Source organism: Taudactylus pleione, unplaced genomic scaffold (genome assembly GCF_031769625.1).
Source record: "Taudactylus pleione unplaced genomic scaffold, aTauple2 ptg000201l, whole genome shotgun sequence".
Taxonomy (NCBI): Eukaryota; Metazoa; Chordata; class Amphibia; order Anura; family Myobatrachidae; genus Taudactylus; species Taudactylus pleione.
Genome location: NW_028284603.1, coordinates 31,451,890 through 31,740,247, shown reverse-complemented (window position 1 = coordinate 31,740,247; position 288,358 = coordinate 31,451,890). Strand labels below are relative to the sequence as shown.

At 45.5% G+C, this 288,358-nt stretch overlaps 3 protein-coding genes and 1 pseudogene across 4 annotated transcripts; 2 read left to right on the top strand and 2 right to left on the bottom strand.

Annotated features, from left to right (window-relative positions):
* Positions 1-76,127: 76,127 nt before the first annotated feature.
* PUS10 (pseudouridine synthase 10) lies at positions 76,128-190,330 on the bottom strand. 2 transcript variants are annotated; one of them, XM_088477557.1, is made up of 18 exons: positions 190,089-190,330; positions 187,560-187,696; positions 185,573-185,800; positions 165,765-165,851; positions 125,675-125,709; positions 117,419-117,533; positions 116,684-116,745; positions 111,284-111,329; positions 104,612-104,676; positions 103,558-103,643; positions 101,466-101,591; positions 99,471-99,527; positions 99,313-99,389; positions 94,246-94,298; positions 93,709-93,826; positions 90,659-90,801; positions 79,425-79,524; positions 76,128-76,468 (listed from the first exon to the last, which is right to left on the bottom strand). In XM_088477557.1, exons 1-18 carry the CDS (start codon positions 190,228-190,230, stop codon positions 76,430-76,432), a joined length of 1,716 nt encoding a protein of 571 aa, XP_088333683.1. In that variant the 5' UTR covers positions 190,231-190,330; the 3' UTR covers positions 76,128-76,429. The 2 variants fall into 2 exon arrangements, with proteins under 2 accessions (XP_088333683.1, XP_088333684.1); XM_088477558.1 differs by having other exon boundaries at positions 117,419-117,530.
* Positions 190,331-192,472: 2,142 nt separating this feature from the next.
* Positions 192,473-199,003, top strand: LOC148518290 (peroxisomal membrane protein PEX13 pseudogene; annotated as a pseudogene).
* A 2,271-nt stretch (positions 199,004-201,274) lies between these two features.
* Positions 201,275-217,495, top strand: PEX13 (peroxisomal biogenesis factor 13). The gene is made up of 4 exons (XM_088477556.1): positions 201,275-201,449; positions 210,259-210,968; positions 211,517-211,642; positions 216,851-217,495. The coding sequence occupies exons 1-4, from the start codon at positions 201,376-201,378 to the stop codon at positions 217,138-217,140; spliced, it is 1,200 nt and encodes a 399-aa protein (XP_088333682.1). The 5' UTR covers positions 201,275-201,375; the 3' UTR covers positions 217,141-217,495.
* Positions 217,496-231,665: 14,170 nt separating this feature from the next.
* Positions 231,666-279,714, bottom strand: LOC148518288 (uncharacterized). Its single transcript, XM_088477555.1, has 9 exons — positions 279,484-279,714; positions 278,181-278,312; positions 267,241-267,399; positions 267,016-267,131; positions 264,163-264,232; positions 261,841-261,843; positions 239,305-239,433; positions 233,555-233,683; positions 231,666-231,781 (listed from the first exon to the last, which is right to left on the bottom strand). The coding sequence occupies exons 1-9, from the start codon at positions 279,712-279,714 to the stop codon at positions 231,722-231,724; spliced, it is 1,029 nt and encodes a 342-aa protein (XP_088333681.1). The 3' UTR covers positions 231,666-231,721.
* Positions 279,715-288,358: the final 8,644 nt, after the last annotated feature.

The following is a 288,358-nucleotide window of genomic DNA, read 5'->3' as shown; positions in this document are numbered from 1 at the left end:
ATTCTCATTACTCTGCTCATATTCCCTATGTTCTCCTGTCACTATGTCATTCTCCTTGTGGGGGGAAGAGCAGTGTGTGTGCATTCTCATTACTCTGGTCATATTCCCTATGTTCTCCTGTCACTATGTCATTCTCCTTGTGGGGGATGAGCAGTGTGTGTGCATTCTCATTACTCTGCTCATATTCCTTATGTTCTCCTGTCACTATGTCATTCTCCATGTGGGGGGACGAGCAGTGTGTGTGCATTCTCATTAATCTGCCCATATTCCCTATGTTCTCCTGTCGCTATGTCATTAACCATGTGGGGGGAAGAGCAGTGTGTGTGTATTCTCATTAATCTTCCCATTTTCCCTATATTCTCCAGTCACTATGTAATTCTCCTTGTGGAGGGACGAGCAGTGTGTGTGCATTCTCATTAATCTGCCCATATTCCCTATGTTCTCCTGTCACTATGTCATTCTCCTTGTGGAGGGACGAGCAGTGTGTGTGAATTCTCATTAATCTGCCCATATTCCCAATGTTCTCCTGTCACTATGTCACCCACCTTGTGGGGGGACGAGCAGTGTGTGTGCATTCTCATTACTCTGCTCATATTCCCTATGTTCTCCTGTCACTATGTCAATCTCCTTGTGGGGGGACGAGCAGTGTGTGTGCATTCTCATTAATCTGCCAATATTCCCTATGTTCTCCTGTCAGTATGTCATTCTCCTTGTGGGGGGATGAACAGTGTGTGTGCATTCTCATTTATCTGCTCATATTAACTATGTTCTCCTGTCACTATGTCATTCTCCTTGTGGGGGGACGAGCAGTGTGTGTGCATTCTCATTACTCTGCTCATATTCCCTATGTTCTCCTGTCACTATGTCATTCTCCTTGTGGGGGATGAGCAGTGTGTGTGCATTGTCATTAATCTGCCCATATTCCCTATGTTCTCCTGTCACTATGTCATTCTCCTTGTGGGGGGACGAGCAGTGTGTGTGCATTCTCATTACTCTGCTCATATTCCCTATGTTCTCCTGTCACTATGTCATTCTCCATGTGGGGGGACGAGCAGTGTGGGTGCATTCTCATTAATCTTCCCATTTTCCCTATATTCTCCTGTCACTATGTAATTCTCCTTGAGGAGGGACGAGCAGTGTGTGTGCATTCTCATAAATCTGCCCATATTCCCTATGTTCTCCTGTCACTATGTCATTCTCCTTGTGGAGGGACGAGCAGTGTGTGTGCATTCTCATTACTCTGCTCATATTCCCTTTGTTCTCCTGTCACTATTTCATTCTCCTTGTGGGGGGACGAGCAGTGTGTGTGCATTCTCATTAATCTGCCAATATTCCCAATGTTCTCCTGTCAGTATGTCATTCTTCTTGTGGGGGGATGAGCAGTGTGTGTGCATTCTCATTAATCTGCTCATATTCCCTATGTTCTCCTGTCACTATGTCATTCTCCTTGTTGGGGGACGAGCAGTGTGTGTGCATTCTCATTACTCTGCTAATATTCCCTATGTCCTCCTGTCACTATGTCATTCTCCTTGTGGGGGGACGAGCAGTGTGTGTGCATTCTCATTACTCTGCTCATATTCCCTATGTTCTCCTGTCACTATGTCATTCTCCTTGTGGGTGGACGAGCAGTGTGTGTGCATTCTCATTAATCTGCCCATATTCCCTATGTTCACCAGTCACTATGTCATTCTCCATGTGGGGGGACGAGCAGTGTGTGTGCATTCTCATTAATCTTCCCATTTTCCCTATATTCTCCTGTCACTATGTAATTCTCCTTGTGGAGGGATGAGCAGTGTGTGTGCATTCGCATTAATCTGCCCATATTCCCTATGTTCTCCTGTCACTATGTCACCCACCTTGTGGGGGGACGAGCAGTGTGTGTGCATTCTCATTACTCTACTCATATTCCCTATGTTCTCCTGTCACTATGTCATTCTCCTTGTGGGGGGACGAGCAGTGTGGGTGCATTCTCATTAATCTTCCCATTTTCCCTATATTCTCCTGTCACTATGTAATTCTCCTTGTGGAGGGACGAGCAGTGTGTGTGCATTCTCATAAATCTGCCCATATTCCCTATGTTCTCCTGTCACTATGTCATTCTCCTTGTGGAAGGACGAGCAGTGTGTGTGCATTCTCATTACTCTGCTCATATTCCCTTTGTTCTCCTGTCACTATTTCATTCTCCTTGTGGGGGGACGAGCAGTGTGTGTGCATTCTCATTAATCTGCCAATATTCCCAATGTTCTCCTGTCAGTATGTCATTCTTCTTGTGGGGGGATGAGCAGTGTGTGTGCATTCTCATTAATCTGCTCATATTCCCTATGTTCTCCTGTCACTATGTCATTCTCCTTGTTGGGGGACGAGCAGTGTGTGTGCATTCTCATTACTCTGCTAATATTCCCTATGTCCTCCTGTCACTATGTCATTCTCCTTGTGGGGGGACGAGCAGTGTGTGTGCATTCTCATTAATCTGCCCATATTCCCTATATTCACCTGTCACTATGTCATTCTCCATGTGGGGGGACGAGCAGTGTGTGTGCATTCTCATTAATCTGCTCATATTCCCTATGTACTCCTGTCACTATGTCATTCTCCATGTGGGGGGACGAGCAGTTTGTGTGCATTCTCATTACTCTGCTCATATTCCCTATGTTCTCCTGTCACTATGTCATTCTCCTTGTGGGTGGACGAGCAGTGTGTGTGCATTCTCATTAATCTGCCCATATTCCCTATGTTCACCAGTCACTATGTCATTCTCCATGTGGGGGGACGAGCAGTGTGTGTGCATTCTCATTAATCTTCCCATTTTCCCTATATTCTCCTGTCACTATGTAATTCTCCTTGTGGAGGGATGAGCAGTGTGTGTGCATTCGCATTAATCTGCCCATATTCCCTATGTTCTCCTGTCACTATGTCACCCACCTTGTGGGGGGACGAGCAGTGTGTGTGCATTCTCATTAATCTTCCCATTTTCCCTATATTCTCCTGTCACTATGTAATTCTCCTTGTGGAGGGATGAGCAGTGTGTGTGCATTCGCATTAATCTGCCCATATTCCCTATGTTCTCCTGTCACTATGTCACCCACCTTGTGGGGGGACGAGCAGTGTGTGTGCATTCTCATTACTCTACTCATATTCCCTATGTTCTCCTGTCACTATGTCATTCTCCTTGTGGGGGGACGAGCAGTGTGGGTGCATTCTCATTAATCTTCCCATTTTCCCTATATTCTCCTGTCACTATGTAATTCTCCTTGTGGAGGGACGAGCAGTGTGTGTGCATTCTCATAAATCTGCCCATATTCCCTATGTTCTCCTGTCACTATGTCATTCTCCTTGTGGAGGGACGAGCAGTGTGTGTGCATTCTCATTACTCTGCTCATATTCCCTTTGTTCTCCTGTCACTATTTCATTCTCCTTGTGGGGGGATTAGCAGTGTGTGTGCATTCTCATTAATCTGCCAATATTCCCAATGTTCTCATGTCAGTATGTCATTCTTCTTGTGGGGGGATGAGCAGTGTGTGTGCATTCTCATTAATCTGCTCATATTCCCTATGTTCTCCTGTCACTATGTCATTCTCCTTGTTGGGGGACGAGCAGTGTGTGTGCATTCTCATTACTCTGCTAATATTCCCTATGTCCTCCTGTCACTATGTCATTCTCCTTGTGGGGGGACGAGCAGTGTGTGTGCATTCTCATTAATCTGCCCATATTCCCTATATTCACCTGTCACTATGTCATTCTCCATGTGGGGGGACGAGCAGTGTGTGTGCATTCTCATTAATCTGCTCACATTCCCTATGTACTCCTGTCACTATGTCATTCTCCATGTGGGGGGACGAGCAGTTTGTGTGCATTCTCATTACTCTGCTCATATTCCCTATGTTCTCCTGTCACTATGTCATTCTCCTTGTGGGTGGACGAGCAGTGTGTGTGCATTCTCATTAATCTGCCCATATTCCCTATGTTCACCAGTCACTATGTCATTCTCCATGTGGGGGGACGAGCAGTGTGTGTGCATTCTCATTAATCTTCCCATTTTCCCTATATTCTCCTGTCACTATGTAATTCTCCTTGTGGAGGGATGAGCAGTGTGTGTGCATTCGCATTAATCTGCCCATATTCCCTATGTTCTCCTGTCACTATGTCACCCACCTTGTGGGGGGACGAGTAGTGTGTGTGCATTCTCATTACTCTACTCATATTCCCTATGTTCTCCTGTCACTATGTCATTCTCCTTGTGGGGGGACGAGCAGTGTGTGTGCATTCTCATTACTCTGCTCATATTCCCTATGTTCTGTCACTATGTCATTCTCCTTGTGGGGGGACGAGCAGTGTGTGTGCATTCTCATTACTCTGCTCATATTCCCTATGTTCTGTCACTATGTCATTCTCCTTGTGGGGGGATGAGCAGTGTGTGTGCATTCTCATTACTCTGGTCATATTCCCTATGTTCTCCTGTCACTATGTCATTCTCCTTGTGGGGGATGAGCAGTGTGTGTGCATTCTCATTACTCTGCTCATATTCCTTATGTTCTCCTGTCACTATGTCATTCTCCATGAGGGGGGACGAGCAGTGTGTGTGCATTCTCATTAATCTGCCCATATTCCCTATGTTCTCCTGTCGCTATGTCATTAACCATGTGGGGGGAAGAGCAGTGTGTGTGCATTCTCATTACTCTGCTCATATTCCCTATGTTCTCCTGTCACTATGTCATTCTCCTTGTGGTTGGGACGAGCAGTGTGTATGAATTCTCATTAATCTGCCCATATTCCCTATGTTCTCCTGTCACTATGTAATTCTCCTTGTGGAGGGATGAGCAGTGTGTGTGCATTCGCATTAATCTGCCCATATTCCCTATGTTCTCCTGTCACTATGTCACCCACCTTGTGGGGGGACGAGCAGTGTGTGTGCATTCTCATTACTCTACTCATATTCCCTATGTTCTCCTGTCACTATGTCATTCTCCTTGTGGGGGGACGAGCAGTGTATGTGCCTTCTCATTAATCTGCCCATATTCCCTATGTTCTCCTGTCAGTATGTCATTCTCCTTGTGGGGGGATGAGCAGTGTGTGTGCATTCTCATTAATCTGCTCATATTCCCTATGTTCTCCTGTCACTATGTCATTCTCCTCGTGGGGGGACGAGCAGTGTGTGTGCATTCTCATTACTCTGCTCATATTCCCTATGTTCTCCTGTCACTATGTCATTCTCCATGTGGGGGGACGAGCAGTGTGTGTGCATTCTCATTAATCTTCCCATTTTCCTTAAGTTCTCATGTCACTATGTCATTCTCCTTGTGGAGGGACGAGCAGTGTGTGTGCATTCTCATTACTCTGCTCATATTCCCTATGTTCTGTCACTATGTCATTCTCCTTGTGGGGGGACGAGCAGTGTGTGTGCATTCTCATTACTCTGCTCATATTCCCTATGTTCTGTCACTATGTCATTCTCCTTGTGGGGGGATGAGCAGTGTGTGTGCATTCTCATTACTCTGCTCATATTCCCTATGTTCTCCTTTCACTATGTCATTCTCCTTGTGGGGGGAAGAGCAGTGTGTGTGCTTTCTCATTACTCTGGTCATATTCCCTATGTTCTCCTGTCACTATGTCATTCTTCTTGTGGGGGATGAGCAGTGTGTGTGCATTCTCATTACTCTGCTCATATTCCTTATGTTCTCCTGTCACTATGTCATTCTCCATGTGGGGGGACGAGCAGTGTGTGTGCATTCTCATTAATCTGCCCATATTCCCTATGTTCTCCTGTCGCTATGTCATTAACCATGTGGGGGGAAGAGCAGTGTGTGTGCATTCTCATTACTCTGCTCATATTCCCTATGTTCTCCTGTCACTATGTCATTCTCCTTGTGGGGGATGAGCAGTGTGTATGCATTGTCATTAATCTGCCCATATTCCCTATGTTCTCCTGTCACTATGTCATTCTCCTTGTGGGGGGATGAGCAGTGTGTGTGCATTCTCATTACTCAGCTCATATTCCCTATGTTCTCCTGTCACTATGTCATTCTCCTTGTGGGGGGACGAGCAGTGTGTGTGCATTCCCATTACTCTGCTCATATTCCCTATGTTCTCCTGTCACTATGTCATTCTCCTTGTGGGTGGACGAGCAGTGTGTGTGCATTCTCATTAATCTGCCCATATTCCCTATGTTCACCAGTCACTATGTCATTCTCCATGTGGGGGGACGAGCAGTGTGTGTGCATTCTCATTAATCTTCCCATTTTCCCTATATTCTCCTGTCACTATGTAATTCTCCTTGTGGAGGGATGAGCAGTGTGTGTGCATTCGCATTACTCTGCTCATATTCCCTATGTTCTGTCACTATGTCACCCACCTTGTGGGGGGACGAGCAGTGTGTGTGCATTCTCATTACTCTACTCATATTCCCTATGTTCTCCTGTCACTATGTCATTCTCCTTGTGGGGGGACGAGCAGTGTGTGTGCATTCTCATTACTCTGCTCATATTCCCTATGTTCTGTCACTATGTCATTCTCCTTGTGGGGGGACGAGCAGTGTGTGTGCATTCTCATTACTCTGCTCATATTCCCTATGTTCTGTCACTATGTCATTCTCCTTGTGGGGGGATGAGCAGTGTGTGTGCATTCTCATTACTCTGGTCATATTCCCTATGTTCTCCTGTCACTATGTCATTCTCCTTGTGGGGGATGAGCAGTGTGTGTGCATTCTCATTACTCTGCTCATATTCCTTATGTTCTCCTGTCACTATGTCATTCTCCATGAGGGGGGACGAGCAGTGTGTGTGCATTCTCATTAATCTGCCCATATTCCCTATGTTCTCCTGTCGCTATGTCATTACCCATGTGGGGGGAAGAGCAGTGTGTGTGCATTCTCATTACTCTGCTCATATTCCCTATGTTCTCCTGTCACTATGTCATTCTCCTTGTGGTTGGGACGAGCAGTGTGTATGAATTCTCATTAATCTGCCCATATTCCCTATGTTCTCCTGTCACTATGTCACCCACCTTGTGGGGGGACGAGCAGTGTGTGTGCATTCTCATTACTCTGCTCATATTCCCTATGTTCTCCTGTCACTATGTCATTCTCCTTGTGAGGGGACGAGCAGTGTGTGTGCATTCTCATTAATCTTCCCATTTTCCCTATATTCTCCTGTCACTATGTAATTCTCCTTGTGGAGGGATGAGCAGTGTGTGTGCATTCGCATTAATCTGCCCATATTCCCTATGTTCTCCTGTCACTATGTCACCCACCTTGTGGGGGGACGAGCAGTGTGTGTGCATTCTCATTACTCTACTCATATTCCCTATGTTCTCCTGTCACTATGTCATTCTCCTTGTGGGGGGACGAGCAGTGTATGTGCCTTCTCATTAATCTGCCCATATTCCCTATGTTCTCCTGTCAGTATGTCATTCTCCTTGTGGGGGGATGAGCAGTGTGTGTGCATTCTCATTAATCTGCTCATATTCCCTATGTTCTCCTGTCACTATGTCATTCTCCTTGTGGGGGGACGAGCAGTGTGTGTGCATTCTCATTACTCTGCTCATATTCCCTATGTTCTCCTGTCACTATGTCATTCTCCATGTGGGGGGACGAGCAGTGTGTGTGCATTCTCATTAATCTTCCCATTTTCCTTAAGTTCTCCTGTCACTATGTCATTCTCCTTGTGGAGGGACGAGCAGTGTGTGTGCATTCTCATTACTCTGCTCATATTCCCTATGTTCTGTCACTATGTCATTCTCCTTGTGGGGGGACGAGCAGTGTGTGTGCATTCTCATTACTCTGCTCATATTCCCTATGTTCTGTCACTATGTCATTCTCCTTGTGGGGGGATGAGCAGTGTGTGTGCATTCTCATTACTCTGCTCATATTCCCTATGTTCTCCTGTCACTATGTCATTCTCCTTGTGGGGGGAAGAGCAGTGTGTGTGCTTTCTCATTACTCTGGTCATATTCCCTATGTTCTCCTGTCACTATGTCATTCTCCTTGTGGGGGATGAGCAGTGTGTGTGCATTCTCATTACTCTGCTCATATTCCTTATGTTCTCCTGTCACTATGTCATTCTCCATGTGGGGGGACGAGCAGTGTGTGTGCATTCTCATAAATCTGCCCATATTCCCTATGTTCTCCTGTCACTATGTCATTCTCCTTGTGGAGGGACGAGCAGTGTGTGTGCATTCTCATTACTCTGCTCATATTCCCTTTGTTCTCCTGTCACTATTTCATTCTCCTTGTGGGGGGCGAGCAGTGTGTGTGCATTCTCATTAATCTGCCAATATTCCCAATGTTCTCCTGTCAGTATGTCATTCTTCTTGTGGGGGGATGAGCAGTGTGTGTGCATTCTCATTAATCTGCTCATATTCCCTATGTTCTCCTGTCACTATGTCATTCTCCTTGTTGGGGGACGAGCAGTGTGTGTGCATTCTCATTACTCTGCTAATATTCCCTATGTCCTCCTGTCACTATGTCATTCTCCTTGTGGGGGGACGAGCAGTGTGTGTGCATTCTCATTAATCTGCCCATATTCCCTATATTCACCTGTCACTATGTCATTCTCCATGTGGGGGGACGAGCAGTGTGTGTGCATTCTCATTAATCTGCTCATATTCCCTATGTACTCCTGTCACTATGTCATTCTCCATGTGGGGGGACGAGCAGTGTGTGTGCATTCTCATTACTCTGCTCATATTCCCTATGTTCTCCTGTCACTATGTCATTCTCCTTGTGGGTGGACGAGCAGTGTGTGTGCATTCTCATTAATCTGCCCATATTCCCTATGTTCACCAGTCACTATGTCATTCTCCATGTGGGGGGACGAGCAGTGTGTGTGCATTCTCATTAATCTTCCCATTTTCCCTATATTCTCCTGTCACTATGTAATTCTCCTTGTGGAGGGATGAGCAGTGTGTGTGCATTCGCATTAATCTGCCCATATTCCCTATGTTCTCCTGTCACTATGTCACCCACCTTGTGGGGGGACGAGCAGTGTGTGTGCATTCTCATTACTCTACTCATATTCCCTATGTTCTCCTGTCACTATGTCATTCTCCTTGTGGGGGGACGAGCAGTGTGGGTGCATTCTCATTAATCTTCCCATTTTCCCTATATTCTCCTGTCACTATGTAATTCTCCTTGTGGAGGGACGAGCAGTGTGTGTGCATTCTCATAAATCTGCCCATATTCCCTATGTTCTCCTGTCACTATGTCATTCTCCTTGTGGAGGGACGAGCAGTGTGTGTGCATTCTCATTACTCTGCTCATATTCCCTTTGTTCTCCTGTCACTATTTCATTCTCCTTGTGGGGGGACGAGCAGTGTGTGTGCATTCTCATTAATCTGCCAATATTCCCAATGTTCTCCTGTCAGTATGTCATTCTTCTTGTGGGGGGATGAGCAGTGTGTGTGCATTCTCATTAATCTGCTCATATTCCCTATGTTCTCCTGTCACTATGTCATTCTCCTTGTTGGGGGACGAGCAGTGTGTGTGCATTCTCATTACTCTGCTAATATTCCCTATGTCCTCCTGTCACTATGTCATTCTCCTTGTGGGGGGACGAGCAGTGTGTGTGCATTCTCATTAATCTGCCCATATTCCCTATATTCACCTGTCACTATGTCATTCTCCATGTGGGGGGACGAGCAGTGTGTGTGCATTCTCATTAATCTGCTCATATTCCCTATGTACTCCTGTCACTATGTCATTCTCCATGTGGGGGGACGAGCAGTTTGTGTGCATTCTCATTACTCTGCTCATATTCCCTATGTTCTCCTGTCACTATGTCATTCTCCTTGTGGGTGGACGAGCAGTGTGTGTGCATTCTCATTAATCTGCCCATATTCCCTATGTTCACCAGTCACTATGTCATTCTCCATGTGGGGGGACGAGCAGTGTGTGTGCATTCTCATTAATCTTCCCATTTTCCCTATATTCTCCTGTCACTATGTAATTCTCCTTGTGGAGGGATGAGCAGTGTGTGTGCATTCGCATTAATCTGCCCATATTCCCTATGTTCTCCTGTCACTATGTCACCCACCTTGTGGGGGGACGAGCAGTGTGTGTGCATTCTCATTAATCTTCCCATTTTCCCTATATTCTCCTGTCACTATGTAATTCTCCTTGTGGAGGGATGAGCAGTGTGTGTGCATTCGCATTAATCTGCCCATATTCCCTATGTTCTCCTGTCACTATGTCACCCACCTTGTGGGGGGACGAGCAGTGTGTGTGCATTCTCATTACTCTACTCATATTCCCTATGTTCTCCTGTCACTATGTCATTCTCCTTGTGGGGGGACGAGCAGTGTGGGTGCATTCTCATTAATCTTCCCATTTTCCCTATATTCTCCTGTCACTATGTAATTCTCCTTGTGGAGGGACGAGCAGTGTGTGTGCATTCTCATAAATCTGCCCATATTCCCTATGTTCTCCTGTCACTATGTCATTCTCCTTGTGGAGGGACGAGCAGTGTGTGTGCATTCTCATTACTCTGCTCATATTCCCTTTGTTCTCCTGTCACTATTTCATTCTCCTTGTGGGGGGACGAGCAGTGTGTGTGCATTCTCATTAATCTGCCAATATTCCCAATGTTCTCCTGTCAGTATGTCATTCTTCTTGTGGGGGGATGAGCAGTGTGTGTGCATTCTCATTAATCTGCTCATATTCCCTATGTTCTCCTGTCACTATGTCATTCTCCTTGTTGGGGGACGAGCAGTGTGTGTGCATTCTCATTACTCTGCTAATATTCCCTATGTCCTCCTGTCACTATGTCATTCTCCTTGTGGGGGGACGAGCAGTGTGTGTGCATTCTCATTAATCTGCCCATATTCCCTATATTCACCTGTCACTATGTCATTCTCCATGTGGGGGGACGAGCAGTGTGTGTGCATTCTCATTAATCTGCTCACATTCCCTATGTACTCCTGTCACTATGTCATTCTCCATGTGGGGGGACGAGCAGTTTGTGTGCATTCTCATTACTCTGCTCATATTCCCTATGTTCTCCTGTCACTATGTCATTCTCCTTGTGGGTGGACGAGCAGTGTGTGTGCATTCTCATTAATCTGCCCATATTCCCTATGTTCACCAGTCACTATGTCATTCTCCATGTGGGGGGACGAGCAGTGTGTGTGCATTCTCATTAATCTTCCCATTTTCCCTATATTCTCCTGTCACTATGTAATTCTCCTTGTGGAGGGATGAGCAGTGTGTGTGCATTCGCATTAATCTGCCCATATTCCCTATGTTCTCCTGTCACTATGTCACCCACCTTGTGGGGGGACGAGTAGTGTGTGTGCATTCTCATTACTCTACTCATATTCCCTATGTTCTCCTGTCACTATGTCATTCTCCTTGTGGGGGGACGAGCAGTGTGTGTGCATTCTCATTACTCTGCTCATATTCCCTATGTTCTGTCACTATGTCATTCTCCTTGTGGGGGGACGAGCAGTGTGTGTGCATTCTCATTACTCTGCTCATATTCCCTATGTTCTGTCACTATGTCATTCTCCTTGTGGGGGGATGAGCAGTGTGTGTGCATTCTCATTACTCTGGTCATATTCCCTATGTTCTCCTGTCACTATGTCATTCTCCTTGTGGGGGATGAGCAGTGTGTGTGCATTCTCATTACTCTGCTCATATTCCTTATGTTCTCCTGTCACTATGTCATTCTCCATGAGGGGGGACGAGCAGTGTGTGTGCATTCTCATTAATCTGCCCATATTCCCTATGTTCTCCTGTCGCTATGTCATTAACCATGTGGGGGGAAGAGCAGTGTGTGTGCATTCTCATTACTCTGCTCATATTCCCTATGTTCTCCTGTCACTATGTCATTCTCCTTGTGGTTGGGACGAGCAGTGTGTATGAATTCTCATTAATCTGCCCATATTCCCTATGTTCTCCTGTCACTATGTAATTCTCCTTGTGGAGGGATGAGCAGTGTGTGTGCATTCGCATTAATCTGCCCATATTCCCTATGTTCTCCTGTCACTATGTCACCCACCTTGTGGGGGGACGAGCAGTGTGTGTGCATTCTCATTACTCTACTCATATTCCCTATGTTCTCCTGTCACTATGTCATTCTCCTTGTGGGGGGACGAGCAGTGTATGTGCCTTCTCATTAATCTGCCCATATTCCCTATGTTCTCCTGTCAGTATGTCATTCTCCTTGTGGGGGGATGAGCAGTGTGTGTGCATTCTCATTAATCTGCTCATATTCCCTATGTTCTCCTGTCACTATGTCATTCTCCTCGTGGGGGGACGAGCAGTGTGTGTGCATTCTCATTACTCTGCTCATATTCCCTATGTTCTCCTGTCACTATGTCATTCTCCATGTGGGGGGACGAGCAGTGTGTGTGCATTCTCATTAATCTTCCCATTTTCCTTAAGTTCTCATGTCACTATGTCATTCTCCTTGTGGAGGGACGAGCAGTGTGTGTGCATTCTCATTACTCTGCTCATATTCCCTATGTTCTGTCACTATGTCATTCTCCTTGTGGGGGGACGAGCAGTGTGTGTGCATTCTCATTACTCTGCTCATATTCCCTATGTTCTGTCACTATGTCATTCTCCTTGTGGGGGGATGAGCAGTGTGTGTGCATTCTCATTACTCTGCTCATATTCCCTATGTTCTCCTGTCACTATGTCATTCTCCTTGTGGGGGGAAGAGCAGTGTGTGTGCTTTCTCATTACTCTGGTCATATTCCCTATGTTCTCCTGTCACTATGTCATTCTCCTTGTGGGGGATGAGCAGTGTGTGTGCATTCTCATTACTCTGCTCATATTCCTTATGTTCTCCTGTCACTATGTCATTCTCCATGTGGGGGGACGAGCAGTGTGTGTGCATTCTCATTAATCTGCCCATATTCCCTATGTTCTCCTGTCGCTATGTCATTAACCATGTGGGGGGAAGAGCAGTGTGTGTGCATTCTCATTACTCTGCTCATATTCCCTATGTTCTCCTGTCACTATGTCATTCTCCTTGTGGGGGATGAGCAGTGTGTATGCATTGTCATTAATCTGCCCATATTCCCTATGTTCTCCTGTCACTATGTCATTCTCCTTGTGGGGGGATGAGCAGTGTGTGTGCATTCTCATTACTCAGCTCATATTCCCTATGTTCTCCTGTCACTATGTCATTCTCCTTGTGGGGGGACGAGCAGTGTGTGTGCATTCCCATTACTCTGCTCATATTCCCTATGTTCTCCTGTCACTATGTCATTCTCCTTGTGGGTGGACGAGCAGTGTGTGTGCATTCTCATTAATCTGCCCATATTCCCTATGTTCACCAGTCACTATGTCATTCTCCATGTGGGGGGACGAGCAGTGTGTGTGCATTCTCATTAATCTTCCCATTTTCCCTATATTCTCCTGTCACTATGTAATTCTCCTTGTGGAGGGATGAGCAGTGTGTGTGCATTCGCATTACTCTGCTCATATTCCCTATGTTCTGTCACTATGTCACCCACCTTGTGGGGGGACGAGCAGTGTGTGTGCATTCTCATTACTCTACTCATATTCCCTATGTTCTCCTGTCACTATGTCATTCTCCTTGTGGGGGGACGAGCAGTGTGTGTGCATTCTCATTACTCTGCTCATATTCCCTATGTTCTGTCACTATGTCATTCTCCTTGTGGGGGGACGAGCAGTGTGTGTGCATTCTCATTACTCTGCTCATATTCCCTATGTTCTGTCACTATGTCATTCTCCTTGTGGGGGGATGAGCAGTGTGTGTGCATTCTCATTACTCTGGTCATATTCCCTATGTTCTCCTGTCACTATGTCATTCTCCTTGTGGGGGATGAGCAGTGTGTGTGCATTCTCATTACTCTGCTCATATTCCTTATGTTCTCCTGTCACTATGTCATTCTCCATGAGGGGGGACGAGCAGTGTGTGTGCATTCTCATTAATCTGCCCATATTCCCTATGTTCTCCTGTCGCTATGTCATTACCCATGTGGGGGGAAGAGCAGTGTGTGTGCATTCTCATTACTCTGCTCATATTCCCTATGTTCTCCTGTCACTATGTCATTCTCCTTGTGGTTGGGACGAGCAGTGTGTATGAATTCTCATTAATCTGCCCATATTCCCTATGTTCTCCTGTCACTATGTCACCCACCTTGTGGGGGGACGAGCAGTGTGTGTGCATTCTCATTACTCTGCTCATATTCCCTATGTTCTCCTGTCACTATGTCATTCTCCTTGTGAGGGGACGAGCAGTGTGTGTGCATTCTCATTAATCTTCCCATTTTCCCTATATTCTCCTGTCACTATGTAATTCTCCTTGTGGAGGGATGAGCAGTGTGTGTGCATTCGCATTAATCTGCCCATATTCCCTATGTTCTCCTGTCACTATGTCACCCACCTTGTGGGGGGACGAGCAGTGTGTGTGCATTCTCATTACTCTACTCATATTCCCTATGTTCTCCTGTCACTATGTCATTCTCCTTGTGGGGGGACGAGCAGTGTATGTGCCTTCTCATTAATCTGCCCATATTCCCTATGTTCTCCTGTCAGTATGTCATTCTCCTTGTGGGGGGATGAGCAGTGTGTGTGCATTCTCATTAATCTGCTCATATTCCCTATGTTCTCCTGTCACTATGTCATTCTCCTTGTGGGGGGACGAGCAGTGTGTGTGCATTCTCATTACTCTGCTCATATTCCCTATGTTCTCCTGTCACTATGTCATTCTCCATGTGGGGGGACGAGCAGTGTGTGTGCATTCTCATTAATCTTCCCATTTTCCTTAAGTTCTCCTGTCACTATGTCATTCTCCTTGTGGAGGGATGAGCAGTGTGTGTGCATTCTCATTACTCTGCTCATATTCCCTATGTTCTGTCACTATGTCATTCTCCTTGTGGGGGGACGAGCAGTGTGTGTGCATTCTCATTACTCTGCTCATATTCCCTATGTTCTGTCACTATGTCATTCTCCTTGTGGGGGGATGAGCAGTGTGTGTGCATTCTCATTACTCTGCTCATATTCCCTATGTTCTCCTGTCACTATGTCATTCTCCTTGTGGGGGGAAGAGCAGTGTGTGTGCTTTCTCATTACTCTGGTCATATTCCCTATGTTCTCCTGTCACTATGTCATTCTCCTTGTGGGGGATGAGCAGTGTGTGTGCATTCTCATTACTCTGCTCATATTCCTTATGTTCTCCTGTCACTATGTCATTCTCCATGTGGGGGGACGAGCAGTGTGTGTGCATTCTCATAAATCTGCCCATATTCCCTATGTTCTCCTGTCACTATGTCATTCTCCTTGTGGAGGGACGAGCAGTGTGTGTGCATTCTCATTACTCTGCTCATATTCCCTTTGTTCTCCTGTCACTATTTCATTCTCCTTGTGGGGGGACGAGCAGTGTGTGTGCATTCTCATTAATCTGCCAATATTCCCAATGTTCTCCTGTCAGTATGTCATTCTTCTTGTGGGGGGATGAGCAGTGTGTGTGCATTCTCATTAATCTGCTCATATTCCCTATGTTCTCCTGTCACTATGTCATTCTCCTTGTTGGGGGACGAGCAGTGTGTGTGCATTCTCATTACTCTGCTAATATTCCCTATGTCCTCCTGTCACTATGTCATTCTCCTTGTGGGGGGACGAGCAGTGTGTGTGCATTCTCATTAATCTGCCCATATTCCCTATATTCACCTGTCACTATGTCATTCTCCATGTGGGGGGACGAGCAGTGTGTGTGCATTCTCATTAATCTGCTCACATTCCCTATGTACTCCTGTCACTATGTCATTCTCCATGTGGGGGGACGAGCAGTTTGTGTGCATTCTCATTACTCTGCTCATATTCCCTATGTTCTCCTGTCACTATGTCATTCTCCTTGTGGGTGGACGAGCAGTGTGTGTGCATTCTCATTAATCTGCCCATATTCCCTATGTTCACCAGTCACTATGTCATTCTCCATGTGGGGGGACGAGCAGTGTGTGTGCATTCTCATTAATCTTCCCATTTTCCCTATATTCTCCTGTCACTATGTAATTCTCCTTGTGGAGGGATGAGCAGTGTGTGTGCATTCGCATTAATCTGCCCATATTCCCTATGTTCTCCTGTCACTATGTCACCCACCTTGTGGGGGGACGAGTAGTGTGTGTGCATTCTCATTACTCTACTCATATTCCCTATGTTCTCCTGTCACTATGTCATTCTCCTTGTGGGGGGATGAGCAGTGTGTGTGCATTCTCATTACTCTGCTCATATTCCCTATGTTCTGTCACTATGTCATTCTCCTTGTGGGGGGACGAGCAGTGTGTGTGCATTCTCATTACTCTGCTCATATTCCCTATGTTCTGTCACTATGTCATTCTCCTTGTGGGGGGATGAGCAGTGTGTGTGCATTCTCATTACTCTGGTCATATTCCCTATGTTCTCCTGTCACTATGTCATTCTCCTTGTGGGGGATGAGCAGTGTGTGTGCATTCTCATTACTCTGCTCATATTCCTTATGTTCTCCTGTCACTATGTCATTCTCCATGAGGGGGGACGAGCAGTGTGTGTGCATTCTCATTAATCTGCCCATATTCCCTATGTTCTCCTGTCGCTATGTCATTAACCATGTGGGGGGAAGAGCAGTGTGTGTGCATTCTCATTACTCTGCTCATATTCCCTATGTTCTCCTGTCACTATGTCATTCTCCTTGTGGTTGGGACGAGCAGTGTGTATGAATTCTCATTAATCTGCCCATATTCCCTATGTTCTCCTGTCACTATGTAATTCTCCTTGTGGAGGGATGAGCAGTGTGTGTGCATTCGCATTAATCTGCCCATATTCCCTATGTTCTCCTGTCACTATGTCACCCACCTTGTGGGGGGACGAGCAGTGTGTGTGCATTCTCATTACTCTACTCATATTCCCTATGTTCTCCTGTCACTATGTCATTCTCCTTGTGGGGGGACGAGCAGTGTATGTGCCTTCTCATTAATCTGCCCATATTCCCTATGTTCTCCTGTCAGTATGTCATTCTCCTTGTGGGGGGATGAGCAGTGTGTGTGCATTCTCATTAATCTGCTCATATTCCCTATGTTCTCCTGTCACTATGTCATTCTCCTCGTGGGGGGACGAGCAGTGTGTGTGCATTCTCATTACTCTGCTCATATTCCCTATGTTCTCCTGTCACTATGTCATTCTCCATGTGGGGGGACGAGCAGTGTGTGTGCATTCTCATTAATCTTCCCATTTTCCTTAAGTTCTCATGTCACTATGTCATTCTCCTTGTGGAGGGACGAGCAGTGTGTGTGCATTCTCATTACTCTGCTCATATTCCCTATGTTCTGTCACTATGTCATTCTCCTTGTGGGGGGACGAGCAGTGTGTGTGCATTCTCATTACTCTGCTCATATTCCCTATGTTCTGTCACTATGTCATTCTCCTTGTGGGGGGATGAGCAGTGTGTGTGCATTCTCATTACTCTGCTCATATTCCCTATGTTCTCCTGTCACTATGTCATTCTCCTTGTGGGGGGAAGAGCAGTGTGTGTGCTTTCTCATTACTCTGGTCATATTCCCTATGTTCTCCTGTCACTATGTCATTCTCCTTGTGGGGGATGAGCAGTGTGTGTGCATTCTCATTACTCTGCTCATATTCCTTATGTTCTCCTGTCACTATGTCATTCTCCATGTGGGGGGACGAGCAGTGTGTGTGCATTCTCATTAATCTGCCCATATTCCCTATGTTCTCCTGTCGCTATGTCATTAACCATGTGGGGGGAAGAGCAGTGTGTGTGCATTCTCATTACTCTGCTCATATTCCCTATGTTCTCCTGTCACTATGTCATTCTCCTTGTGGGGGATGAGCAGTGTGTATGCATTGTCATTAATCTGCCCATATTCCCTATGTTCTCCTGTCACTATGTCATTCTCCTTGTGGGGGGATGAGCAGTGTGTGTGCATTCTCATTACTCAGCTCATATTCCCTATGTTCTCCTGTCACTATGTCATTCTCCTTGTGGGGGGACGAGCAGTGTGTGTGCATTCCCATTACTCTGCTCATATTCCCTATGTTCTCCTGTCACTATGTCATTCTCCTTGTGGGTGGACGAGCAGTGTGTGTGCATTCTCATTAATCTGCCCATATTCCCTATGTTCACCAGTCACTATGTCATTCTCCATGTGGGGGGACGAGCAGTGTGTGTGCATTCTCATTAATCTTCCCATTTTCCCTATATTCTCCTGTCACTATGTAATTCTCCTTGTGGAGGGATGAGCAGTGTGTGTGCATTCGCATTACTCTGCTCATATTCCCTATGTTCTGTCACTATGTCACCCACCTTGTGGGGGGACGAGCAGTGTGTGTGCATTCTCATTACTCTACTCATATTCCCTATGTTGTCCTGTCACTATGTCATTCTCCTTGTGGGGGGACGAGCAGTGTGTGTGCATTCTCATTACTCTGCTCATATTCCCTATGTTCTGTCACTATGTCATTCTCCTTGTGGGGGGACGAGCAGTGTGTGTGCATTCTCATTACTCTGCTCATATTCCCTATGTTCTGTCACTATGTCATTCTCCTTGTGGGGGGATGAGCAGTGTGTGTGCATTCTCATTACTCTGGTCATATTCCCTATGTTCTCCTGTCACTATGTCATTCTCCTTGTGGGGGATGAGCAGTGTGTGTGCATTCTCATTACTCTGCTCATATTCCTTATGTTCTCCTGTCACTATGTCATTCTCCATGAGGGGGGACGAGCAGTGTGTGTGCATTCTCATTAATCTGCCCATATTCCCTATGTTCTCCTGTCGCTATGTCATTACCCATGTGGGGGGAAGAGCAGTGTGTGTGCATTCTCATTACTCTGCTCATATTCCCTATGTTCTCCTGTCACTATGTCATTCTCCTTGTGGTTGGGACGAGCAGTGTGTATGAATTCTCATTAATCTGCCCATATTCCCTATGTTCTCCTGTCACTATGTCACCCACCTTGTGGGGGGACGAGCAGTGTGTGTGCATTCTCATTACTCTGCTCATATTCCCTATGTTCTCCTGTCACTATGTCATTCTCCTTGTGAGGGGACGAGCAGTGTGTGTGCATTCTCATTAATCTTCCCATTTTCCCTATATTCTCCTGTCACTATGTAATTCTCCTTGTGGAGGGATGAGCAGTGTGTGTGCATTCGCATTAATCTGCCCATATTCCCTATGTTCTCCTGTCACTATGTCACCCACCTTGTGGGGGGACGAGCAGTGTGTGTGCATTCTCATTACTCTACTCATATTCCCTATGTTCTCCTGTCACTATGTCATTCTCCTTGTGGGGGGACGAGCAGTGTATGTGCCTTCTCATTAATCTGCCCATATTCCCTATGTTCTCCTGTCAGTATGTCATTCTCCTTGTGGGGGGATGAGCAGTGTGTGTGCATTCTCATTAATCTGCTCATATTCCCTATGTTCTCCTGTCACTATGTCATTCTCCTTGTGGGGGGACGAGCAGTGTGTGTGCATTCTCATTACTCTGCTCATATTCCCTATGTTCTCCTGTCACTATGTCATTCTCCATGTGGGGGGACGAGCAGTGTGTGTGCATTCTCATTAATCTTCCCATTTTCCTTAAGTTCTACTGTCACTATGTCATTCTCCTTGTGGAGGGACGAGCAGTGTGTGTGCATTCTCATTACTCTGCTCATATTCCCTATGTTCTGTCACTATGTCATTCTCCTTGTGGGGGGACGAGCAGTGTGTGTGCATTCTCATTACTCTGCTCATATTCCCTATGTTCTGTCACTATGTCATTCTCCTTGTGGGGGGATGAGCAGTGTGTGTGCATTCTCATTACTCTGGTCATATTCCCTATGTTCTCCTGTCACTATGTCATTCTCCTTGTGGGGGATGAGCAGTGTGTGTGCATTCTCATTACTCTGCTCATATTCCTTATGTTCTCCTGTCACTATGTCATTCTCCATGAGGGGGGACGAGCAGTGTGTGTGCATTCTCATTAATCTGCCCATATTCCCTATGTTCTCCTGTCGCTATGTCATTACCCATGTGGGGGGAAGAGCAGTGTGTGTGCATTCTCATTACTCTGCTCATATTCCCTATGTTCTCCTGTCACTATGTCATTCTCCTTGTGGTTGGGACGAGCAGTGTGTATGAATTCTCATTAATCTGCCCATATTCCCTATGTTCTCCTGTCACTATGTCACCCACCTTGTGGGGGGACGAGCAGTGTGTGTGCATTCTCATTACTCTGCTCATATTCCCTATGTTCTCCTGTCACTATGTCATTCTCCTTGTGAGGGGACGAGCAGTGTGTGTGCATTCTCATTAATCTTCCCATTTTCCCTATATTCTCCTGTCACTATGTAATTCTCCTTGTGGAGGGATGAGCAGTGTGTGTGCATTCGCATTAATCTGCCCATATTCCCTATGTTCTCCTGTCACTATGTCACCCACCTTGTGGGGGGACGAGCAGTGTGTGTGCATTCTCATTACTCTACTCATATTCCCTATGTTCTCCTGTCACTATGTCATTCTCCTTGTGGGGGGACGAGCAGTGTATGTGCCTTCTCATTAATCTGCCCATATTCCCTATGTTCTCCTGTCAGTATGTCATTCTCCTTGTGGGGGGATGAGCAGTGTGTGTGCATTCTCATTAATCTGCTCATATTCCCTATGTTCTCCTGTCACTATGTCATTCTCCTTGTGGGGGGACGAGCAGTGTGTGTGCATTCTCATTACTCTGCTCATATTCCCTATGTTCTCCTGTCACTATGTCATTCTCCATGTGGGGGGACGAGCAGTGTGTGTGCATTCTCATTAATCTTCCCATTTTCCTTAAGTTCTACTGTCACTATGTCATTCTCCTTGTGGAGGGACGAGCAGTGTGTGTGCATTCTCATTACTCTGCTCATATTCCCTATGTTCTGTCACTATGTCATTCTCCTTGTGGGGGGACGAGCAGTGTGTGTGCATTCTCATTACTCTGCTCATATTCCCTATGTTCTGTCACTATGTCATTCTCCTTGTGGGGGGATGAGCAGTGTGTGTGCATTCTCATTACTCTGGTCATATTCCCTATGTTCTCCTGTCACTATGTCATTCTCCTTGTGGGGGATGAGCAGTGTGTGTGCATTCTCATTACTCTGCTCATATTCCTTATGTTCTCCTGTCACTATGTCATTCTCCATGAGGGGGGACGAGCAGTGTGTGTGCATTCTCATTAATCTGCCCATATTCCCTATGTTCTCCTGTCGCTATGTCATTACCCATGTGGGGGGAAGAGCAGTGTGTGTGCATTCTCATTACTCTGCTCATATTCCCTATGTTCTCCTGTCACTATGTCATTCTCCTTGTGGTTGGGACGAGCAGTGTGTATGAATTCTCATTAATCTGCCCATATTCCCTATGTTCTCCTGTGACTATGTCACCCACCTTGTGGGGGGACGAGCAGTGTGTGTGCATTCTCATTACTCTGCTCATATTCCCTATGTTCTCCTGTCACTATGTCATTCTCCTTGTGAGGGGACGAGCAGTGTGTGTGCATTCTCATTAATCTTCCCATTTTCCCTATATTCTCCTGTCACTATGTAATTCTCCTTGTGGAGGGATGAGCAGTGTGTGTGCATTCGCATTAATCTGCCCATATTCCCTATGTTCTCCTGTCACTATGTCACCCACCTTGTGGGGGGACGAGCAGTGTGTGTGCATTCTCATTACTCTACTCATATTCCCTATGTTCTCCTGTCACTATGTCATTCTCCTTGTGGGGGGACGAGCAGTGTATGTGCCTTCTCATTAATCTGCCCATATTCCCTATGTTCTCCTGTCAGTATGTCATTCTCCTTGTGGGGGGATGAGCAGTGTGTGTGCATTCTCATTAATCTGCTCATATTCCCTATGTTCTCCTGTCACTATGTCATTCTCCTTGTGGGGGGACGAGCAGTGTGTGTGCATTCTCATTACTCTGCTCATATTCCCTATGTTCTCCTGTCACTATGTCATTCTCCATGTGGGGGGACGAGCAGTGTGTGTGCATTCTCATTAATCTTCCCATTTTCCTTAAGTTCTCCTGTCACTATGTCATTCTCCTTGTGGAGGGACGAGCAGTGTGTGTGCATTCTCATTACTCTGCTCATATTCCCTATGTTCTGTCACTATGTCATTCTCCTTGTGGGGGGACGAGCAGTGTGTGTGCATTCTCATTACTCTGCTCATATTCCCTATGTTCTGTCACTATGTCATTCTCCTTGTGGGGGGATGAGCAGTGTGTGTGCATTCTCATTACTCTGCTCATATTCCCTATGTTCTCCTGTCACTATGTCATTCTCCTTGTGGGGGGAAGAGCAGTGTGTGTGCTTTCTCATTACTCTGGTCATATTCCCTATGTTCTCCTGTCACTATGTCATTCTCCTTGTGGGGGATGAGCAGTGTGTGTGCATTCTCATTACTCTGCTCATATTCCTTATGTTCTCCTGTCACTATGTCATTCTCCATGTGGGGGGACGAGCAGTGTGTGTGCATTCTCATTAATCTGCCCATATTCCCTATGTTATCCTGTCGCTATGTCATTAACCATGTGGGGGGAAGAGCAGTGTGTGTGCATTCTCATTACTCTGCTCATATTCCCTATGTTCTCCTGTCACTATGTCATTCTCCTTGTGGGGGATGAGCAGTGTGTATGCATTGTCATTAATCTGCCCATATTCCCTATGTTCTCCTGTCACTATGTCATTCTCCTTGTGGGGGGATGAGCAGTGTGTGTGCATTATCATTACTCAGCTCATATTCCCTATGTTCTCCTGTCACTATGTCATTCTCCTTGTGGGGGGACGAGCAGTGTGTGTGCATTCCCATTACTCTGCTCATATTCCCTATGTTCTCCTGTCACTATGTCATTCTCCTTGTGGGTGGACGAGCAGTGTGTGTGCATTCTCATTAATCTGCCCATATTCCCTATGTTCACCAGTCACTATGTCATTCTCCATGTGGGGGGACGAGCAGTGTGTGTGCATTCTCATTAATCTTCCCATTTTCCCTATATTCTCCTGTCACTATGTAATTCTCCTTGTGGAGGGATGAGCAGTGTGTGTGCATTCGCATTAATCTGCCCATATTCCCTATGTTCTCCTGTCACTATGTCACCCACCTTGTGGGGGGACGAGCAGTGTGTGTGCATTCTCATTACTCTACTCATATTCCCTATGTTCTCCTGTCACTATGTCATTCTCCTTGTGGGGGGACGAGCAGTGTGTGTGCATTCTCATTACTCTGCTCATATTCCCTATGTTCTGTCACTATGTCATTCTCCTTGTGGGGGGACGAGCAGTGTGTGTGCATTCTCATTACTCTGCTCATATTCCCTATGTTCTGTCACTATGTCATTCTCCTTGTGGGGGGATGAGCAGTGTGTGTGCATTCTCATTACTCTGGTCATATTCCCTATGTTCTCCTGTCACTATGTCATTCTCCTTGTGGGGGATGAGCAGTGTGTGTGCATTCTCATTACTCTGCTCATATTCCTTATGTTCTCCTGTCACTATGTCATTCTCCATGTGGGGGGACGAGCAGTGTGTGTGCATTCTCATTTATCTGCCCATATTCCCTATGTTCTTCTGTCGCTATGTCATTAACCATGTGGGGGGAAGAGCAGTGTGTGTGCATTCTCATTACTCTGCTCATATTCCCTATGTTCTCCTGTCACTATGTCATTCTCCTTGTGGTTGGGACGAGCAGTGTGTATGAATTCTCATTAATCTGCCCATATTCCCTATGTTCTCCTGTCACTATGTCACCCACCTTGTGGGGGGACGAGCAGTGTGTGTGCATTCTCATTACTCTGCTCATATTCCCTATGTTCTCCTGTCACTATGTCATTCTCCTTGTGGGGGGACGAGCAGTGTATGTGCCTTCTCATTAATCTGCCCATATTCCCTATGTTCTCCTGTCAGTATGTCATTCTCCTTGTGGGGGGATGAGCAGTGTGTGTGCATTCTCATTAATCTGCTCATATTCCCTATGTTCTCCTGTCACTATGTCATTCTCCTTGTGTGGGGACGAGCAGTGTGTGTGCATTCTCATTACTCTGCTCATATTCCCTATGTTCTCCTGTCACTATGTCATTCTCCATGTGGGGGGACGAGCAGTGTGTGTGCATTCTCATTAATCTTCCCATTTTCCTTAAGTTCTCCTGTCACTATGTCATTCTCCTTGTGGAGGGACGAGCAGTGTGTGTGCATTCTCATTACTCTGCTCATATTCCCTATGTTCTGTCACTATGTCATTCTCCTTGTGGGGGGACGAGCAGTGTGTGTGCATTCTCATTACTCTGCTCATATTCCCTATGTTCTGTCACTATGTCATTCTCCTTGTGGGGGGATGAGCAGTGTGTGTGCATTCTCATTACTCTGCTCATATTCCCTATGTTCTCCTGTCACTATGTCATTCTCCTTGTGGGGGGAAGAGCAGTGTGTGTGCTTTCTCATTACTCTGGTCATATTCCCTATGTTCTCCTGTCACTATGTCATTCTCCTTGTGGGGGATGAGCAGTGTGTGTGCATTCTCATTACTCTGCTCATATTCCTTATGTTCTCCTGTCACTATGTCATTCTCCATGTGGGGGGACGAGCAGTGTGTGTGCATTCTCATTAATCTGCCCATATTCCCTATGTTCTCCTGTCGCTATGTCATTAACCATGTGGGGGGAAGAGCAGTGTGTGTGCATTCTCATTACTCTGCTCATATTCCCTATGTTCTCCTGTCACTATGTCATTCTCCTTGTGGGGGATGAGCAGTGTGTATGCATTGTCATTAATCTGCCCATATTCCCTATGTTCTCCTGTCACTATGTCATTCTCCTTGTGGGGGGATGAGCAGTGTGTGTGCATTCTCATTACTCAGCTCATATTCCCTATGTTCTCCTGTCACTATGTCATTCTCCTTGTGGGGGGACGAGCAGTGTGTGTGCATTCTCATTACTCTGCTCATATTCCCTATGTTCTCCTGTCACTATGTCATTCTCCTTGTGGGTGGATGAGCAGTGTGTGTGCATTCTCATTAATCTTCCCATTTTCCCTATATTCTCCTGTCACTATGTAATTCTCCTTGTGGAGGGACGAGCAGTGTGTGTGCATTCTCATTAATCTGCCCATATTCCCTATGTTCTCCTGTCGCTATGTCATTATCCATGTGGGGGGACGAGCAGTGTGTGTGCATTCTCATTAATCTTCCCATTTTCCCTATATTCTCCTGTCACTATGTAATTCTCCTTGTGGAGGGACGAGCAGTGTGTGTGCATTCTCATTAATCTGCCCATATTCCCTATGTTCTCCTGTCACTATGTCACCCACCATATGGGGGGACAAGCAGTGTGTGTGCATTCTCATTACTCTGCTCATATTCCCTATGTTCTCCTGTCACTATGTCATTCTCCTTGTGGAGGGACGAGCAGTGTGTGTGCATTCTCATTACTCTGCTCATATTCCCTATGTTCTGTCACTATGTCATTCTCCTTGTGGGGGGACGAGCAGTGTGTGTGCATTCTCATTACTCTGCTCATATTCCCTATGTTCTCCTGTCACTATGTCATTCTCCTTGTGGGTGGATGAGCAGTGTGTGTGCATTCTCATTAATCTTCCCATTTTCCCTATATTCTCCTGTCACTATGTAATTCTCCTTGTGGAGAGACGAGCAGTGTGTGTGCATTCTCATTAATCTGCCCATATTCCCTATGTTCTCCTGTCGCTATGTCATTATCCATGTGGGGGGACGAGCAGTGTATGTGCATTCTCATTAATCTTCCCATTTTCCCTATGTTCTCCTGTCACTATGTCACCCACCTTGTGGGGGGACGAGCAGTGTGTGTGCATTCTCATTACTCTGCTCATATTCCCTATGTTCTCCTGTCACTATGTCATTCTCCTTGTGGGGGGACGAGCAGTGTATGTGCCTTCTCATTAATCTGCCCATATTCCCTATGTTCTCCTGTCAGTATGTCATTCTCCTTGTGGGGGGATGAGCAGTGTGTGTGCATTCTCATTAATCTGCTCATATTCCCTATGTTCTCCTGTCACTATGTCATTCTCCTTGTGTGGGGACGAGCAGTGTGTGTGCATTCTCATTACTCTGCTCATATTCCCTATGTTCTCCTGTCACTATGTCATTCTCCATGTGGGGGGACGAGCAGTGTGTGTGCATTCTCATTAATCTTCCCATTTTCCTTAAGTTCTCCTGTCACTATGTCATTCTCCTTGTGGAGGGACGAGCAGTGTGTGTGCATTCTCATTACTCTGCTCATATTCCCTATGTTCTGTCACTATGTCATTCTCCTTGTGGGGGGACGAGCAGTGTGTGTGCATTCTCATTACTCTGCTCATATTCCCTATGTTCTGTCACTATGTCATTCTCCTTGTGGGGGGATGAGCAGTGTGTGTGCATTCTCATTACTCTGCTCATATTCCCTATGTTCTCCTGTCACTATGTCATTCTCCTTGTGGGGGGAAGAGCAGTGTGTGTGCTTTCTCATTACTCTGGTCATATTCCCTATGTTCTCCTGTCACTATGTCATTCTCCTTGTGGGGGATGAGCAGTGTGTGTGCATTCTCATTACTCTGCTCATATTCCTTATGTTCTCCTGTCACTATGTCATTCTCCATGTGGGGGGACGAGCAGTGTGTGTGCATTCTCATTAATCTGCCCATATTCCCTATGTTCTCCTGTCGCTATGTCATTAACCATGTGGAGGGAAGAGCAGTGTGTGTGCATTCTCATTACTCTGCTCATATTCCCTATGTTCTCCTGTCACTATGTCATTCTCCTTGTGGGGGATGAGCAGTGTGTATGCATTGTCATTAATCTGCCCATATTCCCTATGTTCTCCTGTCACTATGTCATTCTCCTTGTGGGGGGATGAGCAGTGTGTGTGCATTCTCATTACTCAGCTCATATTCCCTATGTTCTCCTGTCACTATGTCATTCTCCTTGTGGGGGGACGAGCAGTGTGTGTGCATTCTCATTACTCTGCTCATATTCCCTATGTTCTCCTGTCACTATGTCATTCTCCTTGTGGGTGGATGAGCAGTGTGTGTGCATTCTCATTAATCTTCCCATTTTCCCTATATTCTCCTGTCACTATGTAATTCTCCTTGTGGAGGGACGAGCAGTGTGTGTGCATTCTCATTAATCTGCCCATATTCCCTATGTTCTCCTGTCGCTATGTCATTATCCATGTGGGGGGACGAGCAGTGTGTGTGCATTCTCATTAATCTTCCCATTTTCCCTATATTCTCCTGTCACTATGTAATTCTCCTTGTGGAGGGACGAGCAGTGTGTGTGCATTCTCATTAATCTGCCCATATTCCCTATGTTCTCCTGTCACTATGTCACCCACCATATGGGGGGACAAGCAGTGTGTGTGCATTCTCATTACTCTGCTCATATTCCCTATGTTCTCCTGTCACTATGTCATTCTCCTTGTGGAGGGACGAGCAGTGTGTGTGCATTCTCATTACTCTGCTCATATTCCCTATGTTCTGTCACTATGTCATTCTCCTTGTGGGGGGATGAGCAGTGTGTGTGCATTCTCATTACTCTGCTCATATTCCCTATGTTCTCCTGTCACTATGTCATTCTCCTTGTGGGGGGACGAGCAGTGTGTGTGCATTCTCATTACTCTGGTCATATTCCCTATGTTCTCCTGTCACTATGTCATTCTCCTTGTGGGGGATGAGCAGTGTGTGTGCATTCTCATTACTCTGCTCATATTCCTTATGTTCTCCTGTCACTATGTAATTCTCCATGTGGGGGGACGAGCAGTGTGTGTGCATTCTCATTAATCTGCCCATATTCCCTATGTTCTCCTGTCGCTATGTCATTATCCATGTGGGGGGAAGAGCAGTGTGTGTGCATTTTCATTAATCTGCCCATATTCCCTATGTTCTCCTGTCACTATGTCACCCACCATGTGGGGGGAGGAGCAGTGTGTGTGAATTCTCATTAATCTGCCCATATTCCCTATGTTCTCCTGTCACAATGTCACCCACCTTGTGGGGGGATGAGCAGTGTGTGTGCATTCTGATTACTCTGCTCATATTCCCTATGTTCTCCTGTCACTATGTCATTCTCCTTGTGGGGGGACGAGCAGTGTGTGTGCATTCTCATTAATCTGCCAATATTCCCTATGTTGTCCTGTCAGTATGTCATTCTCCTTGTGGGGGGATGAGCAGTATGTGTGCATTCTCATTACTCTGCTCATATTCCCTATGTTCTCCTGTCACTATGTCATTCTCCTTGTGGGGGATGAGCAGTGTGTGTGCATTGTCATTAATCTGCCCATATTCCCTATGTTCTCCTGTCAATATGTCATTCTCCTTGTGGGGGGACGAGCAGTGTGTGTGCATTCTCATTACTCTGCTCATATTTCCTATGTTCTGTCACTATGTGATTCTCCTTGTGGGGGGATGAGCAGTGTGTGTGCATTCTCATTACTCTGCTCATATTCCCTATGTTCTCCTTTCAGTATGTCATTCTCCTTGTGGGGGGATGAGCAGTGTGTGTGCATTCTCATTAATCTGCTCATATTCCCTATGTTCTCCTGTCACTATGTCATTCTCGTTGTGGGGGGACGAGCAGTGTGTGTGCATTCTCATTACTCTGCTCATATTCCCTATGTTCTGTCACTATGTCATTCTCCTTGTGTGGGGACGAGCAGTGTGTGTGCATTCTCATTACTCTGCTCATATTTCCTATGTTCTGTCACTATGTCATTCTCCTTGTGGAGGGACGAGCAGTGTGTGTGAATTCTCATTAATCTGCCCATATTCCCAATGTTCTCCTGTCACTATGTCACCCACCTTGTGGGGGGACGAGCAGTGTGTGTGCATTCTCATTCCTCTGCTCATATTCCCTATGTTCTCCTGTCACTATGTCATTCTCCTTGTGGGGGGACGAGCAGTGTGTGTGCATTCTCATTAATCTGCCAATATTCCCTATGTTCTCCTGTCAGTATGTCATTCTCCTTGTGGGGGGATGAGCAGTGTGTGTGCATTCTCATTTATCTGCTCATATTCCCTATGTTCTCCTGTCACTATGTCATTCTCCTTGTGGGGGACGAGCAGTGTGTGTGCATTCTCATTACTCTGCTCATATTCCCTATGTTCTCCTGTCACTATGTCATTCTCCTTGTGGGGGATGAGCAGTGTGTGTGCATTGTCATTAATCTGCCCATATTCACTATGTTCTCCTGTCACTATGTCATTCTCCTTGTGGGGGGACGAGCAGTGTGTGTGCATTCTCATTACTCTGCTCATATTCCCTATGTTCTCCTGTCACTATGTCATTCTCCTTGTGGGTGGACGAGCAGTCTGTGTGCATTCTCATTACTCTGCCCATATTCCCTATGTTCTCCTGTCACTATGTCATTCTCCATGTGGGGGGACGAGCAGTGTGGGTGCATTCTCATTAATCTTCCCATTTTCCCTATATTCTCCTGTCACTATGTAATTCTCCTTGTGGAGGGACGAGCAGTGTGTGTGCATTCTCATAAATCTGCCCATATTCCCTATATTCTCCTGTCACTATGTCATTCTCCTTGTGGAGGGACGAGCAGTGTGTGTGCATTCTCATTACTCTGCTCATATTCCCTTTGTTCTCCTGTCACTATTTCATTCTCCTTGTGGGGGGACAAGCAGTGTGTGTGCATTCTCATTAATCTGCCAATATTCCCTATGTTCTCCTGTCAGTATGTCATTCTTCTTGTGGGGGGATGAGCAGTGTATGTGCATTCTCATTAATCTGCTCATATTCCCTATGTTCTCCTGTCACTATGTCATTCTCCTTGTTGGGGGACGAGCAGTGTGTGTGCATTCTCATTACTCTGCTAATATTCCCTATGTCCTCCTGTCACTGTCATTCTCCTTGTGGGGGGACGAGCAGTGTGTGTGCATTCTCATTAATCTGCCCATATTCCGAATGTTCACCTGTCACTATGTCATTCTCCATGTGGGGGGACGAGCAGTGTGTGTGCATTCGCATTAATCTGCTCATATTCCCTATGTTCTCCTGTCACTATGTCATTCTCCATGTGGGGGGACGAGCAGTGTGTGTGCATTCTCATTACTCTGCTCATATTCCCTATGTTCTCCTGTCACTATGTCATTCTCCTTGTGGGTGGACGAGCAGTGTGTGTGCATTCTCATTAATCTGCCCATATTCCCTATGTTCACCTGTCACTATGTCATTCTCCATGTGGGGGGACGAGCAGTGTGTGTGCATTCTCATTAATCTTCCCATTTTCCCTATATTCTCCTGTCACTATGTAATTCTCCTTGTGGAGGGATGAGCAGTGTGTGTGCATTCGCATTAATCTGCCCATATTCCCTATGTTCTCCTGTCACTATGTCACCCACCTTGTGGGGGGACGAGCAGTGTGTGTGCATTCTCATTACTCTACTCATATTCCCTATGTTCTCCTGTCACTATGTCATTCTCCTTGTGGGGGGATGAGCAGTGTGTGTGCATTCTCATTAATCTGCCAATATTCCCTATGATCTCCTGTCAGTATGTCATTCTCCTTGTGGGGGGATGAGCAGTGTGTGTGCATTCTCATTAATCTGCTCATATTCCCTATGTTCTCCTGTCACTATGTCATTCTCCTTGTGGGGGGACGAGCAGTGTGTGTGCATTCTCATTACTCTGCTCATATTCCCTATGTTCTCCTGTCACTATGTCATTCTCCATGTGGGGGGACGAGCAGTGTTTGTGCGTTCTCATTAATCTTCCCATTTTCCATATGTTCTCCTGTCACTATGTCATTCTCCTTGTGGAGGGACGAGCAGTGTGTGTGCATTCTCATTACTCTGCTCATATTCCCTATGTTCTGTCACTATGTCATTCTCCTTGTAGGGGGACGAGCAATGTGTGTGCATTCTCATTACTCTGCTCATATTCCCTATGTTCTGTCACTATGTCATTCTCCTTGTGGGGGGATGAGCAGTGTGTGTGCATTCTCATTACTCTGCTCATATTCCCTATGTTCTCCTGTCACTATGTCATTCTCCTTGTGGGGGGAAGAGCAGTGTGTGTGCATTCTCAATACTCTGGTCATATTTCCTATGTTCTCCTGTCACTATGTCATTCTCCTTGTGGGGGATGAGCAGTGTGTGTGCACTCTCATTACTCTGCTCATATTCCTTATGTTCTCCTGTCACTATGTCATTCTCCATGTGGGGGGACGAGCAGTGTGTGTGCATTCTCATTAATCTGCCCATATTCCCTATGTACTCCTGTCGCTATGTCAGTAACCATGTGGAGTGAAGAGCAGTGTGTGTGCATTCTCATTAATCTTCCCATTTTCCCTATATTCTCCTGTCACTATGTAATTCTCCTTGTGGAGGGACGAGCAGTGTGTGTGCATTCTCATTAATCTGCCCTTATTCCCTATGTTCTCCTGTCACTATGTCATTCTCCTTGTGAAGGGACGAGCAGTGTGTGTGAATTCTCATTAATCTGCCCATATTCCCTATGTTCTCCTGTCACTATGTCACCCACCTTGTGGGGGGACGAGCAGTGTGTGTGCATTCTCATTACTCTGCTCATATTCCCTATGTTCTCCTGTCACTATGTCATTCTCCTTGTGGGGGGACGAGCAGTGTGTGTGCATTCTCAATAATCTGCCAATATTCCCTATGTTCTCCTGTCAGTATGTCATTCTCCTTGTGGGGGGATGAGCAGTGTGTGTGCATTCTCATTTATCTGCTCATATTTCCTATGTTCTCCTGTCACTATGTCATTCTCCTTGTGGGGGGACGAGCAATGTGTGTGCATTCTCATTAATCTGCCAATATTCCCTATGTTCTCCTGTCAGTATGTCATTCTCCTTGTGGAGGGACGAGCAGTGTGTGTGCATTCTCATTACTCTGCTCATATTCCCTATGTTCTGTCACTATGTCATTCTCCTTGTGGGGGGACGAGCAGTGTGTGTGCATTCTCATTACTCTGCTCATATTCCCTATGTTCTGTCACTATGTCATTCTCCTTGTGGGGGGATGAGCAGTGTGTGTGCATTCTCATTACTCTGCTCATATTCCCTATGTTCTCCTGTCACTATGTCATTCTCCTTGTGGGGGGAAGAGCAGTGTGTGTGCATTCTCATTACTCTGGTCATATTCCCTATGTTCTCCTGTCACTATGTCATTCTCCTTGTGGGGGATGAGCAGTGTGTGTGCATTCTCATTACTCTGCTCATATTCCTTATGTTCTCCTGTCACTATGTCATTCTCCATGTGGGGGGACGAGCAGTGTGTGTGCATTCTCATTAATCTGCCCATATTCCCTATGTTCTCCTGTCGCTATGTCATTAACCATGTGGGGGGAAGAGCAGTGTGTGTGTATTCTCATTAATCTTCCCATTTTCCCTATATTCTCCAGTCACTATGTAATTCTCCTTGTGGAGGGACGAGCAGTGTGTGTGCATTCTCATTAATCTGCCCATATTCCCTATGTTCTCCTGTCACTATGTCATTCTCCTTGTGGAGGGACGAGCAGTGTGTGTGAATTCTCATTAATCTGCCCATATTCCCAATGTTCTCCTGTCACTATGTCACCCACCTTGTGGGGGGACGAGCAGTGTGTGTGCATTCTCATTACTCTGCTCATATTCCCTATGTTCTCCTGTCACTATGTCATTCTCCTTGTGGGGGGACGAGCAGTGTGTGTGCATTCTCATTAATCTGCCAATATTCCCTATGTTCTCCTGTCAGTATGTCATTCTCCTTGTGGGGGGATGAGCAGTGTGTGTGCATTTCATTTATCTGCTCATATTTCCTATGTTCTCCTGTCACTATGTCATTCTCCTTGTGGGGGGACGAGCAATGTGTGTGCATTCTCATTAATCTGCCAATATTCCCTATGTTCTCCTGTCAGTATGTCATTCTCCTTGTGGAGGGACGAGCAGTGTGTGTGCATTCTCATTACTCTGCTCATATTCCCTATGTTCTGTCACTATGTCATTCTCCTTGTGGGGGGACGAGCAGTGTGTGTGCATTCTCATTACTCTGCTCATATTCCCTATGTTCTGTCACTATGTCATTCTCCTTGTGGGGGGATGAGCAGTGTGTGTGCATTCTCATTACTCTGCTCATATTCCCTATGTTCTCCTGTCACTATGTCATTCTCCTTGTGGGGGGAAGAGCAGTGTGTGTGCATTCTCATTACTCTGGTCATATTCCCTATGTTCTCCTGTCACTATGTCATTCTCCTTGTGGGGGATGAGCAGTGTGTGTGCATTCTCATTACTCTGCTCATATTCCTTATGTTCTCCTGTCACTATGTCATTCTCCATGTGGGGGGACGAGCAGTGTGTGTGCATTCTCATTAATCTGCCCATATTCCCTATGTTCTCCTGTCGCTATGTCATTAACCATGTGGGGGGAAGAGCAGTGTGTGTGTATTCTCATTAATCTTCCCATTTTCCCTATATTCTCCAGTCACTATGTAATTCTCCTTGTGGAGGGACGAGCAGTGTGTGTGCATTCTCATTAATCTGCCCATATTGCCTATGTTCTCCTGTCACTATGTCATTCTCCTTGTGGAGGGACGAGCAGTGTGTGTGAATTCTCATTAATCTGCCCATATTCCCAATGTTCTCCTGTCACTATGTCACCCACCTTGTGGGGGGACGAGCAGTGTGTGTGCATTCTCATTACTCTGCTCATATTCCCTATGTTCTCCTGTCACTATGTCATTCTCCTTGTGGGGGGACGAGCAGTGTGTGTGCATTCTCATTAATCTGCCAATATTCCCTATGTTCTCCTGTCAGTATGTCATTCTCCTTGTGGGGGGATGAGCAGTGTGTGTGCATTTCATTTATCTGCTCATATTCCCTATGTTCTCCTGTCACTATGTCATTCTCCTTGTGGGGGGACGAGCAGTGTGTGTGCATTCTCATTACTCTGCTCATATTCCCTATGTTCTCCTGTCTCTATGTCATTCTCCTTGTGGGGGATGAGCAGTGTGTGTGCATTGTCATTAATCTGCCCATATTCCCTATGTTCTCCTGTCACTATGTCATTCTCCTTGTGGGGGGACGAGCAGTGTGTGTGCATTCTCATTACTCTGCTCATATTCCCTATGTTCTCCTGTCACTATGTCATTCTCCTTGTGGAGGGACGAGCAGTGTGTGTGCATTCTCATTACTCTGCTCATATTCCCTTTGTTCTCCTGTCACTATTTCATTCTCCTTGTGGGGGGACGAGCAGTGTGTGTGCATTCTCATCTGCCAATATTCCCTATGATCTCCTGTCAGTATGTCATTCTCCTTGTGGGTGGACGAGCAGTGTGTGTGCATTCTCATTAATCTGCCCATATTCCCAATGTTCACCTGTCACTGTCATTCTCCATGTGGGGGGACGAGCAGTGTGTGTGCATTCTCATTAATCTTCCCATTTTCCCTATATTCTCCTGTCACTATGTAATTCTCCTTGTGGAGGGATGAGCAGTGTGTGTGCATTCGCATTAATCTGCCCATATTCCCTATGTTCTCCTGTCACTATGTCACCCACCTTGTGGGGGGACGAGCAGTGTGTGTGCATTCTCATTACTCTACTCATATTCCCTATGTTCTCCTGTCACTATGTCATTCTCCTTGTGGGGGGACGAGCAGTGTGTTGCATTCTCATTAATCTGCCAATATTCCCTATGATCTCCTGTCAGTATGTCATTCTCCTTGTGGGGGGATGAGCAGTGTGTGTGCATTCTCATTAATCTGCTCATATTCCCTATGTTCTCCTGTCACTATGTCATTCTCCTTGTGGGGGGACGAGCAGTGTGTGTGCATTCTCATAACTCTGCTCATATTCCCTATGTTCTCCTGTCACTATGTCATTCTCCATGTGGGGGGACGAGCAGTGTGTGTGCGTTCTCATTAATCTTCCCATTTTCCCTATGTTCTCCTGTCACTATGTCATTCTCCTTGTGGAGGGACGAGCAGTGTGTGTGCATTCTCATTACTCTGCTCATATTCCCTATGTTCTGTCACTATGTCATTCTCCTTATGGGGGATGAGCAGTGTGTGTGCATTCTCATTACTCTGCTCATATTCCCTATGTTCTGTCACTATGTCATTCTCCTTGTGGGGGGAAGAGCAGTGTGTGTGCATTCTCAATACTCTGGTCATATTTCCTATGTTTTCCTGTCACTATGTCATTCTCCTTGTGGGGGATGAGCAGTGTGTGTGCACTCTCATTACTCTGCTCATATTCCTTATGTTCTCCTGTCACTATGTCATTCTCCATGTGGGGGGACGAGCAGTGTGTGTGCATTCTCATTAATCTGCCCATATTCCCTATGTACTCCTGTCGCTATGTCAGTAACCATGTGGAGTGAAGAGCAGTGTGTGTGCATTCTCATTAATCTTCCCATTTTCCCTATATTCTCCTGTCACTATGTAATTCTCCTTGTGGAGGGACGAGCAGTGTGTGTGCATTCTCATTAATCTGCCCTTATTCCCTATGTTCTCCTGTCACTATGTCATTCTCCTTGTGGAGGGACGAGCAGTGTGTGTGAATTCTCATTAATCTGCCCATATTCCCTATGTTCTCCTTTCACTATGTCACCCACCTCTTGGGGGGACGAGCAGTGTGTGTGCATTCTCATTACTCTGCTCATATTCCCTATATTCTCCTGTCACTATGTCATTCTCCTTGTGGGGGGACGAGCAGTGTGTGTGCATTCTCATTAATCTGCCAATATTCCCTATGTTCTCCTGTCAGTATGTCATTCTCCTTGTGGGGGGATGAGCAGTGTGTGTGCATTCTCATTTATCTGCTCATATTTCCTATGTTCTCCTGTCACTATGTCATTCTCCATGTGGGGGGACGAGCAGTGTGTGTGCATTCCCATTACTCTGCTTATATTCCCTATGTTCTCCTGTCACTATGTCATTCTTCTTGTGGGTGGACGAGCAGTGTGTGTGCGTTCTCATTAATCTTCCCATATTCCCTATGTTCTCCTGTCACTATGTCATTCTCCATGTGGGGGGACGAGCAGTATGTGTGCATTCTCATTAATCTTCCCATTTTCCCTATATTCTCCTGTCACCATGTAATTCTACTTGTGGAGGGATGAGCAGTGTGTGTGCATTCGCATTAATCTGCCCATTTTCCCTATGTTATCCTGTCACTATGTCACCCACCTTGTGGGGGGACGAGCAGTGTGTGTGCATTCTCATTAATCTGCCAATATTCCCTATGTTCTCCTGTCAGTATGTCATTCTCCTTGTGGAGGGACGAGCAGTGTGTGTGCATTCTCATTACTCTGCTCATATTCCCTATGTTCTGTCACTATGTCATTCTCCTTGTGGGGGGATGAGCAGTGTGTGTGCATTCTCATTAATCTGCTCATATTCCCTATGTTCTCCTGTCACTATGTCATTCTCCTTGTGGGGGGACGAGCAGTGTGTGTGCATTCTCATTACTCTGCTCATATTCCCTATGTTCTCCTGTCACTATGTCATTCTCCATGTGGGGGGACGAGCAGTGTGTGTGCATTCTCATTAATCTTCCCATTTTCCCTATGTTCTCCTGTCACTATGTCATTCTCCTTGTGGAGGGACGAGCAGTGTGTGTGCATTCTCATTACTCTCCTCATATTCCCTATGTTCTGTCACTATGTCATTCTCCGTGTGGGGGGACGAGCAGTGTGTGTGCATTCTCATTACTCTGCTCATATTCCCTATGTTCTCCTGTCACTGTGTCATTCTCCTTGTGGGGGGAAGAGCAGTGTGTGTGCATTCTCATTACTCTGGTCATATTCCCTATGTTCTCCTGTCACTATGTCATTCTCCTTGTGGGGGATGAGCAGTGTGTGTGCATTCTCATTACTCTGCTCATATTCCTTATGTTCTCCTGTCACTATGTCATTCTCCATGTGGGGGGACGAGCAGTGTGTGTGCATTCTCATTAATCTGCCCATATTCCCTATGTTCTCCTGTCGCTATGTCATTAACCATGTGGGGGGAAGAGCAGTGTGTGTGTATTCTCATTAATCTTCCCATTTTCCCTATATTCTCCAGTCACTATGTAATTCTCCTTGTGGAGGGACGAGCAGTGTGTGTGCATTCTCATTAATCTGCCCATATTCCCTATGTTCTCCTGTCACTATGTCATTCTCCTTGTGGAGGGACGAGCAGTGTGTGTGAATTCTCATTAATCTGCCCATATTCCCAATGTTCTCCTGTCACTATGTCACCCACCTTGTGGGGGGACGAGCAGTGTGTGTGCATTCTCATTACTCTGCTCATATTCCCTATGTTCTCCTGTCACTATGTCAATCTCCTTGTGGGGGGACGAGCAGTGTGTGTGCATTCTCATTAATCTGCCAATATTCCCTATGTTCTCCTGTCAGTATGTCATTCTCCTTGTGGGGGGATGAGCAGTGTGTGTGCATTCTCATTTATCTGCTCATATTAACTATGTTCTCCTGTCACTATGTCATTCTCCTTGTGGGGGGACGAGCAGTGTGTGTGCATTCTCATTACTCTGCTCATATTCCCTATGTTCTCCTGTCACTATGTCATTCTCCTTGTGGGGGATGAGCAGTGTGTGTGCATTGTCATTAATCTGCCCATATTCCCTATGTTCTCCTGTCACTATGTCATTCTCCTTGTGGGGGGACGAGCAGTGTGTGTGCATTCTCATTACTCTGCTCATATTCCCTATGTTCTCCTGTCACTATGTCATTCTCCTTGTGGGTGGACGAGCAGTCTGTGTGCATTCTCATTACTCTGCCCATATTCCCTATGTTCTGTCACTATGTCATTCTCCGTGTGGGGGGACGAGCAGTGTGTGTGCATTCTCATTACTCTGCTCATATTCCCTATGTTCTCCTGTCACTATGTCATTCTCCTTGTGGGGGGACGAGCAGTGTGTGTGCATTCTCATTACTCTGCTAATATTCCCTATGTCCTCCTGTCACTATGTCATTCTCCTTGTGGGGGGACGAGCAGTGTGTGTGCATTCTCATTAATCTGCCCATATTCCCTATATTCACCTGTCACTATGTCATTCTCCATGTGGGGGGACGAGCAGTGTGTGTGCATTCTCATTAATCTGCTCATATTCCCTATGTACTCCTGTCACTATGTCATTCTCCATGTGGGGGGACGAGCAGTGTGTGTGCATTCTCATTACTCTGCTCATATTCCCTATGTCCTCCTGTCACTATGTCATTCTCCTTGTGGGGGGACGAGCAGTGTGTGTGCATTCTCATTAATCTGCCCATATTCCCTATATTCACCTGTCACTATGTCATTCTCCATGTGGGGGGACGAGCAGTGTGTGTGCATTCTCATTAATCTGCTCATATTCCCTATGTACTCCTGTCACTATGTCATTCTCCATGTGGGGGGACGAGCAGTGTGTGTGCATTCTCATTACTCTGCTCATATTCCCTATGTTCTCCAGTCACTATGTCATTCTCCATGTGGGGGGACGAGCAGTGTGTGTGCATTCTCATTAATCTTCCCATTTTCCCTATATTCTCCTGTCACTATGTAATTCTCCTTGTGGAGGGATGAGCAGTGTGTGTGCATTCGCATTAATCTGCCCATATTCCCTATGTTCTCCTGTCACTATGTCACCCACCTTGTGGGGGGACGAGCAGTGTGTGTGCATTCTCATTACTCTACTCATATTCCCTATGTTCTCCTGTCACTATGTCATTCTCCTTGTGGAGGGACGAGCAGTGTGTGTGCATTCTCATTACTCTGCTCATATTCCCTATGTTCTGTCACTATGTCATTCTCCTTATGGGGGATGAGCAGTGTGTGTGCATTCTCATTACTCTGCTCATATTCCCTATGTTCTGTCACTATGTCATTCTCCTTGTGGGGGGAAGAGCAGTGTGTGTGCATTCTCAATACTCTGGTCATATTTCCTATGTTTTCCTGTCACTATGTCATTCTCCTTGTGGGGGATGAGCAGTGTGTGTGCACTCTCATTACTCTGCTCATATTCCTTATGTTCTCCTGTCACTATGTCATTCTCCATGTGGGGGGACGAGCAGTGTGTGTGCATTCTCATTAATCTGCCCATATTCCCTATGTACTCCTGTCGCTATGTCAGTAACCATGTGGAGTGAAGAGCAGTGTGTGTGCATTCTCATTAATCTTCCCATTTTCCCTATATTCTCCTGTCACTATGTAATTCTCCTTGTGGAGGGACGAGCAGTGTGTGTGCATTCTCATTAATCTGCCCTTATTCCCTATGTTCTCCTGTCACTATGTCATTCTCCTTGTGGAGGGACGAGCAGTGTGTGTGAATTCTCATTAATCTGCCCATATTCCCTATGTTCTCCTTTCACTATGTCACCCACCTCTTGGGGGGACGAGCAGTGTGTGTGCATTCTCATTACTCTGCTCATATTCCCTATATTCTCCTGTCACTATGTCATTCTCCTTGTGGGGGGACGAGCAGTGTGTGTGCATTCTCATTAATCTGCCAATATTCCCTATGTTCTCCTGTCAGTATGTCATTCTCCTTGTGGGGGGATGAGCAGTGTGTGTGCATTCTCATTTATCTGCTCATATTTCCTATGTTCTCCTGTCACTATGTCATTCTCCATGTGGGGGGACGAGCAGTGTGTGTGCATTCCCATTACTCTGCTTATATTCCCTATGTTCTCCTGTCACTATGTCATTCTTCTTGTGGGTGGACGAGCAGTGTGTGTGCGTTCTCATTAATCTTCCCATATTCCCTATGTTCTCCTGTCACTATGTCATTCTCCATGTGGGGGGACGAGCAGTATGTGTGCATTCTCATTAATCTTCCCATTTTCCCTATATTCTCCGGTCACCATGTAATTCTACTTGTGGAGGGATGAGCAGTGTGTGTGCATTCGCATTAATCTGCCCATTTTCCCTATGTTATCCTGTCACTATGTCACCCACCTTGTGGGGGGACGAGCAGTGTGTGTGCATTCTCATTAATCTGCCAATATTCCCTATGTTCTCCTGTCAGTATGTCATTCTCCTTGTGGAGGGACGAGCAGTGTGTGTGCATTCTCATTACTCTGCTCATATTCCCTATGTTCTGTCACTATGTCATTCTCCTTGTGGGGGGATGAGCAGTGTGTGTGCATTCTCATTAATCTGCTCATATTCCCTATGTTCTCCTGTCACTATGTCATTCTCCTTGTGGGGGGACGAGCAGTGTGTGTGCATTCTCATTACTCTGCTCATATTCCCTATGTTCTCCTGTCACTATGTCATTCTCCATGTGGGGGGACGAGCAGTGTGTGTGCATTCTCATTAATCTTCCCATTTTCCCTATGTTCTCCTGTCACTATGTCATTCTCCTTGTGGAGGGACGAGCAGTGTGTGTGCATTCTCATTACTCTCCTCATATTCCCTATGTTCTGTCACTATGTCATTCTCCGTGTGGGGGGACGAGCAGTGTGTGTGCATTCTCATTACTCTGCTCATATTCCCTATGTTCTCCTGTCACTGTGTCATTCTCCTTGTGGGGGGAAGAGCAGTGTGTGTGCATTCTCATTACTCTGGTCATATTCCCTATGTTCTCCTGTCACTATGTCATTCTCCTTGTGGGGGATGAGCAGTGTGTGTGCATTCTCATTACTCTGCTCATATTCCTTATGTTCTCCTGTCACTATGTCATTCTCCATGTGGGGGGACGAGCAGTGTGTGTGCATTCTCATTAATCTGCCCATATTCTCTATGTTCTCCTGTCGCTATGTCATTAACCATGTGGGGGGAAGAGCAGTGTGTGTGTATTCTCATTAATCTTCCCATTTTCCCTATATTCTCCAGTCACTATGTAATTCTCCTTGTGGAGGGACGAGCAGTGTGTGTGCATTCTCATTAATCTGCCCATATTCCCTATGTTCTCCTGTCACTATGTCATTCTCCTTGTGGAGGGACGAGCAGTGTGTGTGAATTCTCATTAATCTGCCCATATTCCCAATGTTCTCCTGTCACTATGTCACCCACCTTGTGGGGGGACGAGCAGTGTGTGTGCATTCTCATTACTCTGCTCATATTCCCTATGTTCTCCTGTCACTATGTCAATCTCCTTGTGGGGGGACGAGCAGTGTGTGTGCATTCTCATTAATCTGCCAATATTCCCTATGTTCTCCTGTCAGTATGTCATTCTCCTTGTGGGGGGATGAGCAGTGTGTGTGCATTCTCATTTATCTGCTCATATTAACTATGTTCTCCTGTCACTATGTCATTCTCCTTGTGGGGGGACGAGCAGTGTGTGTGCATTCTCATTACTCTGCTCATATTCCCTATGTTCTCCTGTCACTATGTCATTCTCCTTGTGGGGGATGAGCAGTGTGTGTGCATTGTCATTAATCTGCCCATATTCCCTATGTTCTCCTGTCACTATGTCATTCTCCTTGTGGGGGGACGAGCAGTGTGTGTGCATTCTCATTACTCTGCTCATATTCCCTATGTTCTCCTGTCACTATGTCATTCTCCTTGTGGGTGGACGAGCAGTCTGTGTGCATTCTCATTACTCTGCCCATATTCCCTATGTTCTCCTGTCACTATGTCATTCTCCATGTGGGGGGACGAGCAGTGTGGGTGCATTCTCATTAATCTTCCCATTTTCCCTATATTCTCCTGTCACTATGTAATTCTCCTTGTGGAGGGACGAGCAGTGTGTGTGCATTCTCATAAATCTGCCCATATTCCCTATGTTCTCCTGTCACTATGTCATTCTCCTTGTGGAGGGACGAGCAGTGTGTGTGCATTCTCATTACTCTGCTCATATTCCCTTTGTTCTCCTGTCACTATTTCATTCTCCTTGTGGGGGGACGAGCAGTGTGTGTGCATTCTCATTAATCTGCCAATATTCCCAATGTTCTCCTGTCAGTATGTCATTCTTCTTGTGGGGGGATGAGCAGTGTGTGTGCATTCTCATTAATCTGCTCATATTCCCTATGTTCTCCTGTCACTATGTCATTCTCCTTGTTGGGGGACGAGCAGTGTGTGTGCATTCTCATTACTCTGCTAATATTCCCTATGTCCTCCTGTCACTATGTCATTCTCCTTGTGGGGGGACGAGCAGTGTGTGTGCATTCTCATTAATCTGCCCATATTCCCTATATTCACCTGTCACTATGTCATTCTCCATGTGGGGGGACGAGCAGTGTGTGTGCATTCTCATTAATCTGCTCATATTCCCTATGTACTCCTGTCACTATGTCATTCTCCATGTGGGGGGACGAGCAGTGTGTGTGCATTCTCATTACTCTGCTCATATTCCCTATGTTCTCCTGTCACTATGTCATTCTCCTTGTGGGTGGACGAGCAGTGTGTGTGCATTCTCATTAATCTGCCCATATTCCCTATGTTCACCAGTCACTATGTCATTCTCCATGTGGGGGGACGAGCAGTGTGTGTGCATTCTCATTAATCTTCCCATTTTCCCTATATTCTCCTGTCACTATGTAATTCTCCTTGTGGAGGGATGAGCAGTGTGTGTGCATTCGCATTAATCTGCCCATATTCCCTATGTTCTCCTGTCACTATGTCACCCACCTTGTGGGGGGACGAGCAGTGTGTGTGCATTCTCATTACTCTACTCATATTCCCTATGTTCTCCTGTCACTATGTCATTCTCCTTGTGGGGGGACGAGCAGTGTGTGTGCATTCTCATTACTCTGCTCATATTCCCTATGTTCTGTCACTATGTCATTCTCCTTGTGGGGGGACGAGCAGTGTGTGTGCATTCTCATTACTCTGCTCATATTCCCTATGTTCTGTCACTATGTCATTCTCCTTGTGGGGGGATGAGCAGTGTGTGTGCATTCTCATTACTCTGGTCATATTCCCTATGTTCTCCTGTCACTATGTCATTCTCCTTGTGGGGGATGAGCAGTGTGTGTGCATTCTCATTACTCTGCTCATATTCCTTATGTTCTCCTGTCACTATGTCATTCTCCATGAGGGGGGACGAGCAGTGTGTGTGCATTCTCATTAATCTGCCCATATTCCCTATGTGCTCCTGTCGCTATGTCATTAACCATGTGGGGGGAAGAGCAGTGTGTGTGCATTCTCATTACTCTGCTCATATTCCCTATGTTCTCCTGTCACTATGTCATTCTCCTTGTGGTTGGGACGAGCAGTGTGTATGAATTCTCATTAATCTGCCCATATTCCCTATGTTCTCCTGTCACTATGTCACCCACCTTGTGGGGGGACGAGCAGTGTGTGTGCATTCTCATTACTCTGCTCATATTCCGTATGTTCTCCTGTCACTATGTCATTCTCCTTGTGGGGGGACGAGCAGTGTGTGTGCATTCTCATTAATCTTCCCATTTTCCCTATATTCTCCTGTCACTATGTAATTCTCCTTGTGGAGGGATGAGCAGTGTGTGTGCATTCGCATTAATCTGCCCATATTCCCTATGTTCTCCTGTCACTATGTCACCCACCTTGTGGGGGGACGAGCAGTGTGTGTGCATTCTCATTACTCTACTCATATTCCCTATGTTCTCCTGTCACTATGTCATTCTCCTTGTGGGGGGACGAGCAGTGTATGTGCCTTCTCATTAATCTGCCCATATTCCCTATGTTCTCCTGTCAGTATGTCATTCTCCTTGTGGGGGGATGAGCAGTGTGTGTGCATTCTCATTAATCTGCTCATATTCCCTATGTTCTCCTGTCACTATGTCATTCTCCTTGTGGGGGGACGAGCAGTGTGTGTGCATTCTCATTACTCTGCTCATATTCCCTATGTTCTCCTGTCACTATGTCATTCTCCATGTGGGGGGACGAGCAGTGTGTGTGCATTCTCATTAATCTTCCCATTTTCCTTAAGTTCTCCTGTCACTATGTCATTCTCCTTGTGGAGGGACGAGCAGTGTGTGTGCATTCTCATTACTCTGCTCATATTCCCTATGTTCTGTCACTATGTCATTCTCCTTGTGGGGGGACGAGCAGTGTGTGTGCATTCTCATTACTCTGCTCATATTCCCTATGTTCTGTCACTATGTCATTCTCCTTGTGGGGGGATGAGCAGTGTGTGTGCATTCTCATTACTCTGCTCATATTCCCTATGTTCTCCTGTCACTATGTCATTCTCCTTGTGGGGGGAAGAGCAGTGTGTGTGCTTTCTCATTACCCTGGTCATATTCCCTATGTTCTCCTGTCACTATGTCATTCTCCTTGTGGGGGATGAGCAGTGTGTGTGCATTCTCATTACTCTGCTCATATTCCTTATGTTCTCCTGTCACTATGTCATTCTCCATGTGGGGGGACGAGCAGTGTGTGTGCATTCTCATTAATCTGCCCATATTCCCTATGTTCTCCTGTCGCTATGTCATTAACCATGTGGGGGGAAGAGCAGTGTGTGTGCATTCTCATTACTCTGCTCATATTCCCTATGTTCTCCTGTCACTATGTCATTCTCCTTGTGGGGGATGAGCAGTGTGTATGCATTGTCATTAATCTGCCCATATTCCCTATGTTCTCCTGTCACTATGTCATTCTCCTTGTGGGGGGATGAGCAGGGTGTGTGCATTCTCATTACTCAGCTCATATTCCCTATGTTCTCCTGTCACTATGTCATTCTCCTTGTGGGGGGACGAGCAGTGTGTGTGCATTCCCATTACTCTGCTCATATTCCCTATGTTCTCCTGTCACTATGTCATTCTCCTTGTGGGTGGACGAGCAGTGTGTGTGCATTCTCATTAATCTGCCCATATTCCCTATGTTCACCAGTCACTATGTCATTCTCCATATGGGGGGACGAGCAGTGTGTGTGCATTCTCATTAATCTTCCCATTTTCCCTATATTCTCCTGTCACTATGTAATTCTCCTTGTGGAGGGATGAGCAGTGTGTGTGCATTCGCATTACTCTGCTCATATTCCCTATGTTCTGTCACTATGTCACCCACCTTGTGGGGGGACGAGCAGTGTGTGTGCATTCTCATTACTCTACTCATATTCCCTATGTTCTCCTGTCACTATGTCATTCTCCTTGTGGGGGGACGAGCAGTGTGTGTTCATTCTCATTACTCTGCTCATATTCCCTATGTTCTGTCACTATGTCATTCTCCTTGTGGGGGGACGAGCAGTGTGTGTGCATTCTCATTACTCTGCTCATATTCCCTATGTTCTGTCACTATGTCATTCTCCTTGTGGGGGGATGAGCAGTGTGTGTGCATTCTCATTACTCTGGTCATATTCCCTATGTTCTCCTGTCACTATGTCATTCTCCTTGTGGGGGATGAGCAGTGTGTGTGCATTCTCATTACTCTGCTCATATTCCTTATGTTCTCCTGTCACTATGTCATTCTCCATGAGGGGGGACGAGCAGTGTGTGTGCATTCTCATTAATCTGCCCATATTCCCTATGTTCTCCTGTCGCTATGTCATTACCCATGTGGGGGGAAGAGCAGTGTGTGTGCATTCTCATTACTCTGCTCATATTCCCTATGTTCTCCTGTCACTATGTCATTCTCCTTGTGGTTGGGACGAGCAGTGTGTATGAATTCTCATTAATCTGCCCATATTCCCTATGTTCTCCTGTCACTATGTCACCCACCTTGTGGGGGGACGAGCAGTGTGTGTGCATTCTCATTACTCTGCTCATATTCCCTATGTTCTCCTGTCACTATGTCATTCTCCTTGTGAGGGGACGAGCAGTGTGTGTGCATTCTCATTAATCTTCCCATTTTCCCTATATTCTCCTGTCACTATGTAATTCTCCTTGTGGAGGGATGAGCAGTGTGTGTGCATTCGCATTAATCTGCCCATATTCCCTATGTTCTCCTGTCACTATGTCACCCACCTTGTGGGGGGACGAGCAGTGTGTGTGCATTCTCATTACTCTACTCATATTCCCTATGTTCTCCTGTCACTATGTCATTCTCCTTGTGGGGGGACGAGCAGTGTATGTGCCTTCTCATTAATCTGCCCATATTCCCTATGTTCTCCTGTCAGTATGTCATTCTCCTTGTGGGGGGATGAGCAGTGTGTGTGCATTCTCATTAATCTGCTCATATTCCCTATGTTCTCCTGTCACTATGTCATTCTCCTTGTGGGGGGACGAGCAGTGTGTGTGCATTCTCATTACTCTGCTCATATTCCCTATGTTCTCCTGTCACTATGTCATTCTCCATGTGGGGGGACGAGCAGTGTGTGTGCATTCTCATTAATCTTCCCATTTTCCTTAAGTTCTCCTGTCACTATGTCATTCTCCTTGTGGAGGGACGAGCAGTGTGTGTGCATTCTCATTACTCTGCTCATATTCCCTATGTTCTGTCACTATGTCATTCTCCTTGTGGGGGGACGTGCAGTGTGTGTGCATTCTCATTACTCTGCTCATATTCCCTATGTTCTGTCACTATGTCATTCTCCTTGTGGGGGGATGAGCAGTGTGTGTGCATTCTCATTACTCTGCTCATATTCCCTATGTTCTCCTGTCACTATGTCATTCTCCTTGTGGGGGGAAGAGCAGTGTGTGTGCTTTCTCATTACTCTGGTCATATTCCCTATGTTCTCCTGTCACTATGTCATTCTCCTTGTGGGGGATGAGCAGTGTGTGTGCATTCTCATTACTCTGCTCATATTCCTTATGTTCTCCTGTCACTATGTCATTCTCCATGTGGGGGGACGAGCAGTGTGTGTGCATTCTCATTAATCTGCCCATATTCCCTATGTTCTCCTGTCGCTATGTCATTAACCATGTGGGGGGAAGAGCAGTGTGTGTGCATTCTCATTACTCTGCTCATATTCCCTATGTTCTCCTGTCACTATGTCATTCTCCTTGTGGGGGATGAGCAGTGTGTATGCATTGTCATTAATCTGCCCATATTCCCTATGTTCTCCTGTCACTATGTCATTCTCCTTGTGGGGGGATGAGCAGTGTGTGTGCATTCTCATTACTCAGCTCATATTCCCTATGTTCTCCTGTCACTATGTCATTCTCCTTGTGGGGGGACGAGCAGTGTGTGTGCATTCCCATTACTCTGCTCATATTCCCTATGTTCTCCTGTCACTATGTCATTCTCCTTGTGGGTGGACGAGCAGTGTGTGTGCATTCTCATTAATCTGCCCATATTCCCTATGTTCACCAGTCACTATGTCATTCTCCATGTGGGGGGACGAGCAGTGTGTGTGCATTCTCATTAATCTTCCCATTTTCCCTATATTCTCCTGTCACTATGTAATTCTCCTTGTGGAGGGATGAGCAGTGTGTGTGCATTCGCATTAATCTGCCCATATTCCCTATGTTCTCCTGTCACTATGTCACCCACCTTGTGGGGGGACGAGCAGTGTGTGTGCATTCTCATTACTCTACTCATATTCCCTATGTTCTCCTGTCACTATGTCATTCTCCTTGTGGGGGGACGAGCAGTGTGTTTGCATTCTCATTACTCTGCTCATATTCCCTATGTTCTGTCACTATGTCATTCTCCTTGTGGGGGGACGAGCAGTGTGTGTGCATTCTCATTACTCTGCTCATATTCCCTATGTTCTGTCACTATGTCATTCTCCTTGTGGGGGGATGAGCAGTGTGTGTGCATTCTCATTACTCTGCTCATATTCCCTATGTTCTCCTGTCACTATGTCATTCTCCTTGTGGGGGGAAGAGCAGTGTGTGTGCTTCCTCATTACTCTGGTCATATTCCCTATGTTCTCCTGTCACTATGTCATTCTCCTTGTGGGGGATGAGCAGTGTGTGTGCATTCTCATTACTCTGCTCATATTCCTTATGTTCTCCTGTCACTATGTCATTCTCCATGTGGGGGGACGAGCAGTGTGTGTGCATTCTCATTAATCTGCCCATATTCCCTATGTTCTCCTGTCGCTATGTCATTAACCATGTGGGGGGAAGAGCAGTGTGTGTGCATTCTCATTACTCTGCTCATATTCCCTATGTTCTCCTGTCACTATGTCATTCTCCTTGTGGGGGATGAGCAGTGTGTATGCATTGTCATTAATCTGCCCATATTCCCTATGTTCTCCTGTCACTATGTCATTCTCCTTGTGGGGGGATGAGCAGTGTGTGTGCATTCTCATTACTCAGCTCATATTCCCTATGTTCTCCTGTCACTATGTCATTCTCCTTGTGGGGGGACGAGCAGTGTGTGTGCATTCTCATTACTCTGCTCATATTCCCTATGTTCTCCTGTCACTATGTCATTCTCCTTGTGGGTGGATGAGCAGTGTGTGTGCATTCTCATTAATCTTCCCATTTTCCCTATATTCTCCTGTCACTATGTAATTCTCCTTGTGGAGGGACGAGCAGTGTGTGTGCATTCTCATAAATCTGCCCATATTCCCTATGTTCTCCTGTCGCTATGTCATTATCCATGTGGGGGGACGAGCAGTGTGTGTGCATTCTCATTAATCTTCCCATTTTCCCTATATTCTCCTGTCACTATGTAATTCTCCTTGTGGAGGGACGAGCAGTGTGTGTGCATTCTCATTAATCTGCCCATATTCCCTATGTTCTCCTGTCACTATGTCACCCACCATATGGGGGGACAAGCAGTGTGTGTGCATTCTCATTACTCTGCTCATATTCCCTATGTTCTCCTGTCACTATGTCATTCTCCTTGTGGAGGGACGAGCAGTGTGTGTGCATTCTCATTACTCTGCTCATATTCCCTATGTTCTGTCACTATGTCATTCTCCTTGTGGGGGGACGAGCAGTGTGTGTGCATTCTCATTACTCTGCTCATATTCCCTATGTTCTCCTGTCACTATGTCATTCTCCTTGTGGGGGGACGAGCAGTATGTGTGCATTCTCATTACTCTGGTCATATTCCCTATGTTCTCCTGTCACTATGTCATTCTCCTTGTGGGGGATGAGCAGTGTGTGTGCATTCTCATTACTCTGCTCATATTCCTTATGTTCTCCTGTCACTATGTAATTCTCCATGTGGGGGGACGAGCAGTGTGTGTGCATTCTCATTAATCTGCCCATATTCCCTATGTTCTCCTGTCGCTATGTCATTATCCATGTGGGGGGAAGAGCAGTGTGTGTGCATTCTCATTAATCTGCCCATATTCCCTATGTTCTCCTGTCACTATGTCACCCACCATGTGGGGGGACGAGCAGTGTGTGTGAATTCTCATTAATCTGCCCATATTCCCTATGTTCTCCTGTCACTATGTCACCCACCTTGTGGGGGGATGAGCAGTGTGTGTGCATTCTGATTACTCTGCTCATATTCCCTATGTTCTCCTTTCACTATGTCATTCTCCTTGTGGGGGGACGAGCAGTGTGTGTGCATTCTCATTAATCTGCCAATATTCCCTATGTTGTCCTGTCAGTATGTCATTCTCCTTGTGGGGGGATGAGCAGTATGTGTGCATTCTCATTACTCTGCTCATATTCCCTATGTTCTCCTGTCACTAAGTCATTCTCCTTGTGGGGGATGAGCAGTGTGTGTGCATTGTCATTAATCTGCCCATATTCCCTATGTTCTCCTGTCAATATGTCATTCTCCTTGTGGGGGGACGAGCAGTGTGTGTGCATTCTCATTACTCTGCTCATATTTCCTATGTTCTGTCACTATGTGATTCTCCTTGTGGGGGGATGAGCAGTGTGTGTGCATTCTCATTACTCTGCTCATATTCCCTATGTTCTCCTTTCAGTATGTCATTCTCCTTGTGGGGGGATGAGCAGTGTGTGTGCATTCTCATTAATCTGCTCATATTCCCTATGTTCTCCTGTCACTATGTCATTATTGTTGTGGGGGGACGAGCAGTGTGTGTGCATTCTCATTACTCTGCTCATATTCCCTATGTTCTGTCACTATGTCATTCTCCTTGTGGGGGGACGAGCAGTGTGTGTGCATTCTCATTACTCTGCTCATATTTCCTATGTTCTGTCACTATGTCATTCTCCTTGTGGGGGGATGAGCAGTGTGTGTCCATTCTCTTTACTCTGCTCATATTCCCTATGTTCTCCTGTCACTATGTCATTCTCCTTGTGGGGGATGAGCAGTGTGTGTGCATTCTCATTACTCTGCTCATATTCCCAATGTTCTCCTGTCACTATGTCATTCTCCTTGTGGTTACTCTGCTCATATTCCCATATGTTCTCCTGTCACTATGTAATTCTCCTTGTGGGTGGACGAGCAGTGTGTGTGCATTCTCATTACTCTGCTCATATTCCCTATGTTCTCCTGTCACTATGTCATTCTCCATGTGGGGGGACGAGCAGTGTGTGTGCATTCTCATTAATCTTCCCATTTTCCCTATATTCTCCTGTCACTATGTCATTCTCCTTGTGGGTGGACGAGCAGTGTGTGTGCATTCTCATTACTCTGCTCATATTCCCTATGTTCTCCTGTCACTATGTCACCCACCTTGTGGGGGGATGAGCAGTGTGTGTGCATTCTGATTACTCTGCTCATATTCCCTATGTTCTCCTTTCACTATGTCATTCTCCTTGTGGGGGGACGAGCAGTGTGTGTGCATTCTCATTAATCTGCCAATATTCCCTATGTTGTCCTGTCAGTATGTCATTCTCCTTGTGGGGGGATGAGCAGTATGTGTGCATTCTCATTACTCTGCTCATATTCCCTATGTTCTCCTGTCACTATGTCATTCTCCTTGTGGGGGATGAGCAGTGTGTGTGCATTGTCATTAATCTGCCCATATTCCCTATGTTCTCCTGTCAATATGTCATTCTCCTTGTGGGGGGACGAGCAGTGTGTGTGCATTCTCATTACTCTGCTCATATTTCCTATGTTCTGTCACTATGTGATTCTCCTTGTGGGGGGATGAGCAGTGTGTGTGCATTCTCATTACTCTGCTCATATTCCCTATGTTCTCCTTTCAGTATGTCATTCTCCTTGTGGGGGGATGAGCAGTGTGTGTGCATTCTCATTAATCTGCTCATATTCCCTATGTTCTCCTGTCACTATGTCATTATTGTTGTGGGGGGACGAGCAGTGTGTGTGCATTCTCATTACTCTGCTCATATTCCCTATGTTCTGTCACTATGTCATTCTCCTTGTGGGGGGACGAGCAGTGTGTGTGCATTCTCATTACTCTGCTCATATTTCCTATGTTCTGTCACTATGTCATTCTCCTTGTGGGGGGATGAGCAGTGTGTGTCCATTCTCATTACTCTGCTCATATTCCCTATGTTCTCCTGTCACTATGTCATTCTCCTTGTGGGGGATGAGCAGTGTGTGTGCATTCTCATTACTCTGCTCATATTCCCAATGTTCTCCTGTCACTATGTCATTCTCCTTGTGGGGAATGAACAGTGTGTGTGCATTGTCATTACTCTGCTCATATTCCCATATGTTCTCCTGTCACTATGTCATTCTCCTTGTGGGTGGACGAGCAGTGTGTGTGCATTCTCATTACTCTGCTCATATTCCCTATGTTCTCCTGTCACTATGTCATTCTCCATGTGGGGGGACGAGCAGTGTGTGTGCATTCTCATTAATCTTCCCATTTTCCCTATATTCTCCTGTCACTATGTCATTCTCCTTGTGGGTGGACGAGCAGTGTGTGTGCATTCTCATTACTCTGCTCATATTCCCTATGTTCTCCTGTCACTATGTCATTCTCCTTGTGGGGGGACGAGCAGTGTGTGTGCATTCTCATTACTCTGCCCATATTCCCTATGTTCTCCTGTCAGTATGTCATTGTCCTTGTGGGGGGACGAGCAGTGTGTGTGCATTCTCATTACTCTGCTCATATTCCCTATGTTCTGTCACTATGTCATTCTCCTTGTGGGGGATGAGCAGTGTGTGTGCATTCTCATTACTCTGCTCATATTCCCTATGTTCTCCTGTCACTATGTCATTCTCCTTGTGGGGGGATGAGCAGTGTGTGTGCATTCTCATTACTCTGCTCATATTCCCTATGTTCTGTCACTATGTCTTTCTCATTGTGGGGGATGAGCAGTGTGTGTGCATTCTCATTACTCTGCTCATATTCCCTATGTTCTCCTGTCACTATGTCATTCTCCTTGTGGGGGATGAGCAGTGTGTGTGCATTCCCATTACTCTGCTCATATTCCCTATGTTCTCCTGTCACTATGTCATTCTCCTTGTGGGGGGACGAGCAGTGTGTGTGCATTCTCATTACTCTACCCATATTCCCTATATTCTCCTGTCACTATGTCATTCTCCTTGTGGGGGGACGAGAAGTGTGTTTGCATTCTCTTTACTCTGCTCATATTCCCTATGTTCTCCTGTCACTTTGTAATTCTCCTTGTGGGGGGTCATTTACCTTGTGGGGGAACATATGCAATCTCAGGGCCTGATTCAGAGCCCAACGCTCTGACTAGAGCGCTCGCTCTGAATCAGGGCTCTCCTCCATGGTTATGCGAGCTTCCACGATCATGGTCGCGATGGTCAAGACCATCACGACCATTGGGCTTGCGACGAAGACCCTGCGGTAGGGTCTCGCTGCCGCAAGCCCTGGAGTGATTTTGGCTCTATCAGAGCCAAAATCACTAGCACTGACATCACTAGTGATGTCAGTGGGGCCGGCTTTAGACGGTAGGCGTTCGGTAGCCTCCGTCTGACAGCCACGCTCCCAGCACGCCCACCAAAGGGGGCGTGCTGTCATTCAACATCGACAGCACGCCCCCTTTGGTGCGAGACCCGGAGCGATGGAAAGCCCGCCGCTATCCGGGTCTCGCGCATGCGCACAACAGAGCTCCCTCCGTCGTGCGCATGCGCAGTGGGGCAACATCGACCCGCTTGCGAGTGTCCTGCGCTCGCAAGCGGGTCTGAATGACCCCCTCTGTTTGGTGTGGTGGAAAATTTGAAACTTCTAATAAAAAACTGCATAATGTGTAACACAGATATTGAGGCTGGCAATTTGCAGAAAATCGCCTCGTTTGTCGTTCCAATAAAAAAGTAAATAAAATCAGACAGTGTGCAGCTACAGTAGCTTTACTGTGCGATGTGTTCTAGGGGTCTATTCATAATCCCTAAATTCCAATTAACTGTAATGCTGGAGATATCACTGATATCTCCTGGTTACAATTGTCTCATGAAAATTTCAATGTAGAAATTATGTAATCATCAATAAATGCTTTTTCGATACTTGGGGGTGTTACTGTACGCGATTCTGCAGCCCCCAAATGTCTTCACTAGCTGCCAGCCCTTTACACAGCAGCTTGTGCGGCAGTAGGAACTTCTCAGATCCCTCCTCACTGTATTCTGGTGCTGCGGCTGCCAACTCCACCTACGTCTCTTCTCCCGGCTCCACTGCACTCACCATGCCGTTGGTGGTTGTCAGCAATGCGGCCCGTCCCAACACTTTTCTCCTGCTGCTCTGGTCTTTAATCTTTGCAGCCTGTCTTCATGCTGCACATGCACAGTGTGGAGAGGGCTGGGAACGGGATTGTGATGCCGGCATCCTGACTACAGGATTAGGACACCAATACCTGTCAGTAAGTATCCTAACCCTAAACCTAACCTGGACTGTGTGGTACATGTAGGAAGGGGACATATTAAGCAATAATTGGGCTGTGTGTTACATGTAGGAGGGGGATATACTAAGCAATACTTGGGTTGTGTTACATGTAGGAAGGGGACATATTAAGCAATAATTGGGCTGTGTGTTACATGTAGGAGGGGGACATAATAAGCAATAATTGGGCTGTGTGTTACATGTAGGAAGGGGGACATAATAAGCAATAAGTGGGCTGTGTGTTACATATAGGAAGGGGGCATAATAAGCAGTAATTGGGCTGTGTGTTACATGTAGGAAGGGGACATATTAAGCAATAATTGGGCTGTGTGTTACATGTAGGAGGGGGACATATTAAGCAATAATTGGGCTGTGTGTTACATGTAGGAGGGGGATATACTAAGCAATACTTGGGTTGTGTTACATGTAGGAAGGGGACATATTAAGCAATAATTGGGCTGTGTGTTACATGTAGGAGGGGGACATAATAAGCAATAATTGGGCTGTGTGTTACATGTAGGAGGGGGACATATTAAGCAATAATTGGGCTGTGTGTTACATGTAGGAGGGGGACATATTAAGCAATAATTGGGCTGTGTGTTACATGTAGGAAGGGGGCATAATAAGCAATAATTGGCTGTGTGTTACATGTAGGAAGGGGGCATAATAAGCAACAATTGGGCTGTGTGTTACATGTAGGAAGGGGGCATAATAAGCAATAATTGGGCTGTGTGCTACATGTAGGATGGGGCATAATAAGGAATAGGTGGGCTGTGTGTTACATATAGGAAGGGGCATAGTAAGCAACAATTGGGCTGTGTGTTACATGTAAGAGGGGGCATAATAAGCAATAATTGGGCTGTGTGCTACATGTAGGAGGGGGACATATGCAATAATTGTGCAGTGTGTTACATGTAGGAAGGGGGCATAATAAGCAATAATTGGGATGTGGGTTACATGTAGGAGGGGGGCATAATAAGCAATAATTGGGCTGTGTGTTACATGTAGGAGGGGAGACATATTAAGCCATAATTGGGCTGTGTGTTACATGTAGGAGGGGGGCATATTAAGCCATAATTGGGCTGTGTGTTACATGTAGGAGGGGGACATATTAAGCCATAATTGGGCTGTGTGTTACATGTAGGAGGGGGAACATAATAAGCAATAATTGGGCTGTGTGTTAAATATAGGAGGGGGGACATAATAAGCAATAATTGGGCTGTGTGTTACATGTAGGAAGGGGGACATAATAAGCAATAATTGGGCTGTGTTACATGTAGGAGGGGGACATATTAAGCCATAATTGGGCTGTGTGTTACATGTAGGAGGGGGGACATAATAAGCAATAATTGGGCAGTGTGTTACATGTAGGAGGGGGGACATAATAAGCAGTAATTGGGATGTGTGTTACATGTAGGAAGGGGACATATTAAGCAACAATTGGGCTGTGTGTTACATGTAAGAGGGGGCATAATAAGCAATAATTGGGCTGTGTGCTACATGTAGGAGGGGGACATATGCAATAATTGTGCAGTGTGTTACATGTAGGAAGGGGGCATAATCAGCAATAATTGGGATGTGGGTTACATGTAGGAGGGGGGCATAATAAGCAATAATTGGGGTGTGTGTTACATGTAGGAGGGGAGACATATTAAGCCATATTTGGGCTGTGTGTTACAAGTAGGGGGGGGGGGCATATTAACCCATAATTGGGCTGTGTGTTACATGTAGGAGGGGGACATATTAAGCCATAATTGGGCTGTGTGTTACATGTAGGAGGGGGGACATAATAAGCAATAATTGGGCTGTGTGTTACATATAGGAAGGGGGACATAATAAGCAATAATTGGGCTGTGCGTTACATGTAGGAGGGGGGACATAATAAGCAATAATTGGGCTGTGTTACATGTAGGAGGGGGACATATTAAGCCATAATAGGGCTGTGTGTTACATGTAGAAGGGGGGACACAATAAGCAATAATTGGGCTGTGTGTTACATGTAGGAGGGGGGACATAATAAGCCATAATTGGGCTGTGTGTTACATGTAGGAGGGGGGACATAATAAGCAGTAATTGGGATGGGTGTTACATGTAGGAAGGGGCCATAATAAGCAGTAATTGGGCTGTGTGTTACATGTAGGAGGGGGGACATAATAAGCAGTAATTGGGCTGTGTGTTACATGTAGGAAGGGGGCATAATAAGCAGTAATTGGGCTGTGTGTTACATGTAGGAGGGGGGCATATTAAGCAATAATTGGGCTGTGTGTTACATGTAGGAGGGGGGACATAATAAGCAATAATTGTGCGGTGTGTTACATGTAGGAAGGGGGCATAATAAGCAGTAATTGGGCTGTGTGTTACATGTAGGAGGGAGCATATTAAGCACTAATTGGGCTGTGTGTTACATGAAGGAGGGGGACATATTAAGCAATAATTGGGCTATGTGTTACATGTAGGAAGGGGGCATAATAACCATAAACCTCCCATCGTCTGAGGATTGACCAGTGCGTGAATCATTGACAATAAAACATACTCAATTGAAATAAAGACACAGAGACTTGTATTTGGCAGAATTGTTAGCTATTTTATTTAATTAACAGATAATGAATTAATTACTAAAATTAATTAAATTAATTGAAATATGGTGGCAAAGAAAGAACGGCTATCAACAGCCCAAACCTAACACTATAAACACTCTAACCACAACACAATACGCTCAAGCCTTCTACCTTGACTACCCACCCGGAAAGGTGATGATGCTGCCCCCGGCGGGGTGGTCCAGCAGACTTTAACAGTCAACGAAGGTGAGCGAAACAAAAAGTAAACCAATATTCACAGTGCTAATAGGTAACCTGCCGTTCTTTCCTGCCTAAAATAGCCAACGAAGAAATCACCAAACCCAAATCAAAGAGAGCACATAACATAAAATTTAGGGAGGGAGGGTGGGAAGACAGGAACAAAAGAGGCTGACTCCGCCTCCAACAAACTCTAATATCCCTGCTAAAACCTACAATCCTAAGAACCCATAGGCCCTAATTATCACATGATTCCCCACACTGGTCTGCCCCCAGCCTAGGAAGTTTAACCCTCTCCACTCCTATACAGTCATTTCGTTTATCTAAACCTCCCATCGTCTGAGGATTGACCAGTGCGTGAATCATTGACAATAAAACATACTCAATTGAAATAAAGACACAGAGACTTGTATTTGGCAGAATTGTTAGCTATTTTATTTAATTAACAGATAATGAATTAATTACTAAAATTAATTAAATTAATTGAAATATGGTGGCAAAGAAAGAACGGCTATCAACAGCCCAAACCTAACACTATAAACACTCTAACCACAACACAATACGCTCAAGCCTTCTACCTTGACTACCCACCCGGAAAGGTGATGATGCTGCCCCCGGCGGGGTGGTCCAGCAGACTTTAACAGTCAACGAAGGTGAGCGAAACAAAAAGTAAACCAATATTCACAGTGCTAATAGGTAACCTGCCGTTCTTTCCCGCCAAAAGCAAGGTTCTGCTAACAGAAACCTTGCACCGCCACCATAGAACTAATGCACAGAAACCACAACCTCAAACAGATCCTCAAGAAAAAGAACCAAACCTTCCTTAGCTAAGTGTACCCCGTGAGACCGTAAAAGGTAAGTATACCTAAATTTAATCCTAGTATGTCTGACCACCGCCCCGCCATTTCTCAACACATATTTTGAAACAGCCAAGTTCACTTTTTTTCCGAGCTTTATCAATGGCTCTGCCGTTAACCACACCACGCCAACAATCTAGGGACCATGAAAGCCCAGACTATTTTGCAAGATGGCCAAGCCATCATAATCTGACCCAAATCATCCACCACCGCATCCACCACCGCATGCCTTAACTCCAGAGATGTCCCTTGCCCTGAACATTCCCGCCTAGATGTATCACCAAGACTCTTGGCAAGCCATACCGCTAAAGCTGCTGCAAGAGTGTAGGCTTAAGGCTCTCCCTCAACATACCTCTGATCCCTAGCCATCTAACTCCACTAGATCCCGGAAACAATGGCGCCTCCTGCGCGGTCATGAACTGAGTTGCCCAAAAACAAATGAATGGCCAACTATCCATACAGTACAATCATCACTAGCCATTCCTATAAATGAGGGAAAAACAATGAAAAGATTAAAGTTATTGTAAAAATCTTAGCATATTTAATAATGTATATCTAACGGGGAACATATTAGTGAGGATCTGCCAAAAAGAAAAATTTTGTTCTGAATCTTTAAAGATCAACAAGCTTCTGTGCCAATCTGAAGCGACATGAAGACACAAGAGGATAAGTTAAAACAATAAAATGGCAGGGGGGGGAGGGGTTAGGGATAACACAAATGAACTCGACCGGAGAGAAAACGTAAAACCTGCTGAGGGACATATAATTATCATAGTGAATCAAATAGCCGAATTAAGTCTGTCAGATCAGGTAAAAAAATCGTCAAAACTCTCCAGACTCCCACTGAAATCAATGGTGAGTAGCTAATCCCCGAGTAGGAAAGACAAGGGAAGAACAGACAAGACCAGGACCAATGACATTTAGTAAACACATAACAAACCATAATTAACATGCATGCCCGACATTAAACCTCAACGATTTGGCCGAATGTAACACTTATCACTGGCTGATTTCCACCTGCCCAAAGCCTGAATCTGATCCCGCAGTGGCGGCGGAAGCGGCAGCACCGATTCGAAATGACTGCGTGCCGAATTCCCCTGGTGAGAGGCCCACGCTGCAAAGACATCGCCGCAGCATCCAGCTAAACTGAAATTCTGTCAGTGGAAGCCCATCGCAATGCATCAGCCATGAGCCCTCCGCTGAAGGTCTAACCGATGCATAATGAGTGGCCAAGCCGACCGGACAAATTTGACCATCCGCCGAGGGGACCAATGTTATCCAGCAACCCCTGCCTAGCTGATCAGTCTTAGAACGACGCAATCTGCACAGCAAGGACCTCTCACTCACCTTCATATCCGAACGAAGCATAGTTGAATCCCTCCATTTGGAGGGAGCAACTAATTCTGACACCCGGAAAGCACCATGAAAAGCCATGGAGAAAGCTAACTCAAACAAAAGCGTTTCGAAACCGGAACCGCCACGTCCGCAACTGCTCCTAGGATGGACGGTGACAAGGAAATGTCTATGGGCTGTCTTTTATCGGGGGTAACTGGCTCAGCGTGCGCCCATCCTTTCAAGGCCTTTGTGATGACAAAACTCCTTGTAAGGTCAGGGATTCCCTTCAATTTGGAGAAAACGAAATACCTGCCAGATATCGTGAGACTACTGCTCTTGACCTGCCAGATATGTACAGCTGCCAAATAAAAGAAAGCATCAACTGATGCTGACCCTTACCACCGAGGCCTTGTCCACGGAAAAAACTTCCCACTCTCACACGCGAAACCCACAAAAACTTTGCTCTCTGACCATTTATCGCATGCACCACGCCCAGATTGTCACATCTGAACAAAATGCTGCGATTGCAGATGCGCTCGCACCAGACCTCCAAGGCCACCATTATTGGGAACAACTCTAAGAGCAACATATCCCTTGTCAAACCTGTACGAACCCACTCCTCCGGCCAAGTTGCGATGCACCAGGATCCCTTCAGGTAGCAACCGAACCTCGAAGATCCTGCTGCATCAGTAAACAGCTACAAATCCACATTGTCCACAAGAGGGGATACCAGACCCTGACCCCATTAAAATCCGCCAGAAAGGAAACCCAAACTTTCAGGTCTCTTTTTATTTTTGATGATAAACCGATCAAATGGTGCGGTCTGGAAACCCCCGCTGTGGCCCTCTCTAGCTTTCGGCAAAATGCTATACCCATTGGTATAACTCTACAGGCAAAGTTCATTCAACCCAAAAGCGATTGGGACAAATTTTACGCGCAACCAAACTCTCTGAAATGGATTTTCGCAAATTGTCAACTTTATCATCGCGGAAGACGACAGGAGCCGGACAAGGTATCAATCCTGATACCTAAAAAACAACAAACACGAGAGGGGACCCTCTGTCTTCTCATCTGCCATTGGTACAAGAAAAAAGAAAAAACAGCGCTCTCATGGAACCAAGTAGCTCGTTACAACGCTCTGAACCAGCGGGGCCCACGCAGAGGAAGTCATCGCTATCCCATGATCCCCACAAGAAAAATCCATGCACCAATGAAGGAAGGTGCTAAACTTTCAAAAAATGCGCAGGAAATCGAACACCCCATAGGCAAGCACTTACTATGAAGTATTCCCCCCCAATGCGAAAACCCTGAACCTAAACGATTCAGGTCGCAAAGGGAGCAAACGAAAAGGCTGATTCAACATCCATCTCAGCCATGAGGGCCCCACATCCATATGCCCTAACGATACTGAAAGCATCATCAAAAGACTGATACCTCACTGAACAGTGTTCAGGAGGTATAGCATCATTAACTGAGGACCCCGATGGATAACACAGATGCCGGATCAGCCGAAATTTTCCTGGAGTATTCTTGGGCAACACCCCCACCGGGGAAAGAATCAGGTTCCCCACTGGAGGATGTGCAAAGGGACCCGCCATCCGTCCTAACTGAACTTCTTTCTCGATCTTTGCCTGAAGGACTTCAGGAAAAACTCGAGCAGATTGTAAATTCCTAGGGGAACAGACTCAAACTTTGCCTATAACGGGTAAACTAAAACCCAACTCGAACCCGAAAAACGAAATTCAGCGTCCTGTCTATTAGGGTACCACCCTAGCCACCTGGACATAGCATCCAAACGGATAGGTGTTGGGGCCCTATTTAGCGCCTGCGCTACCTCCGGCTTTGGGAATAGCTCCTCCTCCCGACTTGGATCACTGTTGGGCCGACAACCGGAAGCAATTAGAGGCGGGGTGCAATCCATTACAATGCAAGCAAAGGTGTCGAAAACGACACCGTTGGCCCCGGGGACAGGTGGCATTATTAAAAGCAAAATATTTACCCTTAACAAGCGTCTGCCCGGAAAGCCGCCCGGGGCCCGTCTGCCGGCGCCCAGGGAAGGGATCAGAATTTGGGTGCCACGCACCAGACCCCCCCTTATTAGTATCCCCGCCTGCCCGAGACTCCTCCGCTCCACCTTTAGGTGGTTCTGTGACGTCAAGCCACACTTCCACATCCTTGCACCCGAAATCTAAGTTTTTTGATCCGTCCTGCTTGCGCTTAAACTCCCCATCAAAGGTCCTCCAGGCGTTGCCCCTGGATTTACGCTGCATCCCGTGAATCAGGTGGATATACCGTATTACGTTCAGGTGCTCCCCTGGGCGATCTTTCAGGTAGCATGCCGCGAATACGCAAAAACCCAGCCAGCCAGTTATCATAAGAGCGAAAATATTCCACCCCCACACCGCCTTTAAGCTTAGCTGCTTTAAAATCTTTTTGGCTTGCTCAGTTAAGATAAACATGTCCACGTAATCGCCCTTCCTAATTTTCTTCTTGCAATAAGCACGCAAACCCCGCAAAACCGCTGTATTGCCGCAATACACCACACCTGGCTGACACTGGCGCTACCTGGACTTACGCAAACTATTCCCCTTACGCCATCGTTTTGCCCTCTTATCGCGCCTTGCCGCCTCTCGTCGTGCATATCTAGCAGCCCTCATCCGCGCCTTCATCGCGCTGCTGGCTGAAGAAGCCAAGGAGGAAGAAGACGATGACAAGTCCGAAACAGAGGAGAAAGAGGAGGCAGAATCAGAAATATCATCATCAAAAACCTCTGAGGTCACACCTGACGACCCAGCCTTGTCACCCCCGGAAGCTGCCGATGATGACACCTCCTCGACGCTGTAATCCTGCTCCATAGTCCCGCCATCAACAGCATCTGAAAAAGACAGTAAAGCTGGCCCCAGGGCCGAAACCCCGGACTCAGCCAACACGGCAAGAGAAGAAACAGCAGTAGGCACCACAGACATCTCCGGACCAGCTGCCAACTAAGCCGCAGCAGCAGCCATAGCTCTACAAGCCTGCATGAACTGATTTACAGCAGGCCCTAGATTAGCAGGAATGGAACGCTGCCCTTGATCTACTCCCACACTAGCTGCATAGTTAGGACCCAATGCCGCCACCATGGGAGCAAATGCAGATGCCATAGATAACATCATGGCCGCAAACGCTGCAGGGTCAAAAGCCTGACTAGGAAGCCCACTACTGGACTGCATATCCAGTGAGCCGGAAACTGCAACCGCAGGAATGCTTCTCCCGCCCCTACACGCTGAGCGCTGACCAGCAGCAGTGGATTCTGGCTGTACAACAGGACCTGACAGGCTGCTGCCATCAGAGCTGTGCACAGCCTGCCAATCATCCTCCATATTGTCTCCTAGCCCCTCCCCTTCTACGCCTGCTCCTACTGCCCTGTAATGGCCACCAGCCTCCCTGCCTGACCTAGCCCTTACACTACTGACAGGGCCAGGTCTCTCACCTCCCTCACTACCTGAACTGCGGGGATGATCCCCGCTGCCCATCCGGGCACTAGCCCTACTCCCTACACCTCCTCTAAAGGAGCGTGCGCACCCCTGTAGGCTCTGCACCCGCGGGGGGCGAGCATCCGCTGACCTACCTCCCTGCGGCGGCTCTGCCCGCCCGCGGGCTCACTAACTGCTGCTCAGAGCCGCTGCGCCTAACCTCTGCGGGCGAGCAGTCACCGGCCTCATTGCGGCGGCTCTGCCCACTCGCAGGGTCTTATCAGGCTCTGAGCCACCGCACCTGACCCCCGCTCGCGGCTGCACAGTGCAGCCACGCCTAAGCTTTGCCGCCGCTGTGGCGCCGGGGACTCCCCACTGGCCACCTCAGTACCATCCTGCCGATCAAGAGCTCCCACTATGGCACCAGCATTAGCCTCCGGTACCGGGCAGGGGTCCGCGCTGCGTGCCTGGGGCGGGGCATGACACAAATGGGGGGGGTTGTAATTGTGGGGCAAAGAAATCAGGGTCACAAAAATAGGGAGCACAGGATATTCTTTTAACACAATAGAGATAGGAAGTGGAATTAAAGAAAGAAAGAAACACAGGCAAATGGGGGGAGGTTACAGAAGTAGGACTCTGATATAAACTGCCCAGCAACACAGAGCTCAGTAATAACACTTACTAACTCTGAAGACAGGAACAAAAGAGGCTGACTCCGCCTCCAACAAACTCTAATATCCCTGCTAAAACCTACAATCCTAAGAACCCATAGGCCCTAATTATCACATGATTCCCCACACTGGTCTGCCCCCAGCCTAGGAAGTTTAACCCTCTCCACTCCTATACAGTCATTTCGTTTATCATAATTGTGCAGTGTGTTACATGTAGGAGGGGGGACATAATAAGCAATAATTGGGCTGTGTGTTACATGTAGGAGGGGGGACATATTAAGCAATAATTGGGCTATGTGATATCTGTAGGAGGGGGGACATACTAAGCAATAATTGGGCTGTGTGATACATGTAGGAGGGGGGGACATAATAAGCAATAATTGGGCTGTGTGTTACATGTAGGAGGGGGACATAATAAGCAGTAATTGGGATGTGTTACATGTAGGAAGGGGGCATAATAAGCAGTAATTGGGCTGTGTGTTACATGTAGGAGGGGGGACATAATAAGCAATAATTGGGCTGCGTGTTACATGTAGGAGGGGGGACATATTAAGCAATAATTGGCTGTGTGTTACATGTAGGAAGGGGGACATAATAAGCAGTAATTGGGATTTGTGTTACATGTAGGAAGGGGCCATAATAAGCAGTAATTGAGCTGTGTGTTACATGTAGGAGGGGGGACATAATAAGCAGTAATTGGGATGTGTGTTACATGTAGGAGGGGGGACATATTAAGCAATAATTGGGCTGTGTGTTACATGTAGGAGGGGGGACATATTAAGCAATAATTGGGCTGTGTGTTACATGTAGGAGGGGGGACATAATAAGCAATAATTGTGCGCTGTGTTACATGTAGGAAGGGGGCATATTAAGCAATAATTGGGCTGTGTGTTACATGCAGGAGGGAGCATATTAAGCACTAATTGGGCTGTGTGTTACATGTAGGAGGGGGACATAGTAAGCAATAATTGGGCTGTGTGTTACATGTAGGAAGGGGGCATAATAATAACCAATAATTGTGCAGTGTGTTACATGTAGGAGGGGGGACATAATAAGCAATAATTGGGCTGTGTGATACATGTAGCAGAGGGGACATATTAAGCAATAATTGGGCTGTGTGATACATGTAGGAGGGGGGACATAATAAGTAATAATTGGGCTGTGTGATACATGTAGGAGGGGGGACATATTAAGCAATAATTGGGCTGTGTGATACATGTAGGAGGGGGGACATATTAAGCAATAATTTGGCTGTGTGATACATGTAGGAGGGGGGACATAATAAGCAATAATTGGGCTGTGTGTTACATGTAGGAGGGGGCACAAAAAAAGCAATAATTGGGCTGTGTTTTACATGTAGGAGGCGGACATATTAAGCAATAATTGGGCTGTGTGTTACATGTAGGAGGGGGGACATATTAAGCAATAATTGGCTGTGTGTTACATGTAGGAAGGGGGACATAATAAGCAGTAATTGGGATTTGTGTTACATGTAGGAAGGGGCCATAATAAGCAGTAATTGGGCTGTGTGTTACATGTAGGAGGGGGGACATAATAAGCAGTAATTGGGATGTGTGTTACATGTAGGAGGGGGCATCATAAGCAGTAATTGGGCTGTGTGTTACATGTAGGAGGGGGCCTAATAAGCAGTAATTGGGCTGTGTGTTACATATAGGAAGGGGCATAATAAGCAATAATTGGGCTGTGTGTTACATGTAGGAGGGGGGACATATTAAGCAATAATTGGGCTGTGTGTTACATGTAGGAGGGGGGACATATTAAGCAATAATTGGGCTGTGTGTTACATGTAGGAGGGGGGACATAATAAGCAATAATTGTGCGCTGTGTTACATGTAGGAAGGGGGCATAATAAGCAGTAATTGGGCTGTGTGTTACATGTAGGAGGGGGGACATATTAAGCAATAATTGGGCTGTGTGTTACATGCAGGAGGGAGCATATTAAGCACTAATTGGGCTGTGTTACATGTAGGAGGGGGACATATTAAGCAATAATTGGGCTGTGTGTTACATGTAGGAAGGGGGCATAATAATAACCAATAATTGTGCAGTGTGCTACATGTAGTAGGGGGGACATAATAAGCAATAATTGGGCTGTGTGATACAGGTAGGAGAGGGGACATATTAAGCAATAATTGGGCTGTGTGATACATGTAGGAGGGGGGACATAATAAGCAATAATTGGGCTGTGTGATACATGTAGGAGGGGGGACATATTAAGCAATAATTGGGCTGTGTGATACATGTAGGAGGGGGGACATATTAAGCAATAATTTGGCTGTGTGATACATGTAGGAGGGGGGACATAATAAGCAATAATTGGGCTGTGTGTTACATGTAGGAGGGGGCACAAAAAAAGCAATAATTGGGCTGTGTGTTACATGTAGGAGGGGGCATATTAAGCACTAATTGGGCTGTGTGTTACATGTAGGAGGCGGACATATTAAGCAATAATTGGGCTGTGTGTTACATGTAGGAGGCGGACATATTAAGCAATAATTGGGCTGTGTGTTACATGTAGGAGGGGGGACATAATAAGCAATAATTGGGCTGTGTGTTACATGTAGGAAGGGGGACATAATAAGCAATAATTGGGCTGTGTGTTACATGTAGGAAGGGGGGGCATAATAAGCAGTTTTGTTGATGTGTGTTACATGTAGGAGGGGGGACATAATAAGCAATAATTGGGCTGTGTGTTACATGTAGGAGGGGCATAATAAGCAATAAATGGGCTGTGTGTTACATGTAGGAGGGGGACATATGCAATATTTGGGCTGTGTGTTACATGTAGGAGGGCGAATATTAAGCACTAATTGGGCTGTGTGTTAAGCTGCATACACACACAACGATTTTTTAATGATTATCGTTAAACGATATCATCATGACCCGGATCGCGCTGTTTACACTGCAGGGTTTCACGGATCATTCCTGTGTTAAACAATGCAAGTTACCTGGGTTGGACTGCCGGGTCACTCGACCTGGGAATCTAACCCAGTCCCCTTTTACACCAAAGAGCTACCCGGGTTAACCCTGAAATAATGTGTTTTAGCTCTGGTGTAAAACGGGTATAAGCAATAATTGGGTTGTGTGTTACATGTAGGAGGGGGACATACTAAGCAGTAATTGGGCTGTGTATTACATATAGGAAGGTGTGCATATTAAGCAATAATTAGGCTGTATGCTGCATGTAGGTGGGGGGCATATAATACAATAATTGGACTGTGTGGTGCATGTAGGGGGGTATAGAAAACAGTAATTGGGCTGTGTGTTACATGTAGGGGGTATAGAAAACAATAATTGGGCTGTGTGTTACATGTAGGAGGGGGACATACTAAGCTATAATTGGGCTGTATGTTATACGTAGGAGGGGGACATTATTATTATTATTATCCTTTATTTATATGGCGCCACAAGTGTTCCGCAGCGCCTTACAAAGTACATAAACAGATAATTTGACAACTGACTTAGAGTAAAAAATAGGACAAGGACATGGATAATATACATTGATACATAAGTGACCATAACACCTAGATATGCAATAGAGCGTAAGCAACCAAGTGTTAAGTGCCCTGGTGGGGGGTAAGAAGTAGGTGAAAGTAAAGTAAGGAGAAGCACAAGAGGGCAGAGGCCCTGCTCGTAAGAGCTTACATTCTAAAAGGGAGGGGCAGACAAACAGGTGTGACACAGAAGGGGTAAACAGAGGAGGGAGCATGTTGCAGCAAGTTAGGATGGGAGCTGGAAGGCTTTGATGAAGTGTTGGGTCTTGAGAGCCCGTTTGAAGGATTGCAAAGAGGAGGAGAGTCTGATAGGGAGAGGGAGAGAGTTCCAAAGGTTGGGGGCAGCACGGGCAAAATCTTGGAGGCGGGAGTGGGAGGAAGTAATCAGTTGGCATGAGAGGCAGCGTGCATTGGTTGAGAGAAGCGGGCGACCAGGAGAGTGGAGGGAGATGAGGTCAGAGATGTAAATGGGAGATGAATGGGTGAGGGCTTTGTAAGCAAGTGTGAGAACCTTGAATTGGGTTCTAAAAGGAACCTTGGGGAACACCTACTGTAAGAGGCTGTGGTGGGGAAGAGGAGTCATGAGAAGAGACCGAGAAGGACCGGTCTGAGAGGTATGATGACAGCCAGGAGAGAGCAGTGTCATGTAAACCAAGGGAGTGAAGGATTTGCAGCAGGAGAGGGTGGTCAACAGTGTCGAAGGCAGCAGAGAGGTCAAGGAGAATAAGCAGAGAGTAATGGCCCTTGGATTTGGCAGCAAGGAAGTCATTGCTGACTTTTGTGAGGGCAGTCTCAGTGGAGTGGAGAGAATGGAAGCCAGACTGAAAAGGATCAAGCAGGGAGTGGGAGGAAAGAAAGGTGTTGAGGCGTTTGTAAACATCATGCTCAAGGAGCTTGGAGGCAAAAGGGAGGAGAGAGATAGGACGGTAGTTGGAGAGAGTGTTGGGATCAAGGGTAGGTTTTTTAAGAATGGGGGAGACTATTGCATGTTTGAATGCAGAAGGGACAGTGCCAGATGAGAGAGAGATATTGAGGAGATGGGCAAGATGGGAACAGACACAAGGAGAGAGGTAGCGGAGGAGACGTGAAGGGATAGGGTCAAGGGGGGAGGTAGAAAGGGTGGAGGACTGGATGAGAGCCATTACTTCCTCTCCAGATACAGGGGAGAAGGCTGTCAGTCAGTGAAATAGATGGAGATGGGTGATCAGGGAAAGAAGGAGGTGTAGAGCAGGGGGACTGGTGGGATGTGATGTCCTGACGTATGGAATCGATTTTGGATGTAAAGTAGGTAGCAAAGTCAATGGCAGTGAGTGAGGAGGGGAGGCAGGGAGGGGGTGGACAGAGGAGGGAGTTGAAGGTGGTGAAGAGACGCTGGGGATTTGAGGACTGGGAGGAAATGAGGTTCTTGAAATAGGACTGTTTAGATAGGGAAAGGGCAACACTGTAGGATGAGAGCATAAATTTGAAGTGGAGAAAATCTGCCTTAGAGCGTGATTTTCTCCACTGTCGCTCAGCGGCTCTTGAACACTTTTGCAGATATCTGGTGCATTTGGAATGCCAGGGTTGTAGTGTGGATCGGTGAGGGTGAGTAGTGATTGCCGGTGCAACAGAGTCCAGAGCAGAAGTAAGGGAGGCATTGTATAGGGAAGCAGCTTGTTCAGGGCAGGGCAGGAGAGAGAAAGGATAGGGGAGAGAAGCGAGTCAAGCAGGGAAGATAAAGAAACAGCATTGATAGCCTCAATGTTACGCTTAGTGATGGTGGCCTTCGGAGATAGAGGAGAGGAGGGAGAGAGAGATAGGTTAAAAGAGAGAAGGTGATGATCAGAGAGGGGGAATGGGGAGTTGGAATAATTAGAAATATTACAGCGGTGAGTGAAGACTAAATCAAGTGAGTGCCCACTCACATGTGAGGGTGAGGAGGTCCATTGTCAGAGACCAAATGAAGATGTGAGGGTATGGAGTTTGGAGGCAGAGGATTCTGTGGGGATATCAATTGGAATATTGAAGTCACCAAGGATAATGGAGGGGAGGTCAGAGGAGAGAAAGTGAGGGAGCCAAGAAGCAAAGTTGTCAAGGAACCTAGAGGGAGGGCCAGAGGGACGGTAAATGACAGCTACTTGCAGGTGTACTGGTTGGAAGAGGCGTATAGCATGAACCTCAAATGTAGAGAATGTAAGGGATGGTTCAGAGGGTAGGAGTTGGTAGGAATAACCTGGGGATAGAAGGACCCCCACACCACCACCATGGTGACCCCCAGGGCGAGGGGTGTGAGAGAAGGTGAGGCCCCCAGAAGAGAGAGCTGCAGGGGAAGTGGTGTCAGAGGGTGAAATCCAGGTTTCAGTAATGGCTAGGAGATGCAAGTTTTTGGAATTGAAAAGGTCATGGGTGGAAACCAGTTTATTACAGACTGATCTGGCATTCCAGAGGGCACAAGATAGAGGGACAGTGTTTATGGGAGAGATGTGAATGAGATTATCAGGGTTTCTGTGACGAGAAGGTGAGATTAATTTGGGTGATTGAGATGAATGTAGTGGAGAGATTATGCGGGCACCAGTGTTGGGAAGGGAACCTGGAGGTGGTGGGCAGGAAGGGAGTTTAATGAGATGTGGGTGGAGGTGGGGTGGCATGGTGGGGAGAGGAGGCTTGGAGGAAGGATTAGCGATGGGGTAGTAGGACCCAGGTGGGGTAGAAGAGAACAAATGTGGAGTAATGGGAGAGGAGAGGGAGGAAGGCAGACAGAGGAGGGGAGATAAAGGAAGGAGGAGGTGGAGGAGATAAGGGGGAAATGATAAAGGTGGAAGAAGGGGGCAAAGCAGTGGATCGGGTATACACTGAGTGGAGGAGGAATTGGATGAAAACATGGTCATGGTGTTGCTGGGTAGAGTTTGGGGAGGAAATCTAGATGTAGGCATAGAGTATATATGTAAGAGAAAGTGCAGGAGATTTGTAGAGAATCAAGTAAAAGTACAGTGGAAGAAGGTTTATTTGTGTATTGATAAATGGTTATAATTGAGGGAAGGAAAAATGGAGATTTAGCGGGGAAGAAATTGATTATTAAAGTAAACTGTGTTAGAAGACAGATGACAGGCTTGGCAAATAATTAAGGTAGAGATAAACTGAAATTGGCACAGATACAGTACATTATGCTGTAAAATATTTGTGAAATCAGAGAGCCAGCCCAAATATTAGCAAGTGAAGTGTTAAATTCTTAGAGTGAGCAAACAGAGTCCAGTGAGTAATGTCCAGGTTGAGAAGACAGCAGTTGCTTGTAGAGAAGAGATTGTGAATTTACATATCTTGTTTATACTTTGTCCAGGTGGTCAGATTTTTGGATGGGTTGAGGTTAGAGTGGTCTCCTTCTGTTTGACTTCGGTTTAACGCGAAAATATGGATACAGTGCACTTGTAAAATTATGCACTTATTAATATTATGCACCAGCAACCTCTCAATGAAAGTTAAATAGTGAATGCTGACATGTGTATGCAATGATTGCAATCAACCCCCAAAACCCACCCACTAAAATGGCAAGTAATAAAATTCCTAACAAACAAACAGTGAATACCACGAAGCTAAGAGGGACTTGGTCTAGTTAGCAATACACTGTGCAGATAATTTAGAAAGAGACATACTGCAGCAGTGGTGGAATTTAGATAGATATACATAGTAATCAGTAGATAACTGCAAACATCAGAATATACTTCCATTAATGTTTGGTTTTAGATATACCTAGTAATCAGTAGATAACTGCAAACATCAGAATATACTTCCAGCAATGTTTGGTTTTAGATATACCTGCAGATGAAGGAGAAAGGCGGGGTCAGTTCACAATCGATAACAGCATAAGATAAAATCTAATAAATGCCGGTCTAATGTCAAAATATGGATACAGTGCACTTGTAAAATTATGCACTTATTAATATTATGCACCAGCAGCCTGCGGCCTGCAGCCTCTCATATTAATCAATAACTGGGCTGTGTGCTACATGCAGGAGGGGTGGGCATATTAAGCAATAATTGGACTGTGTGGTGCATGTAGGGGGGTATAGAAAACAATAATTGGGCTGTGTGTTCCATGTAGGAGGGGGCATTTTAATAATTGGGCTGTGTGTTCCATGTAGGAGGGGGCATTTTAATAATTGGGCTGTGTGTTACATGTAGGAGGGGGCATTTTAATAATTGGGCTGTGTGTTACATGTAGGAGGGGGCATTTTAATAATTGGGCTGTGTGTTACATGTAGGAGGGTGGGCATATTGAGCAATAACTGGCCTGTGTGGTGCATGTAGGGGGTATATAAAGCAACAATTGGGCTGTTACATGTAGGAGTGGGGGCATATTAATCACTAATTGGGCTGTGTGTTACATGTAGGAGGGGGGGCATATTAAGCAATAATTGGTCTGTGTCGTACATGGAGGGGGGTTATATTAATCAATATTTGGACTGTGTGGTGCATTTAGGAGGGAGGGTATATAAAACAATAATTGGATGGTGTGTTACATGTAGGAGGGGGGCATATTAAGCAATAATTGGGATGTGTGTTACATGTACTGTAGAAGGGGTGGATATTATGTAATCATTAAGCTGTGAGTGGTACAATAATGAGTGTCTGCAGGCAACAGTGAAGCATGGTGAAGGATCCTTGCAAGTTTAGAGCTGTATTTCAGCAAATGGAGTTGGGGATTTGGTCAGGATTAATGGTGTCCTCAATGCTGAGAAATACAGGCAGGTACTTATCCATCATGCAATACCATCAGGGAGGCGTCTGCAGGGCCGGATTACTAATGGGGCGGGTGGAGCTACAGCTCCAGGCCCACCATTAAAATAGGCCCACAGGATTCAATGCAGTGCAGACAGGGAAAAAAAATCCATGAGAACACTGTCTACACTGCTTTGAATGCGACGACACTGCATTGCTGTGATGGAAGATCCGAAGTCTGGACCATTCACCCCGCATCGGCCGTCTGAAGCTCCGTCACACGTCAGAATATCCTTATTCCTTTCCCTGCAGTACGAGGCTCCACCCCCATGCCGCCCGAAGCCCCGCCCCCAGGTCGTACTAAAGCTCCCCTGGCCATCTGAAGTTGTGTGTCCCTTGGGTCACCATATGCTCCAGTCCCCCGGGTCATCTGAAGCCTAGCCCATTCCCCCAAGGGCCACTACCCCCCTTCCTGGGCAACTTAGTCAATAGCTGGGCACATAAATTCAACTATAAGGTCAGCCTAACAAGTGGAGTGCAGAGGCTGAGCTGAGGAAGGAAGGAAGGCAGGAAGGAAACTTTCACCAGCCGTGAGGAGAAATCAGGATGCATAATCAGCATTCCTTCACACAGGTAAGTGTAATGTCTGGCACCTACGTGTGTGTGTGTATATATATATATATATACATATAATGTGTGACTTTGTATACATACATATATAAGTGAGTGTATATATGTATTTTGTGTATATATATATATATATATATATATGTATTATATATACACACAAAACTCCCCTCTAGTGATCTATGACAACACTACATACTGTATATGAGGAAAGAAGAGGCGGCACATCAGTACAGATCTGTACTGATATTTAAGTACATTTAAACCTTTATTCACCATTCTATTTGGGAGTGCCGCCTCTCCTTTCCTCATATACAGTATGTGGTGTTGTCATAGATCACTAGAGGGGAGTTTTGTGCTATACTGTATATATATATATATATATATATATATATATATATGTGTATGTATGTATGTGTATAATCAGTTGTTGAAGCTGTATAATCAATTGTTGAAAATGGCATCCACACAAATAATCAGCAATCTTCAAGACAACACCATGGTGTCAGACGGGGGAACCACGGATGAACAGGGAGTGCAGTGCCTGAGAGCGGAGGTCCAAGCCCAGACCAGTGCAGTTCCCGGGACTACTTCTGTGTCTCTATACATTCTGGCTTATTAAGGACTGTTCGTTAACAGCTCCTTTACTCCAATCCGGTAATTGTCACCCTCCAGCCATTTGTGGATACGCGTACTATACATTTCCACTCACTAGTGTGGATTCAGTATATGCTATAGGTGCTTTGCATGCACTCTTTTATCTTTGTGTGAATATTGTTGTCTTGAAGATTGCTGATTATTTGTGTGGATGCCATATATATATATCACGTTATGTTGATGGAGGTGTGAGGATACCTCCTATTTTTGATTACCTCCCATCTGCAGCTTTGTTTGCGCACCGGTTCACCTATTACCTTTTAACTTAGACTGATAGATATATCCCCCGTTCCACTGTACAGGCGATATATCCATAGTGCATCGCCGGGTGTGTACAGCGGATATGTCTGTGAACGATATGGTTCACAGACATATCCCATCTGCTGTGCAGCTGTCAAGCCCGGGTCATCGGGCAGGCGATTGGCAAATATGTATACACTTACCAATCGTCAGATAGGTTACGGGTCTGCCAAACGTCAACCTAGTGTGTACCAGGCTTTAGGTTCACACCCTAAGTATAGAAACACCCTAAGTATAGAATTCTGAAACTTTAAAAGCATCTTGGGGGTCCTGTGTGATCCATAATCGCTGTTAGAGTGCTATTTTGATTGGTATTGGATGCGGTCATTAGACCGATAGTCGGGATGCCAGCGCTTACAATGCCAGCGCTGGAATCCCGACACTTGTCAGAGTCCTGGTCCCGGCATCTCGACTGTAAGTACTGGGGTAAGGGTTAGGCATTAGGAGAATGGTTAGACACTAAGTAGGGAGGGTTAGGTTTAGGCACTAAGGGGGAAGGTTAGTATTAGGCAGCGGGGTGGGAGGGTTAGGATACTGACCAACAAGTGTTGTTATCCTAACCCTGTCGGGATGCCGGCATCGGGTATTTTTGACTGGCGGGATCCCGAGCACTGGCATTCCGTACCCAACCCATTGGTAAATATATATATATATATATATATATGTCTCTGTGTGTGTGTATATAGGGAGCTGCTGCATCAATGAGGAGTGATGATGAATAATCATAGCCTTCAGTGGTGCCGCAGGCCGCGGATGGCAGCTGTATTTGCCCTTTCACAAAAAAAACCCCTTTTTTGTTATAGCTCAACTATAAAGTTGTTAAAAGTGGAGGCAATTATTCCCCCATGGATATAGCCACTCCCCCTGTGTAGACCACATCCACACACTAGGCATGCCCCCACATCACTAGTCACACTGCCACAGAGGTTATCACATTCGCCTGCAGCAGCACACAATAGGCCCTTCATAAATTTCAGCTCCAGGCCCATGTAGACCTTAATCTGGCACTGAGCGTCTGATTGGCGCCAAGTTTATTCTGCAGCAGGACAACGACTCCAAACATACAGCCAATGTCATTAAGAACTATCTTCAGCGTAAAGAAGAACAAGGACTCTTGGAAGTGATGACATGGCCCCCACAGAGCCCTGATCTCAACATCATTGAGTCTGTCTGGGATTACATGAAGAGACAGAAGGATTTGAGCAATCCTACATACACAGAAGATCTGTGGTTAGATCCCCAAAATGTTTGGAACAACTTCCCTGCTGAGTTCCTTCAAAGTGCAAGTGTACCTAGAAGAATTGATGCTGTTTTGAAGGCAAAGGTTGGTCACACCAAATATTGATTTGATTTAGATTTTTCTTCTGTGCATTCACTTTGCATTTTGTTAATTGATACAAATACATTTTTAACACTTCTATTTGTGAAAGCATTCTTACTTTGCAGCATTTTTCCACACCTGCCTAAAACTTTTGCACAGTATTGTGTATTAAATATTGTGCTTAGTATTGGTAAAGGTGTTCCTTGAACATACGGAGCCACATAAAGTGTTATTGAGGAGTAGACTTTGAACATGTTTAAAGTACACTTTTTAAAATACAACGGTGACTATATAAACATACTAAATTATATATATATATATATATATATATTTTATTTTTGTTATTGGAGCATTTTCCCCCTTTGTTAACAGATTGTGGAAAAGACCCGGATGTCATTGTTAATAAGCTTTAACATTTTTTTAATTTCTGGTATACATTAGTAGATGACCGTGTGACCACACACCACAGTGACTAAAGGAGCATACACTACTGTCTATATTTCTAACTTTTCTGGAGGATTTCCTGCTGTGATAAGAGATTATGGAGAAGCCCAGGATGTTGATGTGAGATAAGCATTGCCTTTTCCTATTTCTGGTATGCATTCTGATATACTATTACAAATTTGATAAACTCATGGACATAATACATATCTCTTGGCAGTATACCACTCTGAGTTTAATAGGGAAAGAATTATCAACCTTCTAAAGAGGTCAGAGGGAGAAGTTGTCTATAGCAACCAAATTCCAGCTAATGTATAAAATGAAGATACAATCTGATTTGTACCTAAAGGCAACTTCTCTACTTGTCCTCTTTAGAAGCTTTGATAAATCTCCCCAATTCCACACCTTGCTCTGCTGATCATTTGTTGACTATAGTAACCAATAGGAACAAGCCTGCACTGGTGGTGGCCAATCACAGACTTCATTTGGTTATTTTAGGTTTCAGAAACCTGTCCAAGATCATTGAGGAATTGACAGAGAGCCTGATTCAGCAAGGATCGAAGCTGCAATCGCACACAGTTCTGCTGTGAAAGTATGCTAATAATTGCAATCGTAAACCACTCACACGGACAACATGCAGACGCCCACTTCCCCTCTCTCACATCCGTAATACCTTGCAATCCATCCAAGACATCGGTTACATCGGATCCACTCGCACATTGAAGGCAGGTCTGACCCTACCACTAAATTGCTAACTTTCCTGCACGCAGTGAGAGCTCAAGCTGCGTATGACATCGCAGTGGCTAATTTATGCATGCCCCTGCAATGGCGTTCAAACGCACTGGCACGCCAGCGTTTCCCCGACCACCCTCCCGTCACCACCCCCCAAATGGTGCGTCCTGTCAATCACTCTGCGATGGGTCTGCGTACTCACTGCGAACTGAGTCCCAATCGCAGTGAGGCATTCGCGATGCGCAGTACGCAACATTCGACCATCTGCATATGCTTTAGCAGTTGTGACCCTTGCTAAATCAAGCCCAGTGTTAATAGATGAGCATTGGTTTCTTATCCACTCATGGTCAGGATCGCAGTGAAGCCAAGAATACTATGGCTAGATGAGCACAGCTTCTAACTTTGTTTGGTATGCATTATGAGATACAATTGCTAATAAGGCTGCATGAACATATTATACTATAGTTCTTCTCATTTGTTTTGAGGTATACAGATGTGTCTAATATATCTTGCCTCCGTGTTACAAGTCGCGTTAAACATAATGCGCGGGCGTCGTTCAACTCAGTAGCGACGTGCATCTTCTCGTGCGACTATTTACCTTCAATTGCTTGTGCAAATAGGACGCACAAGCAGCTCCTGCTGATTAAAAAGCTATATTCTGTGTGAGTGTATCTGCATGCAAAATACTACGGTACAGGGTAAACGGCGGTGACTCGGTAACGTAGCATTTCGCATGCAGGCACCCGCAGTTCCACACAGAATATAGGCATGCCGCATAATATCTGCATTGCTTTGTGAATAGACATTTGAAGGTAAAAAGTCACACGAAAAGACGCCCTGTGATATCAACACTTTCATTTCTAAACTGTTACTGGAAAGATCCTTTGCACTTCTAGTCTGTTATCTGTACACACCTACAGTGCCAATGAGATTTACAGATGTCAGCATTTACGTCCATTCTATGCATATGTATTACTGCGAAATGAACAGCTGGGTTTTTCACTCTCGGCATAGGAAGCCTGGCTCAGGGGTGGCAGAGGCTGATAAAATACCCCCTAATGCTTCTTGTAGTGCATAAAGCAAGCAAGTGAATAGAAAAGATGAAACGAGGTGCATTTACTGCTACTTGTGTAGGGTAATGTCACTATATTCCGCTCCGTAAGACACTTTGAACAAAGAACATTCTGTAGCTTTGTAAGCTGGGTGGGGTTTACGCTGCTCAAAAGTCATACAATGCCATAGCTGCAGCTGAAATACATATCTGTCCCTGACGTTGCCGATCATCATAAGACATTAAACAATTTAAAAAACCATCTTAGAATATAAATGGTGAAGTAAAAAATATTACATTGTATATAAAATCACAAAAAAACCATATTAAGTTTATTGCCTAAACAAATGTAACTTACAGCCATACCTGATATTTGGAGATACAAAGTCTTATCAAATAGTATAACACGTATGCCTATGCATTTTCATCTATGGTAGAGAATAAATAAAAAGAAAGTTCCTTGTTCACAACTATCTCCTCCAGATACACTGTTTTGTGTATTGCACACACATACATTTTGCAATACAATGGGATATAAAACGACATTAAAAATAAAAAAAACAGTAGATCAACATGATCCAAGTAATTCTGTGCTGTTCATGGTCCAATATATACTCAGGGCAAAATATCAGTCACTTAAAGCCGGGGGCCAGTCCACATCCACAGACTGAATATAGAAAGAAAAAAGAAAAATAGAAGTCAATAATCATTTTCAAAAACATGGCTGCATTATGTGTACAGCAGTAACACTTGTAGAATTGTATAACTTAATACAGGGTGTAACATTAAGGTACTATATATGACTTCCTAACTATTGTGCTGTATGTATACATATATATATATATATATATACACATACGAATACAGGATTGAGCAGCACTCGGCAGACTGTTAATTAGAAGCAGTAAAAGTCCTTTATTCTGACGACGTTTCGGGGTTAATCCCCCGTCTTCAGGGACAGACAATACAGTATTTTGGGTATTAATACCCCGGGAGGGCACCACAGCAAGATTACAAGTATCCTGGAGTGCTGGCATCTCTTTTCATACATATATATATATATATATAAAATATTTGTCACAAACAAGACCCGAAGTCCTTTCAGACTTGTTAATAACCAGCAAGACACTTAAGAGTTTAGGAGAACAGAAGGCTCCTCAGCATTGGAAATAAATGTATGGTATGAGGTGCAGTAAGTCCTCACGGAACTGTGTAGAACAGAAGGGTTGGCTGGAGCACTGTGCCCAAATATTATGGAATGATTCAGGGGCAGGGCCGCAACTAGGGGGGGGGGGGGGGTGCTAAGGGTGCATGTGCACCGGATCTGAGGGGGTGACGAGATGAAAGTCTCTCCAGACAAGGAAGCAGTGCAGTGTGCGCAGGACACAGACAGAGCGGCATGACGACCACTGCCGTGACCAGGATGATGAGCGCGCTGAGGGCTGTTGGTGGCTCTGCCTCAGCAGTGAGCGGGTGATGTGGGGCCTCGAACGCACCGGCAGCAGCAGCATATCTAGAGTCTCTGCAGCCCCCGCAGTGGCTTGGGGGCGGCGCCGAATGAGGGCTGCGCCGGCCTCACTGAAGTGGAGAGTGCAGCACTATTGACTGCGCTGCCGCCGGAGCGACTGTCAGGCGGACCGCGGGGTGATACAGGGCTGGATAGCGGCTGCTCCCCTCCTGGCTGTGTGATCTGTTCAGCGAGAGCTTAGCTGCCATCAGGTGAGGACTGCGAGTGGCCTGCAGGGACAGGCAGGTGGAGCTGGGCTCAGTGACAAGTCAGTGGGCTGCAGAGCTGGCACATGAAGGGAAAGAGAGGCAGCTGGTAGAGAAAGATACGGGGTGGTAGGGATAAGACAGGAGAAGGGGGAGCGAGATGGCAAGAGGGCAGAAAAGAGGAGGGGAGAAAAAACTTCTGGGCACAAGCTAATGACCACTGCCTTGGCAAGTGAAAGGTCCTCAAAACTAGTATAGTAATATTTGCTAAATAAGGTGCTTATAAGGTAGAAAACAATATGCTAAATATATAACATTAGGCTGGTCGGTGTTCCCTATAGTTTTGTCCTACACAATATGATTAGCGTTCACCTTTGTAAATTGCAATAAGTCATTCCATTCTCAATTTTTCATGCAACCACATGCATATCATACTGCTTAAAACTGTAGCTTCCTCAAACTTTACATTTTCATGGTGGTTTCTTATATCTCTGGTCGATATCATATCATGTGCGAGTGTGCATTAAAACTTGCTCCCGAAGACATTTTAAACATCATCACCTGAGAGGGAGGGGAGGGGGTGGGCAGGCTCCAAATTACTGTCTTGCCCCGTGTGACAAAAGTCCTAGTTTCGGCCCTGCAGGTTGTAAGGAGTCCTTATGATTTAGCAATGTCTGAGTGTGATGATCCCAGAGATGCAGAGGACACAGAGAAGACTTTTACATATGAGACTTTCAGGGTCTAAAGCTTGGTTTTCTTTTATAAACTGTATTGGATTGTCAAAGGACAGAATATGAAGGGGAGACTGGTAGCACAGATATATGTGACAGCTGGTAAATACAAAGTTCAGTATGAATGATACCAAACTTTGTTCCTAGACCTATAACTAACAGGAGTATGCTTTGGTATCCTTAGGGTCGTTTGAATCCTGCAGCTGCGCTCACTGTAACCCTGAACAATTTCATAGTGGAAAACAAGGAATGGGTTGGGGGAGGGGAAAGGTCAGTGGGATGTAAGCATAAAATGTAGATGGAGGGAATTATGGGACAGGAAAGCAAGTAGTCATTAATGTAGTGTTACTTCTGCCATCCAGCCAATGGTGTCATCAAGCTTCTGTGTTTAGTTGTTGATTTATTAGCAACTTGGAGTGGGTGCGAAAATATTATCTAAGAGGGTTTGTCAGGTATTTAGTGATTACATCAATGCGCTGTCATTGTGGCCCATAATTCACTGATTGTAGACCAATACCAGCACATATGGTGCAGAGTGCACTCCTGTGTGCAAGCTCTCCAACATAAATGGGTGGGTTGTCAGCGTGCAGTCACTCTAGAAAACCATGTACAGCAAGAGGAGAATCTACAGGCATTTCATTCATCCTGACACACCTGGAGCTTATAGCTGTGTTTTTCCTGTTATGGGACCATTAATCTGGGACTAAGCACTCCCCAATGTCCTGCTCCAACCTTAATTCTTGTATTCTATGCCATATAAAGCAAATATTCTGTATAGGTAGAAATCAGCCCCAGCCTTCTAAAGTCATTCTTGTCTGATATATAGTTGTTAATGGGGTTAATGGGGGTCTAGACTCTTTAAAAATATATATTAGTTGGTTACACCTTAAACAATGTCCATGTAATAATTTCAAGAGCAGACTAAATCGATAATTAAATGGCTATAGACTTCAAGTGACCTTTTCTCGTGCTGTATGAAGGAAGTATAATAACAGATGCATGTTCCCTGTGCTTGCTTAGTCTTCTGGATCCCTAATTTCAGGATGTCCTACTGGAGGAGAAATGCACCTGGCCATTTCCCTAACGAAATGGGGAGGACGGGCGTGATTTGCATAAGTACTGACAAGCCCCCACCACCCCATGCACTTTAGAAACCTATTAGCGGCAAAGAGCACTAACCTCCACATCCAGCTCTAGAATGTCCGCAGTGGTTTTCAATATTGATCCGATATTTGGTACTGTCCTCCCAAAGTCACCATGAGCAAATTCTTTTATATAACTTTACATTTGTTAAGGAAATACATTTAGACAAATGGAATCTACAACTGGATTCAATATTGCAGAGGCAATTAAATATATACAACGCAACAAGAACTTCTAAGCCTGTATCTATAAAGGTGGAAACAACATTCACTAGCTGCTTATTGGCTAGTCACAGCAACAAAATGAATGCAGTGCTATGAGACCTAACCTAGTGGTGTATTACTATTGTTTACATCCGTGCATTTAACCCTGAAGTGCGTATCATTACCCCAAATGTGTCACAAGCCTGAGAGCACTGGTTACTTGTCGTCATTTCTTTTCATGTAAAAAAGAAATACAAGAAAAACAGTTTTCTTGTTAGTAGAGATTTTCTCACCAATGGATTTTACATATACATGATTCTTACAGGACAGACGTAGAAATGAGCAGTTTGGTTTGGGTGAAGGAACTTCCGGCCAAGTTTGGATCTCAGGATGAGGCAAAACGTCATGTTTCACGGATGTCTGATATATTTTCAGTATGTAGTTATTATAGAGTTAAATAATACAATACATTTCAAAAAATGATAATAAACAAATAAAATAGACTATGTAGAGTCGCTGCATCAGCTTCAACAGGATTATGCCTAATCCTGAATAGACCTGAAATATGTAAAAATCAAAGAGCCGTTCAATGCAAACTACATGTATTATTTAAGTGAGCAGAATGGGCTGTATCAAAAAAACAATTAATAACCAAAAACTACACTATAACAGTAACACTAATAAGAACAAACATGAAATAACATATAGACAAAATTGCATGGTTGAGGTGTTCTGATGATTGTCTAATGGACAATTAGACTAATCACTCCATCCTAACAGATTTCATAGTGGGGAGTGTAGTCCATAAACGCACAAAACCAAATACAAGTTACAGTGGGAGTCAGATCTGTATCTGAGATCAGCAATCAATAAACACTTTGCCGCAGGTGGTTAAACGTCACACTGTAACGAAATAGGATACTGAAGGTTTCACAAAGTTGTCAATCAGCAGAAATAAATACTAATTTGTTTCCAGGATTCTGGAGAAGTGACCCTCCTTGCAGAGATAGTATAATCCAGCTCTTAGGAAGGGATCCGATAGCAGTGATTACCGCACATCATTCATGCTGTCCCAGGCTGGTTACAAAATGTAAATTTCTACGTCTTTTTGGTCTGCTGGATGCACTGGATATCCCCAATATGTCTAGGACCGGCGGCTACTGGAATCTTAACAGGTATCTGTTACTAAAGCTGGGTACACACCTTTACAATCAGCGGCTGATCGGGTAAAACTAACCCGATCAGCCGTGCAGTTGTGTCTCCAGTGTGACCCCCGGCAGACATAGCACACTGTGTTCAGGGCTCTATGGGATCGGGTGGTTGGCCGATAAATATTAAACGGCACATGAGATTCGACCACCCGAAGTCGGCTGTTGCAGGAGCGATATAAGCCATTTATCGACTAACACTCCTGCATCAAGACAGCGTACACACCTATACAATCCAACAGTCGTCTCTTAATATTGAAAGAAAGGCCTGACGATTGTATAGGTGTGTGTCCAGGTTAAGGGATTATCTATTGCTGAAAGTTTTTTTTGCACACTGCGAGTGAACAGTACCTTGGAGTCGCATGTATTTTTTTGTAACCACCCTGGGACTGCATGAGTGACGTGCGGTACTCACTTCTATCAGATCTCTTACTAAGGCTGGATATACTGGCCAGCTTAAACGAAAGATCAATCTTTTTAATTAGACAACACTATACAAAATATTGTCTATTAATATCTAAAAATGGCTACTGTCATCACTTTTGTTTGGAGGATTTGGTGGTAATTGGAACTCTTACTAGGTTAGGTAAAATGGAACTAGTCTTTTCCAGTAAGCACCAAGGTGGTATATCTATATCATGACGTTTGTCCTCCCACTCGACAGTCTAAAAACAGGATTTTGGTACTTACCGTTAAATCCATTTCTCCGATTCCACAGGGGACACTGGAGCTTCATGACAGTGGGGTATATACGGTGGGTTGAGTTGAGCCTGGCACTTTAAAAATCTACAAGTGTGAATGGCTCCTCCCCCTCTATGCCCCATCAACCCCAGTTTTAAAGAACTGAGCCCGAGAGGAGACGGAGAACAGACTGAAGAACAGAGAAGGAGAACAGGAAAAGAAACATCCAACATACTGACACACTGCAAGAACACAGCAGGCTGCAGTGATAAACAGTCACACAATAAAAACAGACAAAACTGCAACAGAACTGAAGCAGAACAAGCAACTGAGAACAGGCAAGAAGCACTGGGTGGGCGTCCAGTGTCCCCTGTGGAATCGGAGAAATGGATTTAACGGTAAGTACCAAAATCCTGTTTTCTCCTTCATCCACTAGGGGACACTGGAGCTTCATGACAGTGGGGACGTCCCAAAGCTACCCTCCTGGAGGGGAGAGTGCTGAACGCCCTGCAAGACACTACGACCAAAATTTGAAGCAGAAGCCGCAAAAGTGTAAAATCTGTAGAAACGTACAAAAGTATGAACCGAAGACCACGTCGCTGCCCTACAAAGCTGTGAAGCCGAGACACCTCTACGTGCCGCCCAAGAAGTACCCACAGAGCGCGTAGAATGTGCAGAAATGGATACCGGCGGTGGTCGAGCAGAAGCAACATATGCCTGACGAATAGTCAGACGAATCCACCTGGCCAAAGTTTGTTTAGACGCAGGCCAGCCACGCCGATTAGCATCATAAAGGACGAATAGAGCCTCTGATTTACGTAGCCCCTCAGTACGGGACACATAAATGCGAAGTGCCCGAACCACATCCAAGGAGTGAGAATCCCCAGAAGAGTCCGACAACGCTGGCACTACAATCGGCTGATTCAGATGAAAACCCGAGACCACCTTGGGCAAAAAGGAAGGCCGGGTACGAAGTTCCGCCCGATCTTCGTGAAAAATCAAGTAAGGGGAACGGCAGGACAAGGCTCCAAGTTCAGACACACGTCTGGCCGAAGCCAGGGCCAATAAAAGGATCATCTTCCAAGTCAAATACTTCAATTCCACCTCCTGCAAAGGCTCAAAGGTGGATGACTGAAGAAAAGATAAAACAAGATTCAGGTCCCAAGGAGCCGTGGGTGGCACAAAGGGGGGCTGAATTCTAAGTACCCCTTGAAAAAAGGTCTGAACCTCCGGAATCAGAGCTAGGCGACGCTGGAAAAAAATAGAAAGAGCAGAAATCTGCACTTTAAGCGATCCCAAGCGTAACCCCGCATCGAGGCCTTTTTGAAGAAAAAGAAGAAGACGTGGTAAATGAAAAGAGGAAGTGGAGGATCCACGACCTTCACACCAGGAGATATAAGCCCTCCAAATGCGATGATAATGCGCTGATGTTACCGGTTTTCTAGCCCCAAGCATGGTAGGAATGACCGACCTAGGAACTCCATGGCTTCTTAGGATGGCGGTCTCAATAGCCACGCCGTTAAACGAAGCCGCCGTAAATCCGGGTACACACATGGACCCTGTTGTAGAAGGTCCGATCGTAGCGGAAGAGGCCAAGGTTCGTCTGCCAGAAGGAATAAAAGATCGGAGTACCAAACCCGACGAGGCCAATCCGGAGCCACTAGGATGACGGTGGACGACTCTCGTTTGATCCGCTTGAGAATCCGAGGGAGGAGCGGAAACGGTGGGAACAGGTACACAAGGCTGTACGGCCAAGGGATCAGTAAAGCATCCGCTCCCACCGCTGCCGGATCCATGGTCCTGGAGCAGTAAAGGGGTAGTTGATGATTTATCCGAGATGCCATCAGGTCTATCTGTGGCTTCCCCATCTGCAAACCAGTTGATGAAAGACCTCGGGATGAAGGGACCACTCCCCGGGATGAAGATCCTGACGACTGAGGTAGTCCGCTTCCCAGTTGTCGACCCCCGGAATAAACACTGCGGAAATGACCTCTACGTGTCTTTCTGCCCACAGAAGGATGCGACTGGCTTCTCTCATTGCCATCCGACTGCGGGTTCCCCATTGGCGATTTATGTATGCCACTGCCGTGGCGTTGTCGGATTGTATCCGAACCGGAAGTCCTCGTAACAGAGGAGCAGCCTGTATCAAAGCTCTGTAGACTGCCCGCAGTTCGAGAACATTGATTGGTAAGAGGGACTCCTGCTGCGACCAAAGCCCCTGGAAGTGATTGTCCAGAACCACCGCTCCCCATCTGCGGAGGCTGGCGTCCGTGGTGACCAAGGTCCAATTCCAAAGCGCCGACCCGCTAACAGATGCTCCGTCCGAAGCCACCAGAGCAAGGATATGCGGGTCCAGGGAGACAGACGCACCAGCCGATGCATCTGTAGGTGGGACCCGGACCACTGAGACAGAAGATCCAGTTGAAATATTCTGGAGTGAAATCTGCCGAATTGGATGGCCTCGAAGGAAGCCACCATTTTCCCCAGGAGACGGATGCAAAGATGCACAGATACTTTCCTGGGTCTGAGCACTAGACGAACCAGCTCCTGTATGGCTATGGCCTTGTCCCTTGGCAAGAATATACGAAGCAGAACAGTGTCTAGAATCATTCCTAGGAACTGAAGTCTCTGGGACGGCATCAACTGAGACTTCTGGAAGTTCACAATCCATCCATGTTGAATGAGAATCTGATGTGTAAGGGACACTTGGTGTAAAAGGACTTCTGCCGTCGGAGCCTTGATGAGTAAATCGTCTAGGTACGGAACTATCGTCACCCCCCGAGAGCGCAAGTTAGACACCATGACGGCCATCACTTTGGTGAATACCCTGGGAGCTGACGAGAGACCGAATGGCAGGGCCTGAAACTGGAAATGAGCTTCCCTGATGGCAAATCTGAGGAAAGCCTGGTGAGGAACCCAAATTGGGACATGCAGATAGGCGTCCTTGATATCTATCGACACCAGAAACTCTTCTGCCTCTAGTCCCGCAATGACAGAATGGAGAGATTCCATCTTGAACCTTTGAAATGAAAGATACTGGTTCAAGGATTTCAGATTCAGAATGGGTCTGACTGACCCATCTGGTTTCGGAACCACAAAAAGGTTTGAGTAAAACCCTTGTTGTCTTTGTGCATTGGGAACCGCCACAAGGACCTCGGCCAGCAAAAGTTTCTCGATCGCTTGACACAAAATTAGTTGCTTCAAGGGATCGACGGGCAAACCTGTTGTAAAATAACGCCCAGGAGGAGTGAAAGCGAACTCGATCTTGTACCCTTGAGATACCAGATTTCGAACCCAAGTGTCTGGAGAAGTCCGTCTACAAACCTCCGAGAAACGCTGGAGGCGAGCCCCCACCTTCGGATTTCCGAGATGGGATGGGAGCCCGTCATGCCACAGGCTTGTCTGCTGGCTTGGGATCTGGACGGCGGCCAATATTTGCTTGACGTCCTCTAGCACGGCCTCCTCGCCCCGCTGAAGACGAACCTCGCGATCGTCCCTGAAATCTTGCCGATGCTCGAAAGGAACGAAAGGAAGGTCCCCTAAACGAGCGACGCGGAGGAGGTGCTGATGAAGGTAGAAAAGTACTCTTACCTCCAGTGGCCAGCGAGATCCATTTGTCCAGTTCTGGACCAAATAAAATATCGCCTGTGAAAGGAAGAGCTTCCACTGCTCTTTTTGACTCCGCATCCGCTTGCCAGGCACGAAGCCAAAGTGCCCGGCGAGCAGAGACCGCCGAAGCAGAAATCCTAGCGCCTACCTGGCCGATATCTCTGGAGGCGTGTCCTAAGTATACAGCAGACTCCTGAATATGTTCTGCCAAGGTAATCAGATCTGCCCGCGGAGTGCTGGATCTAAGACCCTCAGTCAATTGTTCCGCCCACTTTTCCACAGCCTTGTTGACCCAAGATCCTACCAAGGCCGGCCGGAGAAGTGCACCTGCGGCCGTATAAATGGATTTCAAAGTGGTTTCTAATCTCCGCTCTGAGGTTTCCTTCAATGTAGTAGCTCCTGGAACAGGTAACGTGGTCTTCTTTGACAACCGAGAAACCGAAGAATCCACAGGTGGCGGGGTCTCCCACCTCTTCCTATTTTCCGCAGGAAATGGGTAAAGAGAGAAAAAGCGCTTAGGAATCTGGAATTTACGGTCCGGATTCTGCCAGGTTGCCGTCATCTGTTCGTCCAACTGGAGAGAAACAGGGAACGTGACGGCCATCTTCTGTGACCTGGCAAATAAGGAGTCTTCTAACGATTCTGGAGCTTCCTGGCCAGAAATCTTAAGAACTTCCCTTACCGCTAGAATGAGTGCGTCAATACCTTGCAATGCCTCAGGTTCTTGTGAGTAAGTCTCTACGTCTGATTCGTCCAGCATCTCCCCTTCCTCCTGAGACGAGTGATCCGCTGCCGAATCCTCATCCGACTGGAGAACCGCCGGAAGAGCCCTCTTTTTAGATGAGCGACTTACCGTAGCTTCAGGAGCTTTAGACGCAGAACCCATCGCTTGAGCAAGGCTATTCACCGAGCGGACTAAATTCTGAGCCCACGCTGGTTCTGCTAGAAAAGAAGGGTGAGATGTGCCAGGTAGATCTCTGGCAGACTCCCGTTCCCTACGGGAAGCGGCTAATTCAGAAGAAAGGTCCGCCATGACCCCGGCCAAACTATTTATGAAGGAGGGAGTGACAGACTGCGTGTTAGCACTGTCTGCTTCACACGTCTCGCACAGGGAAGACCCTTCGGAGCGAGCATGGGTAAATTTCTTCCTGCACTTAGTGCAGGCAAACAGCTTTTGTGATGCAGTTTTTTCTGCCCTGGATGTCATCATGTACTCACAGACAAGCACCACATACAATTCAGGAATGCAGAAGAAGTATAGGGAGAAGCAGAATTACAATAATAATGCTACTCAAGTATGGGAGCAGACAGAGCAATAAGGGAGGAGCAGAATTTCAATAATAATGCTACTCAAATTGCAGGCAGAGCAGTATAGGAGGAGCAGAATTTCAAGAATAATGCAACTCAGTAACAGGGGCAGACAGGCATATAAGGGAGGAGCAGTCAATAGGACCAGAAAGCAGTTAAAACCACCCTCTGTATTTACAGACCCCCTGTAGAAGCTGTCCACTGCTCTCAGTTTTCTCCTCTCCCCCTCCGCTCAGTGCCTTCAGTCTCTCTGAGGCGCCACTCCCGTTCAGAGCGCGCCAAACTAGCCCAGGCAGTGAAGGAGGAAGAGGAGGGACCCATAAGCTCCTCCTCCTAATGGCCGCCGCTTTGTATGCGCGCGGCATACACTTATACAGTGGGGACGTTCTCACCTCTGTGTCCCCGCACTGACAGCGGGGGCCAGCGGCACGACCGCCGCCAGTGATAACGGTGCCGGTGCCTTTTACACAAGCACCGGCACGCAGAGGTAGGAATGCTGCTCCGAGCCTACCTAACAGCCAGCGCCGGTGTTCTATCACAACACCAGCGTGGCACTGACAGCCGCGCGCTGTTACCAGACCCAGACGTTATTTTCACCTCTCCTGCTAGTCAGGAGAGGTGTGCTACTCACCGGGCTGCTGCGGCCAGAGCGCTGGGCAGTGAGGGGAGAGCGGGGACCCGGACACAAGCCAGTGGTAGCTGTGGCGGGCCCCGCTGAGTCTGATGACTCCTAACTGCCTAAAGCAGCCTCCCCTCCATAGGGTGACCGGACACAGGCTGCAGTAGCCGTGTGGTCCCCTCTCTGGCGGCTCCCACGATGCAGGCAGACTGTCACAGCTAACAGTCTGCCTGTCCTCTTGCTGATGACTCTTTGATTCTTTTACATTTATATAAAAATTAATATAAGGGCTGGAGACAGCCCCTGTGCACCGGCTCTACTCGGGCACATTCTAAAAACTGGGGTTGATGGGGCATAGAGGGGGAGGAGCCAGTCACACTTGTAGATTTTTAAAGTGCCAGGCTCAACTCAACCCACCGTATATACCCCACTGTCATGAAGCTCCAGTGTCCCCTAGTGGATGAAGGAGAAATGAAGAAAATAGAAAGGCGAAAATCTGCACATCCGAGCTGCTTGTGTGAGGAGGAATTTCTACATTTAACCAAAGAATAAAACTGGTTGGTTGAGATTCCATCCGCTGTAGTGAGCTGGTGCAATGGCCACTGATAATTCAGGTAGTTTTATCAAATACTGGAATGTCAATTGTAGTTAACTATGTAATTCCATTCTCTCACCCTTTTAGTCTTCATTTTCCACCTTCTCTCACTTGTCACCATTATATATGGCTTATTCCAAGGAACTGACATTATTGCCAGCAAAACGGTCACTAAAATGAAAAAATTGGTCTGGTCATGGTGGGGCAACACAACACACTCCAGGATATCAAAGGGGTGGGGGGGGGGGGGTCAAAGACGACCTGATCAGTCCATGAGCACTGCGGGGGCTTACATAGGTGGTGGTGGGCACTTATTAAAAGTCCCTAATAGTTGCTGCCACTGAGATATGGGAGAGTGTGGGTCTTGATGACATCATCACAGGGCAGTGTTACATCATTAAGCTCCACTGCCTCTAGGCAAAACACTACAAGAATTGTCAAGAGCCATGAAATGGTGAATATTAAAAGTGTTCCTACCCCCATCCAGGCACCCTCTTTCAAATGATGTGGCCCCATAGTGGTTATTGTCTGGGGATCATCTGTGATAAAAGTCAGTATTAGCCTACACTGCTGTAATGAAATTAGAACCAGCAGATGGGCTGAGGGCACAACGTGCTAGAACTCTCCCATCCTGGTACCTGCACAGGGGGAAGTCCCCTCTTTCAGGCACTACGTCTCCTTAGTAGTTAATCATCAGCCAATCACACCCTATACTGCAGAAAGCATTAAAAGTCGTGGGGTTCTAATGCGAGATGGCCTCCATTCTGGCATAAACATACACAGGGGTTCCCTCCTTTGATGCAGTAGATTGTATACATTTTTAAATGAAATTACTTGTTGGGCTACCATATAATTACACGGAATCAGTATGATTTACCACTGGCCGCATGTGCCTAAACCTAGCCCCACCTTCCCCGCAGCCTAAAACACAGTCTCCCGGGGGGTGAACTTGGGGATGTCCCAAAGCAGTACCTTCAAGAGTCGGGACCCTCCTGGGCAGAGAGGAGAATCCGCCGCCCGAAGGAAGCATCCTGAGAGGCAAAGGTATCAAAAGCATAATACCGCAAAAAATTCTGGACAGAAGACCACGTGGCCGCCTTAGAAAGCTGAACAGCTGAGGCGGCACGGCGAGCTGCCCACGAAGGACCCACAGATAGAGTAGAATGAGCAGTAACAACAGAGGGCGGCACTGGAAGGCCCTCATTAGTGTAAACCTCAGAGATCGTCATGCAAAGCTATCTAGCCAAAGTTTGTTTACTGGCTGGCCAACCCTTCTTGTGGAAACCATAAAGGACAAACAAGGAGTCTGACTTCCAAAGGGAACTTGTACAGTCCACATAAATCCTGAGGGCACACACCACATCCAAAGAGGCCTCACCTGCTGAGAGGTCAGGGGAATTAAAGGCCGGCACAATAATTTCCTCATTAATGTGGAAACTAGAGACCACCTTAGGAAGGAAACCAGGGCGAGTCTGAAGCGCCGTCCTGTCCTGGTGAAAAAACAGAAATGGGGAACGACAAGAGAGAGCCCCTAAATCTGACACTCTTCTGGCGAGAGAGAGAGACAGAGAGAGAGAGAGATTTGTGCATCAGAGCTGATAAATTCTTATGCCGTGTTTGAATACTGACATTGAATATTTACTATTAATGTTACCTATTATGATTTAAGCAGATATTGTACCTTTATTTGTGACATATTCAGGAGGAATAAGTGTGTAATTTAATGTATGATACCTACATATTGTAAATCATTATGTACGATGGTGGTTCAATAAGTAAGGTAACAAGACCTCCAGTGTGTGTAATGTTCTCTATTTCATTATAATTTCCCACCAGGCCAGATCAGGTAGACCACTGCTTCCGCTCACGGCAATTAGACTGCGCCTCATATCAGTCATACTGTCCCAACATCAGTAGTAAGATGGCCCGGGCTGGCGGAAACATGGTCAAACATTGAGGTGCGTAGTGTGATCAGATTTCTGCATCTAAAGGGCACATCAGCAGCTGAAATTCATCAGCAACTTGTCGAGATGTACTGTGATAATGTCATGTCACAGAAACAGGTTTGTGTTTGGTGCACTGCCTATGATAATGGCAGGGTAGACATTCAAGATGAGCAGCGATCCGGCCGGCCAAGCACGTCCATCACAGATGACAATTTTTGCCACATTGAAGACTGATTCAGGAGGACAGACGTATTCCAATTAGTGATATTGCTGACGAACTGAACAACTCAGTGGGTACTGTGCACATCATCATTAATGGGCAACTGGGGTACAGGAAAAAGTGTCCACGCTGGGTACCGAAGCAACTCAAAGAAGTTCACAAAACCAATAGGAAGGGATTTTCTCTCGTACGAGTGATACGGTACCATGAGGAGGGAGAGCAGTTCCTGCAGTGTATTGTTTCAGGAGATGAAACATGGGTGTATCATGTAACACCGGAAATGAAGCAAGCATCCATACCATGGAAACACACATCGCCCCCCACCATTGGGAAGTAGCATACCATTCTCCCTACAGCCCTGACCTGTAGGCACCACTTTGGACCATTGAAGAAGCACCTGGGTGGAAGGCGATTCGCAACAGATGGTGAAGTTCAGCAAGTTGTCATGTCCTGGCTTCAGGTAGTTGATACTGATTTCTTCTATGCCCGGATAGATGCCTTGGTGTACCGTTAGAACAAATGTTTTGAAAAGAATGGGGACTATGTGGAAAAATAACCTGTACCAAGGCTATACTATTGATTATACGTATGAGTTGAATATATTTACCCAATGAGAGGTCTTGTGACCTTATTTATTGAACCACCTCTGTATATTACATTAAAAAAAAAAAAAAAAAAACAGCATAAAATATGGCCATGGAACTCCTCGGTGAGCCTGTTTAAATAATATGTTTATATATGGGTTAATCATTTCTCTATTTACTGTAAATCATGATTTAGTTTATTCCACTATTAATCAAATATTTGTCAACAAATAATAAAATATGTTATTTAACTTGCTATGATAATGCAATAATTGTGTGGCAGATAAGAAAGGATACGTCCCAGCTTGTGTCTTTAAATACAGATGAAAATGGTGTTGGTCTACAAGCTCTGTTTTCATGGTGTGAATGGCTCGAACTCTTGAAGCCAAAGGTCGGCGATGAAGGACACGGAGAGGAGTTTTCTGTATGATCTTCAGCTCCTGTTAGAAACAATCAATCAGTTATAGGAATATGCTGAACAAGAATGGTGCCATCACCACCAGTGGAAGCAATACAATAAACATTTGCTGGACCAGTCAACAAAACGGTTTGTGCTTTGGGATGAACTAAAAATGTATAAAAGGGTTTGAGTTCCCAAAGGCGGCCCTCAAGGCTCCCCAACAGTTCAGGTTTTAGAGATATCCATGGTTGAGCACAGGTGACTTAATTAGTATCTCAGTCAATTTGATTTAACCACCTGTGCTCAACCATGGATATCTCTAAAACCTGAACTGTTGGGATGCCTTGATGACCGCATTTGGGAACCTCTGGGTTAGCGTATCAGTGTTGATGGTAACAGTGACCTTCTATATATAAAGGGAAGGGAGGTGGAGGAAAGGAGTTGGAGAGCAAAAAGAACCGGTTATACACATTATTGGAAAAACAAATAATTTATCATGACAAACTTTTTTAATAGAGGGATTAGGTCAATAAAAACGCATGACCCCCTTAACAAAATTGACACATATAAGTAAAATCACGCTGCTCTACAATAAATAATCAGCATGAATAGTCCTAACTTTTTGAACTTTAAAAAGAGTGTGGCCTATCACAATGGTGCGTAATTGCTTCAACAAAACAGGGGACTTGCTGGAAAATTAAGAACATGTTTGGATGGATAATGGGCAATGTGTGATGCACCAGGTGGGGATGATTGTCTCAATTTTGAGCATAATACGCTTAATTAGGCAACATCTTTGTGTGAAGTCACACTTGAACAGTTTGCAAACTGTTCAGCCACATATGAGAGGACAATATGCTTATTACTATTATTATTATTGGGCAGAGCTCTAATAAACCCCCAGTTATATGATCACCTCCCTCCGCTCATGCCGAGAGGACGAGCTACAGCGGCTTGTGTAGTATATATAAATTTTATGTTCTGCACAGTGTGTATATGTTTAAAGATGTTTTTTTAAATGACGATTTCAACAATTAAATTGGACTGTAATTGAATATGTTGTTCAACGACTTGACAGCACCTTTGATTTTCATGACCAAGACTTGTTTAGGGTGATGTTTGTTTGCTTTCACTGTTTACATGTCAGCAGCATGGAGAGCAGGGTTTACTGACAAAATGACTATACCCAATGGGGCGGATGACGAGTTGAGCCTACACCCGTTTGTTAAGTGGGAATACAGACTGAGCAAGCACATTTGATTACATCCACACTTATGGCCAAAGAGGGGAACTGTAACGGGGCATTTTCCCATAGACAAAGTGCAGTGTGGTCATGATCCCGTAACGCGGCTATACAGTGTTGGACTTAAGTGAAATTACACCCGTTTGGAGAAGAAGCTTCTGCACCTATTATAAGGTAAGAGCATCTGCACACTGATGCTAATGACTACCAGCTAACCACGGGTACACACAAGGCAGGACAAGTCACCATATCAGCGAATAGACACATTGGCCCTCATTCAGAGCCGTACGCTCTGAGCAGAGCGCACGCTCTGAATGAGGGCCGCCCTCCATGAAAATGGAGCGTCCTCCTGGACGCTCGTATAGCTGTGGGTCACCACCCACAGCCTATACGAGCGTGCATTTTGATGGCCGCGATGGTCGTGACCATCGCGACCATCGAAACTGCGAGCCGGAGCCTGCGGTTGAGGTTTTCAACCGCAAGCTCCGGAGTGATTTTGGCTCTATCAGAGCCAAAATCACTCCCACTGACATCACTAGTGATGTCAGTGGGCCGGCTTCTGACGGGAGGCGTTCTCGTGGGAACGCCCCCGTCAGGGAGGCACGCCCCCGGCACGACCACCAAAGGGGGCGTGCTGTCAGTCAACATCGACAGCACGCCCCCTTTGATCAGACACAACGAGCGAAGGACTTTCCTTCGCTCGTCGCGTCTGGCGCATGCGCACGACGGAGCTCCCTCCGTCGTGCGCATGCTCAGTGCATAACATCGACCCACTTGCGAGCGGACAGCCGCTCGCGAGTGGGTCTGAATCAGGCCCATTGCTCCATACAGGCATTTGACATATAGCCACATACTGTATGCCCGAATTACTTCCACCTCTGCTAAGTGTTAAAGTGAAGTACAAATGAAAAGCTGAACTTGTCCTGGAAATAAGATACATTTACACTAAGGGGATGATTTTAATTTGCATGCTGCAGTGACCGATGTTATGTCTTTTGACGCAGTCGCGCCTGCTACTTTATGCTAATGCATCTAGTATGAGCCCATCCACTGGTGTACAAGCGTGTGTCTGACTGTGCAAGGACTGAGACGCCCACTTTGTTTTTAGTTTAGACACTGTAATACCCCTTGGTGCGTCTTTACTATCAAAACTTGCACCATCAGAGCATGGCCTCCAATGTGGGCAATTAGACGTCCGAGTTTACAACCAGTTCAGCGACACTCCCATAACACACCCATAAGATAGGACCATTTATGTGCATGTGAATAGCCACCTCCCAATGACAGCCCAGGAAATCCAGCACAATTCCAATACTTGTCTGATACCGTTCATCTCATTCGCAACTGCGCCTCTGTGCACACACACCATGGGACGCGTGCCCTGTACAAGTATTTAGGGATTATCGTGCATGCGCATATTGATCAGCTCTCTGAACATCAGCATTGCCTGTTCTATATGTGCAATAAGTCTCCAGAACATCAGCATTGCGTACCCTATATGTGCAATAAGTCTCCAGAACATCAGCATTGCGTGCCCTATATGTGCAATAAGTCTGTTTGGCCTTGCTAGTTCGAAAATGTCACCAATCCACTGGCACAGAAAAGGTTAAATATGAATTTTTGAATCATGGTTCTCCTTCAATAAATGGCCAACATCTAAATGCAAGCCTTCATGTTAACCTGGCCAGAAAACAATCAGCTAACCTTCATGTTATCTAGAACCTCTAGGCCTTCTTCTGAGATGGGTTTCTCTGTCCATATAAGAGCGCAGTAACACTTTGTCTTCTCCTCCTCTCCTTCCTTCATGTGTGCCACTGCCTCCCTTAAACAGATAAGAATTATTTTCTTTAACCACTTTGATATAGGAAAGAGATGAGAAATCTGAGCACTTAGACAAGTGGTTAAACACTTTGAAGCTGTGCACATAAGGCACTTGTCCCCCACCTTTCTGTGGGGTGCTCAGCTGCATGAGGAATGCAGTATACACACTTTGGAAAGGGGATCATTGATCCCTATAGAGAAGTACACAAAGGGAATGCTGGACAGATAATGATAACGACTTGCTGTATGGCCTTGTGGCCAGTCAGGAAGCACCACTGCTTCTTCCCCACAGAAATCGACAATTCCTGTTCCAATCCCCGTGTGTATGCTGCAAACCATATACACCTGGGTGCATCCCAGCAGGGGTGGAACATGAGCGCAGGACATGTGGATGTCTTCTCCATCAGATAAAACACTCACCTGGTGACAATCTGCAAGTCCCGGACTTTGATTTTGTCGGAGCTGTTTATCTTCTGCAATATTATTAAAACAAAATGTAATACGGTGCCATAAAGAGCTGTACAGTGCAATAAATGGACAAGTTGCTTATTACTATCCCAAACAATTCTGCACATATAAAATAAACAAAATATAAAAAAATTATTTTTTTACTTCATATTCAACACAAGTTAACTTTTCCTTTTTATGACACATCGTGCTTTTGTTTAATATAGCTCAATGGGAAAAATACACTTATTCTAGATAATATTCTCAGAAAAAAATTTAAATAAAAAGTTACTGCAAGAAAAACTGAAAACATAAAAAATAATTATTTCCACCCATGGTTACTTCCACACAATGAGGGATTATTTATAAAAATGGGAGAAGCAGTGACAGCTCCAGTCTCCAGGATAACATAACAAGTTGCAGTATATTATGCAATCTAGTAACATGGTCAAATGCATAACATATAACAAAAATTGCTGCACTGGAGACAGAGGATGGGTATGGGATGCCGGCGGTCAGAATGCCGATGCCGGCATCCCAACAGGGTTAGAATGCCGACACTTGCCGGTCAGTATCCTCCCCGGTGCCTGACCCTAACCTCCCCGCATCCTAAACCTAACCCTCCCCCCTTAGTGCTTAACCCTATCCCTCCCCCCACCCCACTACTTACCTTTGGGATTCCGGCGCCGTCATTCTAAGCGCCTGAATCCCCGCGGCCGAGATATTGTGCGCATCCCAGAGGCAGTGAATGGGAGACTTAATAAAGAAGTTTGCTAGGATCAACAAACTTATTAAAAATATATTGTTTGATAACTTTTAAAGACAATTGCTGAGAATCCCGACAAAAATAAAAAGCTAAAAAATAGTAATATAAAATACATCTTAAAAAATACTGTATCATTTGATGACTTTGATTACATTTATAATGCCGGTAGGTTGATTATTTTCATAAACAAGCATAAACAATGTGTCTTCTACAGATATAAACCACATGCTGCTTGGAAAAAAATGTTTTGTTGTTTAAAACTGATAAATATATACACACTAATGTGTTAACATAACATGGTAATGTGAGTCTGTGCATACCAGTGCTTGGTCACTAAGCTCCCCCCATAGTAATAAAGGCGGCATCCCTTATTTTGATGGTTTCTAACGTATTGAGAAAAAGTTATATATACATGCACTAATGACGGTTAATGTGTCAACTGTCATATGCTTTCACATAGTGCCAAGGTGCAAAAAAAAAAAGGATTAATGAAAAATTACATTGCAAATATTGTTAATGGAATTTTGTATTTTAAATATAGTTCAACAAATTGCCATACCAATGTATTTCTGATTATACCTTAAAGACTATTGTTATTGCCTTTAATGATATGAAGGTACACACTCGAGGCTTAGAATGAAAGAGGAAGAAAGCCAAAATAAAAACAAAAAGGAAGACAGGAAAATCCATCCCAATTATGCATGTGATACAATGTTATGTATGATTAAAACAATATAAACAAGAAAGCACCATAGTAAATAACAAAAGGCAGGCAAACAGCTTTCACTTTTCCTTTGTTGACAAAAATGAAATGATTATACTAAAATAGAAAAAATATTGAACTAATCTGAGAGTGCATTTAAAAAAAATATATATATATATGAAATTAATGCAATTAAAAAAAGTGAGACACTGGAAGAACTAGCAAATAAGGAAAAAATATATTTAGCCTTTCTGTTTCCTGTCACTTCCAGGTGGCCTCCATACCACCAACTACACAATTATACTCTATGGTTAGGTACATTAGGCCAGGCATGTAGCCAGAACTTTGTGGGCCCCATAGCACATTTTGAAAGAACCCCCTCCCTAATGCTTTTAGAGAGAAAACTTTCTCAGCAGAAATTCTTCATTTTATGCCCCATATTAGTGCCCTAGCTAAGTTTATTCCCCATAGTAGTAACCTAGTTAATGTTATGCTACATAGTAGTGCCAGATTTCATTGTATGCCCCATAATGGTGCCCTAGTTCATTGTATGCCCCATAGTAGTGCTATAGTTCACAATATGCCACATTGTAGTGCTGTCAGTACACATTACGCCACAAAGTGCCCCCAATTCACATTATTCTATAGTGTCTCTAGTGCATATTATGTCACATTGAAGTGTCCTCAATTTATAATGCCATAGTGTATTGCCTCCAGTTCATATAATGCCACATTGTAGTGGCCCCAGCTCATTTTATGTCACATTATAGTGCCCCCATTTTCTATTACACCAGACTATAGTACCCACAGATCATACAGTGCCCCCAATTTATATTATGCCAATTCACAGTGCCCCTAGTTCATATGACACATTACAGTGTCCCTTGTTCATATTATACCATACTACTGTATAGTGCTTCCAGTTTATATTGTGCCACATTACAATGCCCTAGTTCACAGTATGTAACATTAGAGTGCCCTCCAGTTCATATTATACCCCATTACAGTGCCCAGTTCAGATAATACCACCTTAGAGGCCCCCATTACCATTATAGCTTCCACTGCACACATCATTCACTGAAACTGGAAGGTCATCCCATGTAGGCCTGCACCAGGTCACACCCAATTGCTTAGCAGACAATTTTGGGAACTTGGTAGACAACTATATGACTTGTTACTGTGGCCCCCTAAGCCTCTGGGTCCCATAGCAATGGCACCCCCTGCACCCACTATCGCTACACCCATGCATAGGGCCTGATGCAGAGATGTACATAAACCCGATGATTCCGCACATCTCCTATGTTTTTAGATTTGCGCGTGGGCAGATCTGTTCCTGCGACATCAGTCGCAGTGCCCCAAAGCCGCAGCATGATTTATATGCTGCTGATGTTTCGGGGGCGACGACACTGAGTGTGCCAGAAAACCAGAGCATCGGCCCCGTTTTCGAAGTGTGCCGAAGCCAGTGGCTGCGTCCTTGGATACAGCTTAACTGGCCCTAGGAGAGTGATATATCCGGACATTCTGAGAAATCTACAGATGCAGCATCGGCGTCAGCGTGCGTCTTTTTACTTGTGATGCCTCCTGTGGCTTTTTGCACATTGTAGCACAGCCGCTGCATGCAAAGTCGCAGCGACTGTGCGATACTGTCCATCTCTGAATCAGGCACATTTGTAGACTGTCCTCTCACCATATGCTTACTTGATTGCTGACCTTTTGTTGTGTGAGTAGAGTGTTGGGGGTGGGTAGAATCAGTGTGGACACCTGGCTGTAGCCATACTTATTAGTTACTATTAGACTTCAACAGCAAGATTAGATTCTAAGGGCTCCATTTATCAAGAAAGCATAAACCCTTAGCGCTCTCTAAAGGGGTTAGGACTTCCTTTCTAGATTTAACAAACAGCGATAATCTAAGATTTGTCATAGCATCGCTCTGGCATCTTAGCGAAGCCTTTCAGGCACTGCCGGGTCTCCGTGTTATGCACATGTGCAGAGGGATCGTCGCACATGCGCATTTCACAAAGACCCCGTCGCTGCCAGCAGCTTAGCGGAGGACCTCTCAGATGAGGAGGACTTCGCTGGACCTCGCCAGAGGGGTAAGTATTGAAAATACCAGTGGATTTTTCATTTGTATCACACAGTGATAATAAATGAAAAACTCCGCTGGTGTTTACCTTCATTCATAAATGGGGGCCTTAGTGCTTTGTTCAAAGTGCTATTAGAATTATTAAATTGAAGCCGGAGTTATTCGGGAGGAGAAAATAGATCAATCAGCTATCTCTACTCCTAAAGATTTTCATTTAACACCCTGTTTCCAACAAGCCCCTGGATTGTGCCTGCTCCTCAATCCCCAATACTGCCCGCATCCCTCCTGATCCATTCCTGGCTGATCTCACCGTGCGAGCTGCTGACCCCCCTCCAACTGGGCTATACTCTACGACGCAGCAAGATGACCCCTCAAATGGACCTTGGGTTGATGTCCCCAAATCACAAGGCTTGGTGCAATTTTGCTCTATTCTTTGTCTTTTCCTTTTAAAGTTTAGATTAACCTTTCCATAGATGTTATATTGCGGTCACCCATTTCTACCTTTTATATATTTTTCCCACCTGAATGTTATACTTCTACAAGTTGCTCATCCTGCCAGATGTAACCTACGCAATGTGCCCAAGATGGCTGCCTCAGATGATGCTGCCATGGGCAGGATGAGCAACTTGTCGATCTATTCATGAAGTACATATCCCACCACACGTTTCAGTGACCCGTATTTGTTTTTTGTATGGTATCTCACACATTGTAACCTTCCTAGTGCGCCAAAGATGGCTGCCTCACCTGGTACGCCTGTGAGTGGGATGAGAAATAATTGGATCTGCTGGCAATGTAAAGTCCTTGCTCTTAGATTTAGTTTGCTCTAACTTCCCCATTTTGTGTTTTCTCTATAAAGCATTACCTATTCCATCCATGGTAAGCTATGTAGCACTCCCAAAATGGCTGCCTCGCCTGGTACCCTTGTGTTGGATATATAGCCCATAAAAGTTATTACCCAAAATGACTCCACCAATCCTGCATTATTTACATCATACCCATTATATTGACTGTTTTCGGTTTACTTTCTGCTTTCTGTAATTCTAAACCCTTGTGCTTTGTTTCTGATGTTGTAGTATTATAGTGTCAGTGGAAGACCAAAACAGTCTGTCAACCCAAGACTCAACGTAAAAACCCGGCCTATGAGGTACGGTGCTACAGTTGGTTGTCCTTGGTCATATGGTGAATTTAAATGGAAGTTTACTATTAAATGCATTTGCTTTAATTTTGTATCTACTGTCTACATTTTAAGAGCTGGAGTAATAATTATTATAATGAATATAAATTTAGGAAATGTAGAGTAGCTATGGTGTTTCCTTCAGGCAGCACTTCGAGCCTGCACAAACAGAATGCCATCTCTTGGATTAATGACAGTAAAAGTGGTCTATTTAGTGACTATAGCCACATGGCTCAGACACCAGTTCCTTACAAACTAGGATGGGCTGGAAAAAAGGTAAGTAATGAAATATAACATGAAAACAAGAGACTCACCTGCTGCAGATCCTTCATGTTTTGTGCTGTGAACTGAACTTTGTGAGGATTTACAAGTTCAATTGCAAACGGTCTGCCTAAGGGAACATGAGAGTACAGCTGATTAATCATTCTATGTAATGAAAACTCCTGTCACGATGTACAAGTAATTATCGCACCTTTCCCCAGGGTCCTGACATCCACATCTTCTCTTCCAGATGATGAGAAATTGAAACCTTAAAAATATAAAAACAAAAACTTTGGCCTCAATCACTGAGTTAGAAAAATACAAAACACCACAAAATCCCAACATGTGTGTTTTAAATGAAAACCAATAACACTGCCATCAGCTGGACAACTACAGTGGGTGCAGCGCCGTATCTGGACGGCAGTGAGCCCTGTGCAGCACTGCCGCCCCTCTCGCTCCCCCCTCCTCCCCTGAGCGCTTACCTTTCCCTCTAGGGAGTGGAGGGCGGGCGGGAACCTTCGCCAGCATTCTTGGTGCGCCGTGCACCACTGCAGGAGGCCTCTTCCTGCAGACCTTCTGAGCCGGGAAGTGTGTGGCCGGTGATCTTGGAGGATTCCGCCCCGTGTGGAGGCACCGGCCGCACCACCTTACCTACAGCCCTGAGTGGGTGCAGTGAGGGGGGCCAAGTAACCACTTTACTTAGAAGCCACTCCATCTCGAACCTACCAAAACTTGGGGCACCCATCCTGCCATAAAATTAGAAAAGTGGATGCCTACATTGAGCATTAAAAGAAGTCTTTTCAGAGGATAGCGTGTCTTAGGAGGATATTGTGGCATGGGAACTGGTGAAGCACTGCTCCATCCCTGGCTGCTAACAATACTATTTGCTTTTCTATGGTTCTTGCCATGATATTATTTTATCCATACCATCTAAAATATAGGCATGAAACGCATTGTATAGCCAGGAAGAGAAATGGATATCTGTGACATAGAAGCGGAGTGATGTCACCATTGGCCATTTGCCGCCAGGTGCACTACCCTGACTGAATGCTATCATCAGCAAACACAACAACTATCCGTGGGATCTGGTCAAAATACTGACAGTCGGGATACCGAACCTTAGAATACCGGCTCTGGAATTTTTTTTCGTTTGTAAAACACACATAAGCGCACGTTTTTACACACACAAAAAAAACAGAATATTGTGTATGATTGTACAGTTATTTCAGCAAAATAAAAGCTGCCAATTTTGCTTGTTTTAGTCCTTAAAAATACATTTTTACTGTGCTATCTTAATAAAGTAGTTATTTTTATAGTTGTTCTCTTTTCTTCAGACAGGGACATAATAGTATTGCGGTTTTAAATTCTAAAGGAAAAACACAGACTATAGACTCCCAGAATTAAATTTTTGCTTCAGAAGTGCTCATCTCCAATCTTCATACAGTTTCTATGACAGCTGGAACACTGCAGCGTTTTTTGATACTCACAGCTTATAATGGGGTACTAAAAATACATTAAGACCATATATGCTTGTGTGTATTTTCAATTGGAGAGTGTGTTTTAGGCAATTGTCCAAACCGCGACAGCCAGTAGTTTAAAAACTGCTTCAGAGATTAAGTGCGGATGGGTCATCATCTTCGTTTTTCTAATTTAAAATGTTTCAGTCTGCAACAAATAAACGTACTTTTAATGTGGAGTGAAAAGAGGTTGTGTGACACCGCTCTAAAGAATTCTACCAAGAGCTAGGGGTATATTTACTAAAGTGCAGGGTTCTAGATGTGGAGATGTTGCCCATAGCAACCAATCAGGTATATAATAGATATAATAGAATATGAATAAAAACAAGATCGCAGTGAATTAGCAAATAATACATTAATCTCTTCTCAAGTTTGGTCAAATTTCTACAATGTACTGAACAATTTTGAAGTATACTTCCCAATACTGTTTGACTCAGCAACTTATAGATTGGTAATGGGGTGAACAGCTGCATTACATGGAGCTACAAACATTCTGGTTCAAACTGGGAAACACTGTTTTTTGTCCTGTCAATCAACATGAGCTGGAGAGAAGAACCATTAGGGGTTGTTTGAGAATAACTCAAGTATTGAAGTTTGGCCAGTTTACTAAAATTAACTCAAACTGCCCAATGGCATTGTATATTGTGTATCCAGTACTGGTTAAAGCATCTGCCACATGGCACACTTACTGTCCGCTTTAAATAGTGGTATAAGTTGTTCTGTTATAAGCTCTTCTACTGAAGACTCCATCTTCCTCTCCCCATCAATAATCCATGGGGTCTGTGGTAAAGTTCTTGAATATTTGTTATATCTTCCTGCAATTAATCCATCCAAATCAACAAGTAAAAAAAATAAAAAACTACGTTATCCAATTTTGAAACATAAAATTACAACAAATTTAGAATAAAATGTAAATTTAGTATAGGCATTTGATAACATTTCCAATTACCAAAATTGTATGCAGGCTAGCAACAGAGGTGAGAGAATACTAATATAATGAATATACATCTTCGATTCACCTCTGACCTGCACTCCCACCTACAAGATTGTTCCTGTGCATTACCCACTTATAGGGATATATTTACTAAAGGTCGATTGAAAATTGATGGGCTTTCCGAACACAAAATCTGCAAATTTATCATCCGTGGGGTTTCACCTTTAATTGAAACCCTATGGATGATAAATATGCACATTTTTCATTCAGAAAGCCCATCGATGTTGATTGATTTAGATCAATTTTAAATTGATCTAAATCAACCTTTACTAATTTAGCCCATAGGTCCGTATTCAATTAGGTGCGAAAAGTCCCAGACTTTTCGCATGCTGGACTTTTCGTTGACATCGCTGCTTTTCCATGCGGAAAAGTATCGCGCTCGTCCCCGCTTATCCCCGTATTCAATTACAAATCAGCAAAAAGGGAACCCGGCAAATTCGAAATCCGGCGAAAAGTCCTGTCAGATTTGGGGAAATCAGCCTGACACCCCCCAAAAGATGCAGTGACATTGGGGATAAGTATAGATACCCCAGAATAGGCCTTCTGAAGGTATTTGGGGTACTTAAATGATTTCAATAGCTGCTAATTAGCGTCTTTGCAGAAGTGGTGAAGAATAGGATTTAGCAGTATTTTTTGCAGAAAATAAGTAGTCACCGCAAATTTGGGGTACATGAAAATGGGTGCTAGCATATTTTGAAGTTGCTAAAGTGAAGTTTTATAAAACTTAAAACATCCACATGCCGCAAGTACCTGCAATCGTAAAAACACCTGGGGCATAGTTGGGACCCCCCTGGAGTCTACTTTGCTAGTTTTTAAGTTTGTCCCTCAACTTTGTTTTTTTTTCGGCCCCAAAATCAAAGTACTTTTTTAGGGTGCTCTTAAGTAGTTTTTTTTTTTTACTTTTTTTTGACAGTTTACCTTTGGGGGGGCTGTCCCAATGGTGCAGGGTGGTTTCCGCAAGTATGCACACCAAAACCCCAATTCTGCACTTTTTTCTGCCTGGTTTCATTGGCGAATCTTTTTCTCCTATTCCAATGCGTTGACTTTCCGCACCGGCAAAGAGTCTTTGGAATTAAATACGGGGATAAGTTTTCGCCTGGCGAAATGACGTCATCTGCAAAACTTTTCCGCAGAAACTGACTTTTCGCACCTAATTGAATACCCCCCATAGTATTCAAAACCACATTCAGAACTCTCCCGTAGCCTTTACATTTTTAGATCAGGGGTGCTGAACATGTGGCCATTTAGCTGTTTTGAAACCACACAACCCAGCGTGCCCTGCCACAGTTTTAGCATTCCCTAGTAGCAAAACCGTGTCAGGGCATGCTGTGATGTGCAGTTGCCCAACAGCTGGAGGGCAGCATGTTTAGCACCCCTGTTTTAGATGATCTCTGAAAATCCAGCTCTTTATTAGAGCTTACTGTACTCCCACCGGTACATACTCACATCCAATCTCCACTCTGAATGGGACATTCACAGATGAGAGCCATCAACAACACAGCCGACTGTATGACACAAGTAAGTGGTCATTTCAGAGAGAAGTGTAGAACTAGGCCATTGGAGCATTAATGCGGGATTGGAAATCTGCCGCACTCAAGGTAAGATCTCTTTACTTCAGTATAACGGTAAACTCCATCAAAAATTATATTTTAACTTTTGTATGAGAGTCTAATATGTAGGGGTTGAGAAAATTTATTAAGTTTAGGGCCCAATAGCATATCCATACATTCGTACATATTTGCATAAACAGGCACAAAATAAAAGGAGCTAGTAGAAAAATATATTACCTGCCACAAAAACTGGAGCGTGACTGCACTGAATATCCACAACTTCACAAGTTGTCTTTGGAGAAGATGGTGGCCATGGAAAGTGGCTGAAAAACGTATATAAAGTAAAACAAGAGAATACTATATAATTGTAATGAGTATCCCACTTATCTCACAGCATGATGCCATCAAAACCGGCCAAGGTGACACAATCATCCTTCTAAAAGAAGGCACAAAACCGCATAATCTAATGTATATAAATAAGTAGAGTATTGCTCTTCTCCCCAACTTTTGTTTTTGATAATGTAAAGCCTAACCTCAAAGAAAAAAATAGCTCTTCTATGATTAAACAAATCATAATCTCAAATAGAGAATATCCTTTGATAGAAATTAAAGGGAAGCATTATTAGATAAATGGGGTGGGCTCACTGGAGATAGTTGACCTTGGGATATAAGCAATCCAAGAGTTTCAATGAAGTATGTGCATGTCATCACATGCAAATGATAGATAGATATTGGAAATGATAGATATTGGAGAAAGACAGGATAAGAACGCCTTTAAAATAATCACTGCGCTCCGGCCTTTAAGATTTTACATACAGCTGCAGCACTGGTGACTTTTGTTGAGTTTTAATGTAAATTTTTTTCTATTTTTTTTTGCATACTACAGATTTTCCATATCTACAATTGATATGTATGTGTGTGGGGGTAACAACCCCGAAACGGTGATAACTCCAGTACCGACGTAGAGAACAATGTCATTAAGAAATGTAATCTCTTTTCAAGAAATACTATACTGTATGTGACATAATATTCCCCAATATCTAGAACCATTACACTAATGGCTCGCAGCTACATAACCAACCAAGAGCAAAAATTCCACCAGCTACGTCAAGACCAATTTATTCGAAAATTGGAACAGCTTCCAAAAATAGGACAAAGGGAAAATTAACCAATTAATCAGCAGATTATTAACAGTTGGCAAATGTTAGGACTTCCTCTTAGCTCGCTGCTCCTCTGCACAGTTCAGTTAATAATACACATAGTACTGAGAAGTAGGGTTCAAGGAACTCACATGCAGAAATCGTTGTCTTTTATCTTGTCTAGGGCCTTCACAACCGCCATTCTAGTGAAAACAGACTGCAGGCACAAAAGTACAACAATGAGACTATTATCTATAGGTAAAACAAACTAGTAAAAAAGGATGTGGCTACAACTCATAAGCGACTCATTCACCAACAGAGACTGTGGTTTTATACATTTATACACTTTTTCTCTATTATGTATTTGAATGGAAAAATTGTCATCAATTAAAAGAAACGTTCAGAATAATACAGAAATAAACAATATTAGCTAATCAAAATGAATCATTGTGCCTCCGATACAGCCTTAGCTAGGTTTTTTTGAAGCTTAGGGAAATACCAAAGTATTTTTTTTATATGTGGCATATACAATAATGTATACAGTAAGTTGCTTACAAATCTTAATTTGCCAATTAGAAATATGCAGGGGAGGTGTAAAATGTTCATTCCTATTTGTACTTTTAGCTTCAATTACAAATTCAATTAGCAGTGAGGTCTCTTGCATTAATGGTTATAGGGCAGTAAAACTCTGCTTGTTCATGGGCAAGATGAACAAGGTTTTCCTATACGAGTATCCTATGTTCCCTCGGAACCTCACGCTTAAACTTCTATTTTAAAAAATTGAAATAAAAAAAAAGAAAAAAGTTGTACAATGGATTTTTCAAAATGAATTGTGAAAATGACTAATGTAATGTCAAAAATGTTGCACTTAAATAAAATGGGTACGAAGTGTAAAAGTTATGAACAGCAAAGAGGATGCAATCAAGCATGTATGCAATATGACATATGCGGGACTACAAGGCTCTTCCTATATATGCGAGAACATGAATATATGGTAATATACCAGCCGTTTCCAACACCGCTAGAGAAGTACTGTGTTTATTCTTATTCTGCATATTTATGGAAGGGCAAAGCTCATTGACATGTATACTTCTAAAATAATCACAGCTACTAAAAACCCTTTAGGCAGTTTAGAACCAGTCAGCACTCCCATGGGAAATGATACTTATGTGCTCACCCTATTATTCTTGGTGCAATTTGACATTAGGTTTGAAGCAGACCAACATGTTCTTTCGTATTGACCATTTGCATTTTGTCTGTACTGTACAACACTGTTGGGCCTGCATACTGACTAAACCAATGTCCATGGTCCGCTAGCTTTCTGCAATGGCTACATTGCTCTACGTCCAATCACTGTGACTCACATATACTTTGTCAGTTATACCAGCTATGCCCTATCTTTACATAGTCTTACAATTGTAATGAACTTGACATATTGCTGCTTCTTACAGCCAATGGGGTGATATATATTCTGACCACGATACTCTGGAAACTGTAAGAGCAGCATTAATCATGCCGGCTGTTTATTAAAATGACCAGTATAACAGATCACTTTTCCTTTAGGTTGTACAAAAATATCTCTCTATCTTACAATCCATCACCCACAACTTCTCCTTTTTAAGTGATACCATTCATTTTAGAACAGTGACTAACTTGGAGAGCGATAAAGTGGAGAGATATAAAGTACCAACCAATCAGCTCCTTTCATTTTAATGTTTGTTTTTTTTAAATGAAACTCATGAGCCGATTGGAGTGTGATAAAGTGTAGAGAGAGGAAAAACAAAGTTTGATGCATCTTTCCCCAAGTCAGTTTCCCAATCATATGAGAGAGAGATGGACACTTTTTTCTTTGTTTTTTAATTCTTTATTTAAAGAGCTCAAGAGCCCATGAGAGTATAGAGACTGAGCATATGAACTTACATATGAGTGCAGAAATCCTCAACTATGAGCCACATGTTCAAATGTGTTTGTGTGTGTGTGTATTATATATATTTTAATTTAATATAATATTATATATATATATATATATACACACACACACACAGTATATACACATACATGCACACACACACATAGTATATACACATACATGCGCGCACACACACACACACATTACATATAAATATATATATATACACACACACATATACAGTATATAAACAAACATGCGCGCGCACGCGCACAAACACACACACGTTGAGTCTCCCATATCCAAATATTCAGAAATACGGAATATTCTGAAATACAGATTTATTTTTTTTAGCATGACTGAGATGGTGAAACCTTTGCTTTTTGATGGTTCAATGTACACAAACTTTGGAAAAGGCACAAAATTATTAAAATATTGTATAAAATTACCTTCAGGCTGTGTGTATAAGGTGTACATGAAACATAAATTAATTTCATGCATGTACACACACTTTGTTTTAGCCACAAAATTATTGAAAATATTGTATAAAATTACCTGCAGGCTGTGTGTATAGGGTATATATAATACATAAATGCATTCTGTGTTTAGATTTGTGTCCTATCCTCAAGCTCTCTCATTATGGTATGCAAATGTAGGTGTAGGAATTACAACGGTTTCTATATGTGCCTCCCACTTTTTAAGGGGCCAAAAGTAATGGGACAAACGAAACAATCCTAAATCTAACTTTCACTTTTTAATACTTTGTTGCAAATCCTTTGCAGGCAATTACAGCCTGAAGTCTGGAACACATAGACATCACCAGACGCTGGATTTCATCCCTGGTGATGCTCTGCCAGGCCTCTACTGCAAATGTCTTCAGTTCCTGCTTGTTCTTGGGACATTTTCCCTTCAGTTTTGTCTTCATCAAGTGAAATGCATGCTCAATCGGATTCAGGTCAGGGGATTGACTTGGCCATTGCATAACATTCCACTTTAAAGCCTTAAAAAATTCTTTGGTTGCTTTTGCAGTATGCTTCGGGTCATTGTCCATCTGCACTGTGAAGCGCTGGTCAATGAGTTCTGAAGCATTTGACTGAATACGAGCATATAATATTGCCCGAAACACTTCAGAATTCATTCTGCTGCTTTTGTCAGCAGTCACATCATCAATAAATACAAGGGAACCAGTTCCATTGGCAGCCATACATGCCCACCAGGGTTCGCAAAATACGCGCTATAGCGTGTTTTTATGCGCTACAGGTACTTGGGGACCTGATTTTAAAAACTAAGTGGGCCCTGCAGAACCCGCTACGAGCAGCGCCGCAGCAGCCAATTGCTATCGGCGGTGTCTCTTCATCCAATAGCCGCCGGCGTCTCAACTAGTTCCCTCCCCTCCAGCCCTCACAGTCTCTAACCACGGACATCGGTCACCCCACCACCCCGTCCCTGCCCACTCCCCGGGAGCAGGGGCAACGTCCGTGGAATATCAAGCACCGCCCGCTGCACAGGAGCAGCAGCAAGGCAGCATCTGTAGCCCGGCAATCCCGCTCCCAGGCTGAACTCTGAGCAAGTCAGAGCCGGGAGCAGAGCACTCAGCGCAGCATGTCCGGGTCACACACTCCCGAGCCCACAGCAGCGGACTCAGAGCAGGTGAAAGCCGGGAGCGGAGCTAACCAAGGATATCGGCTGCCCCACCATCCCGGCTCCGCCCACTCCCCAGGAGCAGCGGCAACGTCGGTGGAACGCCAAGGCTCGCCCACTGCACAGCAGCAAGGCAGCGTTTGTAGCTCTGCAACCCCGCCCCCGCTGTCAGGCTGAACTGAGCGCAGAGCAGGTCAGAGCCGGGAACAGAGCACAGCATGGTGACCACAGGAAGTCCAGGTCACACGTTCCCGGGCCCACAGCAGCTGACTCAGAGCAGGTGAGAGCCGGGAGCGGAGCACTGCACGGCGACCAGAGGAAGTCCGGGTAACACACACCTGAGCCCACAACAGCGGCACCACTCCATTCCCCATGCTAACAAGATTGTTGAACAGACCTAAGGTAGGAAGCTCAGTACACCTGTGACCTGTCTGCACAGCACTCCTCTTTCTGCTTCAGTCTCACAGTACTCTTCTCTCTCTCTCACTAATTCCCCTTTACTTTCTGACTGCTTTCTCCCCTTGCTCCCTGCCTACCCCAGCAATGCCTGACCCTAGCCCCCTCCATGCCCCCAGTGCTTCCCTAGCTACCTTTGCCCACAACATGCCCCCAGTACTGCATGCCCCTAACCTTCTTATCCACCAGTGCAGCGCCAGCTGCTTTCTATCATTGCTCCCTCCCTACCCCTAGCACTGCCTGCCCCTAGTCCCCTCCATGCCCTCCAGCACTGCCATAACTGCTGTCTGCACCTTACCCTGCCCTTACTTCCCTCTACCCCCAGCTTTACCCCAACTTCTCCCAGCTCTACCCCAACTGATACCTGCCCCCAGCAACGTCCCAACTGCTGCCTGCCCTCACCCACCATAAAATGTGATGGGACCCAGAAACTGTGGAGTAGGACCCCAATTTTTTAAAGAGAGGGGTCCCTGGGACCCACAATTTTTTTTGCTTAGCGCAATCACTGCCCACGCCATTACACTACCACCACCATGCTTCACTGATGAGGTGGTATGTTTTGGATCATGAGCAGTTCCTTTCCTTCTCCATACTCTTCTCTTCCCATCACTCTGGTACAAGTTGATCTTTGTCTCATCTGTCCATAGGATATTGTTCCAGAACTGTAATGGCTTTTTTAGATGTTGTTTGGCAAACTCTAATCTGGTCTTCCTGTTTTTATGGCTCACCAATGGTTTACATCTTGTGGTGAACCCTCTATATTCACTCTTGTGAAGTCTTCTCTTGATTGTTGACTTGATTTGGCCAACTGTTGTGAAGGGGTTTTTCTTCACCAGGGAAATAATTCTTCTGTCATCCACCACAGTTGTTTTCCGTGGTCTTCCGGGTTTTTTGGTGTTGCTGAGCTCTCCAGTGCGTTCTTTCTTTTAAGAATGTTCCAAACAGTTGATTTGGCCACACCTAATGTTTTTGCTATCTCTCTGATGGGTTTGTTTTGATTTTTCAGCCTAATGATGGCTTGCTTCACTGATAGTGACAGCTCTTTTGATCTCATATTGAGAGTCGACAGCAACTGATTCCAAATGCAAATATCACACCTAGAATCAACTCCAGACCTTTTACCTTCTTAATTGATAATGAAATAACGAGGGAATAGCCCACACCTGTCCATGAAATAGCTTTTGAGTTGATAGTCCCATTACTTTTGGCCCTGTAAAAAGTGGGAGGTACATATAGAAACCGTTGTAATTCCTACACCGTTCACCTGATTTGGATGTAATTACCCTCAAATTAAATCTGTAAGTCTGCAGTTAAAGCACATCTTGTTTGTTTCATTTCAAAGCCATTGTGGTGGTGAATAGAGGCCAAAATATGAAAATTCTGTCAATGTCCCAATATTTATGCACCTGACTGTATATGTCATCTGTATATATGTCATATATATATATATATATATATATATATATAGATCGATAGAGAGAGAGATATTATAAATATATTGTTAAAATAGAAATCACAACATATAAACATAACCAGGGGAAAATTAGGTACAGGGGAGTGGGGTGGAAGTATAAGGGAGGGGAACAGGACTAGTTGAGAGGGCATCTTGAGGATGCATAGAAGGTATGAGTATAGAGATGAATAAGAGTACCGTTCCGCGGTAATAGAGCAAGGAAGGGTGATGCGAGAGGAGTGGCACTCCCCGCCACGCATGGGCCAAATGGAGGAAGTATAGTGGTCAAGGGTGAGAGGGGCCTTCATAGGAGAGCCATGGAGCCCACATGTGGGCGAACAGAGTCCCCCAATGTGCCAAAAGACAGAGACACTTTTGAGCATCAAGATGTTTGCTGCCAATCCTCACTTATCCGTACGGCTGGATTTAGAATTTAAAGGGTAGCCCCGTGCAACTACCTTTATCTCAGATCCATTACCAGCTGTGTTATACAAGGGTGGTTCAATTGGTAAAGTAACAAGACCTCTCACGTGTGTAATGTTCTCTATTTCATTCTAATTTCCCCCAGACCAGGACAGGAAGACCTCTGCCTCTCTTCACGCCCATTAGACTGCGTCTCATATCAGTTTTACTGTCCGAAAAATTAGTTATAAGATGGCGGGGCTGGTGGAAACATGTGAACCTATGAGGCGTGTTGTGTGATTAGAGTTTTGCATCTAAAAGGCACATCATCAGCTGAAATTCATTGTGTACTTGTTGAGGTGTACGGTGAGAACGTCATGTCACAGAGACAGGTTTGGTGCACTGCCTTTGATACCAATAACAATGTCGACCTATTGACATTTAGAACCAGTCGACCTTTTGGTGTCGACTGTTTGAATGTCAACCTTTTCACTGTCAAGCTCTCATACTACACCCCTGCAAAACATACTATATTATGAAGAACATACATGCTAACAGTTCCAGTTTCCAGAGGAAAATCATATGTGAAACGGGTGTGGCTTCCTTTGTCCTGATTTTCCAGAATGGAGTAGTAACTCAGCAACTGTGTAGTGAATGGGATAACATGCAGAATGACTCAACAACTGTTATCGGAGGCTAGAAATCACATTACATATGATTATATCTTCTCCCCCCCATCGTGATCCTCCTCCTTCCCGTTTGCTTTCTGTCTGTGTGACATGCCTGTCTGTTTTGAAAAGGTTTAATAAAAGCTTATGATGAACAAAAGAAATGAAATCACATTTTAAAGTTATTTCTGCACATAAACTTATTATGTATTATGAAAAAGGTATGACATCATAGTTACTACAGAGACAAGCGTTGCACCAGCACAGCACATATTAAAATCTGCATTACACTTACCTGTTTATTCTTAGTAGGTTTGAAACAGTCCTTGCACACACTGGCTCTAAGAACACATTAATAGTGAGATATTAGTAGGACAAAACTGTGGTTGAAATGATAGAAAAATCCAGAAGAGCTCATAAATCTGGAACAACTTTTTACATTCTTTATTATAAGTTTTATAAAAGTGTAAATACAAAAGTGGCACGCAATGGGTTTTTCCAAACGTATGTTTAAAGAGAGAACTTGTTTATACAAACCATGCTCACATTAGCAGGCTGAAAACGAACCACTGACCAAATGTCTAGTCATATGCTGTACTTAAATTCCTTAAATTAAATTACTACATTAAAGTAATCAAATGGAACTCAAAATGAACTAAGTTTTTAATAGAACTGCCAGTGATGTGGTAGTGAGCAATGGTGGGGACGACTGTTCATTACAATCCTTGCACGTGTTTTGTATTTTGTTTTTCAGTTTATTTATTAATTTGTTTTAGGAGAGAACAGCAATTAGATTGTTTATTAGCTTCTTTAGAGCTAGAGTTAGACGTTGTAGTGCTAAAAGAACACATCGGTCCGTTACATTGGGCCCTGTGTTTGGGAGAGCTGGCTCGATTCCGACGAGACAGTCATTAGCTTTAACGTGACAATTAGTTTAAAGGCAAAATCAACCAAATCGTAGGCTATTACATTTGGCCCATAGTGTTAAATTTAGCTATGGCAACTTAGACATTCAGCTAAATTTCATCTGACCAGCTGCCATTTTCAAAGACACTCTATACCAACCAAATTTCGGGGGAAAAAAATCTGGAAATATAATTTGGAGTTTCTTATCATTAGAAATATTGTAATAAACAAGAGTTTATCTTATTATTACTAGTTTAAATGACATGTTAACAGCTTCTGGAGATCTGATTTGAAAAACAAAAATGCATGCTTTGATGTTCTAATTCTGAGATTCTGTAGGAAAAGTAATTGCAGAAAGTTTGATAATAAAAAGTACTGATGAACCTGAACTGTTTCATAACAGCTGTAGCTTAAAATTGCACTCTGTAATTTATTTCACTTGATCTCAATAGTTATAAGATTTCATTCAACTACTCAATAGGAGACAGACAGATGTGATATATAGAGGCTAGCTAAACAAGAAATTAGGGTTGTAATATATGATAATATTGATATCCAACTACTTTGCTGACTATTGTTGTTTTAATCATTTCTATCCGTATAAAGTTTAAATTTTGCCTTTCCCTTATAATTTATGTTTAATTACACCTAACAAAGTTTCATCATAATATTCGTAAATTTTCATCCTATCGGATCTCTCCACTTGTGTCCGAATCATCTAGGTTTGATTTGCAGATTCATTATTATTAGGGAGAGGGAGTTAAGCCGAGTACACACTAGACGATGTGTTGTACGATCCGGCAGATCGGACGACATATCGTCCACATCGGGCAGTGTGTACCCACTATATCGCTGATGATGCCAGCACCCCGCCGGGACTTGCCGCACGACACATCGCGCTAGGTATACTTAGTTTAGTGAGTACCCAGTTTAAGTCTATAGCTGTCTCCTTTGTCTTTAATAAAGGTGTAGCATTATTCTAGCAATACTTTTCATCTGGCTATAATATGGTTGTGTCACTATTATCCAGGGAGCATCCTGATGTAGGGATTATACTAACCGCCAATTGTCTATACCAACACTTAAATCACTAATATACATATAACTAAATATTATCTATACAGTGATCAGAGTTTCAACTTTTGAGGATCTCAACTTTCAATGCAACTCAGCAAGTCTGGGAAGGGAAGACTGGATTTTCAAGTTATACATGGATCACTGCAAACAAAATACTCTCATACAAAAAATTATTCATGGAAGACCCTATGTGTATAATTTCGAGGAGGTGCTACCAATCAAACTTAAAATTAATATCACGTACAAAAGAACAAAAAAAGCTGCAGAAAAACTTTGGGGTAGATTTAGCACGCGGCGCTTTTCAAAGTACCTGCATCTTTGGCTCATGAATTTAAATAGACAATATTATTAAATAAAACAATGCCTGGTTTGTAATTAATATTATTCATATTTAAATCTAACGGCTCTGAAAATTCCTCCTTATGCTGGCCATACACTCTGCAATTATCGGGACGATCCGCCCGATATCGGCGGATCGCCGCGATAATTGCAGCGTGTATGCGGGCGACCGAGGGTTAAATATTGCTCGGTCGGGCATGCTGGATTGTCCAGCATGCCCGTCCGATGTGATATTTACCCGGGAAACTGTCGGCCGCATCGGGCAGTGTATGCCCAGCGCGGCCGACAGACAGACATTTCCTGTGTTCCTTCCTACGGAAGGAACAGGGAAATGTCTCCTCCCCCGGGGCGGAGCGCGGATGTCGGGCTATACACTGTGAGATTTCTCTCACAGTGTATGCCGCGGACATCTGCGGCTGGCAGCCAGCCAGATAAAATGTCTGTCGGTCTGACAGACATTTTATCTGGCAGTGTATGCCCAATATGTAAATGTACCCATTAAAGTGTTGACTAGTTGCAAAATAATAAAGTACATATATGCGATTTAATGTAAAGTCATCTAATATTTCCAGTGAGATACTAATTGTTCTTTCTCATTCATAAGAATGTAACCTATGAACATATTAGGAACCAGAGATATCACTGGCTCTTCAGGAAGTGAAAGGCAGTCACATAAAACACACATAGGTGTTGATAGTTGCAGATTGTGTTATGCAGCCTCTGTGTCATTATAAGTATGGTTGGGATAGGGAGCTAATTATTAGACTGGCTCCTCTTATCACATACACATGGCTGCTTGACCATAAGGCACCCAGCACCATATAAGATGGGTAACTGTATCCATACTAAACAGACCAATAATGGTGTGGTCTTCTTTCTAACAGATCTTGCTAGCGACTATACAGACATTTGATTATTTCAAAAGAGATATCAATACATTTAATAGGAGGCAATTCTTTATATGAGGGACAAACATTGAGTTAAGGTCATTATTCACTACAATTAATATTGTATATTACAAAAACTGATTTTATAATGCTTAATATTTTCTGTTCTTATATTCTCATTCTGTATTTTATTACAATCAATAAAAGTTATATTTTATCATCTTTTCAAACAGTGAACCACATCCTGCAACTTCTTAATGCTTCTTTTGTACGAAGGAGTGGATTTGCAAGGAAGCAGTCTATTATGGGTATATTTACTAAAGTGGAGTTGTTGCCCATAGCAACCATTCAGATTCTAGCTATTATCTTCTAGAAGATGCTAGAAAAATAATAAGTAGAATCTGACCTGTTGCTATGGGCAACATTCCACTTTTAAAACCTGCACTTTAGTAAATACACCCCTTAGAATCAGTAAACTAAGTTAGACAGCAAACATGCATAGAATAACAGAAAATACAGCATAAGAAATAACAGAGCCCAGTGAAATCAGCATATATTCACTATTATGCTAATACAGGTTGAGTCTCCCATATCCAAAATGCTTGGGACCAGGGGTATTTTGGATATCGGAATATTGCGTATTTTGGAATATTTGCATTTTATAATTAAAAATCTTGGGAATGGGACCCAAATATACACACAGAATGCATTTATGTTTTATATACACCTTATACACACAGCCTGCAGGTCATTTTATACAATATTTTTTATAATTTTGTGAATCAAAAAAAAGTTTGTGTACATACATGAAATTCATTTATGTTTCATATACACCTTATACACACACAGCCTGAAGGTTATTTTATACTGTATTTTAATAATTTTGTGCTTTAATCAAAGTTTGTGTACATTGAACCATCAGAAAGTAAAGGTTTCACTTTCTCGGTCATGCTAAAAATATTCCGTATTTCGGAGTATTTGGATATGGGAGACTCAACCTGTATAATAATACAATTTTTCCTCATTCCCACTATAATGGTTTAGATATTTCCTCCAATATTCACTGTCCAACATTAACTCTAGAGCGAACGGATTTCCTCCATAGTATAAACTCTGAACACAAGGTCAATTCCGGTTGCTTGTTCACTAGCTACTGTGGTAGATATTTCCTAGGCCATAAAATTCTAGAAGTAGTGCTTTGATATCTTATTCTGGGTAAACACTATGCGAGATGTCGTTTGTTCAGCCGACGAATTACATCACATAGCACATCTGTTTGTGTGTACAGCAGATGTCTGTGAACAACGTCATTCACAGACATATCGCATTGGTCCTGCAGCAGAGCCGATGGCGATATATCGGTACATCTGGCTGTCTGTACGACTAACCCGCCAACCACCCATTTGCTGGCCCAGGAAACGTCAACAATGAAGTCACTACCGGTTCCTGTGGCCAGACATGTCGGGGGGAGTATTGGTATGTGTTTAAGCACAACATCGTTTGTGCATACCACTTACCAAATCATTGGATCTGTCGGCCCATCGGGTGATCCATCACTCAAGTGTGTTACCCAACATTAGTCCCTCAATCGACAGCTAGCCAGCCTTCTTCTATTTAGTGACACTGAGATGGGTATGGAACCCAGAAGTTTGTTACAAACAATCAGACACATTCTTATTCCAACTGCTGCCTTCTTACATGTGTGCGACGACGCATACCTACGTAAACATCAGATACATCGGCAATCATCTCGGTCTTGCGGCAGGTCAGACCTGCCGCAGCCTTGGAAGCTCTTCAGGCACGTAGAGCTGTGTATGCAATTGCTATGGCTAATTTATGCACGCCCTGCGTTTCTCAGACCAACCCCCAGCACCGGCCCCAAACGCTGTCACTCACTCTGCGATGGATTCCTATGTGCGAACACTGCGCACGCACAATGCGGCTTATATACATATGCATTGGCAAACAACCGCTCAATTGCGTGCTTAATCGCCTTTGCGTCCGACCCAGAGTCATTAGAGGGTAGACAATGATGCTAGTACAAATTAATCTTACCTAAAATTCTGTAATATACAAGGGAACTGTATCAAACCTTCTGAAGAGGCTATTAACTATCTAGTACATATTATAAAATGATAGCTAGAATCTTGTTGTTCTAGGGAACTTCTCCACTTGTCCTCTTCAGAAGGTTTGATAAACCTCTCTTATGGGGAGGAGCGGAGTGGTTGGTACTTTATCTCTCGCCAAGACTTAGTACATCTAACCCTTATAGTCTGAACTACTTTAAAATACCTGCATGAAAAAAACAACATCTGTGGCCTTTGGTGACTCATCAAGTCAGTCAATATATCGGATGAGTAATGTTTTAAATGACCTGTGTTGTGATTTCCCTGCAATTGTAGCAGGATAACAATATGAGAACATGAGTAATGTGAATAGTGCCCTGTAGTAAAAGTGGTTGAGATCTCAGAGGCAGCGTCACTTACAGGAAGTGGCAGTCCTCGCCCGTCTCTTCATGGCAAAAAACCACCCTGACTTCAAACACACTCTAAAAAAAATGAAGCATGAATTTAGTCATAGAAACATGATAAACAAACAGGGGAAGTGAGATTAAAAGGCTATCATCAGTGTGATCAAGCATATATAATAAACAAAAGAGGAAAGCAGTCCCATGTCCAATCATCAGACAAATCACTTCCTTATGTGTGATGGTTTAGGGAATAACAACAACATAAATATAATAAATAGTATCTATTCTCAATATAACCTATATTGTAATATAACCTATATTTCTCCACTCTGTAGCTCAACCAGGTAGCCATCATGACAACATCCGATTGACTCCACCATAACACCAACTGTTGGAAGACTTCTGGGTGGAAGGACCACCCCCCTGTTGTCTATTCCGGGGATAAAGGCCACTAGTGATTAGGAAACTAGTGATATGGAAAAATACTGATGTTGTCCATAGCAATCAATCAGAAGTTTTCTTTTCATTTTTTTTAGACTACACTAGATGAATGAGCTAGAATCATATCTGATGATTTATAATATTACCCAAACAATTTATCTGGTTTTACAATTTCGAAAAAATATTCTCAATTTATAATCTATAATATAAGCATCCTAAATTCTGTGTCCACAGTTCAGCAGTAGAGATGAATGAAGGCTCAACCAACTCTTTATTAAACACTGAATTCCAAAAAGATAAAAGCTCACACCTTGCTTACAGCTTGAACCCCCAACTCATCAGATAGCATGGGATGAATGATCCACTTGTAAGCTTCCTTCAGTTGGATAATATCTGATTTCTCCAAGAGACAACCTTGCTTTCTGCTTAGAAATCACAAAATAAGCATTTAATGTGTCAGAAATCAAAATTAATTTGCTTTAAAGAACTACCATAGCCAATGGTATGTCTTCTATAGCATAAATGTTGTAACATTTCTGTCAATAATGTCTGAGGACCCCTTTCCCCTCTCCTTGGGACATGGTTTCCAAATGTGTTGTAAATCTCCGGATATTCATTACTTCTATATGTGGACAGATACGGGGAAGACAAATATTTTCATCAGATGTTCCAAATCATTAAAGGGAATTCTTCAATGAGGAAAAGTCTAATTGCCATGGAAGGTATGCATCCTATTACAAAATTTAAATCTTTAATACACTGTAATGTTGTAAAATTTGTATGTATACATGCTAATAGGATTTTTTTTTTTTAGCTATTTAATATATTCGTACGAAATTTTTATCTAACTACAACTTTCAAGCTTTTCAAAATTTATTTCACCCTGCTTATATGTACGTTTTTTTTGCATTTTCCCATTCGTCAGACCTCACAGAGTCTGATTATTAAACAGCTGCTATAAATTTATTATTTTGGGTGCATAACTACATTAAAATATTAAGATATTGTATTGCTACACACTGATTGGTGGATCTATAGAGCCAGGATCTTTTGTAGTCTATATGAAGCACTTGCAGGTAATTTGACCAAAGACTGCTACCAAATTGGAAATCTGATTTTGACACAGATTTCTTTTCGTTGTCAGATTTAAATAGATATAAAGTATTAAATTCTGAATGAAAAGGTTCTGTACCATAACAAAGAAAGCAGTTGCTTATTTCAATTTATGTCTGGAGGGAATTGTCAGTTATTTGAAAAAAGTGCAAAGGTGCCAATAGATTTGGGATAAAAAAAAAGTGAGACAATTATTTCAATTTTATGATTAATTTTACCAGTTTATTTTTTTCACAATGTCAGTCATTTTTATTTTTTATGCCATTTTGCCAGTTTTAGGATTATCTGAACCGATGAAGCATACCATGCATATTGCAAATTAAATATTTACCTACAATGTAATATACTGTAAGCTTTTTAAGTATTGTCTACAATAAGGGATAAATCTCCAGGACAATTTATTGCTTTATGAACAATCTAAACAAATCTGTCTGGAAATTCCTTATGTATGGGCACAGCCCACTTATTTAAGGCAGTACATGTTTGGGGGTATTTATACCTATAAAAACAAGTCCTTTAATTTATGCTCAGAATGCTTATCCATCTAATACCCAATTTAGTGCTGGATTTTGATTTCAGTATATATACTGTTTGGGAGCATTTGGTAAGGCTCAGGACACAAGATTATTTTCCACAGACACGATAAAGGGGACATTAATTTATTAAAAATATAGCCTTACATTTGCAGACTAATGATACCTAGAACACAAGCACTTACATTTCGGACAACAACTGGTATCTCACCGGAATGACGTGATCAATTCCAGGAAAGCACATTTTTATAAAAAGAAGGATATTTGGTTTGTTTATTTACATCAAGGCAGCCAAACAGGTAATGCACAGGTTGGTGCTGGAATTTTCAAATAATTTTGATGGCCCCAGTTAAGCATTTCCATTCAAATAAGGAGAGTCATGGAAAAAATTACCTTCGTTAATTCTCTTTCTTCAAAGTCCATAGGGTCCACAGGGAGACATTGGGGTGTAGGTGGGACCTGGTGGACCGGACACCAACAGCAAAGCTTTTCAATCCCAGGATGCTCTGGTCAATTCCCCCTATACCCCGCCCACAGCCTTAGGGCACTTCAGTTCTGTTAACAAGCTCAAGGCAGGAGCAAGATTGTCGAGAAGGAAGACTGGTACACTGAAGAATCACACTCACACACAGAGAAGGAAACAAATGACCAGGAGAAGAAACCCATAGAAGCTAGGAGCATCAGGACGGGTGCCCTGTGGACCCTATGGACTTCGAAGAGGGTTAACCAAGGTAAGTTTTACCATAACTCTCCTTTTCTTCTTCAGGGTCCGTAGGGCTCCACAGAGAGACATTGGGGATGTCCCAAAGCAGTTGTTCAAGGGCAGGAACGCTCCTGAGCTTATAGGAGAACCATACGCATCCTGAGAGGCAAATGTATCAAAGGCATAAAACCTGAGAAAGGTATGGACAGAAGACCAGGTGGCTGCCTTTCATAGCTGATCAGCTGAGGCAACACTCCAGACTGCCCACGAGGGACCCACAGAGCGAGTGGAATGAACAGATACTGAAGCCGGCATAGGAATGCCAGTCTGCATGTAAGTCTGTGAGATAGTCATGTGAATCCGTCTGGCCAGAGTCTGTTTGTTAGCCGGCCATCCCTTCTTGTGAATGGCCACATCCAACGAGGCCTCACCTGCCGAGAGGTCTGGTGAATTAAATGCCGGAACCACAATTTCCTCATTCAGGTGGAAGTGAGAAACCAACTTGGGAAGGAAACCTGGGCATTTATGAAGAACAGCCATGTCCTGATGAAATATTAAAAAGGGGGAGTGACATGAAAGTGCCCCTAAATCTGATACCTGACGGACAGATGCTATAGCCAGAGTCTTCGCAGTGAGCCACTTGACATCCACTGATTCCAGGGGTTCGAATGGAGGTTCCTGAAGTGCTTGGAGCACCACTTACAAATCCCATGGAGCCACAGGAGGAACAAAGGGAGGTTGTATACGTAGAACACCTTGCATGAAGGTGTGAACATCCTGTATAGTAGCAATTCTGCGCTGAAACCAGATAGACAAAGCAGAGACCTGCACTTTCAGAGATGCTAGGCGGAGGCCTAGATCCAGTCCAGCCGGAAGAAAGGCAAGAATTTGAAAAACCTTAAAACTTGCGGGTCATAGTTTCTTGGAGCACACCATTGGAAATATGTATGCCATATTCTGTGGTAAATCCTGGCTGAGGCCGGTTTACGGGCTCTGAGCATGGTCTGGACCACAGAGCTGGAGAAACCATCAGCCGTTGGGAGGGATGTCTCAAGAGCCAAGCCATTAAAGACAGACGGGTTAGATCCGAATGTAGACATGGACCCTGAGACAACAGGTCTACTCGTAGAGGAATTTGAAGTGTAACGTCTATGGAGAGCCTTTGAAGATCGGAGTACCAATGATGTCTGGGCCAAGCTAGAGCTATGAACAGGACAGTGCCCCCCTCCGGTCTGAACTTTCAAAGCATTCAAGGAAGTAGGGATATTGGAGGGGAGAGATATGCCAAGTGGATATTCCATGTCACTGACAATGAGTCTATGAAGACCGAGAGGGGATCCTGTGCTCTGGCTCCATAAATTGGAAGTTTGTTGTTGTGTCTTGAGGCCATGAGACCCACTTTCAGAAGATCCCATCTGTCCACTAGAAGCTGAAATACTTCTGGATGTAGAGACCATTCTCCTGCATGCAAGACGTGATGGCTGAGAAAATCCACTTCCCAATTGAGAATCCCTGGGATGAACACTGCAGAGATGGCTGGGAGATTGCTTTCGGCCCATGTGAGAATGCGGGACACTTCGGTGATTTCTGACTGACTTAGAGTGTCCCCTTGGTGATTGAGGTAGGCCACCGCCGTGGCGTTGTCGGACTGGATTTGTACTGGCCTGTTTTTCAGAATATTCCGAGCCAGAGTGAGGGCTCTATAGATGGCTCGAAGTTCCAGGATATTGATTGGTAACACTGCCTCGACAGGGTATCGGCCCTGGAAGGAGTGCTGGCCAGTTACTGAGCCCCACCATTGGAGGCTTGCATCCATGGTGAGGAGAGCCCAGTCCGGGATCCAAAGGGGACGACCTTTGTTCAAATGGGAAGTCTGAAGCCACCAGGTTAGGGACAGGCGAACCTCTGGGGGAGGCTCATCTTCTGGGATTTGAACAGATGGGGTAGCCCGTTCCACCTGGAGAGGATCAGGTGTTGTAGGGGCCTGGAGCGAAACTGGACGAACTCCACCATGTCGAAGGTGGACACCATTGACCCCAAGGCCTGCATTGCAGAGTGAATTGACACTCGGCGCTTGTGGAGCAGACTGCGTAGTCTGTGCTGGATTGCCGACATCTTGTCTGCTGTTAGAAAGATTCTCTGAACTCCAGAAGGGCTCCTAAATGTACCAACCCTTGAGATGGTGTTAGAGAAGATTTTTTCCAGTTGATCAGCCAACCATACATTTGAAGATAGGCAATGGTTACCTGTAGATGGCGGTGAAGAGTCTCTGGGGAGCTGGCCAACAGCAAGAGATCGACCAAGTATGGGAGCAGTATGATTCCTTGATGGCGAAGAGAAGCCGCCATAACTGCCATGACCTTGGTAAAGACCCAGTGGGGCCGTTGAAAGGCTGAACAGCAGAGCCAGAAATTGGTAATGGTGCTGTAGGACAGCAAACCGGAGATACCGCTGATGAGAAGGCGCTATAGGTACATGTAGGTAAGTGTCCTTAATGTCTAGAGATACCATAAAATCCCCAGGCTCCATAATGGAATTGAGGGTTTCCATACAAAACCTGGGCACCCTGATAAACTTTTTCAGAGATTTGAGGTTAGGCCGATGAGACCCATTGGACTTCTGAACTAAGAATAGGGTAGAATAATAGCCCTTGCCTCGTGAGGAGGGGACCCAAATTATTACTCCTGAATTCAGCAAAGACTGAATGGCTTTTTGGATTAGCAGGGCCTTGGCTGGGTCCGATGAAGGTCCTGTGCAAAAGAACTGCTGGGGGGTCGCCTCAGAAATGAGAGGGTGTATCCGTGGGAGATCACTTCCCTTACCCAGGCATCTGACTTGGTTTGATGTCAAACATGGGCGAATTGAAGTAGTCCGCCTCCCACCCTTGGAGCCCCCAGGGAGAGGCTTGCCCCGTCAGGCTGTAGGCTTGTCCTCAGACTTGGCAGGTGGACGTCTAGTAGCCCAGGCCTGTTTGGCCCTAGGCTTGGAGGCCTTGGTTGATGACTGATGTCGTGGAAAAGACTGACCCTTGGCTTTTCCTTGAGGGCGAAAGGACCGAAAGGATGACATCCGAGGCTTTGTATTATATGCAGAGGGCAGGAATGCCGTCTTGTTAGTCACGAAAGTAGTCAGAATTTTATCCAATTTTCGTCCAAATAGGATGTCTCCTGCATAATGCAAAGGGGGTATTCAATATGTGAGCGAAAAGTCCGTGCTGGACTTTTCGCTCCATATCGGAGGTTTGATGGGGATAAAGTTTCGGGCGCGCGTCCGCTTTATCCACGTATTCAATTTGAAAGCTGCGAAAACGGGACTCGGCGGAAAGGTAAGTATTGGAAAAAATTCGGGAATTTTCGGGAAAGCATCCAGGGACCCCCCTAATTATGTCTTGAAATGGGGGATCATTATGGGTACCCTCATTTTGGCCTGCGGAAGGTAAGTATGTTTTTTTAAATAGCCGCGGGAAGAAGGGGTGAAGAAGAGCACTTAGGTTTTTTTTACAAAAAAACTAGGTGCCTCAAATTTGGGGCAATGGCGAAAAGTCAATGTAATTGAATACGGAGATATTGGAAACAGACAAAAATGACGTCTCCTGCGACATTTCGCTCCAAACTGAATATGGCCCAAAGACTCCAGAGTCCATTTTGATTCTGAATTTGCTTTCCAGGAACGTAGCCAAAGAATACAGCTGACCACTACCGAAGTGGTAGATATCCTGGAGGCCAGGAGAACTGTATCCATAGCTGCTTCACCTAAGCAGGAGGCTGCATCTCTAATTTGAGATATGTAGGACAGTTGTTCCCTTGAAGTATCAGGGGGAAATGTCGCTTCTAGGGCCTCTGCCCAACTCTCAATGGCTTTTGCCATCCAGGCTGTAGCCCTAGCAGGATGAGTAATAGCTCTTGTAAGAGAGTATATAGATTTATTACAAGCTTCTATACGTCTATCTGTAGTCTCATTCAAGGAGGTTCCAGTATGAATGGGAAAGGTGGCATTTTTAACCAGACGTGTTACACGAGAATCCACTGCTGGGGGAACTTCCCATTTAGTGCACTCAGTAGCTGGAAGAGGCTAAAAGGAACTGTACTGTTTTGGAATTTGAAACCTTTTACTGGGCATATTCCAAGCTTCACTCATGTGATGAGATAGCTGGTCAGAGTGAGGAAACCCTGGTAAAACAACCTTTTGTCGCTTAAAAAGTGCGGGTTTTGTTTCTTAGGAGTGGGTTCATCCTCTTCTATTTGTGGAATAGTTTTAACAGCTCTTACAAAAGCAGGTATATTTAGATTAGAGGGTGGCTCCTCTTCTCCTGAGTCAGAGTGAGAGAAATCTGCGTCTTCTGCCTCCCCAGATGATATATCAGAATCAGATAACTGTGTGGATTGGGAAGATATCATAATACGTTTAGTAGGCTTAGTAGGTAAAGGCTTTTCTTTTTGCAGCATTTGCTGAAAAACCAGAGCGGTATTAGCCAAACTCTATACGGAGGTAGACAGTACGACTACCCATGGGGATTTGCCGGAGTACCTGTTGTGGCCATCCCATAGGGGAAGCTACCACGGGGACTGCTACTTGGTCCGCAAGGTTTGCCAGCATTTGTGAAAAGGCAGCCCAGGGTGGGTCCTGAGGGAAAGACACCGGGGCTGATGGGCCTGGGGTGGTGTGACAATTAATACAGAGACCATCCTGAATGAGGTGCACTGTGGCTAATCCTGCAGAGCAGGACTTACAAGACACCAGAGTGAAGCAGTATCAGGCTGCTTGTTATTCTTTCCTCTGCCAGCCATAGCCACAAAAATAACAAAATACACAGTATGATACAGTGCAGTGAATACCCTGTATAATATGGCACAGTGTAGTGTGCGCTATAAATATGATACACTCACAAGTATCTGGGAAATGTGAGGTACAATGAACCCCCTATACCTTAACTTAGTACGTAAGGGTATAGTAGAATAAAGGGAAAGGTACACGCCGATCGTATAGAAAGTAGAGATTAGCGCTAGCACAAGTTACATACAAATGCAGAAAAACATTACATGTTTACAATGGGCACTACACAGACCACAGTGGCTGGTAGGATATAGCGCTGTATGACCTGGCCCGTGGGACAGATATGCAGTGAGACTGGACCCAGTGGTCCCGGAGATCTGCTTGCAGAAAATGGGCGCCGCGCATCCCTGGGGGGGCGGAGGGTGAGGAAGGACCAACCTAGGGAACACCAAGACCGCAATGGAATGGCGCCATGGACTTGGGAGGGGGGGGGGGGGGGTGCTGCTGAGAGAGCACCATCTCCCCTTGCTGACATTAACCTGGTCTCTTTACATATGCCTGCACCAGTATGTTATATGCCCCGCGAACGGGGTTCCGCCTTACCTGTCCCCTGAATTCCGGGTTGCAGTCTGGGGTCCGGGGACCCTGCCAGCTAGTCCCCCTCGGAGCCCCGCCGGCTTGGAGTTATGTCGCCGTGAAGGGGTGATGGGGCAGCAGCACAGACGACTGGAGGACAGTTTAGTGCTGCTAGCCCGTTATAGTAAAAAAATAGAAATAAATCATAAAATAAAAGCTTGGGCTGCTTAATGCAGCCACCTATTATAATATTGGTCCAGCTTCTGCCGGACACCAACGAAACTTAAGTACCCTCAGGCTGTGGGCGGGGTATAGGGGGAAGGACCGGCGCATCCTGGGATAGAAAAGCTTTGCTGTCTGTCCGATCCTTCAGGTCCCACCGACACCCCATTGTCTCCCTGTGGAGCCCTATGGACCCTGAAGAAGAAATTATATTGTTACAGGAGGAGGTAGGCTCAAAGTTTCCACTTTCCCCTACAGTTTTGACTCCTTACCTACAGTACATAGGTGTTTTCCAATTAAAAATGTGTCTGTAGCTACTTTCTACTTTGACTTGTATAAAAGTATCAGGTCACTGTCCAGAAGATGCGAGACAATGAATAAGGAAGTGGGAGTTCCTTACTTGATTTTTAATAAAACTGCAATAGAATGCCAAGTTAAGTTTGCCTGGCACCTGGTTAATATATGAAAATTTTAATTTTGGGATTTAGTGGTCCTCTAAACTGAACATATGGACAATTAGTATTTTTGGTTTCACTATATATATATATATATATATATATATATATATATATATATATATATATATATAACACAAGTGTGTAAAAGATGAGATGATGCATTGAAACTCCCTGGTCCTATTACTCACCTCATTTCCTGTTGTGCTTGCAGCCATGCAGAATGCTGGACGCACCCAAAAAAAAGAGGAAATGCAAGATTAGTATCACTACTTCTCTGTATGCTCACATTTGTTTTGCATTTACAAGTTTAACTACTAAGGTTACTGGTGTCATAAGTGGAATTAACGCAAAACGACTTGCCTGGTAGGCAATAGAACGCAATGGGAAAACTACATCTTGAAGCCAATTTAGCAAAAGGCTAAGACTGAAGTCATTAAAAAAAAGAGGCAGAATCTATTAGACAAAATAGATCCGACTGATTCTGTAGTTGCTGAGGTTCCCAGGGAAATTCAATCCTTAATATTTCACCTGTTAATGGCAGCAAGTGTGTATTTCTGAATTAGGAGTAGGTGATTTCAGGCAGAAATTATATTTCAAGTACCAGGAGTTGCTCCAGAAAATTGTAGCAAGCACCTTAATGACTGTAACTAATACCCCTTTTACACCGGAGCTAAAACCCGGGTTTTTGAAGGGTTAACCCGGGCAGCTCCCTGGTGTAAAAGGGGAGAGAGTTGGATCGCCGGGTCGAGGGGCCCGGCAATCCAACCCAGGTAACTAGCAGGGTTTAACACGATGACCTGGAGTGCGCTGCTAGCCGGCCGATTGGTCCGGCTTCAGTGGCGCTTGGAGATGACGTCATCTCCAAGTGACCACTTTCACTCCGCAAAAGCCGGGTCTATGCAGACCCGACTGCGGTGTGAGCGCCGCTGACTCGGGAATATTGCAAAATTCCGGGTCCGATCCGGATAGGAAATTTGTTCCAACTGCGGGTCAGACACGGAATTTAGGTGGAAAAGGGGTATAAGAGAAACAGTTATTGAGTGGAGTTACCATTAAAAAAACAACATCAAAGCAACTGACATTAAATTGAAAACAAAAGCTCGGATGCAGTGTTGTAGCATGTGCACAAGTAAAATGATTTGAAAAATAAACGTTAAAAATAGAGTATACTAATATTAGAAACTATTCGGTAAATTAAAAGAATAGCTCTCCACTACGCATGCTCAGTGAGCAAATGACACAACAGACAGTTCAGAGACACAATTATTAGGCCACCCAAATAGCTGATCAGGACCAGGAACCCCATCACATTAGCAATAATTACCTACTGCTGTGTGGGTAACTCATGAAACTACACAAACATCTATAACCTTCTCATTCACTTGCAGTTGTAAACACAAATAAAATGTAGATGTGTGTACAATTATCTACACCAGAGGTCAGCAAGGAGTAGGTAGTCTTCATTCTAGCACCCTGTACCTCTCACAACCCGTGCAGTTCCTCTTTCCTGCCTGGGGTGTCGCACTCTGCTCTGGTGCTTCTAGCACACTCAGATAATGCAATACTGAGATACAGATCAAAGTGGGCTAGAAGCACCAGGAAAGAGAGCGACACCCCAGGCAGGATAGAGGAACTGCACGGGTTTGACAGGTGCAGGGTTCTAGAATGTACAACGTCACGATCAACAATTTAAACCCCTGTATCTCCCCGTACTATTACAAGTTTAATTGAAGCCAGCAGAGGATCGATAATCGGGTAGCAATTGTGGCAACCTGTAAAGCCCCATGGAGAGTATATATGGCAGATTTGCAGGTAACATGGTGGAAAAACAAAAACTACTTCAAATGACTGGGGAATAAAAAAGGTGAATTTTAGAAGAGTTCATTTACAAAGAATTAAATAGAGAGTGCTGCAATGTGAGCGACACAGCAATATGGAGCTACAAGAGAATGCTGAGGCTCAAAATTCTTATTGCAGAAGGATGTTTAAGAATATAGAAATGCTGTTTTTAATCATGGTCAGTGACCAAATATTGACAAGGCAAAGGCTACAGAGACAATGCCACGAATGTCTCAAATTCTGCATTCAACTTATTTAGCTCTTCAATGAAATTATTCAGGTACTTCAAGATCATAAATCATTTTTGATTATTGAAAATCCTTAAATAGAGCATAAAGGCCCCTATTTATCAACAAAGCATAACCCCTTTAGCGCTCGCTAAAGGGGTTATGCCACAATTTCTGGATTTAACAAACAGCGGCAATCTAAGATTACCGCCTCGTGTCACAGCATCGCTCTCGCCATCTTTTAGATGGCGAAAGCAATGGAGACCCGGCGCTGCCTTTCTGGCTTCAGCGAAGCCTTCCAGGCACTGCCGGGTCCCTATGTCATGCACATACACAGACGGACCGATGCGCATAACAGAAGAGCCCCGGCACTGGCAGCGTTAGGCTGCCGGCAGCCGAGCGGAGGGCCTCGCAGAGGAGAAGGACTTTGCGGAACCTCGCCGGAGGGGTAAGTATTGGTAGATACCAGTGGTTTTTATTGTTTGTATCACAGTGACACTAAACGAAAAATTCCACTGGCATTTGCCTTCGTTGATAATTGGGGGCCATTATTGGTTATAACACAGTCCTTTATTTAAAAAAAAAAAAGAGAAGTGTGGTTATAAACAATTATATGCTCCAGGCAGCAAATTAGTTAAGAAAGATTCCTTTGGGGGCCTACATGGCTGAAAATCCCGATCATCCTAAGGTAACTATTTACTAACCTAACCTCCCCCCCTAACCCTCCTTAGGAGTGCCTAACCCTAACCTTCCCCCCAGTGCCTAACCCTAATCCCCCCTCAAAGTGCCTAAACCTAACGCCTCCTTCCCCGTCGCCTAAACCTAAGTCCCCGGGGGGGGTGCCTAATCCTAACCCTCTCTTCCCCATATTCCCCTAGTCTAACCCTAACCTCCCTGGGGGGGCCTAACCCTAAATCCCGCGGGGAGCCCTAAACCTAACCCTCCCCCCGCGGCTGTCCGCAGCGGCGCCCGGCATCTCTTCAATCGGGATGCCGGGCGCCGGTCTCCCGGCGTCAGTAAAATGACAGGCGTCTAGATTTAGACGCCTGTCATTTAACCCTCGCCGGGATAAAGCAGTCGGAAGCCGGCTGTCGGGATTACGTCCGCCGTCTTCCCGACTGCATACCGTATACATGATCACTGCATTCTGCAAGATAGGTGCCTGTGCTGACGCTCTGTAGGTTAGTGGAGATATAAATTGACCAGTATTTGGATGTGATGGAGTCATTTCAGTATTTGGATGTAAAGGAGTCTAGTACCACATACAATCTCAACTCTCGTCCACCCAAAGTAAGTCAGATGGATGGCTGGTGTCCTACAGTGTATCAACTTGCCTTGCCAGTAAGCAGTGGCCTGCAATGGTGGGGATCAGAGATGAAGACAGTGGAGCAGTGGACCTATAATTTATTATGGGAGTAAAGTAATAATCTCAGTGACAATGACATCAAAGTAAAAGACCAAACAGTAGCTCAAATCAACTTTGGTTTTTTTAATGGGTAGTAGTGAGAAGTCCATTGCCCGAGACATTACGTCTGCCAGGTCAGTATCTGCATTGTGACAATAAAGAAGATAATGATTAAAGTCTCACCTACAAAGGAAATTATTGAGAACCCTCTTTACTGTGCAAGAACCAAAGGATGTGTGAACGACCATTTATGTGGACATATAAAACCTTAAAAAAGTTAATGGTTCATACACATCCTATTAGCGCTAGGAACTTATCAGATCAAATATAAAATGTGCTGAAATGATTATGTAGGGGGTCTATTAACTTCATTTGTGTGTCATTACACTGCAGAAAAGAATGACTTTCAGTCTTTCCTTACCAGCTGGTAACTTGAGCGATGCTCATAAAAATAACTGATTGATGTACTAACCCACCTTCTTGCTTTTGCTCGCAGACTATAGTGAAGAGGGGCTTGTAACTATTATAGTGCAACAACCATCACACCATAGACAAGCTCCATCATTCTTCCTTCTCCTTCCTATAATAAGCAGAAGTTTGGGGCAGAGAAAAGACGCAAAATGGGTTTAACAGTATAAAACAAACTGTTATTTGGAAATAACATGAAGTTAGGAACTTTTGTACAATAAATGCATCCACTTAAATAATGTACGCAGGCAATAATCCTGGCTCTGCTGCTTGCTGGTAATCCTACATCCTGTAATATCCAAGGCCACCTCTGTGCCTCCTCATTCAGCCATTTCCCAACAAACTGCCATTGTTTTCTATAGTGAGGCACACAGCTGTAACCCATCTATTTAAACACAAATATGGATATTCTCAAATCCATCTTTAAATAAAATATCCAAAATATAAATTAAAATACAGAAAAAAAAAAATGAAAATAAAAAATCTCCCATATCCAAATATTCCGAAATACGGAATTATTTTGGCATGACTGAGATAATGAAACCTTTGATTATTGATGGGTCAATGTACACAAACTTTGTCTAAGGCACAAATTATTAAAAATAATGTATAAATTGACCTATAGGCTGTGTGTATAAAGTGTATATGAAACAAATGAATTTAATTTCTGTACAAAAACTTTGTTTGTGCCACAAAATTATTGAAAATATTGTATAAAATGACCTGCAGGATGTGTGTATAAGGTGTATATAACACAAATGCATTCTGTGTATATATTGTGGTCCCATTCCCAAGATATTTCATTATTAAATGCAAATATTCCAAAATACGGAATATTCCGTTATCCAAAATACCCCTGGTCCCAAGCATTTTGGATATGGGAGACTCAACCTGTACTGACATGTACACAATACCTTAGTGGGACAGTGGTTTCCAAATTGTGCACCGTGGCTCCCTGGGGTGCTTAAAGAGGCCGGGCAGTGTATTTTAATTTTTTTTGGAATGGGTAAGGGGTAGGGGGACATGGAGACGGGCAAATGTAGAGAGACATGGAGGGGGCAAAGGGAGATACATGGAGGGGGCAATAGGTAAGAATAGCACAGTATTTCACTTTTTAAACACTAAAGATGCATACACACGTAACGATTTTTTTAATGATTTAACTATAACGACGTCGTTCACGTTCAATCGTTGAAGAAATCGTTCAGTTTCTGAATTATAACGATAAACGTTTTTCATTCATGCGCGTTCCCGTTTGTAGTTTATTCTGACTGACCAAGTGAACGATTTTCATTAAGGGTAGTTACAAAAATCGTTCATTACACTTTAAGAAATCTGACAGATAATCTGACAGAAAATCGTTCATAAAATTGTTGTGTGTGTGTATGCAGCTTTAGTTATTACGTTATTTTGACCCAACTACTTAAAAAAAACAGGACTGCTTGGTAATTATTTTGGCTTAGGACGGTCTTGAACTGAGAAAGTGTTGGAATCACTGCGTTAGGAGCAGATCCAAAACAAGGCCTGCCCATACAGTAATTATGAGTAAGAGAGTTTAAAAGCAGGGTCCAAATGTAATAGCCATGACCATCTTGATCTGCTTCTGTGCCCTGATATGAATAAGGGCTCTATTCTACAAGTTAAATTTAGCCCAAAATCCAGCGAAACAGCCGGAAAAACAAGAGATATGGTAAGAACTTACCTTTGTTATCTCTGTTTCTACGAAGTCCATAGGGTCCACAGGGTTGACCCTGGGGTATAGGTTGGGAACCAAATCCGGGCACCATGCAGTTAAAGCTTTTAGCTCCCAGGATGCACTTGGGTCCACTCTCCCTATAACCCCACCCCCAAGCCAGAGGCACCTCAGTTTGTAAGTAGCCAAAGGCCGGAGGAGGAGAGAAAAGAGAGAGAAAACTGGAGCACTCAATAACCATACTCACAGAAATGGGAGACGGAAAACCGGTGACCAGCCACACAGCCCATATGAAGCCAGGTGCGTCAGGGCGGGCGCCCTGTGGACCCTATGGACTTCGTAGAAACAGAGATAACAAAGGTAAGTTCTTACCATATCTCTTGTTTTCTACTTCAGGGTCCATAGGGGGTCCACAGGGTTGACCTTGGGGATGTCCCAAAGCAGTTCAACCAAGGTTGGGGACGCTCCTGTGCTGAGAGGAGAATCCGTTGCCAAGAAGGAAGCATCCTGAGAGACAAAGGAAACCAATGCCTAGAACGTTAAAAAGGCGTGGACAGAAGACCACATGGTCACCTAGTAAGGCAAAACAGCCGAGGCTCCACAGCGGGCCGCCCACGAGGGTTACATGGCATGAGGAAAAACAAGCCTCAACAGAAAGGCCTACCCATGGGTAGGCCCCTGATGAAGACATACGAGGCCATCCAGCCAACATTTGGTTATAGGCCGGCCATCCTTTCCTGTGAAAACCAGAAATCGCAGACCACCAATAAGGGGTCCGATTTATGTAAGGAACTTGAACGGATCACATAAATCCCGAGAGACCGGACCACAATCAATGAGGCCACACCAGCCGAGAGGACTGGGGACTGAATGGCCGTACCATAAGTTCCAGAATAATATGGAACCTAAAAACCAATTTAAGAAGAAACACAGGGCGACAGCAACTCACACCCTGGCATGATGCTCTCCAGAAGAGGGAACCACATGAGAACGCTCCCAAATCAGACACTCTCCTGGTTGATATAAACACCCTGAGAGAAAGAGAGAGCCTAAGCAATAGACCATGTAATGACTATCTCAACCAGCAGTTCCATTGACTGTCCCCGGTAGGAACGAAGAACCACTACTAACTCCTAAGGAGTCCCTAGGGAGGACAGAAGGAGGCATAATCCAGAAAACACTCCAAAGGATGAACTGGATACCAGAGTGGAGCAATTCCATATCTTAACCTACTGACAGTGTAGAGATCCGCACTGTCAGGAAGGCCAGGCCGAGAGTGAAACCCAAGCCAGCCGGAAGGAATGCCAGAATATCTGGAAATCCTGGACACCGGAGGATCGTATCGACAGGAACAATACCATAAGAATTATGGCTGCCACAGTTTGTGGTAGGTCCCAGCAAAAGCTGATCTATGTGCTCTAATCATTCTATCGATGACAAAGCCAGGGAAGCCGTAAGACCACTGTAGGGACGCAGTCAAAGACAAACGACCCAGGTCCAAGGCAAAAACCAAGGACCCTGAGACAACAGGTCCGGGCAGTGAAGCATCAGGAATGAAGTATCGATGGAGAGACTCCGAAAATCCAAGTACCCTGACATCTGGGGCAATCAGGAGCCACCAGCAGGAAAGCATCTCCGTCCCAATTGAAACACTTCCAAAGACCTCGAGGAAGAAGGGAGACCGGAGAACACAAGTACACAAAGTGGAAGGACCACTTCACTGACAAAGAGTCACTGAAGGTTGCTTCAGAATCCCCAGAGCTGGACTGTAACACCATAGTGTGATAAAGTCAGAATGCCATGAGGGTCACCTCAGGGGGCCCCCCCCTGCTCCCCAGGAGATGAAACCTCTCTTGGGGAAGAGACTAGTCCCCGCGATGCACGTCGTGACGGCTAAGGACTCCCGCTTCCCAATGGAGAACTCCTGAAACGAGCCGAGACGGTCGGGAGGAGACCCTCGGACTATGTCCGAATGTGTGACATACCTGTCATTGCCACCCAACGAACAGTGTTGCTAAAAAGGAAGCCACTGTCCTGACCCTGTCGGACTGAACCCTTTCAGGTTCACCGGGAAACAAGAGTTAAGCCAGAGTGAAAGCCCAAGACAGGCTAAAGTTCCAACAAGGTAGTTGACAGGATGGAATCGACAGACGTCCAACTGCACTCAAATGGATGCGAACCAGACACTGTCCATAGCAAAGAATACCCTGGACGAGATGGCCATAGCCACCCGGAAAGGGACCTACTTGCCTCCGGAGAGAGCATCATCGTTTGAACAGTGATCCGACAGAAAAAACTCGTTCCATCTGGAGATAAGCCAATTATGGAAAGGCCTGGAATGGAACTGAGCCCATTCCACCCTTCCAAAGGCAGACACTGAAGATTTGACCATGCATCCCAGAGTGTAAAGACATATGTCGACTGCGTAGACATCCATGTATTCCTAATAGAAGAGTGGAGATTCCGTCTTACGCCAGAAGAACTCTCAGAGTCTGAGAATCCAGCAGGGCTCCTAGATGAAGAATACCCAGAGAGGGATGCAGGGAGGACTTTTTCCCCGTTGATTAAACGTCTGCACCCTGAAGAAGCCACGGTCATCCTGACCTGGCTGTAAAGTACCCCGGTGATCCCGCTAAGAGCAGGAGGCCGTCCAGGTACAGGAGCATTGGGATATACTGAACAGGAGAACTGCCAGAAAATCCAAAACGCTGGTAAACCCCTGTGGGGCTGAGGACAGTCCCAACAGGCAGAGCCCGAAAAATTGTAAGTGCTGCTGATGAAAAGTCTCTGTAAGTACACGTAGGCACGCGTCCTGGATATCCAGTGATACCATAAAGTCCCCAGGTTCCAAATATAGTATGATGGAGCATAGAGATTGGCTCCTGAGCCCAGGTAGCTTTAGGAACTGATTCAGGGAATTGAGACAGAGTATAAGCCAAAGAGGACCATTCAGCTACCGCACCAGAAAGAAAACAGAACAACCAGTCCCTCGCTGAGAAAGTGGGGATGGCCTAATTAGCTCCGCTTACCGCAACCGCTGTATAGCTTTCTGGATTTGTAAGGCACTATTCGGTCTGAATAAGGGCCTGCGCATGTAAAGAGGCCGCCTGAGCAAAGAGAGGACGTACCCTCCTACCCACGTAGCCGCGGCAACTTGACACTAGTACCGGGCGAACTGAGAAAATCGGTATCTCCCAGTGGTTGGCCTGTCTCGTCAGGCTGAAGATATATCCGTAGGTTCAGAAGCAGGATCGGCTGGCAGTCCAGGCCCGCTCGGTACTGGATATGCCGGCCCTTGTAGAGGCCGACAGTCTACGAAGAAACAGACCTTTAGGCTGACCCAGAGGACAAAAATACTTAACAGACTTAGTCTGAGGCCTTGTAGTGGGCATAGCTGAAGGCGGTAAACTTGTCGTTAGTAATACTGCCAATGTTAATATAATCTTGTCAAGGTCAGGACCAAACAAGATCTACCCTATAGATGGTATCTGCGCCTCTGCATTCCCAGAGCGCAGCCATATGGTATTACGGAAGATACAGTCGCAACTCTGAAAGTTAGGAGACTGGTATCCAATATAGGCATTTCCACCTATGACAACTGCATATATCACGTGAGCGACCAAATACATTTGAACCCCAGACGTGTTGGAGGGGAAAAAACGTTACAAATGTGTCAGCTCAGTATGCAATAGTATTAACCAACCATGCTATAGCCATGGTAGGATGGGTAACAACCCCTGAAAGCGAGTATACTGATTTCAGGCAGAGGTACCACCTACGGATTCGAAGAATCCAACCACGCAGGAATGGGAGGCGTAGTAACGTCTGTAATCAGACGAGTAACAGGCCCATCCACCCCAGGAGGGGCTCGTGATGACCCTCAGGGAATTTGGGACAGGAGGCCTAACACTGCTGTAATACCTCATATCTGGCAACAGCCAGAGTCCCGCCATGCGATCCACCCGCTAGTCATGTAAGACTGAAGGTCTATGATACCGGTGCAGGTCAACATTCACTAACCAGAATGGACCTGTTACCAGCCCTAAAGCAGGGATAATAATACCTGAAATAGGCGTCCCCCCGTGTAAGAGGGAAAGAGCCCAACACAGTATCCAGTTCACGCAGAGCCAACTGGGAAGTAACCACAGGGCGTCAACCACGCCAATTTGCATTTCGTAGAAAACGACATCCTGTGGTAATCCCTGCAAGGGGAATGACAGACTATTGTGGCACCAAGTGGAATTCATATACTGCGAAAAAACCCTGCAGGGAGCGGTAGTCTGTGTCACAGGGGAAGAGTGCAAGAAACTGCGAGATACCCTGAGATGAAAAGGGCAGTATGGTGAAGTAACCCCAAGTGAGGTACAACAATGATCCGCAATTGAGAGGATCCCGAGAAAACAAACTGCCCAAGGGGGTCGTGAAAGGGGCCGGCACCAGATGACGCCACATACCTTTATGAGTCAAATCCTCCGCACTAACACCTGCAGCACATGACTTGTAGGATAGTAAAAATGGGTGCAGTATAACGCTCTCTCTCCTGGTCAGACATATCTGACCAATCTTGGCGGAAATATCAAGCAGCGCTATACTGATCCTGACTGATGCCAAAAATTAGCTGCAGGGACCCATTTTCCGCGTATGCAACACACAGTTCCATCTAAAATATGGCAACATGCAGCACGCAACAGTATGTGACAAACCTCACAAATATTAACAAGTATATAAATGTGATGTCTCAGAACCACCCTAAGTACAGCTGTATTAGGGCAGAAAAAGAAAAGGGATAATATGAGATATGGTAAGAACTTACCCTTGTTATCTCTATTTCTACGAAGTCCATAGGGTTCCACAGGATACCTTGGGGTATAGGTGTGACGTCAGTCGCAGGGCACCAAAGAGTTAAGCTTTCAGCCTCCCAGGATGCACTAGGTCCCCCTCCTATACCCCGCCCCCGGGCCAAGGCACCTCAGTTAGTTACCAAGCCATAGGCCGGAGGAGGAGAAGGAAGAGAGAGAACAAAGATCTGGACACATACAAGAATCACATTCTCACCAGAGGGAGACGGAAAACCGGTGACCAGAGCAAAGCCCATCTGCAGCACAGGTGCGACAGGGCGGGAGTCCTGTGGAACCCTATGGACTTCGTAGAAATAGAGATAACAAGGGTAAGTTCTTACCATATCTCATATTTTCTACTTCAGGGTCCATAGGGTATCCACAGGATACCTTGGGGATGTCCCAAAGCAGTACCCTTTAAGGGTGGGGACGCTCCTGTGCAGAAAGGAGAATCCGCCGCCCGAAGGAAGCATCCTGAGAGGCGAAGGTGTCAAACCAGTAATACCTCACGAAGGTATGGACAGAAGACCACGTAGCAGCCTTGCAGATCTGAACTGCCGAGGCACCACGTCGAGCTGCCCACGAAGGACCCACAGACCTAGTGGAATGAGCCTTCAGAGAAGGAGGGACCGGTAGGCCTTCATGAAGATAAGCTTCAGAAATAGCCATACGGATCCAGGCTGCCAAAGTTTGCTTTGAAGCAGGCCAACCCTTTTTACAGAAGCCATAGAGGACAACAAAGCGTCCGACTTCCTAAACAAAGAAGTGCGGTCAACATAAGTCCTTAAGGCCCGCACAACATCCAAAGAGGCCTCACCCACGGAAAGACCCGGTGAGTTAAAGGCCGGAACAACTATTTCCTCGTTAACATGAAACTGGGAAACAACTTTGGGAAGAAACTTGGGCCGAGTGCGGAGCACTGCCCTGTTCCCATGAAAAACCAAGAAAGGGGGTCTACAAGAAAGAGCCCCTAACTCAGAAACACGTCTGGCTGAAGCAACGGCCAGAAGGAAAACAGTCTTAGCTGTTAGCCATTTAATATCCACTGAGCCCAGTGGTTCAAACGGCGGTCCTTGGAGAGCCCTCAGGACCACAGCCAAATCCCAAGGCGCCACAGGTGGAACAAAGGGCGGCTGAATACGGAGAACACCTTGCATAAAGGTGCGCACATCCGGGATTGTAGCAATCCTACGGTGAAACCAGACAGATAGGGCCGAAACCTGTACCTTCAAAGAAGCAAGGCGAAGCCCATGATCTAGTCCCGCTTGCAGGAAGGCGAGAATCCGAGACAGACGAAACTCCCGCGGTGCATAACCTCTCGGTCGACACCACTGGAAGAACATATGCCACACGCGATGGTATATCCTCGCGGAAGACGGTTTCCGAGCTCGTAACATGGTACGCACCACAGAGCTGGAAAACCCCCAGGACCTCAGCATGGCCGTCTCAACAGCCACGCCGCCAAAGACAGCCGAGTCAGGTCCGGGTGAAGACAAGGACCCTGAGACAGAAGGTCCGGTCGTAGCGGCAACCGCAGAGGACTGTCCACGGACAGACCCTGAAGGTCTGAGAACCAGTGCCGTCTGGGCCACGCGGGAGCTATCAACAGGAGCGTCCCTCCTTCCTGTTTGAATTTCCGGATTACCCGTGGAAGAAGGGAGACCGGAGGGAACAGGTATGCGAACCTGAACGTCCACCGGACGGACAGAGCATCCACCAGAGACGCCCCTTCGTCTCTTGTGCGAGACCCGTACACCGGCAACTTGTTGTTGTGCCGGGACGCCATGAGGTCGATTTCTGGAAGACCCCACCTGTCCACCAGTAGTTGAAAAACGTCCGGGTGCAGGGACCATTCCCCTGGATGAACGTCCTGGCGACTTAGAAAGTCTGCCTCCCAATTTAGCACTCCCGGGATGAAGACCGCTGATATGGCCGGAAGATTGCGCTCCGCCCAAACCAGGATCCGAGAGACCTCTACGAGAGCCGCCCGACTGCGAGTTCCTCCTTGCCTGTTTATGTAGGCCACGGTGGTAGCATTGTCCGACTGGACCTGCACCGGGTGACCCTGGAGAAACCGCTGTGCCTGCAGGAGAGCATTGAAGACCGCACGGAGTTCCAAGATATTTATTGGAAGCTCCGCTTCTGTCGGCGTCCACCTGCCCTGGAACAAGTGTGGACCCGAAACTGCTCCCCAGCCCCGAAGACTGGCGTCCGTTGTCAACAGGACCCAATTTGGAACCCAGAACGGACGTCCCTTGTTGAGGTGGGTCGTCTTTAACCACCACGCAAGGGACAGGCGAACCTCCGGGGTGAGCACAATCGTCTGGAACTTCAGAGACTGAGGCAGCCCGTTCCACTTGGACAGGATCAGGTGCTGCAGAGGTCTGGAGTGAAACTGGGCGTATTCCACCATGTCGAACACCGACACCATGGAGCCCAGTAACCTCATCGCCGAGTGTAAGGACACCCGGCGGCTGTGCAGACAACTGCGCACCCTTGACTGTAAAGCAGAGATCTTGTCCTCCGTCACGAAGATCCTTTGCTGTCCCGAGTCCAATAAGGCTCCAAGATGCAGAATCCTCCGAGACGGGATTAGAGTGGACTTCTGCCAGTTGATTAGCCAGCCGTGCCATTGCAGCAGTGCAATGGTCAGGTCCAAGTGGTGTAACAGGAGCTCTGGAGATCCTGCCACCAATAACAGGTCGTCCAAGTACGGCAACATGCGGACTCCTTGCAGCCGCAGAGAAGCCGCCATGACCGCCATAGCGTCCTGTAAGTTCAATGACACCATGTAGTCCCCAGGTTCCAGCGCCAGAATGATGGACCGTAGGGTCTCCATCCGAAACTTCGGGACCCGCAAAGACTTGTTGAGTGCTTTGAGGTTGAGAATCGGACGATATGACCCATTGGGTTTCTGTACCAAAAAAAGATTTGAATAGAAACCCTGGCCCCTCTGGGAGAATGGAACAGGCACTATAACTCCAGCCTGGAGCATAGTGTGCAATACCTTCCGCAGCTCCGTAGCCTTGTTCCGGTCTGATGGTAGACCCGTGGTGAAGAATCGAGCCGGGGGTCTGTGCCGGAAGGAGAGGGCGTACCCGTGAGAGACCACCTCCAGAACCCAAGTGTCTGTCGTAGTGAACGACCAACACCGGGAGAACTGCAGCAGGCGGCCTCCCACCCTGGGATCCCCCAAGGGGAGACCCGGACCGTCAGGCCGCAGGCTTGTCATCTGGCTTGGGGGCCGGACGTCTGGTACTCCATGCCTGTTTCCGGGGCTTGACCGATTTCTTAGGGCCAGCCTGTCGAGGAAACGACTGTGGTTTGGGCCTGCCCTGGGCCCTAGATGACCGAAAGGACGATGGTCCAGAACCAGATGGAGCAGCGGCCGACGGGAGACAAGCAGATTTGGCTGCCGCCAGCGTGGCCACAATCTTATCCAGATCCGGACCGAAGAGAACTTCTCCGGTAAACGGCAACGCTTCCAGACCTTTCTTGGATCTGCGTCCGCCTTCCAGGATCGCAGCCACAAGGTGCGACGAGCAGCTACCGCTGCTGAAGAAATTCTAGACACCAGAGTACTAATGTCTAGAGCCGCCTCGTTGATGTAGGTGGCCGAATCACGGAGATTGCCAATCAACTCCGCCTGTTCGGCCGGACAGTCGGATTCAAAAGAAGCCTCTAATGAATCCGCCCAGCGCTCCATCGCTCTGGCAACCCAGCAAATGGCCATAGCCGGCCGTGCTGCCCCCCCTGCAAGGGAATAAGCAGACTTCAGGCAGATTTCTACCTTGCGGTCCGTAGCATCCTTAAGGGAGGACATGGATGGCATCGGCAATGTGGCACTACGGACAAGACGGGTCACGTGAGAATCCACCTGTGGAGGGGATTCACACTTAGCAAAATAATTATCCGCGAACGGATAAGCCACCGCCAGGCGTCTCTGCGGCTGGTATCTTTTGCCAGGTTGTTTCCACGCCTCCTCTAAATGGTCCACCAACTGACCCGAAAGAGGAAAGACTGTGGCATCGCCCTTCACATCTTTGAAAAAGGCATACTTAGATTTAGCCGCTGGGGGAACTTCGTCCTCAATCACCAAGGCTGTGCGGACCGCCCGAATAAGTCCAGGAATATATACTTTGGACTTAGCATCAGCGTCCTTAGTATGGAAAGGTTCCTGATCGTAAGGATCCAGAATCTCCCCATCATCAGACGTCCCTTCGTCATCCTCATAAGGAGCGGACAGAGACGCCACCGGCCTTTTATGAGGCCGCATCACAGACTCCCCTTGCAACACATCCGACAAGTGCTGTACAGAACTCGTCAGGGAGTTAACCCACGCTGGCTCCTGAGAACCCGGGAGCGGGGAAATAGGGAGACTGTGGGGTACCACCAATTGTCGTGGGAACCCCTGCATGGGTGACGACACCACAGACTGCTGGGACAAACCCATCGGAGTAAACGCGGGCTGCGGAGCTAACTGGCCCACTAAAGCTGTTAACGCCTGAGCGAAACAAGCCCAGGGCGGCTCCTGTACCGGTGCTGTAACCGTAATAGGCCGCGCCATGGACAAACACTGCCGGCAAAGGCCCTCCGCGCTACCCTCCCCCTCCGCTAACGGTACTTTGCACGTGGTACACTGTAGCCGGAGGGGAAAATCACTTTCAGACATGATGGCACCACGTATGTGACCTCTCTCACCAATTAAGTATTAAATAGGCGAGAGACCACCCTGCAGCACCGCACCGCAAGGGCTTTAGCAGAAAGAACAGGGACAGTAATAAAGCTGACAGTTTAGAGAAGAAAAGTTACAGGCAGCGCTAGCACAGTCACATACAATGCAGAGAAATAACAATTCCTGCACTAACAGCGCTGATCACTCAACTACACAGACACAGGGCCTGGTAGGACACAGCGCTGCATACACAGACCTGAGCCACAGCGGAGGAGAGGTATGCGGGGGGACCCAGACCACGATGCTTCCTTCCAGACTTCCAGCAGCGTTCACCATGCGTTGCAGAGAAGATGGCCGCCGAGGAGCAGAGAGAAGCTGGCCTGGGGGAGGAGCGCTGACACAAGACCAGTCAGCACAGTGCAGAGAGGGCTGTGTGCAGCGGGGGAGGCGCCGGCTGTGAGACAGGGAAGGCGCGCTCCCCTGGCATGCATTTAACCCCTGGGACGCCGCAGCGCTACCGCTCTGCTGCGGTCCGCTGTCCCAGGGGGTAGTGGAAGCGCAGGTTGGTCGCCTGGCTCCACGCTGCAGCCAGTCCCCAGGGAGCCCCCTGCCTGGGGACTTAGGACCATGTGATCAGCGGGGACCCACCGCGGAACCCCGCTGCTTACCTCTGTCCCCCTTGAATCCGGCCATGGTCCGGAACATCTGGGGTCACCGCTAGCTGTGACCCCAGACGCCCACCAGCATCCCCGGATCAGTACCGGCGTTCTGGTACCGGCGGGGTGTAGGGAAGACAGCATGGACGTCAGGACTGACTGTCCATGCTGTTCATCCAGATGTGCAGCCACAGCTGCATGAAGAAAAAGCTTCAGGGGCTCTTCTAGCCCCCACTCCAACAGGTGCACCCGACTCCGGCCGGGCACCAAACTAAACTGAGGTGCCTTGGCCCGGGGGCGGAGTATAGGAGGGGGACCTAGTGCATCCTGGGAGGCTGAAAGCTTAACTCTTTGGTGCCCTGCGACTGACGTCACACCTATACCCCAAGGTATCCTGTGGATACCCTATGGACCCTGAAGTAGAAATATATATACTGACAGGTGAGAGAATAAAGTACAGACAGTCAGCACTAGCATAAGTCACATACCATGCAGATATATACATAAACATGTCATATAATATACCGCACTAAGTCACTGCATTCAACTGCCCAGATTCACTGTCTGGGAATGCTACAGCGCTGTGTACACTGACCTGATGGTGAGGTACGAAGGGGGACTGGGCTCTCTACCATCTCCGGAGCTCTGCTGCTGCACATAGAAAATGGCCGCCTCGAGACCTCAGAAGCAGCGTGGCCCGCGGAAGAAGCAGCTCAGCGACGCCAGACTATATCACTGAAAAGCGCGCTGAGCTGTGGGGAGGAGCCGCTGTAACAGGGAAGGCTTGCTCCCCTGGCCGGCTATTAACCCCCGGGACGCCAGCTCCCTGCGCCGATCGTTAAGTCCCTGGTGGTCTAGTGGATACATGGGGTATGGGGGGCCCGCCGCCACTGCCGGCGCCTCCGGTCTGTCTCCAGAGACCGGAGGCACAGGACTGCATTTGAAATGCGCGGATCACCGCAAGCGGTGATCCGCGACCTTACCTGCTCCCCGTGGATCTGGCAGCAATCCCGGGCGCCTGTAGAGTCCGGCTAGTACAGACTCTGGGGTCTCGCTGAGATCCCCAGATTTGTACTGGCGTCTCGACTCCGGCCGGGCACCAACTTAAACTGAGGTGCCTCTGGCTTGGGGGTGGGGTTATAGGGAGAGTGGACCCAAGTGCATCCTGGGAGCTAAAAGCTTTAACTGCGTGGTGCCTGGATTTGGTTCCCAACCTATACCCCAAGGCCAACCCTATGGACCCCCTATGAACCCTGAAGTAGAAAGGTTTGGTTTGGGATGTAGTTCCCGAAGGGGTAAGCCCGACACGGGATTTAAGATAGGCGTCAAAATACCGATGCTTATCTTAATCCGGACGCCGGAATACATAAGGACGCCATCCCGAATTAGGTAAGACCGGGGCGTCTTAGCTGTTAGCCGCACGTGGGGGTGGGTTAGGTTTAGGGAGCGTAGCAGGGTTAGGTTTAGGTTTTGGGAGGGTTAGGCACCCCTAGTGGGGAGTTTTAGATTTGAACGATTTTTGACAGCATTAAAATTAATGGAATCGTCCAAGTCTGACTGTAAACACATCAGAGGTCAGAATCGTTATCTGACCATCGGGAACGTGAATCGTTCAAATCGTTCATCTGACAGATGTCAGATTTTCCTTCACATATGAACGATTTTTAAAATCGTTATCGTTCAGATCTGAAGAAAAATCTGACCGTGTGTATGCACCATAAGACTGCTGGCAACCATGAATAGAATAACGCTAAAAAAGGAGATAACTCTGCACTGCAAGACTGGTTGTATAAATCGCAAAAAAGAACTGCAAGAGGCGGCAATGCTAAAAAATATATAGGCCCACCACTGCCTGCGATATTTATTGATAAATAGTGCCCTAAATCTGTTTTAACCGGACATTTTTAACATTAAATGACTAAATCAAAAAAATCCATAAAAACATTTCGCATTACAAACAATGAAGGATAATGGCAATATACAGTGGAAAGCTATATAATATACTAGTCATATTAACGTGTCTGCATACACTGATCCCTTCAGTTTAAGGCAAGTTCGTTACTTCCTTAGAATTACAATTTTAAAAGGTACTTTAAAAAAAATTAAAAAAAAAAAATCAAATTTTTTATTGAAATATTTATGTTTACAAAGTAAAATATCAAAAACAGAGCATACATATAGCAATAATCATAGTAAAAGCTATATGATACAACAAACCGAAATTACAAACACAATATGGCAAAATTTGCAGCGCAATACACAACAACCACCAATAAAACATACTTCTACGGATTAAAATAAACGACAGAATCACACATCAAATGTATAATAAGTGATCAAAAGTCGATATAGTTGCAGAAAAAAAAACGTCACAAGTATCATACATAGAGATAGGCATCTGCCAGCAGAGGCATTTCAGCGGAGGTGACCCTGTGGAGATTAGGGGGTATATTTACTAAAGTGTAGGATTATAAAATTGGAGATGTTGCCCATAGCAACGACTCAAATTCTACTTCACATTTATCGAGCACCTTATAGAAAATAATAGCTAGAATCTGATTGATTGCTATGGGCAACATCTCCACTTTTAAAAACCTGCACTTTTGTAAATATAACAATAGGGGTGATCAGGGGAAGCAGATTCAAGGGCATATCTAGATTCCTGCCAGAGGGTCTATATTCTATCACACTTTAGGGGGCACTTTTGCTTCCGATACATAAAGCGTTTGTGAGAAGCTGTTACATTAACCAGGGACACCCAGGATGGAAGAGGAGGAGAATCAGGAGCCAGCCGTGTGCGAGCAATACAAACACGTGCTAAGGATAATACTCACATGTAAGAGTTAAGGACATATTGAGAGGATCCGCCAGGATGAGGTTAAAAAGGTAAATAAGGTGGTCTAGCAGGGGAATCCGTACCTGTACCCTGTATACAAGCATCAACTCTAGACCAAAAGGAGGCCACCTGAGGGCAAACCCAAAGCAGATGCCAGAAACCAGCGAAAGGGGTTGTACACTTGGGACAGACATCCAAAGACAGACCACCAAAGCTATAAAAAGCCTGACCGGGTCCAAAAGACCCTGTGTAGGATATAGAGCTGGATTTGCTGATACCAGGCATACACGGTTGGAACCCTGGGGAGATCACAGTAGGGACTTCCAGTCTTCATCTGACAAGACGACCAGGTCCATGACCCAATGTGATCTAAGGTTGCACAGAAGCGAGAGTAGAGTGAAGTAGACCAGGAAGTAGACTTCCGAGAAGGGAGGGAATGGATTAACAAGCAAACCAGAGATTCACAGATCGTAGGGGTATCCCTTTTTTTCAAATTAAAATAATTTCTTATTTATCGGTCACAACAATGCAGATGTAGCAGGAACAAGGGCATAAATATCAAAAGTGCAGGTGGTGAAACATCTGACCTAGATAATTGTCTTCCTGTGTTATCTTTAAGTAAAGCAGTGGTGTTCTCTCCTAACGGCCTGTTTATCTTGCCAAAATCATGGAAAAAAAGGGCTGTTCCAGCACCAATAAGGCACTGTTTTTGTTAAGAGGCTTATCCATTAGCAGATGTCTTTTTGAACGATGAAAGACAAAAGATATCTATTGAAAATTCCGGTGGCTGTGTTGAAAGATATCTGTCATGTACATGACATATTTTGGCAACAGACAAACGATATTGCATGACATCATTCAGGAAGTGGATTTTTTTTCTCTCCAGTGCTTTGTAGCTGCTGTTAATATCGGTCGTCCTTCGTCGTTTACCGCATATAAACTGCCAGATATTTCTAATATCTGGCAGCGATATGCATTAATTGACCAACATGTTGGAGAGACGAAAGATAAAATGCATCGGCCGCGGGAGTGCGAATCTGTCATCGTTCAGGGCCTATCCATTAGCAGATAAATTGATCAATTTATCTGCTAATGGATAGGCCCCTTAACTTTCACGTTTACGAAGAGCTAAATACAGGAGATGCGTCCAACTAAGTAATGCAGAATGACACTGTCCCCGTAATTCTCAATGGTTACTGCGGTCTGGAGCGATTTATAGAGCTGCACATACAGTAATTTAGCTTTTCAAAGCTTGACCCCTATAGCTAACCAGAAGTTCTGTCCTTTGCTGCTGCAATAAAGCTAGGGGCAAATTCATCACCATGACAGCTTCATATGGCATTATACTGTACTGTGCTTTAATGACTCGGCTTTGTAATTATTATTCTATTAGTATTTGACATGTATAATACTTATCATTTTTATACATTTATGAGTGTTTTCATGCGACTCTCTGCTCCTGGGAGCTCTGTATTTTAAATGTATACGTTTTCGTGACAATAAATGAAGAATGTTATATACAGTATACTGGTCATAAATATATATTGTATAACTATAAACATCTAGCGCCACATACAGAATCTAGCACGTCTTGTATTTGTCCTTTGGGGATTTGAACACTCCTTCCTTGTCGGCTGTGGGTGTTTTAGAGGTTGTACACCCATTTGTCTGCACCTCTGCACCTGAATACACATTTTCTTGTTAATTAATGGGGTAAAAATGTGAACAATAGTAAAATGTCCTCCTATTCTGTACTTTAATCTACATAATGCAATTCTATAATGGTACATATACTGTGACTCCATATGTACTATGCTGTGACAACAAATACGTTCCTGTAACTGTATACACGGTAATATAAAATTAGCCCGACATAAATAACATACATTTTATTTTTTAGTCCACTATCCTCCATTTATCTTTAAGTTATTGTGTATTGTACCTTTTATTATGGGAATGAAATATCCCCATTTTCTGAAGCACTTGCAGTGTCCGTATGTAAGCTGCACATATCACAATGATTATTCTCTCTCTATCTGTGTTACGCCTCCTACGCAGCCTGCGCCTGACTCAGAGATGTACCCTGATGTATGTACAGCTGCGTTCCTGCACACATCCGCTGTGCCAGAATATGCTAAAGTAGCAGCCGGCTGGAAACGTATATAGACGCCCACCGGCGGTTTCGCAGATCAGGGCAAGTCAGTACAAATACGTAGCCGCCATCACTGATCATTCGATAATCGACCATCTGAGTAACCCAACGGAAGTGCAGAATGACTGTGGGAACGGAGACACTGGCACCATGCTTTCTGCGTACGGGATCGCAGTCTAAATCTGAGGCACGCCTCGAAAACGGTCGACACAAGCCTGGATTTTTGCTGCCACTCCCTGGAACCGCCCCCAAACAGTCCCTGACTGTCAATCACCTTGCGAAGAAATTCTCACTACGAGTGGCAGCGCTAAGTTACTGTGGCGACCGTGGCGCGTGTGCTGACAGCCGATAATCGCTCAACTGCGGAAATACCGGCATCACAGACATTATGGGGGTCATTCAGACCCGCTCGTGAGCGGCAGTACGCTCGCAAGCGGGTCGATGTTCCCCCACTGCGCATGCGCACGACGGAGGGAGCCCCGTCGTGCGCATGCGCGAGACCCGGCGAGCGACGGGCTCTCCATCGCTCCGGGTCCCGCACCAAAGGGGGCGTGCTGTCGATATTGATTGACAGCACGCCCCCTTTGGTGGGCGTGCCGGGGGCGTCCCTGCCAGACGGAGGCGTTCCCATGGGACCGCCTACCGTCTCAAGCCGGCCCCACTGACATCACTAGTGATGTCAGTGGGAGTGATTTTGGCTCTGATAGAGCCAAAATCACTCCAGGGCTTGCGGAAGCGAGACCCTACCGCAGGGTCTCCGTCGCAAGCCCGATGGTCGCGATGGTCAAGACCATCGCGACCATCATCATGGACGCTCGCTATAGCTGTGGGTGGTCACCCACAGCTATGCGAGCGTCCATGAGGACGCTCCAAAAAAAGGTAGTAGGGCCCTGATTCAGAGCGAGCGCTCTGGTCAGAGCGTTCAGCTCTGAATCAGGCCCTATGTAAAGACTGTTCCTTGGATGAGTACTTTCTTTCTACAATGCAGTAGGAGGGAATGTGACTTAGGGACTTGCAAGGGGAATCCCTCGAAAGTTGTCTGACACAGAGAATGAGTTACCGAGAACCAGACATCTGTAGCCAGGAAGTACATGTAAGAGAGAGGAGGATGGGACACAGAGAAAAGCAGAAGATGATCTGCCATCAGCACAGGAGTAAATGATCACCTAGCTGTATGCACGTGAAGTCAAACATTTACACGTTTGTAGGTCATTAACTGCGAGAAACTCTGTGCACTTGTTCAGTAAAGAAATATTTTAGTAGGACATCAAAATTTCTACCATGATCCCATACTCTAACAATGAATCTACAGGTAGCCAAGCGGCTGTAGAGAACTAAGAGTCACAGCATATCTTGCCAGCCAGTAGCTGCAGTTCTGCAACAGTAGGAGGCCACGGCGGTCTACCCACACATCCTAACAATCCTTATGCTGGGTACACGCTGTACGATATATAGTTCATACAGCCGACAAACAATATACCATTCTGTGCATCTGCAAGTGTGTACAGATGATATATCTACGAACAATATCGTTCACAGATATATCGGGACGGCTATGCAGAAAGGCCAGCCCAATATATTTTTCAGACATATTGTGCGCATCTCCCTGTATGGCTGACCAACCGATGTCCTGGCCGCAGGAACCACCGACAAAGACGTCAACACTGGTGTATCTGGTCAGACATTTTGGTGGGCTGAATGGTAAGTGTGTATGCACAGGCACATACTTACCAAATCAGTCAGTCACATGTGTACCATACATTAGTTTCCTGGTACTGATAACAGAAACAAAAAAACAAACAAAAACAAACAAACAAGAAAACCAGGAGTAATATACTGTACATATAAATGAAGCTCCAGCAAAGGAGAGGTAGATAAAGTAAAATAAGGATATGTTAATCATATTTAGAGGGGAGATGATCTATTTCATTTATAAGAATAAAATATATTAAAATAAGATTATGCTGAGATAGGAAAACTTAACAAAATAAAAAGATAATCTATCTGTATACATTTTCAAACACAATTTGGTTATAATCAGATTTGGATCTCAGCTGCTTTAATAAATCAGGTTTATACAAGTGATATGAAAATGATTGCCTCCTTTCTCTATGTCTAGTGAACCTGCCTCACGCGTTTGGATTTCTGGTAAGACAAAGGGGGAAATGGATCAATACTTCTAAAGAGTGGAGAAGTGGACAAGCAAAAAAGTGACCCCTAGCAACCAATCAGCATCTAGCAACTTCTCCACTCTTTAGATTTTAGAAGGTCCCCCATAGCCTCCTTATTAAGCAACATCATTGTGTCCCATCTGATTGGATATTTTGTCCGCGTTCCCCAGGTGCCAAAAGAAGGCATTGACAAGAACCCAGTCAAAGCGACCTCTCATATCCTAAATGGAGCTAAGGGGGAGATCCATCAAATCTTGGAGAGAGATAAAGTACTAACGAATCAGCTCATAAATCTTATGTTATGCACGGAGTTTGAAAAATGACAGTTAGAGCCGATTGGCTGGTACTTTATCTCTCTCTTCTCTTTAACACCCTTTATAAATCCACCCTTAATGCTTATTGCAGAGTGATGGAGCATACACACGTAACGATTTTGTAACCAACGATTTTCCCTTGAAAAACGATTTTTTTTAGTGTAATAAACGATTTTTACAACGGTGAACGAAAAATGTTCCTTCCCTTAATGAAAATCGTTATGTTGGACAGTCTGAAATGAACGATAAACTACAAACGGGAGCGCACTTGAACAATTTTCATTCATCATTATAACTCAGAAACTGAATTATTTTATGAACGATTACGACGTCATTAACGACAAATCGTTACGTGTGTATGCACCTTTACTGTTAATACCTGAAGGCCTCTACTGATTTTGCAATGGTGGAAAAGATTATGGCTACTATAATAAACCTAATAAAATCTGTTAATATCTGGGAATTTGATTTTATATAATGCAGCTACTCCTGAAGAGCTTTCAGATATATTACAAACGTGCTGAAGTATCCAGCATTGCTGGATTTAAATATTAAAGTTATTAAGTTTTATTATGCGATGTCGTCCAAATCCATCCAGTGGAAAGCCCAGTACAGACTCCCTGGGTTCTGACCGGCGCACACTCTACCGTAAGGACCGACCGATACCCCAACCACTCCCTAAGGCTTCCCAGACCAATCATCACTCCTCTGTGAAGTTTACATCCTAATCCATCCATTGGAAGGCCCAGAACAGGCTCTACCTGTCAGTCAAAGTTTTGCCCAGCATCCCCAGGTCAAAGTTCTGCCCAGCGTACACCAAAGGGAGGTCCGACTGGGACCTCAACCATCTAGTATCTCTTCTTGGATCCAATATTACCACTTTGTGAAGTTTCCGTCCAAATCCATCCAGTGGAAGGCTCTCCGGGTCAAAGTTGTGCCCACATACGCCAACGGGAGGTCTGACCGAGACCCTAACCCCCTAAAACCTGCACAGGATCCAACTAGACCACCTCATGTTGGTTTCATCCCAATCAGTGCAGGAGTGTCCGAATGCAAAACCGGACAAACAGACCAATGAATTTTATATATAAGATTTACCAGAGGCTTACCTGCTGTCACACGTTGTGGTCCTTATCAGCAATTACTCTCCCCCCAGGCCCTCCTCTCTCTTATCGCCCCCTCTGATCTCAACCCCCCCTCCCCCAATTCTTCCACATGTTTTTATTCTCATCTATCTTATAATTTGGTTTCCTAACACCAATTTCTCACCATCATTTTTGAATGTTGTTCAGAGATTGAAAACATGTGTATTTGTATGTAGCATACACATTGTCCCTGTAAACTGGTATATGCTTTCATTAAAACTGAAATAAAAAGTAAAGAGCCAAGGCTAGTAATATTTAATGGTAATGCATTTTTATGCACAGACCAGTGTGTTTACTTAATGATAAAATAAAAAAAATCTCTTACAAGAAAAATCTGAATCAAACTATTATGGGGTTTATATACAAGTGAGAGTTTTTAGAAGTGGATATGTTGCCCATAGCAACCAGATTCTACTTAACATTTAACTAGCACCTTCTACATGATAATAGCTAGAATCTGATTGGTTGCTCCACTTCTAAAAACTCTCACTTTAGTAAAATTACCCTATTAGAAAAGTCTGCAGGTGTTATGTTGCAATTAGCATCATGTGATTCCAGTCATTGCAGATTCTGCCTAAAAAGTTAAGCCTGTGACCTAGCCTAAAATATTGTATAAACTAGAAATGAAGTGTTATAAATCAGATAGTATTTATTACACTGACATTTTATAGAAACGATTCTTACATTAAGCCAGAAAATTGCATGCGTCACTATTAAATTAATATTTTTACTTGTTTAAGGGCTCCCTCTGTTGGTAATTATGAGAACAGTGATTAAACAACTATTTGAGACCTCCTCATACTAGGCCTGACTTAGGATTCAACAAACAATTTTGCACCCTAAACGCAGACAGAATGAGTCAGAAATTGCGTTTTTTTAGCTATGTATGTTGAATTGGATCTTGTACAGTCCGAAATTTGTGTAACAATGCAGGGGTGTCAGGGTATGCTTAGGACATGTCAAACTCTACTTTAAGTGTATGCTGGATATACCAGTCATCATCATTGACGAGAAAAATAATCTAAACACAGATAAATATATTCAATCTTAGGGGTCAATTCAATTTAGGAGCGAATTTGCAAAAGCGGGTTTGTTTCATGAAACTCGCATACATTGCAGGAATGCATCCCCAAGAAATGCAAAATTCAATTACAAATGACAATTTGCGCGGTTGTGTGACTTTTCTACAAAATGCGATCTGAGAGTAGTGCATGAAAAAGTGGGGAATCCTTCCTGGACCCCCAAAAAAGTGACAACTGAGATAACAAGACAATATAGAAGGTGGTTAGTGGAAAGTACTGGAGGTTCTTAAAGGGTGTTAAATGGCAGATTTTTGCTCTTTTTATTAATGGTGGAAAACTGATAGCAATTAAAGTCTTTCCAGCAATTTGGGGTGCAGAAAAAAAAAAGTCTGCAGAGTAATCTTTCAGTGCTTTCTGCAGAGTAATCTTTCAGTGCTTTTATACAAGTTTGTAAAAAGTTGTAATAAACACTTTTACCTCTCTCTCTAAAAACCCTTTCCCATCATTTACAACTCCAGATACCTGTCCCACATAATTTACACCATTACATACCTGTCCCACATCATTTACACCCCCACATACCTGTCCCACATCATTTACCCCTCCACATACCTGTCCTACATCATTTACACCTCCACATGCCTGTCCCCCATCAATTACATCCCCACATACCTGTCCCCCATCATTTACACCGCCCGCATACCTGTCCCCCATCATTTACACCTCCACATACCTGTCCACCATCATTTACACCTCCACATGCCTGTCCCCCATAATTTACACCCTCACAATCCTGTCCCACATCATTTACACCTCCACATACCTGTCCCCCATCATTTACACCTCCACATGCCTGTCCCCCATAATTTACACCCTCACAATCCTGTCCCACATCATTTACACCCCCACATACCTGTCCCCCATCATTTACACCTCCCCATGCCTGTACCCCATCATTTACACCCCCAAATACCTGTCCCCCATCATTTACACCCTCACAATCCTGTCCCACATAATTTACACCCCCACATACCTGTCCCCCATAATTTACACCTCCCCATGCCTGTACCCCATCATTTACACCCCCACATAACTGTCCCACATAATTTACACCCCCACATACCTGTCCCCCATCACTTACACCTCCACATGCCTGTCCCACATCATTTACACCTCCCCATGCCTGTACCCCATCATTTACAACCCCACGTACCTGTCCCACATCATTTACACCTCCACATGCCTGTCCCCCATCATTTACACCCTCACAATCCTGTCCCACATCATTTACAACCCCACGTACCTGTCCCACATCATTTACAACCCCACGTACCTGTCCCACATCATTTAACCAATAATCAAGCAGTTTAGAGAAATTTACCTGAAAACTGACATATCATTTGGCCAATAAAGATACTACCCGAAGTGCGTGATTATTCATTATGAGGGGTGGCACTCTCTCCAGACATTTTTACCTTAAAATAAAGATTTCCCGTACCTTGCCACCTGCTCAGTGGGGTGTGCACAATAAGACTCAAATTTCCCCTGAAAAATCTATGAGAGTTTGGAATTAAACAGCAAATAGAATCTGTGTTGGGCAGTCGCTCACAGGCCCCAACTTGCACCAAACTGAATTGACCTCATTGCATACTGGCACGTCTATGGCCCATATCTGCCTTTTCACATGGATAGGGCCGAAATTGGTACGTGTGAAACTGCCCCAATACTCCTTTACCAGTGAATTAAACAGCACTTATTGAGGTTACCAGGATTTCATTCATGTAAGAAAAGAAGACCACAACAACTTAATAATGTTTCTACATAGCGTCAAAGAACAATCAAATCATCAATGGTACAAATCAACAAGTAGCCCTACAGCTTTCTCAGCTCTTAACCACCAGTCAGTCTTGAAGCTCTTGACACTGCAATGTGCAGCCTAAGAGGAAACTCCCAATGTCAGCTGTGAGGCTCATTTTGTACAGTCAACTCATAATATTATACCACACATTTAAATACAATCAAGGCTAAGAAATAGGTAGTGCTCTCCAGTATAAACTAAATTATTGGGTGTAGTCCTACAGGAAGCACCCTTTGGGCCTGATTCAGAGCTGGACGCAATTAGCGCTCGCTCGTCCAGAAAATAGGGGTGGCTATTCAAATGAACTGTTTGCTCTTTGCAGTCTGTTCACGCCTCTAGGTCTGAACCAGCGAACAAAACTTGCGGTCGTTTTTTGGATAAATACGCCCCCTGGCCACTCGCATCCTACGTCATGTCCGCTATTTATTAGATTAATCGAGTACATCGACCAGTGTATGAACTGCTCGAAATTCTTGTGGTTGGTTTTTCCTACCACAATCTTGCGAGCAGTTCTGGCTATAAAATAACCCAGTGACGTGGTCAATGACGCTGCTGTTTTAATTATGCACACCCATAAAACGCCCGTTTTGACCTTTAAGCACGCCTGCGTTCGGATCTCCACTCCCCGTTTTCAAGCACCTTCCCCTGTTACCACCCACATACGCCTCATTCTGTCACTAAAATTATCAGGCATTCGCTATTTTGCGAGCACATGAATTTCGACTGCACTGACTGGTTCGCGCATGCGTATAACGATCCGTACGCATGCGCAGTTGGGCAAACATCGCTTGGAGCGAACGAGCGGCCCTGAATCAGGCCCTTTATTTGTAGAGCAGTAGAAGACTGCTATACGTCCCACTTTGTTATATAAAGATGACTTGTGAGGGTTTCAGGTAATTTTTGCAGTGGGCACTCTGTTAAAGTAAAGCACCCATTTATCAACTAGTTTTATCATACGCAACAAGTTATAAAACTCGTTGCTAATGATAATGGTGCTCTAGCCAAGTGGTTCCCACACTTTTATGAATCACGGCGCCCTAGAGTATCAGCATTTTTTTTCATGGCTCCCCTGGGCCAAAACTTTCTTATTGAGAAATTCATCAAACATTAAATGAAGCAAATTGTGCTCATATGTCAGCTTTAAGCTGCATACACACTACGATTTAGTAAATGAACGATTTTAGTAAACGATTTTCGTTCATTTTTTCAAGGGAAAAATAAACGAAAATCGTTTACTAAAATCATTAATTTACTAAATGTAATGAACGATTTTTTTGAACTACAAACGATTTTTGCCTATTCCCTTACTGAAAATCGTTGAGTTGGTCAGTCTGACTGAACTACAAACGTGAACGCGCATGAACGATAATCGTTCATAGTTTTAACTCAGAAAGTGAATGATTTTTTCAACGATTGAACAATATCGTTACCGATAATTGTTCAAAAAATCGTTGTGTGTGTATGCACCTTTAGGTTTAATTTTGTGGTTGGCTGACAAGGGTGTGCTTCTAATTGTCCACATATTTTATGATTGGCAGTCATGAGCACAGGTTTTGCCTATCACACTGACTAAAAATAATTTTATTTGGTACTGCACCACCAATCCGAGGAACCCCTGCAAGTGCCCTGAGGTGCCACGACACCCAGTTTGGGAACCACTGCTCTAGCCAACCAGCTTCTGTTATCTGTTTGAAAAATGACAGGTGGGAGCTGATTGGCTGGAGCACCATTTATCATACGCAACAAGTTTTAAAATTTGTTGTGTATGATAAAACTTGTTGATAAATGAGCCCCTAATTGAGCTATATGTCTCTCTTGGTGTTTGATCGATAACACAGGGATTTTCTTGTGGTCCAGATGGGCCATCCGAGGCATGCAGGTGAATAAATGGTATGACAGTTGGGAAATAAGGACCATGCTTGTGAGTGCTTACAGTCTAGAAGGAGAGGGTAATTCAGAGTGGAGAAGGGACTGAGGGGCTGATGTACTAAGCCTTGGAGAGGGAAGGTGGACAGAGAGAAACTACCAACCAATCAGTTCTTAAATGTAATTTTTCAAAACCTGTAACATGACAGTTAGGAGCTGATTGGTACTTTATCACTCTCAAAGACTTAGTACCCCCCAATCTGGTACAACACTCATAAAGAGCAGTCAGATGGGGCAGAATAGGCTATAATCACGATGTGGATTTGAAGATTGCGGTTTTTGGGGAAATCAGATAAGGGGGCCGGGGGATTGCTATGAGCCAGCATTGTTAACAACTGTGTCCACCCCCCATCCCCATCTGCACACACTTTGATAATAACCTAACTCTGTGCTCTATGCTGTTAATGTTTAGACACATAAGCCGTCATTTACCAACAAGTTTTATAATATTCAACAAGTTTTAAAACTTGTTGTGTATAATAAATGGTGCTCAAGCCAAGCAGCACCCAACTGTCATTTTTCAAACAGATGACAGTTATGGCACACATCCACTTGCCGATTTCTATGAGCGATGGAACGATAACGATATTGTTCAATCACTCATGAATCGTGCATGAGTCGGGCACAGTAATGTCGGAAACGACCAGCGATGCGCGCTCCCGCTGGTCGTTTTCGACATCAGCCATCTCCCGAACATGTTGGTCAACCTGATGATAACGTCAGGTTGAGCATGTTAGGGGATGATTGATGTGCCTACACTGAATGACTGATCGTTCAGTATAGGCACAGCACAGACTGTGAAACGACTGCACGATTACAATGTCGTAATCGTGCAGTCGTTTCAAAGTCTGCTAGTGGATGTGCCCCTTTAAGGCAGTTAAGGCCACAAGACAATAACATCCAATAGCGATATCATTTAGTGTTTGCCCTGCAGTGCCGGGCTCAATGTCGTTAACGACATTGAGCATCCACACTGAACGATATCATTAGCTATGTCGTTCAGTGCCAGCAGCTTCCCTCATCCCCGTACTTGCAGAACCTGACGATATCGCCACGTTGCCCTGCAAGTACGGGGAATGAAAGATATCGTCAACGACCAGCGGGAGCGCGCATCGCTGGACGTTGACGGCATACACACTGAACAATTTTTTTTATCTCCAGTCACAGTATGGAAATATATGATTACATATTTCTGACTGATTCTAGGTAGGGTCTGCTTTTGGGTCATCTTGTAATTTAGATCTAGTGTTGTATTAAGTACAACCTACAGCTGTCCGCAGCTGACAGCAATCTCTTCACGTATGGGACAAGCAAGACAGAAGCAGCCATTCTTTGGGTTCAACCAATACTCAGCCTGACTCTGATGGTTGTCATAAAGGGAAGAGGAACGACTGTACGATTACAATGTTGTAATCGTACTGTCGTTCCCCTATCTACTAGTGGGTACGCACCTTTAGTAAAACCATAAAAACCTTCTATGACCACAGATCAATGAGTCAGTGCCTGACACAGGATTCTCTGAGAACAGTAATGTTGGAATAGAACTCAATGATCGATCTTTACTCTAAAGGATCACAAAACTGCAATCAGAAAATGCTGATTAACTACTAGGGGAGTGTTTTTTTTTATCGGCACACCATACTTCCTGTTTAAAAAGACAGAAAGAGGTGAAAGCAGCTTAAGTAGATCACTAGTTGCTATAAATACCGCCTATTGGTATGTAATGATCACAGGTTGCTATGGTTACTGACTTGCCATGTAAGGATCACTGGTTGCCATGGTTACTGCTTGCTGCTATGTAAGGATCACTGGTTGCCATGGTTACGGCTTGTTGCTATGTAAGGATCACTGCACCCCATGGTTAATGCCTGTTGCTATGTAAGGATGGTAGCTATGGTTACTGCCTTTTGCTATATAAGGACCACTAGCTGCTATGGTTACTGCTTGTTACTATGTAAGGATCACTGGCTGCTATGCCCGTTGCCATGTAAGGATCACTGGTTGAATTCAGAGTGGAGAAACTTTATTTCTCTCCAAGTTTGATACATCTCCCCTTCAAAATGGCTACATGTTGGCCAAGGCACATCACACATCATGCTAAACAGCCTATTAAGGTGCACATTTGTCCACATATATCTTACCTCCTTGCTGTACAAGTCACACTGAACATAACATGTGATCGCTTTGCGACTATCGCCAAGCGTCTTCTTGTGCGACTTTTTACAGTGAAATGTGTCTTATTCGCAAAGCCACTCGAACAGGACGCACAAGCAGCTACAGCTGAATAAAATGATATGCTGGATGCCTATATTCTGTGTGCGACTGCGGCTGTATTGCTACGTTACAGTGTCACAGCCGCACTAACAGTTTCAGCATCCTAATCTTTGAAAATAAGACACATTTGACTGTACAAAAGTTGCACAAATAGACACTCGGCGCTACAGAGTAACGGCATGGCGCGACTAGAAGGGCTATTTAACGCACAAGGAAGTGAGATGTATGTGGACACAACTGTATAAATGCCTGAAAACAAGGGACAATAAATTGAAGCGATTTGGCTATAATACAACTTTTAACTCCTTTCATAGTATGGAAATATTTTATTCCATATTCCTGACTAATTCAAGATGAGGTTTACTGTTGGGTCAACTTATAATTTAAATCTAGTGGCCTATTAAAAACGGGTTGGATATGAGATCCCGGGTGTTGGGATACCGCTGGTCAGAATACCGACACCCAGAAGGAAAGAAGGTAAGACTAACTCTAATGTATAACCCTAACGTCTGATACCTACCTTCGGGAAGTCGGCGGTCGAAATTCTGGTGCAGGGATCCGGACGCTGTCAGGATTTCAGCACCGGTAGTAGTTCGACTGTCGGAATTCCACACGCCGAGATGCTAACTACATCCCTTAATAAGTAATAACAACCTGCAGCTGTCCACAGCTGAGAGGGTTCTCCATTTATGGAACAAGCAAGACCGAGGCACAGCCAGTCATGGGCTGAACCAATACTCAGCTGACCGATCAGTACAGGTATCACAAAGTGGCCTATGTCTCAGTGATGACATTAGATCAGCTAATAAGCTCTTCTCTCATAAACGTTGGTCTGCTGCCACTGTTATTAGGCAACAGCACACTTTAATAAACTATTAAAGTGATCAATACTGTAGCAGCATTAGCACACAACATAACCAGACTCTAATAGTTTATTTCCCTTTTGTAACAACCATTTAATAATCAAATGTTTATATTTTCACTTCAATACTTTATTTATTTTTGCTTACATGGAGTTTAATACAGTACAACTAAATTTATTGTGTGGTTAGTTTCACTTTTAAGTAAAACCATGAAAACCTTCTATGACCACAGATCGTCAATGAGTCAGTGCCTGATGCAGGATTATCCGAGAATCACCAATGATGGAACAGAACTCAATGATCAATCTTACTCTAAGGGGCTACAAACCCAAAATCAGAACATGCTTTGTATAAGAAGAGATACAAAGAAGTATAAGAAGCTAGGACTGTACAACCTTTTTGGAGACCATTAGTAATAAATAATTATACAGTATTTGTAAATAAAAACCTTGGGCAGGTTTGTTCCATTGTCACATCTACTTCCTGTATAAAACCACTAAAGGAGGTGAAAGCAGGATAAGTAGATCTCAGAACTGTGATGTATTGAATACTATGGGAAGACAATCTCAGTACTACCTGTTCTTTCTGCAGGTGAGCATGCCATGGGTAGGTAGGACACGACCAGTGAGCACGTCAAATACCTTAACTCGTATCATGGTATCATCACATTTACACATATTAGTGAATGTATCAGTGATACCTTGTTATATTGGATGGACATTATTGTTTTTTTGTTAACTGGCTCTTTAAGAAAGTTTAGCTGTGACCAATAGAACATGTCAGATGTCACTTTGTATATAGATTCACATAGGGAGCTATAGCCAGTCTTTCCTCCGTTTTGATTATAACAGGTGAAAGGAGAAGAGATGGATGATCATATAGGGATCACTGAAGAAAAATGGTTGGATGAAAGTAGGTCGCTTTCCATATGAGCTCCATCACAGAGCTCAATGATCTCCGAGTGATGAATTCCAGCCGGGAGTCGACATTCAAAATGTCGACATCATAACGTTGACATTCAAAATGTCGACGTGTATACGATGTCCACAGATAATATGACGACACTGACATAATGTCGACATGTTAAAAATACAGACACTGTGAATGTCGACACATCCAGAAAGGGTTAGGTTTAGTCTAAAATATCAGTGATGACATTGTGACTGTTGACATTATGTCAGTGACAGCACTGTATATCGACATGTCGTCAGTCAACATTCTAAACATGTCAACATCAGAATGTCGACATACAGCAGATGCCCACATTATGGTGTCGACCAATGAATGTCGACATATCATACCACACCTCCAAGAATTACTAATGTTTGTTCAATTCTCCTGTTAAAAGCAACAGTGAGATTAGACGGATATAAAGATGCTTGTGTGCACATACACCAGATACACATGGATCAGACGACATATCGTCCACATCGGGCAGTGTGTAACCGCTATGTCGCTGATGATGTGTGCTCCCATGCATCATCAGCGACATCGCCCGTAGGACCTGCATGCGGCCCCCGCTGTCACGTCCGGCATTAGCAAGTATACACACATTTGCTGATGCCGGCGCCCCCGCCAGGACGCACCGCACGAGACGTCGGCTGGGTACATATCATTAAGTGTGTACCCAGCATAAACATGAACCAAAATCTATTCCTTATGTACCACAAGTTAAAAAAATAGGATTTTGGTACTTACCGATAAATCCCTTTCTCCGATTCCACAGGGGACACTGGAGTTCAAGACAGTGGGGTATAGACGGTGGTAGAGCAGAGCCTGGCACTTTAAATAATCTAGAAGTGTGACTGGCTCCTCCCCCTCTATGCCCCATCAGCCCCAGTTTAAGAACTGAGCCCGAGAGGAGACGGAGGACAACAGAAAAATTAGGAAAAGGAAAAGACCACAGAACGGAACAAGACCGACTGAAGGAGAACAAAGGAACCCATTGCAGGGAAACCATGCAGTCACACAACCATAGAAGGAACCAAACAAAACAGCAAGTACGCAGCGCTGGGCGGGCGTCCAGTGTCCCCTGTGGAATCGGAGAAAGGGATTTATCGGTAAGTACCAAAATCCTATTTTCTCCTTCATCCACTAGGGGACACTGGAGTTCAAGACAGTGGGGACGTCCCAAAGCCAACCTCCTGGGTGGGAAGCGCGGAGAACTTGCTGACCCCTTGGCCAAACCAAAACAGGGACCGCAAAGAACCATAGGCCCAGCGGAAGCTGAGGATTAAGTGTCGTAGAGCACAGGAGACAAACACCACTCCTTGCTAAACAGTCATAGAAACTTCCATAACGTACAGGTTAAGTCAAAAGGAACAGAACGGCTGGCGAGAGAACAAAGACAGTTGAGAAACGTCAGAACCAGTTATCTCAACTGAAATAGACCAAACCAGACCGTTGGCAGCCAAGAGCCCCAACAAGAATCCATAGAAGGGCCGTAAACAAGAACAAACTCGAGAAACCGTACTAGAGGCTATACAGGAAGCTGCAACAGGTGCAAACAGCAGAATCCCAGCACAGCTGGACATAAATCGTATATACAGAAGTATAACAATATCAATATACAGAGCTAAACTTGTCCACAGACTCCAAACAGAGTATGCAGGGAGTCAAAAGACTAGACCGAACAGTCGCCCTGAACCCTCCTTGAGGTCCAACTACAACAAAGTTGTTAACCAGCGGAAGGGTTAGGCCATAGAAGTCTCCAAAGAGTGGAGATCCCACTGGGCCTGAGACTGAGTCGAAATAGAGATTATTGAGACTACAAGACCCTTCAGAGGGTCAGACAGCAGTACATCCCATACTGAAAACAGGGATAAAACAGCAACTGAAACGCTGCCGCTAAAAAGAAAACAACTTCCAACATGATGGAAGTGCCTAGTCAGTACCAACTGCTGGCCCGAACCCTACCAGTAAAAGAGCACGAATGCAACAGTCAACCAGGGAGAGCTACCAATATAGGGAAGCATCCAGTCAGCAAGGCTAGAGCACTAGGACAACCATGAAAGTACCCGTCAGGTACCTGTCAGTGTGATCAAATATCAACAGATATAGAACAGAAAGCCCAACCAGGCCCCCTGCGTGGAACATAGTGACTGTTACACATCTATGTAAAGATGTGCACTAGCCCATAGGTGCGCTTCGGTCCATAACCCCAACAGATTCTAGTAGATAGTGTCACTAATCCAATGTTGTAACGATGCACCCACACACCAGGAAAACTCTAAAGTGTAGAGCCAACTGATTAAAAGAGTGGATGGCTGCTAGGACAGCAGCTAGGGTGCATTAGGGAGAATAACACTATGTATGTCAGGTTGCATGAAAAATGAGCCTCTTCCTAGGCATCAGTGAGGTATGCTCTTACCTTTGAGCGACCAGAATCCCTCTGGACGCTATGTAGAATGTCACTGACCTTTACCAACACACAGCAACCTGCCACGTTAGGAATAGAGAGTAGCTTCAGTGGGCCAAGACCAATGCTCTACAGCACGGACATCCATCTGGAGATGTGCAGCATAAAATACTGTGGAAACTAGCAAAATGTTAGTGGAGACAAGAAAGTCGTAGAACAGGACTCTATACTTGAGCCTGTTCCATAAGGGATGTGTATCTGTATAGTCGTGTTAGACCATACATATACCCCTAAAACGGTCCGCTAGTGTAAGTCCTTACATAAATATGTATAATGGTGAAGTGCGTATTATGCCCACCAATCTAATACCACCCAGGCATTCGATCCTGGGACCCTTCTGTTACTGGTGTACTCGCCTTATCAGGTGAGCCATTTTATCTCCAGATGAACCCGTTTTTGAAGTGGGAATCAAAAAGACGACCTCAATGCTGTGAGGCAGTAATACCACCGCACTAGCCGTGCATCACTAACTTCCTCTTGTATGAGCCACCGAATGGAGCACAGAAGATATAAATCTATATAGATGCACATATGCATACCCTCTAACGTGAGCACAGAATGAAAAAAGGTTTTAAGATCAGCCTATAATGTAGTATATGGTTTTCACATATATGCATGGGAAGAGTACTGCTCCTCTCAAAGGTAAGCCAATGTGAGGCATAAGCCTGGGGAAGGGACCCAAAAAAAGAGCTAACCCTGAGTGAAGGGTATGCTATAACCATAAGTTCTGGCCACAGCACCAGAACAGTGGCTAATACTATACATTTAGGCAAGGTAGCTAGTATACCATGAGATAGCTCAGACTTTAGATGAAGCTAGGCACCCTTTGTGATAGATGCGGTGAGGCAGTTCCAAGGGGAAGTCTGACAGGGGGTAATAGCAGGCGCTGCAATTGGCAGGACTGTGTCTCGTCAGCACAGCGCTACTAGCCGGGATGTGCACCAGCTGAATAACTGGCCCCTCTCAGAACCTCATAACGCGGTGTTATAGTTCAAAAATAAAAGGGGATTGGGCTAGTTCCCATTCTGCTAGCAAACCAGCCATCACTATACTCCTGTCATCCAGTGACAGGCATCCCTACCGTTTGCGCTGAAGGACTCCCAGCGTGGGATGTGGAGGGGATAGGAGACCACGCTAAAGCACTCCCTGCTGCAGGTAGTGCCTAAGCTATACTACCTGCGTGCAGGAGATGACAGTAATATTTCTAAATAAGAACATGAGCAATAATTAAGAGCCATGAAATGAACGGAGCCCAAGGACAAAATTCACCCCAGCCTGTGTATGTTCTATAACTACTGTCCTTAGAAGGGAAGCAGGGGGCGCTGGAATACCGCTCTGAGTGTGCGAAGTGTCACACTCCAGTCAGCACAGCGCTGCTAACCCCATTAATAGAACTGACACTACTTATATCGGCAGGTGGCTCTAGGCCTTCATGATATGAAGTGTACACAAGGGCCCCTTAGAGACTAATTTTATTGAGATATGCGACAATAATATGGAGTACCAGAATTGATATTGAGAAGGGTACCTGTACTTAAGGGTACCTGTACTTAGACATATAACGCGTTTGTCATCCCAAGTATTCATACAAGGAATGGGTGTCTAATAAGTTTGCTACCAAGTAATAATAGGTCCTCTGAACAGGGCGCTGTAGATATAGACTGACGGAAACCGAACTATAACCCCAGGAGGGTGTAAATATGTATCTTTATATACATTTGTGGACATACAAGAAGGCCCCAGGACATGTATAGGGTCCATACTGGAAGCAATGCCTAAGAGTATCACTATGTAAGCCGCATCACATGACTAGTTTATAGAGCACCATATAATATGTATGGAACTAGCCTACAGCTTCTGGTAAGCCCAGGCGGCTTTCGCATGCGTGGAATTATAGGTAAACCTAATGATAGTGGAAGTATAGGCATACCTACACATATACATAAATATATATATGAATGCATACACACACACACACACACACACAACTCAAACCCCAAGGAGAGATAGTGTAAAGCGGAGTTATTGTACCAACTAGCGCATCAGGAGAGCCAGCAACCAATCGCAGCCTCCTTCTTTCAATATGCTAGGTATCCGACATAAAACTGATAAGAACAGATCCTACCTCTGCTCTTATGGTAAAGCTAAGAAGCGATATCCACATATGGATACGCGTACCTCATACAAATATATATATATATATATATATGTATTACATATACATACACCCACATATATGTACACACATACACACACGTGGCTTACCTCCACTCAGGGAGACTGCTCATGTGCCGCATGTGGCCGTCATTCTGCTACTGCGTAGGGGCAGGATATTTTAGCAGCGTGCTGTCCCCGACTGGTTTTGCATAAAGCGGAAGCATTCAAGGCTCCTAATGCAAAACCCCTCATTAACTGAACCTCTCTCCTGCTAGGCCTACAGTTCCCGGTATTCCCAGGCGGTCGTAGGCTGCTATGGCAGGGCGTGCCGGTCATACATCGCTACATTGGGGAGCTGCATTTGGTATAACGTTAAGGCTATTAGCCCTATGACTAGCCAATAGGGAAGCCTGCTCAGCCCCGCCAGGAGCTGCGGGATGCAGCGTCTCCTCCTGAGTTTAGATGAGAGCTGCTAATAGCTATTTGGTGGTTTCACTGGGGACTGAACCCAGGACCTGCTGTCTGTAATCCAGATGTGATAACCACTACACTATGAAACCTCAGGTAGTGCTGCAAGCACAGGGAGTACACACAAACTCCACACAGCAAAGGGCTGCGGAGGGATCTGAGCCTACAACGTCAGCGCTGAAAGGCAGTCATGTCAACCATTATCTGTTATAGAACAATGATAGCAGAACCACGCTGCTCTATGTCCAGCAGGTCTGTAACTTTGACTGTGCCTCAGCTGCCTATACTAGCTCGCCCTTTGAAAAGGCAGACGCAGCGCTCCTGTTATGGAGAATGTCGGGCCTCCACGCGGTGCTTAAGATGATTCTTTGCACTTGCTGCCTGGGGCACATAGACTGTACTGGGGAATACAGGGCAAGAGGGTGCACGGTGCAACAGAGACTCTCCCGCTATCATCGCACCACTCCCCTAATCAGAGACCTGACTCGCAAGCTGTGGTTCTATAATCCGCGGTGCAGCGTCTCCTCCTGTAACAAGAGGAGGGACATTGCAGGTAGACAGGCGCGCTGTAGCGGCGTCTAACGGGCGCGCGGGAGATCAACCCGGCGCCGGTGTTCTTTTAAGCACTGGCGCGGTGATTACAGACAGCCGCTGAACGGCTCTGTTAGGGTGCGCGGTGCATGCACTGAAGCGGTGTCCACGTGCCCCTGACCATGCCGTCGCCGGAGCTTCTACATTACAAGCCCCGGCGCAGTACAGGGAAGCTCCTGCTAGTGGCACGCCTACCGCAGCTACCCCCTCCTGCTCCCCTCTGGGGAGGAGGACCCGGACTGCGGCCTGTCAGCGCTTGACCTCGCTGCAGTGCAGAGCACTGAGGGGGAGAGCCCGCCTTAACGCTGAGCCACAGACGCTTTACAAATGGCACCGCTGAAATGGCGGGCTTAACAGTGACCGCTAGCGGCATGTCACTGAGCCCAGCTAACGTCCACTGCTCCTGCTAATCAGGAGCAGTGGTCATACTTACGGACTGCTGCGGCCGGGATGCTGGGCTGAGGGGGCGACGTGGAACCCGGACACATGCCGGTGTTAGCAGTGGCGGGTCCTCGCAGGGTCAGATGACTCCATTATGTGTGCCCCCTCCTTAGGGTCACCGGACACAGGCTGCAGTAGCCGTGTGGTGCCCTTCCCGGCGGCTCCCACGTAGCAGGCAGACTGCCACAGTAAGCAGCCTGCCTGTCCTCAGTGCTTGTCTAATAACTAAAAATATATATGAGAAAGGCTGGAGACAGCCTGATGTGCGACCGGCTCTCTCGGGCACATTCTAAAAACTGGGGCTGATGGGGCATAGAGGGGGAGGAGCCAGTCACACTTCTAGATTATTTAAAGTGCCAGGCTCTGCTCTACCACCGTCTATACCCCACTGTCTTGAACTCCAGTGTCCCCTAGTGGATGAAGGAGAAATACCTCACTACAGTCTATGGTCTATGAAATGAAGAATAACAGCTGAATGTTTCTCTGTTTTCAGATCTCTCTAACCTTCATTCCAGATTCAGAAAGCACATTCTGACCGATGCATTGCTAGTATACCTAAGGGGAGGTTCCATTAGCTGCGGTGCCCTCCTGAGGTGTGAGCAAAAATCTGCATTAAATGCTACCCCAGGGCTAGTTGCAGGTTGATCGGGGGCCTCTAATTGAATTCATCCAGGCACTTTAGCCAGTAGCAGAGGCCGCAAGGTATAACTCACAGCTAATTGAATTTCGCCCTTAATGCTGCATTCTCAGGGCATTATTGATACAAAATATGATCCATAAACATGTAATATGAAAAGACAAAGCAGGAAAGGATAAAACAGAGACATATAGGTCACCTTACCTCTCTCACCAATAGCTGTGCTGGTAAGGACACGGAGAAAACAAAGTCTTTAAACTCGTAACCACCAGATAGGACTTTATGGGAAATCTAAAATGAAAATAAAATATATCACAGTCCTTCTCACTTCTAGAAGAGGCAGCAAAGATTGTACAAATGAACCGACTGTGTAACATAAATGATGAGGTCCTCTCTTCTATGAACAAGTTGAATATCATGCTGTATGTGAGTAAAGATAGGTGACTGTAGGTTATAAGTCATGTGACTCTACTGAACTTGACTTTTCTAACACATTAACAAATCACATCAATTCTTTAGCGCAAAGCATGCGCACAGCAGGTATTTATTCAGCGGTGATCGGAAACCGCAACTTTTCCTCCAGGAAAAGTCCTTGGCCACCTGGTGGGGACAGCACAGGGCAGGCTGCTTTAGCGGGGTGCCACTATAAGGGCAGGGCACATTTTGCCACTTTAAAATTGGGCAGGGCTTGGCATCCCACTAAGACAGCCTAGCGGGAACACTAGGAAACTCTCTGGCAGTCTCATGGTCAGAGGCGGCGGTCTCTACGTCAGTAAAGCTCCATACTGACCTGATCTGTCCCGGATATACCATTAGTATATAATTAGTGACAAAAAGGGTTGTGCACACCATTACGATTTCATTTAGTAGTGTAAATAAAATATTTTCTGTGCGGCCCTCAACAGTTTAGTAAAATTTGTTAAGTGGTCTACTGGCTGAATAATTACCCACCCCTGCTTTATACCCCTTTTACACCAAACAAATAACCCGGGGTATTGCCAGGTCGATCCGGGTTGAGGCTCTGCGTGAACAGCTCCCAAAAAAATAATCCGGGTCGATTTACCAGGCAATCTTACTCGGGTTGAGAGCAGGGTTGAAAACGGGTTGTTCCCGGGTCATGAGGCAGTGTAAACGGGTGCTACCCTGATTATTTGACCCGGCTAGCTCTGAATGATGCTGATTGCAGCTTCTGGGGCACCGGCAGATGATGTAATTTGTCAGTGCCCTGCAGAGAGAGACGCACATGAAGCCATCGCTTGCCTGCCTAACCTCCTGCACCACAGCAGCCTGACCAGCAGCCACAAAAGCAGGCAGGCACACAGCCTGCCACAGCCAGAACTGCAGCCTGCACCACAGCCTGACCAGCAGCCACAAAAGCAGGCAGCCACACAGCCTGCCACAGCCAGAACTGCAGCCTGCACCACAGCCTGACCAGCAGCCACAAAAGCAGGCAGGCACACAGCCTGCCACAGCCAGAACTGCAGCCTGCACCACAGCCTGACCAGCAGCCACAAATGCAGGCTGATACACAGCCTCCCACAGCCAGAACTGCAGCCTGCACCACAGCCTGACCAGCAGCCACAAATGCAGGCTGATACACAGCCTGCCACAGCCAGAACTGCAGCCTGCACCACAGCCTGACCAGCAGCCACAAATGCAGGCAGGCACACAGCCTGCCACAGCCAGAACAGCAGCCTGCACCACAGCCTGACCAGCAGCCACAAATGCAGGCTGATACACAGCCTGCCACAGCCAGAACTGCAGCCTGCACCACAGCCTGACCAGCAGCCACAAATGCAGGCTGATACACAGCCTGCCACAGCAAGAACAGCAGCCTGTAGCAATGCTGGAAACAGTCCCCACCCCTCTCTTTTGTTGCCTTTTGTGACCATCTTAGTCAGACCTTAAAACAGACCATTTTTAATGACTTCTATAGAGAAAAGCAGGGATTACCAGGGTTCAGTGTAAACGGGGCAAACCCGGGAATAACCCGGGTCGAGTTGCAGCGTAAACGGGGTCTGAAGCCGAGTTCAACCCGGGATTGACCAGTGTTCAAATTCCAGGGTCGGACCCGGGATTTTGGTGTAAAAGGGGTATTAGAGAATAAGTGGAGAGAGATCTGCTCTCAAATAGGTTAATCTGCTAGCGACCTCATAAGGTATATGAGGTTCACTGTGACATGGTAGGTGGGTAAACATGTTTGGCCAAACATGTACTAAGAACCTTACTTTAAAAAAACCATGTTAATGGAGTTTTTATAATTATTTTGATCATCGGAATTCTTAGTGTTTAGAGTGTGCACCTGCATTTTCCTTTTTTTCTGCATTAGAACTCATTATGGTAGCACCTCTTATTATAATTTGTGAGTAAGGTCTGACCTTGAGCAAGTATGCGTGAAGCTCCGATGCTACTCGATGTTACCGATGGGTTGGCAGTCTTGCGAAACATTACGAATGTGTGTAAGGTAAGGTGGGTATCCTTATGTAGTGCTGCAACGGCATAGCGATCGCAAATCATCGCAGCGAGACTGTGCGCATAATCGCAGTTGCAATCCGTTATGATTCAGGCCCATTGACACACATCATGATACAGAGAGGATCACATCATATTACAGAGACCATGGTATGACAACAAAATCACAACACATATAATGCACATCACAAGAAAAAATGTAATGAGTAACAAATAAAAAGAAATAATAAGGAGAGTAACGAAACTAAATAGGAGAAATCGGCAAAGAAGGAAAGGGAGGGGAGATAGGAAGGAAAGGGAGGGGAGATAGGAAGGAGAGGGAAGGGGGTCACCTCCGGGGTCACAGTAAATAACAAGTTGCTCTTGAGCAACTTATTAAAGAGTAGGAACTAATATGAGCCAATAATAAGAGATATGGTAAGAACTTACCCTTGTTATCTCTATTTCTATGAAGTCCATAGGGTTCCACAGGATACCTTGGGGTATAGGTGATGACGTCAGTCTTCAGGCACCACAGAGTTAAAGTTTTCAGCCTCCGAGGATGCATCTGGGTCCCTCTCCTATACACCGCCCCCGGGCCAAGGCATCTCAGTTACGTCACAAGCCATAGGCCGGAGGAGGAGAAGAAAGAGAGAGAAGAAATCTGGACACTCACAAGAATCACATTCTCACCATAGGGAGACGGAAAAACCGGTGAACAGAATAAAGCCCATCTGCAGTACAGGTGCGCCGGGGGCGGGAGTCCTGTGGAACCCTATGGTTAAGAGATAACAAGGGTAAGTTCTTACCATATCTCTTATTTTCTACTGCAGGGTCCATAGGGTATCCACAGGATACCTTGGGGATGTCCCAAAGCAGTATCCTTCAAGGGTGGGGACGCTCCTGTGCTGAGAGGAGAATCTGCCGCCCGAAGGAAGCATCCTGAGAGGCAAAGGTGTCAAAAGCGTAATACCTCACAAAGGTATGGACAGAAGTCCACGTCGCAGCCTTGCAGATCTGAACTGCAGAGGCACCACGTCTAGCTGCCCACGAAGGACCCAAAGACCTAGTGGAATGAGCCCTCACAGAGGAGGGAACTGAAAGACCTTCATGAAGAGAAAGCTTCTGAAATTGCCATACGAATCCAGCCTGCCAAAGTCTGCTTTGAAACAGGCCAACCCTTTTTACGGAAGCCATAGAGGACAAACAAAGCGTCCGACTTCCTAAACGAAGAAGTGCGGTCCACATAAATCTTTAAGGCCCGCACAACATCCAAAGTGGCTTCACCCACTGAAAGTCTAGGTGAATTTAAAGCCGGCACAACAATTTCTTCATTGATGTGAAAAGTGGATACCACTTTGGGAAGGAATCCCGGACGAGTGCGAAGCACCGCCCTATTCCTATGAAAAATCAGAAAAGGGGGTTTACAAGAGAGAGCCCCTAAATCCGAAACCCTTCTGGCCGAGGCAATGGCCAGAAGGAATATGGTTTTAACTGTAAGCCATTTAAAGTCCACTGAGCCCAGTGGTTCAAACGGTGGTCCCTGGAGAACTCTCAGGACCACAGCCAAATCCCAAGGCACCACTGGTGGAACAAAAGGTGCCTGAATGCGAAGAACACCTTGCATAAAGGTGCGCACATCAGAGAGCGCAGCAATCCTACGATGAAACCAGACTGACAGGGCAGACACCTGCACTTTCAGAGAAGCCAGGCGAAGCCTATGATCCAGTCCAGCCTGTAGGAAAGCCAACACCCTAGACAGGCGGAACTCCCTAGGGGAATACCCTCTAGGTCTACACCACCGGAAGAAAGTATGCCACACACGATGGTAGATTCTTGCAGAGGAAGGTTTACGAGCTCTTAGCATGGTCTGCACCACGGAGCCAGAAAACTCTCTGGACCTTAGCATGACCGTTTCAACAGCCACGCCGTCAAAGACAGCCGAGTCAGATCCGGGTGAAGACAAGGACCCTGTGACAGCAGATCCGGTCGTAATGGTAACCTCAGAGGAACGTCTACTGACAGACTCTGGGGGTCGGAGAACCAGTGCCGTCTGGGCAACTCGGGAGCTATCAACAGTAGCGTACCTCCCTCTTGTTTGAATTTCCGTATTACCCGCGGAAGAAGGGAAAAACGGAGGGAAAAGGTAGGCAAACTCGAACGTCCACTGGACGGACAGAGCATCCACCAGAGACGCCTTTTTGTCTCTTGTTCGAGACCCGTACACCGGCAACTTGTTGTTGTGCCGGGACGCCATGAGGTCTATCTCTGGAAGACCCCATTTGTCCACCAGATTCTGAAAGACGTCCTGGTGTAAAGACCACTCTCCCGGATGCACGTCCTGCCTGCTGAGAAAATTCGCTTCCCAGTTGAGGACTCCCGGGATGAACACTGCTGATATTGCAGGGAGATTGCGCTCCGCCCAGACCAGAATACGGGACACTTCTGCGAGTGCTGCCCGACTTCGGGTCCCTCCTTGTTGGTTTAAATAGGCCACCGTGGTGGCGTTGTCCGACTGGACCTGCACAGGGTGACTCTGGAGAACCGGCTGTGCCAGCTGGAGAGCTCTGAACACCGCACGGAGTTCCAAAATGTTTATTGGAAACGCCGCTTCCGCCCGAGTCCACCTGCCCTGAAACAAGTGTGGACCCGTGACTGCTCCCCAGCCCCGGAGACTGGCGTCCGTTGTTAACAGGACCCAGTTCGCCACCCAGAACGGGCGACCCTTGTTGAGGTGGGTCGTCTGCAACCACCAGGTTAGAGACAGGCGAACCTCCAGAGTGAGCCCCATCGTCTGGGACTTTAGACACTGAGGCAATCCATTCCATCTGGACAGGATCAATAGCTGCAGAGGTCTGGAGTGAAATTGGGCGTACTCCACCATGTCGAATACCGACACCATTGAGCCCAATAACCTCATTGCCGAGTGTATCGACACTCGACGACACTGCAGACAACTGCGCACCCTCAACTACAAAGCAAGGATCTTTTCCTCCGTCACAAAGATCCGCTGCTGCCTGGAGTCCAATAAGGTGCCGGATCCTCTGAGACGGGGTGAGAGTGGACTTCTGCCAGTTTATCAACCAGCCGTGACATTGCAGTACCGCAATCGTCAGATCCAGATGGTGTAAAAGAAGCTCTGGAGACCCCGCTATCAACAGGAGGTCGTCCAGATAAGGCAACAGTCGGACTCCCTGCGTCTGCAGGAGAGCTGCCATGACCGCCATGACCTTGGTGAATACCCGTGGAACAGTCACCAGGACCAAAGGCAGCGCCCGAAACTGGAAATGGTCGTTGCAGATTGCAAATCTGAGGAACTGCTGTTGGCGCAAAAGAATAGGGACATGCAGGTAAGCATCCTGGATGTCCAATGACACCATGTAGTCCCCAGGTTCCAGTGCCAGAATAATGGACCGCAGGTTCTCCATCCGAAACAGAGGCACCCTCAAGGACTTGTTGAGGGCCTTTAGGTTTAGTATTGGACGGTAAGACCCATTGGGTTTCTGCACCAAAAATAGATTGGAATAGAAACCCAGGCCCCTCTGGGAAATTAGAACATGCACTATAACTCCGGCCTGGAGCATAGTGTGCAAAACCTTCCGCAGTTCCGAGGCTTTGCTCCGGTCTAGAGGAAGGCCTGTGGTAAAGAACCGGGATGGAGGCCTGTGCCGAAAGGAGAGGGCATACCCGTGAGAGACCACCTCCTGAACCCAAGTGTCTGTCGTAGTCCTCGACCAGCACTGGGCGAACTGAAGCAGGCGGCCCCCCACTTTGGGATCCCCCAAAGGGAGGCCCGGACCGTCAGGCCGCAGGTTTGTCATCTGACCTAGGAGCCGGACATCTGGTACTCCAGACCTGTTTCTTGGGCTTGGACAATTTCTTGGTCCCAGCCTGCCATGGAAAGGACTGTGCTTCAGGCCTACCTTGGGTCCTGTGAGGCCGAAAGGACGACCCACCAGCACTAGAAGGAATCGTAGCAGATGGAAGACATGCAGATTTTGCTGCTGCCAATGTAGCTACTATTTTGTCCAGATCTGGACCAAATAGTACCTCTCCATTGAAAGGCAGACCTTCTAATCCCTTTTTGGAATCCGCGTCCGCTTTCCAAGAACGCAACCGTAAGGTGCGACGAGCAGCCACAGCTGCAGAGGAGATCCTAGAGGTGAGCATACACATATCTAAGGCCGCTTTATTAATGTAAGTGGCCGAGTCTCGGAGATTGTCCACCAACTCGATCTGTTCAGCCGAACAGTCAGAGTCGAAAGACGCCTCCAAATTATCCGCCCAGCGCTCCATAGCTCTGGCTACCCAACACACGGCCATAGCCGGTCTGGATGCTCCCCCAGCAAGGGAATAAACGGATTTGAGGCAGATCTCCACCTTGCGGTCAGTGACATCCTTCAAGGCATAGGCAACGTGGCACTTTTGACTAGGCGTGTGACATGTGAATCCACTTGCGGAGGGGATTCCCACTTAGAAACATAATTGTCCGCAAACGGATAAGCCACAGCTAAGCGCTTCCCGGGCTGAAACAGTTTACCTGGATTTTTCCACGCCTCCTCTAAATGATCCACTAATTGATCAGAAAGAGGGAACACCGTAGCCTCACCCTTAATATCCTTAAAAAAGGCATATTTGAATTTGGCCACCGAAGGATCAATATCCTCAATAACTAAAGCCGTGCGGACCGCACGAATAAGACCAGGGATATACACCTTGGACTTAGCGTCCGGCTTTTTGGTACGGAGAGGTTCTTGGTCAGATAGATCCAGAATCTCCCCAACATCTGACGTCTCATCGTCATCTCCATAAGCAGCAGATAAAGACGCCACCGGCCTATTATGAGGCCGCAACACAGACTCCCCCTGTAAAACATTGGACCACTGCTGAACCTATGTAGTTATATTATTAACCCACGCAGGCTCCGGAGAAACCTGGGAAGGGACAGGGAGACTGTGGGGTACCATCAATTGTCTCGGGAACTCCCGCATGGGTGACGACACCACTGACTGCTGGGACAAACCCATCTGGGTAAACGCAGGTGGCGGAGCTAGCTGGTCCACAAGGGTTGTAAGCGCCTTAGCGAAACAAGCCCAGGGAGGTTCCTGTACCGGGACCGTGACCATAATCGGCCGTGACAGTGCCAGGCACTGGAGACATAACCCTTCCGCGTTACCCTCCCCGTCCGCTATTGGTACCTTACATTTAGTACACATGAGCTGGAGAGGAAAATCAGTCTCAGACATGATGGTAAGTATGTGACACTCACACCTATACTTATTGGTATAGTGTGAATAACACCCTGCACACCGCGCACCGCAAGGGCTTTGAGCAGAGCAAGATCAGGGACAGTAATAAGGCTGACAGTAAAAGTGAAAGTACAGACAGCAGGGCTAGCAGATTAGTCACATACAATGCAGAAGAAACAAATCCCTGCACTATTAGCGCTGATTCTCAACTACTCAGACCCTCAGGCTGGTAGGACACAGCGCTGCATACACTGACCTCTGACAAACGGAGGAGAGGTATGCTGGGGGACCCAGAACGCAATGCCATCGCTCACAGGCTTCCAGCAGCGTTCACCATGCTTTAAAGATGGCCACCGAGGAGCAGAGGATGAAGGAGGCCGGCCTGGGGAGGACAGCTGACACACTGTGGCAAATCAGGCAGAGCAGAGAGGCTGTGTGCAGCAGGGGAGGCGCCGGCTGTGAGACAGGGAAAGCGCGCTCCCCTGGCATGCATTTAACCCCTGGGACGCCGCAGCGCATGCCGCTCAGCAGCGGCCCGCTGTCCCAGGGGGTAGTGGAAGCGCAGGTTGGTCGCCTGGCTCCACGCTGCAGCCAGTCCCCAGGGAGCCCCCTGCCTGGGGACTCAGGACCATGTGACCAGCGGGGACCCACCGCGGGACCCCGCTGCTTACCTGCTATCCCCTTGGATCCGGCCATTGTCCAAAACATCTGGGGACACCGCTAGCCGTGACCCCAGATGTCTACCAGCATCCCCGGATCAGTACCGGCGTTCTGTAGGGGAGACAGCATGGACGTCAGTACTGACTGTCCATGCTGTACTCCCAGATGTGCAGCCAGCGCTGCCTTTAAAACAAACTTCAGGGGCTCTTCATAGCCCCCCTCTGCACAGTGCCTCCGACTCCGAGCCAGGCACAGACGAAACTGAGATGCCTTGGCCCGGGGGCGGGGTATAGGAGAGGGACCCAGATGCATCCTGGGAGGCTGAAAACTTTAACTCTGTGGTGCCTAAAGACTGACGTCATCACCTATACCACAAGGTATCCTGTGGATACCCTATGGACCCTGCAGTAGAAAAGGCATTTATATTGTTCGGATTCTCAGAATTCCATCCAAGTAAACCATATCGCCGAAAAGGACATAAACTTATCAAGATAAGACATTTCTCAATGATGAGTTTATATATAATTGATAACATATGCGAGGAAGAAGTCTGAGACCCCACCAATTTCTCAAAAGGCGTCAAATCCCGAGTCCCTGCATACCGAGATCTCTTGTTATAAGGAAGTGTTTAACCTGGAGAAACCTCCAAATCTCATTATTCGGAAGATGCCTTCTAGCCTGGATATCAGAGAAAGGCATCACCCCGGATGAGTCATATAATTGCCCAATCCAGGAAATGCCCACCTGTTCCAAGACCCCAGGAGGGAATGTGGGATTATCAAGTAGCAGAGTGAAAGGGGAATAAGTGGAAGTTGTACTCAGGGCCAGATAAATAATAGAGCGGATGGAGCTCCAGCTCCAGGCCTCTATGTAAAAGTAGGCCAGTCATCAGGGTAATATGATGATGACCAATCAGCCATAAATCTGAAGTATTACAATTGTTTTTGTAGTCTTACCACAAAATTATGCAATTTTTCTATTTTACGTACAGTTCTTAGGGAGACAGTGGGGTCGATAGTGTAGGAAAACTACAGGTCCACATGGCACTGGCCACACCGGTCATGCCTCCTCAAATTCTTACATTAAGCCCTTAACCATTTTCAGCTCCAGGCCCATGTGACCCTTAATCCGGCCCTGGGTGTACTCTTTGCCGCTTGCAAACCCACGGTTGGGTGCAACACACCACATAGACGAGAGAGCCCTCAATAGCCACCCACTGTTTCATCGAACCTGGCCTGGACCAATCATAAATTCTGCTAAGCTTAACTGCATCATAATAGATGCCAAAATGGGGAAGTTGGTGACCACCCAAATTGCCCCTACTAAACAAAGCATCATGTTTAAATCGGGGATTTCTCCCACCCCACACAAAATTCCTCACCATTCGATGAAGATCCGCAAACTAACCATGGAGGAACAGCTCTGGAAGAGCCTGTAGTAGATAAAGTATACAAGGCAATATATTCATTTTTAGGGCCATATTTAAATTGAAGCGAAAAGTCTGTTGCCGGACTTTTTGCGGTCATCGGAGGTTTTGTAAGTGAAAACTTATCGTGCTTGTCCCCGCGATTCCCTGTTTCAATTTCATTTAGGCGAAAACGGGACATGGCGGAAAGGAAATCGGCGAAAAGTCCTGTAATTTTAGGGGAAATCAGCCTGTCAACCCCCAAAAGATGCTCCGACATGGGGGATCACTATGGGTATCCCCGAATAGCCCTGCTAAAGGTATGTGGGGTCTTTAAAAGGTATGTCTTTGGGAAAGTGGTGAAGAATAGCATTTAGCAACTTTTTTGGGGAAAAATAAGGTGTCCCATCAAATTTGGGGTGCATGAAAATGGGTAGTAGCATATTTTAAAGTGGCTAATGTGTATTTTTAAAAATCGTGAAAAATCCACCTGCCGCATTCAACACTAAGGGGCATATTCAATTAGGTGCGAAAAGTCCCGTACTTTTCACATGCCGGAGTTTTGGGCCGTCATCGCTAGTTTTCCATGCGGAAAAGTATTGCGCGCATCTCCGCTTATCCCCATATTCAATTAGAAATCAGCGAGAACGGCACCCGGTGAATTCAGACCAGGCGAAAAGTACTGTCTAAAATGGGGAAAACACTCTTTACCCCCCAAAAAGCTGCATTAACATAGGGGATCACTATAGGGGTGTTCTAGTACCCCAAATAAACCTATTGTGGGTTTTTTTTTCTCCGAAAGCTTGCTATTAGCATCTTAACATAAATGGTGAAAAATGGCATTAAGCAATATTTTGTCATCAAATTAACTAGTCCCAGCTAATTTGGGATACATGAAAGTGGGTGCTAGCATATTTTGAAGTTGCTAATGTGAAGAAGTTTAAAAAAAAATTGTAAACAATCCGACTGCTGCAACTATCTGCAATCTTAAAAACACCTGGGGCATACTTGGGGACCCCCCTGGAGTCTATTTCGCTAGTTTTTAAGTTTGTCACCCAACTTTGTTTTTTTTTTCGCCCATAAAATGAAAGTACTTTTTTGGGGTGTTCTTAAGGTATTTTTAAACTTTTTTTGACACAGTTTACCTTTGGGGGGCTGTCCCAAGGGTGCAGGTGTTTCCCGCAAGTTCGCACCCCAAAACCCCAATTCTGCACTTTTTTTTGACAGCTTTCATAGGCGAATCTTTTTCGCCGATATCAATGCATTGACTTTCCGCACCAGCGAAAAGGCTTTGGAATTGAATACGGGGATAAGTTATCGCCTGGCGAAATGACGTCATCTGCGAAACTTTTCTGCAGAAAACGACTTTTCGCACCTAATTGAATATGCCCCTAAGACAGAAGAAGTCAGGATGCGTGAGCATCACTATTCTTAGACATAAAACATCCGTGGCCAATTCATATTATTATATTTCACTTCTCTATGGCCTGATAACACCTGTGAAGACTAAACAATAACTTGCTGCTCGGGGTATATCAAGAACTCTGGCCCATCTGAAAATACTTAAAGGAATGATCCAGAGGCCTTCTTAGAATTAAGTTTGGCTTAGAAAAAACAAGAGATATGGTAAGAACTTACCTTTGTTATCTCTGTTTCTACGAAGTCCATAGGGTCCACAGGGTTGACCTTGGGGTTATAGCTGGAACAGGATCCATGGGCACCACACAGTTAAGCTTTTAGCTCCCAGGATGCACTTGGGTCCTCCTCTATACCCCGCCCCCGAGCCACAGGCACCTCAGTTGGTAAGCAGCCTAGGCCGGAGGAGAATATGGAACAGAGAGAAGGAAGACTGGAACACACAAGAAACCATACTCACAGCAATAGGAGACGGAAAACCGGTGACCAGCCACACAGCCCATTTGAAGCCAGGTGCGTCAGGGCGGGCGCCCTGTGGACCCTATGGACTTCGTAGAAACAGAGATAACAAAGGTAAGTTCTTACCATATCTCTTGTTTTCTTTCAGGGTCCATAGGGGGTCCACAGGGTTGACCTTGGGGATGTCCCAAAGCAGTACAACTAAGGGCGGAGACGCTCCTGTGCTGAAAGGAGTACCCGGCGCCCAAAGGATGCATCCTGAGAGGCAAAGGTGTCAAACGCATAGAACCTCAAAAACGTTTGAATTGAAGACCAAGTGGCCGCCCTACACAGCTGAACAGCAGAAGCGCCACGTCTAGCAGCCCAAGAGGGACCCACAGAACGAGTGGAATGAGCCTTAACAGAGGCTGGCACAGGTAAGCCCTCCTGTGCATAAGCCTCACAAATAACGGAACGAAGCCAACGGGCTAACGTTTGTTTGTTGGCAGGCCAACCCCTCTTGTGAAAACCAAAGAGGATAAACAAGGAATCAGACTTCCTAACCGAAGCCGTCCGGTCTACATAAATTCTAAGCGCCCGGACCAGATCTAAGGAAGTCTCACCAGCTGAAAGATCAGGGGACTGAAAAGCTGGCACAACAAGTTCCTGATTAATATGGAACTTCGAGACCACTTTGGGCAAAAACTCAGGACGAGTGCGGAGCACCGCTCTGTCCTGGTGAAAAATCAGGAAAGGAGGGCGACAGGAAAGCGCCCCCAATTCAGACACCCTCCTGGCCGAAGCAATTGCCAGGAGAAAAACCGTCTTAAATGTCAGCCACTTGAGCTCCACCGCCTCAAGAGGCTCAAACGGAGGACCCTGCAGGACCCGTAGCACCACCGCCAAGTCCCAAGGAGCCACAGGAGGCACAAAGGGAGGCTGGATCCTGAGAACACCTTGGAAAAAGGTGTGAACGTCTGGTAGTATTGCAATCCGCCGTTGAAACCACACGGACAAGGCGGACACATGAACCTTCAGAGATGCAAGGCGTAAGCCGAGATCCAATCCTGACTGAAGAAATTCCAAGATCCTAGAAACTCGGAACACCTGAGGATCATAAAGTCTGGACTCACACCACTGAAAGTAAGTGTGCCACACTCTGTGATAAATCCGTGCTGAAGCAGGCTTGCGTGCCCTGAGCATCGTACCAATAACCGAACTGGAGAAGCCCCGAGACCTCAAGACGGCTGTCTCAAGAGCCACGCCGTCAAAGACAGCCGACCCAGATCCGGGTAAAGGCAGGGCCCCTGAGACAACAGGTCCCGACGTTGAGGAAGAAGGTACGGAGCGTCGATGGAGAGGCTCCTCAGATCGGAGTACCAAGGACGTCTGGGCCACGCCGGAGCTACCAGCACGAGCATGCCGCCGTCCTGCTTGAATTTTCGCAGAACCCGAGGAAGCAGGGATATCGGAGGAAACAGATACGCCAGGTGAAACGTCCATGTCACCGACAGCGCGTCCACCAGACTTGCACCTGCGTCTCTTGTCCTTGACCCGTAAACGGGCAACTTGTGATTGTGACGGGAGGCCATCAAGTCCAGCTCCGGCAGTCCCCACCTGTCCACGAGTAGCTGAAACACCTCTGGGTGAAGCGACCATTCCCCGGGATGCACGTCGTGACGGCTGAGGAAGTCCGCCTCCCAATTGAGGACTCCGGGGATGAAGACCGCCGAGATCGCTGGAATGTGACCCTCCGCCCAAGACAGGATACGAGACACCTCCGACATCGCTGCCTGACTGCGAGTTCCGCCTTGGTGATTGATATACGCCACCGTGGTGGCGTTGTCGGACTGCACCTGTACCGCCCTTCCGTGAAGAGCGGGGCCGGACGACTGCAGGGCCTTGTATACTGCCCGCAGTTCCAGGATGTTGATGGGGAGAAGTGCTTCTTCCGCTGACCAACGACCCTGAAGCGACAAAGAGCCGGTCACTGCCCCCCAACCCCGGAGACTGGCATCCGTCGTGAGCAGGACCCAGTCCGGGATCCAAAATGGGCGCCCCTCGACCAGATGAGCTGTCTGAAGCCACCAAGCCAAAGATAGCCGAACGTCCGGAGACAACACCAGCACCTGAAAGCGGATCCGGTGAGGTAACCCGTTCCATTCTGATAGAATCAGCCCCTGCAGGGGCCGGGAATGGAACTGGGCAAATTCCACCATGTCGAATGTCGACACCATGGACCCCAGAACTCTCATAGCCGAATGGACCGACAGGCGGCAACGGCTCAGGCAACTGCATATCCGCAGCTGTAGTGAGGCGACCTTCTCCGGAGTCAGGAAGATCCTTTGCTGACGCGAATCCAGCAGGGCTCCCAAATGAACCATCCGCTGTGATGGAATCAGAGAGGACTTTTTCCAATTTATCAACCACCCGTGTGCTTGCAGGCAAGCGATCGTCAGGTGGAGATGTTGAAGCAGTACCTCCGGGGAGCTCGCCAGCAACAGGAGGTCGTCCAGGTACGGCAGCAGCCGTACATTCTGGTTCCGAAGATGTGCGGCCATGACCGCCATAATCTTCGTGAACACCCTCGGTGCCGTGGAGAGACCAAAGGGTAGCGCCCGGAACTGATAGTGGTGTTGAAGGATAGCGAACCTCAGATACCGCTGGTGTGAAGATGCTATCGGAACATGGAGGTAGGCGTCCTGGATGTCCAGGGACACCATGTAATCCCCCGGTTCCATCGCCAGAATGATGGAACGTAACGTTTCCATCCTGAACTTGGGAACTCTGAGGAATTTGTTCAGAGACTTCAAGTTGAGGATAGGGCGATGAGAACCATTGGGTTTCTGCACCAGAAACAGAGACGAATAATACCCCGTCCCTCGTTGTGATAGAGGAACGGGAACAATGACCCCTGCTTTCAGCAAGGACTCTATAGCCTCCTGAACCTGTAACGCCTTGGTCTTGTTCTGAGAAGGACTTGTGCAGAAAAACTGGTGGGGTGGTCTGTGCCGAAAAGACAGGGCGTACCCCTGGGAGACCACTTCTCGAACCCAGGCATCCGTGGTGGTATTGTGCCAGCACTGGGCAAATAGAAGAAGTCGGCCTCCCACTCTGAGGTCCCCCAGAGGGAGGCCCGTCCCATCAGGCCGTAGGTTTATCTTCCTGCTTGGAAGAAGGGCGCCGAGCACTCCAGGCTTGCTTCTTGGGTTTAGAGGCCGTCTTACTCGCAGACTGTCTCGGGAAGGACTGACCTTTCGCCTTACCCTGAACCCGAAAGGAACGAAAAGCCGAACTCCGAACCTTAGCAGGCAGTGCCGCCGAAGGGAGGAAGGCCGACTTGGATTTAGCCAGGGTGTCCACTATTTTGTCCAAGTCCGGACCAAATAGTAATTCCCCATTGAAAGGTAAGGCCTCCAGACCTTTCTTTGAATCAGAGTCCGCTCTCCAGGACCGCAACCATAAGGATCGGCGGGCAGACACCGCTGCAGCCGATACCCGCGAGGTCAGCAGACTAGCATCTAAAGAAGCTTCTCCAATGTAAGAAGCGGCGTCCCTCATTTGTCCCAACAACGCCCGCTGGACATCCGGAGCGTCGTCCGGGAAGGTATCTTCCAATGCATTGGCCCACCCCTCAATGGCCTTGGCCACCCAGGAAATGGCCATGGACGGTCGGGCCACCGCCCCGGAGAGGGAGTAAATAGACTTTAAGCAAGTCTCAACTTTCCTGTCCGTGGGATCCTTCAGCGAGGATATCGACGGTAATGGTAAGGTGGCGCCCCGAGTTAAACGGGTGACATGGGAATCCACCGCCGGTGGAGTTTCCCATTTTTTACAATGTGCCTCAGGGAAGGGGTAATTAGAAGCCAACCGCTTCTGAGGAAGGAATCTCTTACTGGGCGCCTGCCAAGCTACCGCCATATGATCCGTCAACTGATCCGACAGGGGAAACACCGCAGAAGCCACCTTAGTTTTTTTGAAACTAGGAAACTTCGACCTAGGAACCGGTGCCTCATCCTCTATAAGAAGAATAGCTCGCACCGCCCTAACTAGTGCTCGCACATTAATGGACGACTTGGTATCCATTTCCTGGACCGAGGCGTCCGAGTCAGTGTCATCAGGGACCTCCCCATCATCTGAGGAACCCTCTGAGTCCGATACCTGAGCAGCCCGTGTCATGAGTGGGCGTTTAGAAATCCTAGAAGGCATGTCAGTCTGCAACATTGACTGAAAAGCCGAGGAAGCGGCCGCCAAATTTTGCACGGAGTTGGAGAGCACATCCACCCATGGTGGAGGCGTCGCCATAGGGGCCTGAAAAGGTACCACAGGCTGCTGCGGCACAGGGGAAGCCTGTATATACATAGGCAACCCCGCATAGGGACCAACTGATTGAGACCCAGGAGGACTCCGCAATAACTGCGGGACACCCGGGGAATGGGGGATGGTCGGCTGGGGCACCGCCCTAGTAGGGAGAGCAGTCGGGACCGACAGACGGTCCGCAATAGACACCAGCACTTGAGAAAACATCGCCCACGGTGGTTCCTGCGCCAGAGAAGGTCTGGATGGGCCAGGAGCCACCTGGCATCGACTACACAGGCCATCCTGTGACAAATCCTCCCTATCTACTCCTGCAGAACAGCGTCCGCAGGAGGCCAACACCGGAGCCACTGAGCGCTCAACCTCCTCGTCTGACATGACAGAATATATTATATATCTGGCACCAGGGTAGAAGTAAAACGCACTCACCGGTGTGCTGAACAACAGCCCACAATATGGCACTGAGTAGCACACAACTGTATGTGACGGACCTCACAAATACGTGATCTATATAAGTGAGGTCAGTAGAAACGCCCCTCCCCCACACACCTGCAGGGCTTGTAGGAGAAGTAAAGGGATAGATATAAGCTGACAGTAAGCGGAAAATAAGCACAGACAGGCAGCACTAGCAAAAAGTCACATACCATGCAGGAAGATATACTCACTGCACCTTTCCACTACAATCAACCTGCCCAGATTCAGTGTCTGGGAGGGCTATAGTGCTGTGTACGCTGTCCTTAATCAGGGGAGAGGTACACAGGGGGACCGGTCCGCGTGCTCCCTGAGATCTGCGCTGCCACTGGGAAAATGGCCGCTGGAGACCTCAGAGGAGGAGTGGCCGAGTAGCTGCAGCTCAGCGACGCCAGACTGCGTGCTGAAAGGCGCGCTGAGCTGAGGGGAGGAGCCGCTGACAGGGAAGGCTTCCTCCCCTGGCTGGCCATAACCCCAGGGATGCTGGCTTCCCGCTTGCCGGTTATCCCTGGTGGTCTAGTGGTCCCACGGGTTATGGGGGGGCCCGCCGCCACTGCCAGCAGCCTCCGGTCTGTCCCCCGGACCGGAGGCTAAAGGACTGCATTTAAGGCATTCCGCGCGCCGCCGCTAGCCAGCGACGCGCGGCTTACCTGAATCCCCGGCGACTCCGGCAGCAGTCCTGGGAGGTAGACAGAGTCCGGCTAGTAGGGACTCTGCCCTCCCGCCGCGATCCCCAGATCAGTACTGGCGTCGCGGCGCCAGTCGGGGATCAGAGCGGCAGCGTGGGCGTCTGTACAGACAGCCCTTCGCTGCCGTCTGTAGTAAAAATAGATTAAAAATAAATAAAATTTAACTTAAAATAAAAAGCTTCTGGGGGCTGCTCCTGCAGCCCCCCTGCGCGGTGACCGACTCCGGCCGGGCACCAGCTTACACTGAGGTGCCTGTGGCTCGGGGGCGGGGTATAGAGGAGGACCCAAGTGCATCCTGGGAGCTAAAAGCTTAACTGTGTGGTGCCCATGGATCCTGTTCCAGCTATAACCCCAAGGTCAACCCTGTGGACCCCCTATGGACCCTGAAGTAGAAATCATTGATCTGTCCTTCATTCCAGTGCAAATGGTGGCATAACTGGCCCACCGCATACCCAACCCACGCCCGCCACCCCATCCTGGTACCCCGACCAGTACTAGATCAAATCCTCACTTTCTAAATGTTATTTTAAAAGATGCAGCAGATGATTGTAATATTATCTAAAATTATATCAAAATCTCCTTTTATTCAAATTATTTAATAACCTACTGTACAAAAGCAAATGAGCACTTGTCATTGTCACTACGGAGGAAAGGCATCTCATACACGATAACTCACTCGTTCATTACTTCCATTTCACCAATGGAGGCCCAATCGTGGTTCCAGCATGGAGTAGCTGGTAATAACAATGGCTTATACACGCTAAGAGATAAGAAGCTGATGCCTAATCATATTGCCTCATTAATATACAGTAAATCACACACTTGGTTTCTCTTGTACTATTTCTACCAAATGCACCTGCCAAGGGATCAAACTCCCAGAGGTGAGGGTGGTGGTAGAGTAGGCTGGATACAATAAGGTTTCTCAGGGGAGCATTGCTACTGTTTATATATATATATATATATATATACACACATATATACACACACACACACACATTCTCTGTTCCATGCTTTTCTTTCTCACCTTGTCTACCTATGTTCAATCTGTCCTCATACAACATGTAGCATTAGCTTATTGATAAACGGCCCTAGGATTCTGATTAGTTTAAATTGATATGAGACACAAGACGGCTGTTACTGTTCCTGCATTGCGTATATGCAGAGCTGCACACGTCTACAGCCAGACGGCCCCTATCCGTTTCCTAGCCGGCATCACTATCAGTGCTCACTTGTACCAGCCCTATCCTTGGTGCAAAGTATCCATCTGAAAGCAGGCATGATAGCTGTGGGTGAGCGGTCAGGAAGATGGTCGCGATGGTCAAGACCATCGCGACCATCGGGATTGTGACGAGACCCTTGTGGTAGGGTCTCGTTGCCGTAAGCCCCAGAGAGATTTCGGCTCTAACATCACTTGTGATGTCAGTGGGGCCGGCCCCAAATGGTAGGCGTTCACATGGGAACGCCTCTGTTTGGGCAGCCACCCCCCGGTCCGCCCACCAAAGGGGGCGTGCTGTCACTCAACATCGACAGCACGCCCCCTTTGGCGCGAGACCCGGAGCGACGGTTTGCCTGTCGCTAGCCGGGTCTCGTGCATGCACACGATGGAGCCGGCTCCGTCGTGCGCATGCGCTCTGGGCCACCATCGACCTGGTTGCGAGCGCTCAGTGCTTGCGACCGGGTCTGAATCAGGCCCTGAATCCTTTCATGTTATTCTGCATTAACTATTATATTAATGTCTGCCATGCCTGTTTTCCATGTCTTAGGCTGAATTCCTTTTTCCACCATGCAATTTGGTTGAAACCGTATCCATTCATTCTTATTCTGCCTACTTGTAATGTCATTGTGTCGTCTTGTATGCCCATGTCTCTCACCTACCGTGTGATGTTACTGCAATGCTCTGATCTGTCTTCTCACTACCTACAGTATGGAATGGTTGACGGTCATGTATTGTACTCATGCTCTATTATTCTGATATGTTTTTTAACCTCAGAACAGTGTAGTGAGCACTTTGCGGAACCTTATAAAGAAAAGATGATAATAGTCTGACGCCGACTATTTTACTGCTGCATTCAGCGTCACTTAATTCTTTTTCGCTATCTTTGCTACCTCAGAATTACCCATTTAAATATTGATTATTAGTAATGAATATAGAACACACATTATGCAGCTTTACAGAGAATATCTGGCCATTCATATCAGTCCCTGCCCCAGTGGAGCTTACCACAGTCCTGAAATGGGACTTACCACAGGCTTTTAGTTCCCATGTTAAGTTTCTGGAGCTATTTAATTTTATCTCGCTCTAAGCCCCTCGGCTAATGCGCGGTAAGGCATAGATACCGGGTTAAATGCCCGGAGCTTTACAATTACCACGCAGAGTAAGCCCCGAGGGTACACTTAAGGCAGATTTCTGTTTGCACTCTCCTGTGGTGCGTACAGAAATCTGTTACATGTACCCTTGGGGCTTACCTCGGGCAGTAATTGAATAGCTCCAGGCTCTCAAACCTAAAGCTAAAAGCCCACGGTACCCTCCATGGCTAATGGAATTTACCCCCTAGTGTATTCCTGTTCTAAACTAATAACCGAAGGGGCATAGTTAAATCATGATCTGACAGGAGAATCACGTGTTATTACTTAGATTACTTGGATTTGTGATCAGAGGTGTGGTCCAAGAATAGCATAACTAGACAATTCCATAATTAGCACTATACAAAATATAACCTCATACTAACCACCCTCTATACATATTATAAATGGATACTATTAATATAAACAAACCCTTTCTTTAAACAAAGATATGATTGTACAAAGGGCAAATTATCTAAATAATTTAAAAGAAAGTTAGTGAGGGAACGGAACATAAGAATAGGTACAACGACACCGCTAGGATCTATTCTGAGTGTACACCGTGTACGTTACCTTCTTAACAAACTCTGTATTGCAGAGATGCTGCAGAATCCCCAGGCACAGATTACAGGTACTTGGAGTCCCACAGTCAGAGTCCTTTATGTCCCTGTAGCTCTGTGATTCGGCGTCACATCCACCTGTGTCTTCCAATCTGACCTTCTTACTTGGTGGAGCATTATGTTCATCAGCGTCCTCTTTATGAGACCGAACCAGGAATTTCTGCAGCTCCTCAGCTAGATCCTAAAATGATTCCAATGGTTTATTTATTTTAAGTAAATTATTACAATCTAGACATTATCAGTGCTTTGTGGTTGCTGATTTATAGCAGTATCACATTTATTTTTAAATATGAATTCATATAACTAAGTATTCTACAATATCTGTGAAAAATGTTGCCCAGACTAAACACTCAGCGCTCCCCTGTATAGGACATGTATAACCACGAAAATAGCTGAAAATTAGCTAGATAGTTGAAATGTAATATAGTTCATATACCCGTGAGTTCTTTATCACAATGGGTAGGACAACTGCACAACCTTTTTTCATTAGGTGTGCATAATTATAAGATAGCATCATAGTACACGTCACCTGGCTTGTTTTTACACTGAAGTGCTCGCAGTGCTTGCGGCAGGGTATGGTCAACCTCAAGCGCTGCGATAGCATCAGATGTTCCGATGGTTGCATACAGTTCCTGGATATGACATGCACAAGTGGGCGTCTGAAGACAGGCTGGTGGGTGTCTGCATACACTATGTGATCGTTCTCTAAGAAATACTGGACGTGCTAATGCATTGCTGTGCGATTGCACTGCCTACGCAATTTGCATACACATCGTGCGAGCGATCAGCTCTGAATCAGGCCCAGAGCTTTCACTAAAACGCATAGTCTGGAACATTGTGCAGATTCTACCCGGAAGCCAACCCAATATGGAAAAACAGTCTCATATGATTCCAATGCAAATTACAACCCATCTTGTAAGCACAACTGATCTGTCTACCTGATCATATGTTGTAAAAGATGTAATAAAATAAATCATTGCAGGATATCACGTAGAATGAGCGCTCCATGATATCCCGTAGGTAAAGCCAAACCCGTGCGACAATACAAATGTAGTTTTCAGCAAAGTGAGATAAAATAAATGTGCAGCACATCAAACCTGACGACGTAGCATGTGACCGCGGGAGAGCGCATATTGAACGTACAGACTGAGCAACGACAAATCATCCCAACGTCACTCCAGTTTGTACCCAGCTTTATGTCTGCACGGGTGGCCTGTTCACACTATGAGATGTAGCAAACCTTCTAGAGATGACAACTGGAGACGTTTTCCTTAGCAGCCAATCAGCACCTAGCTATCAATTATCAAGTACATCCTATAAAATGATAATTAGAAGCTGATTGGTTGCTATGGTAAACTTCTCCACAACCCCTCTTTAACAGGTTTGATCCATTTCCCTGTAAGATCATCCATTCACAGGTGAAGGACTGTGACAGTCCTGCACAAAGCCCGTCTGCGCAGGAGAATGGAGCTCCTATTGTTAGAATCATATGGAAAGCCGCCAAATCACGGTAACACTTAATTTTACCTCATGTAGATCTCATCCAAAATGAAAATTTTAGCATTGAGTGACATTAGTCTACAACATCTTTCTCCCCCTATCTGGGAGTGCATGAAGCCCAGACAGCTTACTCATCCAATCAGATGGTTCCTAGCTCATAGGGTTCCAACAAGAGCAGAAACTTCCCAGAAGGGATGGCTGGGCTATACTCGTAATGTGCATCTCCAAATCTAGTAATAAAGTTTTGAACCTTCACCGTGAAGCTCATCCATACAATAAGCATTTTCCTGCCAAAATGGATTAATAATCCGCAGGGATATTAATGCTAGAAAAATAGAAATACAATACACCCACTTTTTAAACTGGAAATACAGTAACAGAGAGAGCTTACGATGAGGATATTCCACACCTTGTAATCTCTTAAAAAGGAAAAAAAATACCTTGTATGGAAGCCGGTAAAGAGTGGGAGATCCAGCACAGCAGAAGCGAAGGACACATCTGGGACATGATCCAGCAGACAACAAGATCTGAGCAACTGGTTTATACTTTTCCTCTATCAAAAGCATGTTGTATAACCCTTGGGAACAGAACGCATACTTGTTAAAGCTATGACTGGTAAAGCAGGAATAAAATGGAGACCTGTTTACAGGGGCATATGTATCAAAGCTTGATGTGAGATAAAATTGTGAAATATATATCACCAACCAATCAGCTCCAAACTATCATTTCTTAAACACAGCCTGCAACAATTAAGTTAGAAGCTGATTGGTTGGTGATATATATCTCACATCAAGCTTTGATATATACAGTATGCCACACAGTTTTTTCCTAAATTATCAATAAAAACACACTTTCTCCTTTCTGCTATTCAAAGAAGATGGAGTATACATACTAGTGTTTTAGCGAACTCAGAGCCAAAATCAAAATCACTACCTTACAATAAAAAAAAAACTTTTGCTATGCATTAGTGAACAATATAATTTAACTGTTAATATACAAGTTAAATATTAAAGTACAGAAGCTTTTAAACATCTGCCTATGAATGTACAATAGGATTGTCATTTCGTATCAAATGGTATGCTAGATTTAGCTCTATATTTACCAAGCTGCAGCTTTTGCCCCAAAATTTAAAGCAGCACAAATATTAAGTGCAAGACACGCTGGGCTTTGTACTTAATATTAGTACGGCTTTACACTCAAAGCCACCTCTTCATAAATGTACCCCATATTGATTGATTGTGCTTGTAATGAGGTGTTATAATGGTGGTCTACTAGCACATAAACTAATAGAAAATATGCAATAGGTCACAGTAGTACAATACAGCAAATAGGTATGTTATAATCTCTAACATTATACTCTTCAGTCTATAGCTTGTGTGCTGAAAAGCTAATCTTTGTGACCGAAAGGGCAGTTTTTCAATATATGCTTTACCTTGTTGTGCCTGCTGTAAGGATAAACGGATAGGGTATACAAGCCCGGAGGACAGAATCCCGATGGGGACAGGGGCGGCTCCAGGAATTTGAACGGTCATCATCCTGACGCATGTTGGCGAGTATTATAAATCTTGCCCTAACCCACCCTTCCTACAGCCTAACCCTAACCGTCCCTTCTGCAGCATAAGTTTAGCCCTAATACTTAGCGTTGGGATTCCAACCATATGGACTCAGGAGCCGGTATTCTGATGACCATCGGGATCCAGGATGCTGAACACATCCCAAATAGATTACTTATATTTTTTAAAGCATTCTTATGGCGTAAACACACGATCGGATTTTTCTTCAGATCTGAACGCTAACGATTTAAAAAATCGTTCATATCTGAAGGAAAATCTGACATATCTGTCAGATGAACGATTTGAACAATGCGCGTTCCCGATGGTCAGATAACGATATCTGACATCTGATGTTTTTGTAGTCAGACTTGGACGATTCCATTCATTTTAATGCAGTCAAAAATCGTTCAAATCTTTGGTTAAAGCGTTCAAATCGTTCATCTGACAGATCTGACCGTGTGTATGCTCCATTAGGCCCCCATTTACTAACGAGTTCTATCACCAAAACGAGTGATAAATTTCACTGTGTGTGATAAATGATGCTCCAGCCAATCAGCTCCCAACTGTCATTTCTCTGACAGTTGGGAGCTGATTGGCTGGAGCCCCATTTATCATATACATATACAGTGAAATTTGTCACCAGTTTTTGAGATAAAACTCGTTAGTAAATGAGGCCCATACTTTGCAGCATTTTTTCCACCTGCTTAAAATTTTTGCACAGTATTTTGCGTGTGTGTGTGTATATATATATATATATATATATATATATATATATAATATATATATTTTATATACACTTATCAGTAACATGCAGCACTCATAGGACTTGTAAGAAGTGTTTATTCCAAAAGTTAGACAATCAGCTGATTGTCTTGGAACAAATACTTCTTACAAGTCCTATGAGTGCTGCCTGTTACCGATAAGTATCTAAGTTTTACATGCGGCCACCAAGGCAAATTTATTGATACCTGGGAGAGACGGAGCCATTGATGTGTGAAAATAGATAGATCTATACAGTATATCTATAGGACAAAATTATATATTATTACATGTACCTGAACTAAACTGCTTTGTCACTAGTTCTTAATGAATTAATGGGCAGCTGTGCCATGAATATTACTTCGGACTACAATACAGACGCCTCCACTGTGAGTAAGTAATGGATAATATAGGAAAAAAAACGTGAGAAAATAAAGTTTATCTGAAATGCAACCTAATTATTCTAGAAGCCAGATGCACACCTCTGATAAGATACATGACATACTCTGTTACCCATCAGGAGAGAGGAATAGAATATGCATACACAGAGATCTGGCTGCCGCAATAGCCTGGCTACATATGCTGATATTGGTATAGTGTGCACAATCACAACGAGTGTACGCTTAATAAAGTACTATTACATGCCTATGGTCTTACCTTCACAATGATGTGCTATGTATAAATGAGAAGATGCAGATATTCCATGCAGGGGCAGAGGGAAGTGTATCCTGGATCTCGGGCACTGTGTATATGGAGGCTGAGCTGTCAGTACATAAGCAGAAATTAGACACCGGTTCATAAATGTTCAATGCAGCAAAACAATCACTAAAGACTGTAATGTGCATATAACACACGGACCAAAAGACTCGTGTCACCACTAGCGGGGGAAGTATTTTGAGGACGGATGCCAGGCAGGCTTCGTCAAGAGGAGGGAGACTATACAATTACACACCGAGACAGACCTGAGGTCTAGCGCCCCCTGCTGTACTGGAGGCTACAGTCACATATACGTACTGTGTGATAGTGTTTACTGTACAATGATATATAAGCTATGAAGAGATCCCTTAGCTGTGTGTAACAATCACAAATAGGGCTCCAACCTTAATAAGATCTGTAAACATGCAGATAAACAACATTATATTAGGATACTATGGATCTATTTACTAAGCATTGGATGGAGATCAAGTGAGTAAAGTACCAGCCTATCAGCTCCTAACTGCCAGGTCACAGGCTGTGTTTGAAAAATGACAGTCAGGAGCTGGTTGGTTGGTACTTTATCTCCATTCACTTCATCTCCATCCAAGGCCTAGTAAATAGACCACTATGACCTGTGCTCATTATAGAATAAAGGCCCCCATACACGGGGCGATATAGCAGGCGATCCAACTGATTGGTGCGATTAGCCTGCTATATCGCACCATGTATGGCCCTGATATCGGGCCGAACGCGCTCCTGCGGGGTCGTACATCGCACCCCCTGATCAGGGGATGCGATGTGCGATCCCATTCATTGCTATGCGGGTGAGACAGGGGGAGCCGGCATATCAGGTGGTCGGCCACCCGATCGCACTGTGTTTGCGGAACGCCCGATATGTCGGACGACAGATCCTCTGTCGCCTTGCACGGTGCAATCGCACCGTGTATGGGGGCCTTAAGAATATATAACCCTAGGACTAGGTTTACCAGGAACAAAAATATAAACATTGATAAGTCAAGTAGCCACCATAAGGGTGGATTTGATAATCTTGTGAGTATTGGGCCACGATTCCCCATTCTGCCGCAGCCGACCTGGTCCGCGAATGACATTGATGAGTGGGAATATGCCGGAAGATCGGGGAAATTCAACATGTTGAAACTCCAGGCTCACTGAATCTGACCTTTTTCGGGTTGGCATCAGGGAATCAAGATTTTTCAACATGTTGAATATCCCCAATCCCCTTACCCCGCCTTAGGGCCGTATTCAATTAGAAGCAAAATCGGTCGTTTTCGCCGTCGTTTGCGAATCGGCCGTACGATATATATCGGCCTCGATCAGCCAATTGTGAACGATTTCGCAAATGACAGCGAAAAACAGCATTTTTACACCTAAAACCCTAAAACTGGAGAAAACTTTTCTACCAGCCTAGGGCAGGCTATAAAATTAGCAAAATCCCTATTTTTGGGTAAAAATGTGGGGATTTCTTACAGAACCCTTTCAACAGCCCCCCAAATGATACTTTAGCGACAAAAAAAAATTGTAAATTGCGTACTTTGGCGAAAAAAGGGCGCTGAAATCTCGGTCAAATTTTTTTTTCCCGTGATAAATTATTTTAACTTATTGGGTCTGGTATTTCAGAGGGCCATAAAGATGCGCCAAGTGTTTTAAATATCGCACGTGGCTGGCGCAGGTGGATTTTTAAAACTGCTAAAAAACGCCTGCGCCAGCCACGTGCGATGTTTAAAACACTTGGTGTATCTTTATGTCTCTTCAAAATACCAGCCCCAATACATTAAATGCATTTTTCACAAAAATAATAAATAAAATTTCAGAGGACGTTTTTCGCTAAAGTACGCAATTTATGAGATTTTTTTTGCTAAAGTATCATTAGTGGAGCTGTCCAAAGGGTTCTGTAAGAAATCCCCACATTTTAACACAAAAATAGGGATTTTGCACATTTTCCCCCTTTTTTAAAATGGAGAAAAGTTTTCTCCATTTTAACATGAAAAATCGTCGATAAATGCGATAATATCGCCGAAAAATCAGCGATATTATAGTGGGTGATAATATCGCCGCTAATTGAATAAGGCCCTTAGCCAGAAGAGGAAATTGCCTCAATCGGTCACAGATGTATGGGCTCATTGGATCTAGGTACACATCTGACAGATCAGAGGAACGATCCACGATCCAGAGAACATACAGTTTCCTGTACCACACCATACAATTAGCGTAACTATAAGAATGACACATTTCCCTATAGTTGGTTTAGGTGATGTGTTCTGCATGCAGTTTGTCAGATGATGTCGGCATTAGCTGCATAACCATCTGCTCATTGGGACAGACAAATGTCGGGCAGCACTCCTGATGTTGGGAGCCAATCGGCCAGGTATATGAATAACAGTTGGCTACATGTGCTGTGTACAACATTGTGCAATAATCCGATCAATAAGCCAAGAATTGGCCGATTGGCCCGATTATTGCAGTGTGTACCCACTGATACTTCACATATATCTCATATGCTGCAAAGTATTTATAGGGGGAATTTAATTATGTCGCTGAGCATAGGCGCAATCTCGACTTCACACATATCAGTCAATTTTCCTGTGTATCTTTATGGGGCGTGAGAGCAAACGTTTGCTGTCGCTGGACACAATGTGTCATTTTGGAACTAGCCCATGACAGCTTACATACTAGCATGTATATATTTTATTTTATTCTAATGTATATTACCATGTATGTTTTTTTATTTATAATTCCTTTTTATTTTATTAGACACATGGTTATAGAAGATTCATTTAATTTTGCGAGTTCTTTTATATAAGTAATATATATAGTGATATATTATAATTTAAAGAGTTAGACAGTAGTTAAACAGGAGGAACACAGTTAAAAAGAACTCTTTGCAACTTTGAGCTTCTGGATACCCTGTAACTAGAGATGCCGACATTCTGGCTGCCCCTTCCGGGAGGGGGCAGCCAGATCGGCAAAATCGGGGGCGTGACCGGCCGTTGTGGGCAGAGCAGGCTGTGACCACACACTCGTTCAATTTTGACCTCGCCCCTGCTACACAATGTCGATAATCCTAGCATTGTGAAGCAGGGGGCGGGTCCAAAAAGATGCAATTCGGCTTGATTCGCGTCACAGGCCCCCCCCCGCCGGGGATTCTCATGTAATCGCGAGGGGGCAGGAGGGGTCGGCAGCTTGCGGGAGAATTGCCTGCCTTCCCGGGAGGCTGGGAGCGGCACCCGACCAAATCGGGAGGGTAGGCAAGTATGCCTGCAACTCAGCCACCAGATTTCATTATAACCTGGACACACCTTTTGCCAAACACCCTACTTCAGCATTGCAAGCAACTAGCAGTTATTTTGCTGCACTTTAATTTTTGTATGTATGTTTTTCGACTCTACACTGTTTGAATAATTCCTGTATCACTGTCAATTTATCTCTATACCACTGTAGTCGCTACCATTGTTTAACACCTATACCTATTTAAGAATACTTTATCCTAAATTTAAAGTCTTGCAACTTTAATAGCTCCAAACTCATTTTGTTTATTAGATACTATTGTAGTTGTGAAAAAGTTTAAAAAAGATAGATAGCCCAAGTGCCAGTAATGGTGTACTGTTAATCCCCCTCCTTGTGTAGATTGCAGCACGCCCACAGGAAGTTTTTGCCACACTTCCAACAACAATAAAGAAATACACAAAAAAAGTAGGCGGCGTCTAAGAACACATGTCAGGGAGTGTATTTGTAAACCACCTTTATTGAAGGCTAAAATATTAGTATATAAACTTTCAAAAGTCTCAATAAAACTCCCGGGAGTATACGAAAATTCTATACACACAATATGTATTTAAATGAATAACATGTCTTCAAATGAAGCACAAAATTTAAATTAGAAGATAAACAATCACAATAAAATATCTCTATTATTCTCAAATTGATGGATTGAACATCTGAGCTCTAATGCTTCAATGAGCCAAGTGAAAATGAGCCAGTTAGCAGCAATGTTCTGAATAACTGAGAAAAAAATGTTATCATGTAGCAATGAATTGGAAGCTGAATGGCCCAATAAAACTAAGTAGCTGACAGTGTTTCACAGCAATTAGCAACAGTGTGTCCAGTAACTGAGAAGAAAAGCTGCTAAATAGCAGTGAATTGAGAGCTAAATGGCCCAATAAAACTAAATAGCTGACGATGTTCCACAAAGCGCTATGAATATGCGCTTCCAATGTAATAATGCAGAATGAAAAACTCAGTTCTCCGCTGTACTCACACCCCTCTTGACAGTCCCGCTGCTCCAGCGGCTTGCAGATGATGGTAGCTCCGACTCCAGCAGCATGAAAAATATAGAACACAAAACCACCGACTTTCCTGATGGAGAAATCCATCCGCAGTCCTCCGAGTGTCTCACTCACAAAAAAGTGAGGAACACCCAAAAAAAGCACTTTGAAAAAGGGGGCAAAAAAGTGCAAAGTAGGGGTACAAACATAAAAAGTAGCGCAATAGACTTTTGGGGGGTCTGCAAGTATGGATGAGGTGTTTTTTTTATTGCAGGTATTTGCTGAAGGTGCGTTTTTTTATGTTTCTTATAATTTCACTTTAGCAACTTTTAAATATGCTTGCACTCATTTTCAAGTACCCCAAATTTGGCAGGACTACATATTTTCTCAAAAATACTGCTTAATGCCATTCTTCACCACTTGTGCAAAGACGCTAATTAGAGGCAATTGTGCAAACTTAAGTACCCCAAAATGTTTCATTAGGGCTAATCGGGCACTACTACATTGATCCCCAATTTTCCGCATCTTTTTTGGGGGTTCAGGCAGATTTCCCCGATTCTGACACCACTTTTCGCCTGTTCTGACTTCGCGTGTCTCCGTTTTCGCGTCTTTTGGAATTGAATAGGGCGAATCGCGAGTACACACCCGATAAGTATCTGCAGCTAAAATATGAGATGTAGGCGAAAACTCCGGCAGGCGAAACTTTATCGCGTACGCGAAACTAATTGAACACGGGCCTATGTCTCTCTTTTCTTCTGCTCCACCCCCCCTCACTCAGCAGCTAAATAATTCTCTCTTCTACCACCAGTTCCCATCTCTTTCCTCCCTCCATAGTCTCCTCCACCTTCCTCTCCTCTGTCTCCCTTCATCCCATCTAGTACTCTCCACCGTATCTCCCACAACTCCATTATTATTTACTCCTATTCCACCATGGCCCTGCTATTCCACCACTAAGCCCTGTACGCTGCCTTTTCTCCAAGTTACCTCTCCTCTTCTCCACCTTGCCCACCACCTGCTGTCACCCTTCCTCATTCTGAAGCCCACCACATAGCCACACTAAAACAGAAAAAAGCACCAACTGATGCTACACAGGCGCTGATATGAGTATGTTGTCCAAGCAGCTACTAAAAGCGGGATAGTCACTCCCTACCAATACATATATACAATAAACAAAAAGTAGTGCTAGAAATGTTAGAACATAAAAATTATAAAAACAAGGTAGAGCAATCATCTAGATATCAAAAATATACAATTTATTCATATACATAATGATTGTGCCAAATAATTAAAAATACAGAAAATTCATTTCTGTTTAGTAGAAAGGACACTGATCTCACCCACAACTGTTAGTCCATACTTTGCTTGAGTATGCACAGCTCCTGAAGCAGGGGAGTTTCTAGAGAGGAGGGGGCCCGTGTGCAGTCTCCGACACGCCCCCCTCCTCTCTGTCCGGCGGCCGGCAGCGCACTGAGCTGTGCGCGGCCAGAGACGGGGTTAAAGACTCTGGGCACTAGAGTGCGCCCAGAGTCTATAGAGGATGCACTGGTCACCGGGAAAATGGCGCGGCAGCCATTTTCCAGTGGTTTTTACAGCGCCGGACCCCCGCGCCAACGTGGGACTCCGGAGAGGTAAGTCATTCTATGGGTGCAGGGTGTGTGGTGTGGGGCCCCCCTGGACCCAGAGGCCCGTATTCCCCGCACACCCTGCACCCATTGTAGATACGCCCCTGTCCTGAAGGAAAAACACTTAGGATGCCAAAATAAACAGCATAGGACAGTCCGCTGTATATAGATGGTAATATTCACCGATAGTGGAAGGTCCCTTTTAGATGTTGATCATCCGGTAATAGTCTGGGTCCTCAAAAGATACGGTGTTCATATGTGGTAATGTCCCAAATTGTAGTATGCAGGCTTACTCCCAGTGTGCTGGTCCTTTAAGGCTCCATATGATTAGGATTGTGCAATAGTCCTTTAAGCCACAGGAAATAATAGTATGTATACCTCCAGGCACTGTGTAAACTGTCTCTATCATCTTGTGCAACAAACCCAAGATGCGTTTGCACACATACCTTCATCCTAGATCCACCAATCTACGATATCAGATGGCTTGTGGAGACTCAAAAATCACACAACTCAGGCTGTGCAGCCAGGACCTGGTTTTTCAGCCATCAGTCCCTCAGCGAGTCAGAGGCTGGAGTTACAGAATGTACAGGGCAGGGTGATAGTGATGGTAATGGAGCCGGGCGGCATAGACCTCTTACAATCCCTCCTCGTCAAATTAGGAGTTTTGCAAAGGGATGAGGAGCTGATGCATTATCCAATCAGCATGGTGCAATGTTCCTACTACAAAATAGGCAGAGCACAACACCCTGCTAAAACAGACTAGAGGGAACACTTTATCCTTATAATTAGAGTTGTTTTGATTATTATCATTTCTATAATGTTTATTATTTTTTCATAGGTCAGCTGACTTGAGCAGTGGCGTAACTAGGGTATTTGGAGCCCAGGGCAAATTAGAAAAGGGAGCCCCCCCCTAACATCCTTCAGCGCGCGTGGAAAAAAATGGGCGTGGTCACTTAAAAATGCCACACCCCTTTATTTTCACGCTGAACATTCCTATCCATATGCACCTTAACCCCAGTAGTACCCCTTATACAGTACCCCCAGTATGCAGTTGTGGTCCCTCTTATGCAGGCCCATAGTAGTGCCCCTTATACAGTATCCCCAGTAGTGGTCCCCCTTATACAGCCCCCAATTAGTTCCCCTTACTCAGTACCCCCAGTAGTGGCCCCCCCTTATGCAGTGCCCCCAGTAGCAGTCCCCACAATGCAGTGCGCCCAGTAGCGGTATCCCCTTATGCAGTGCCCTTTATATGGTGCCCCCAGTAGTAGTCTCCCCCCTATGCAGTGCCCTTTATATAGTGCCCCCAGCAGTAGTCCCCCCCATGCAGTTTTCCCAGTAGTGGTCCCCTTATGCAGGCACCCTGTAGTGATCCCCCCTATCCATTGCCCCCTGTAGTGGCCCTTCCTATTATTGCCCCCAGTAGTGGTCCCCCGAGTGCAGTGCCTCTAGTAGTAGGCCCCTTTTATAATGCCCCCAGTGGTAGTTCCCCCCCAAGTAGTAGTCCCCAGTAGAGTAGCCCCCCCCAGTAGAGCTCCTCCCAATGGCGCCCCCAGTAGTAGCCACCCCTCCCTCAGTAGAGGTCCCCCCAGTAGTAGCCACCCCCCTCCCCCGTTGTGCAGATAAGTTAAAAAAAATATATATATATACATAAAAATATACTTACCTGAATCTCTGCTCCTGGTCCTGCTCGTGACGCCGCTCCCACCCGGGCTGGCGTGCTCAGCATAATGGGACAGACGTCATGATGTCATGACGTCAGTCCCATTACCCACTGCAGGAGCCGGACGGAAGTCCGGCTCTTGCAGTGGGTGCTGCAGCAGTCAATGAGAGTCTATCTGACTCTCATTGGCTGCTGTTTAACACACGCATCGCCGCCAGCGCTGGCGGCGATGCGTGTGTTATGCACAGCCTGAGCCCGCCTCCTAGCGCTATTGGGCAAGCGCTCAGGGGGAGGGAACGGGCTCAGGTGTGAAGCACAGGACCGGCGCTGGAAGCCTAGCGCCGGTCCTGTGTAAATGTGTAGCGCTGACCGCACTCATGGCTAACTAGGGCGGCGGGTACCGTGACCAGCGGCGCCCCCCCGCACTGCCGGTCCAACGGCCCCCAGGGCACGCACCCCGCTCGCCCTGCCCTAGTTACGCCACTGGACTTGAGAACTAGTATCCTCACCAGACCAGGACACCCATCTCTTAGCAGGGTGCCACCACCTGTCCTACCTAGACCGTCTGAACAGACGAGAGCAAGTTCACTCAGCACCTACCAATCTGCATACAATTCCTTTTCCACAGGATTTGGCTCTTACACCAATTATGGCAGTTCATTTTATGGTGGTCACAGTCCATACAGCTATGGGTACGGTAGTGGAATGGGCTACAACAGATTTCAGACAGATGATGTTCCTCCCAGCAGGTTTGTGCGCCAAGCTGAAGAAAGTAGCCGTGGAGCGTTCCAGTCCATCAAAAGTATTGTTCACGCTTTTTCCTCAGTCAGCATGATGATGGATGCAACCTTCTCTGCTGTGTATAACAGCTTCCGGGCTGTTCTAGATGTGGCAAACCACTTCTCCAGGATGAAGATCCACTTTACAAAGGTCTTTTCAGCTTTTGCACTTGTCAGAACAATCCGGTTCCTTTTCAGGCATTTGCAGAGACTTATGGGTCTGCGGAAGGGTTCAGAAAATGAGGATTTATGGACTGAAAGCTCTGGAGCTGTGGCTCAACTTGGTGCAGAGAATGACGTCACCAACTCTTCTAAGTCATGGCCGATTTTCTTATTCTTTGCTGTCATTCTTGGTGGCCCCTACCTAATTTGGATACTCCTGTCTTCCGGTAATGCTAAAAATGATGACGGTAAGTTGTATTCCACAGAGAAACGGCTACCAAGGATCATCACCCCAACTTTTCTATACTACTGTACATATTGGAGGAACCTTAAAGGACTATTGCACAATCCTAATTATATGGAGCTTTAAAGGACCAGCACACTGGGAGTAAGCCTGCATACTACAAATTGGGACATTACCACATATGAACACTGTATATATTGAGGACCCAGACTATTACCGAATGAACAACATCTAAAAGGGACATCCCTCCATCGGTGAATATTACCATCTATAATATATACAGCGGACTATCCTATGCTGTTTATTTTGGCATCCTAAGTGTTTTTCCTTCAGGAGCTGTGCATACTCAAGCAAAGTATGGACTAACAGTTGTGGGTGAGATCAGTGTCTTTTCTTCTGAACAGAAACTAATTTTCTGTATTTTTAATTCTTTGGCACAATCATTTATGTATATGATAAATTGTACATACCCACACTATCCTTATCCCCCTGCTCTAAATCAATCTCAACCCCACACTACAGCAACCCTAACAATCTCATTATTCTCTCTCCTAACTCTGTCCCTCTATCCTGTCTCCTCTGGAAAGCCACTTCTGTCTATCATCAACTGGTCCCCATCCATGACAGCTTCATCTCCAACTCCTCGAATCTCCTAACCTTCACCAAATCCTGAATTTACCCATCTGACACCACATCTCCTGCAGCTATCTCCTTTGGGGGCCTTAGATTCTTACACACTCCCTGGCCTGGAGGTTGCCACGGTGTTGGGGTACTTCTATCGTCTGGTCACTCCCACCAACTCTTACCTTCTAAACTCTCCATTTCATTCTTTCCATTCAATGCTCATGACATTCGGCTCTTCCAACTTCTTCGAGTAGCTTCCTTTTTTCGTCAACCTGGCCTTAGCCCAAAATTCCTTGATAACTTTGCTTCCTGGCTCCTAATCTTCAAATGAGCTCTCAAGACCCCTTTCTTCCTCAAAGCTCCCAGCGCTCATCCTAACCCGCTGCTGCATGTTCCTTCCTCACAATCCAGCCCATCTGTGTCACCCATTTGTCTGCCCCTCCCCTTTAGAATGTAAGCTCTCACGAGCAGGGCCCTCTTCCCTCATGTGCTTCTCCTTCCCTTACTTATATTTTAATTTACAACAGCACCTAACACTTGGTTACTGACACCCTGCTGCTTATTTAAGTGTTATGCAGCAATGTATTATAAATCATGTATTTGTCCTGCATTGTTTGTACTGTTAATAACTGTTTTTCTTGTGTGCTCATTTGTTTATGTACTTTGTAAGGCGCTGCGGAACCCTTGTGGCACCATATAAATAAAGGATAATAATAATAATAATCATAAGGGGCGTCAACTGCATTATATGTATGCACAATATAGAGACGTATTCAATTTGAGCGGACCCGCGATACTTTTCTGCCTCCCGGACTTTTCAACTACGAGTGTTTTGGAGGCGGAAAAGTATCGCGCACGTGCCCGCGTATTCAATTTGAAAGTACGCAAAAACGTGACTCGGCGAAACTTAAACAAGCGGAAAGTCCTGTCAGATTAGGGGAAATCAGCCTGACACCCCCCAAAAGATGCTCTGACATGGGGTTTAGCTATGGTACCCTCCGATTTGGCTTGCTGAAGGTATTTGGTGTTTTTAAACGGGCTCAATAGCTGCTAAATAGCGTTTTTGTATAAGTGGTGCAGAATAGTATTCAGGAGGGTTTTTTGCAGAAAATAACTTATTCCTGCAAATTTGGGGTACTTGAAAATGGGGGTCAGCATATTTTAAAGTTGCTAAAGTTAAGTTAAAAAAATAGTTAAAAATCCACCTGCCGCAAGCCCCTGCAATGAAAAAAACACCTGGGGCATACTTGGGGACCCCCCCCCAGAGTCTAGTTTGCTAGTTTTTAACTTTGCCCCGAAACTTTTTTTTTTCTTGCCCCCAAATTCAAAGTGATATATTGGGGTGTTCTTAAGTGTTTTCTTTTTTAAAGAAATTTTGACGCAGTTTACCTTTGGGGGACTGTCTGAAGGCTGCACGGGGGTTCCCGCAACGTTGCAACCCAAAACCCCAATTCTGCACTTTTTTCCGCCTGCTATTCATAGGCGAAACTTTTCCGCCTATTACATTGCATTGACTTTCCACCTAGGCGAAAAGTCTTTCAAATTGAATACGGCGATACTTTTCCGCATGGTGAAAAGACGTCATCTGCGAAACTTTTCCGCGGATTCCGGCTTTTCGCCTCAAATTGAATACAGGCCATAGCCTGGGAACTGGATTGGTTGCCGTGGAGTCTCTGTGGTAGATTGATCGTGCCTGTGGTTGGTACTTCAGTTCCACGTTGGCGTCGGCAAAAGATTTATCAGGCCTGTGTGTGGCACTTCAGTTCTGCGTTGGCAATAGATTGGTCAGGGCTGTGGATGGCAACCACTCCCGCAGCCTGTCGGCGATAGATTGCTCTACCCTGTGTATGGCACTGTGACTGCAGTGGAACGGGATGGCGGCGCAGCCACCTCCTAAACCGTGGGAGACCCGGCGGGTCCTTGGTGGCCTACCCACCACCTCCTATCAGTGAGTGTGCACAGCTAGGCAGGGGGGCGGGAGGGAGAGGTACGGGATCCCGGCACAGCGCAGAGACAGCGGAGGCGCACAGAACAGGAGCTGTAACCCCAGCAGTGCGTTACTGTATAGCGGCGCCGGGGGTCCCAGGTGCCAGCAGCAGCCCCTGTCTCACACTGTCCTGTACTGAGCGGGATCCTCAGCTCGGAATGAACCCTGCGATGATCGCTCTCTGCACAGGCCAGAGCAGGGTCCAAAGGGCCACTGCGAGTTCCTGTACCTGTGTTACTATCAGCCCCAGCAGCAGGCACACTTCTTCCAAGCCTAGTTATATATACATGCACTAGTTATATATAGACAATGATAAATAGCACTATATCTATCTGTGCTCATCTGCTTTCAGCTTTAGAGTTGGAAATGTAAATTGTAAGTGTGTCTTAGCTGGGCTTCCTATGATAGGTTACATTGGATTGCTTGCATTAGGTTGTGTATGTATATCCAGGGCTTTCTGGTGTCACAGATGACCTCAATCACCTCCATATTTTACTTTAATAGGTTATAAACACAAACTTGCAGAACCTATATATGACCTGTAAATCTAGTGAGAATTATTAAACATGAAATCCATGTTGCTTGGAGTATTCTGCAATAGAGATGATAATAATGGCAGTGAATCCTAAAACCACGGCATCTTGTTTTCATGTAATTTAGCTCCAGGGTTTTGAATACACCATGTGTATGTCATAAGCAGACTCGTCCTGGTACATTTTTTCATTATCCAGTTGCACCTAGTGTTTTGAAATGTTTGTCCTGTGCTCAGTACAGGCCTGCCACCAATTCAGATGAGACTTTTTATTTCATCGCTTTAACATGGGGAAGTACTATGGAAATTATAGACCTGGGGTAGCCATCTGTGGCACTTCAGCTGCTGCGGAGCTACACATACCAGTATGCCCTGCCACAAATTTGATGTTAGGGCATGGTGGGATGTGTAGTTCCACAACAGCTCATGTGCCACAGGTTGCCTGCCACTGAGATAGGATGTAATCACCATCCTGGCAGTAAGGATGTCGACGCTCAGAATACTGGCACAGGAATCCCGACCACCGACTTCCCTATGGTAAGTATTAGGGTTAGGCTGCAGGGGGGGGGGGGTTACGTTGTTGAATTTAGGCTGTGGGAAAGGTGGGGTAGGGGAAGTGTTAGGCTTAGTAACGTACTTGGGACGGTATCCTGACCGCCGGGATCACGTACCCAAACCACTGAGCTAGACTATGAGTTTGTAGTATAATATATACACTAGATAATGTTTTTTTTTTTTTTTTAAGGCTTGAGTAACTCCCTATATTCTAGTCCTAAAATTTAAGTGCTTTTAAAACATTCTTAGTGTTCACTCGAGGATTGTTTTGGACAGGGTGCTGTTCGCTGAGGAGAGCACAATTTATTTTTGAAGGGCAAAATTTTAGGCGGGTTGTGTCCCATCGCTAACCGGTAATATACTAATTTTAATATAATATTTGAAATACTAGTTACATTTGATTATTATGCATCTCACTTCAGTGCCCAAGATTATTATTATGGGCCATATTCAATATGGGAGCGAAAAGTCAGTGCTGGACTTTTCTCTCCACATCGGAGGTTAGAGTGGGGATAAAGTATCGGCCGCGCGCCCGCTTATTCCTGTATTCAATTTAAAAGGAGCGAAAACGAGTCTCGGTGAAACTTGGATCTGCAAAAAAAAAAACGTAGAATTTTTTGGAAATGTGCCTGGGCCCCATCTAAAGATGTCCAGACATGGGGGATCACTATGGGTACCCCCATTTTTGCCTGCTGAAGGGAGTCGGGGTTTGTAATAGCCGCGGCACGTGCATATTTGCGGCTATGAAGAAGTGGCACTTAGATTTTTTTGGGGGGAGAAAAATAACTATTCCTATCAAATTTGGGGTACATGAAAATGGGGGTAAGCATATTTTTTAAGTACCTAAAGTGCATTTTGAAAATTCTTCAAAAATGCACCTGCCGCTACCACCCGCATTCTTTAAAACACTTGCCGCATACTTGGGAACCCCCCTGAATTAATTTCGTAATTTAAAAACGTGTTCCTCATCTATAATTTTTTTTTTTAACCCCAAAATGAAATTAATATTTTGGGTTGTCTTCATTTTTTTTAAAACTTTTTTTTTTTGTCACAGTTCATTTTTAGGGGCTATTCTCAGGGGTGCCGGCTATTCTATTTTATGCCTGCACCCCTAAATCCCAATTCTGCACCGGCGAAAAGTCTATGAAATTGAATATGGGGATAATTCAAACATGCGAAAATGGCGTTCCGACTTTGCGAACATGAGAAAATGCGATTCTGACTTTTCGCAGCCAAATTGATTATGGCCCAATGCCTTATAGAAGTGCCCCATTGCATTTCTCCAGTCACAGGACATAACAGTATGTATACCTCCAGGCACTGTGTAAACTGACTCTTTCTACTTCAGGGTCCATAGGGTATCCACAGGATACCTTGGGGTATAGGTGTGACGTCAGTCGCAGGGCACCAAAGAGTTAAGCTTTCAGCCTCCCAGGATGCACTAGGTCCCCCTCCTATACCCCGCCCCCGGGCCAAGGCACCTCAGTTTAGTTTGGTGCCCGGCCGGAGTCGGGTGCACCTGTTGGAGTGGGGGCTAGAAGAGCCCCTGAAGCTTATTCTTCATGCAGCTGTGGCTGCACAACTGGATGAACAGCATGGACAGTCAGTCCTGACGTCCATGCTGTCTTCCCTACACCCCGCCGGTACCAGAACGCCGGTACTGATCCGGGGATGCTGGTGGGCGTCTGGGGTCACAGCTAGCGGTGACCCCAGATGCTCCGGACCATGGCCGGATTCAAGGGGGACAGAGGTAAGCAGCGGGGTCCCGCGGTGGGTCCCCGCTGATCACATGGGCCTAAGTCCCCAGGCAGGGGGCTCCCTGGGGACTGGCTGCAGCGTGGAGCCAGGCGACCAACCTGCGCTTCCACTACCCCCTGGGACAGCGGACCGCAGCAGAGCGGTAGCGCTGCGGCGTCCCAGGGGTTAAATGCATGCCAGGGGAGCGCGCCTTCCCTGTCTCACAGCCGGCGCCTCCCCCGCTGCACACAGCCCTCTCTGCATGCTGCCGACTGGTCCTGTGGCAGCGCTCCTCCCCCAGGCCAGCCTCCTCTCTGCTCCTCGGCGGCCATCTTCTCCAGAACGCATGGTGAACGCTGCTGGAAGCGCTGGACGGAAGCATCGTGGTCTGGGTCCCCCCGCATACCTCTCCTCCGCTGTGGTCAGGTCTGTGTATGCAGCGCTGTGTCCTACCAGGCCCTGTGTCTGTGTAGTTGAGTGATCAGCGCTGTTAGTGCAGGAATTGTTATTTTTCTGCATTGTATGTGACTGTGCTAGCGCTGCTGCCTGTAATCTTTTCTTCTCTAAACTGTCAGCTTTATTACTGTCCCTGTTCTTTCTGCTAAAGCCCTTGCGGTGCGGTGCTGCAGGGTGGTCTCTCGCCTATTTAATACTTAATTGGTGAGAGAGGTCACATACGTGGTGCCATCATGTCTGAAAGTGATTTTCCCCTCCGGCTACAGTGTACCACGTGCAAAGTACCGTTAGCGGAGGGGGAGGGTAGCGCGGAGGGCCTTTGCCGGCAGTGTTTGTCCATGGCGCGGCCTATTACGGTTACAGCACCGGTACAGGAGCCGCCCTGGGCTTGTTTCGCTCAGGCGTTAACAGCTTTAGTGGGCCAGTTAGCTCCGCAGCCCGCGTTTACTCCGATGGGTTTGTCCCAGCAGTCTGTGGTGTCGTCACCCATGCAGGGGTTCCCACGACAATTGGTGGTACCCCACAGTCTCCCTATTTCCCCGCTCCCGGGTTCTCAGGAGCCAGCGTGGGTTAACTCCCTGACGAGTTCTGTACAGCACTTGTCGGATGTGTTGCAAGGGGAGTCTGTGATGCGGTCTCATAAAAGGCCGGTGGCGTCTCTGTCCGCTCCTTATGAGGATGACGAAGGGACGTCTGATGATGGGGAGATTCTAGATCCTTACGATCAGGAACCTCTCCATACTAAGGACGCTGATGCTAAGTCCAAAGTATATATTCCTGGACTTATTCGGGCGGTCCGCACAGCCTGGGTGATTGAGGACGAAGTTCCCCCAGCGGCTAAATCTAAGTATGCCTTTTTCAAAGATGTGAAGGGCGATGCCACAGTCTTTCCTCTTTCGGGTCAGTTGGTGGACCATTTAGAGGAGGCGTGGAAACAACCTGGCAAAAGATACCAGCCGCAGAGACGCCTGGCGGTGGCTTATCCGTTCGCGGATAATTATTTTGCGAAGTGGGAATCCCCTCCACAGGTGGATTCTCACGTGACCCGTCTTGTCCGTAGTGCCACATTGCCGATGCCATCCATGTCCTCCCTTAAGGATGCTACGGACCGCAAGGTAGAAATCTGCCTGAAGTCCGCTTATTCCCTTGCAGGGGGGGCAGCACGGCCGGCTATGGCCATTTGCTGGGTTGCCAGAGCGATGGAGCGCTGGGCGGATTCATTAGAGGCTTCTTTTGAATCCGACTGTCCGGCCGAACAGGCGGAGTTGATTGGCAATCTCCGTGATTCGGCCACCTACATCAACGAGGCGGCTCTAGACATTAGTACTCTGGTGTCTAGAATTTCTTCAGCAGCGGTAGCTGCTCGTCGCACCTTGTGGCTGCGATCCTGGAAGGCGGACGCAGATTCCAAGAAAGGTCTGGAAGCGTTGCCGTTTACCGGAGAAGTTCTCTTCGGTCCGGATCTGGATAAGATTGTGGCCACGCTGGCGGCAGCCAAATCTGCCTGTCTCCCGTCGGCCGCTGCTCCTTCTGGTTCGGGACCATCGTCCTTTCGGTCATCTAGGGCCCAGGGCAGGCCCAAACCACAGTCGTTTCCTCGACAGGCTGGCCCTAAGAAATCGGTCAAGCCCCGGAAGCAGGCATGGAGTACCAGACGTCCGGCCCCCAAGCCAGATGACAAGCCTGCGGCCTGACGGTCCGGGCCTCCCTTTGGGGGATCCCAGGGTGGGAGGCCGCCTGCTACAGTTCGCCCAGTGTTGGTCGACCACTACGACAGACACTTGGGTTCTGGAGGTGGTTTCCCACGGATACGCCCTCTCCTTCCGGCACAGACCCCCGGCTCGCTTCTTCACCACGGGTCTCCCATCAGACCGGAACAAGGCTACGGAGCTGCGGAAGGTATTGCACACTATGCTCCAGGCTGGAGTTATAGTGGCGGTTCCATTCTCCCAGAGGGGCCAGGGTTTCTATTCAAATCTATTTTTGGTACAGAAACCCAATGGGTCATATCGTCCGATTCTCAACCTCAAAGCACTCAACAAGTCTTTGCGGGTCCCGAAGTTTCGGATGGAGACCCTACGGTCCATCATTCTGGCGCTGGAACCTGGGGACTACTTGGTGTCATTGGACATACAGGACGCTTACCTGCATGTCCCTATTCTTTGGCGCCATCAACAGTTCCTCAGGTTTGCAATCAGCAGCGACCACTTCCAGTTTCGGGCGTTACCTTTTGGCCTGGCAACAGCACCACGTGTTTTCACCAAGGTGATGGCGGTCATGGCGGCTTCTCTGCGGCTGCAGGGAGTCCGCATGTTGCCGTATTTGGACGACCTGTTATTGGTGGCAGGATCTCCAGAGCTCCTGTTACGCCACTTGGACCTGACCATTGCACTGCTGCAACGGCACGGCTGGCTAATCAACTGGCAGAAGTCCACTCTAATCCCGTCTCGGAGGATTCTGCATCTTGGAGCCTTATTGGACTCGGGATAGCAAAGGATCTTCGTGACGGAGGACAAGATCTCTGCTTTACAGTCAAGGGTGCGCAGTTGTCTGCACAGCCGCCGGGTGTCCTTACACTCGGCGATGAGGTTACTGGGCTCCATGGTGTCGGTGTTCGACATGGTGGAATACGCCCAGTTTCACTCCAGACCTCTGCAGCACCTGATCCTGTCCAAGTGGAACGGGCTGACTCAGTCTCTGAAGTCCCAGACGATTGTGCTCACCCAGGAGGTTCGCCTGTCCCTTACGTGGTGGTTACAGACGACCCACCTCAACAAGGGACGTCCGTTCTGGGTTCCAAATTGGGTCCTGTTGACAACGGACGCCAGTCTTCGGGGCTGGGGAGCAGTTTCGGGTCCACACTTGTTCCAGGGCAGGTGGACGCCGACAGAAGCGGAGCTTCCAATAAATATCTTGGAACTCCGTGCGGTCTTCAATGCTCTCCAGCAGGCACCGCCCGGTGCAGGTCCAGTCGGACAACGCTACCACCGTGGCCTACATAAACAGGCAAGGAGGAACTCGCAGTCGGGCGGCTCTCGTAGAGGTCTCTCGGATCCTGGTTTGGGCGGAGCGCAATCTTCCGGCCATATCAGCGGTCTTCATCCCGGGAGTGCTCAATTGGGAGGCGGACTTTCTAAGTCGCCAGGACGTTCATCCGGGGGAATGGTCCCTGCACCCGGACGTTTTTCAACTACTGGTGGACAGGTGGGGTCTTCCAGAAATCGACCTCATGGCGTCCCGGCACAACAAGTTGCCGGTGTACGGGTCTCGCACAAGAGACGAAGGGGCGTCTCTGGTGGATGCTCTGTCCGTCCGGTGGACGTTCCGGTTCGCATACCTGTTCCCTCCGGTCTCCCTTCTTCCACGGGTAATCCGGAAATTCAAACAGGAAGGAGGGACGCTCCTGTTGATAGCTCCCGCGTGGCCCAGACGGCACTGGTTCTCAGACCTTCAGGGTCTGTCCGTGGACATTCCTCTGCGGTTGCCGCTACGACCGGACCTTCTGTCTCAGGGTCCTTGCCTTCACCCGGACCTGACTCGGCTGTCTTTGACGGCGTGGCTGTTGAGACGGCCATGCTGAGGTCCCGGGGGTTTTCCAGCTCTGTGGTGCGTACCATGTTGCGAGCTCGGAAACCGTCTTCCGCGAGGATATACCATCGCGTGTGGCATACGTTCTTCCAGTGGTGTCGACCGAGAGGTTATGCACCGCGGGAGTTTCGTCTGTCTCGGATTCTCGCCTTCCTGCAAGCGGGACTAGATCATGGGCTTCGCCTTGCTTCTTTGAAGGTACAGGTTTCGGCCCTATCTGTCTGGTTTCACCGTAGGATTGCTACAATCCCGGATGTGCGCACCTTTATGCAGGGTGTTCTCCGCATTCAGCCGCCCTTTGTTCCACCTGTGGCGCCTTGGGATTTGGCTGTGGTCCTGAGGGCTCTCCAAGGACCGCCGTTTGAACCACTGGGCTCAGTGGATCTTAAATGGCTAACAGCTAAGACTGTTTTCCTTCTGGCCATTGCTTCGGCCAGACGTGTTTCTGAGTTAGGGGCTCTTTCTTGTAGACCCCCTTTCTTGGTTTTTTATGGGAACAGGGCAGTGCTCCGCACTCGGCCCGAGTTTCTTCCCAAAGTTGTTTCCCAGTTTCATATTAACGAGGAAATAGTTGTTCCGGCCTTTAACTCACCGGGTCTTTCCGTGGGTGAGGCCTCTTTGGATGTTGTGCGGGCCTTAAGGACTTATGTTGACCGCACTTCTTCGTTTAGGAAGTCGGACGCTTTGTTTGTCCTCTTTGGCTTCCGTAAAAAGGGTTGGCCTGCTTCAAAGCAAACTTTGGCAGCCTGGATCCGTATGGCTATTTCTGAAGCTTATCTTCATGAAGGCCTACCGGTCCCTCCTTCTCTGAAGGCTCATTCCACTAGGTCTGTGGGTCCTTCGTGGGCAGCTCGACGTGGTGCCTCGGCAGTTCAGATCTGCAAGGCTGCTACGTGGTCTTCTGTCCATACCTTCGTGAGGTATTACAGGTTTGACACCTTCGCCTCTCAGGATGCTTCCTTCGGGCGGCGGATTCTCCTTTCTGCACAGGAGCATCCCCACCCTTAAAGGATACTGCTTTGGGACATCCCCAAGGTATCCTGTGGATACCCTATGGACCCTGAAGTAGAAAATATGAGATATGGTAAGAACTTACCCTTGTTATCTCTATTTCTACGAAGTCCATAGGGTTCCACAGGACTCCCGCCCTGTCGCACCTGTGCTGCAGATGGGCTTTGCTCTGGTCACCGGTTTTCCGTCTCCCTCTGGTGAGAATGTGATTCTTGTATGTGTCCAGATCTTTGTTCTCTCTCTTCCTTCTCCTCCTCCGGCCTATGGCTTGGTAACTAACTGAGGTGCCTTGGCCCGGGGGCGGGGTATAGGAGGGGGACCTAGTGCATCCTGGGAGGCTGAAAGCTTAACTCTTTGGTGCCCTGCGACTGACGTCACACCTATACCCCAAGGTATCCTGTGGAACCCTATGGACTTCGTAGAAATAGAGATAACAAGGGTAAGTTCTTACCATATCTCATATTATCATCTTGTGCAACAAACCCAAGATGCGTTTGCACACATACCTTCATCCTAGATCCACCAATCTACGATATCAGATGGCTTGGGGAGTCTCAAAATCCACACAACTCAGGCTGTGCAGCCAGGACCTGGTTTCCAGCCATCAGTCGCTCAGCGAGTCAGAGGCTGGAGTTACAGAATGTGCTGGGCAGGGTGGTGGTAATGGAGCCGGGCGGCATAGACCTCTTACAATCCCTCCTCGTCAAATCAGGAGTTCTGCAAAGGGATGAGGAGCTGATGCATTATTCAATCAGCATGGTGCAATGTTTCTACTACAAACTAAGCAGAGCACAACACCCTGCTAAAACAGACTAGAGGGAACACTATATCCTTATAATTAGAGTTGTTTTGATTATTATCATTTCTATAATGTTTATTATTTTTTCACAGGTCAGCTGACTTGAGAACTAGTACCCTCACCAGACCAGGACACCCATCTCTTAGCAGGGTGCCACCACCTGTCCTACCTAGACCATCTGAACAGACGAGAGCAAGTTCACTCAGCACCTACCGACCTGCATACAATTCCTTTTCCACAGGATTTGGCTCTTACGGCAATTATGGCAGTTCATTTTATGGTGGCCACAGTCCATACAGCTATGGGTACGGTAGTGGAATGGGCTACAACAGATTTCAGACAGATGATGTTCCTCCCAGCAGGTTTGTGCGCCAAGCTGAAGAAAGTAGCCGTGGAGCGTTCCAGTCCATCGAAAGTATTGTTCACGCTTTTTCCTCAGTCAGCATGATGATGGATGCAACCTTCTCTGCTGTGTATAACAGCTTCCGGGCTGTTCTAGATGTGGCAAACCACTTCTCCAGGATGAAGATCCACTTTACAAAGGTCTTTTCAGCTTTTGCACTTGTCAGAACAATCCGGTTCCTTTTCCGGCGTTTGCAGAGACTTATGGGTCTGCGGAAGGGTTCAGAAAATGAGGATTTATGGACTGAAAGCTCTGGAGCTGTGGCTCAACTTGGTGCAGAGAATGACGTCACCAACTCTTCTAAGTCATGGCCGATTTTCTTATTCTTTGCTGTCATTCTTGGTGGCCCCTACCTAATTTGGAAACTCCTGTCTTCCGGTAATGCTGAAAATGATGACGGTAAGTTGTATTCCACAGGATCGGATATGATTTGTCCTAAGCACCTGCTTGGCATCTTTCTGATTAGCAAATAATTATCTTAGGGGTATATTTACTGAAGTGGAGGTGTTGCCCATAGCAACAAAACAGATTCTAGTTATCTTCTGCAAGGTGTAAGATAAATAAGTAGACTCTGGTTGCTATGGGCAACACCCCCACCCTCTAAATCCACACTTTTTAGTAAATATACCCCTTATAGTTATATTGATGCTACTTACCAACTTTATTCCTGTCATTTTGAAAATGCAGCTATTTTGTGGGCTGAACCAATTTTTAATGAGACTAGGGCTTGGTAATTCATTAGGGATCAGTGCTTCATGAATATTTTGTATCAATGTTCCTGGTCCCTAGTGAGTTGGTCGCCTGCATTGTGAGGACTGTTCGTTCAGAACTTAAGTTCTGAGTATTTGTATGTTTATTGTCCGCACTCCAGGATGTTCTAGTAGTAATGGTAGTGTGGTGATTGTGCGCCACTCACACTGGCTTAAATAGTGTCATTCTTTATTTAGAAAATATAAACTGGGCCAGTGGGGAAGATGACCATGTTGTGGGAAGGGCAGAATATGACTTCACTGCTACTTCAGAAGAGGAGATTTCCTTCCATGCTGGTGATTTACTCAACCTGGCTCCCAAAGGTAATGTCTTTTCCATTCTTTTTTTTCTTTCCTCCTTTCTTCTGCCTGGGTGCTATAGACAGACTCTGCTACAGCCTGCAGACATGCTGTGAAGTTGGGTATGGAACTCTTACTAAGCTTCATAGCTGATTGGTCTAATTTAAGGGATTACCACATTCATATACATTTAATTTACTGGCTTAGACATGCTGTCTTGTATTGTTTACTTAATGTATTGTTTTTCTTTATATGTTCCTCTTTAGTCATGTACTTTTATGGCACATATCCACTACACAATATAAATTAACAATTGAACGATAACGTTATCGGTCATCGTTCACAATATCGTGCAGTGGATATGCCGGCAACGACCAGCAATGCGCTTCCCCGCTGGTTGTTGTCGGCATTTGTCGTCGCCTGAACCTATTGTCCAACGTGATGATATAGTCAGGTTGTGCGGGTTCGGGGATGAGGGAGGGTGCCGGCACTGAACGACGTATCGGGCACAATATCCACTGCGCAGTATAAAGAACGACAACGATGTCGTAATCGTTCATTAGTCGTGTAGTTGATATGCGGCATTACACTTCTATAGATTTATTTGTATTGTCGTGGGATGTATGTGGTGCATCCTTCCGCTAGGGAGAGGCTGCGAGTTAGAATGGGAGAACCTGCTGCAGGCTAATACACCTGTAACTGATAGACAGTGGTGATGCAGAGTTGGCTGCAGTTGTGTTGGACTCACTGAAAAGCCCCAATTGTGACCATATACAAAACCTCTTGCAGGATGGCACCAATAGCCCATGTGCCTGATTTACATCGCATACACTTACGTCTATGTTTAAATCCATTTATTTTGTTTGCACAAAGCACTTTCACTATTAGGCATCAATGAAATAAAAATTAAAAAATAATGATCCTCTAATACAGGAAAAATAACTTTCCATCTCAGTTTAATTATTATTACATTTTATTTATAGGGCGCCACAAGTGGTCCGCAGCGCCGTACATACAGTACAGGGTACACAGAACATTACATTACAGTACAGCAACCAAAGTATAAACAGAACACAAGTAACAATTAGCAACACAATTCTCCATACACAATACAGCTGGGAAGGTGAAGGCTGTCGTAGAAGTGCTAGAGAAGAAGGCTGTGAGACATTGGGGAGGAGGACCCTGCTCGTAGGAGCTTACAATCCTAGGGGATAGAGTTTTACAAAAATGTGCTTAAATATGCACCTTTAAACATAATATATGCCCAAACAAAGAAGTCCGCTCCAATTGTAGTCATTGGTGCATTCACAAAAAGCAGATTGCAAGTGCAGGTGACTCTCATCTATTTGTAGCTTCCCTGACTTACCTATAAAATAATACAGCTGGTACAGGGTATACGTCTGTTAGGCTGCATACACACCTAATGATATATCTGTCCAATCTGTCTGGTGGGAAGGAAAATCTGGTCCGCTTTCCAGTGTTTGGGAGCAAATTTCTATTGTTATTTGCTCCCATTCTTTACCAGATTTTCCTTCCCACCAGACAGATATATCTATAGGTGTGTACGCAGCCTTAGTGTTCACTGTAGGATTTTGTAGGGCAGGGTGCTGACCACTGAGCAGAGCACGTTTTGCTTCTGAAGGGCAAAAATTTTGATGCTTTGATAAAGCTGATGTATTCAGTTATCATTCTACAATAATATAATCAATGTTACATTATATGTACAGTAATATAATGCCCATAATTCACATTAGGCCACACATAAGTGCCCCCAATTCACTTTATGCCGTACATATCCAAAATTCACATTATGCTAGACATTAGTGTCCCCAATTCACATTATGCGCCACAGTAGTATCCCCAATGTACATTATACCAAACAGTAGTATCCCCAATTTACATTATGCCACACAGTAGTGTCCAAAACTCGCATTATACCACACAGTAGTGTCCAAAATTTACATCATGCCACACAGTAGTGCCCTCAATTCACACTATGCCACACAGTAGTGCCCCCAGTTCAGTACTGCACGCAGGGGGGGTTTCTGAGTACCCTGAACACCGCCCCCCGACAGACTAGAGTGCAGGCAACGTGTTCTTAAGCCCCGCCCCCTCGCTGCAACTTTACCGCGATTTGCGGGTCAATATGGAGGAGGTGGAGCCAATATGACACAATGTAATCAGAATAAAGTCATTTGGCTCCGCCCCCTCCCGATTGACCCTCGAATTGCGGCAAAATTGCCACAAGGGGGCGGGGCTTAAGAATATGGTGCCAGCCTGCTAGATCCTTATTAAATCTGCTGCAAGGTAAGTTTTTTTTTGTAATGTATGTGACAATATATGCATACATATACACCCCCCCCATAAAAATCCTGTGTTGGCCCCTGCAATTCACAGCCACATATTAAGCAACTCTGAGTTCAGTACATGATATAGACATCTCCTTTTAGCATAACAGGCTGTTTTACCTCTAAACTAGGCTACCTGCTATGTAGCTGTCTTTAGGTACTTTCGGTAACCCATGCTTTAAAGTGGCTGACCACTTCAAAGATGTCTAACTCCTCATTGTAGTCATAATGTCCCTCGCTCGACAGGCTCAGGGTAGCTTCTCTCTCTATCATATGCACCGTGGGCAGCAAGGGGTGGTTGTGAGTCATTGTGGCCTCTTCTGCCCAGCTTGTGTGGTACTGTGGGCACTTGGCTAAAGGTGCACTTGGTGGTGAGAGAGCCCAGCACGAGCTCATGACTGGTCATGGAGCGAGACCTCAAACCGCAGCGGTAAGCCATAGCATTGAGTGGTGTGCAGCTCCTAGGGGCTGGGTTGTGACTGGGATTTTGCCCATTTGCTCCGCCTATCTCTTTATTCTTTGTGGTGACTTCCCAGTCTGTCATGCTTTGGAGATGTGCAGGGCGCAATTAAGCATTCAAAAACATGGGCATGGCGTATCTCATCAGTTACAAATCAGGCAGTGTGTGTGACGCCAGAACAGCCTAGTGGGAACACTACATGTAACATTCTGTACCTGTGCGCAATAACACAAACATGCTCTTACTGTATTCGGAGAACAAGAACAATTCTGGTGCCTAACACTACTAGTTGAAATCACATATGAATATATAATATAGAACTGCAGCAGATATCAAACTCTGGGCCTGATTCAGAGCCGCTCGCAAAAAGCGAGCGCTCGCTCTGAATCAGGGCGTGTGTTTTTTGTTTTTTTTTGTTGCGGCCTCTTTGCCGCTCGCATAGCTGTGGTTTACCACCCAAAGCTTATGCAAGCGGCCGTGAGGATGGTCGCGATGGTCTTGACCATCGCGACCATCAGGCTTTCGACGAGACCCTTGCGGTAGGGTCTCGTTGCCGCAAGCCCCAGTGGACTTCCTGCACTATTAGAGCAGGAAGTCCACCTACTGACATCATTAGTGATGTCAGTAGGGCCGCCCACAAACAGAGGTGTTCCTGCAGGAACGCCTCCATTTGCTCAGCCACCCCCCTTCCCCACCTTCCAAACGGGGCAGCTGTCAATCAACATCGACATCTGCCCCTTTTGGATGCGAGTGCTTTTTGTGCTCGCTCCGGGGCACGCGCAGTGGCACGCCGCGTGTGCGCACTGGGCCACCATCCACCCGCTTGCGAGCGGATCTGAATCAGGCCCTCTGTGTTAGTTTGAAAAAATAGAGAACCGAAGAAGATAGAGAATCTGCGTTGTCTCTATATTGTATCAAATATAACCATTAGAAAATAATGGTGCGATTAGAATGTACAAACATACATTTGATTACATTTAATATCACTAAAAACGTCACATAGTATAAAAGATACATACAACCATTTATTGCTTTTTTGAGTGTTATAAGTAATAATATCACTATTAAAATAAAATATACAATGATACAATTGTTGCCAGTAATTGTGATCTGACACGACTGGAATCCAGCTAAATGAGAGATTATGTGCTTGAATATAGAAGCTGTTGAGCGCTCTTAAAGGCCAAGAAGATTAGTGTTTCCACAAAGAATGATATATATAGTTTTTAACGGCTATTTTTAATAGCGGGTGGAAAATAGAACTGGCACTAATCCTTGGAGTGGTTGAAACAAAATCACATAAAGTTAAGAGCAATGTCTCCGTTCCTTCAAAGATTAGTGAAACACGTTTTTTGTCTCAAACTCGTGCAGTAATCACAGACACATTGTTTAATCCTGGATATTTTGGAATAATACTTGTAGACATAGTCAGATGTAAAACGTGAAGGTACAAGAGGACCCGATGATAACTCCCGGGTGCAGACCCAGAGCAGTAATAACAGTAGTCTCTGTATAAAATATACCAGATGCAGCCGCTGGGCTGGGAAATAACATAAAACAGCCACAACAGGTGAAGCTTGATAAGCTGCACTGCGTTTTCACAGTGTAAGCCAACAGTACTCACGGGCTGTAGAACCAACCGACATGGGGGTCCCCCTTATAATTCTGTCCTCCGGTTCTTGTATGTGATGCCGGGAGTAGCACACAGCCAAGCCGGATGCTGCCGGTGAAGCTACGGGGTCCTGGATATATCCATAGAGCAAGCGTCAATCTGGTGCAAACGGCAACAATGTATCCAATATTGGCGTCCCGCCTCACTTCTATATTCAAGCACATAATCTCTCATTTAGCTGGATTCCAGTCGTGTCAGATCACAATTACTGGCAACAATTGTATCATTGTATATTTTATTTTAATAGTGATATTACTTACAACCATTTATTGCTTTTTTGAGTGTTATATGTATTTTTTATACTATGCTATGTGATGTTTTTAGTGATATTAAATTTAATCAAATTATGTTTGCACATTCTAATCGCATCATTATTTTCTAATGGTTATATTTGATACAATATAGAGACAGCGCAGATTCTCTATCTTCTTCTTACTGTATTTGTACTATATTAGAATGCGGTCTCACTCCCTTGTCAAACCTCTCTAGGCCCAGGCTGGCATAAGTGTCAGAGATGTGCATTGGTGCCTATGTGTTCACCCTTTTCTCGGCATGCTTAGTGATTACACACCAGATCTGCCACACCTGGCATTACTACTCCCTTGGTCTGTAGACACATGGCTTCATACCTATGTCTGTAACAAAAATAAATGTGGATACATAAGTTTATCACTTGCTGGATGTAGTCCTTACCGTTTGGTCTATCCTTCCATTACTGTAATTGTCATTTCATTTGTTGGGAATTTTTGCAGAGCAACAGCCTAAAGTTAGAGGATGGCTGCTTGGAAGCTCGGATGGACAAACAACGGGATTTGTTCCAGCAAACTACATCAAAATCCTCGGCAAAAGAAAAGGCAAAAAAGCAGAGGAAAAGAGACAGGAACAGCAACCACTCCCCAGCACCTCGTCCCTGAGCGGGGCCACAGCCGTAACCACATTGGAAGAGCAGGAAGCTGCGCTAGAGTCTGTTTTTGTGGAAACCAACAACCCGACACATGATATTGATGCAAACATAAGCCACAGAGACACATTTATTCTATAGACAAAACACACACCGATCTGTTGTGAGAATGGCATGGTTATGTTGTATTGCACTGCAGTTAGAGAACAGAGCCATATAATATATAAAGTGGTCAGTCTTAATTGGATAACACTTCCACCTGACAGATGTGATTACATAGAAGGGTGTGCAGCCGCTCATGCACTAGACTAACTGCTTAATTAAAGGGAATTCTATCCAATCATGTAAAATAATATATTTATGGGGCTTTTTGGTCTCTGACCCAAAGCTGCTGTCCCCACCCCGTCCCCTATCTTTTTTTTTTTTTTTTGTTCCTTTTGTTGCATGTTAAAGACATTGAGCGGATTTGGGGGTCTAGTTACTAAGCAGTGTTATGAGACAGAGTGAAAAGTGATAAGGTGCCAGCCAATCAGCTCCCAACTGTCATTTTTCAACACAGCCTGTGAGATGGCAGTTAGGCGCTGATTGGCTGGCACATTATCACTTTTCACTCTGTCTCATAACACTGCTTAGTAAATAGACCCCTTAGTGACTTACGCTCATACTAACTCCAGCTCTGGGTTACAGAGTGCAGTCTGTATTGTAGGCAGTGATTTCTGCTTCTGGTAATTGGTAGACTTACAGAGGGGTAGAGAATAATACATATGTTCTGCAGCTATACTACTTTATTTAAAACAAGTTCCTGACATTTCCTTGAAATATTTGAGAACACAGTTAGAGAGCTGCTTGTACTTTAGTGGCCCTTTAGAGCAGTTGGCAATCGCCAAAGGGGTAGACTACATTCTGCCGCAGGAGCCTGAGAAGACTATGATTTGCTTAATCGTTGGGGTTTTTTTTTTTTTTCTTAAACTAAAAGTTCTGTTTTAATTTCTTGAAATTGTTGGATCTATTCTTTAGCTTGTACACTGAGTTTAAAAATGATTGTTGAAAACAAAACCTTGTACTCTGTCCTCAATTCTATTAGAGCATTAGTGTTTGCACAGCCTCTGTGCAGTGTATATTGTGTAATATACTTAACTAGCAAAGGGACCTGGGTCACCACAGTCTGCCCCCGCTCTGTACAACCCCGCTTCCTGCTCTGACTTCTGCTTTGGTACGTTCCGATTACCTCTGTGCTGCTCTTCCCCCCCCCCCCCTGCTCCGTCCCAATCCCATAGCGACCTTGAGGCGTGTTTTCTAGTCTTCAAGAGTACATATTAAACACTGGATGTTACAAGGTCTTGCAGGGCAAACTAGTGCTAAAATAATTTAAAATGAGTAATTTGTGTAGGTGGTTATTACACCAGAGATGCATACAGTACAGCAGCATTGGCAGTACTGACCGAAGACTAAAGCTGTGTACACACGTTCACATAAAGTGAAGGATTTTAACGCTAAGAATCTTATCGTTTAATCGTTCACTTTGATGCCCCTGCAAACGATGGTCGATGCGCGGGCACGATTGGTCGTAATCGACCATCGTCCGTTGCCCGGGAAAACCGGCATACATGGTCGAGTTCACCCATGTTAGCATGTTTTACTATAGGGACCCGCGATCGTTAATTGTGGGTTGCTATAGCTTAATGTATGTGTTGGATGTTCGATAACGATCATCCAACACATGCAGAACAATCAGATAACAATCGTTATCTGATCGTCGCTGTGTCTGAACGTGTGCACGCACCTTAAGATTGTACTCCAAATACTGCATGTTTCTAGTTACTACATGAAAAGCTTGCTTTATGTAACACCCCTTTACACCCCCTTCTGGAAAGGGGTGGTGATACTGGTACTCTGCAAGGTCAATCTGTCTTCCCCTCTATAGCGGATCCTCAACCTGAGTCTTAATTACAGCTTGTAGTTAGCAGACTGGTTCTGTCCACCAAGGATCGACTCAGGACATCCCACTTAAGCTCGAACTGTACCCACCTAAATGTTATTCACATACACATGTATGCTTGTGGAAACTGCCTTTGTACATTTGATTAACAGTGCACCAAGAAATCAGTGTTCAGAATTAGGCTTCATACAACAATTAACTTTTTTTTTATAATAATAATAATCTAGTACAATATAGTACTGCAGTAACAAGAACACTAGTAAAATGTGTAAAATTGAGAATTAGACACCACACATACTATACTACTATAAATATTATGCAGGGATGTTTGCCTGGACAACTGAGCACTTTGAAGTGATTATAATGTAATCCAAATGTATTTTAACTTGACTCCTATACTGTACAACTTTTCTAACAAAAACCCGGCTCCAACCCAAGACACTGAGCATGGGTCGGAGCCGGGTTTTACACCGGCGGCTGGAGCCGGGTTTTACACCGGCGGCTGGACCCGGGTTAATTCCTCTCATGCTGCACAAGAGATCACAACGACTAATTTATGCACGCCAATGAAACGCCATTTAAACAGAAGACTCCTGTGTTCTTCTAACCCCCCCCCCCCATTTCCACCAACAGACACTGACTACATGTCACTCACTTTGCGAATGGTTCCTCTGTACGAACGTAGCTGCAAAACCATTGCTGCGTGTACGCAGTGCGGCATTTGCGCATAAGCAAACATTCGCTCGTTCTGCCTAAATATCATAATTGTATCCGTCTCAGGCCCATGTTTCTTTCCCTCAAATAATTTTAATTACTCATGTTGTTTGAAGCTTTATACATGTTTTTACTATGTGGTCTTTCCAGTGTTATGTTATGGATATTATTTTTCTCTTTTTGGTATTTGTGTATAAATTAGTTAATATTTAAAAGTACAACACATTTATTTTAATACCTCTCCTGCAGCTGCTGCCATATTCTGTGGGTTAGCTCTGCCTAGATCTCTATGCCCCTCTCCTCCTCCAATGGCGTTTCGCTGACTTATTTGGATTTGCAGCACAAAAAGCAATTAACACTATTTGGTTGAAACCCAATGAAGTTGAGGCTTGGGATGCAGCAGAGAACCTGGGGAGTACTTGCTGAGAATCAAGGGAGCCCTTGCTCACGTGTGTCCTAAGCCAGGTGTACCAGCCATCCTTGGGTATGGATGTCTGAAAGGCACCACGTGACTGCAAAGCAACACCACACTTTTAGTGATTAGCAGAATACATGGATAAATGTAGCTCTCTGTCCAATAAATTTTTTAAGCCTTAAAATATCATTAGAATAACTTGCGTGCAAAATTGGAATACTGTTTAGAAGTTTGGTTTTTGTTCCATTTTATAATAAAAGTTAGCTTTGGAAAGAAATCTCAGCCTATGTAATTTAATACCATTTTATTTTTAAAAAGGTAAAATAATGAAATACCATTCAAATCACAGTTGTTCATTGAGTACTTTGCCTACAAAACTAAGGGCCTGATTCAGCAAGGATCGCAACTGAGATTACACACGCAATCGGCCGATTGCTGCGTTTTGTGTATGCATAGCAGTGCCCGAACACTCCACTGAGATCGGAACTGCAGTCACTACGTAGACCCATCGCAGAGTGATTGACCGGTAGTACCGTTTGGGGGTGGTGATGGAGGGGTGGTCGGCGAAACGCAGGCGTGCCAGCATGTTTGAACGCTGTTGCATGGGCGTGCTTAAATTATCCACTATGATGCCATACGCAGCTTGTGTACTCACTGCGTGTGACGAGGTTAGCAATTTCTGAGTAAGGTCAGAGCTTTGTGCAAGTGTGTGTGAGGCTGCGATTGTACTCGAGGTTACCGATGGTTTCGCAGTCTTGCTAAGTATTACGGATGTGTGTAAGGTAAAGTGGGGGTCCTTATGTTGTGCTGCGATGGCATAGCGATTGCAGAAGAATAGCATATCTTCGCAGTGAGACTGCGTGCATAATCGCTATTGCATTCGCAGTTGCGATCCGTACTAAATCAGGCCCTAAAATTCTGTACTGTGTATATGGATCCTTTCCTAGCTATTATAGGAATACTACTAAAGGAGCTCTACCATCCCTTGGTAGCGCTTCTTTTAGGCTGGGTACGTGTTAGGTGATATATAGGACAATATTTCATTTTGAGGCAAATTGAAACGAAATATTGACCACATTGCGTAGTGTGTACACTGAATCGCACATTCACATGCGTCGGTCATCTCATCTTCACATCTGATGTGCTGTATGTCAGATGGGCAGATGTTGTGAACAGTGTGGTGCACATCATGCAGTGTGTACACTCTACCAGAAGACCACAAGATATATTGGTCTAATCTTTCCTCTGAAGACATCACCTGACCTGCCAGTAATCTACACAATGATTGCATAGTGTGTACAGGAGAAAAGATTAATTGGATACAATGCTCCAACATTATTTATTGTGCCGTCGTTCGTAAGACTGCATAGTGTGTACGCTATATATATATATATATATATATATATATATATATATATATATATCGTGTGTTCTGGGGTGAAGGGCAATTGGAAAGACCATTGCGTCTTTTGTACGTCATTCTAATGTGTACCCAGCCTTGGACAGGTGGGGTGGGATCTCTCCTGTAATTCCCACTGTTACCTTAAAGGTGTTATACACCTTCCCTCACTATTCTTGCTTTCAATAGTATTAACAGGTCTTAGAAAAGGGAAAGGGACATTTATTGCTCTGCAAGGCAGTATAGTATGCCAGACACTCCCAACCATTTATGTCCATGAAAGTCCATCTACATTTTCCTAGTTATTGTGTATTTACAATGAAGGAAGGTGTACAACCCCTATAGTGATGCTAGTTGGATACTCAGGTTGACTGGAGAATTCAAGCCTCAGGGAACTCCTGAAGAAGGTATGTAGTTTGAACAGAATCTAGTGGGCAAATGCCGCCTTCGATTTTGGCGCGGTTTGAGTATTACCCCACATCTGGGAGTCTTCTAGTCTTCTGTCTCCAGCCCGAAATACAGCAAAGAAACTAAAGTACTGCTGGATAAATTTAATACAGTATGGTATGATTGCAATGGTTTTTTTCTTAAATTACACTGATGTTTATTATATATATATTCTAATTTTCTAACACTGAATGCGATCTATGTTTGTAACGAAAGAATGGGCAACCTGAGACACTCAAGCAGTTGCCAACTACATCGTACATGATCCTCAGCCATCCAGGGCATCATAATGGAACTTTTTAATCAACAGCTGGAGTACAATAGAGTCCTGTTCCTGGTACCAGTATGATTTCAGCAATAGTAACAAAAATAATACAAATTAAGAGATTTCTGATGAACAGAATGACCTAGGTAAAATGTTATGTTTATTAATGACAATAAGTATGTGCTATGTTCTCTGAAATAAATATGCTAAATATTTATTAAATGGTTGCTTGGCTATTTTTATGTCCTCTTAACAGCTGTTTTTTATGTTAAACTAGCTGGAATACCCAGCGTTGCCCGGGTTGAAGAGTGGACCTTGAAATACATCTGCAGCCTTCATTTTTTACATTGCAGACCAACTTTGGAGACCATGGAATATGAAAATGTGCTTGGAGGAAATGAGTAACTGTCAGTGCAGGTGCAGTGTGACAGTTGATCATCCGACTCACTGCTCTTCCGTTGGAGCTCTGCCTGCCCCCTACTGGTACATATCAGCCTGTGCCTTCATATCAGTGCAGTTTTAGACATTGGGAGCGAACTCGCTTAAACCAAAATTTCAAATCAAAGACTCCACAGCCTGCTTGGTGGGTACCATGTAGACCTCCATGGCCCTGAGAAACTTCAAACATAGCCAAAAACCTAATCCCGGTCAAATGACACCACCATGCCAAATTTGGTGGAGCAAGGTACAAACCTCTAGCCATGCATAAAGGACAAACAGACACACATACTTTCACGCTCATTATATAGATTAAGTTAAAGCATTACCATTACACAAAACTATTAATGCCCAGGCAGAACTTTTCATATACAGAGGTGTCAAGGTAAAATGGTTTCCTTTAGTTTATATCTGCATAAAAGGATAAGCATCACATGCAGCAGTACAGGTAGTGACCAAAAATAGTGATACCTGGCTAAGTGGCAAAAGGGCAGAACAGGGACAAGATATGCATGCATTAGCAAACTGCATCCCAACATGGGGCTGTATTCAATTAGAGTCGAAAAGTGCACTTCGGACTTTCCGCCTGTTTTCAAATTATCTCCATATTCAATTCCAGGACAATTTTGCTTAAGCGGAAAGTCAATGCAATGTAATAGTCGGAACAGTATCTCCTATGAAAAGCAGGAAAAAAAAGTGCAAAATCGTTAATTTGGGGTGCAAACGTGGGGAAATGACTCAGAACCCTTGTAAAAAAAAAATGACGTCAGAACACCCCCCCAAAAAAAGTACTTTAGTTTTGGGGCAAAAAAGCGGGAGGGACAATTATAAAAACTAGCCAAATAGACTTATTGGGGTGCTGTAAGGAGTGGCCAAGTGTTTTTGAGATTGCAGGTGCATGTATAAGGGGGTTTCTACTTCAGGGTCCATAGGGGTCCACAGGGTGACCTTGGGGTATAGCTGGATCCTCGGGCACCACGGAGTTAAAGCTTTTAGCTGCTCCCAGGATGCACTTGGGTCCAACCTCCCCTATACCCCGCCCCCGAGCCACAGGCACCTCAGTTTAAGATGGTGCCCGGCCGGAGTCGGGTCACCCTGCGGGGGGGGTCTGCAGGAGCAGCCCCCTAAAGCTTTTTTAACTTAGTTAAATTTATTTATTTTTTGACTACAGTTTTTTCTTTTTCTCCAGAGCGGCAGCGATGGGCTGTCTGTACAGACGCCCACGCTGCCGCTCCTCCCTGCTGGCGCCGCGACGCCAGCACTGAACTGGGGATCGCGGCGGGGGAAGCCAGAGTCTGTACTAGCCGGACTCTGGCTTCCCCCGGGACTGCTGCCGGAAGACGCCGGGGAGATCAGGTAAGCCGCGCACCGCTGATTAGCGGCGGTGCGCGGGTAATGCCTTTCATATGCAGTCCCATGCCCCCGGTCTAGGGGACAGACCGGGGGCGCTAGCAGTGGCGGCGGGCCCCCCCTCCATCGGAGGCATACCTCGCCAGACCACTAGACCACCAGGGTAATTAAGCGGCAAGCGGGATGCCGCAACCTTGGGGGTTAAATATGCTAGCCAGGGGAGGAAGCCTTCCCTGTCAGCGGCTCCTCCCCTCAGCTCAGCGCGCCTTTCAGCTCGGAGTCTGGCGTCGCTGAGCTGCAGCTACTCGGGCCACTCCTCCTCTGAGGTCTCCAGCGGCCATTTTCTTACTGGCAGCGTGGATACTCTCAGGGAGCACGCGGACCGGTCCCCCTGTGTACCTCTCCCCCGACAAGGACAGTGTACACAGCGCTATAGCCCTCCCAGACACTGAATCTGGGAGGTTGATTGTAGTGGAAAGGTGCAGTGAGTATATCTTCCTGCATGGTATGTGACTTTTGCTAGTGCTGCCTGTCTGTGTCTTTTTTCTACTTACTGTCAGCCTGTACCTATCCCTTTCCTTCTCCTACAAGCCCTACAGGTGTGCGGGGGAAGGGTGTTTCTACTGACCTCACCTATATAGATCACGTATTTGTGAGGTCCGTCACATACAGTTGTGTGCTACACTGTGCCATATTGTGGGCTGTTGTTCAGCACACTGGTGAGTGCGCACGTTTTCTTCCTAAGTCATGTCTGAGGAGGAGATTGAGCACTCCGGGGCTCCAGCATTGTTCTCCTGCAGGCGCTGTTCTGCAGGAGTGGATAGGGAGGATTTGTCACAGGACGGCCTGTGCGGACGGTGCCAGGCGGTCCCTGGTACGTCTAAACCTCCCATTTCGCAGGAGCCACCATGGGCGATGTTTTCCCAGGTGCTGGTGTCCATCGCGGACCGTCTGTCGGTCCCGACTGCCGCCCCTACTAGGGCGTTGCCCCAGCCTGCCATCCCCCATTCCCCGGGTGTCCCACAATTATTGCAGACTCCCCCGGGGTCTCAGCCTGTTGGTCCCTATGCGGGGTTGCCATGAATATTCAGTCCACCCCTGTGGCACAGCCGGCTGTGGTGCCGTTTCAGGCTCCTGTGACAGCTCCTCCACCCTGGGTGGATGCGCTTTCCCACACTGTCCAAGATTTGGCGGCAGCATCTTTGGCTTTTCAGTCGATGTTGCGCAGTGACGTGCCCTCCAGGGCGTCTAAACACTCAGTCATGGCACAGGCTGCGCATCTGTCGGATTCTGAGGGGTTCTCGGATGATGGTGAGGTACAGGATGACTCAGCCTCAGATGCCTCAGTCCAGGAGGTAGACACTAAGTCTTCCATCAATGTGCGGGCTCTGGTTAAGGCGGTGCGGGCTATTCTTCTGATTGAGGATGAGGCACCCGCTCCCAAGTCAAGGTATCCTGGTTTTAAAAAAGCTAAGGTTACTTCTACAGCGTTCCCCTTGTCTGATCAGTTGACTGATCACATGGCGGTGGCCTGGCAGACGCCCAGTAAGCGTTTCCTGCCACAGAAACGCTTGGCGTCCAATTATCCATTCCCGGAAGCGCATTGTAAGAAATGGGAAACTCCGCCTGCAGTCGATTCCCATGTAACACGCCTCATCAGGAGTGCTACTTTGCCATTGCCGTCTATATCCTCGCTGAAGGATCCTACGGACAGGAAGGTGGAGACTTGTCTAAAGTCTATTTATTCTCTCTCAGGGGCTGTAGCCCGGCCGTCCATGGCCATCTCCTGGGTGGCCAAGGCCATTGAGGGGTGGGCCAACGCCTTGGAGGACACGTTTACGGATGAATCTCCGGACGTCCAGAGGGCGTTGTTAGGACAGATGAGAGATGCCGCCTCCTACATTGGAGAAGCATCTTTGGATGCTAGCCTGTTGACCTCTAGGGTTTCGGCGGCAGCAGTGTCTGCTCGTAGATCCTTGTGGTTGCGGTCTTGGAGAGCAGACGCGGATTCAAAGAAAGGCTTGGAGGCCTTACCTTTTAATGGGGAATTACTATTTGGTCCGGACCTGGACAAAATAGTAGATACCCTGGCAAAATCCAAGTCAGCCTTCCTCCCTTCAGCTACTACACCTGCTAAGGTCCGGAGCTCGGCGTTTCGTTCCTTTCGGGTTCAGGGCAAGGCAAAGGGTCAGTCCTTCCCGAGGCAGTCCGCACCCAAGACCGCCTCAAAGCCAAAGAAGCAAGCCTGGAGTGCTAGGCGCCCTTCTTCCAAGCCAGAAGATAAGCCTTCTGCGTGATGGGACGGGCCTCCCTCTGGGGGACCCCAGAGTGGGAGGCCGACTTCTTCAATTCGCCCAGTGCTGGCACAATACCACCACGGATGCCTGGGTGCGAGAAGTGGTCCCCCAGGGGTACGCCCTGTCTTTTCGGCACAGGCCGCCTTGCCAGTTTTTTTGCACAAGTCCTTCTCAGGACAAAACCAAGGCCTTGCAGGTTCAGGAAGCCATAGAGGCCTTGCTGACGGCGGGGGTCATTATACCCGTACCACAGTCTCAACGTGGGATGGGGTATTACTCTACGCTGTTTCTGGTGCAGAAACCCAATGGCTCTCATCGCCCCATCCTCAATTTGAAGTCCCTGAACAGGTTTCTCAGGGTTCCCAAATTCAGGATGGAAACTTTGCGTTCCATCATACTGGCGATGGAACCGGGGGATTATATGGTCTCCCTGGATATCCAGGACGCCTACCTCCATGTGCCTATAGCAACATCGCACCAACGGTTTCTGCGGTTTGCTATTCTCCACAACCACTACCAATTCAGGGCTCTACCCTTTGGTCTCTCCACGGCACCAAGGGTATTTACCAAGGTGATGGCGGTCATGGCGGCTCACCTTCGGAGCCAGGGGATACGGTTGCTACCGTATCTAGACGACCTCCTCTTGCTGGCAAGCTCCCCGGAGGTACTGATCCAGCATCTCCACCTGACGGTCGCTTGTCTACAGGCGCACGGCTGGTTGATCAACTGGAAGAAATCCTCCCTCATCCCATCACAACGGATGGTTCATTTGGGGGCCCTGCTGGACTCTCGTCAGCAACGGATTTTTCTGACTCCAAAGAAGGTCTCCTCCTTACAGCTGCGGATTCACAGTTGTCTGAGCAGTGGCAGAGTGTCGGTGCACTCAGCGATGAGAGTTTTGGGGTCCATGGTGTCGGCATTCGACATGGTGGAGTTTGCCCAGTTCCATTCCAGGCCCCTGCAGGGGCTGATTCTTTCAGAATGGAACGGATTGCCACACAGGATCCGCTCTCAGATGCTGGTGTTGTCCTCGGAGGTGCGTCTGTCCCTAGCCTGGTGGCTGCAGACAGCGCATCTCCTGGAGGGGCGCCCCTTTTGGATCCCGGAATGGGTTCTGCTCACGACAGATGCCAGTCTCCGGGGTTGGGGGGCGGTGACAGGCTCCTTGTCACTTCAGGGTCGTTGGTCGGCGGAGGAAGCGATTCTTCCCATCAACATCCTGGAACTGCGGGCAGTATACAGAGCCCTGCAGTCGTCCGGCACCGCTCTTCACGGAAGGGCCGTTCAGGTGCAGTCAGACAACGCCACCACGGTGGCATACATCAATCACCAGGGAGGGACTCGCAGTCGAGCTGCGATGTCGGAGGTGTCCCGCGTCCTGGCTTGGGCGGAGCGCTATCTTCCAGCTCTCTCGGCAGTTTTCATCCCAGGAGTCCTCAATTGGGAGGCAGACTTCCTCAGCCGTTACGATGTGCATCCCGGGGAATGGTCGCTTCATCCAGAGGTATTCCAACTACTCGTGGACAAGTGGGGGCTGCCAGAGCTGGACCTGATGGCGTCCCGTTACAATCACAAGCTGCCTGTGTACGGGTCAAGGACAAGGGACGCAGGCGCAAGTCTGATAGACGCGCTGTCGGTGAAATGGCTGTTTCAACTGGCTTACTTGTTCCCTCCGATATCTCTGCTGCCTCGGGTCCTGCGCAAGTTCAAACAGGACAGAGGCACACTGATCCTGGTGGCCCCAGCGTGGCCCAGAAGGCCGTGGTACTCCGATCTGCGGAGCCTGTCCATCGACGCTCCGTACCTCCTACCTCAATGGCGGGACCTGTTGTCTCAGGGGCCCTGTCTTCACCCGGATCTGGGTCGACTATCTTTGACGGCGTGGCTCTTGAGACAGCCGTCCTGAGGTCTCGGGGCTTTTCTAGCTCCGTTATTACCACCATGCTGAGGGCGCGCAAGCCTGCTTCCGCGAGGATCTATCACAGAGTGTGGCACACTTACTTTCAGTGGTGCGAGGCCAGAAACTATGATCCCCAGGTGTTCCGAGTTTCGCGTATTCTGGCTTTCCTTCAGTCCGGTTTGGACTTAGGATTACGTCTTTCTTCACTGAAGGTACACGTGTCTGGTCTGTCGGTGTGGTTCCAGCGCAGGATCGCTGCTATGCCGGACGTACACACCTTTTTCCAGGGTGTTTTGAGAATCCAGCCTCCCTTTGTGCCACCTGTGGCCCCGTGGGATTTGGCGGTGGTTCTTCGGGCCTTACAGGGTCCTCCTTTTGAGCCCTTGGAGTCAGTGGAGCTCAAGTGGCTAACTTTTAAAACTGTTTTCCTCTTGGCAATTGCTTCTGCCAGGAGGGTTTCAGATTTGGGGGCGCTTTCTTGTCGTCCCCCTTTTCTGATTTTTCATCAGGACAGAGCGGTGCTTCGCACTCGTCCTGATTTCCTGCCTAAGGTGGTTTCCAGGTTCCACATTAATCAGGAAATTGTTGTACCAGCCTTTCAGTCACCTGATCTTTCGGCTGGGGAGACTTCCTTAGACGTTGTAAGGGCACTCCAGGTTTATGTGGACCGGACTAGTTCTGTGAGGAAGTCGGATTCTTTGTTTATCCTCTTTGGTTTTCACAAGAGGGGTTGGCCTGCCAACAAACAGACTCTAGCCCGTTGGCTTCGTTCTGTTATTATTGAGGCTTATATGCAGGAGGGTTTACCTGTTCCAGCCTCTGTTAAGGCTCATTCCACTCGGTCCGTGGGCCCTTCTTGGGCTGCTAGCCGTGGCGCCTCTGCTGTTCAGCTCTGTAAGGCGGCCACCTGGTCTTCCATTCAGACCTTTTTGAGGTTCTATGCGTTTGACACCTTTGCCTCTCAGGATGCATCCTTTGGGCGCCGGGTTCTCCTATCAGCACAGGAGCGTCCCCGCCCTTAGTTGGACTGCTTTGGGACATCCCCAAGGTCACCCTGTGGACCCCTATGGACCCTGAAGTAGAAAACAAGAGATATGGTAAGAACTTACCTTTGTTATCTCTGTTTCTACGAAGTCCATAGGGTCCACAGGGCACCCGCCCTGACGCACCTGGCTTCATATGGGCTCTGTGACTGGTCACCGGTTTTCCGTCTCCCATTTCTGTGAGTATGGTTCTTGTGTGTTCCAGTCTTCCTTCTCTCTGTTTCGTCTCCTCCTCCGGCCTGGGCTGCTTACCAACTGAGGTGCCTGTGGCTCGGGGGCGGGGTATAGGGGAGGTTGGACCCAAGTGCATCCTGGGAGCAGCTAAAAGCTTTAACTCCGTGGTGCCCGAGGATCCAGGATCCAGCTATACCCCAAGGTCACCCTGTGGACCCTATGGACTTCGTAGAAACAGAGATAACAAAGGTAAGTTCTTACCATATCTCTTGTTTTTTCACATTTTAAAAAGCACTTTAGAGACATAAAAATATGCTAGCACCCATTTTCAAGAACCCCAAATGTGACTGGACTACTTTTTTCACCAGAAAATACTGCTTTATGCCATTCTTCACCACTTTTACAAAGATGCTAATAAGAAGCAATTTAAGCTACATAAGTACCTCAAACATTTTTATTAGAGCTATTAGTACACATCTACATTGATTCCTTATGTTAGTGCAACTTTTTTTGGGATACAGACCGATTTCCCCACTTCTGACAGTACTTTCCGCATTTGCCGCTTTCGCGTGTTTAGGAATTGAATAGGGCGAAAAGCGGGGACGCGCACGAAAATTTTTTGCCTCTGAAACGGGTGAAGGGAGGTGGAACGTCGAACAGGCAAAACTCCGACTTTTCGCCTCTTAACTGAATACGGGTGGCGGTCAGTGTTATGTATAAAACTGCTGGTCTGTCCCGGTTACATACAATTATGGGTTTCAAGAGGAGACCTCAGCGACTTTGAAAGAGGCTACTTGTACCAAGTCCCTGAACTGGTGTACTAATAATTGTCTGCTGTAAGCAAAGTGCTAACCGTTTACCCCAGGAGACGGCACGCCTTACCTTAATCTAGCTACAATAAGGGCCATATCTAATTAGCTCCGAACACTGTTCGGGTGCTAATTGATCCCCGCGATCGGCGAAAAACTGGAATTTTTTCGCCGATAATCCCCGATTTTCAGCGATATTTTTTTTATCCCTATCCTATTCATTCAGGTGAATTAATTGGATAGTTTATCTGTTAACACATAGGGCTGCAAGCTTATCGCGGCTCCTTTGTGTTCTTGCCTTTTTTTGGGCGAAAAAACTGCACTTATCCCGGAATATTTTTCGGGACACATCAGGTCACGAAAAAAAACCCTGATAAGTGCCGTTGTCGGGCCGACTTCAGGGCTAATTGGATAGCTTCGAGTGAGCCCCAGGCGAGCTAATTAACCGCAGTAATATACCGTGGCTAATTGGATATGGCCCTAAGCATATTAAATGTAAGTGGGTTTCAAGTGAGACATGCAATTTAGCCATTTATTAGACACATTTTCCAACAGGATACTACTTTCAAACCTACATAATGTAATGTATGATGACAAAGAACACTAGCTTGTACTCAACTGCATAGTGTAATATCAATATGAAGCATCTTGTTTTGTATTCTGCGTTTAAGGTAAAACACTAGAATACTAAGGCTAAAAATTAAAAGTGGTGGTGTTGCCCATAGTAACCAATCAGCTTCTGTTTATCATTTTCTAGGATGCAATAGAGCAGGGATGGGGAACCTCAGGCCCGCGGGCCATATAAGGCCCCCGGAATCATTTGGTCTGGCCCTCAGAGCTTTGATCTGGCTAGCAGGGTGCCTAGAATGGCACCCTGCAGCCAGAATCTTCGGAGCTGTGCCGCCTGGAGCATCCTTGGGATGCTTCAGATGGTCACACCGCTGCCCTTACAGCTCCGCGGAGCATCCTCAGGATGCTCCGGGCATTGCGGTAATCAGCGGCGATTGTGGCCCCGCCCCATGTGATGTCACACGGAGGGGGTGTGGCCTGCACCGGGCCGGCGAATAATGTTATATATATCAAAATGGACCTCGACAAAACAAAAGGTTCCCCACCCCTGCAATAGGGAATGATAGCTAGAATCTGGTTGGTATGGCCAACACCTCCAATCTTCATTTAAGAAGCTTAAATACATCTACCCCTAGGAGTCTCCAAATGAATCTAGGGTACTAGAAGGCCCATCTGTCAGATACCCCACTTCCTAACACTATACAATGGCTGCATAAAGATAATAATAATAGGCCATCTAAAGTCTAAATGCATAGATCAGGAACCTTCAAATATATTTAATATTGATGAATGCAGACATTATATAAGTAAAATCCTTTTATTAATGCAAACATTGTGTTTGTGCCATGAAAACAAATGTGTCATAGCAATTCCTATTTAAAACAAGCTAATATTTAACATGTCCAACTAAATTTATAAATTACCCTAAAAACATAATCTGGTTATCTGTTTATGATATATGATTAGTTACTTATTTTCAGGTTCCTGCTGTTTGTAGCTACAAGAAGATTCACAAATTTCTCCTGGAAAACATAATCAGGTGATACATGAGTTCATTAGGAGGGTGAAGCAGTGTCATATTTCATTCAGTTTAAATGCGCGTATCCACTAGACGATATGCTCCATGAGCGATATCGTCTAGTGCTTGCCATGCAGTGCCGGGCTCAATGTAATAAACGACATTGAGCACCCACACAGAACAATATCATTCAGTGACGTCACCCTCCCTCATCCCCGTACTTGCACAACCTGACGATATTGTCAGGTTGCCCTGCAAGTACGTGCGATCAAAAATGTTAATGACCAGCGGGAGCGCGCATCGCTGGTCATTGACTGCTTACCCACTGGATGATATTGCGGACGCTGAACGATATCGGTCAAATCATCCAATTTATCGTCTAGTGGATATGCGCCTTAAGTTTCTATTTGTATGACAATTTCACTTGGACCACATGGATATCGTTTGTTTTTAAGAGTAATGTGAGCTAAAGGGAGGTGGTAAGAGCGTATGGAGTTCAATCTAGCTCTACCCTGTAGCTCAGGGGTCAGGGAACTTTTTTACCTTTGACCCCAAAATATATTTAGATACGCCGATGTTAGCCCCTTGATTTGAAAGGAAGGAAATCATATAGTAGTGCCCCCATAGTTATGCCCCGGTAGTAGTGCTCCTGTAGTAGTGCCCCCATATAATGCCCTTGTAGTGCCGCTTGTACATGACGTCTGTCCCATAGTGCGCATGGAGAGAGGCGGAAGCTTGAGTTCAGAAGAGAACTCCAGGTTCCGGCTAACGCAGCGCTGCAGGGGAGGAGCCGGGCGCCCGCTGGTAATAACATCTCAGCGGGAGTCCTCCCTCAGTGGCTTAGATCCTCCCTGTGGCACAGCCGGGCATGCATATGAATCATTCTTTATTATAGAATGATTCATATTCATGCCTGGCTGTCCGTCCATTACCCCCTAGAATTTCATTTTTACCCCATGTGGGGTAATTTACCCCTGTTCCCCGACCACTGTAGCTCATTGTCATTGCATTAAATCATAAGTTATCTATTTCTACAGAGGTGCCGGAGTACCCGTTCCTTAACATGGATAATATATAAATAGAAGCAGGGTTAAACAATGGTTTTCATCTCCCTCCATGTTCCTTGCTAACCACCCAAAATGAGGTCACCCATTATATGTTACAAAGAGGCAAGAATGTATGCAGACTGCATGTGAACCAAAAACTACAAAAAAGGTAGTTTTTGTCCATCAACTCTGCACCATACAACCAATCACTCCAACACAAAGGATATTTGTACATAGAAACATTTTCTTCTTTTGATAAAATGTATCCAAGACTAACTGTATATGTTTGCCTCTGGGTCTTATAAATGCAATAGCTCTATGCCAGAGTTCCCAAATGTGGTCCTCAAGGCTCCCCAACAGCTCAGGTTTTAGAGATCGCCATGGTTGAGCACAGGTGGTTAAATTAAATTAACTGAGTTACTATTAAGTCACCTGTGCCATGGATATCTCTAAACCTGAACTGTTGGGGAGCTTTGAGGACCGCGTTTGGGAAGCTCTATGCTATCACTGGTGCAGTCTAAACTATTCCTGTGGGAGTATACAGGAGAGTGCTGTAGGACTATTGGTGAAATATAAGTATAGGCAGAAAGATACATCAGTGGATAAGTAAAACACAAGGCTTGGAGCAAAGCTGTTTATATATATATATATATATATATATATATTCTCTTCCTCTCCCAAACCCCTGCATCTGGTAGTGGGTTTATATAACCTATAGATTAATGTCATACTTGTTCCTGAAGCTTTTTTTCCAGTCTTTGGCACATTGACTGTAGTTCCTCAATTGTATTGTCCTTTAGCTTTAGCTGTGAAATGCTGTCTTCCAGGGCTGACGTCAATGGCTTGCACTGTTTACATTTCTGTAAAAAGAGATATTTCATCTAATTAAGTTTACTAATTTATTAACAAAATAACAGGATTTTCATACTTACCGGTAAATCATTCTCTCTGATTCCATGGGGGACACTGGTGACTCTGGAATAAACTTCTCAGCCTCCTCTATCTCTATACTCTGTCAGATATCACGGAGCATAGTTTTGCAACTTATACCCCTTTTACACTGCTACAAAAACACAGGTTATTGCCGGGTTTACCCGGGTCGCAGCTCAGTGTAAAAGGGTCCCTGAAACATAACCTGGGTCAAGTGACCCGGGAATCCAACCCAGGTAGCTACCAGGGTTGGAACTAGTATGTACCCGGGTAATGGTGCAGTGTAAATGGCGCAACCCAGTTTGGGAATCGCTTGATGTTGGGCTTTATCAAATCTTGGCAAGAAAAGCCGATTGGTTGGTACTTAGGGGGAGATATATCAAAACTTGGAGAGAGATAAAGCGGAGAGAGACAAAGTACCAACCAATCAGCTCGTAACTGTCAGTTAACTCGCCCCTAAATGTTTTGCACAAGATATGAACAAAGTCTCCATGCTTCTTTTATTTGCTAGATGCACACAGATTTGCGGTGGTTGTGGTGGTAAGCACCGTCAACAAATATCTGTTTGTTTATACATGAATGGCATTAATATTTCTATGAGGCTGGTACCATATATTGGTAAAACTATATATATATATATATATATATATATATATATATACATACACACACACACACACACACACACATATATACAGTCAGGTGCATAAATATTGGGACATTGACAGAATTTTCATATTTTGGCCTCTATTCACCACCACAATGACTTTGAAATGAAACAAACAAGATGTGCTTTAACTGCAGACTTTCAGATTTCATTTGAGGGTAATTACATCCAAATCAGGTGAACGGTGTAGGAATTACAACGGTTTCTATATGTGCCTCCCACTTTTTAAGGGGCCAAAAGTAATGGGACAAACTAAACAATCCTAAATCTAACTTTCACTTTTTAAAACTTTGTTGCAAATCTTTTGCAGGCAATTACAGCCTGAAGTCTGGAACGCATAGACATCACCAGACGCTGGGTTTCATCCCTGGTGATTCTCTGCCAGGCCTCTACTGCAAATGTCTTCAGTTACTGCTTGTTCTTGGGGCATTTTCCCTTCAGTTTTGTCTTCATCAAGTGAAATGCATGCTCAATCGGATTCAGGTCAGGGGATTGACTTGGCCATTGCATAACATTCCACTTTTCAGCCTTACAAAACTCTCTGGTTGCTTTTGCAGTATGCTTCGGGTCATTGTCCATCTGCACTGTGAAGTGCCGTCCAATGAGTTCTGAAGCATTTGACTGAATATGAGCATATAATATTGCCCGAAATACTTCAGAATTCATTCTGCTGCTTTTGTCAGCAGTCACATCATCAATAAATACAAAGGAACCAGTTCCATTGGCAGCCATACATGCCCACACCATGACACTACCACCACCATGCTTCACTGATGAGGTGGTATGTTTTGGATCATGAGCAGTTCCTTTCCTTCTCCATACTCTTCCCATCACTCTGGTACAAGTTGATCTTTGTCTCATCTGTCCATAGGATGTTGTTCCAGAACTGTAATGGCTTTATTAGATGTTGTTTGGCAAACTCTAATCTGGTCTTCCTGTTTTTGTGGCTCACCAATGGTTTACATCTTGTGGTGAACCCTCTATATTCACCCTTGTGAAGTCTTCTCTTCATTGTTGACTTTGACACATATACACCTACCTCCTGGAGAGTGTTCTTGATTTGGCTAACTGTTGTGAAGGGGTTTTTCTTCACCAGGGAAATAATTCTTCTGTCATCCATCACAGTTGTTTTCCGTGGTCTTCCGGGTCTTTTGGTGTTGCTGAGCTCTCCAGTGCGTTCTTTCTTTTAAAGAATGTTTCAAACAGTTGATTTGGCCACACCTAATGTTTTTGCTATCTCTCTGAGGTATCGGTATGAAATACCGCCGGCCTCATGGCAGATGCAGAGTTCCCGGCAGTGGAAGCCCGACAGCGCTGGAAATCCCGATCGTTCTAAGGTAAGTATCTACTAACCTAGCCTAACCCTCCTTAGGGGTGCCTAACCCTAACCTCCCCTCCAAGTGCCTAACCCTAATCCCCCCTGTAAGTGCCTAACGCCCCCTTCCCTGCTGCCTAAACCTAAGTCCCCCCCGGGGGGGTGCCTAACCCTAAGTCCCCCCCGGGGGGGTGCCTAACCCTAAGTCCCCCCCGGGGGGGTGCCTAACCCTAAGTCCCCCCCGGGGGGGTGCCTAACCCTAACCCTCCCTCCCCCTAGCCTAACCCTAACCCTCCCTGGGGGGTGTCTAACCCTAAGTCCCCCCCCTTGGTGCCCTAAACCTAACCCCCCCCCCTGCGGCTGTCGCTCACGGCGCCCGGCATCGCCTCGATCGGGATGCCGGGCGCCGGTTTCCCGGCGTCAGGGAAATGTCAGGCGTCTACATCTAGACGTCCGGCATTTCATCCCTCGACGGGATATGACAGTCGGGAAGCCGGCTGCCGGTATTAAGACAGCCGGCTTCCCGATTGTATACCCTATATAATAATGAATCATGCGCTCCCAGTGATAAGCAGCTTTCTTTTAAATGGCCAGATCACTGGCCAGGTAAGGGTTAATGTATGCTAAAGAAGCGCTTGTATAGTGGATAGTGCTTAAATGTAATACCAGCAATAGTGAAACATACACACAATAACACTCAATACATATAACGTAGATAAATGTTTAAGCGCTTTCAGTGAAAAAATGAAAAAACGAAGTGTCCTGAAAAGGTTTCCCCATTAAGACGTGGGCGCTGGATACCAGGGTAAGTGGGATAAACTGACCCTACCTTTCCCTGTGTAAGATCTTCTCCGTGCGGGGGCTGGGTGTGTCCTGGCGGCTGCAGTATAATCAGCTGTATGACAATTCCGTCTGCCGCTTGTAATATCAGTGGCTCGCCGGAGCAGCGTCTTTCTGCACTCTTCTGCCTGGTGGAAATCTGCCGTTCTCATGGAGAGGAATTCGCGCTCACTGGAATAGTGACGTCAGGGGTAGTCTAAACACCAACGCGTTTCATCCGGTAGGACTTTATCAAGGTGTTGCTGTGAAGCCCTTGTTCACCTTTTATCCTTGTGCTAGCCTGGTAATTGGCTGGTTAATTATGTCAATTAGACATGTCTCAATCCCGCATATTTAGCCGGATAACGGGATAAAAAGCTGGGCAATCTAAAAGTGTGCTTTTCTTTAATATGTGTATACAATAAAAATGATAAATGAATTTTATTAATAAAATCTGTTTAAAAGTAGTGTGCAGTTATAATTGGTTTAATAATAAGCCAATTAATGCGAATGTAAAATCACAGAATGCTAACAGACAAACATTTACATTAGATTATCAGTAGAGTGTATCATGTTGTTCCATTTGTTGCTGGATTGTATCATATAAACAATAAATAAATAAATATAAAATCAATCAGTCTTTAAACGAAAAATTGATACAGATTATAATTTGAGAAAAGCTCCTAAATCAAAGTCTATATTTAGACCCTTGGGGTGTAGGGTTCCAATTCTGTATATCCATTCAGTTTCTGTTCTTGAAATTTTTTCTATATATTGGCCCCCTCTCCAATCTTTTTCCACATTTTTAATTGCCATAAATTTCATTCCTTTAGGATCTTTGTCCAGTATGTGGGCCGAACGATAAGGCAATTAAAAACAAGAATAGGAGAACATGTTTACAACATACATAAAGGTCTAACCACACACAGTGTCTCCAATCACTTTTTTGATGCACCATAACAAAGATCCTAAAGGAATGAAATTTATGGCAATTAAAAATGTGGAAAAGATTGGAGAGGGGGCCAATATATAGAAAAAATTTCAAGAACAGAAACCGAATGGATATACAGAATTGGAACCCTACACCCCAAGGGTCTAAATATAGACTTTGATTTAGGAGCTTTTCTCAAATTATAATCTGTATCAATTTTTCGTTTAAAGACTGATTGATTTTATATTTATTTATTTATTGTTTATATGATACAATCCAGCAACAAATGGAACAACATGATACACTCTACTGATAATGTAATGTAAATGTTTGTCTGTTAGCATTCTGTGATTTTACATTCGCATTAATTGGCTTATTATTAAACCAATTATAACTGCACACTACTTTTAAACAGATTTTATTAATAAAATTCATTTATCATTTTTATTGTATACACATATTAAAGAAAAGCACACTTTTAGATTGCCCAGCTTTTTATCCCGTTATCCGGCTAAATATGCGGGATTGAGACATGTCTAATTGACATAATTAACCAGCCAATTACCAGGCTAGCACAAGGATAAAAGGTGAACAAGGGCTTCACAGCAACACCTTGATAAAGTCCTACCGGATGAAACGCGTTGGTGTTTAGACTACCCCTGACGTCACTATTCCAGTGAGCGCGAATTCCTCTCCATGAGAACGGCAGATTTCCACTAGGCAGAAGAGTGCAGAAAGACGCTGCTCCGGCGAGCCACTGATATTACAAGCGGCAGACGGAATTGTCATACAGCTGATTATACTGCAGCCGCCTGGACACACCCAGCCCCCGCACGGAGAAGATCTTACACAGGGAAAGGTAGGGTCAGTTTATCCCACTTACCCTGGTATCCAGCGCCCACGTCTTAATGGGGAAACCTTTTCAGGACACTTCATTTTTTCACTGAAAGCGCTTAAACATTTATCTACGTTATATGTATTGAGTGTTATTGTGTGTATGTTTCACTATTGCTGGTATTACATTTAAGCACTATCCACTATACAAGCGCTTCTTTAGCATACGATTGTATACCCTCTCTGATGGGTTTGTTTTGATTTTTCAGCCTAATGATGGCTTGCTTCACTGATAGTGACAGCTCTTTGGATCTCATATTGAGAGTCGACAGCAACTGATTCCAAATGCAAATGTCACACCTAGAATCAACTCCAGACCTTTTACCTGCTTAATTGATAATGAAATAATGAGGGAATAGCCCACACCTGTCCATGAAATAGCTTTTGAGTTGATAGTCCCATTACTTTTGGCCCCTTAAAAAGTGGGAGGCACATAACGAAACCGTTGTAATTCCTACACCGTTCACCTGATTTGGATGTAATTACCCTCAAATTAAATCTGAAAAGTCTGCAGTTAAAGCACATCTTGTTTGTTTCATTTCAAAGCCATTGTGGTGGTGACTAGAGGCCAAAATATGAAAATTCTGTTAATGTCCCAATATTTATGCACCTGACTGTATATATATATATATATATATATATACATCCCTTGATTCCCTGTATAACTTTTCATTAAAAGATTTGCAACCTTCTTCTATAAGACTGGTGAGTGCACCCCCTTATTGAACTTTGTGGATTATGGCTTAATTGCCTGAATTGGGTAGTCACCCCTGCATCATGGATATTTATGTGTAAGTGTGGATCTAAAATACAGAGGGGAAACCTGTAATGGAACCCCTTGTAATTGACCTTCAATAGTATCAACAAAACCTGGAACCCTCTATCCAAAATCCTGCATCCAATACTCTTCAGATTGATAACATACTTCTTCCTGGAGCTTGGTTTCCAGTCTTTGGCACATTGACTGTAGCTTCTCAATTGTCCTGTCCTTTAGTTTTAACTGTGACCTGCTGTTCTCCAAGGCTGACGTCAATGACTTGCACTGTTCACATTCCTGTAAAAGAGCATGCAAAATACTGTATGCAGTGGCAGATTTTACATAGAAGCTGTTTTTGTACAAATTTGACTATTCGAAGATTTGTGAAGAGTCTTCTGTTCCCATCAGGGGCTGCACCACACATTTTTTGCGCTGTCATTATTATTGTTTATTGTTGGATTTTACATAGGGGCTCCAGGACTACAGTTTCCTCCCCCTCCAGTAAAAATTTGAAACTGTGCTACCACCCCCTGATGAGCTCGGGCTTCCGCCCTCTCACCCCCTTCCCCCCTACGAGTACGTTATTTACTCACACACTAGTGCAGGCAGGGAGTAGGAGACTGCACGACAAACCTAACGATATCGCAAGCAGCTCCAATTATGTTAATGAAGGACGGAACAAGTGGTTGTTCCGTCGTTCTTAACATCACTCTAAAGGTGCATACACATGGAACAATCTGTACCACCAACGACTTTAAAGATATCTTTCAAAGATATTGTTCATAGATCGTTCATATATCTTTCAAAGATCTTCCAAAGATATCTTTCAGTGAGTCATCCTCAGAGCCGTAACTAAACTTTTTGGTGCCCTGTGCCAGAAAGAGCATTGGCGCCCCCCTCATTTTTCAAAGGGACATAATACACCCAATAAAGGGGAATGGCCTCATGGGGAAGGGCCAGGGAAGAGATAGGGGAGCCCAGATTCTTGGGATGAAATAAAAGGAAGCTACAAGTGAGAATGATAATAAAGAGAAATTTGACAGGCCCAAACAGCGCCCCCTGACCTGTGGTGCCCTGTGCGATGGCACCGGCCGCACTACCCTAGCTACGGCCCTGGTCATCCTGCCACATCTCTGAACAGGGAAAATTGACATTATCATCCAAGTTGGCCTACATTCATGGACGATGAAAGATATCTTTATCGTCCATGCGGTAATGCGCATCGTTGGTCGTTGGACGATCATTCGCTGCCTAAAAGTGAACGATATGAACGATATATCGTTCAACGATATTGTTATCGTTCATATCGTTCAGGAAAATCATCCCGTGTGTATGCAGCATAACGTGTACCTGCAGTACGATATGGTGTCCAGTGTGTACCTAGCTTCAGAGGTTCCAGCAGGAAGCCCACACTGTGCTGATTTGCCAGCCTTACTGTGCTTCTATGGGCTGCAGACCGTGCAGCCCTAGAAAGCTGTTATAGTGCAGTTGTGAATGTGCAAAAACTGATTGACAGGCACATGCTGGACTGGTATCAGTTGAAGGTAAGTGAGTTGTCCTTCAAGCTCCTCAAATATTCTCTCATCCTGACTGATGTTCCCCAACACTCTTTCTGCATTTGCATTTTCTGTGTGCAGCTGAAGCTGTGAACACTGTATAATAGATTTAAATGCCAGTCTGAAATGTAAGAAGTTAGAACCAGCCTGACAACACTGTCTTGTGCTGAAGTAAAATACTGTATTGGTGTTTCCAGTATGGAGGGGGGTTAAATAATGCAGCACATATTCAAGTTGTAGCAGAATATATTCTAATATTTATCACATTTCATTGAGTGTATTTCTTTCATATAAGAGTACACCAACCGATTTACAAATCTATATACATATCTCCTTCTGTGCCCCGCAGTCACTTCTTGGCCGGCCTCTTCGTGTCGCCTGCACACTCCCCAGCAGTGCTTTGCAGGAGGTGGAAGCACACACACAACGGGAGAAATGTGGCTAAGCCGCTGAAGGGAGGGGGGTGGAGAGTGATTGGCCAGGATAGCTTTCTCCTCTCTCTGAACAACTGCCCAGGGGTGTCTTAAGCTGCCCACACACATAACGATATTTTACCTGATCTGGCCGATTCCGATGCATTGGAATGACAGGTCGTGTAAAATATGCCAAAATTGTGAGGAAATCGTGAGTCCCCACTCACGATCAAGATGCGATGCGCGTCCCTGCTGGTCGCACATCGCGGCGTCAGATCTGCGGTGCTGTAGGGCAGATCTGACAATCTAGGATACAATGCACTGGAAAAAGTCTGGATACACGATAGATCGTTTGTAAAATGAACACCATATTGTGTGCAGAGCTGCCGGGGAGAGTTTCAAGGGAAATCGTACACATCGGCTGAGCGTGTGCACATCTGTATGTGTGTGGGCACCTATACTCTGCACCGGGAGGGAATAATGCAGAGCTCTGGCCCGCGGTCCCCACAGCAGTACCTGGAAAGGAGCTGTGTGTAATGGGGGGCAAGCGCCCTGATTGACCTCCTCCTGAATGCTGAGGCTGAATATACTACTGCTAAAGTTTTCTAGTTGTAAGGTTTATGTGGAATATATACTAATATAATATTACCTTTGTGTATGTCTGTTTGTTCCCAGTTGTCGCAAAAACGACTGAACCAATTTTCATGAATCATTTTATAGTGTAAACTCCTAGAAATAACCTGCACTTTGTTTGAGCTCAATCCATCAAGTTAAAGCTGAGCAACAGCAAAATCTAAATTTATTGACATCATCAATGCAAGAGATAGCTATGGCACCATCCATGTGGTTGGTAAGGAGTGGGGGGAGAGGTGCTTTTGGGCCCACGTTCACTTGCATAGGATAGGCTACATACAGTAGCAGTCTGTGCACAGGGCATACAGTGGCATTGGTGTGAGTGGTGGGTGAATAGGATAGGCTACATACAGTAGCAGTCTGTGCACAGGGCATACAGTGGCATTGGTGTGAGTGGTGGGTGAATAGGATAGGCTACATACAGTAGCAGTCTGTGCACAGGGCATACAGTGGCATTGGTGTGAGTGGTGGGTGAATAGGATAGGCTACATACAGTAGCAGTCTGTGCACAGGGCATACAGTGGCATTGGTGTGAGTGGTGGGTGAATAGGATAGGCTACATACAGTAGCAGTCTGTGCACAGGGCATACAGTGGCATTGGTGTGAGTGGTGGGTGAATAGGATAGGCTACATACAGTAGCAGTCTGTGCACAGGGCATACAGTGGCATTGGTGTGAGTGGTGGGTGAATAGGATAGGCTACATACAGTAGCAGTCTGTGCACAGGGCATACAGTGGCATTGGTGTGAGTGGTGGGTGAATAGGATAGGCTACATACAGTAGCAGTCTGTGCACAGGGCATACAGTGGCATTGGTGTGAGTGGTGGGTGAATAGGATAGGCTACATACAGTAGCAGTCTGTGCACAGGGCATACAGTGGCATTGGTGTGAGTGGTGGGTGAATAGGATAGGCTACATACAGTAGCAGTCTGTGCACAGGGCATACAGTGGCATTGGTATGAGTGGTGGGTGAAGGTGCTGCTGCCACCAGTCTGTATAGCGCTGCTGGTCACATGGGCGACTCCCGCGCCAGGGCCCCTATGCTGAGCAATATAACTAGAACACCACAGATAAAGAGAATGTTGTCAGAAGTGATTTAATTGTGGGCGAAGCTGCGGGTAACAGCTAGTTATTAATAAAGTAGCTTGAACATAGTCTAATCTGTTCATCTTGCTTGTTTAAATTTAGATCAGATGTTTTAGTCTATCTAAAGTTTTCTATAGCTTTTTGTTTTGTAAATTTTTTTTAACTTTAAAACTGAAATGAGGAATCACATGTTGAGCCATTGGGTACCAATTGTTCCTGACATAGAATCATTACAATTCTTTAAACACATTATTTCTACTCTTTCTAGCTTGTTCAAGATATGTTTTTTTTTGTGGAAGTGGAATACCCGGTTTGAGTATAAGTTGATTAATGCTAACAATGGAAGACAAGTTGGAGGTATAGAATTATTTAATAGATATACATAAACTAAAGTTAATATAGAATGATCACCAGATTCGAAGAATAGCTGGTCTGATAATGGTAGGGCAATGCCCATGGTACCACCTGTCTCTGCCTCACCATTGCCTGCTTCCTGGAATGATTACCCATGTACCAGACCCCTGGCTTGTATAATGGACTATCTCTGCCTTAACCCTGCCTGGTTGCAGGAATGAATACCCACGTACCAGACCCATAGCTTGTGTAATGGACCTGTCTCTGCCTCACCCTTGCCTGCCTGATGAATACCCATGTACCAGACCCCTGGCTTGTATAATGGACCTTTCCCTGCCTTAACCCTGCCTGGCTGCTGGAATGAATAACCATGAACCAAACCCCTGGCTTGTATAATGGACTGTGGGCCTGATTCAGACCCGGACGCTATGCTGCGCTCGCATTGAGCGACTTTTCGCAATCTGTGCATGCGTATGAGTCGCAATGCGCGTGCACGAACCAGTCATTGCGATGGGAAAGTGCTCGCCCGTAGCCCGCAGTCGGGCAGCTATTTTGAGTGACAGATAGTGCCGTTTGTGGATGGTAACAGGGGAAGGTGCTTGTAAGCAGGGGTGTGGATGTGCGAATGCAGGCATGCCCGTCCGTCAGAATGGCGTTTAATGGGTGTGCATAATTAGCAAAGTAGCGTCATTACACACGTGACTGGGTTGTATTTTAGCCTGAACTGCTCGCAATGTTGTGGTGGGAAAAGGCTACCACAAGCACTGCGAGCAGCTCCGATGGCACTCGATGTTCCAGATTAATCTTACAACTGCCGGAGATGACGTGTGTTGCGAGTGGCAAAGGGGCGTCTTTATACAGATGCGAGCGCATAGTGCGGCCGCTCGCTATTACTTAGTGGGCGGCTTTACGCGACGCAGTGCGAGCACATGATTTAAATAGCTGTCCCCTTTTAGCCAGCGAACCGCCGCAAATAACGTCCGGGTCTGAATCAGGCCCAGTGTCTGCCTCATCCTTGGGCCTGCCTGCTAGAATGATTACCCATGTGCCAGCCCCTGGCTTATATAATGAATTGTCTCTGCCTCATCCTTGGGTCTGCCTGCTAGAATAATTACCCATGTACCAGACCCCTGGCTGGTATAATGGACCTTTCTCTGCCTCACCCTTGCCTGCCTGCTGGAATACCCGTGTAGCAGTCCCCTGGCTTGTATAATGGACTGTCTTTGCCTCAACCCTGCCTGGCTGCTAGAATGAATACCCATGTACCAGACCCCTGGCTTGTGTAATGGACCTGTCTCTACCTCACCCTTGCCTGCCTGCTGGAATACCCGTGTACCAGACCCCTGGCTTGTATAATGGACTGTCTGCCTCATCCTTGGGTCTGCCTGCTAGAATGATTACCAATGTATCAGACCCCTGGCTTCTATAATGGACCTTTCCCTGCCTTAACCCTGCCTGGCTGTTGGAATGATTACCCATGTATCAGACCCCTGGCTTGTATAATGGCCTGTCTCTGTCTCAACCCTGCCTGGCTGTCCTAGTGTCTACAAGATTGAGGCCCTCATTCAGAGCCGCTCGTAGCGATCCGATGTTGTACAACCACGCATGCGTCGGGGTAACAGTGCCCATGTGCGTACGGCTGATTGCGATAATTTTTCAGTCGTTCGTCGAACAGCGAACAGGAAGTGACATGTCAAATGTGATTGACAGAACTGTCAGTTTTGGGGGCGGTGACGGGGGTGGAGATGGGAAAACGCAGGCGTGTCGAGGCGTTTATTGGGCGTACATAAATTATCTGATGCGAGCGGCCAATGTGAACGGAACAAGTCATAGTGACTGGCTGAGCCAATTTTCAGTAAGACTTCTCGCTCAGCTTGTGGTCTGGTATAGTCTACCGCAATGACGATGGTCTCTTGGGCCTTCTCCGGGCTCATCGATGGTGTGGCGATGTATCATTTGCGGCCACATAAACAATCATCTTGTAATTGTTAATCTGCTTGTAAGGTGTTTCGTTAATAGCCTTTTTTTAGTTGCTAAAATCCGAACGCAGGTGAACTACTCAGCTGCTAATTGCGGCCTAATACAATCAATTAGCAGTTGTTTTTTTTTTGGTTTTATTCATTTTTGTGGGGGTGTGTAGTTCAACAATATTGTACGCTTGTTTTTTGGAGAAGCGAATATTTTATGGCCAAAGAAACCATTTTTTGGTTTCGTATTTTGTTTTGGTTTTTTAAAACTCTTTTTTTTTTAAAAAAAACCCTTGATTGTTTAGAATTTAAAAAATGTTTTTCTTTCCGTTGTCTTGTTTGTCATTTTGTTGTCTGGATTACCTTTAAACCAGTTTTGAAAGAAATAAACAAGAGAATTGATCAGTTTGTATTTTTTTTTTTATTATTTTTACTCACAGAAATAATGTAAAAAACGTAAAAAAACATAAATAGTTTTTTTGCCCACAAAAATAAACAAAGTGGCATTTCATACACAAACCAATAAAATTATTAAAAACAATTCACAAGAAAGGAGAGGGAGGTTTTGGCCATTAAGGAATATGGGGCAAACACAGAAATGGATTGTGGGGAAATTAGCCAATGCTGTCATCGCCTTTTAGGGCGTTTGGGCGGGGTGGGGAGTGAGCTGGTACGGGTCCGGGATGTCCTTCGCCTGGCCTGTCCAGAGGCAGATGTTGTGGCCTCTGGACTAGGCATAGGGCTAGGCACATTTGGAGGGATGGCTGTTGTGCCAGAGGTGGAGGGTGTGATGTTCCGGCAGGAAGGGAGGCCGGCTCCAACATGTGGTGGCGAACGAGCTGCTCCAGGGCATTAGCAATTCGCACGTTGGCCGCAGAATTTGCCTCCAGGGCGTCCGCCACCCGTAACAGATTGGCGTCCCGCCTCAGCATAATCTCGGTCTGTTGATCCGTTTTGAAATTGAGATCAGTGAGGAGGACTACTGCCTGCGAGGGGGAAGGCCTTGGACTGTCTTCCACAGGGTCCCCAGCCGGATCTAATGCTTCCTCCCCTGCAGAGCCAGAAGAAATTCTGCGGCCAACGCTCACCTCTGGAGCAGACTCATCCGCCTGTGTCTCTGTGAGAAAAAAGAGAAAATAGTCAAATTAGAATCTATATATGTTCCCAAAAACATTTCAGAGTTGGTAACATTCCAACATTTACCTGGGTCAACATGAGGAGCCGCAAAGTCTGTCATGTCGGTATCCATGTTCGACACGCCAAACACCTCCTCATCCTGCACACACCCCTGTGCCAGCTCCTCCAAATCAGTGAGCTCATGTGACACAGGGGTGGGACCCCCACCTGTCCCCCTTGCATGCCTAGCCCTATCTGCAAGTTTTTGTTTCAGCCGATATTTGAAGTCGGTCCATCTGTTGTATAAAAAGTTGGCATTATAACTGCAGTATTTTGTCCTGTAAACACTTTTTAATCAAATGTAGTTTGTACTTACCGGCGTTTAACAACCCGGGTTTCACGTTCCAACTCACTCACCCCATTGACAGCACTGGCTATGTCCTCCCACATTTTCCACTTCTGGCTTGCACCCATATTCCTTGGGGCCTGGGGAAGGGTGTCAGTGCACATTTGTATCAAAACCTCCATCTCCTTCCTTGTGAATTGTGGCTGCCTTTTTTTTTGCCAGGTTTTGTAGGCCTACTAGGCCCAGCAGCCTCTTCCACATCATCCACACCTTTTGGAAAACAGAAATTTTTAGGGATAATTTTAATTTTTATTTAAATTATTGATAAACCATCATTTTCATTTAAAAAAAAATCATACTTACCTGGCGCCTCTTGGCCAGTACCTTGCTGCTCGGTATTCATTTTGGACTCAACTACAGCAGACCGATTTGGGATTTCAGTGACGTTTTTACACATGCGTCAGCATCATTCGGCCGCATCATTGATTGTGCGCTCCTATTCTCCTTATTCGGACGCATCATTGATTGTGCGCTCCTATTGTTCGTCCTTAATTTGTGCGGGAAAATAAAGACTATTTATGGCTTGGTGTGACTCCAGTAGAGGTGGCATGTTGATTGTTGGAGGTTTGGCGTTGTCGTGGTTTATTGGCTGTTTTGGTAGTAGAAAGCGTATTTTTGGGTTGTGATCTTTTTTGGTATTTTGCTTACTTATTTTTTTTCTGGTCGTTTTTGGTTTCTATTTTTTGGCTTTTGCATTTTTCAGTAAGTATTTTAAAATCCCCCCTTAAAAATTCATAGTAAATTTTTTAAAATGTGTTTTAATTTTTTTATTACAGTTTTTTTTTGGCCTTGCCCCAGTGACGTTTTCGTACTTTGGTTTATTTGTCTTTTTTTGGTAAGTGTTTGTTTATTTATTTATCAAAATCGATGTGTTTGTCTTTGCATCTGTTTCCCAAAGTAATGTTGTTTATTTTCTTTGGCCAATCATGTGTAACCAATAAAAGTAGCGTACTATTTTGCGAACTAATGTGTCTTGTTTGAACTGTTAAAGGAGCGTACTATTTTGCGAACTAATGTGTCTTGTTTGAACTGTAAAAGGAGCATACTATTTTGCGAACTAATGTGTCTTGTTTGAACTGTAAAAGGAGCGTACTATTTTGCGAACTAATGTGTCTTGTTTGAACTGTAAAAGGAGCGTACTATTTTGCGAACTAATGTGTCTTGTTTGAACTGTAAAAGGAGCGTACTATTTTGCGAACTAATGTGTCTTGTTTGAACTGTAAAAGTAGCGTACTATTTTGCGAACTAATGTGTCTTGTTTGAACTTATAAAAGGAGCGTACTATTTTGCGAACTAATGTGTCTTGTTTGAACTGTAAAAGGAGCGTACTATTTTGCGAACTAATGTGTCTTGTTTGAACTGTAAAAGGAGCGTACTATTTTGCGAACTAATGTGTCTTGTTTGAACTGTAAAAGGAGCGTACTATTTTGTGAACTAATGTGTCTTGTTTGAACTGTAAAAGGAGCGTACTATTTTGCGAACTAATGTGTCTTGTTTGAACTGTAAAAGGAGCGTACTATTTTGCGAACTAATGTGTCTTGTTTGAACTGTAAAAGGAGCGTACTATTTTGCGAACTAATGTGTCTTGTTTGAACTGTAAAAGGAGCGTACTATTTTGCAAACTAATGTGTCTTGTTTGAACTGTAAAAGGAGCGTACTATTTTGTGAACTAATGTGTCTTGTTTGAACTGTAAAAGGAGCGTACTATTTTGCGAACTAATGTGTCTTGTTTGAACTGTAAAAGGAGCGTACTATTTTGCGAACTAATGTGTCTTGTTTGAACTGTAAAAGGAGCGTACTATTTTGCGAACTAATGTGTCTTGATTGAACTGTAAAAGAAGCGTACTATTTTGCAAACTAATGTGTCTTGTTTGAACTGTAAAAGGAGCGTACTATTTTGTGAACTAATGTGTCTTGTTTGAACTGTAAAAGGAGCGTACTATTTTGCGAACTAATGTGTCTAGTTTGAACTGTAAAAGGAGCGTACTATTTTGCGAACTAATGTGTCTTGTTTGAACTGTAAAAGGAGCGCACTATTTTGCGATCTAATATTTTTTTTGTTTTAGTTTAAAATCTTGTCTTAACACTAACATGGCTATTCAATATGGGTGCCTTAACTTAGTTTTGGCGTTAATTTAGACATTCTGACGTCATTTTCGCAGGTTTTACTTTTACTCCCACTTCAATCTCAAAGACATCGCATTTTTAACAAGTCTTTCATCTAATACGGTGATAAGTTGTTTCCATAGAATAGGTGCACAAAAAAATAGCAGAATTGGGGTTTAGGGGTGCAGGCTTTTATAAAATAGCCTTCGCCCCTGAGAATGTCAGTGTAAAAAGAACTGGGTCCCTCTTTTTTTTGGTTCAGCAAAAATGGACAGGCCAAAATTTTTTTAAAAAAAGGGTGATCCAAAAATATTTTTTAAATACAATTTCTTAACAATAGGGAAATAGGTTCAGGGCTATTTTGCAAGTATGCGGCAGGTGTTTTTTAGAATATAATTATAGTGGCAGGTGCCCAAATGTTGATGTTAACACAAATTAATTGAGGGACATCAAAATAGGGTAATCCCCATTTTTAGTTTCTCCAAATTTGATGGGCCCACTTAAAAAATGTGCAAAAATAACCTAAGTGCTCTTCTGCATCACTTCTTCAATGTGGGTAACAAAACACATGCTGCGGCTCTTTTAAACACACACTTTCTAATAAAGGCTAAAACGGGGGTACCCATAGTGTTCAAAAATGTTTTTCAAACCTTAGGGGTGCTCTTACCTTTTTAACTTGGAAAAACGACAAACTTTACGCCCATCCCAAATCCAAGTTTCCATTTTTTTAAATTTTACAATTGAATACGGGGAAAAGCGGGAGGGCGCGCCAGACTTAACGCTGAAAAATAAACCAATAGGACACGTTAACTTCACTGTCGAAGTTAACGTTTAATATCGGAGTATTTATCAGTGTTAAGTCTGGTGTGCCCTCCCGCTTATCCCCGTAGTCAATTGAAAAATAACACAAACTGGAAACTTTGATTTGGGATTGGCGTAAAGTTTCATGTTTGTCCAATTTAAAAAGGTAAGAGCACCCCTAAATTTGGCACAACATGGTTGAACACTATGGGTACCCCCGTTTTAGCCTTTATTTGAAAGTGTGGGTTTAAAAGAGCCGCAGCATGTGTTTTGTTACCAACATTGAAGAAGTGATGCAGAAGAGCACTTAGGTTATTTTTGCACATTTTTTTAAGTGGGCACCTGCCGCTATAATTCGAAGTTTCAAAACACCTGCCGCATACTTGCAGAATAGCCCTGAACCTACTTCCATATTGTGTAATAATTTCGTCCCTTTTTTATTGTTTTCATGCCAAAATATACCTAAATTTTGATGGGTGTCACTCTTTTGTTTGTTAAACTTTTTGGCACACATTTTGGGGCTAAATGTCAGTCCCAGGGGTGCAGGCTAATTTTTTTAAGCCTCCACCCCTAAACACCAATTCTACACTTTTTTCCGACAACTATTCAATGGTGACAAGTTATCCCCGTTTTTTAACAAACACTTTTCCAAACTGCGATAAGTCTTTGATATTGAATAGGGTGTAAAAGTAAAAACGGGCATAATGATGTCTTACCTCCAAAAATAATGCCCAAAACATGTTAACGTTCCCATATAGAATACCCCTGGAAATGTGGCGTAAGATTTTCGCAAATAATGTGTCCTCCCTTCTGTATTTTTCACCCCAGAAATGTGTTTACAATCATAGTTTATTAAATTAATCTTAAATATAATTTCTACTTTTTAAATGTAGGTGGTTCAGCGCATGACCCGTCCAAGGCCTGTAAGCATCTTTGGAATTCTTAGAAAAGATAAGTATATTTTTCTGTACACATTTGTCTAAACAAATAACTACCTGGCTTACCATTTCAGGTTGATGTTGGTCGAATTATATTGGCCCTGGTTCCAGAACCCGACCAACCTCAACTTCGTCCCAGGCGTAGGCCTCGTAGGCGTGCAAGGCCCCAGATATATAGAACACATGTCACCCTTTTTGGAATGCCAGATGATGAGGTCTTAAGACGATACCGTCTTCCTCCACAAATCATCCTAGACACTCTCTCATTAATAGAGAGTGATCTTGAACGGCAAATTGTCAGTCCTACAGCAATACCACCACTTACGCAATCAATGTCAGTGTTACATTTCTGTGCCTCAGGATCCTTTCAAACCACTGTGGGAATAGTTGCCGGAATCTATCAATCCTCCTTTTCAAGGATCCTGAGGGCAGTGATGGAGGCCAGTTTTAAACACCTCCATCATTTTATTACAATGCCATTGGATATGGGTTCCCTTAGTGTGGCGAAGGCCAATTTTTACCAAATAGCTGGCTTCCCACACATCATAGGGGTTGTGGATGGCACTCACATACCTAAAAATAGCCTCCAGCCTTGCTGGAGGCAGAAGTGGCAAGGCTGAAGGCCTTGCCACTTCAAAACCGAAAACACTTTCATTCACTGAATGTAATGGTGGTATGTGATGCCTCCCTCCAGATCTTGTCCCTGAATGCCAAATTCCCCGGGAGTGCACATGATTCCTTCGTCATCCGGCAATCAGGGATTTGGCACAAATTAGACAACCTACAAGCTGGTGATGCATGGCTTCTAGGTAAGTTGACACCTGTGGCAACCAATGCAAAGCTTGTTACACAATGGTCCTGATGTTTTTTTTTTATTTTCACAGGAGACAGTGGTTACCCTTGCACGCCCTGGCTGCTCACTCCTTATTTGGCACCCACACCAGGGCAACAAAGTGAGTATAATTCTGCACTTACAGCCACCAGGCAGGTGGTGAAGCGCTGTATTGGCCTTTTAAAAGGCCGATTCAGATGCCTCCACCACTCTGGTGGCGAGCTCATGTATTTGCCGGATATGGTTTCAAAAATTGTGGTCCTGTGTGGGATATTTCACAACATCGCCATAAGGAGTGGTGTCCCAATGCAGCCAGAGGATGCCTTGCCTGAGGATGGCCCCCCCGAGATTGGTCGGAGGTCAGTATGTGGGGGGGCCATACGTGATGATGTGGTGGCCAGATATTTTAGGTAATTTTTGTTAATAATGTAGTTAATTTACACAATGTAGACATGTAAGATTTCAATGACCAATTGTAATTTTTTTTTCTTTTTTTTGGGATGTCTTTTTTTCCATTAAATTACCCGACCAAACGATGCTTACTACCTGATCCCAAAAAATGTCTTCATGTGTCCACATTGGCTCTAACTTCTGGAACAATTATTTCTTCGCCTCATTTGGGGATTCCTGTTGGCCTGCTACTTCTTCAAACAGTTCTTGATTGTTGTTGTTGTTGTTGTTTTGTTATTTTTGGTGTTGGTTGTTTTTTGGATTGTGTTTTCACTGTGTTAATTGCTTGACAAAATTCACTTTGTTTATTTTTTTTGTGTGGATTAAATTTTTGGATAACCTTTTAAAGACTTTTCCTTGGTAAATTACAAGCAAGTGTAACCTGGTCCAAAAAAGGCAAACTTGCTTAATGGCTAATCCTGTAATGTGTTAAATTGTAAAGTATTTTACCATGCTTTGTGGCTAAAAACAAACACCAAAGGTATTATGGTGAATCAGGATGTTTTCTAATCTAGGGCTAAGCAGGTTTTATAGAAAATTTACATTACCCACCCCAAAATAAAAAAAAACTCTGGTAATTCGACAAACCTATTGGTATTGTTAGGTGTTTAATGTTCCAGCTTACATACTTACTTGAGCTTTCTACAAACACATTTACATGACTTAAAAAAACACGCTCCAATAGTCGACTTATGTAAGGTTAAAGAATCTAATATTTACAGACAAGGAATGAGACTTTAATAAATCAAAATATATTTTATTGGTCCCAACATTTTAAGGGGGTTAAAAAAAAAAAAAAAAATTAGTGCCGCAGGACCGCCACCATGTGATCAACGACCACCAGCATCCCGACGAGATGGACCCTCAAGGTTTGCAATCCCTCAAGCATTGTTTGCAAACGCCTCTGGTCCTCTGTGGTTTAAAAAAAAAAAAAGGGATTACTAAACTGACACCTTAATTTATATGTTACCAACAACTTACAAATCAGACTATAGTTTCAACAAAGATCTAAATTTGTCCCCCCCAAAAAAGTAATGGCAAACACAAAGATTATTTAAATAATAACCTTAAAAATTAGACATAAAAAAACAAAAATTAAAAAGCTGAAGTAGGCAAAAACAATACATTTGTTGGTACCGTAAAATAGATAGACCCAAGTATGAGTGTTTGGACATGTGTGATATGTGTAAGGGGAAAACATCTTAGACATTGTTTTGCCAAGATATATATCCAAAACATTACAAATACTTAACAAATTGGAAATGCACAGGCAAAAGGACAACATCAACCAAAAAGCCAAAAAAAAAAAAAAGTTAAAAAGGCAAACATACCGGTCAGATTGATGCCTGGTCCTGTAGGCACCACATCGTCCTCCTCAGAGGTGGGCCAGTGCTGGTCCGATTGAGGAGGGGATATTTGACTCTGGGTGGAGGGGGAGGAAAAGAGAGGGGGGGGAGGGGAGGGTGATGAAAAGAGAGGGGGGGGGAGGGGAGGGTGATGAAAAGAGAGGGGGGGAGGGTGAATTGGGAGGGATGGGAATAATAGGACAGGGATGGGCCTCAGGCACTGGGCGGTCTGGGGTGGAGGGGGAATTTGGTGAAGGTTGGGGAGAGGAGGATTGGGTGGGAGTGGGGGATAGGGGACGAGGGCGACGACGTTGTCTGATTCTACGTCATACTCTGCGCTCAGCCCCTAAATGATGGGTAAAAAATGTTATTCTTATTTTATTTTTGGGTCGTTTTATCAATTTACACAGTCCAGAATTTTAAGAGCCAAAAAAAAAACCACGCACACGCAGGGATGTACAAAATAAACAAACAGGGATAGATGGAAAAGATGCACACGCAGTTATGTACAAAATAATCAAACAGGGATAGATGGAAAACTTGCACACGCAGGGATGTACAAAATAAACAAACAGGGATAGATGGAAAACATGCACATGCAGGGATGTACAAAATAAACAAGCAGGAATAGATGGAAAACATGCACACGCAGGGATGTACAACATAAACAAACAGGGATAGATGGCAAACATGCACACGCAGGGAGGCTTACATTTAAAAAACCCCAAAAAAACAACTTACTGTCGCGAATTTCAACACGCAAATTCGCCAAAAGGTGGGGGGACCTGCGGTGGAGATCAGACCACCGCCTTTCCAGCTGCCCGATATTGCGGCGGTAGCCCAAAGATCGCAGGCGGCGCATCCCCTCCGCATAGGCAAGCCGCTTGTGTTGGTTTGTGATGGGGGCCGGAAGAACTGTGATCCTTCGGTCCATCACATCTGTGAGGACCAGGAGTTCTCGTCTTGTAAAGGCTGCGGCTCTCATGATGGCAATGATTTTTTACCAAAAAAACAGTTTTAATAAAGGGCCCAGAAAAATTATGATTGGCTAATGTACTTTGAAATATAACAGAACGCATTGGATTGGTTATTGTATGAGACATGTGACCTACACCCTCACAAATATAATGTGAATTATTATAGGCTTGAGGCAGTGACATGCGTTAGCTAATTTAAATATTATTAATAAAGATGCAAAATCTGCATATCAACTTACGCAAAACAATAGTAGCATTCAAAACAACTTTGAATTTTGAAAAACCATCGTATTCAGCAGAAGGAATGACACACACGAACAATAATAAAGTTTATTGACATTGTAAAAATAAACGGATTGCAAAGATGTGAATAACAATTAAGCTAATTAATATACTGATTGCTAGGAATCGATTCCAGTATGTGGGCAGAATGAAATAGCAAGCAAACGATAAATGACAGGCCCACTTCCGTTTTGGACTTGTGCGAGCGTTCCCTGCAACCAAAATAGGAGATGGACGGTCGCTATTTTGATCGTTCGTTAGCTAGAGGAGGGGTTGGGAGACTTTGGGGCGGAAGATTAGCTACGAGCGAACTTACTTGCGAGCGCTTGAATTTACATTTTCTCGCTCGTACGCTGAACGAGCGAACGTCCACTTGCGTCCGTCTCTGAATCAGGCCCTGAATCTGTTACTCAGATGAGCAACTCTATCTCTATCATTTCTCATTATGATTATCATTTTGATGTGTGGCTCTGGGAATTGGGGGCCAGTATTAGAAATATGAAGTATTACTCATATCATTGTGACAAGTGGAAGGAGGGACCTGCAGGACCATCACAAGCAGCAGAGACACCACCAGACTGACGGAACAGGTGGTTTTGAAAATTCATTACTTCTTATTAATAAAATATGAAATAAAGACTTGTCTCATTAATTTTGTGTTGAAAACATAGATAAGTTTTGTAGTTACCTCTATATTCCGGCTACATAGTCAGGGGCCATCTTTCTACTTAAAGTATTCATTGGCGTATCTGTCACATTGTTACATCTCACCCAGAAAACGTACACAAACCAGAATAGTAAAAAATGTAGGGGTATGGCCTGTGCAAGCAGTGTGTATAATCCAGAATCCAGCAGAACTAACCTTGCATAGGGCATATTCAGGACTATTTTCTGGGGAAAAAAATAGGTTCATGAACTGTGGGTGGAGCTATAGAAAAAAAAATTATATATACTTAGATATATGATATATACTGTACATAGATATAGTATTTACAAAAGAAGGCACTCACAATGGCCTTTAAAATAAAACTTATCTTATGGGAAATACATTTTGGCCCAGGACATTACATCATAGTTAATGAGAGGTTCGGGAACTAAGGGCCTGATTCAGACCCGCTCGCGAGCGCACAGCGCTCACAAGCAGGTCGATGGTCCCTCACTGCGCATGCACACGCTGGAGCCGGCGTGCGCATGCATGAGACACGGCCAGCGACGGGCACTCCGTCGCTACGGGTCTCGCACCAAAGCAGGACAGCTGTCGATTGTGATTTACAGCTTGCCCCATTTTGGAGGCGGACAGGGGGGGTGGCTGGCCAAACTGAGGCGTTCCCGAAGGAACGCCTGCCGTTTGGGGGCGGCCCCATTGACATCACAAGTGATGTCAGTGGTGAGCTTCCGGCTCTGTTAAGAGCCGAAAGCTCACTGGGGCTTGCGGGAACGAGACCCTACCACAAGGGTCTTGTCGCAAGCCCCGATGGTCGTGACCATCACGACCATCACCTGGCCGCTCGCTAAAGCTGTGGGTGGTCACCCACAGCTATGCGAGCGGCCAGGAGGCCATCTTTACAAAAAAACAGGGACGCCCTGCTTCAGAGCGAGCGCTCTCAAAGAGCTTCCGGCTCTAAATCAGGCCCTGAGTTCCTACAGTAAAATAGCACTGGGCATATTTATCAAAGCACATTTGTGGGAAATCTCCTGCAAAAAAGCTGCTTTTGGGGCATACCGCAATTATTAAGCTTCCCAACAATGTATATAGGGGAGAACGCAGCAGATATTGGAGATAGGTTTTTGTGGGGGCTTCTGAATGGTGAGATTTAGCAAGTAGAGCTTGGCCCTGGAAACTAACACTATCTAAACAGCCTTTGGGCTACTGTTTCGTTTTTATTTTATACAGATCCCCCTCTGACTGTACTGATGCCCTGTGGTAGCTATCCCTTTGCTTCTAACCCTTCGCTGGGACAGGGCTTTCTTGGAAGCTCTGTTCCGGCATCCAAAGAATAATAATTGCAAGTGGTAACTGGCATTACTGCATTGTGATTATGTGTAATGCTGTCACATCACAAATGCAATAAACATGTCTGCAGTGATAAATATGCAACATTGGAGGTCTGGGGTGTTTCCCAGTGGGCCTCACTGACTTGGAGCCCCGCCCACTACCATTAGAGGGTTGGGCCCATGGTGCCACTGCTGACTGCCACTCCCCTTAAGTTAGTGGGGTAAGTTGCTGATGCTCCCCACATTCTGAAACCTGACAGCAGCGCATCGCGATGCCATTAGGTCACATGACATCTGCAATGCTGTAAGGAAGGAGTCGGAAAGGAGAGCTGAGAGGTAAATGAGGAATGGGAAGGAGAGGGTAAGGTGGTGAGAAACCAGGGAGGAGGATGCAGCTGCTCAACTCCTAGACTCTGCCTCTTTTCATCCTCATTGGGGACTGCAGGTGAGAGATCTCCAAAAGTGGCTGTGTGATCTGGGAGGTGGCCAGCTGTCCTGCAGCTTCATATGTTGGCTGCTAAACCCACTGCCCTCCTATTATGGGTGGGGCTTATTCCAGGTGGGTGCAGCTTATTCCGAATAGGAGGGGGGCTTGTTCCAGGTAGGCAGAAACAGGAAGTGATATATCGTAGCATTATATACTAACCAGGGGCGTTTTAAGAGAGGAGGTCATGTGCAGCCTCCGTTTGGGCTCCCTCCTTTCTGTCAGCGCACTGAGGGCCTGATTCAGAGATGTACACTAATGCAACCGCAACTGCATCTCCATACGCAACGCAGTTGCAAAAATATGCTAATATTAGCAAAGATCACATGCGCATAAAGACACCCACTACTGCCTTCTCATCTGCGTGCAACTACGCATACCTACTTAAACATCGGTACCATCAGAGTTAATCGGTGACCATTTTACCCTTGCAGCAGGTCTGACCTGACGCAGGCCAGTGAGCTCATATGCCACGCAGAGCTGCATATGCAATTGTAGTGGCTAATTTATGCACGCCCACGTAACGGCGTTCAAACGGCCAGGCATGCCTGCGTTTTGTTAACCAACCCCTGTCCACACCTCCCAAACGGTCACTTCCTGTCAATCAATCTGCAATGGGCTTCCGTGGTCTGCGTGAACACGCAGCGGATGCACAGCTGCCTTCGCGCACTCGCACTGCGAAGCATACGCATGCACAATGGGGCAGCACAGGCGGTGTAATGGTTAGCATTACTGCCTCACAGCACTGAGGTCATGGGTTCGGTTCCCACCACGGCCCTACCTGTGTGGAGTTTGTATATTCTCCCTGTGCTTGCGTGGGTTTCCTCCGGGTACTCCGGTTTCCTCCCACACTCCAAATATATACTTGTAGATTTATTGGCTCCTAACACAATTTAACCCTAGTGTGTATGCATGTGATCATGTGATAAGGAACATAGATTGTAAGCCCCACTGGGGCAGGGACTGATGTGAATGGCCAAATATTCTCTGTAAAGCGCTGCGGAATATGTGTGCGGCTGTCAATGTTGATCGACAGCTCGCCCCGTTTTGTAGGTGGGGGGGGGGGTGGCTGGACAAACGGAGGCGTTCCTGAAGGAACGCCTGCCATTTGTGAGTGGCCCTACTTATGTGAAGAACTGGAAGTGCCGAAGAGGAGCAGCAGCGCAGGAGGAGACCCAATGCGACAGCTGCATCTCCTGGACCCTGGAGAGAGTGGAGAGGAGAGGGGGCGCTACCAAACACTATCAGGTAAGTGTGTGCACCTTATTTACTTTTTTAATCTGTTGCTATTTACCCTAATGACAGACAGCTTTATATGTATAATCACTGTATCTCCCCCTCAGTATCCCAGGCCTCATCCTCCCTGTAACTCCCAATCAGTGTCCCAGCCCCCACTACCCCCACCCTCACTGTAACACCCCTCAGTGTCCCAGCCTCCAGACTCCCTGTAAACTCCAATCAGTGTCCCAGACCCCACCCTCCCTGTAATCCCCCTCAGTGTCCCAGCCCCCATCCTCACTTTAAACCCCCCTCAGTGTCCCAGCCCTCACCCTCACTGTAACCCCCAATCAGTGTCCCTTCCTTCACCCTCCCTGTAACCCCCCTCAGTGTCCTAGCCCCCACCCTCTCTGTATCTCCCACTCAGTGTCCCTGCCCTCACCCTCACTGTAACCCCCTCACCAGGAAAGGTGAGGGCTAGTGTCCTAGCCCTCACCTTTCCTGTATCTCCCCCTCAGTGTCCCTGCCCTCACTGTAACTCCCTTCAGTGTCCCAGCCCCCACCCTCCCTGTAACCCTCAATCAGTGTCCCAGCCCCCACCCTCCCTGTAACCCTCAATCAGTGTCCCAGCCCCCACCGTCCCTGTAACCCTCAATCAGTGTCCCAGTCCTCACCCTCACTGTAACTCCCTTCAGTGTCCCAGCCCCCACCCTCCCTGTAACCCTCAATCAGTGTCCCAGCCCCCACCCTCCCTGTAACCCTCAATCAGTGTCCCAGCCCCCACCTTCCCTGTAACCCTCAATCAGTGTCCCAGTCCTCACCCTCCCTGTATTTCCCCCTCAGTGTCCCAGACCCCACCCTCCCTGTAACCCCCAGTCAGTGTCCTAGCCCTCACCTTCCCTGTAACCCCCAATCAGTGTCCCAGCCCCATACCCTCCCTTTAACCCCCCTCAGTGTCCCAACTCTCACCCTCACTGTAACCCCCCTCAGTGTCCCAGCCCTCACCCTTCCTATATCTCCCTCTCAGTGTCCCAACTCTCACCCTCCCTGTAACCCTGTATTCCAGCCCTCACCCTCCCTGCATCTCCCCCTCATTGTCCCAGCCCTTACCCTCCCTGTAACTCCCTTCAGTGTCTTTGTCCTCACCCTCCCTTTAACCCCCATCAGTGTCTCAGCCCTCACCCTCCCTGTAAACCCCCTCAGTGTCCCAGCTCTTATCATCTTTGTATCTTCCCCTCAGTGTCCCTTCCCTCACCCCCCTGTAACCCCAAATCAGTGTCCCAGCCTCTGTAACCCCCCTCAGTGTCCCAACCCTCACCCTCCCTGTAACTCCCCCTCCCTGTAACCCCCAATCAGTATCATAGCCCCCACCCTCCCTGTAACCCCCCCCCCATCAGTGTAAACTTTCAACAACTCTCAAGATTTAGGGGTCTATTAACTAAGCAGTGTTAGGAGACAAAGTGAAATGAGATAAGGTACCAGCCAATCAGCTCCTCACTGCCATGGAACAGGTTGTGTTTGGAAAATGACAGTTTGGAGCTGATTGGCTGGTACCTTATTTTATCACTTTGTCTTCTATAACTGCTTAGTAAATAGACCCCTTAAACTCTCATCCAGATGTTTCCTGTTTTGAAAATACGACTTGATTAGTGTAATAGGGCCATATTCAATTAGCCTGCGAAAACGGGATGGCGTAATTTTCGCCAGTTTCACTTATCCCCATATTCAATTACAAAGACTTTTCGCAGGTGCGAAAAACCTGTGTAAAAAAACAGGGATAAGTTTTCAACACTGTTTAGGTGGCGAAAAAAAGTGCAGAATTTCGGAATTAGGGTGCAGAATAAAAAAAATAGCCTGCAGCCTTGGGAATGCCCCCTTAATGTAATCTGTGTCAAAAAAATGTAAAAAAAATTCCTCAGGACACCCCAAAAAATTTCATTTTGGGGGTAAAAAAAAATGTTGGGGAACAAACTTAAAAACTAGCAAAATATCCTCAGGAGGGGTCCCCATGTATGCAGCAGGTGTTTTCTGGAATGTGGGTGGTCGCGGAAGGTGCATTTTTCACGAATTTTTACAAATAATTTTAGGGACTTAAAAATATGTTTGCACCCTTTTTCATGTACCCCAAATTTGATGGAGCAAGTTATTTTTTGCAAAAAAACCCAAAACTAAGTGCTATTCTTCATCACTTCTTCACAGGCGCATTTATGCACCTGCAGCGGCTATTTAAAAACACTGACTACCTTCAGCAGGCCAAATCGGGGCTACCCATGTAAGACCATCTTATGGGAGTGCCAGGATGATTTCCCAAAAATTGACAGGACTTTTCAATACTTACCTTTCCACCAGGTCCCATTTTTGCTGGTTCCAAATTGAATCAGGGATAAGCGGGCACTCGCCCGATACTTTATCCCAGTAAAAAACGGCGATGATGGCGAAAAGTCCGACCTCAGACTTTTCGCCTCTAATTGAATATGGCCCTTAGGGCCATATCTAATTAGCCCATAACACTGTTCGGGTGCTAATTGATCCCTGCGATCGGGCAAAAAACGGGGATTTTTGGCCGATAATCCCCGATTTTCGCATATATTTTTTTCCTCCCTATCCTATTAATTCGGGCGAATTAATAGGATAGTTCGCCCGCTAACACATAGGGCCGCAAGCTTATCGCGGCTCCTATGTGTTCTCGCCTTTTTTTGGACAAAAAAACGGCACTTATCGTGGATTATTACTTGGGACACATCAGGTCCCGAAAAAAAAACCCTGATAAGTGCCGTTGTCAGGCCAACTTTGGGGCTAATTGGATAGCCCCAAGTGAGCAGCGGGCGAACTAATTAGCCACGGCAATTTACTGCGGCTAATTGGATATGGCTAAGGGCAGTGTTCTGGGCTAAATGGATATGGCCCTTAGTGTGAGATAAACTCTAACATTTCTAAACTCTCACCCTATTACATTTGGCCCCAAATGTCTGACTATGGCACATGTTTAAATCCCTTGCAGGATGTGCACTGTTGTGTGTGTTTTAATACAGAGAATAAAGTACACTTTTATGTTGTTCTAACATTAATTATATATGTAAGAGCATAGACTAAGCAGTGGGAGGAGTCAGGAATAGCAAGGGGAGGAGTCTGTGACTGGAACCAGATGCTGACACCTACGGGTCAATCCTATTAGCCATTTACCCGTTTAAACGCCGCCAACATCACTGCAGCTCGCATCCTTCGCTACAAAAGCCAGGATTCGCATAATTTTGCTCGGAGCCCTATGGTGCTATGAACAATATTAGGTGATTCCGGGCTGCCGTAAAGTGCGGCCACTGCCGTGATGACTCACGCCGGCGCGTTCATCGCGGATAATAGGATTGACCCTCAAGATGGGCCTGTGTGCTTTAAAATGCCAGGGCCTATTTTTAGTCCCAGTCTGGCCCTGATTGGCCTCGATATCTGCTTTCCTCCCATGGGAGGAGCAGGGGTGTAACTAGACATAGGGGGGACCCATGGCAACATTTTTACAGGCCCTCCTTGGTACCGTGTCAAGTGCACGAGAGATAATCCAATCCTATTGGTTTTGTGAACTTCTGTGAGTTGCTTCGGTACCCAGTACGAACACTATTTCCTGTACCCCAGTTGCTCATGAATGATGTTGTGCACAGTACCCACTGAGATGTTCAGTTCGTCAGCAACATTACTAACTTGAATGCATCTGTCCTCATGAATCAGGCCCAAATTGTCATCTGTGGTGGACGTGCTTGGCCGACTGGATCGTTACTCAACTTGAATGTCTGTCCTGCCGTTATCATAGGCAGTGCACCAAACCCAAGCCTGTTTCCTTAACATGAAATTATCACCATACACCCCGACAAGTTGGCGATGAATTTCAGCCGCTAATGTGCCCTTTAGAGGCAGAAATCTGATCACACTACGCACCTCAATGTTTGACCATGTTTCTGCCAGCCCGGCCATCTTACTACTGATGTTGGGACAGTATGACAGATATGAAGAATGAAATAGAGAACATTATACACGAGAGATCTTGTTACCTTACTTACTGAAACGCCCTTGTGTGTGAGTATGGATATATGTATATATTTATATATATATATATATATATACAAATGATTGAACTTCAGAACATTTTTTTAAAGAATTAAAACAATGAATTCATAAAAAATATATTTTTCCATTCCACACCATCAACATTTTTTCTTTTGAACATGGAGAAAATTATACTACCCATTTGCTGGAAAAAGATGTCTATGCAAATGTTGATACATATGACATTTAACGCATTCCAATAGTTTCCAATGATTCCGGCAGTGTTTTGCTATATCATATGTTTAGATTATTAACGCAAACTAGATATACGATTAAACTCAAGACGCATTAGGGGCGATTCAATTCAGTGAGATGCTGAATAGCCCCAAGAGGGAGGTCCCGGAGCTATTCAATTCACCGTGCTGTTTGGTCAGACTTAAGGATTTCTTCTCACACAACCCCCTGGAGATGCGAGGAGAAATCTGACTAAAGTGCTTAGCTGTTACTGCTTAGCGCGGCAATGATAGCTGTGCGGCCGGCACTTTAGTTGGAGAATACCGGTTCTCACAATTAAACACTCAGGTTAAGTTGCGAGAACCACTTGCCGACTAAGCAAACAGCGCGGTGAATTGAATAGCTCCTGGAGCTCCTTACCGGAGCTATTCAGCATTGCGCTGAATTGAATCGCCCCCATTGTTATATCTGACTGATACTTAATTTCTGCTAAAAACACGCGGAAAGCACTGAATATCAATCATTATTTCACATCTTTTGCAGAAATTAAGCCTCTTTGGGTGTCATCATTTGTCGTCATATTGCCCCTGGTTCCACCTTCATGTCCGATGAATGGGCAGCATATCGGCATATTGGAAAATGGCCTGAGTTAAACTATACTCACTTGACGCATGAACCATCAGGAAAATGTTGTTGATGCAATTAGTATTGCCAACGGTCAAAGGATCGTAACCCACTGGTGTCACATCAAAAGTCAAATAATGCAAAAAATGAAAGGAACATCTAAAACTTTGCTGCACAGACATTTAGCGGAGTATTGTTGGTGCAATATGAACAAAAAAACACGAGTTCGAAAATATACCGACGTGATATTCCACATTAATTTCCTTTCGGCTTAAATGTGTCAAACATGTTTGAAACTTGATTTTCCCTTTGGCTGAAATGAGTGCTTATCTTTCAAAAATGGTTGAATAAAAAATTGTTTTCCCTGGGGTGGTGACATGTTTTACTAATACCGGTTCTATGACATTTCCCTATAGTATGTAAGCTTACGAGCAGGGCCTTCCTACCTATATATCTGTCTGTTATTACCAAGTTTTGTTCTATTTATGTTTCCAATTGTAAAGCGCAAAGGAATATGCTGCGCTATATAAGAAACTGTTAATAAATAAAAAATAAATAAATTATATAGAATCACTCAGGTGTCCAGAGCTTTTCTTGATATATCCTTCCACACTACTAGTGGCTGCCACACCCCCTCAGTCAGCTGGTCACGTTCCTTCAGTGGTGCAGAACTGTTCTTTAGCAGGCCTCTACCATTGGATTTCCCGGGTGTGACCCCCATGCCCCTGTCCGATACTGGCCACAACCCCGTCCCAATTCTGAGTTCCCAAATGATGGGAGGTATGCTAAAGGTCAGTGTAATGTATAGTGTCCCTACCATCTTCCAAAACAGAGCTGTTCTGACGCTTACTCTAACTTTACATTGCGCCAAGGTATTTCTATTAACATTTATCCCAAATCATATTCTTGCAGTATACGTGTGCTATATGTAATGGATACAACAGCGCACTTTAACTGTAGTTTCAAATTATCTTGATTTGCCTGCTATAATCCCTAAAACCTTTCCTACAGGGTACGATTATCCTGCTCAGAATGTGAGCAGCTTTTATTAAGTGGTTAATGATGCGGCTGGAGCATAAGGAATCTTGATCCACTAAAAGATATTAGAACAGTCAATGCTGAAATACCAATAGTAGTAAGAATGATGCAGTATTGCTGGTGATCTTACATTTACTTTATCCTGAGCTTCCTCTTTTACACGACTCCATTCCTTTTCCAGTTCTTTTATCTGCTTTAGATGTTCACTGAAATTAGAGACACATGTAAGTTAGTTGTTATGCCTTTATTTGAAGTACTTGGTGTGTGGTCCATAGGTCGACAATGACAATGTCACCAGTCACTATGTCATTGTCAACCTCAGTATACAGGCGCCGGAAACCAACATACTGTAGCTGAAATGCTACTAAGCTCATTTCACCCGTGTGGTTATTATAACTTTAGATATGCCGGTACTAAGGTCCCCATAACTGCTCAAAATCTGTCTCTGTTGAGTCATATATTGTTAGGTATGGAGTAACACCAGATCCAACAGTGATCCCCTTCACCGTACCAATTTAATGACAGATTCCAAAGCTACCTTTAAAATGTCAATATTTTATGTATATACATATTGTACAAACACTAAATGCAGAATATTATGTAGCACTTTCAAATATTAATCACTAATGTTGGGTACACACTGGAGCGATATCGGCCCGATATGTAGTTTCCGTGTGATTCGGAACAACATATTGGCCGTGCTGCACGGCCAACCAGATGATATCACATGCGGCTCCATGCAAATGAATCAGGGACGGAATGAGGGATCGTTCCGTCCTTCATTACATCATTCTGATGTTTACCGCGGATACGATATGTTGGACCGCATATCGTCCAGGTACACTGCTCCAGTGTGTACCCAGCATAAGTCTAATCCCGAGGGGAGATTCCCAGTACTTATACTGTTACCCTACATGCTTGCCTATTCCCATCACCACGTGAGTGGGGTAAATATTCAAGCAAGAGCTCTTGCATTGTGATCTGGTCTTTTTGTAAGTGCGTAGACAACTGGATTGTTGTAAAAAGACATAGGGCCTGATTCAGCAAAGATTACTATTGCAATTACGCACGCAGATGGCAGATTGTTGCGTACTGCACATGCATATCCATCGCAGTGTGTGTGTGCGAAGGCTCCACTGCGATCACACTGAGATAGCAGTGACTACGCAGGCCCATGCAGAGTGATTGACAGGAAGTGACCACTTGGGGGTGATGACGAGGGGGGGGGGGGTGGTCGGGGAAACGTAGGCGTGTCAGTGTGCTCCCTTAGGGATTACCTTTATTTTTCATAACCAATGAATTTGACTTTATATACTGCTAAGTGCTCGCTATCTCCTACCTAATTCCATGGACTTCAGAGGGATTGAATTGGTTGCTCCCCAGCTACGGATAGAGCCCACTGCACAGCTCAGTGTGGACACAGCTCTCCTATTAATGCCTTCATTCATCTAACTGATTTGATCACTGAGACGGGGCTAATACCATCTCCATCTGCCACGGATATTACAACACAGCACCGATTCCCATACTCTAGACAGCCAGAGCTGTCATCCACCTGGAGCTGGGAGATTTACAGCCAGTGCCAATTAAGCGGCGCTACAACTTCTGAAAGTGAACTTATCACCAACGCGGCTGCTGTGACTTCAGTTACAAAGACCCCGTCACTGTACTGTTCCAACCGGAGCTGCAGTACATTTGGAAGATTACACTGTGGCCCTGATTCAGAGCTGGATGCTCTGACAGAGCGCTCGCTCCGAATCAGGGCCGTCCCTCCTACTTTTTGGAGCGGCCTCCCGGCCGCTCGCATAGCTGTTGGTTACCACCCACAGCTATAGCAAGCGGCCAAAATGATGGTCGCCTCCGTCATGCGCATGCGCACTTGGCAAACATCGACCCGCTTGCGAGCGCTCAGCGCACGCAAGCGGTTCTGAATCAGGCCCTGTATCCCTCAGGCGACCATACGCTATTTAGTAGCGGATTTCACTTTTCCCACTGGTTGGGCTCACCACTATCCGGATACAAAGCACTTTATTATCAGCTGAATTCTCCCCCTGCTGGACTGCATAACGGGAGTCTGCAGGTAATTCATTAGTTACAATATCTGACTTTATTACACAACTTTCACAGTGGTTAAATGTATACAACTTAGAGCTGGACAGTGATCAATAGTAACATTCTTCTGAATTAACACTGTATCAATTTGTACCCTGTAATTTGGGATCACCTTTTAATTATTAAGATTTTTATCATTTATTGTTTGATATTTTATGCTATTAGTATTCATATGCCTGCATCTTGTTTATTGTTACGATGTGTTAATATGTTTGTATAAATAAATGTATATTTGTATATATTGTTTTTTTTGAAGAACTGATTTGAGTGTATCATTAGATAACCCATAACTCTATGGTTGCCCATTTTTCCATAGACCACATATAGCATTCACAACAGCAGTGCCCTGGGCAGTCTTAATCAATCCATAGACCATACATGGCAGTCAAACCGCAGTCTTAAGCTGGCCACACACTAGACCAACTTACATCCAACCAGCCAACTAGTTGATTGGTTGGAATGAAAATCTGGTAACGTATGGGAGTAAATGATGATCAGTAATTTGCTCCTAAATGCCAGAAAACAGATGAAAATGGTCGTCCGACAAGTTTGTTAAATGTTTGATCTAAACAATTTGTTCAAACAACAGTTTTTGTCCATTTTCCAGTGTTTGGGAGCAAATTGCTGACTGTCATTTGCTTTCATACCTTACCAGATTTTCATTCCAATCAATCAACTAGTTGGCTGGTTGGACAGATAATCTTTAGATGTGTGGCCAGCTTTACTCTATCGTTATTATACATTACATAGAAATTGGAAATTCGTGAATAATGACTAACTTTTATAACAGTACAGTGCAATTCAATTACCACCTTTCTATTACAGAGGTTTTAAATTTCATTTAAAATGTGATGCATAAATGTCTTATTAACCGTACCATGACTTGTCTTTGAAAAGTTCAGAGATCTGCTGCTTCAGTTTATTAATCTTGTCATCCCTGATGCTGATCTCTCTCTGGCTCTGCTCCTGAAGTGATGTCACTGCCTCTTCAAACTTCGTGAGAGACAGAATATGACATTTTAAATTATGTTTGTTAAGAAAAACTGAAAAACGTTCATCTCTTTAATATCAAACATAAGTGACCAAGGTCCATTATACAGACCTGACTCTGCAGTTCTTGGTTTACTTTATTATAATGCAGCATATTTTCCTCCAGGAGCTTTTCTTTCATTTCCACTAACCTCTGGCTCTTCTCCAGTGCCTGTCTGGTTGTTTTATAGTTGTTTACTTCAAGTTCAATGTCTTTGGTAAACTGCATTGTCTGCAAAGAAAGAATATTGTTGTATTGAATGCAGTGCCAAGCCAGCTACACATTACTGAGAGTAGCATCTTTGCTGATTAAACGCCCAATAAGGCTACTGTACAGGAGTGCAACTAGTGCAGCCGGTGCATTGCACCAGGGTCACCGCTATGAAGAAGCCAACAGCTTTATAATGAGTCAAACTGATTTATTAGTACCATACGCCACCGCTCTGTGGGCCCTAACTAAAAGGATGCAGTCCGGCTGGAGAAGGAAGAGGGGTGGGGTCCTCCTCTCTGCCTGCTGGGTGACTAGGACTGGGCGCTCACTGTCACATCCCATGTCACGTGGGCAGAGGCGCAGACTGTCACGTGATGCGGGTGGGAACAGAGGTGGCCGGTTCTGGGTCCAACTCTCAGGTACGCAGTCTGGGCTCTGCTCCGTGACTGTGAGGTGACACATGATGGAAGCCTAGCATTAGCAGGGTTTATAGGAAGGGGGTGATGTCACACTTGCCTACTCTCCGGGAATGGCCGGGAGACTCCCAAAAATTGGGTACTACTCTTGGGCACTCAGAAGAGTGGTTAAGTCTCCCTGAGCCGGACACAACCCGCCAGCAGCTGCCCACATCTCACCACAGCTGCCTGCTTACTGAGTGCTGGTTGACGGTCTGGGGAGGAGGGAGATTGCATGATCCGCGCTGAATCGTGTCAACGTAGCGCCACTTTATAATGCCATTAATACAGGTATTGTATAGTGGTGGGTGTGGCCATGATGACGCGATTATTCTGGCACCCCCCCCGCACTACTCACCAATGCGGCAACATGCCCCCTCACTCCCCCCACTGTACCGACTTGTCTGCGCTCTTCTCCCTCCCACCCTCTGCCTTTCCCTGCCATCCTCTGCCTTTCCAGTCACCCATTGCCTCTGTCGCCCACTTCCTCTCCTGCCACCCACTGTCTCCTCCTGCCACCTATTGCCTTTCCCTGCCACCCAGTCTCCTCCTGCCACCCATTGCCTCTCCCTGCCACCCCTTGCCTCTCCCTGCCACCCACTGCCTTTCACTACCATCCACAGCAACTATTTGTTATTTATAAACTCCATATCACCTACATTATGTACAGCTTTATCATTGGATATGTAACACTCTGGGAGGACTGCACATCCTGAGATATAACAGAGAGCTGGGCATTTATTTTTCTGTAACAAGTTATTTTGGGGCATTTTGCAGCTTTGACCCATCACTTGTAAATGGGTCAATTGTATCTATATGGCCAAAATCGAATTCCAGAGTGCAGTCCAGCGTATTTTCCTTTTCTGCTTTTCCCACTTCCAAATGGCACTTTCCTTGCAGAGAGCTGTTCTTTCAGCTGGGTAATTTTCCAACTTGTTGAGTCTGCAGAGGATTGTTCTCCATATCTTCAAGTTTAACAAGTACCAACTTTTGTTCAACTATTTCAGATTCTGCAACTTTTGTTATACCCTCAAGTTCTCCTTCTCTGCACTCATTTCAACCTGGAGATTGTGCAACTTTTTCTGCACTTGATAGACATTTTGTAAGGTTCATTATTGCCTCCTTGTAACTCCCCAATCACATCACATACACATGATAAAAACATTTCTCAAAAACTTCACTGTGTTCTGCTGTTTCATGCAGTATTTGCGTAACCACCCACAGCTATAGCGAGCGGCCAAAATGATGTTCGCGATGGTCAAGACCATCGCGACCATCGGGCTTGCGACGAGACACTTGCAGTAGGATCTCGCTGCCGCAAGCCCTGGAGTGCTTTTGGCTCTATCAGAGCCAAAAGCACTCCCACTGACATCACTAGTGATGTCAGTGGGGCCGGCCCCAGACGGTAGGCGTTCCCATGGGAACGCCTCCGTCTGGGCAGCCACTCCCCCGGCACGCCCACCAAAGGGGGCGTGCTGTCAATCACCATTGACAGCACGCCCCCTTTGGTGCGAGACCCATGACAACGGCTTGGCCGTTGTTATTCGGGTCTCGCGCTTGCGCACGACGGAGCTGCCTCCGTCGTGCGCATGCGCACTTGGGCAACATCGACCCGCTTGCGAGCGCTCAGCGCTCGCAAGCGGGTCTGAATCAGGCCCACAATTCAAAAGACTTTTCCTTTCAACACCAGAGCTAAATCTGCCACTTTTCCTTCTGAGCTTTCAAAGCTTAAGGCAGGTATCCACTACTAGATATACAAACGAGAGCACGATTACGACATTGCAATCGTGCTCTCGTTTGTATATCTAGTGATGTGCCTAGACTGAACGTTCACTCGTTCAGTCCAGGCACATCCATCATCCCCGCACATGCTGAACCTGACGGGATCGTCAGGTTGACCAGCATGTACAGGTGATGATAGATGTCGGAAGCAAACAGCGTGCACGCGCATTGGTGGTTGCTTCCGACCAAAACATGTCTGATGCATGCGCGATTTGCAAGCAATTGCATGATTGCGACGTTGAATTTGTGCAATCGCTTGCTAAAATCACCTGGGGGATACCCCCCTTTACACTTCCTGCTGAAGTACTACACACTTTTGGTGCAATTCAACAATGTCTTGCTCTTTCATTGCAAGAAGCACAGAATTTTCATGCTTTCTTCCTAGCATAGACTCCTTTAATACTTCAGCCTCCTATAGGAGTTCAGCCATATCTGTAAATTTACAACTCTCTTTTTTTCTTCCTCTTGTCTAAACAATTTGATCATGCAACAGTTTCGCATCAGCAGACTTTCTGCTTATAGTAATACAAAAGTATTTCATGCAAAACTTTATTCATATAACCAAATTCTTCCATGCTGACATAGTGCCTGATTCAGAGCTGGACGCTATTTGCGCTCGCTCGTTCAGAAAATAGGGGTGGCTATTCAAATGAACCGTTCACTCTTTGCCTCTATGTCTGAACGAGCGAACAAAACTTGCGGTCGTTTTTTTTAAAAATACGCCCCCTGGCCGCTCGCATCCTACGTCATGTCCGCTATTTATTAGATTAATCTAGTACATCGACCAGGGTATGAACTGCTCGCTATTCTTGTGGTTGGTTTTTTGCTACCACAATTTTGCGAGCAGTTCTGGCTATAAAATAACCCAGTGACGTGGTCAATGACGCTGCTGTATTAATTATGCACACCCTTAAAACGCCCGTTTTGACCTTTAAGCACGCCTGCGTTCGGATCTCCACTCCCCGTTTTCAAGCACCTTCCCCTATTACCACCCACATACGCCTCATTCTGTCACTCAAAATAGCAGGCATTCGCTATTTAGCGAACAAAACGATTTTCGGCCGCACTGACTGGTTCGAGCATGCGTATTACGATCCATACGCATGCGCAGTTGGGCAAACATCGCTCGGAGCGAACGAGCGGCCGCTTACGGGCGGCTCTGAATCAGGCCCATAGTCCTCTCCTGGTAGACCCGGCGCCATACACTGATAATAATAATCACACATTGTTAGTTTTACTCTGCTTTTGCATTTTAGATGACTATATCTCTGAAACATCATTTTGCAACACAGCATCTTAAAAATAATTATCCTCCTCCTTGACACATATTTGTTTTATTTCCATACTGTAGACCCCAGGTCTGGATTTGCAACTCTCTAGCTTGAGGCTGAACGCTTGCAGGCAACCTGCCTCTACTAGTAGCATGATTCCTTTTACTCCCCATAGTTATCTGCATACATAATATACAGGAACAGTTTTTCTTGTTTTAATGTATTATTATTATTATCATTTATTTATATGGCGCCACAAATGTTCCGCAGTGCCTTACAAAGCACATAAACAAGTTGTAGACAAGCGACTTACAGAACAATACAATACAGGACCAGGACATGGATTATATATATTGCTACATTAGTGAACATAACACCCAGATAAGCAACAGAGCATAAGCAGCCAAGTGTTAGGTGCCCTAGTGGTGAGTAAGAAGTAGATGAAACTAAAGTAGGGAGAAGTACAAGAGGTTAGAGGGCCCTGCTCATAAGAGCTTACATTCTATCACAGTTTGCTTTCAAAATTATTCTCAACACAGCAAACTACATTACTTGACACTGCAGGCGTCATACTACAACTACCAAAATGTATCACAGTAACTGTCTCTTTAATGGTTTTTGAAAAATGTATCTTATTCTGCTCCACACCCAACTCTGATGAGGAAGATTAAAATACTTGTTTTCTTTAGATGAAATATCCTTGACTATTCCCATATTAACCCCTTTTGTGACTGCACATTGCTGCATCACTTCACAAACAATTGCTTTTATTTCCAGCAACAACTGAGACAGTACTTTGTAAACACCTTTTATTTTTCTTCCTCTCCAAGAAAAAGGTGTCCACTTAGCACTTGTATTTAACTTTGCCTCACCTTTTGGCATCTTCAGATATGTAGGCAATTTTCTGTTTAAACAATACTTTTCAACATAATTTGTCACTCACCACCTCCCTTGTTTCATAGGTGAGTCCTGTTATCTCTGTACAGAAAGCATCCATGTTCTCCCATTAAGCTGCTATAATCTACATACTTATGCATATATCTCAATTGCAAGCCAATTCTCCAACATAATGTTATGGCCTGGAGTATTTTGCTCAGTATAGTGCTTAGTGATGCAGCATTTGGGTGCTCACATAAGGGCCACACAGCTTGTCATAAATAAACGATGCTTTAATATTGCAAATGTTGAAAATAAGAAACAATCTATTTAGGGCACTACCTCACTTCTTCAGCCCTGTCTGTCACGGCAGCTAGTCTGTGCACAATGTAAACAAAGTATATGGATATCCACGCTTGTATTAAAACAAAAAACACCAAGGCAATTACTGTAACAATTTATTAAAATATATCAAAATATAAGAACTGAACTGCAATTAATTAATTACACAGCATGCATATGACTTCCAATAATGACAAACAGCACAATAGCTACTGATAAATATTCATGAGGACATATTGCCTGATTTAGCATGGATCGCTATTCTGCTTGTACACAGTTGCTAATATTAGCGGTGATATGTAAATGTTTGCATTTTATGCTCACAACCGTATACATAGCTATATAATCAGTAATCAAGTAACATCGGACCCATACGCACAGTTAAGGCAGGTCAGACCTCACTCAGGAATTGCTTACTTCAGCGCATGCTATGAGGCCTCAGGCTGCGTATGGTATTGCTGTGGATAAATTATGCACGCCGCTAGAACGCCATCCAAACGCACTGGCACGCCTGCGTTCAACTCCGACCACCCCCTGTCACCACCCACAAACGGCACTTCCTGCCAATCACTCTGCCATGGGTCTGCGTAGCCTCTGCGATCGCAGTGGCTAGTTCGCGCAGGCTCACTGTGATGCATACGCATGCGCAGAACGCAACAATCAGCCGATTGCGCGGCTTTAAGCAACTGCGTTCCTTGCTGAATCAGGCGCATAGTCATCTCAGTATATATTAAAAAACCTCATTAGGTTCCAGCTGATGTAAACAGTAGTCAGAGTCTTTGCATATAAACAATAGTACTGCGATTCCCTGGCTGAAATGCACTATAAAAGAAAATTCCTCATGTAAAATCTCCTCTTTATTTGTTTGGGGAGGTAATGTGAAACACTGTTCCAGTGAAAACAGCTGAGACAGTACCTGTGAACGGCTCACGCTGTTAATACCACCAAGTGTGCTAAAATCTCCAAGGGTTAGCTCTTGTGTGCTGTGTGAGCAAATCTCCACAAGCTCCTCAGGCTGTCTGATGAACAGCAGGCAGCCACTAGCTGTGAGTGTGTGTGTACTGCTGCAATGCAGCTTGTAAGGTGATCCTCCTGGTGATTCCTGAGATGAAAAGCCAGCAGTCTCTGGATCAATTCCAATAAAGACCACAGCTTCAGGGACAATCCTCTGCAATTAGGCAGCGGCAGGTACAAGCAGCAGATATCTGGGCCTGATTCAGCAGTGCACGCCAGTGCACTTCTGAACGCAGATTCCTGATGTTTGGGAATCTGTGCAGGCACCAGACCCGTACTGCGCATGTGCAGAACGGGTCTGCAAGTCCACTTGCAAACTGGCAGCAGACTGTTAGTGATTGACAGTCTGCTGCCGTTTGGGGGCGGGGAGGAGGCGGCAACAGCCTCAGTTACCCGAAACGGAGGCATGTTGCCGCCGTTGGGGGGAGGGAAGAAGCCAGGATCTCTGTCGGGTGACAGAGATTTCCTGGCCTTTTTCTGTAAGCTGTGGTGGCCGGCTGCGGGACCCTATGGGTCGCCGCAGCCAGCTGATGGTACGCATATTAACTGATGCTGCTTTGAACAACGCAGCTCGGTTAAGTAATGCACAGGGGGCGTGATGCCTTCTGTGCATTACCATATCTGCTAAGGATCACAATTGCAAAGCAGCATGAGTGCTGGCGGTATTCACCAGGCCCCCACAAGGGCGTTTGGACTTCATTGCGTCCGACATGCAGGTCGTGGCCCTCAGACTTGGTTCCCTAGTACAGGTGCTGGTGTACTCTGGATTGGAGCAGAGTGCGATGAAGCATACAACGTAGTCTACAAGCCGTGTCAGAACCAAACGGACAAAATGGTACCAAGGATCAGACAATATCAGGTCAGCAACGAAGCCAAGGTCAAAACCGTAATAGCAAGTGCAATACCATGGAGGAGACAGAATCAGGTCATAAACAAAGCCAAGAATTAGGAACGAGAAGTGGGAATCACTTGGAGGTAGGAACGCTGGAGTATGGTTTGGGAGCCCATACTCTGGCACTGAATAGAGCTACCTTTTATAGGGAGGGATTTAAATTTAGGTGTGATGTCACACTTGGCGCATCTGGCCCTTTAAATTACATTCAGAGAGGTGTGCTTTACCCTATGGGAGCTGTGGCCATCAGATACAGAAGCCGCAGCTGCTGGGGCTCCCTGTGTGCTGTCCCACCGCTGGCCATAAGAAGATCACCATTGTAGGCGCTGACGGACCTTGACCCGTTGCGGGATCACAGACCCCGCTGGAAGCCAGCACTGCCGAACCTGGTAATAGGGATCGGGAACTCGGCATGCTGTGACACCTATTCATCAACACGAACATGATCATAATACATTTCAACCACAATCAATAGAGACAAAGACACTACATCTCCCAATAAGATTTTATCACTGGACATGATCATAATACAATTCTATAACAATCTATATAGACATAGAACACAATACTAACCCATCATGATTTGTCAAATAGACATGATCATAATATAATTCTATTATAATCTATAAAAACTATAGGACACCTAGCCCAAATTTTTTCCAAACTGTACTCCTAGTATACCAATAATGACTGACCACAATACAATTCTAGCAGTTTTTTTTTAACATATATACTAGCTGAAGTACCCGGCGTTGCTATTGTTAAGTTTTATGTGATGTCGTCCAAATCCATCAAGTGGAAGGCCCAGAACAGGATCCCTGGGTCAAAGTTCTGCTCGGCGCACTCCGTCGTGAGGTCTGACCGGTACCCCAATCACTCCATTAGGTATCCCAGACAATTTGCCACCCCTCTGTGAAGTTTTTCATCCAAATCCATCCAATGGAAATCCCAGAATAGGCTCCCCGGGTCAAAGGTCTGCCCAGCGTACACCAACAGGAGGTCCAACCGGGATCTCAACCTCCTAGTATGTCTTCTGGGATCCAATGTTACCACTCTGTGAAGTTTTCATCCAAATCCATCTAATGTAAGACCTAGAACAGGCTCCCTGGGTCAAAGTTCTGCCCAGTGTACACCAACGGGAGGTCTGACAGGGAATTAAACTATTGAGCGAAGAAGCAGAAGAGCAAAAAAGTCTTACTGGTGCACTCTTCAAGAAATTGGATAAGGGAAATAAGAAAAATTATTGAATACAGAAAAAATTATTAATTAAATATAATACTTAACCTTTATTAAATCACTTTTAAAAAAGAAAACAGGTGGTGTATAACTAGATACACATCTAAATGCCTGAGATCTCAAAAGATAAACATATTAATAAGATAACACATCAAAAAATTATTAAATTATACATATAGGAACAGTCTTGGCGAAAATATTTAGTACCCAATTCCTTATATACTGTAATAACCAATAAGTATATCATAAATTGACAGGAAAATTGGGATAGAAACCCACCTTTTTTAATTATCAAATGTGTGATAATGACCAAGCCATCAGAGGCGAAACACGCGTCCACCCAACGGGTATCTGTGCTGCACGGCTCAGCTGATCCACAGGCAGCCGCACTTCCTGCCTACAATACCCGGCGAGCTGTCTGCACTCCATAGCCCAGCTGATACACCACCGGCAGCCGCATCTCCTGCCCACTGTATTTGCTTACAAGGTATCTCTTATTTTTCTCTATCCCTATAGCGCTCTCTCATTCAAGCCGGACTAAAAACTCCCCCTCTGCAATGCATTTATAGTAACAGAGGGGAGATACTGTCAGGAGCGGGGACAGCAGAAGCGCTCTTAAACTGTTGCTTCCCTGGGGACATTGTTTACTTCTCTCTCATCCCCTGTTTGAAATTTATTTGACAGGGGACAGTAGAAGTTGTATGACATATCTTCTCCCCAGGCTTTTCTTTTCCTTTAACTTATGATCTAATGATTCTTATTTGGTACATATACTCATGTCATGGTATTTATCTTCATATACATTTGAATCTATGTGATTTAATCCTTTCTTGTTTGTGGCTCATATGTACCAACTACTCAAAACTGACGATTACAAGCACTTTAATTAGAGATGTGTTTATAAATGAATCTTTGTGATGTAATCCATTATTATTTGCGGTTCCCATGTATTAGTTATTCAATATTGATTATTGCAAGCACTCTGCACTTTAATTATAGATGTGTTTATAAATGAATTTTCACAGGGATTGATTGAATTGGACTATTAACTCTAATTCTCTGTTTTATCACCTTGGTGAATCAAGTATTATAATCTATTTACCTCGTGATTATTTTATTAATCACTTTCAGATCACAGATAGGCATACATATTAATCCTCCTATCTATTTGCTTTAGAGTATTATTTCAATTTTCTTATCCAATTACCTCGGTTAAGTGAGCATTTTGTCAGAGTGAATTTAAATGACAAAATAGATCTCTCTAACTATCTATTTTTTATGGTATCATATCTATATGTGTATATTAAGATTGATTGTTGTGATATGCGGCTACGTTTCTTTTGATGTATTTAAGACAATATTTGGTTGAGCAACAATTTTGCTCACACATTTGATAATTAAAAAAGGTGGGTTTCTATCCCAATTTTCCTGTCAATTTATGATATACTTATTGGTTATTACAGTATATAAGGAATTGGATATTAAATATTTTTGCCAAGACTGTTCCTATATGTATAATTTAATAATTTTTTGATGTTATTATTAATATGATTATCTTTTGAGATCTCAGGCATTTAGATGTGTATCTAGTTATACACCACCTGTTTTCTTTTTGTTTTTAAAAGTGATTTAATAAAGGTTAAGTATTACATTTATTTAATTATTTTTTTCTGTTTTCAATTATTTTTCTTATTTCCCTTATCCAATTTCTTGAAGAGTGCACCAGTAAGACTTTTTTGCTCTTCTGCTTCTTCACTCAATAGTTTAATTGTGATTTTTACAAATTTATCTGGTAGCACCACCAACCACAGTACAAGTCTTATAATTTATTTCAGTTAAGACCTTTATGTTGGTTTCTATTACTAAACACTGCATTGACATATGATTAAACTGAGTGACTAGTGTGGACCCCACCCAAACCTTTCTTCACAGGTCTGACAGGGACCCTAACCTCACCTAAAACCTGGATCCAACTGGACCACCTCGGGTTGGTTTAATCCCAATCGGTGCAGGGGTGTATCTTCAAGGTATTAAGCTTTATCTTTTCATGTCGTACAAATCCATCCAGTGGAAGGCCCAGAACAAGCTCCCCAGGTCAAAGTTCTCCGCAGTGTACACCAACGAGAGGTCCGACCGGAACCTTAACCCCCCTAAAACCTGGACCACCTCGCGTTAGTTTCATTCCAGTTGGTGCAAGGGTATCCGAATACATAAACAAACAAACAGACCAATGAATTTTAGATATAAGATATATCCACTTAACTGACAACTTTTTCCATCAAAAACCAGACCTGAAATGAAAAAGAAACACTGCAGAGAAGTTACAGAGAAGTGAATTTCTCCTTCTCTACAGCTGGCCCGGGCTCTCGACAGGCCTCCCAGAGAAGCTTGAGCCCGAGTAATTAGAACCTGTCAACATGATGGAAATCAATGATGGCAGTTGTACTGCCGGCAGGCCTAAAATGCTGTAAGTAGCATTTCACACTTGCCAACCTCACGGTATCTGCATTTTGGTGCCCCCATAATGCCTGTTGACATTCTGATTGAACACAAGTCAATTACTACATATATTAAGTCAAATGCTACTTATACAGGGTATATATTTGTGTAGGCACTGCATAATAAAATTAGCAATACTGATGTTGGAATGTGACAAGCGCAATCATCACAAAATGGGCTAAGCACAGGACTAACAAAACTCAGCAGATAAGCGGTTGCCCAGTCCCTTTATGTATCAACTGAACAAACCTGAGCCAGTTTAACTTGTAAACAATGCATTGACACATGACATGGGATCTGCAACACTTATACAGGTAACCTTATTTCTTATACATTTGGTGCAAATACAGGGGCATGTGACAACTACGGGGATACCACCACAATCATTCAAAAGCATCATTTAAGAATTTTTTTAAATAAATAATGATACTACACCTTATTCTTAATGGTTAAGATTAGCTCTAAGACCAAGTTCTCTTTTTCTTGAAGGGATGATCGGAGGAAGCAATTTTCTTTTTTTAAAGCTTTAATGTTTGCCAGCAACAAGCTTTCCCGATCAGATGACACCTAGGAAGAAAAATAAATTCTGTTTTATGTAGGCATTAGTATGGGAAATATGCTTTGTTCATCTGGTGGATGGATTGGTTTAGGGCTGTCCAGCCCCATTTGTGAAAATCATCTAAAAACGCAGAGATTGTCTGTATGTCCTATGAACGTAGATCTTAAGGACCAAGACCACATCTAGAAACTGGAAAAAGACCTCCTTAACAGACTGGCCTGCATTTGGTAAGACTGGAACTACAATTTCCTGGTTGATGTGAAAATAAGAAATTATGGTTGGAATGAGGCTTTAGTATATGGCAGTCACTTTATATGGCAGCAGGGCTTAAAGTGGTCCTGGAGAGGTGGTGGAGCTCATCTCTCCTGCCGGCTGCCTACTCCCCACCCCCCCGCCACGCTAGTCTGACAGGCCAAAACAAGTGTGAAAACTGTTCTTTACACACAAACACTGTTGTGTATGGGAAATGGTAAAGTGAATGGCTGGGGGCCGCATAGGCCCCGAGAAGCTGGGGGCTATGACAGTGTGAAATACATTTTAGATGCTTTTTTAGCACTCCTGCAATCAGCTGATACTACAATGTTGGATCACTTCAAAAGTGTCTCTCTGTCTGTGGGACTTCTGTGCAGGGACTTGGTGGAGATGGAACTAGTTCCATCTACCATTAGAGGTGAGGGTACTCAGTCCACCCCGTTCCTGCCAACTTTAACCCCTGTATGGCAGTCACTGTGATGTTTTCTGCATTATATGGCACTGACTACAATGTTATCTGCTTTATATCTGCTTTATATGGCAGTCACTGTTATGCTATATGTATTGCATGACAGTCACTGTGATGTTCTCTGCACTATATAGCTGGCACTGATGTCCTATGCATTATATGGCGGTCACTGTAATGTGATGTGCTCTGCAATAAATGATTGTCATATAGGTGAATATTGAGAAAGGTGAGTAGCGGGTGCAGATCTTAGTATTTGCCCGGGTGACAGAAAGCCTAGTTTCGCAATTGCTTAAAACTATCTTTTGGTTTTGTATCTATGAGGGGCATTTACATAGAATTGCAGCTTGTACCATGTATAGTATGGGATTAATCATGTGCAGGCTTATTTCTTTACTTATAAAAGGAAAATATTAAAAGCAATTCTATATATAAGAAAACAGTACAAGGTAAAATTGTACCTGAACTGATTTGCTGACAACACTCTTCCTGGGCTCTTCAGTTCTAACAGGACTGGGAAAACACTTCGGTGTTGTGCGGGTGGGCTGACCAATCCCTGCAATGCTAGGCAGATGTTCCGATTTGTTAGTCCTGCTTGTGTGCAATGGCTGTCTTAGATGTGTCACAGTAGGTCCCAGTTCTGACAGGCTTTTTCTATAGAATATAAACTTTCTATTCAGCCTGGCTGTCATTATCTCATACAAGAAACAGCCTTTTCGCTTCAGTTAGTAGCCCATAAATTGTTTAATGGCTGTATATTTCTTACTGTAAAGAAAAAGAAAAGACAGGTTTTATTATCTATTATATAATCAGCTGTTGTGTCTGTCTTGCACAAGCGCAGTGAAAGCTGAAGGGAGGCCACACCCCTTCCCAGCATTCACTGGCTGTCTGACTCCCAGACACACAACCTTCATTATCCCACCAGCACTGGTTGGATGCACAACGATGTTCCCTCTGTCAGTGCCTGGAGCTGACAGAGATGAGAGTGACAAGGGAGAGGGGAAAGGAGGTGAAAAGAGATGATTAAGGGGTAAATTTACTAAGATGGGAGTTCTATTTAAGAAGTGATGTTGCCCATAGCAACCAATCAGATTCTATTTCTCATTTATCTAGAACCTTCTAGAAGATAATACCTAGAATCTGATTGGTTGTGATGGGCAACATCACTTCTAGATAGAACTCCCATCTTAGTAAACTTACCCCAAAGACACCGAATTTTAAGATTTCCTAGTACTTTTTTGATGGTACTCAGTAATATGAGGTAACAGCACCTTTTTCTTTTTGGTATAATTTAAAATTCTTACAACTAGTTATAGAATACAGAAACATTAATAAACAAGTTATATAATCTGTGATATAATTTATATAATGATTAGTATGTGTTCTTATGAAATTTATTCCAAGGTGTAAATTTACTAAGAATCGTGTCCAGCCGAGATTGCATTCCTCCTCATACAGACACCTCCTGCTGCATTTACATTTTGTTGGACGGTATTGCACAGCCGATTCTATGAGGCTTTGCTATACTGTCCACCTCTGATCAGGCCCTAAGTGCTCAGTATACATGGAGGGAATTAAGTTCTGCAAGCTACAATGTAAAGTACCTATAATTAATCTGACTGGAAAAATGTGGGTAATCGGTTTTATATCTATTCAACAAGATTAAAACTAGAACCCAGATCTTGAGGGCAAAATTGACTAAGTGCTTTGAAACCAAAGGACAGATAGACCACAGATTCATGGTCAAAACCATTGAAGTCACTAAAGGAAAACATTGGAATGCTCTGATTGGTCAGAGCATGGGAGCAGTCGTGCTCTGACCAATTAGTGTATCTAAATGCATTGCCATGGCAGGGTCTGGTAGTGAACTCTCGTTCATGAATGGCCCCGCTAGGGGCAGTTGTGGTCATCTATATGTTACTTTTTTTCAAGTTCCCAGGATGCCCATATGGAACGAAGAGGAACATATCCCTAAATATTTGAGAAATAAAGTGGAAAACAAGGGTGTTGTCAGAACTAGGGTTTTCCTTGCTGACAGAACTGCGGATTCTTCTGTACCCGAACTGGAGGTTACAGTAGGAGCTGATCTGTACGTGCAGAAAACTAGGTGGTTTGATTAAATTCCTTCACATGGAGAAAAGACTGAGATGAGGAGAGAGTATCCCAGGAGAAACACTAAGCAGGCACTAAAATAGGGTAACCAGAGTGAGACTTGTACTGTGTGGCAACTGATAATTGGTCTGGGACCAGCGCAGCAACAGGACCTGGCAACAAGTCTAGGACTGGTATAGCGACAGGTGCTGGTAACCGGGCTGGGATCAGTATAGCAGCAGGAACTGGTAACCAGGCTGGGACCGGCATAGCAAAAGTTACTGGTAACCAGGCTGGCACTGGTATAGTACTAGATTACCAGATTGGACTGGTATGGCACTAGGTAACCAGGCTAGGACCAATGTGGCACTAGGAAACTGGGTTGGGACTGGTACAGCACTATATAATCAGGCTGGGACCAATATGGCACTGGGTAACTGGGCTAGGACCAGTATGGTACTAGCAGGAACACTGAAGATACTGTGAAAACTGCTGGACCAGAAATGTTGTCTGGACTAACAACATTGTACTGCTATCTGGTCAGCTCTCCAGTAACTGTTTAAACAGGGGCTGCTGGTTATTGATTGGCTGCTGGAGTCAGTTGAAGCAAAGATGCACTGTGATTGGAGTAGCGGTCAGCTGACCATTTCCAACATGGTGGCACCCATGCACCGGAGCTGATGGGAGATTTGACATGCAGAGTCAAATCCTCATGCTGCAGGAGGCAGCATGGACTAGTGAAGACCAGAAGGGTTCAGGATGGAGTGGGAGAGACAGCACAAAAGGTAATTATGCGGGTTTACCTTTCCGGCGCGTAACAGTACCCCTCTCTTATGGGTGGTCCCAGGATACCCTTTAGGTTTTTAATGAAACTTGGCATGAAATTAACTGATTAGATGAGGTGCAAGTACATCAGAAGAATTGATCCAAGCTCGTTCTTCTGGCCCATAACCTTTCCAGTCAATTAGGTACTGAAGGTGACCATGACAAAGATGTGAATTCAGAATTTTCTGAACTTCGAAATCAACTCCTCATTAAGGTTGGACTTTGGGAACTTTAGGAAGAGTTCAGTAGAATCTGTTCAAAATTAACTCTTTCAATAGAGATCCATGGGAGGAATTCAAAATCCACAGAACTGGTGGTAATTTTTACTTTCAGACCACTGGATTGATAAGTATTCCACTGGAAAGGAATCAATGTAGCGTGGTGCAAATTTCATGGAAGGTACTTTCATTCTTAAATTGCGAGTAGAAACCACACTCAATCTCCAACCTTGAGACTTGGAACTGCCCTACACTTGTGGTCAGCAAAACTTTTATACCTAGAAGAAGCTTTTACTAGGGAAGAAGGGATCTCCTTCCAGATCTTGGCAAATTGTCGAAGAGTGCTATCTGCAGCAGGAACAACAGCTGAAGATGAAGGAAGAAATTTTGGTACCCATGGATGAAGTCCATAGACTGTGAAGAAAGGCGTAGAGTTAGACGAGGAATGGTATTGGTTATTGTGAGAAACGATTGAGCACCAGGGGTTTGAGAAGAGAAACGTGAAACACATCGGGTATTCTTAGTGTTTAGAAGTTTCAAACGATATGCCACTGGTTGATTACCTGTAGGATCTGAAAAGGACCAATGAATCTGGGAGCGAATTTCATTGTTGGAACCCTTAATCTCAGATGTTTATTTGACAGCAAGACTTTATCACCAGGAGCCAGCACCAGACCCCTCCTCCTTCTTCTATCTGCAAACAGCTTGTACCTTGAAGTTCTACACAAATTTCTCTTTACCATCTTCCAGACCCTAAAGAATTGATTCACTGTACCACGTACGGCTGGGAGAGATACTGGCGGAAAGCCTGGTAACTCGGGTAACACTGGATGCAGACCATACTGAACAAAGAATGGAGAATGTCCTGATGCCTCATGGTATAGGTTATTGTGGGCAAATTCAGCCCAAGGTAGCAGAGAGACCCAGTCATCTTGATTGGCTGAAACATACATCCTAATGAATTTTTCCAATTCTTGGTTTACTTGTTCAGTCTGGACATTATTCTGGGGATGATAGGCCAAAGAAAAACTCAGATTGATTCCAAAGCACCTGCATAATGCTCTCCAGAACTTAGAGGTGAACTGTACCCCTCTGTCAGAAACAATGTCCTTAGGAAACCTGTGTAACCTAAAGATTTCTTTTACAAAAATCTCTGCCAACTTCGGTGCTGAGGGTAGACCTTTCAAAGGAATAACGTGAGTGGCCTTGGAGAACCTATCCACCACCACCAGAATTGTGTTGAACCCTTGACATGAAGGCAGATCAGTCACAAAGTCCATGGAAATGTGAGTCCAAGGGCAATCAGGCACTGGTGATGGCAACAGGGAACCCGATGGCGAGTGCGGTGGAATCTTATGCTGAGCACAAATATGACAGGCTGCCATGAAGTCCTTTACATCCTGATGGATCGTCAGCCACCCGTACCACCTGAGGATCAGTTCCAAGGTTTTTTTGACGCCTGCATGCCCGCTGAAACGTGATGAATGCGCCCACTGAAGTAGTTTAGCCCGAAGTTCTGAAGCTATGAATGTTTTCCCCAGTGGAATCTTGACCCTCTTGGTGGCTGCTAAGAAACAGGCAGGATTTAGGATGGCCTTATCTTCCTTTACTTCTTCTATCTCAGAGAACTAAATGCTCAAGACATGGCATTGATGGTAAGTAATCACTGGATTAAATCGATCGAAGAACAACGACCATCTGGACTGACGATAATTTAAACAGTGAGCTGTCCTGAGGTAGGTCAAATTCTTATGAATGGTGTAGACTGTTACGGGGAATTTAGCTCCTTCTAGCAAGTATCACCATTCTTGTAGAGCCAGCTTGATGGCAAGTAGTTCTTTGTCACCAACAGCATAATTCCTCTCTGATGTAGAGAACTTTTGGGAGAAGAACCTACAGGAGTACCACTTATTTCCTTTGTCTCTCTGGGACAGGACTGCCCCAACCCCAACCGTGGAAGCATCCACCTCCAGAAAAAATGGTTGGTCACAATCAGGTTGTCTCGGGATGGGAGCTGAAAGGAAGTGCTGTTTTAAATGGACAAAGGCTTCCTCTGCCTCCGTTGACCACTTACGAGTGTCCTGACTCTTCCTGGTAAGAGCAGTGATGGAAGCGGCGATGGAAGAGTAGTTCCTGATGGATTGGCGGTAGAAGTTGCAAAAACCCAGGAAGCGTTGTATTGCTTTCAATCCAACTGGGCGGGTCCAGTTGACAATAGCTGCAAGCTTCTCTGGGTCCATTCGAAGGCAGGAACCCGAGACTATGTACCCCAGAAATGTCAGTTCATTTTGTTCAAAAGAGCATTTCTCAAGTTTGCAGAACAGTTGATTAGCTCGGAGACGAGACAGCACCTCACAAACATGTTGACGATGACTTGCTATATCTACAGAGAATATTAGGATATCGTCCAAACCACTACGAATTTATACAACAGATCCCGGAAAATATGATTCATGTATTTTTGAAATACAGCTGGGGCGTTGCTTAATCGAAAGGCATAACTAGGTATTCGTAGAGGCCATCTCGAGTGTTAAAGGCCGTTTTCCACTCGTCTCCAGATCGGACTCTGATTAAATTGTAGGCCCCGCGAAGATCTAGGTTAGTGAAAATCTTTGCCCCCTTAATTCAATCAAAGAGTTCTGAAATCAGGGGTAGCGGGAACCGATCCTTGATGGGAATTGCATTCAGGCCCCGGTAATCGATGCATGGTCTCAAACCCCTATCCTTTTATTTAACAAAGAGATCCACTCCAGCAGGAGATTTAGACTCTCTGATAAATCCACGTTCCAGGTTCTCTGTAATGTATTCAGTAACTGCCTGAGATTCGGGCAGTAAAGGGAAAAATTCTTCCACAAGGTGGGACCTTTACAGGCAATAAATCTATAGCGCAATCCTACTCCTGATTGGCAGGAAGTGTCTCTGCAGCCTTTTAGCTGAACACATCCCTGAAGGACTGGTATGGAGCCAGAAACTGATCTTCCGACGAGACAACGGAGGTCCAAATGGTGCGATGAGGTGGTTTGACAGACAATAAACAAGACCCTCGGCATTGAGAACTCCATAACAGGATTTGAGGCTCTCTCCAGTCCAGGACAAGGGCATGCTTGCGAAGCCAAGGAAGACCCAGGATAACAGGACTTTCGGCTGACGGGAGGATATAGAATGTTATTGATTCCCGATGAAGAGCCCCAATTTTCATGTTGATTTCTGTCGTCTGTGAATTAATGGTAGCCATGGGAAGTTTATTTCCATCCACGACTATGATGCCAAGGGGTTTTTGCAGTGGCATGCTAGCAATACCTAACTCTTGGACCTTTATAGCCATGATGAAATTGCCATCGGCACCTGAATCTAAGAAGGCTTTGACTTCTTCACAGGAATCTCCCATGACCAGGGTTACATCGATGGAAAACTGGGAAGTAACTTGATTTTTTTGGGGTGTATTTCCACGCACCTCAACTGACCACGCCTCGATCATTTAGGTCTTCTTGTTTCCCGGACGCTTTGGACAGCCAGAGAGGAGGTGGCCTGATTCGCCACAGTACAAACAAAGTTTATTCTTGAACCTCCTTTCTCTTTCTGCGGCAGGAAGACGAGATTTTCCAATCTGCATGGGTTCCTCTGGTGACTCAATAGGTGCCGTGAATTTTGGAGCCAGCTTAAAAGTGAAGCGACGAGACTGTTCCTTTTCTCGTGCTCTCTCTCTGTGGCAAAGGTCTACTCGGATACACAAGGAAATCAAGTTGTCCAAGGACGTTGGCAATTCCTTGGATGCAAGGACATCTTTCATTTGATCCAACAGTCCATGCATAAATGCGGCAACCAAGGCTTCATTGTTCCACCCCAATTCTGAAGCAAGGGTTCGGAACTGTATGGCATACTGTCCCGCAGATTGATTCCCCTGTTTCAGTTGCAAGATGGCCAACCCTGCGGAGGATATTCGCCCAGGTTCATCAAAGACCTTCCGAAAGGCTCTCAGAAACTCAGCACTGTTGTTGACAAGCGGATTATTCCTTTCCCACAATGGAGAGGCCCAAGCTAGTGCTTGACCTGACAATAACGATATTATATAAGCCACTTTAGTTCTGTCTGAAGAGAAACTTGCTGCCTGGACTTCGACCTGGATCGAGCACTGGTTCAGGAATACACGACAGCCTGTCTGTTCCCCATCATACTTTGTTGGATTTGGAATCTGTATTGGTGCGGAAGCCCCTGCGGCTGGTGCAGTAGTAGATGGACCTGGTTGTACCGGGGGTGCCTGAGCGACACCGACTTGCTGCATCAGTGTCTGCAAACACTGCATAATCTGAGCCTGGTCTTGTTCTTGCTTCTCGACTCTAGCAAGTAAATTCTCGAGCAGGTCTCGTGGTGACGGATTACCAGTAGCATCCATGTTGTCGGCCAGAGTATTCTGTCACAACTCTCAGATGGAATGTGGATGCGGCCTGTATTTAGGGAATTGGCTAGACCTATACCTGAGGCGCGGAGTCTAATGTGCCGACGGTATTCACCAGGGATCCTCGCAAGAAGGTATAGGCTTGGCTGCATCCAACACACAGGTCGCGGCCCTCAGGTTAGGTTACCTTATACAGGTACTTGTGGACACAGGATCAGGCGCAGAAGAATAAACGTAGTCGACAGGCCGGGTCAGATCCAAACAGACGAGAAGGTACCAGGGAGCAGACGTAAACGGGTCACAGGAAGCAGCCGAGGTCAGAACCAGATATCAGGAGCAGTACAAGGGATCAGACGAAATCGGAGTCACAAACAAGCCAAGGTCAAGTTCAGGATAACAGGTAAGTACTATGAATGCTGGAGTATGGAATGGAGCCTATACTCTGGCACCTGTCTGGTGCTTGAGACTTCCTCTTATAGAGGAAGTTAAAATCTTGCGCCAAACGTGACTTCATTTTTGTGCCTTTAAATTACTTTGCAGGATGGCGCGCGCGCTCCTAGGAGAGCCGCGGCTGCCTGCAGTTCCAGCCGGCATGCGGGGGACCCAGAGGAGATGTCATAGAGAAGAATATGGTCCATCTTGCTTGTCTGGGGTTGAGGCATTAAGCTGACTTCAAATACAGGAGAGTTTTATGGTCGGTAAGAATTGAAATTGAAAATGTATCACCCTCCAGTAAGTGTCTCCACTCCTGCAAAACTAATTTATTAAGCAAGTAATTCTTGATCTTCCATGGTATAATTCATGTCCACTAGGAGGAATTTGCGGCAGAGAAAAACCACAGGGGTGAAGGTGCTCATCCTCAAAATGTTGAGAGAGAACAGCACCAACTCCTACTGCTGAGGCATCAACTTCCAGAACAAAATGACGGTAGACATCGAGCGGTCTTAGAACAGGAGCTGATACGAAGGCCTGTTTGAGATGTTGGAAAGCTACTTTAGCTTCCTCGGACCAATTTGTTGGGTCTGATCTTTTACAGGTAAGAGTGATCATAGGTGCAACACTTATTGAAAAGTTCTTAATGAACTTGCAGTAATACTTTTCAAACCCAAGAAAATGTTGCACTGCCTTCAAGGATTTGGTAAGAAACCAATTTAGGATTGCCTGGAGTTTCTCTAGATCCATTTGCAGACCTGTTCCTGTAATAACTCCCCCAATTGCATGTTGTTAATTGCATACGGATGATCTGTTTTGGAAGTACCATCTCCGCACTCTACAAGCCGTTTCCAGCTCCGCTTAACGGTATTCCATGCGTTCCAAGGAGGCTATTGAATATTGGCTTTAACCCGGCAAGTCCAGCGGGCTGCACAGCCGCCAAGGGAGACATTAGCGATTGCTGAGGCAACGTCAACCCTCTTCTGGCACCCACCGACAGTCTCGGGGCAAGCCGTCCTCCTGCAAACACCGCAGCACTGAACAGCCTAATAGCCTCTGGACAGGTATTAAGTGATTAATAACGGCAGACTCAACCGATCAGATCAATTGCATATAAGACTTTTTTATATATATTTATTAATACTTTTTTTCCTTTTTTCTGGACATTAATTCAATAAGCAATTGGACTTTTTTCGCACTATTAGGTGCCTGTCAACTAATTCAAATTAGATTGCTCAAGATACTCCTATGCCTATTATTCAAGTGGTGTTTCCAATCTAGTTATTTGTGCTCAATTGAGTTTTAATGTTGAAATATTATATAGGGTATCTGTCAATTGTATGTTGATTTTGTTTATTAATTGTGGAATACATA

Excerpts from the sequence above, each read along its gene's own strand:
- PUS10 (XM_088477557.1), bottom strand. The coding sequence starts at position 190,230 with ATGAACCGGTGTCTAATTTCTGCTTATGTACTGACAGCTCAGCCTCCA. Across the intron at positions 125,710-165,764 it reads CACAGCTATTGGTGAGAGAG|CATTCTGCATGGCTGCAAGC; the intron begins GTAAGGTGACCT and ends GGGTGCGTCCAG. Across the intron at positions 101,592-103,557 it reads CGCTCCAGTTTTTGTGGCAG|GAAGATATAACAAATATTCA; the intron begins GTAATATATTTT and ends GATTAATTGCAG.
- PEX13 (XM_088477556.1), top strand. The coding sequence starts at position 201,376 with ATGGCGGCGCAGCCACCTCCTAAACCGTGGGAGACCCGGCGGGTCCTT. Across the intron at positions 201,450-210,258 it reads CTACCCACCACCTCCTATCA|GTCAGCTGACTTGAGAACTA; the intron begins GTGAGTGTGCAC and ends ATTTTTTCACAG. Across the intron at positions 210,969-211,516 it reads TAATGCTGAAAATGATGACG|AAAATATAAACTGGGCCAGT; the intron begins GTAAGTTGTATT and ends TTCTTTATTTAG.
- LOC148518288 (XM_088477555.1), bottom strand. The coding sequence starts at position 279,714 with ATGACAGCCAGGCTGAATAGAAAGTTTATATTCTATAGAAAAAGCCTG. Across the intron at positions 267,132-267,240 it reads ACCAAGAACTGCAGAGTCAG|TTTGAAGAGGCAGTGACATC; the intron begins GTCTGTATAATG and ends TCTCTCACGAAG. Across the intron at positions 231,782-233,554 it reads AAAAAAAGCTTCAGGAACAA|GAGAAATTTGTGAATCTTCT; the intron begins GTATGACATTAA and ends TATGTTTTCCAG.